Source organism: Hyla sarda, chromosome 2 (assembly GCF_029499605.1).
Source record: "Hyla sarda isolate aHylSar1 chromosome 2, aHylSar1.hap1, whole genome shotgun sequence".
NCBI lineage: Eukaryota > Metazoa > Chordata > Amphibia > Anura > Hylidae > Hyla > Hyla sarda.
In genome coordinates, this window is record NC_079190.1 from 139,761,647 (window position 1) to 140,050,004 (window position 288,358).

Below are 288,358 nucleotides of genomic sequence, written 5' to 3' on the forward strand. Positions count from 1 at the left end.
GAAAAAATAGAGTGATTGCCATTGTACCTGTTACGTTATGCACTCCGGCCGCACACGCTGGCTGTGAGCGCATGGTCCCGTTACCTGCTGCTGGAGGGGCTTCTTCTGCCCCTGCCTCGGCCTCTCTGCTCCAGCGAGTGTCTCCCCGTCCCCTAGGGTGCGCACGCGCCAGAGCTTTAAGATTTAATGGGCCAGTGTTCCCACTAGTGTAGTACACCTGTGGCTCATTGATAATTTCCTCCTGCCAGATCTGTGTTGCCCTGTGCCTGAGAGAAATCATTCCTGAGAGTTGCCTTGCCGTGTATCTGATCCCTTGCTCTGTGACCTGACCTTGCTCCTCTACCACCTGCCTACTGACCTCCTGCTATGTACTGACTACGCTACTGTGCCGACTGCCCTGACCTTCTGCTATCCTGACTATGAGCTACCTTATCCCTTCTGTGCCTCACATCTCCTCAGCAGCCTGTGTGGTCGAGCCGTGCCAGGGGTAGCAACCTGGGTGCCGCCTGCCGCAGCAAGTCCATCCCGCTTTGCGGCAAGCTCTGGTGAAAACCAGCGGCACCTTAGACTCCGTTCCCTGGTACGGTCCTAGTCATCTGCCACACAGGTCCAGCGGATCCACATCCACCGGGGTTCCTGTCTTCTGAAACATGAGTATTAAAGTAAGATCCGGCCATGGATCCTGCAGAGGTACACCTGCCTGAGGTCGCAGATCTTCCCTCCGTTGTGGTATGTCAGTCTCAGCAATTGGCGTGACAGGAGCAGCAACTTACCCAACTGTCTGCTATGTTACAACAGCTATTGGCCTTGCAGCAACAACGGCAGCAGGTACCGCAAGCTGGCCCACTCCCACCACCAGTTCCTGCAGTGTCTTCTGGCTCCCAGCTACACCTGCATTTACCTTCCAAGTATTATGGGGATTCCAAGTCATGCAGAGGCTTCGTTACACAGTGCCCCATGCGCTTGGAGCGCATGTCTGAACAGTTTCTGACGGAACGTGCACATTTTCCTTTATCATTAGTCTACTGTCTGGAAAAGCCATGGCCTTGGCTACACCCCTTTGGGATCAAGGTGATCCGGTATCCTCCAATTTGTCAGCTTTCTTGGAATTTTCCAGTGTCTTTGAGGAACCCGTACGTGCCTTTTCTGCTGAGACGGCTTTGCTGAACGTCTGTCAAGGGAATTCTTCGGTTGGTTCAATTCCGCACTCTAGCCTCTGAACTTGCATTAAATAATGAGGCCTTGTGTGCCACATTCAAAAAAGGACTGTCAAGCAGCATGTGATCCTCTATTTTCCTTGACTGAACTTATCCACTTGGCCACATGCAGTGATGTGCTTTTTGCTGAGAGACAGGAGGAACTGCGCTTAGAGAGGGAACCTACCCGAACACAGAGATACCCTCGCCTGGCACCCGTGTTTCAACATCCACCTCTTCAGTTTCCTGCGCCTCTTGCCAAAGAGGCTTTGCAAGTGGATTGTTCTAGTCCTCCGCAACAGGAGAGTTCACAATGAAGCAGTGAGAATTTGTGCTTGTTGTGTGCTAGCCCAGAGCGCTTCCTCAAGGATTGTGCAGCTCGCTCACCGAGTCTGGGAAAATGCTCGCACCTAGGGTTCGTGGGAGAGACATCCCTGGATGCGAATACTACCTCTCCACGCTTAACTATTTCTGTACAGGTCTTCGCTTTAGCCATGTCTTCCTTCAGCGCTACAGCATTTTGGGATTCTGGATGAGCAGGTGACTTTCTTGATGCTTCTTTGGTCCACAATTATCATCTTCCTCTTATTTGGCTTGCCAAGCCCTTGTTCATCTCTTCTGTTAATGGACAAAATCTGGACTGTATGGTTCACTTCCGTACAGAATCTCTCATCATGCAGTCTTCCTTGGTCTTCCTTGGCTGCAACTGGATTGGAGAACTGGAGAAATTATTCGCTGGGGACAATCCTGTCAAAATCTTTGCCTCCAACCAGTTCAGTCTAAAGTTGTTTCTCATCCTCCTCCTTTATCTGGCCTGCCACCACCTTACCTCCTTACCTCACCAAAATTTCTCTGATGCATTCTGCCAGAAACATGCTGAGTCTCTGCCTCCACATCATCCTTACGACTGCCCTATAGATCTTCTGCCTGGTACAACTCCTCCTCGTGGAAGGATATACCCTCTATCGGTTCCCGAGATGAAAGCCATGGCTGAGTATATCCAGGAGAATCTCCAAAAGGGATTTATCCATAAGTCCTCTTCTCCTGCTGGAGAAGGTTTCTTCTTTGTAGGGAAGAAGGATGGCTCACTCCGTCCTTGCGTTGACTACAGGAGACTTAACAAAATCACGGTCAAGAACCGTTACCCTCTACCTCTTATTTCAGAACTTTTTGACCGTCTACATAGTGCCATGGTCTTCTCCAAGTTGGACTTACGTGGAGCGTATAACCTCATTCGTATCCGTAAGGGAGATGAATGGAAAATGGCCTTCAATACTTGTGATAGACATTTTGAGCATCTCACAACGCCTTTTGGTCTCTGCAATGCTCCAGCCGTTTTTTCAAGAGTTTGCTAATGATATCTTCTGTGATCTTCTCTACATCCTGATCTTCTCTTCCAACTTAGAGGAGCATCCTACTCATGTTCATCTGGTTTTTCAGCGACTACGGAAGAATCATCTCTATGCCAAACTGTAGAAATGTCTGTTCGAGAAGTCTAGTCTTCCGTTTCTTGGCTACATTGTCTCTCATCAGGGCCTGCAGATGGATCCAGATAAATTGTCTGCAGTGTTGGATTGGCCTCGTCCTTCGGGCCTACGTGCTATTCAACGTTTTTCGGGATTTGCTAACTATTACCATCAATTTATCCCACATTTTTCATCCTTGGTTGCTCCTATTGTGGCTCTCACTAAGAAGGCTTCTAATCCTAAATATTGGCCTCAAGAGTCTGAAGAGGCCTTCTCCCGTTTAAAGTCTGCGTTTGCCTCTGCTCCCGTGCTTACAAGACCTGATCCGGAGAGGCCCTTTGCTTTGGAGATTGTTGCCTCATCTATTGGAGCGGGTGCCGTTCTTGCTCAGAAAAACGCCAAGGGCAAGACTGTAACTTGTGGGTTCTTCTTCAAGCCCTCCTCTCCTGCTGAGATGAATTACTCCATTGGAGATCGTGAATTCCACGCTATCAAGCTAGCATTGGAGGAATGGCGACATTTATTGGAAGGTTCTTCTCACCCGGTCAGCATCTACTCCACCATAAGAATCTTCTATAGCTTCATTCTGCTCAGCGTTTGAACCCCTGCCAGGCAAGGTGGTCACTGTTCTTTTCTAGGTTCAAATTCTTCATCTGCTTCCATCCAGCAGACAAGAAAATCAGGACAGATGCTCTCTCCAGGTCCTCTGACGTCATTGGTTTTGACTCCACGCCTAGGCATATTATTCCTCCTGACCATTTTATTCCTGCCGCTCCTGCCGTAATTCAGCAAATTCCTCCGGGAAAATCCTTTGTGCCTGCCAGATTGAGACGCAAGGTACTTAAATGGGGTAATTCTTCCTTGACAGCAGGACATCCTGGAATACGCAAGACTCTACTACTTATCTCCCAGCACTACTGGTGGCCCCATCTTGAAAGTGATGTTTCTGATTTTGTTCGTTCCTGTGAAACTTGTGCCCATGACAAAATTCCTTGACAGAGACCTGCAGGACTCTTACAGCCTTCACCCATTCCGGAGACTCCCTGGTCCCATATAGCCATGGATTTCATCACCGATTTGCCACCATCTCATAATAACACTGTCATTTGGGTCATTGTAGATCGGTTTTCAAAGATGGCTCATTTCATTCCTCTACCAGGTCTTCCTTCTGCTGCACAGCTGGCGAAGTATTTCTTGCTCCTTGTCTTTCGTTTGCATGGTCTTCCTCAGCATATGGTTTCGGTTTGTGGTGTGCAGTTTGTCTCTAAGTTCTGGTGAGCCCTTTGTAACCATCTGGACATCGATCTGGACTTCTCCTCGGCCTACCACCCTCAGTCCAACGGTCAGGTGGAGAGGGTTAATCAAATTCTTGAGACTTATCTTTGGCATTTTGTTTCAGCTCGCCAAGACGATTAGGTTGACCTTCTGCCCTGGGCTGAATTCTCGTATAATCATAAGGATTCCGTGTCCACGAGGTTGTCTCCCTTTTTTTGTTGTCTACGGACTCCATCTCTGTTCTCCTCTTACTCTCCCAGTTTCCTCTGGTGTGCCTGCTGTTGATGAGCTGGTCCGTGACTTCTCCACCATCTGTAACCAGACCCGACAGTCGTTATCCCAGGCTTCTTCATGCATGAAGGCGCAAGCTGATAAAAGTAGAATACCTCCTCCGTCCTTCTCTCCTGGTGACATGGTGTGGCTTTCATCCAAGTACATCCGCTTCAAGATATCCTGTTACAAGCTTGATCCTCGCTACCTTTGGCCCTTCCAGATTCATAAAAAAATTAATCCTGTCTCCTAAAAACTCCGTCTACCTGCTATGTTACGAATTCCCAATTCCTTTCACATCTCTCTCCTCAAGTCTCTTTTCATAAACCGGTTTTCTCCAAAGAAACTTGTCCCCACACTTGTCTCCGGCTCCTTTGACGTCAACAAAGTTAAACAGATTCTTGCCACTAAAACTGTGAGAGGAAAAAAAAAATGTTCTGGTCCACCGGGAGGGTTTCGGTCCTGAGTAGAGTTCTTGAAAGCCTGAGGAGAATATCCTGGACCGTGACCTTCTCAGGAGTTTTCTGAGTCGTAAAAAGAGGGGCGACCAAAGGCGGTGTACTCTTATATTATGCGCTCTGGCCGCACACGCTGGCCATGAGCGCATGGTCCTGTTACCTGCTGCTGCTGGCAGGGCTGGGATTCACATTGCATGATGCGCCTACATGCGAATCCCAGTCCGTCACTCACCGGGTGCTTCTCCTGTCCCCTAGGGTGAGCGCATGCCAGAGCTTTAAGATTTAACTCCTTAAGGACCGGGTTTTTTTTCCGTTTTAGCATTTTCGTTTTTTGCTCCTTGCCTTTAAAAAATCATAACTCTTTCAAATTTGCACCTAAAAATCCATATGATGGCTTATTTTTTGTGCCACCAATTCTACTTTGTAATGATGTCAGTCATTTTGCCCAAAAATCTACGGTGAAGCGGGAAAAAAAATCATTGTGCGACAAAATTGAAAAAAAAACGCTGCTTTGTAACTTTTGGGGGCTTCCGTTTCTACGTAGTACATTTTTCGGTAAAAATGACACCTGATATGTATTCTGTAGGTCCATATGATTAAAATTATACCCTACTTATATAGGTTTGATTTTGTCGGACTTCTGGAAAAAATCATAACTACATGCAGGAAAATTAATATGTTTAAAATTGTCATTTTCTGACCCCTATAACTTTTTTATTTTTCCGTGTATGGGGCGATATGAGGGCTCATTTTTTGCGCCGTGATCTGAAGTTTTTAACGGTACCATTTTTGCATTGATAGGACTTATTGATAGCTTTTTATTCATTTTTTAATGATATAAAAAGTGACCAAAAATGCACTATTTTGGACTTTTTTTGCGCGCACGCCATTGACCGAGCAGTTTAATTAATGATCTATTTTTATAATTCGGACATTTCCGCACGCGGTGATACCATATATGTTTATTTTTATTTACACTGTGTTTTTTTTTTATTGGAAAAGGGGGGTGATTCAAACTTTTAATAGGGGAGGAGTTAAATGATCTTTATTCACTTTTTTTTTTCACTTTTTTTTTGCAGTGTTATAGGTCCCATAGGTTCCTATAACACTGCACACACTGATCTTCTATGTTGATCACTGGTTTCTCATAAGAAACCAGTGATCAACGATTCTGCCGCATGACTGCTCATGCCTGGATCTCAGGCACTGAGCAGTCATTCGGCGATCGGACAGCGAGGAGGCAGGAATGGGCCCTTCCGCTGTCCTGCCAGCTGTTCGGGATGCCGCGATTAGCCGCGGCTATCCCGAACAGCCCGACTGAGCTAGCCGGGAACTTTCACTTTCACTTTTAGCAGCGGCGGCTCAGCTCTGAGCGCGCGGCTAAAGGGTTAATAGCGCGCGGTGCCGCGATCGGCGCTGCGCGCTATTAGAGGCGGGTCCCGGCTTCACTATGACGCCGGGCCCGCCGTGATATGACGCGGGGTTACTGTGTAACCCTGCGTTATATCAGAAGAGCAGGACCAAGGACGTGCCTGTACGTCCTTGGTCCTTAAGGTGTTAAAGGGCCAGTGTGCCTATTAGGGTAGGACACCTGTGGCTCATTGATAAATTCCTCCTCCTCCCACCCTTCCCTGCCGGATCTTTGTTGCCTTGTGCCTGAGATAAAGCATTCCTGAGAGTTGCCTTGCGGTGTATCTGATCCTTTGCTCTGTGACCTGACCTTGCTCCTCCTCCTGCTATGTCCTGACTATGCTACTGTGCCGTCTGCCCTGACCTTCTGCTATCCTGACTTCGAGCTGCCTTATACCTCCTGTGCCTCGCATCTCCTCAGTCGCCTGTATGGTCGAGCTGTGTAAGGGGTAGCGACCTTTGTGCCGCCTGCTGCAGCTAGTCCATCCCACTTTGCAGCGGGCTCTGGTGAAAACCAGTGGCACCTTAGGCTCTGATCCCTAGTACGGTCCGAGTCATCTGCCACACAGGTCCAGCGGATCCACATCCACCGGGGTTCCTGTCTTCTGAAACATGAGTGTTACAGTACCTTCATCAATTCCTTAATAATTCTCATCCATTTTCTGATTCTTTCCAGGTCCTTAGATGCATCAATCCAGTGACTCCAGCTTCCTATCAATATCCACATTCCAAACAGTTTCCATATCTTTCAACTACAAGCTCTGGCAATGAACAGGTTTTCCACACCTACCAAGAAGTCTATACCTCCATATAGTCTATCCATATAGATCCTTAATTGAAAATGTGTTAGAGGGGAACTCCGGTACCTAACAACTTATCCCCAGTCCAAAGGATATGATTTAAGTGTGTAATTGTGGGGTGTCCAACTGCTGGGACTCCCCACAATCTCCTGCCTGGCTCCCAGGCACTGTGTCGACCAGTGCATGAATCAGTGATCATCATGCCCCCTCCATGCATCTCTTTATGAGAGCCAGAGATGCACAAGCACTGTATCTTTGGCTTTCCCATAAATATGCATGAAGGAGGCATGTCTCCTGTTCTGTGTATGGGGGAAGCCGAGGCTAGGCAGGAGATTTCAGGGGTCCCAGCTGTTGTTGGACCCCCGCGATCAGACACTTATCCTCTATCCTGTGAATAGGGCATGTCGTTAGGTACCAGAGTTCACCTTTAAGGGTACATTCTACTACTCAAAGTGTTCCTGCCATTAGACATGTCAAAAGTTGTTTATTGCAAAAGATCTCATTTCTGAGACTTGCTGTGATTGTGAGTTATAGGCTGGGGAAGCATTGTGCTCCACTTCCCGTACCTTTGGATAGGGGATAAGATGTCTAGGGGTGGAGTACCCCTTTAAGACCAGGTTCACACTAAAGAATTTCTGAGCGGAAATTTCAGTGCTGCAGAATCCCATTGCTGGCAGACATTGCCATCTATGGATACAGCAATATCCGCAAGGTTCTTGTGCTGATTTAGTCGACGCTGGCCATACTTGGAAGCTCCAGATGAAAGTTTTCCATCTGGAGCTTCATAAGTTTAAACCCAGCCTTACACTCTAATCAAAAAGGATGTGGTCCTGAGGAGATGACTCATCTACATCTACTGATGAATTGTATCTATGCCACCATTGTTACTTTACTTACCATGCATACTTATCAAGCAAAGAGGCTGGTGTTTTTTATTTTATTTATTTAGTCATTTATTTATTCTTTGTCAGAAGAATGGACTTTTCAATTAAGAGCCCAGACCTAAATATTATGGAAAAATTTCAAGGTCACTTGAGTTGTGAGAGACAGAAAATACACCCAAAAGTGAATGCAGGTCTTTTATACTTTAATGGCAAAGTGTGTGTGTATATATATATATATATATATATATATATATATATATATATATATTGAAAAATACTATTCTACTTATAAAAAAAACTATTCTACCTATTCTACATATAAAGCATTTCAACTTATTTACTTTTTAATCCAGTTTCTCTGCCCTTTTACTGGTGATGGATAATGAATAACTTTGTGATTGGAAGGTAACTAAAATAAAGGTTAACTACAACTTTTTCAAAATGACATAAATCAATATATATACATTTTTTTTATTCAGCTATACATGTCACTTTTTCTTCAGGAAAACAAGAGCATGTTTTTCAGGGATTGTGATAACCGGCTTAATAGGCATCAGCAAATCAAAGACTCATAATTTCTTTCCAAGCTAATATCAAATGCATTGTGACATCTCTAGCACTAAAAGGATATTTTACATAAATCTTACACAATTTTAAGTTGTTTCATGTGTCATTTGTCTCCACTATAAAAGCTATTTTGTGGAGTTATAGACTACAAACACTGACATTTTAAAAGTTAAGGAACCCATAACTTCCATTTGAAAATACCACTGATTTGAAGAATACTTTTTAAATGCTAGCTATGTCAACAGCGAAAGGCTACCATGGGTTTATCTGTTGGGACTTAGATAGTCAATGTGTGCCCTGGCTGCTTGCACAGAATAGAGAAAGTAAAAACATTAAAGGGTAAACATATTAAATTTTTGTAAAGGAATAAAAAAATATTATTGTCCATCTATCTAGGTTCACATTGCATTTGTTTAGGTATGGTGCACAAATTTTGCAGCCCTGTTCAAACATGTGTACACATAAAAGTAAATCAAGGATATTTCCTGGTGCACTAATTTTGTGTTTTATAATAAAATTTGATATGACAACAACTTATGTAAATATTTACATATATTTTTTTTTTTACCATTAGTGCTTTTGTTGGCTACATCAAACCTCCTTTTCAACCTATTGACATTCCTCGGAATAAATTTTCAGTGATGCTATTAAATGATTTCACCAGACACAAGGGATAAGGATAGATTCATTTAAAAATAGGATTAATGTTGGATCAATACAAAAGTAATCTGTTAGCAACAAATATTTTTTAAATAATGCACAGAATGTACAATATCTTGTCTTTTTGAGGGCTTAAAATAAAGTATTTTTGTAATAATTAATGCTCAATTTCAGGAAATTCCGGTGCATAAAAGCTTATCTTGGGGTATATTTACAAGAATCATTATTGTGCTAGTCATGCCATGTTTTTTTGTTGTGATCTCGTAAGTACAGAACACTACAAAAAGTCTTAAAGTGACTAATATACAGCATGCTTAGGGCTTGTACACACACAAAAAAAAAATTGCACAAAAAAAAAGCTTTTGTTTCAGTGTGAGTTTTTAAAGGCTTTTTTGAAGAGTATTTTTCAGCCTTTTTTTTTTTTTTTGAACAGTTTTATTTTTTAAATTTTTTTTTTTTACAGCACAGCTAGGTCGGGGTCTCAAAAAATATGTTGTTTTTGGGGAGTTTGTTTGGCGTAGATCCACACAAAAGAACACCACAATATGCACAATAAGGTTTTCAAAGTATAGCTTAAGTGGTTGTTGAGCTAAAACAAAGCATTTTTTTATTTCCCAAAAAGACACGGCAGCTAGATGTTACTTGATAGAGATCAGCGAACTTACAGTAAATTTGATTTGTCATGAACTTCTCTGCTCGGCAGTTGATGACTTATCCTGCATAAATTAGTTCAGCTTTCAGGTGCTCCGGTTGGCTGGAAAAGGTGGATACATTCCTAGGAGACTCTTTCCTAGGACTGTATCCACCTTTTCCAGCCCAAGGTAGCACCTGAAAGCTGAACTAATTTTTGCAGGATAAGTCATCAACTGCCGAGCCGAGAAGTTCGTGACGAATCAAATCTACTGTAAGTTCGCTCATCTCTATTACTTGAGTCTATAGCAAAATATAAAACACACTAAGAACGTCAAAATGTGCTGTGACTGGTAGCTGATTTTGATTTCTTTTTGCATCATTAAGGTGTTGTTTTGTTGTATTTTAACCCCTTAAGGACAAGGCCCTTTTACACCTCAGGACCAGAGCGTTTTTGCACATCTGACCACTGTCACTTTAAACATTAATAACTCTGGAATGCTTTTAGTTATCATTCTGATTCCGAGATTGTTTTTTCGTGACATATTCTACTTTAACATAGTGATAAAATGTTATGGTAATTTGCATCCTTTCTTGGTGAAAAATCCCAAAATTTGATGAAAAAATTGAAAATTTTGTATTTTTCTAACTTTGAAGCTCTCTGCTTGTAAGGTAAATGGATATTCCAAATAAAAAAAAAATTCATTCACATTTCCAATATGTCTACTTTATGTTTGCATCATAAAATTAGCATGTTTTTACTTTTGGAAGACACCAGAGGGCTTCAAAGTTCAGCAGCAATTTTCCAATTTTTCACAAAATTTTAAAACTCACTATTTTTCAGGGACCAGTTCAGGTTTGAAGTGGATTTGAAGACTCTTCATATTAGAAATACCCCACAAATTACCCTATTATAAAAACTGCACCCCCCAAAGTATTAAAAATGACATTCAGTCAGCGTTTTAACCCTTTAGGTGTTTCACACGAATAGCAGCAAAGTGAAGGAGAAAATTCACAATCTTCATTTTTTACACTCGCATGTTCTTGTAGACCCAGTTTTTGAATTTTTACAAGGGGTAAAAGGAGAAAATTTATACTTATATTTGTAGCCCAATTTCTCTCGAGTAAGCACATACCTCATATGTCTATGTTAAGTGTTCGGCGGGCGCAGTAGAGGGCTCAGAAGCAAAGGAGCGACAAGGGGATTTTGGAGAGTACGTTTTTCTGAAATGGTTTTTGGGGGGCATGTCGCATTTAGGAAGCCCCAATGGGGCCAGAACAGCAAAAAAAAAAACATGGCATACCATTTTAGAAACTAGACCCCTTAAGGAACGTAACAAGGAATAAAGTGAGCCTTAATACCCCACAGGGGTTTCACGACTTTTGCATATGTAAAAAAAAAAAAAATGTTTCACTAAAATGTGTGTTTCCCCCCAAATTTCATTTTTGCAAGGGTTAATAGCAGAAAATACCCCCCAAAATTTGCAACCCCATATCTTCTGAGTATGGAGGTACCCCATAAGTTGACCTGAAGTGCACTATGGGTGAACTACAATGCTCAGAAGAGAAGGAGTCCTATTTGGCTTTTTGAGAGCAAATTTTGCTCGGGGGGCATGTCGCATTTAGGGAGCCCCTATGGTGCCAGAACAGCAAAAAAAAACACATGGCATACCATTTTGTAAACTAGACCCCTTGAGGAACGTAACAAGGAATAAAGTGAGCCTTTATGCCCCACTGGGGTTTCACGACTTTTGCATATGTAAAAAAAAAATAAAAAATGTTTTCACTAAAATGTGTGTTTCCCCCCAAATTTCACATTTTTGCAAGGGTTAGTAACAGAAAATACCCCCAAAATTTATAACCCCATCTCTTCTGAGTATGGAGGTACCCCATAAGTTGACCTGAAGTGCATTATGGGCGAACTACAATGCTCAGAAGAGAAGGAGTCATATTTGGCTTTTTGAGAGCAAATTTTGCTCGGGGGGCATGTCGCATTTAGAGAGCCCCTATGGTGCCAGAACAGCAAAAAAAAACACATGGCATACCATTTTAGAAACTAGACCCCTTGAGGAACGTAACAAGGAATAAAGTGAGCCTTAATACCCCACAGGGGTTTCACGACTTTTGCATATGTAAAAAAAAAAAATTTTTCACTAAAATGTGTTTCTCCCCAGATTTCACATTTTTGCAAGGGTTAATAGCAGAAAATTCCCCCCAAAATTTGTAACCCCATCTCTTCTGAGTATGGAGGTACCCCATAAGTTGACCTGAAGTGCACTATGGGGGAACTACAATGCTCAGAAGAGAAGAAGTCATATTTGGCTTTTTGAGAGCAAATTTTGCTCGGGGGGCATGTCGCATTTAGGGAGCCCCTATGGTGCCACAACAGCAAAAAAAAACACATGGCATACGATTTTGGAAACTAGACCCCTTGAGGAACGTAACAAGGAATAAAGTGAGCCTTAATACCCCACAGGGGTTTCACAACTTTTGCATATGTAAAAAAATATATATATAGTTTTTCACTAAAATGTGTGTTTCCCCCCAAATTTCACATTTTTGCAAGGGTTAATAGCAGAAAATACCCACCAAAATTTGTAACCCCATCTCTTCTGAGTATGGAAGTACTCCATAAGTGGACGTGAAATGCACTACGGGAGCGCTACAATGCTCAGAAGAGAAGGAGTCACATTTGCAAATATTGATGAAATGGGGGGGACATTTAGGAAGCCCCTATGGTGCCAGGACAGCAAAAAATAAACACATGGCATACTATTTTGGAAACTGCACCCCTCAAGGAACATAACAAGGGGTACAGAGAGCTTTAACACCCCACAGGTGTTTGATAAATATTCATGAAGTGGGATGTGAAAATGAAAAATTTGATTTTTTTTACACTAAAATGCTGGAGTTACCCCAAATTTTTCATTTTCACAAGTGGTAAAAGGAGAAAATGTCATTGTAAATGTGTAAATACATTTCTTTGGAGTAAGTACATACCTCAAGTCTGGGCGTAAACAGCGTGCACACCGGTGTCAGAGGTGCCGGAGATCAGTCAGGGTCCTTGAGCTTTGGCTTTCTCCTATGGAGCCAGAACAGTGGGACCCCCCCTCAAGGGGCATTACATGGGGTAAATAACTGGGGTACACTAAGTAACTAAAATGGGGTACAGTGGGACATAAAATTATAAAACAGATTATGTTCCCAGAATGATGACCCAGAGCACAGCCAAAACAAAAAAATATGCCCGCCCCAAACCCTATACTCTGAATCATCATTCTGGAATGTGATATGTGTGGCCGTCCCTAACTTGTTGCCTCAAATGCGCACCCCGCTCAGGTGTAGAGAGCGCTGCACATTTGAGGCAACATAAAAAGTCGCCAATGATAGTGACTCAGTGACCCATGACCCATTTTTTTATAAAAAAAAATACCCCCCTTTTTTGGGGGGATTAAATATTTTTTTGGGCAATTTAGTGGTTTTATGGGGTTAAAACTTGGAATGTACTTGGTACATTTGGGTCAAATTGTGGAAAATGAAAATGAAGAGGGAAAATTTAGAACTCCATGGAAGTGTGATACTCCCTGAAGCAATCCTTAATACAGAGGCCCGGATTATCTGGGCAAGTGTCACATTGAGTGGTGGTATCCTTCCGTATCCCCCTCTTGTAACACACTCTGCATCTTTTCTGGGCTCGTCCCTTCTTTCGAGTGTGGGGGACCTCACCTGGAAAGTGTTGGCCTGGGACGATCCTGGCACCTATTACTTCAGTTCCTTGGGAAGTCCGGCCTGCTCTTTCCCGGTCGCCAAAGATCAGGACCTTTAGGACTTCTTCTTGGAACTGGAGGAATGTCCCTGTGTTGCCAGCGTACTGGGACCGTACAAAAGAGTTGTACATGGCAACCTGTACCATGTAGACCGCAACTTTCTCGTACCATACCCGTGTTTTCCGCATGGCGTTATATGGCTTGAGGACTTGATCAGAAAGATCCCCCCATATACCGATTGTAGTCCAGAATACAATCGGGCTTGAGGACCGGTGTTGTGGTACCTCGCACACGGACAGGTGAGCTGCCGTTGCCATGAATAGTGGTCAGCATAAGGACATCCCTCTTATCCTTATACTTGACCAGCAACAGGTTTTCATGGGCAAGGGCATGGGACTCACCCTTGGGAATCGGTGCCTTAACAAAATTTAGAGGGAGGCCTCTCCGGTTTTTCCGCACGGTCCCAAAAGCGGACGTGGATCTGGCGGCAAGGGATGGGAAGAGAGAGATGCTGGTGCAAAAGTTGTCCACGTACACGTGGTAACCCTTATCCAGCAATGGGTTCACAAGCTCCCAAACACCCAGAGTGGGGGAACAATCTGGGGGTTCAATACGGGAATCTCTTCCCTCATACACTCTAAACTTGAGAGTGTACCCGGAGGTACTCTCACAAAGTTTATAGAGCTTCACGCCATACCTCGCCTGCTTCGAGGGAATATACTGGCGGAAGATGAGTCTCCCCTTAAAACTGATAAGAGACTCATCAAACGAGAGCTCCCTGAGGGGTACATAGGTCTCCAAAAATTTGGCCCCTAAGTGGTCGATGACCGGCCTCACTTTGTAATGCCGGTCATAGGCGGGATCACCTCGGGGTGGACATGCCGCATTATCTGCATAATGCAGGCATTTCCAAATGGCCTCGAACCGCCTCTGTGTCATGACCATACTGTAAAGCGGGGTCTGGTAGAGGACGTCCCCGTTCCAGTACTGTCTGACACTGGGCTTTTTGACCAGGCCCATATGCAGCAAGAGGCCCCAAAATGTCCTCATTTCTGCTGCATCAATGGCGCACCATTCATTGGACCTGGCCAAAAAAGAATCAGGGTGGTGGGCGATGAACTGCCTGGCGTACAGATTCGTCTGCTCCACCATGTGATTGACAAAACTGTCACTGAAAAAATAACTGAAATAGTCAATTTCAGTGAATCCAGAATTGTCAATCCGGATTCTGGAGTCGCCAACAAACTCCGAAACCCGTGGCTGATAACCCTCTGGGGGTCTCCAGACAGGCTCACCGGAAGGGTGCTCCGGTAAACTTGTTTGGGGGGTCGCCTGGCCTCGCCTGGCGGCGTCTCCGCCGCCGTGCAGGGGGCTCATCATCAGTACTAGATGATGAGGAGGACGATGAAGAACACAGAAATGTTGGATCTTCATCGTCCTCACTGACAGATTCGGAGTCGGAGGCAAGAAAAGCGTATGCCTCCGCTACCGAAAATGCCCGGCGAGCCATCGCCTTTTTTCTACTGTGGTGGTGGTGTGTGTGGGGGTATGTACTGTGTGTGTGCTTGGTGCATACTATATATAACGGTGTGTGATTAGAAATCACCCACCGTTATATGGGGGGGGGGGGGAAATGATGCAGCCCAAAAAAAAATGGGGGGGGGGGGGGCTAATGCAGCGTCCTGAACCCCCCGGGTCACACTGAAAAACTGCAGAAGACCCTTGGGGACCTATTAGGGGGTCAGGGGGAGGAATTTTTTTTTTTACTTTTTTTAACTTTATTTTTTACTATTTACCCTACCTTTCCCTGGGCTGTATGCTTTCCCTGATCTATTGGGGGCTTCTTTTCTTCTCTGGGGGCTCCGATCTTGCAGAGGGGGGGGGGTCCCGGTCTTCCTCCAGCAGCTCTGACCGCTGACTGAACTCAGCCAGCGGCGGGAGCTGCGGGAAGATGCTGTTAACCCCTCCCCTGCCGGCTGCTATTGGCTGGACGATCGTCCAGCCAATAGCAGCGATCCTGGGGGGGGTGGCGAAATCACCACCTCCCCATAGATACAGTGGGTGATAGGGGGTGTATCATACACCCCCGATCACCTTGTATCTCCGGGTCAGCGGGTCGCACATGCGATTTGCGGCGATCGCCGACATGGGGGGGTCTAATGACCCCCCTGGGCATTAGCACGGGATGCTGAATAATTTCAGCAGGCCTCCCGGTCCGATCCCCGCCCGGCGCACGGCGGGGACCAGAACTGCCCATGACGTAAATGTACGTCCTTGGTCCTTAAGACCCAGGGTGTCGGGACGTACTGTTACGTCATGGGTCCTGTAGGGGTTAATAATACAACATGCCCTATGTATTTTGATTTTGTTTTGCATTTTCCCCAGACTTCACAGAACTTAGAACACATTAGAACATACATTATCAATGTACCAAAAAAAAAAATAAAAAAATGCTTGTAAAAATTATCTGAATTTTTTTAAATTCATGGTGTTTTTCACAAAGGAACATTACAGGAATGCAAGTGTGTGTGGAAGGGGACTTTGGATAAACTCACATGTTGTGAACTAACTGAGGATCTATCTGCAGTTTTGTGTAGGCTAAACTTACAGCAGATTACAATACTAGGCTTGTGGATGTGGCTTTACAAATCTCATCTAACAGCAGCAGAATTGACGTGCAGAGCAAATTGAAAAATCAGCCGCACCTCAATTTCAGTTGCGGTGAAATTGATATTTTCTTTAAATCCATTGAGCGTGATTGAACATCCCAAGCATGGCCTGATATCAGCACTTACAGCTACTGTAGGTTATCAATCACACCTGAATAAGTGTGATAAGAGTCTAAATAGGCATGATGAGAACCTGGAGAGGCGTGATTAGAGCCTGATTAGGAGTGATTAGAACCTGGATAGGCGGTATTACAGCTCAAATGTTAGTTAAATGGGCACTGTCATGAAGTAAAAAAATTGATATGTTGTAGTACTTAAGTACTACAACATATATCTAATATACTTTAATTTAAAAAAAAAAGTGATTTTAAACAAGTTTAAAATTACTTTTAAATTCGGCCACTAGGGGTCGCCCTCCTAGTGGCCAAATGCATTCGGCAGTGACGTCACTACTGAATTTCGACTCATTTAAGCCTGGCAATGAGTCGAAATTCAGGCACTGCGGTGCTCGCTCCCGCCTGTCAATCAAACAGGCGAGAGCGAGCACGCTGATGGCTGGGGCTGCACGCATTGGCCTGCTCCACTGGCCTCGCGCACGGCCCCGCCCACCCCGTTACCTTGTCCCTGTGCCCACGAGAGCGATCGCTACCATCACCGCTAGCGGGGTCCCTGTGCCCACTAACGGTGTCACAAGAATGCCGAGCGCAGCTCTGTTCCCCGTCCCTGTCAGCTCTCAGGGTACGGGAACAGATTTAAAAGCCTTGCGCGCAGCTAACGTAGTACTGCACATGCGCAGTACTACGCAAATAGCATAGGGCTAACGCCAGGCTCCTAGCGCTGCCTACGTTAGCCCTACGCTATTTGCGTAGTGCTGCATCTGCGCAGTACTACGTTAGCCGCGCGCGAGGCTTTTAAATCTATTCCTGTTCCCTGAGAGCTGACAGGGACGGGGAACAGAGCTGTGCTCGGCATTCTTGTGACACCGCTAGTGGGCACAGGGACCCCGCTAGCGGTGATGGTAGCGATCGCGCTTGCGGGAGGCATTCTTGTGACACCGCTAGTGGGCACAGGGACCCCGCTAGCGGTGAGGGTAGAGATCGCGCTCGCGGGAGGCATTCTTGTGATACTAGACAATAGGGTGGCTCCAGCTGTTTCACAACTACAATTCTCAGCATGGCCTGACAGCTAATAGCAATCATGGCATGCTGGGAGTTGTAGTTGGGAAACAGCTGGAGGCACCCTATTAGATAAATAACACTCATGCATAGACTATGTGAGGGCGGAAGCAAGCGCCCAGCAAGGCGTCAGTGACGTTGCACCTGTTGGGAAGCGCTGCTTCCTGCCCTGCTTTATAGAGCAGATTTGGAAGCACTAAATCTCCTTTTTTAAAGCGATTAAAAAATGTTTTGAAGCCAGGTAGGGGGTTAGCGCTAGATTAATACTTGGTAGGGACATATTAGATTATACAGTACTTTGTGGGAGCTACCCTTTTAGCAAGCTGTATGCCCCAGTGACTACTTGAGCCGCATTGATGTACTGCATGTGGTGTTTATAAACATTGTTTTCTACATATTTACAGACATGCCAGCAGACATCCAGGAATGGTATGAAACATGATATTAACCTCTATTATCTGTTTCCATTCATTATATAGGGTAAAACTTAGTGGCAGGTTCCCTTTAATTGTCAGTGACCTTACTAATGTATCTACCACCAGCTAAACTGATCTTTCCACCTCAAAAAAATAACTATGCCACACATTTTGAAAGAAAGACATGGCCACACAAGCTTATTTTTTTTAAATAAACATATTTGGTATTGCCGTGTGGGTAAATATCCAAACTATCAAAATATAATGTTAATGATCCCGTACGGTGAATGGCATAAATGTAAAAAATAAAAAAGTCCAAAAATGCTGCTTTTTTGTCACATTTTATTCCCAAAATAATAATAAAACATTATCTAAAAGTTTTATATATGCAAATGTGGTATCGTAAAAAGTACAGATGATGGTGCAAAAATTGAGCCCTCATACTGCCCTATATACGGAAAAATGAAAAGGTTATAGGTGGTCAAAATAGGGCGATTTTAGATTACTGATTTTGTTCAAAAAGTTTAGTTTTTTTTTAAGCGGTACAAAAATGTAAAAGTAACTAGCCATGGGTATAATTTTAATCATATTGACCCTCAGAATAAAGAACACATGTAATTTTTACCGTAAATTGTACAGGGTGAAAACAAAACCCTCCATAATTTGTAAAATTGTGGTTTTCATTTAAAATTCTTCCCCAAAAAATATATTTTTGGGGGTTTGCCAAACATTTTATAGTAAAATTAGGTTTCATTACAAAGTACAATTGGTAACGCAAAAAAAACGCAAAGAAACAAGTCCTTATATGGGTCTGTAGAGGGAAATATAAAAGAGTTATGGATTTTAGAAGGCAAGGAGGAAAAAATGAAATCGCTAAAATAAAATTGGCCTGGTCCTTAAGGTGAAAAGGGGCTTGGTCCTTAAGGGGTTAACAGCCACTAGTATTAATCACTTTTGGCTTCTCTTCATGTGTTGACAGAGCCAAACTAATTTCTGGGCCTGGCCAGCACCTGAAGATGAAAAGGACCTTTCACAATGCGCCATAATCCTCTGGAAACTCTTCTCAATTTTTGTTAGCATTAGAGGCATATAAAAAGTATAAAATGTTCCACTTTTCTCTTTTCTACTTTTCTTCTAGACCTACAAAGTTGGTGACATTAACTTCTCCACCTCCTTGGACCACCAGAGACCAGTGGCGTAGCTATAGAGGTTGCAAGGGTCGCAATCGCCAGGGGGGCCCCCCTAAGCTGCAGAAACAGGTCTCGGGCCCCCTGCTGCCAGCAAGTCGCCCGGGCTCGCCACTGCAAGTCGTTCCACCTCCCGTTCTCATTCATTGCACCGACCAGGCGTTCCCAGTCTGTTTGCATCAGAGCATGAAATACCTTTCACTGCTGTGCAAAGGCTCCTCCCCCAGCTTACGAGCGGTGTGCGGCCGTACAGATATGGTGGCTGCATAATGACGTTTCCTAAATCACAGCATTGGTGCGTCACAATGCTCTACGTCATGACACTGCCGGTGTTTCTGTACGGCCGTGCACTGCTCGTCATCTGGGGGAGGAGCCTCTGTCAGGCTGCAGAAGGTATCTCAACTCCAATGCGAATAGACCGGGGACGTCGGAGAAATGAATGAAAGCCAGAGTCGGTACAACTTTACCTTTTGCCTCCGGCTCCTATAGCAGCAGCATTGTCCTCGATGAAATATGGTGCACTGCTGACTGTAGCCACATGGTAAGTGAAGGGGACTATCTGTCTACTGGAGGGGGAGGGGTGTCAAATAAGAAAAATCTGAGGTGACTACCTGACTACTGGGGAGGGAGTTTAATCTGAAGAGACTACCTGACTACTGGGGAGGAAGTTTAATCTGAGGAGACTACCTAACAACTGGGGGGCGGTCTAAACTGAAGGTACTACCTGCCTACTTGGGAGGCTAATGTGGGACGACTACCTGCCTACTTGGGGGACTAATATGGATGACTACATGCCTACTGGGGGGGGGGGGAATCTGAGAGGACTACCTGCCTATTTAAAGGATAAGTTTCATGAAGAAAAATGTATCATCTATCCGAAGGAAGGTAGTTTTAGATCATGGAGGGTCAGAGCGCTTGGGTCCCCCTGATCTCCTGTTTGGAGCCCCGGTTCTCCAGCACAGGGCATGTCATGACCCCCGCCTGAAGCGGAGGCAGCCACGCCCTCTCTATAAAGCTCTATGGGAGAGCCGAACATTGCCAAACGGCTCTCCCATACAGCTATATGGAGGGGGCAAGGTGGCCTTCGCTTCTGGCGGGGGTCGTGACACACCCCTGAGCTGGTGAATCGGGGCTCCAAACAGGAGACTGGTGGGGACCCCAGTGCTCAAACCCTCCATGATCTAAAACCTTCCTTCCTGTATAGAGGGGGTTGAAGTTGGAACATTTTCCCTGGGGCCCATGTGATATTAGTTACACCCCTGGCCACAAGACTGTAACATTTTTACTGGCCGGCCTGGGTGGCGAACAGGACACAGTATCAAGCAACACAATGGAATGGAAGCCTGACAAATGAAATGCCAGGCTTCCCTCACAGGTTGCAGTGCTTAGAACCTCTATAGTGAAAGCCCGGTATTTAATTTACCAGGCTTCTGTCATGTATGTTACGGCTTCGCCGTTTGACCTGTGGGGCTGGTATGGAGTTTTTTCCAGGGCTGTTTTTTATCCCCAGTCCGGCCCTGCCCATAGGGGGAAGGCTGTATCTTTATGGCAGTGTGAAATCCAGTAACCCTGCAGCGCCCCCTTTGGAGTACATTGTGATCTTTGACTGGGAGAAGAATCCGGCAGAGAGCATCTCGGGGGGCCCAAGTGTGTTCGGGCACAGTTAACACGAGGTGGTGGTCCTCCGTGGCTGTGCGTGGTCGGGGGATGGGATGGCTCCTGCAGGTTATTATATTCAGGGGGTACGGTGGTTGGCAGTATTGTATTCAGGGGGTACAGTATTTGGCAGGATTATATTTAGAGGGTACAGTGGTTGGCAGTATTATATTCAGGGGGTACAGTATTTGGCAGTATTATATGAAAGAGGTACAGTAGTAGGCAGTACTATATTCCGGGGATACAGTGGTTGGCAGTATTATATTCAGGGGGTACGGTATTTGGCAGTATTATATTCAGGGGTACAGTAGTTGGCAATATTATATTCAGGGAACAGTAGTTGGCATTATTATATTCAGGGTTACAGTACTTGGTAGAATTATATTCAGGGGGTACACTGGTTGGCAGTATTTAATTCGGGGGGACAAGTATTTGGCAGTATTATGTTCAGGTGTGTAGCGATAATATATTAAGAGGGTGCAGTGGTTGGCAGAGTTATTTTCAGGGGATACAATATGTGGCAGGATTATATGCAGGAGGTACAGTGGATGGTAGTTTTATATTAAGGGGATAAAGTGCGTGGCAGTATTATATTCAGGGGGTACAGTATTAAACAGAATAATAACGATTATTGTCTTCATACAGAGGATGAGGATCTGCTATCAAAGTTAAAAACTAATGATGTCCGGGCGTCAGACTCAGACTCTGAAGAGGAGACATCCTGGTATCTGGGCCAGATGAAGAAGAAAAGAAAAGACAACAGAGAAGATGTCACTGAGGTCACTGATATCCATGTATTCTCCTGACTGTCACTTCTCTGTTGTAATCAATTGTAAAATCTGTAGCTATGATGGGTGACGCTGTACCTCAATCTGTGCCTCTCCAGCTGTTGCAAAACTACAACTCCCATAATCCTGAGGCTCTTCAGACATGATGAGTGTTGCAGCTTTCCAACATCTGGAGAGCCACTTGAAACAAGGGGATTGGTGGGGGTCCCATCAGTCACACCCCCTCCATAAAAATGGGCTGCTTATTTTAAAATGACCGAGCCTATTTTTGGTCCCAGTCTGGCCATGCTTGTTAGTCACTTAACCCCTTAACGACGCAGGACGTATATTTACGTCCTGCGCCGGCTCCCGCGATATGAAGCAATCCCGCCGCAATCCCGCATCATATCGCGTCGGGCCCGGCGCTAATCAACGGCCGGGACCCGCGGCTAATATCACACATCGCCGATTGCGGCGATGTGCGGTATTAACCCTTTAGAAGCGGCGGTCAAAGCTGACCGCGGCTTCTAAAGTGAAAGTGAAAGTGACCCGGCTGCTCAGTCGGGCTGTTCGGGACCACCGCGGTGAAATCGCGGCGTCCCGAACAGCTGATCGGACACCGGGAGGGCTCTTACCTGCCTCCCCGGTGTCCGATCGACGAATGACTGCTCCGTGCCTGAGATCCAGGCAGGAGCAGTCAAGCGCCGATAATGCTGATCACAGGCGTGTTAATGCACGCCAGTGATCAGCATAGGAGATCAGTGTGTGCAGTGTTATAGGTCCCCATGGGACCTATAACACTGCAAAAAAAATGTAAAAAAAAAGTGTTAATAAAGGTCATTTAACCCCTTCCCTAATAAAAGTTTGAATCACCCCCCTTTTCCCATAAAAAAAATAAAACAGTGTAAAAAAATAAATAAATAAACATATGTGGTATCGCCGCGTGCGTAAATGTCCGAACTATAAAAATATATGATTAATTAAGCCGTACGGTCAATGGCGTACACGCCAAAAAATTCCAAAGTCCAAAAAAGCGTATTTTGGTCACTTTTTATACCATTAAAAAATGAATAAAAAGTGATCAAAAAGTCCGATCAAAACAAAAATCATACCGATAAAAACTTCAGATCACGGCGCAAAAAATTAGTCCTCATAACACCCCATACGTGGAAAAATAAAAAAGTTATAGGGGTCAGAAGATGAAATTTTTAAACGTATAAATTTTCCTGCATGTAGTTATGATTTTTTCCAGAAGTGCGACAAAATCAAACCTATATAAGTAGGGTATCATTTTAACCGTATGGACCTACAGAATAATGATAAGGTGTAATTTTTACCGAAATATGCACTGCGTAGAAACGGAAGCCCCCAAAATTTACAAAATGGCGTTTTTTTTTTAATTTTGTCGCACAATTATTTTTTTTTCCGTTTCGTCGTGCATTTTTGGGTAAAATGACTAATGTCACTGCAAAGTAGAATTGGCGACGCAAAAAATAAGCCATAATATGGATTTTTAGGTGGAAAATTGAAAGGGTTATGATTTTTAAAAGGTAAGGAGGAAAAAACGAAAGTGCAAAAACGGAAAAACCCTGAGTCCTTAAGGGGTTAAATCCCTATGTGTTCTCCTGACTGTGTCCCATCAGTGCTGTAGTCACTGATATCTTTTTGTGGCAGAGTAAGGGGTCGTCCGGCATTGGGGAAGCAGGTCGTTGTGTGTGTGTGTTTGTGTGTGGGAGGGGGAGGACAATTTTTTTTTCCTGTGGGTTCTAGCTATGCCCCTGCCAGAGACATTTTGATTATGGGTGTGTCTAGCCAGATGCATCTCATAGTAGAAAAAATAATAATTTGTATAACCTACCTCAAAAGTTATTTAAAAAAACTGCAATGTATTTAAATCAATGTTGGTGCAGAAGTGCTACTGAATATCTGTTCTGGGAAATCTGCATGCCTACATTGCGAAGACACGGGCAGGTCTGGACTGGAATAAAATAGGCCCGGGCATAATAGACTATGCAGGCCATTTTTTCTTTTTTGTTGTTTTTGGGGGCAGCAGTCCCCAATTAAAATAAACTGTGCAGAATAGCATCAGCTATTGCAAAACTTTAGGCATGACTACAAAGTCAGACAGAATACACATTAAAGGGGAATTCCTGGCAAAAACATCTTATCCCCTGTCGAAAGGATAGGGGATAAGATGTCTGATCGCGCGGTGGGGGGGGGGGGGCGCGACCTTCCTGCAGAAGCCCACATTCTATGCGTAGCTGCGTCTGAAGTTTCGGAAACCTCCGGGCTTCCGAGATGCCCCCCCCCACGATCAGACATCTTATCCCCTATCCTTTCAATAGGGGATAAGATATTTTCCAGGAATACCCCTTTAATATAAAGACTCACAGGAGACGTCTTCTCTGTTATTTTTCTGTTCTTCTTTATTTGGTCAAGATGCTGTGTTTTCTTCCAGCTAAATCTTCCTCTGCAGAATGTGAAGTCAGGACATTATTGGTTTCTCACATTGTCATCAGTTCCTCATCTCTTGTATATATAAAAAAAAAAAATCATTATAACCCTGCCAGACATAATGACCCCTTAAATAATACTGCCAGTTTTTGCCTCTGTTTCTTCTGATTGGCAGAATCCCACCCCTGTACTGTCCTCCCCCAGACCCCTTAACCCCTTAAGGACTCAGCCCATTTTCACCTTAAAGTGTACCTGTCATCAACAAAAACTTTTTATATAATGTAGATAATAGCATTATATGTGTAATATATATATTTGTAATATACATTGGTTAAAAATTGTGTATATTTTTGTCCCTACAGTTATTGTTTGTGTGTCTCTATGAGGAGTCCAAATACAGGAAGTGAGGGTGGACAAGCAGGGCTCTGTGCAGTTAGATAAAGCAGGACAGTGTGCAGTGAGGCTCTATAATATGTTCCTGGATCATACATCAGGATGATTGACAACCCAGGAGTCTTCACAGATCCCTGCTTCTCCTGCCCTCACTTCCTGTTTTGGACTCATCATAGAGACACACAGGCAATAGCTGCAGGGACAGCAATTTTTTACACAAAAATATACACATTTTTTAATCAATCTATATTACAAATATACATATAATAGTATGATCTACATTATATAAAAAGTTTTTGTTGAGGACAGGTACACTTTAAGGACACAGCCAATTTTATTTTTGCGCTTTTGTTTTTTCCTCCTTGCCTACTAAAATTCATAACTCTTTTATATTTCCATTCCCAGACCTATATGAGGGCTTGTTTTTTGCGTGACCAGTTGTACTTTTGTAATGACATCACTCATTTACCCTAAAATGTATGATAAACTCCCCAAATTTTTATTTGTGTGAGGAAATGTAAACAAAAATCATAATTTAGCAAATTTGGGGGGTTTCGATTTTGCGCTGTACATTTTACGGTAAAAATTACATGTTTTTTATTCTCTGGGTCAATACAATTAAAATGATACCCATGGTTTTATACATTTCTATTATTGTACTGCTTTTAAAAAATCTTAAACTTTTTTTTACAAAATCAATGTTTAAAATTGCCCTATTTTGACCACCTCTTACATTCAAATTTTTCCATATTCATGGATGTTAGACGGCGCATTTTTTGTGCCATGATCTGTAGTTTCTTTTGGTATCATGTTTGCACATATGTGACTTTTTGATCGCTTTTTATTAAAAAAAATAGCAGTTTGATGTGACAAAAAAAGCTGAATTTTTTTACTTTTTTCTACGTTTACACCGTTCGCCGTAGGGAATCATTAACATTATATTTTTATAGTTCATTTTTTTTCATTCATTTTTTTTCATTTATTTTACACCTTTTTAGTCCCCATAGGGAACTATTTATAGCAATCATTAGATTGATAATACTGTTCAGTGCTATGCATAGGGCATAGCACTGATCAGTATAATCAGCGATCTTCTGCTCTGGCCTGCTAGAAGGCAGATCAGTGCCGAAGACCCTGGGAGACCGACGGAGGCAGGTGAGGAGACCTCCATCGGCCATCTTGGCTGATCTGATCCCCACGGCAGTGCCGAGGACGATCAGATCAGCCATTATAAGTGCCGCACTGCCACAGATGCTATGATCTATATTGATCATGGCACCTGAGGGATTAATAGCAGACATCAGCGTGATCGATGATGTCCTCCATTACTGGTGGGTTTGCGGCTTCTGACAGCTGCTGGGACCCGCCGGGAATGAAGCGAACACAGCTCCTGCGCTTGTGTCACAGCCGGGCCGCAAATGTACAGCGCTGTGCTACGTGACGCTATGCAGCACCATACATTTACGGCGCATGTCTACAAGGGGTTAGTCAACCCCCAGACCAATTTTTTCCATCGTCCAAAGGGCTCCTCCACACTGTGGACATTCAGACGGCAGCTTGCAGCAGGCGCCGCCAAAGCCGTTAAAGTAGGACCGCTTGGACGTGTGCCATCTCTATAGATGGCAATGCAGTCCGGGGGAATTCTGCCAAAGGAATGAACGTCCAACCAAAAGACAAACATGTTCATTCTTTGTGTGGACATCCATTCTAATGGCATAATTCTGCTGCAGCGATTCTGCAGTATGCACAGGTCAACAGAATCCCATTGAAAACAATTGGACTCTGTTGCAAATGGATTTCTGCTGGCACAATGTCCTCAATGTGGATGGGCCCCTAGTCCCCTCAGAACGCTCCTTCAGATCCCTTAGCCCCCCAGATTCCTCTGCCACCCCAGACCACTCAGTAATCCTCCTTTACACTTTTGAACCCCACACCCCTCTGTGTCTTCTCCCCCCGGACATTCAGTCATCCTCCTTCATGCTTTCTTCCCCCCCAGACCCTGCCGGCTAATTACTTGAAGTTTTTAGGGTAAAGAGACCGTCCAGAAGCGAGAGCTAAAAAGTATAATCTAAAAAGGGGGGCTTGTGTGGCCCTGACTGACGACTGTCGGGGCCACGGATGTCACGTACCTGGATGCGGATGTCACAGAGCAGGTAGTGGATCCTCTACCTGTGCGGCAGATGACTCGGACCGTATCAAGGAGCGGAATCTAAGGTGCTGCTGGTCTTCACCATAGCCCGTCGCAAGGCAGGATGAATTTGCTGTGGCAGGCGCCATCCAGGTCGCTACCCCCGATACGGCTCGACCACACAGGTACTGGGCAAGACGAGGTACAGGAGGATGAGACAGAGGCGTAGTCAATGTAGCAGAAGATCAAGGCAGGCGGCAAAGGTTCGGAGTCAAAAACGTAGCGAGAAAGGTCTGGGTACACGGGTATGGCAAATAGGCAATAGGGAACACTTTATCTTAGGCAATGAGCACTGAAGATCCGGCAGGGATATGTGGGAGGTGCAGGGATTTATAATATAGTGTTCAGGTGCACTACTAATTATGGGTGCACTGGCGCTTTAAATTTCAAAGCACCAGCGCACGCGCACCCTAAGGGACGGGGGCGCACGTGCCGAGGCTGAGACGGAGCAGCAGCAGCAGGAGTGGACGTGGGTAAGTGACGGGCCGAGATTTGCATGCGGGCGCGTCCCGCAATGCGAATCCCGGCCCCGCCAGTGAGCGGGGACACGGGGCTACTGCGCTCACGGCCGGTGAGTGGGGACACGGGACTCCTGCGCTCACGGCCGTGCTAACCGTCGGAGCGCAGTATGTAACAACGGATAAAAAATAGTAACGTCTGATGAAATGCCTGATGAACCCTATGGTCAGTCCAGCCTCATATATAGCGTATTTTACACTGTGCAAAGTATTATGAGCAGTGGACAATACACTGCATATTCTTCTATGAAAAAAACACACAGGGCTACTCAGCAGCAGCCTGTGTGCACAGTAAGGTTTGGAGACAGGCCTGCGTGTCCCAGTCACACGCTGGCCCAGCTTCCAAATTTATTGCGCACACAGCACTGCCACCATGTAGCCTTGTGTGTTTACTCATTGAGGAATAAACAGAGTATTTCTCGGTGTGCAGCCAATTTTGTGCAGCATGAAATACACTGAGTGTATGCAATGTATGACCCAACCATACAGGTAAAAAAGATTTATCTTACTGTGACACAACCAATAATTAAGCCAAAATAGAGATAATTAATTTAATGAATGTTCACTGCTACAAAATATGCAGGGTATGTTTCTATTAGTTACATCATCTAGACACCAGGGGGAAACTTATCAATGGTTGCCCAGAAAACTGGTGTAACTCAATTTTTGCACAAATCACACAAAAAGCCCTAGTTTTTTGTGCAAATAAGTGATTGCTCAATTTCCAGTGGCAAGCCCTGTTTCCACATGTCCCACCCCTTTGACACTTGGCTTCAGAGAATTAAAGCTTTTTTCCTATGTTATGGAAGTACAGAAAGATATATGAACCATGTGTCTCCTTTCTCAAGAGGCTATCAACCATTGTCTGCAGTTTGGAATGTGAATTGTAGCTGTCAGATTCTCTTGAAGTCATACCACAGATTCTCAACTGGATTAAATGTGGACTGTGACTAGGCTCTTCCGTGACACTTAAAAACAGGGCCGGACTGAGACTTAAAAGCTCACATACAAACCCCACCAGCTAACATATGAAATCACCCCTCCCTCATATAAAAAAAAAGTGTTGTTCTGCACCAAATTATGCTTTGCTTCGGTCACCTTCCTTTCCACTTCCTTTAATGTGTAATCTACACAATCTATATGTATAAAACTAATTGGCACTTATTTACTAAGAGTGGAGTGTAGGTTTCTTTGTGGGTTTTAATTCCCTACAAATGTTTTCCCATGGTATTTACTAAGGTTTCCCTACATTTTCCACTTTCCCTACACTTTTTTACACATGCTCTGATCTGTCTGGTTTTCCTCACTTCAAATCCACCACATTTTATGCGGAAACCTTAGTAAATATGTTGGGTTTTTGTTAAAATGTTGGGAACACAGTTTTTTTTTTTTTTTTTTATAGCAAAATGGAGAGTTAGTCAGGGATTTTTCAATTCTGGCACAAATTTTGGCGCAAAATCTGGCGCAGACAGAATTTCTGGCGTAATGCGACAGACTATGGCGCACAACCCCACAAAACATGTCGGGTTTGAAATAGTAAATGAGGGCCAATGTGTGTGTGTGTGTGTGTATGTGTGTGTGTGTGTGTGTGTATGTTCCACAATCACGTCCAAACGGCTAAAGATATTAACATGAAACTTGGCACACAGGTTACTTATATGTCAACAACAAACATAGGATAGGTAATTTAACCCTTACTCACCCCCATTTGCCAGGGTCTGTGTTTTTGTTTAAAGTCCCATACAAGTCGTTGGGACATATATGTTACTGCATAACATCCAAAAGGCTGGAGATATTTTGATTATACTCGGTCACATGTTACTTATATGTCCACTTAAAATATTGGATAGTTAATTTAACCCTTAACTGCCCCCATTTGTGAGGGTCTGGGTTTTTGTTTAAAGTCCCATGCAAATCAATGGGAAATGTATGTTCCCACATAACTTCCGTACCGATGGAGATATTTCAATACCTGGTACACATATTACTGGTCGGGATACGAGGACGGGATGGGAGGTCAGGATAGGAGGTCGAGATAGGAGGTTGAGATAGGAGGTCAAGATTGGAGGACAGGATGGTCGGGATGGTCGGGATAGGAGGTCGGGATAGGAGGTCGAGATAGGAGGTCAAGTTAGGAGGTCGGGATAGGAGGTTGGGATAGGAGGATGGGATAGGAGGTGGAGATAGGAGGTGGAGATAGGAGGACGGAATAGGAGGACGGGATAGGAGGTGGAGATAGGAGGCCGTGATAGTAGGTCGGGATAGGAGGTCGAGATAGGAGGTCGAGATAGGAGGTCGAGATAGGAGGTCGAGATAGGAGGACGGGATAGGAGGTCGGGATAGGAGGACGGCATAGGAGGATGGGATAGCAGGACGGGATATGAGGACAGGATATGAGGAAGGGATAGGAGAACGGGATAGGAGGACGGGATAGGAGGTCGAGATAGGAGGTCGAGATAGGAGGTCAGGATAGGAGGACAGGATAGGAGGTGGAGATAGGAGGTCGGGATAGGAGGTCAAGATAGGAGGTCGAGATAGGAGGTCAAGATATGATGTATGGAGGAGGGTGCTCTGGTCTGATGAGACTAAAATTTAACTTTTCATCCATCAAAGAAAACGCTATGTCCCAACACATCCCATCACATAAACCCAACACATCACATCACCCAAAGAACATCATCCATTCAACAGCTGGGACTGGGAAACTGGTAGGGGTTGAGGGAAAAATGGATGGTGCTAAATACAGGGATATTCTTGAGCAAAATCTGTGCCACCTGTGAATTATTTGAGGCTAGGACAGATGTCCACCTTCCAGCAGACCCAAACACACTGCTAAAGCAACACTTGAGTGGTTTAAGGCAAAACATGTAAATGTGTTAGAATTGCCTAGTTAAAGCCCAGATCTCATCCCAATCAAAAATCTGTTGTCAGACATAAAGATTTCTGTTCACAAGCGCAAGCTATCCAACTTGAAGAAGCTGGAGCAGTTTTGCAAGGAGGAACTGGCAAAAAAATCCCAGTGGTAAGATGTGGCAAGCTCAGAGAGACTTATGCAAAACGACTTGGAGCTGTAACTGCCACAAAAGGTGGCTCTACGAAGTATTGACTTTAGGGGGTGAATAGTTATGCACATTGACTTTTTCTGTTATTTTGTCCTATTTGTTGTTTGCTTCACAATATATAAAAAATAAAAAAATAAACATGTTCAATGTTGTGCTCTGTAAATGATCAAAATCCTCAAACAATCCATGTGAATTCCAGGTTGTGAGGCACCAAAAAACGAAAAAAGTCAAGGGGGGTAAATACTTTTGCAAGGCACTGTAAGTAACCATTTTTTACTATAACAGACTTGTCAGAAGAAGCAACAGATATACTCTACTCTATACACTATAATCCAGTAGTAACTCACAAATCAATAACTTTTTTTTTTCTTCCCCATCTGGCCTGCACCAGATGATGGCTTCCCCTGAAAAGATATTTTTGGCCCCTCACTTCTTAAACCATCGCTACTCTCTTTAGCAACTAACAAATTTACATTTCGAATCCCTCAAATCATACTCTCTCTCTCCTGACACCCCCCCCCCACACACACACACACACACACACACACACAAAGCAGGCTGCCCAACCAGATCCCAACCACCACAAACACACACACACAGGCAAAGTCCCTGTTCAAGCCCCTTCCACACATTTACAGCGGGACTCCCCATACACCCCCCCACACAGCAGGTATTCCCCCTCCACATGCAGGATTCCAGCCTAAGTGTGCTTTTGTTGTGCCCAGCCTGAAGGCTGTTCCTTGGTTTTGGTTGGTCTCTGCCACTTCCAGTTGGGTGCAGCCACCGAACTAGAGGTGGTATTGAGTGCTGGGAAACAGTGAAGGGACTGTAGCACTAGAATGCTGGTCCTCTATGTTGATATACCTCTTAGTTGGACCAAACATGTTTTGGGGATACACCTTCTTCAGTGACTTATTGAAAGTAGAGGGGAATAAGTCACTGTTAGTGTTGAGCAGCATAGGCCATATTCGAATTTGCGAATATTCGCGAATATATGGATGAATATTCGTCATATATTCGCTAATATTCGCATATTCGTAATACCCTCGTTTTATTTTCGCATACGCGAATATTCGCGCATGCGAAAATTAACATTAACAAAAATTCGCATATGTGAAAATGTGCATATGCTAATTTTCGCATATGCGAAAATTCGCACGCCAGTCTCACACACTAGTATTAGAGCCTTCTTTACACCACACAAGCTGGAAGCAGAGAGGGAAGATCACTGTGATGTGTACTGTGGAAAAAAAAAAACGAATATTCGTAATTACGAATATATAGTGCTATATTCGCAAATATTCGCAAATTTGCGAATATGCGATATTCGCGAATAAAATTCGCTTTGCGAATATTCGCGAGCAACACTAGTCACTGTGTAAGGGGGGAATGCGTTTTCCTATTAGTTTATTCAAATTACAAATTATGTACAGAATTTCACATAAGTGAGTCAACCCCTCACATTTTTGTAAATACTTTGTTCTATTTTTTCATGTGACAACACTGGAGAAATTACACTTTGCTGCAAGTAGTGAGGTCACAGCTAGTATAACATTGTTTGAAGGGGTACTCTGGCAAAAATTATCTTATCCCCTATCCAAAGGAGGGGGAGTGATGGCTAGTACGTAGCCGTCACGCCTCCTCCCATAGACATGAATGCAGCTGTAGTCGCCAGTCATCTGGCATGGAGCGGAGTTCGCTCTGTGCACGGATGACCAGGTTGCTGTGCTGGAGAAGCTTCCGTTTTCCAGACGCTGCCTTTGTATAGGGGGATAAGATGTTTTTTTGCCGGGGTACCCCTTTAATGCTGTGTCACCTCGATAAAACTCCACATGCATTTATTTCATCATTTTTTACTACTGCCTTAAGCTTATTGGCCATGGTGTTAACCAGAGCCTCACAGGTTTCAACTGGTGTTCTCTTCCACTTCTCCATAATGCCATCACAGAGCTGGTGGATCTTAAAGCTCCAGTTCATCACCTTTACCCTCAGCTTCTTTAGTACTCATGCAGGCCCAAACTATGATACTACCACCACCATGCTTGACTGTAGGTAGAAGCAATTGTGTTTGTACTCCTCACCTGGCTGCCACCACACAGGCTTGACATCATCTGAACTAAATGGGTTTATCTTGATCTCATTGGACCACAGGACATGGTTGTTTGTCTTCAGCAAATTGTTTGTAGGATTTCTTGTGAACCAAGAGGCATTTTTCTCAAACAACAGTTATGCAGATCAATTTGCAGTGTGTATTATATGGTCTGAGCAACCTCTGCAGGAATGTTGGTACTACTTGTCAGGTTTGCAGCTTTGCTGTATTTATTTATATATGTATCTGTTGTGTCCCGGCACCGGATTGCATCTGTTGCCTTGTGGTGAGGTCCCCAAAGTCAGAGTCCCTAGGTGTAGGTGGAGTCCTCATCCTTAGCTAGTCCCTTGTCACCCCTTTTTGTAATAAAAATTATTCAAATTTAATGTGTATATATTTATATAGTAAGTGTACTTACCTAGTTAGCGTCGCAGGACCTGCGGGTCACGTGATGCGTTCCAAAGACTCTATGGTTTGTAGTTCAAGGACCTTTGGAGGAAGTCAGGTTTTTACCCATCAGGCTATGTAACGGTGAGTGACAGCTGACTTGGACCAATCCAAAACGGACCTGCCCCTGCCCATATAAGGGAGCGGTGGCCATTAATCTTGCTCTTTCCTCGTGGGCTGCTGATGAGGACGGATCTGCGCAGCTGTCATCGGCAACCACTAGGCCAAAGCCTTGCGGCAACGGCCATCATTCCAAAACTGTGAGTTACTTCAATTCCCTATTACTCCGCAAGATCACTGGACCTAAACAGACCCCTAAATCCAGCAGATCTCTGCAAAACCTAATTCTACTTATCTCAGGATAACTTATCGGTCCTAAGCAACTGTCAGTCACTGCCGTGCTGATAATAGACTCTGTTACTAAGACTGTTACCGTTACTGAATTTACCTCAATTCATCAGTAAAGTTCCTGCAAGTTCAAGTTCAGCACTGCCGTGGACAATCATTTATTTCTACACGCACCCATCGTTTCTGGGAAGGGTGGTGAAATGGCCTAGCAACTACCTCAGCGTATTAACCCTCACCCTGGCGTCACAAGTGACAAGGGTTAAATTAGCCCCTCATATTCCAACACAGCAACACCCCAACTACACTATACCCCCCCAAGGGCTACCACAAAGTCTTTTTGGCGTTGCACGAATAGGATTTGGGTGTGTGCCTACTACAGTTGCCACTAGTGAAAGTGTACTCCCCCCCCCAGAAAACAAACTTTATTCATATGCTGTAAACCGTGTTGCTGTGTACGGGAGCGGTGTTTGTGGTGCACCATACAAGGGGGCCACGAGAAAAGTAAGGGGGTGGCGAAAATTCATCTACAACTAAGATATGTAAATTGCGCAATGAGTTCATGCTGCGATCCTCTGGTCTGGTTGGCACAGGCGCTGCCAAGTTGCTGTGTCACAGCCGAAAGGAAACTTGGAGATATAGGAGTCGTCTCTGGAGGGACCGGAAGTCGGGGCAGCACCGATAACGTCCTTCCTGCCGGCCGCCATTTTGGGCAAGCCCACTATAAAAGACGCCACGCACAGTGACCTCTTCAGTCTGCACAGAGAGCCGGAGAGTACAGACATGGCGGAGAGCAGCTTTCCACGTAGTGAAGTTTGCAAAATGGCACCGGAAAAGCGGAAAGTTGTGGCAGTCGCAGCCCGACTTTTCCAAGAACTTGCTGACCGTCTGCAGCGGTTGTCATTAGAAGAAGAGGGGGCCTGCAATCTTCCCCCACTGCCTGATGATGACGACGACGACGACGATTGGCCAGAGACACTTCCAGCGGAGACCGCAGGGACACCTGGAGGTGCATCGCCGGTGAGACTGTCCCCTCACAACAGAACTTGGGGCTCGTGGGCCGAGATCCCATCGGAGGAGTCTGCAGTGAGTACTCCGCCAGAGGCGGCCTATTCTTCCTCCTCCAGCCCTGAGGTCATACCTCGCCAAGTGCACGACCGTGCTCACCAAAATTGTCGCAATGGGTGTTCGGAGATGAGCCGGAGCTGATCGAGTAAATGCACAGAGTACTTCAACCATTACCTGGGAAGCCCCTCCCACCAATCCCAACTGCAGAAAAAGAAAGGGCCGTCAAGAAGCCGAGCTGGCCGAATAGATGGAAAAGCTAAAGGCCCGACACAAAGAACTCTATGCCCCCAAGCACATGCATTTGCCCCATGAAGAGAAAGTATGGTGGCAAGAAAACACCAAAGAAATGGAGGCATTGTACATTCGTAAATGGGATCACCCCCAAGAAGGGGAAGAGCCATTAGAATGAAGAAGAGCAACTGTGGCCAAGTTTGACAAGGTCAGAGGTTATGGGACACTCCTTGACTGCCACACTGGGCAGACCATTCTCGTAAACCGGTGGGCAGTGCAAAGGCCATATTTCCATAAGAAATTCTACACTTTGGAGATGGGTGAGATTGTAGAGTACACCCCCGTCCAGAGCCTTCGTGGAGAATGGGCTGCAGCGGTCACCAGGCCAACAGCCCCAACACAGCTTCCCTTCAAATATTTTCCGGCAACTGATTGGGAGTCCGATCCCTTCAACTTGAGGCCGAAAAGGTCTGCTCCTAAAGCTTCCACCAGCGTACACAAGGAGGAGGAGCCTCAACAGCCAAGATCATCTTCTGTGTACAGAAAAGAGTCAAGTTAGCCTCACAGGACCTGCGGGTCACGTGATGCGTTCCAAAGACTCTATGGTTTGTAGTTCAAGGACCTTTAGAGCAAGTCAGGTGTTTACCCATCAGGCTATGTAACGGTGAGTGACAGCTGACTTCGACCAATTCAAAACGGCCCTGCCCCTGCCCATATAAGGGAGTGGCGGCCATTGCTCTTTTTCTCTTTCCTCGCTGGCTGTTGACAATGGAAGGATCTTCGCTGCTGTCATCAGTGAGTTAGGCTCAAGCCTTGCGGTGATGGCTAATCTTTGCAAAACTGTGAGTGTAATCAATCCCTAAGCACTCTGCAAGATCACTGGACCATATCTAACCCCTAAATCTGGACGGATCTTCGCAAATTACCCTAAATTCTGAGACTTATATCAAAAGTCAAGGTCCGCAACAATTGTCAGTCACTGAAGTGTATGGAGACTGTATTAATGAGACTGTTACTGTTCATTGAATGTACCGCAAGTCTTTAAGTAAAGTTTATCCAAGTTCCAGTTCAACTACCTTGTGGACATTTTATGCATGCACCTATCGTTACTGGGAAGGGCGGCGATAGGCCGGAGAATTACCTCAGCATACTAGCCCGCAGCCTGGCGTCACGAACAACAGTTAACCTTAACCCTTGATAAACTGAAACAACACTCTGACTACACTACCCCTACCCCTGAGGCCTACCACATATCTATTTTGTTATAATGAATTTAATAGTGCTCTGTGAGATATTCAAAACTGGGTATATAACATTTTTTATAATCCATGATAAATCATTTCTTATCTGTATTTCTCCACTATTTTGACTCTTGCTTGTCTGGAGAGTTATTGGGTTTTCAGAGGAGCTGCTTTGTGAGGTTACATACTCACATTTCAGAACAGATGCCCCAACGATTGTGGACTTAAAGATACACTTTTTAGTAAGAAAGAACAATGCTAAATAGTCACTGTTTCTACTAGTCCAAAGCCAGGGAGCCTGATAGCTAGAGGTGAGCGAATTTTTTAAAATTTTGATTTGGCAGATTCGCCGAATTTTCCTCAAAAATTAGTTTCGGTCAGAAATTATTTGCGGCGAATCTCTAATAAAAACTGCTATATATGGCCTACAGAGAGCCTCAATAGTGGTGTAGAACACTTTGCCTTGCTGTACACTGCGTAGGATGTGTGCTGGGTTAGTGAAATAATATTGTTATTCAGTATGACATGCAGATCAGAGGCATCGCTATTAGAATCACTGTTGCAGAGCGGCACAATGACAGAGCCTGGAGGCGATATCAGTATGAGGAGACCATATAATGGCTGAATGACACAGCATGGAGGTAGTGGCAGCATGAGGAGACCATATAGTAGCTGAATGACATAACATGGAGGTGGCGGCAGCATGTGGAAACCACATAGTGGCTGAAAGACACAGCCCGGAGTTTACGGCAGCATGAGGAGAACATATAGTGGCTGAATGACACAGCCTGGAGGTGGCGGAAGCATGAGTAGACCATATAGTGGCTGAATGACACAGCGTGGAGGTGGCGGCAACAAGAGGAGACCATATAGTGCCTGAATGACACAGCGGGGAGGTGGTGGCAGCATGAGGAGAACATATAGTGGCTGAAGGACACAGCCTGGAGTTGGAGGCAGCATGAGGAGACCACATAGTGGCTGAATGACAAAGTCTGGAGTTGGCGGCAGCATATGGTGGCTGAATGATACAGCCTGAAATTTGAGGCACCATTAGGAGAACATATAGTGGCTGAATTACACAGCCTGGAGGTGGAGGAAGCATGAGGAGACCATATACAGAAGTGGCTGAATGACACAGCGTGAAGGTGGCGGCAGAATGAGGAGACCATATAGTGGCTGAATGAGATAGCATGGAGGTGGCGGCAGCATGACGAGATCATATAGTGGCTGGATGACACAGCCTGAGTTGGCGGCAGCATGAGGAGATCACATAGTGGCTGAATGACACAGCCTGGAGTTGGCGTCAAAATATAATGGCTGAATAACAGAACCTGGAGTTTGTGGCAGTATGAGGAGAACATATAGACGCTGAAGGACACAGCATGGAGGTGGCGTCAGCATGAGGAGAACATATTGTGGCAGTATGAGACAGCTTGGAGCTGGCATCAGCATGAGGAGAGCATATGGTGGCAGAATGAGACTGCCTGGAGCTGGCATCATCATTAGGAGAACATATGGTGGCAGAATGTGACCCGGTGACAAAGTGGTGTGGTGGGTGGCAATACCAGTACGTGGTGATGAAGGTGGGTGAAAAAAGGAGAACTTGGCATCAGATCTGTGGCCTCAGGCAGGTGGCAGGATCAGAAAAGTAGCTGAAGCAGGTAGGCAGAAGAAAACCATTTCTTTTGTAAAAGTGTTAGTGTGCATTACGTAAAACTTACCGTAACTTTTAATAATATGCTTAGGATAAAATATATGGACCCCAATTTTTTTTAAATAAACAAAAGGAAAGGTTTGCAAAAAACACCACGAGCCACCTACACCACCAAGTACTGATGTGATGCAAAGACCTCTAAAAGGTGGAATGGAACAACATATGGTCCATTGTAACAGGTGGGGGTAAAAACTTCCCCTGTAAGGCCCTACTCTCGCATTATTAATTCCCTTCTTGTCAAGTGTTACTCGCCCTAGGGTGGCCCCACATAGGATCCTCTCCGTATTCCCACCTACAAACATTGCCATTTCAGAAAAACAAAACAACGTAGTCTCAAGGTGATAACAGGTGCTCAACCCCAAGTGCAATTGTGCACTCATACAATGGGGTAGAGGACCCGCACCTATGGACAAAAGTGGGGTTTCAATCCTGTGGTAAATATATACAATGATATTAGCTAATCCTCAAAACTGATGTAAAAATGAGACATTAGCCAGTATATCCTTATATGAAGGACATACCTGAGCCCGCACACCACGCCAAGGTTTCTCATGTGATGCGGGACCTAACCACTAACCTTTTTTGCCTGGCCAGATGCATAGAACCAGGAACCAGATATACAGCAGCCTAAGGTCCAACTTGCAGACTGCTCCCCAGTCGCCTCCAGTGTGAACTCAGCACACATACAATGGGAGGGGGGAGACAGTTTACAAGCCCCACCCTTGCTGTTCTAGATATAACAGGCCTCACAGGTGAAACCCCCAACGCTACCCAATAAGATAAAAGGGTGCATTGGTATAAGCCTTAAAAGACGCTTGCCGGCTTATATTTGCATGGACATGGCTATAGCAGGAATCTCAACCCCAAGTGCAATTGTGCACCTTCGCTGGGGTGGAGGCTCTGCACTTGTCAACCGTTGCTAAGGGCGATGTCCCCAGCAAAAATTGCATACAATGGAGAATGCCTGCAGACGGTCACAAGTACCACAATCACATCCTGACACCTGATAAACGTGTATATGGATGCGAGCAACATGACTAACTTTAAACAGAAAAACAAAACAACGTAGTCTCAAGGTGATAACAGGTGCTCAACCCCAAGTGCAATTGTGCACTCATACAATGGGGTAGAGGACCCGCACCTATGGACAAAAGTGGGGTTTCAATCCTGTGGTAAATATATACAGTGATATTAGCTAATCCTCAAAACTGATGTAAAAATGAGACATTAGCCAGTATATCCTTATATGAAGGACATACCTGAGCCCGCACACCACGCCAAGGTTTCTCATGTGATGCGGGACCTAACCACTAACCTTTTTTGCCTGGCCAGATGCATAGAACCAGGAACCAGATATACAGCAGCCTAAGGTCCAACTTGCAGACTGCTCCCCAGTCGCCTCCAGTGTGAACTCAGCACACATACAATGGGAGGGGGGAGACAGTTTACAAGCCCCACCCTTGCTGGTCTAGATATAACAGGCCTCACAGGTGAAACCCCCAACGCTACCCAATAAGATAAAAGGGTGCATTGGTATAAGCCTTAAAAGACGCTTGCCGGCTTATATTTGCATGGACATGGCTATAGCAGGAAACTCAACCCCAAGTGCAATTGTGCACCTTCGCTGGGGTGGAGGCCCTGCACTTGTCAACCGTTGCTAAGGGCGATGTCCCCAGCAAAAATTGCATACAATGGAGAATGCCTGCAGACGGTCACAAGTACCACAATCACATCCTGACACCTGATAAACGTGTATATGGATGCAAACAACATGACTAACTTTAAACAGAAAAACAAAACAACATAGTCTCAAGGTGATAACATGTGCTCAACCACCTACACCACCAAGTAATGATGTGATGCAAAGACCTCTAAAAGGTGGAATGGAACAACATATGGTCCATTGTAACAGGTGGGGGTAAAAACTTCCCCTGTAAGGCCCTACTCTCGCATTATTAATTCCCTTCTTGTCAAGTGTTACTCGCCCTAGGGTGGCCCCACATAGGATCCTCTCCATATTCCCACCTACAAACATTGCCATTTCCCAGAGTTTTTAGGTGGAAATAGGGATTGTTCCTGTCAAATGCCAGTGGGGTGTAACTCACTGCACCCCTTATTAAATTCTGTGAGGTGAGTAGTTTCCAAAATGGGGTCACATGTGGAGGGGTCCACTGTTCTGGCACCAAGGGGGGGCTTTGTAAACGCACAAGGACCCCGACTTCTATTCCAACCAAAATCTCTCTCTAAAAGTTCAATGGTGCGCCTTCTCTTCTGAGCACTTGACATCCACACATGGGGTATTTCCATACTCAGAAGAAATGGGGTTACAAATTTTGGTGGGCATTTTCTCCTATTACCCCTCTGGGCAAAAAAAACTGCATTTTAGCGAAAGAAAAAAAAAATTCATTTACACATTCAACTTTAACAAAAAGTCTTAAAATAGTATGCCATGTTTATTTTTTTTTTCTGTTCTGGCCCCATAGGGACTTCCTAAATGGGACATGCCGCACTAAAAACCATTTGAGCAAAATTTGCTTTCCAAAAGCCAAATGAATCTACTTTTCCCTGAAACTCGTAGCAAATTCTGATTCATCAGATTTGATTTGCTCATCCCTACTGATAGCACTAAAGCTTAGCAGGGGGTGGAGTCTAATTAGTAAAAGAGACAGCAGCATCCCTTCATATTGAGGCCTGATCCATATGTTCTACATGCAGTCCATGGCTTCCTCTTGCTGCCACAGTGGATCAGCTTCTTCTGTCAGACAGTAATAGTCACCATAATTTGTTAGTCAATTTTTGCAACTTGTAAATTACATGACACACATTCTCATCTTTTTATAAATTCTGTATTTCCTCTTAAATAAAAAAACAACAACATTGCTGTCCTGCCTACACCTGTTTCTATGATAAAGCAATGAAGGGCCCAAGACAGGTTCTCCACTTCTTGGTTTGGACTGCCAAGCTCCATGTCTGCACCCTCATTCTGTCTTTACTGTGAGCCACTGTTGCTTGCTAACGTTGATCTGCTCACCACTACTACCTTAAAGAAGCTGTATAGAGGATAAGTTGTCCGATCACGGGGGGCCCACCGCTGGGACCCCCGCAATCTCTGTACCCTGCATTCTGTGCTGGGCTGCTGCTCCAGTCTATGTAACCTCTGTATTTCCGGGACTGGAGACGTAACGTCACACCATGCCCCCTCATGACGTCACACAATGTCCCCTCCATTCATGTCTATGGGAGGGGGTGTGATGGTCATTCATGTCTATGGGAGGGAGGGGGGTGACGGAGAGCCCCCCCCCCCCCCCCCCCCCCGCAATCAGACATCTTATCCCCAATCCTTTGGATAGGGAATAAGGTGTCCATGGCTGGAATACCCCTTTAATATATGTACTATACCCTAGAACTCAATTCATTCACTGCCTTAGACCTTTGTCTAAGATGTTTTAATAATAATACTTTTCCCCCTTTTTCTGTTGTCTAAACCAGGGGTGCACACTTTAGTCGGATGCATCTTATCGTTCACAAAATATGGTATGTTTTTTTTACATCATGTGACAAATAATGTGACTCTTCGATTGTACACTTTTCATTTATTTACTTTGTAAATCAGTTTTTTTTATCATTCAACTGTAACAATGTGGACTATTTTGTTGAGTACATTATGTAAAATCTAAATTAAAATCCATTTCAATTTTAGGTTATAAAGCAACTAAACAGGAAAAACACTAATAGGTAAATACTTTCAATGTAATGTAACTGGTTAATTTAGCTAAAATTAGATGTGAACAAAACAAGAAATTCACAGATTGTATGCATGTGTTGCATAATGAAAGTTGAATATTTTAAAACAAGCAAGATATTTAAATATGTTTTTGTCATATAAAGGAGTTGTCAAAACTGCACTACCTAGACACCAGTAACAAAAAATACAATGACCCTTTCATTTGTTACTGAAAAACTACATTTGCGATCAGCTGCTGGATCTATGAGCAGCTTATCGTCAAGGTTACGTGCAATGTGTCTTATATTCTTACACACTTGTAGAAAACCAAATTACACTTTTCTGTGTAAAACCTGATGCTTTAACTAAAAAAGTGTTGAATTCACTGATAGTATTTTATCTGTTCGACAGTAAAAGAATTAATATAAAGAGAAATTGCCTAACACTTCTGCATACTGAATAAAATAATGACTTCAATAGCTCTCTTTAGTAGATATGGACCAAATCTACAATCTTTTGAGCATGGTATGATAGTAAAGTGAAAAACCACATGACATAAGATAGGCAATTAGCTGTTTCCCCCATGAGTTTCACCTGCACATCTGTATAGTCTACACTTTGTTCAATTACTCATTTCCATGGCTTAACAGAACAGCAGTTCAAACACATCTATAAAAATAATAACAATAATAATAATAAAAATAAATAAATAGAATAAAATAAAAGTCAAAGATCATAAAATAATGGCTAGATTAAAAAAAAGAAAAATAACAAACTATAAACTTGAATCGGCATGACAGCTATTACTGCATTGTTGCAAATGAAACCTAACGTAACACTGCCACCTTATGGATTTTGTTTATAACTGTGCTTTCTCGCAGGCTGCATCAAAAAAGTAATATTCCTTGAAGATTAATGATGTTTACTTACTTGTTTGCCTCGTATTCCCACTTTCATTTATCTGTGTTGATTTTATAGTTACTAGACATTGAACATTCCTTAGTATAATGTAAAGCCCAATTCTTTTTTGTAGGGGGGGGGGCAAAAAAGAGTGAACACAAAGTTGTTTTTTTTGTTGTTTTTTTTCCTTTTTTTTATAGCAAGGTTTGCTTATTACTTTCGTTAGGCAGTTTGAAATAAGCATTTTAGAATATCTGTATGCATTAGACTATGCCATTTCTTGGAAACATTATTTGTACTGAGACTTCAGCCCACAATAATTATTTAGTCAACTTTCTGAACTCGACTTTCTGAAACATCTTTATAGCAACAAAGATTAAAATCAAATTTTTGCTGTGGGAGACTTGACCATTATGTGTACAGTTATGTGGTTAAATAAACTGCTATGTCTTTCTACAAATGTCTTAACATAAAACATATTATTTGATCACATAAAAGTAAATCACATCCTACTACCTTAATATCAGTATTTTGCCAGTTCTAGATTGCTATAGCAGATGTTCTGGTTTCAGGTGCATTCTCTTACAGTTTAAGGGTATGTTCACACATACAGGATCCTGCACAGATTTGATGCGCAGGATTTGTAACTGCCGATTAGAAGCTGGGCTCAGTGATTTAGTTTACATTGAGATCTGCAGCAGAAAATCTTGTGCATCAAATCCTGCGCATCAAATCTGTGTACGTGTGAACGTACCCTAAAGGAAAAAAGTCACCCGTTCACCGACACTAAACCCAATACACCGTGGTTTAGTGCAGGTGAACAGGAGACAGATGCAGGCTCTCTGACTAATATACATACTTGCAGTCCGGCGCCCAGTCCCTCTAAATATCCTCTTCTGTCTTCTCTGAATTGCGTGCTGGAGGAGGGCTCCCCGGCTGAATTTAATATTCATGGTCACTGGTCATGTGAGCTTTCAGTAGGCACAAGTGCTCACGTGACCAGCGACCATGAATATTCAAATCCAGCCGGCGGGCCCACCTCCAGCACGCAATTCAGAGAAGACAGAAGAGGATCTTCAGAGGGGCCAGATGCCAGACTGCAGGTATGTATATTAGTCAGAAAGCCTGCATCAGTCTCCTGTTCACACACACTATAACCCAGTGTGTTGGGTTTAGTGTGGGTAAACGGGTGACCATTTTTCTTTAATGTATTAAAGTAAAATCTGTTTAGCTGCAAGAAGTCACTTTGTGTCTACATTGTTTTTTTAAACTGATCAGGTGCTCTATGTTGTGATATTTTAAACAAATATAACCTATTTGTAAAATAGTGGACTGTTTTCCAAGCGGTCTATTGTCTGAAAAATACAGATGTGCCCTTTCTTAACTCAACCTATTCAGAGTTATACAGTGTAAAATTACCAGTTTTTCACAACAACGTGATTTGTGATGCTGTCAGAGATGTATATGCTGTGTTTGTCACCCAACATTCTGAGTGTACTACATACATGTCATAAAGTTACGCTGTTGTGATTTAATGACTACTGTAACTGGAATCTTTAAATGAATAAGAGATAAAGTAAATGTAAAAACACTTTTATGTGCAATCATATAGAGAAAAAAGTGGGAGGAGTGCACTGACAGGTGTAGACAGCTATTCAGACTTGCAATGTCCTGATCCTATTTGGCGGTGCAGTGGCCAAGGCAGACAGTATATTATATAGACACTATGGGTAGAAATGTACAGTGGGGCAAAAAAGTATTTAGTCAGCCACCAATTGCGCAAATTCTCCCACTAAAAAAGATGAGAGGCCTGTAATTTTCATCATAGGTATACCTCAACTATGAGAGACACTGAGAAAAAAAAAGCATAAAATCACATTGTCTGATTTTTAAAGAATTTAATTGCAAATGATGGTAGAAAATAAGTATTTGTCAATAACAAAAGTTCATCTCAATACTTTGTTATATACGCTTTGTTGGCAATGAAAGAGGTCAAATGTTTTCTGTAAGTCCACACAATGTTTTCACACACTGTTGTTGGTATTGTGGCCCATTCCTCCATGCATATCTCCTCTCGGGCAGTGATGTGTTGGGGCTGTCGCTAGGCAACACTGATTTTTTTTAACTCCCTCCAAAGGTTTTCTATGGGGTTGACATCTGGAGACTGGTGGTGGTGGGTTTGGGATCACTGTCATGCTTAAAGATCCAGTCACGTTTCATCTTCAATGCCTTTGCTGATGGAAGGAGGTTTTCACTCAAAATCTCACGATACATGGCCCCATTCATTCTTTCCTTTACACGGATCAGTCGTCCTGGTCCCTTAGCAGAAAAACAGCCCCAAAGCATAATGTTTCCACCCCCATGCTTCACAGTAGGTATGGTGTTCTTTGGATGCAACTCAGCATTCTTTCTCCTTTAAACATGACAAGTTGAGTTTTTGCCAAAAAGTCCTACTTTGGTTTCATCTGACCATATGACATTCTCCCAGTACTATTCTGGATCATCCAAATGCTCTCTAGAAAACTTCAGATGGGCCCGGACGTGTACTGGCTTAAGCAGGGGGACACGTCTGGAACTGCATAATTTGAGTCCCTGGCGGCGCAGTGTGTTACTGATAGTAACCTTTGTTACTTTGGTCCCAGCTCTCTGCAGGTTATTCACTAGGTCCCCCTGTCTGGTTCTGGAATATTTGCTCACCGTTCTTGTGATCATTTTGACACCACGGGGGGAGATCTTCCATGGAGCCTCAGATCAAGTGAGATTATCAGTGGTCTTGTATGTCTTCCATTTTCTAATAATTTCTCCCACAGTTGATTTCTTCACACCAAGCTGCTTGCCTATTGCAGATTCAGTCTTCCCAGCCTGGTGCAGGTCTACAATTTTGTTTATGGTGTCCTTTGTCAGCTCTTTGGTCTTGGCCATAGTGAAGTTTGTGGTGTGACTGTTTGAGGTTGTGGACAGGTGTCTTTTACACTGATAACAAGTTCAAACAGGTGCCATCAATACAGACAACAAGTGGAGGACAGAGGAGACTCTTAAAGGACATCTGTACTGCATGAATTTTACATATTCCTGTGCCCGGGCTGCAAAAATAAACAAACTAAACTTTAGCTCACCTTCCTATGTTCCCACATTGCTCCGGGATTGGCCTCACGGTCCTCCGCTACAATCCTCTTGCTGCTTTCTGGAGACGGGAATGGCACAGAGCCATCAGTGTATCAGCGGCCGCAGCGATGTCCCACCTAGGCCAGTGATAGGCTGATCACACTATCATGTAAGGAGCTCTGGCCGGCTCCTTACATGACAGTGTGCTCAGCCTATCACCGGCCAAGGTGGGACATTGCTGTGGCCGGTGATACGCTGACGGCTCTGTGACCGTTCCTGTCCACAGGAAGCAACAAGAGGATCGCAGCGGAGGACCGTGAGGCCAATACCGGAGCAACGGGGGAGCGTAGGAAGGTGATTTAAAGTTTAGTTTGTTTATTTTTGCAGCCCAAGCACAGGAATATGTAAAATTTATGCAGTACAGATGTCCTTTAACCCCTTAAGGATGCAGGGTTTTCCGGTTTTTGCACTTTCCTTTTTTCCTCCTCACCTTTTAAAAATCATAACCCTTTCAATTTTGCACCTAAAAATCCATATGATGGCTTATTTTTGTGCCCCCAATTCTACTTTGCAGTGACATCAGTCATTTTACCCAAAAATCTACAGCGAAACGAAAAAAAAATAATCATTGTGTGACGAAATTGAAGAAAAAAAGCAATTTTGTAAATTTTGGGGGCTTCCACTTCTACACAGTACATTTTTCAGTAAAAATGACAGCTGATCTTTATTCTGTAGGTCCATACGATTAAAATGATACCTTACTTATATCGGTTTGATTTTGTCGTACTTCTGGAAAAAATCATAACTACATGCACGGAAATTTATACGTTTAAACTTGTCATCTTCTGACCCCTATAACTTTTTTATATTTTTGCGCAGTGATCTGATATTTTTAGCGGTACAATTTTTGAATTGATCTGACTTTTTGATCGCTTTTTATACATTTTTTTATGATATAAAAAGCGACCAAAAATACATTAATTTGGACTTTGGAAATTTTTTGCGCGTACGCCATTGACCTTGCGGTTAAATTAATGATATATTAATTTATAGGAAAGGGTTAAATCATATTCATTAACTTTTTTTTTGCAGCGTTAAATCTCCCATAGGGGGCTATAAAATTGCATACACTTATTGCCAGCACTGTTCAGTGCAAAGCCATAGCTTTGCAGTGATCAGTGTTATCGGCGGTCGATTGCTCAAGCCTGCATCTCAGGCTTGGAGCAATCAATCGCCGAAGGGATACCCTGGAGGAAGGTAATAGGACCTACGCTTGTGTCCCAGCTGATCGGGACACCACATTTTCACTGCGGTGGTCCCGATCAGCCCCACTGAGCAGCCGGGCAGCTTTCACTTTCGTTTTAGACGTCTAAAAGGTTAATAACGTGCGGCACCGCGATCACTGCCGCGCGCTATTAGCCCCGAGTCCCGGCTTCAGATACATACCGGGACCGACCTGATATGATGCAGGGTCACCACGCGACCCCGCGTTATATTGCGGGAGCCGGCCAAGGACGTAAATATACGTCCGTGGTCGTTAAGGGGTTAAAGAAAAAGGTACACGTCTGTGAGAGCCAGAAATCTTGCTTGTTTGTTGGTGACTAAATACTTATTTTCCACCATAATTTGCAAATAAATTATAAAAAAAATCAGACAATGTGTTTTTTTTTCTCATTATGTCTCTCATAGTGGTATACCTATGATGAAAATGCCTCTCTCATCTTTTTAAGTGGGAGAACTTGCACAATTGGCAGCTGACTAAATACTTTTTTGTCCCACTGTAGAATGAAAGTCACTCACCATGGGGGAAATCTTCTATTTTTTTCATTCTAAACTTCGGAGTTGGCGAGGACAGATGTTCTCAGGGTGATCAGAGGCCTCATTTGTATGTGTCCACACAGCATTCTCAAATCACAGCTTTTGGCTGGTGAAAGCATAAACCCCTTAAGGACGTGCGCCATAAATGTACGGTGCTGCATAGCACCTATTAGCGCATACATTTACTGCACGGCTGTGATGTGTGCGCAGGAGATATGCTCGCTTCATTCCCGGCGAGTCCCAGCGGCTGTCAGCAGCCGCAAACCTGCTGGTAATGGCGGACATCAGCAATCGCACTGATGTCTGCCATTAACCCCTCAGGTGCCGTGATCAATACAGGTCACGGCATCTGCGGCAGTGCGGCACTTATAATGGCTTATCTAATCACCCGTGGGGATCAGATCAGCCAAGATGGAGGATGGAGGTCCCCTCACCTGCCTCCGTCCATCTCCTGGAGTCTTCTGCACTGATCTGCCTTCCAGCAGACCAGATCAGATCACCAACAATACTGATCAGTGCTATGCCCTATGCATAGCACTGAACAGTATTAGCAATCTAATGATTGCTATAAATAGTCCCCAATGGGGACTAAAAAAGTGTAAAATAAATGCAATATGAAGTTAAAAAAAAAGTTAAAAAAATTAGAAAAATCCCCTTCCCCAACAAAGTTTTAAGTCACCCTTTTTCCCCATATTAATACAAAAAAGCGTAAAAAAACAATAAATTATAAACATATCTGGTATCATTGAATGCGTAAATGTCCAAACTATAAAAACATAATGTTAATGATCCCCTACGGCAAACGGCGTAAACATTAAAAAGAAAAAAAGTAAAAAAATTCAGCTTTTTTTGTCACATCAAACTGCAATTTTTTTTATAGCGATCAAAAAGTCACATATACGCAAATCTGGTACCAAAACAAACTACAGATCATGGCGCAAAAAATGAGCCCTCAAAAAAATGTGCCACACATCCTTGAATACGGAAAAATAAGAATGTTATAGGTGGCCAAAATAGTGCAATTTTAAACATACTGATTGTAAAAAAAGTTTGAGATTTTTTAAAAGCAGTACAATAATAAAAATGTAGGTAATCATATTGATGCAGAGAATAAAGAAAATCTGTATTTTTTTATCGTAAAGTGTACAGCACAAAAACCAACCCCCCCCCCACAAATTTTCTAAATTATAATTTTCCTTTAAATTTCCCTACACAACTAATTTTTTTGGGGGGGTTACCATACATTTTTAGGGTAAAATGAGTCATGTAATTACAAAGTACAACTGGTCACAGAAAAAACAAGCCCTCATATGGGTCTGGGAATGAAAATATAAAAGAGCTATGAATTTTAGAAGCGAGGAGGAAAAAACTAAAACGCTAAAATAAAATTGGCTGTGTCCTTAAGAGGTTAATGCAGATTAAATGAGTACATGCTTGACAATTTCTGTTACATGCCAGCACAGTGATCTCTTTTAAGGCAAAAATCAGTCTTTGGTAGCTTGGGTACTTTACAGGAAATTATTCCTTGGCCAGTGATTGGCTAGCGGCACTGCAGGTTGCCCCAGCTGTGGACCCTACATTCTGCAGCTTGGGGGAAAACAGATTCACCACCCACTATGGCAGCCTGATACCAGAGCTGTGAGGGAGCGAAGGAAGGTGAGTTAAAGTTTTTGTTATGTAATTTGGCAGCCTGGGGACTGTAATGAGCACACCTGACCTGTCTGTGTATTTCTCTCTGGTCAGGAGAGAGTTACATTCCCTGGCCAATAGCAGCATAGATGGATTATTTCTGTGTTCTCCAGCCTTTGAAAAGTTCTTCTTATTTGACTTTTTACTTTTGCTTTGTTTCTGTGTGTTCATATGCACTTTGTTTAGCTCTGGCTTTCTGTCCTGTTAAGCTTTTAGTGTTGTTGTATATTCTATTGTTTTTCTGTGTAATGTGTATCCCGTTACATGAACCTTAGTCCTGTTTCTGTAGTTCTGAGTCTTTGCCCATGTTTAAATGTGTTTTGGATTTTGAATTCCTCCAAGGTTAGGTTCTGTCTCACACATTGGTGTGCCCACTAACTTGGAGCCTATTTGTATTTTGTGTAGTATTTTGTATCCCTCCATGGTTTGGAGTTTGGCTTTGTAGTTATTCAGGTTTCTCCTAGGGTTAGATCCATTTCCTGAGCTTCGCTTGTCCCTAATATAGGAGTTAGTTTTGGATTTTAGTCCTAGTGTTTTTTGAATTGTTTAGTATCTTAGTCCGTGTTTAGCGTCTTTGAGCATATTGTGTCTGTTCTTGTCTTTCTAGTATTTGCACTGGACACTCTTGATTTTTTTCACCACTTATATTGTCTCTAAAAACTACCCCCAAACTTGCTTTGAGTGTGTGTAAACTTTTTTTTTCATAGTAACCAAGCTATTTACCAATTTATATAAATGTGGCCAACCACATCTCTACTATTTTTAACATCCCCTGCATTGTGTTGTTATTCATGGAGTAGTGCGTAGAGAAGCATACAATCTGTTGCGAATGTACTTAAACTTGCTGTCTAAATTTTTGAAACAATAACCATAATATCAAAATTGTAAGACAATGTTTTTTTAATGAAAGTGGACTATATGCTTCTCTGCTGAGTGCAAGACATTTCCATGCATATGTAAATAGGATTTTAGTCTTGTCGTATGAGCTGATCCTTGCAGACAATCAGTATTGGAAGAAATTACGTCAGCAAAAGTTGTTATGGAAAATAATAACCAGAGACAGTGTGCGTGATGGTAATACAGTGAATGCTATTTATTTTGAATGTTTGCAAGCAATGTCAGACAATTTGAATCTTGATTAGTAGAATATCATTACCATAGTTCGCTTCAGTGTTGTCAACCTGTCTTTACATAAAGGACTTGAGCTGTGCTTCTTGGTGTCAAACATAATAATACTGAAACAGAACGGCACATCCACAGCATTGAAAATGTATGCTCTGGACCACTATTAAGCTTTGGGCACATTTTGAAGCTAATCTAGAGCACAAATTTATTGTTGAATTTTTTCAATAGGCAACAGAACTGACAGGCTGTTCACCCACACTAAGCCCAATATACTGAGTTATTGTGCAGGTGAATAGCTCTAAAAGTTTGGGTTACTTACATTAATCAGTGTAGTACTTGCAGAGTTATGTCCCTTTATTGTTCTATTCCTATTTAAGCTGCTGTGTGCAATGGAGGAAGGAAGCCGGCTGGCCAAGCTCTCCTGCCTCCTCAATATTACCTGCCCAGCACACCCCTGTGGTGAATATGCAAATGTCTTCAGTAGACTGTCAGGGGTGAGCACTCTGCTCTCAGAGAGCAGGTGCTGCTGCCTTACCGGTGTAGCAAAGGCAGCGGCTCCTGTGCTCTGCCTAGAGAGCAAGGTGCTCACCCCCACCAGAAGGCTGTCACATCCTAGTGAGATGAGAGTGAAGACATTTGCATATTTATCACAGAGGCGGGACAGAAAGTTAATATTGAGGAGGCAGGGGAGCTCAGCAAGCCGGCTAAAAGTGTCTGCTTCTCTTTAATATAGGCTGTGTTGCCCTTAAATCCCAATGGGCCATGAAAAATCACATCTTTTAATGCATTGCATTGTATTCACTGTACCAACATATGTGGCCATTGCAGTAAGTTACCACGGCTTAAAAAAAAAGGTATTTAAAGGTACTCTGAGTAAGCACTTAACAATATCCAGATTGTTTTATATGTATTTCTTAACTCTTTAACCCCTTGGGGACTCAGGATTTTTTTTTCTGTTTTTTCCTCCTTACATTTTAAAAATCCTAACCCCTACAATTTTGCACCTAAAAATTTATATGATGGCTTATTTTTTGCGCAACCAATTCTACTTCATAATGACATGAGTTATTTCACCCAAAAATATACTGGGAAATGGAAAAAAAATCATTGTGCGACAAAATTTAAGAAAAAATGCCATTTTGTAATTTTATGTGCTTCCGTTTCTACGCAGTACATTTTTCGGTAAAATTGATACCTACGCTTTATTCTGTAGGTCCATACGATTAAAATGATATACTACTTATATAGGTTTGATTTTGTCATAACATGCAGGAAAATTGTTTCAAATTGTCATCTTCTGACCCCTATAACTTTATTTTTTCCGCGTACAAGGTGGTATGAGGCCTTATTTTTTGCGCTGTGATCTGAAGTTTTTAGCAGTACCATTTTGTATTGATTGAACTTTTTGATCGCTTTTTATTCATTTTTTCATGATATAAAAGGTGACCAGAAATACGCTATTTTGGACTTTGGAATTTTTTTGCACGTAAGCCATTGACCATGTGATTTAATTAACTATATATTTTTATAATTAGGACATTTCAGCACGCAGCAATACCACATATGTTTATTTTTATTTACACAGTTTTTTATGGGAAAAGGGGGGTAATTCAAACTTTTATTAGGGAAGGGGTTAAATGATCTTTATTCACTTATTTTTTTTTACTTTTTTTTTGCAATGTTATAGCTCCCTTAGGGGGCTATAACACTGCACGCACTGATCTTTTACATTGATCAACAATTTCTCATAGGAAACCATTGATCAACGATTCTGCCGCTTGACTGCTCATGCCTGGATCACAGGCACTGAGAAGTCATTCGGCGATCGGACAGCAAGGAAGAAGGTAGGGACCCTCCTGCTTTCCTACAGCTGTTTGGGATGCCACGATTTTGCTGCGGCGATCCTGAACAGCCCACTGAGCTAACCAACATTGATTTACTTTCACTTTAGATGTGGCGTTAAACTTTGAACAGTGTCATGCCCTATTAGCCATGGGGGCAATGTGAAAGGCCAGCCAAAGCTACACCCTTGTTTTTGTAACCAAATACAGTTTTAAATGGAGTGTATTGTCCACCTCTCATAAATGTAACCTGTGCGTACATACTGTAGGTGGTGTTCATTTTTTTTCCCTGTAAAGCTAATTTGGACTTAGTTACTGTGAAAGGCCAGCCAAAGCTACACACTTGTTTTTGTAGCCTAATACAATTTTAAGCAGAGCATCTTGTCCACCTCTCATAAGTGTAAACTGTACGTACACCTACGTGGTGTACGTTTTTTTCCCCCTATAAAGCTAATTTTGGCCTAGTTACTGTGAAAGGCCAGCCAAAGCTACCCACTTTTTTCTGCAGCCTTATGCAGTTTGTAGTTGTCTTGCTAACTAGTTTGAAACTCCTGAAAACGCTCACTTTTATACAAAACAGGCACACTTCTAAGCATTAGACAAATTTTATTTACCTATTTGCTTAAATCTAAACATAATGAAATATAAACAATGAATCATGGAAGTAAGAATCAATACATTTACCGGATATTGTATCATCACTCCGTGATTGGGGGACTCATCATCGATCGTAGGAGGTACCCGTCTATGTCTGCATCACACAACGCGTCCGCTGTGGCTGGAAATCCCCTTGATTCGGGAATTTACCAGAGTTTTTGTTCCTGATTTACCACGCCTTGCGCAGTCCCGTATATGCTTAATAATTGGACGCGGTGATCACATCTGCTACTAGTTAGGGTTAAGTCTTGTTTGTGCGCGCTTATGGTTATGTGCTTTTTTACACAACATGTTATATAAGTGTATCACGCATGCCCAGTAGTTGTTTACCAGAAGGGGTGGCGTGCGAACAGTACTGTTAAACCAATCACCATCCATCCTCCTCTTGTGCAGATAAGATATGGAACTCTTTAGTCTGAACTTGAGTAACCCTTATTTTTATACAATTTCATAGAGAACAAGAGCCATTACTATTCTCTATACAATTCATCATGATTCTAGCTATGTTATATCAGACACTCACACAGACTTGTCAGAATCGTATCACAGTAGTGGAGCACACAGTCCTCCTTTCATAAGCTTAAACTGTATGTACACCTATGTGGTGCCCTTTATATATTTTCCTTTTAAACTAAATTGGGCCTAGTTACTGTGAAAGGCCAGCCAAAGCTACACACTTGCTTCTGTAGTCTAATGCAATTTTAAGCGTAGTGTAGCACATAGTCCCCTTCTCATCAGTGTGAACTGTACGTACAACTACGTGGTGTTCTTTATTTTTTCCTTTTAAACTAATTTGGGCCTAGTTACTGTGAAAGGCCAGCCAAAGCTACACACTTGTTTCTGTAGTCTAACACAGTTTTAAGGGCAGTGGAGCGTATTATCCTCCTTGCGTAAGTGTAACACATACACACTCAGCTGGTGTATAAGTATATCAGCCAGAGAAGTGCCAGGACATGCACAGAGGAGTGGTAGAGGCCTAAATTCATCAGGCAGAGGTCGCAGCAGACTAGGGGTGAGTGGCAGCAGGATTCGCAGCGAGAGGCCTGAGCTCCCGGTATCAGCTAGCAGTCGTTTCTTGACCAGTAACCCATCTGCCATCATTGATTGGTTAACTTGGTCACCTACTTCATCCCAAGTGACATCTGACACCCCCAGTCAACAGTCAATGGGTTTCTCAGACACAACCCTCAGATGGGATGGCCCGGGAGCAGTCCCTGTCCTCCCTTTGCCTCTGTCCTATGCTATTCCAACCTCTACAGAAGTATCCTATGCTGTGGGTTCAGCTCCACAATTTAGTGAGGACTATCTACTAGAGGACAGTCAGCAGCTTCAGTACAGCCAAGAAGTGGAGGGGACATGTGCCGCTTCCACCGCTAGGCGGGCAAGTAGTGATGAGGAGAGTGGCATGGGAGGTGGTGTTGCGAGTGTTCAGACTCCTGAAGCAGACACTGTTGAGGAACCTGAGGAGGACATCAGTGACATGCAGACCAATCGCACTTGGGAGCCGGGTGAAGAAGGGGCTTCATCATCATCAGGAGAAGAGGGTTGCAGGTTGCCCGTGAGGCAGCAGCTTAGCCAGCAATGTGGTAGCATGGTTGGCAGTCAGCATGGTGGCAGAAGTGGAGCCAAATGTGCCCGGGGTAGACCACCTGCTTCGCGGCGGCCTACCTTCCTGAGAGGAAGTGGAACAGGGGTACCCGGAGTCGGCAGCAGTGGCAGTCAATCAGTGTGGACTGTTGGGGGAAAATCAACTACTCGGCGGTGTGGCAGTTTTTTATTAAACATCCGGAGGATGTTAACCTATCCACATGAAAGATGTGTCCTCAGGAGTTGAAGAGTGGCCAGGGTCCCAATGTTGCAACCACAGCACTGTGTCAACATATGCACCGTCACCATAAAGCCACCTTGGAGAAGACATGTGGTTGTCCAGCCTGCTGCATCACCCAGTGGCACGCCACTCCCTGTTTCAGCCAGCCAAGGCTCCCCCACCTCAGCCGAAGGGATCTGTCTTTCATACCCATGTTCTGTCGCTCCAGATGCTCCTGCTCCTCCTACTTCGAGTCAGTCATTCCGCCAGCAATCCATCAGCGAAGCCATGTCCAAGAGACAACAGTATGTGCCCACTCATTTAATGGCGCAGAAGCTGAATGTGCTCCTGTCCAAGTTGCTGGTGCTGCAGTCCCTCCCTTTTCAAGTGGTGGACTCTGCACCTTTCAGAGAACTGATCGCTTGGGCCGAGCCGAGGTGGAGAGTGCCAAGCTGTCAATTCTTTGCGAAAAAGGCAGTACCAGCCCTGTACATTTTTGTGGGACAGAAGGTGGGCCAGTCCTTGAACCTGTCGATGTGTACCAAAGTGTACGACAGCGCCGACGTGTGGAGCTGGGACAATACATGTCCTTTATGGCCCACTGGACGTGGTTCGAGCACAGCCACAACAGCAACTTGGACAGGGCACGCTGCTTCTGCCTCCACGCTCTCAGGCCGTTGGTCCCATAACAGTGTGTGACTCCGCCTCCTCATCCTCCTACCATGACCTCAGCCTCCACTGCAAGGACAAGTCTCAGTGCCCCTCCAGCATACCATGTGTGCAGGGCAGAGCGGTGTCACGCTGTTCTTCACATGGTTTGCCTTGGCGAACGGAGTCACACAGGGGAGGAACTGCTGAAAGTCATTCTTCAGCAAATAAAATCATGGCTTACCTCAAGAAAACTGGAAATGGGAACCACAGTGACCAACAACTGGAAGAACATCTTGTCTGCGCTGCGTCAAGAAAGCCTGAGCCATACGCCCTGCATGGAACACATGTTCAATCTGGTTGTCAAGAGGTTCCTGAAGTGTTCCCCCAATCTGCAAGACTTCTGCAATGGGAAGGAAACTTTGCATACACTTCAGCCACTCATACATCATAAAGCACAACTTCCTTGAACTGCAGCGTCAGACCGGCATCCCCCAACATAGTCTGATTTGCGGCGTTTTCACACATTAGAATTCCACCCTCCATATGTTGGACCGACTATACGAACAGAGAAAAGCCATCACCAATTTCTTGATGATCCAAGTTGATAGGGAGACTCCCTTGTGTAACTTTAATGTGAACCAATGGCAGCTCGTACGTGACACCTGCCGTTTGCTCAGGCCCTTTAAGGAAACCACATTATTAGTCAGTCGCCAGGATTACGGGATGAACTATGTCATTCCACTGCTTCATTTTTTACAACACGTGTTGGAAAAGATGGCTGGTCAGAGCACTGGAGACAGGGTGCCTACATCTTATGGCCATGTGAGCCCTGTGGAGGCTGAACTGGAAGAGGAGGAGGGGAACAGTGGAGTACAGTTTAGGTTTCACGAAATGGGTGGTTTTTATAGTCATTTCATTTGACAGGAGAGGAGGAGTAGGAGCAGCCAGAGGAGCTACAGCGTGATGAGGAAGACAAGACTGAGGACCCAGACACACCGTGGCATTATGCGGTGGAGATGGAGGCAGGTAGTCCCTCTGAGTCACTTGCGCAAATGGCACGATGCATGCTCACTTGCTTGCTTAGTGACCACCGAATTGTCACCATTCGGCAGTGAGATGACTTCTGGCTCTCCACCTTATTGGACCCTAATTACCGGCACAAGGTGGGGCCCTCTTTTACACCCACTAAGAGGGAGGACAAACTGACCTACTACAGACAGACCACGTATTCAGTTGGCCGATGCCTATGTGCGCCATCGTCCATCCTCTGACCCGGGGGGGGGGGGGCTCTGCACTCACCTTCCACTGCCATGGCTGCTGGGGAGGGGAGGGGTGGCAGGAGCAGTACCAGCTCCATTATACCCGCATAGTGAAGCAACTCATCAGCAGCAGGTTAGACATGGAGCAGGACCTGAACCAGCAGGTGGTGGCATACCTTGACATGGCCATGCAACACACTTTGAAGATCCGCTGGACTTCTGGGCAGCCAAACTTGATATATGGCTGTAACTAGCAGAGTTTGCCCTGGAAAAGCTGTCCTGCCCGGCCAGTAGCGTGCCATCAGAGCAGGTGTTTAGTGCGGAAGGGGCCATAGTAACCCCAAGGAGAACTCCTCTGTCTACGAAAAATGTGGAGAGACTGACCTTTGTGAAGATGAATAGGGCATGGATCAAGCAGAATTTCCACCCACCAAAGCCTGATGCATCAGAGTAGATTGACCATGGTGCCACACCAACACTTACCAAATATGGATAGTGCCAAACATATTTAAGGTGCTGCTCTCCAGTTACAGACATTCCTCCACATCAGACCACAATTAAGTATTGATGACATGCATTAGCTTAAACTTAACTTTTCTTAGGATAAAATATATGGACCCAATTATTTTTTTAAATCAAACAAAAGGAAAGGTGTGCAAAAAACACCATGTGCCACCTACACCACCAAGTATTGATGTGATGCAAAGACCTCTATAATTCGGAAGGGATCATTGTAACCAGTGGGGGTTAAAAGCTCCCCTGTAAGGCCATACTCTAGCATTGTTAATTCCCTTCTTGGCAAGTGTTGCTCGCCCTAAAAAAGGACGGCCCACCTGTCTCTATTTCCACCTACAAACACTGCCATTTCAAAGGGTTTTTAGGAGGAAATAGGGAGAGTTTCCTGTGTGGGGCAGCCCGTTTTAGGGCGAGTAACACTTGCCAAAAAGAGAATTAAAAATGTGAGAGTAGGGCCTTACAGGGGAACTTTTTACCCCCACCGGTTACAATGGACCATACATTGTTCCCTTCCACCTTTCAGAGATCTTTGCATCACATCAATACTTGTTGGTGTAGGTGTTTTGCATACCTTTCCTTTTGTTTGATTTAAAAACAAATTTGAATACATATTTTTTATCCTAAGAATATTATTAAAAGTTAAGTTTTACATGGTACTGGTATTGCCACCCACCGCCCTACGATGTCACTGGGTCACTTTCAGGACTCCTGATGCTGCTGATGTCACCTCCAGGCTGTCTCATACTGCCACCATATGTTCTCCTCATGCTGCTTCCACCTCCTGGCTGTCTCATTTTGCAACTATATGGTCTCCTCATGCTTCCGCCACCTCCAGGCTGTTTAATTCAGCCCCTATATGGTCTCCTCATGCTGCCGCCAACTCCAAGCTGTGTCATTCAGCCACTAGATGGTCTCCTCATGCTTCTGCCACCTCCAGGCTGTGTCACTGTACCGCCATGTGGTCTTCTCATGCTGCTGGCACATTAAATAAAACTTTTTAGATTAATCTATTTGAAACCTTCAATTTAAATGTTAAAAAATATCTTTAATCTTTTCTATTGTGATGCCCTATGGTCTCGTCAGGCTGTTGCCACCTCTAGGCTGGTTCATTCAGCTACTCTATGGTATTCTCATGCTGCCGCCATCTCCACGCTGAGTCATTAAGCCACTATATGGTCTCCTCATGCTTCTGCCAACTAAAGGCTGTGTCATTCAGCCACTATATGGTCTCTTCATGCTTCCGCCTTCTATATGGCTGTGTCACTGTACCGCCATGAGGTCTCCTCATGCTGCTGGCACAATAAATAAAACCATTCAGCTACTCTATGGTATCATGCTGCCGCCATCTCCACGCTGTGTCATTCAGCCACTATATGGTCTCCTCATGCTGCCGCCACCTCCATGCTGTGTTATTCAAACACTATATGATCTACTCATGCTGCCTCCAGCTCCATGCTGTGACATTCAGGCACTATATGGTCTCCTCATGCTGCCACTAACTCCAGGCTGTGTTATTTAGCCACGATATAGTCTCCTCATGCTGCTGCCGCCTCCATGCTGTGTAATTCAGCCACTATATGGTCTCCTCATGCTGCCACTAAGTCTAGGTTGTGTCATTCAACAACTATATGGTCTCCTCATGCTGCTGCCAACTCCAGGCAGTGTCATTCCGCCACTATATGGTCTCCTCATGCTGCCTTCACCTCCAGGCTGTGTCATTCAGCCACTATATGGTGTTCTCATGCTACTGCCAACTCCAGGCTGTGTCATTCACGCAATATATGGTCTCTTCATGCTGCCGCCAACTCCAGGCTGTGTCATTCAGCCACTATATGGTCTCCTTATGCTGCTGACAACTACAGGCTGCGTTATTCAGCCACTATATGGTCTCGTCATGCTTCCGCCATCTCCAAGCTGTGTCACTAAACTGCCATGTGGTCTCCTCATGCTGCTGGCACATTAAATGAAAAAAAAAATCGGTTCATCTATTTTAAATTTTAAATTTAAATGTTAAAAAATATTTTTAATCCTTTCAATTGAGAGGCCCTATGGTCTTGTCAGGCTGTTGCCAACTCCAGGTTGGGTCATTCAGCCACTATTTGGTCTCCCCATGCTGCTGCCACCTCCACGCTGTGTCATTCAGCCACTATATGGCCTCCTCATGCTGCTGTCACCTCCATGCTGAGTCAGTCAGGCACTATATAGTCTACTTATGCTTCAGCCTCATCTAAGCTGTGTCACTCAGCCACTATATGGTCTGCTCTTGCTGCCGCCAACTCCACTCTGTGTCATTCAGCCACTATATGGTCTCCTCATGCTTCTGCCAACTACAGGCTGTGTCATTCAGCCACTTTATGGTCTCCTCAAGCTTCCACCACCTCCAGGCTGTGTCACTGTACCGCCATGTGGTCTCTCATGCTGCTGGCACGTTAAATAAAACTTTTTAGGTTCATCTATTTGAAACCTTCAATTTAAATGTTAAAAAATATCTTTAATTTTTTCTATTGTGAGGTCCTATGGTCTTGTCAGGCTGTTGCGGCTTCTAGGCAGGGTCATTCAGCCACTCTACAGTCTCCTCATGCTGCCACCATCTCCACGTTGTGTCATTCAGCCACTATATGGTCTCCTCATGCTGCCGCCACCTCCATGCTGTGTAATTCAACCACTATATGATCTACTCATGCTGCCTCCAGCTCCATGCTGTGTCAGTCAGACACTATATGGCCTCATCATGCTTCCGCTAACTCCAGGCTGTGTTATTTAGCCACTATATGGTGTCCTCATGCTGCTGCCACCTCCAAACTGTGTCTTTCAGGCACTATATGGTCTCCTCATGCTGCCACTACCTCCAGGCTGTGTCATTTAGGCAATATTTGGTCTCCTCATGCTGCTGTTAACTCCAGGTTATGTCATTCATCAACTATATGGTCTCCTCATGCTGCCGTCAACTCCAGGCTGTGTCATTCCGCCACTATATGGTCTCCTCATGCTGCTGCCACCTCCAGGCTGTGTCATTCAGCCACTATTTGGTCTCCTCATTCTGCCAACACCTCCATGATGTGTCATTCAGCCACTATATGGTCTCCTCATGCTGCCGTCAACTCCTGGCTGTGTCATTCCGCCACTATATGGTCTTCTCATGCTGCTGCCAACTCCAGGCTATGTCTTTCAGCCACTCTATGGTCTCCTAATACTCCCGTTAACACCAGGCTGTGTAATTCAGCCACTATTTGGTCTCCTTATGCTGCTGCCAACTACAGGCTACATCATTCAGCCACTATATGGTCTCCTAATACTCCCATTAACACCAGGCTGTGTAATTCAGCCACTATTTGGTCTCCTTATGCTGCCGCCAACTACAGGCTACGTCATTCAGCCACTATATGGTCTCCTCATGCTTCCGCCATCTCCAGGCTGTGTCACTATACTGCCATGTGGTCTCCTCATGCTGCTGGCACATTTAATAAAACATTTTAGGTTCATCTATTTGAAATTTTCAATTTAAATGTTAAAAAATATCTTTAATCTTTTCAATTGTGAGGCCCTATTGTCTCGTCAGACTGTTGCCACCTCCAGGCTGGGCCATTCAGCCACCATATGGTCTCCTCATGCTGCCAACACCTCCACGCAGTGTCATTCAGCCACTATATGGTCTCCTCATGCTGCCGTCAACTCCAGGCTGTGTCATTCCGCCACTATATGGTCTCCTCATGCTGCTGCCAACTCCAGGCTGTGTCATTCAGGCAATTTATGGTCTCCTCGTAATGCCGCCAACTCCAGGCTATGTCTTTCAGTCACTCTATGGTCTCCTAATACTCCCGTTAATGCCAGGCTGTGTAATTCAGCCACTATTTGGTCTCCTTATGCTGCCGCCAACTACAAGCTACGTCATTCAGCCACTATTTGGCCTCCTCATGCTTCCGCCATCTCCAGGCTGTGTCACTGTACTGCCATGTGGTCTCCTCATGCTGCTGGCACATTTAATAAAAAAAATTAGGTTCATCTATTTGAAATTTTCTATTTAAATGTTAAAAAATATCTTTAATATTTTCAACTGTGAGGCCCTATGGTCTCGTCAGGCTGTTGCACCCTCCAGGCTGGGCCATTCAGCCACTATATGGTCTCCCCATGCTGCCGCCACCTCCATGCTGTGTCATTCAGCCACTATATGGTCTCCTCATGCTGCCGCCACCTCCACGCTGTGTCATTCAGCCACTATATGGTCTCTTCATGCTGCCGTCACCTCCACGCTGAGTCATTCAGGCACTATATGGGCTCTTCATGCTTCAGCCTCATCCACGCTGTGTCATTCAGCCACTATATGGTCTCCTCATGGTTTAGCCTAATCCAAGCTGTGTCATTCAGCCACTATATGGTCTCCTCATGCTGCCGTCACCTCCACGCTGAGTCATTCAGAGACTACATGGTCTCCTCATGCTTCAGCCTCCTCCATGCTGTGTCATTCAGCCATTATATGGTCTCCTCATGCTTCCGCCATCTCCAGGCTGTGTCACTATACTGTCATGTGGTCTCCTCATGCTGCTGACAAATTAAATTAAAAAAATTAGGTTTATTTGTTTGAAATTTTCAATTTAAATGTTAAAAAATATATTTAATATTTTCAATTGTGAGGCCCTATGGCCTCGACAGGCTTTTGCCACCTCCAGGCTGGGTCAATCAGCCACTATATGGTCTCCTTATGCTGCCAACACCCCCACGCTATGTCTTTCAGCCACTATATGGTCTCCTCATGCTGCCATCAACTCCAGGCTGTGTCATTCCGCCACTATATGGTCTCCTCATGCTGCTGCCAACTCCAGGCTGTGTCATTCAGGCAATATATGGTCTTCTCATGCTGCCACCAACTCCAGGCTTTGTCTTTCAGCCACTCTATTGTCTTCTAATACTCCCTTTAACTCCAGGCTGTGTAATTCAGCCATCTATTTTAAATTTTAAATTTAAATGTAAAAAAATATCTTTAACCTGTTAAGGACCAAGGACGTGCCGGTACGTACTGAGTCCTTTCCCTTTCTATAACAAGGGGCCACGACGTGGCGGGTGGCCAATAGCGCGCTGCAATGATCGCGGTGCTGCGTGCTAATAACCCTAAAGTTGAACACCGCGTCTAAAGTGAAAGTAAAACATTACCGGTTAGCTCAGGGGGCTGTTTGGGATGTCTGCAGCGAAATTGAGGCATCCCGAACAGCTGTGGGACACGAGGAGGGTCTCCTACCTTGCCTCCTGGTGTCCGATCGCCGAATGACTGCTCAGTGTCTGAGATCAAGGCATGAGCAGTCAAGCGGCAGAATCATTGATCACTGGTTTCCTATGACAAACCAGTGATCAATGTAAAAGATCAGTGTGTGCAGTGTTATAGCCCCCTATGGGAGCTATAATACTACAAAAAAAAGTGAAAAAAAAATAGAGAATAAAGATCATTTAACACCTCCCCTAATAAAAGTTTAAATCACCCCCCTTTTCCCATTTTAAGAAAAAACTGTGTAAATAAAAATAAACATATGTGGTATCGCCATGTGTGGAAATGTCTGAAATATAAAAATATATTGTTAATTAAATTGCACGGTCAATGGCGTACGTGCAAAAAAATTCCAAATTTCAAAATAGTGTATTTTTGGTCACTTCTTATATCATGAAAAAATGAATAAAAAGCGATTAACAAGTTTGATCAATACAAATAGGGTACTGCTGAAAACCTCAGCTCACAGCACAAAAAAATGAGACCTCATACTGCCCCATATGCAGTAAAATAAAAAAGTTATAGGGGTCAGAAGATGACAATTTCAAACGTATAAATTTTCCTGCATGTAGTTATAATTTTCTTCAGAAGTACGACAAAATCAAACCTATATAAGTAGGGTATAATTTTAATCATATGGACCTACAAAATAAATATAAGGTGTCAATTTTACCAAAAAATTTACTACGTAGAAACAGAAGCCCCCGAAAGTTACAATAGTTTTTTTTTTTTTTGTCTCACAATGATTTTTTTTTCCGCTTTGCTGTAGATTTTTGGGTAAAATTACTGATGTCATTACAAAGTAAAATTGGTGGCACAAAAAATAAGCCATCATATGGATTTTTAGGTGCAAAATTTAAAGGGTTATGATTTTTTTTAAAGGTAAGGAGGAAAAAAACGAAAGTGCAAAAACTGAAAAACTCCTTAAGAGGTTAATCTTTTCAAATGAGAGGCCCTATGGTTTCGTCAGGCTGTTGCCACCTCCAGGCTGGGTCATTCAGCCACTGTATGGTCTCCCCATGCTGCCGCTACCTCCATCCTGTGTCATTCAGCCACTATATGGTCTCCTCATGCTGCCGCCACCTCCACGCTGTGTCATTCAGCCACTATATGGTCTCCTCATGCTGCCATCACCTTCACGCTGAGTCATTCAGGCACTATATGATCTCCTCATGCTTCAGTCTCATCCACGCTGTGTCATTCAGCCACTACATGGTCTCCTCATGCTTTAGCCTCATCCAAGCTGTGTCATTCTGCCACTATATGGTCTCCTCATGCTGCCAACACTGCCACGCTGTGTCATTCAGCCACTATATGTCTCCTCATGCTGCCAACACCTCCACGCTCTGTCATTCAGCTACTACAGGGTCTCCTCATGATTCAGCCTCATCCAAGCTGTGTCATTCAGCCACTATATGGTCTCCTCATGCTGACAACATCTCCACACTGTGTCATTCAGCCAATATATGGTCTCCACATGCTGCTCACTCCATATGTGTGTTAGAACATAGCAAAGTGTTCTACACCCCTTTTAACCCCTTCCCGACCTATGACATACCTGTACGTCATGAGTGGGAAGGTGTTCCCGACCCATGACATACAGGTACGTCATGAACATTTTTGCCACTACTCGCAGCATCCCGCACCGCCCCGTAAGATGGTGGCTATCTCTGATAGCCAGATATCTTACCATGCGACCACTGGGGGTTTCATCCCCCACCGCCATCCCCCCCCCCCCAGCGATCGCTGCTATCAGCTAGTCAAATCTTACTAGCTGATAGCAGCATTTCGCTATCAGAATACTTAGCAGCGGTGTGTGTGTCCCCCGATCACGGGGATCGGGACACACACCGCTCTGCTAAGTATCCCTTACCTGTCCCCCGGCGTTACTTACCCGGTCATGCGGTGTTCCAAACGGTCCCGGCGCGAGCGGCGTCCTCCAGGCGGTCCCGGTGGTGGTGCGTCCCGGCGGTGAGTTTCCGGAAGCAGGGCGGCATCTTCATTGGCAGCAGTGAGATCGCCGTTAAGCGATCTCACGGCTGCCTCTGGGAGTTTCAAAACTGCAACTCCCAGCATGCCCAGACAGCCTTTGGCTTTCTGGGCATGCTGGGAGTTGCAGTTTTGCAACATCTGGGGGTCCACAGTTTGGAGACCACTGTATAATGGTCTCCAATCTGTGCTCTTCCAGATGTTGCAAAACTACAAATCTCAGCATGCTCAGTCTGTCCAGGCATGCTGGGAGTTGTAGTTCTGTAACATCTGGAAGAGCACAGATTGGAGACCATTATGCAGTGGTCTCCAAACTGTGGACCTCCAGATGTTGCAAAACTACAACTCCCAGCATACCAGACTGCCCGAGCATGCTGGAAGTTGTAGTTCGGCAACATCTGATCCTTCAGATATTGCCGAACTACAACTTCCAGCATGCCTGGGCAGTCTGGGCATGCTGGGAGTTGTAGTTTTGCAACAACTGGAGGCACACTAGTTGGGAAACAATGTCCGTTTGCTACCTCAGTGCCTCCAGCTGTTGCAATTGTTGCAAAACTATAACTCCCAGCATGCACTGACAGACCATGCATCCTTCCGGGACGCCAATATCTCGTGGTTACAGCTGATTAGGCTTCCGGTGTTAGAGCACGTCACCAAGCGTCTATAGCAACCTCCGGATCATCACACCTAGTCTCGCGATCAGCGAGATTCTCAATGCAGCTTAGCGTCCATAGTAACTTGTTCTCCGCCGTAATCCAGCGCATGCGCACTGGGGAAGGAAGAGGAATCATGTGCCAAAACACCTCAGAGAGGGTCCTTAGCAACAGGAGCGATTCAGTATCTTGGAGCGCACAGCTGTTCCGATCAGGAAGTGCATCGCCCAGGTAAATCATAGAAGACTAATTCATTACAGGGGAAACAATTCCGTCACAAAATTCATACTGAACACGCATTCCGGGACTGTGACACAGCAATCCCCTGTGTATAGAGTATAAAGGGAGGTGCTTTAAAGGTGTACATCATGGACATGGATAACACCCGCACTGAAAAGGAGATGTACCAATAGCCTAGGCCAGGTCACACCCTCCGTATTCTATCATCCCTTACCCACAAAGTTATAGGGAAGTGTCAACTATATGTCCCAACATTCGTGGATTTCATGCATTCTTGTGACAATGTCAGTGTTCCCCTTGAAAGAAAAAATAGAAGAGTGTCTTGGCAATTCCTCGAAGAAAGGACAGAGAAAGACAAAGAGAAACAATATGTGGCATACAGTAAAGGGTTGCTATGGGTGACGGCAAAAAGATTTTTCATTTGATAATGATGATTTTTTCTTTGATTTTGAATAGATCATCTCGGTGAGGATGGCATCATGGACAGGCTCAGATATCAGTAAAATACTGGAATGTAATAGAAACAAGTATTAGAAAAAGAAACCATTAATATTACATATCACTTTACAACATACAGTAAAACAGTCATAACCATACATATGGGGCTCAATCTGTTAACGCTTCATCATTTGAGGTAGAACAGTGAACTCTACATTAAGTCCATTAGGTTTTAAGCTATCAAGTAGGAAAATCCACTTAAGTTCCCTTGTCTGTAGTTGGGTGAGTCTATCACCACCTCTATTAAGCGGAGGGATATGGTCCACTATCATGCACTTTAAATCAGTTTCTACATGTCCAGCATCCAAGAAATGCTTGGATTACAGTAGGTCAACCCGTTGTTTTCTTATAGAATATCTATGTTGGTTGAGCCTGGTTCTCAGGTCGCATTTCGTTTCCCCGACATAGTTGAGCTTACACGGGCACCAAAATATGTACACTATATATTCGCTCTCGCAGGTAAGATAACATTTGATGGGATAGCTACGCTGCGTCATTGGGTGTGTAAATATACTACCCTTTTGTATGTACCTACAACTTACATATCTTCTGCAGGGGAAACAACCTTTGGACTGAACTGTTAAATACTTTTGTGTTTTTTTTAGAGCTTCCTGAGATATCTGATTTCACTAAGCAATCTTTCAGATTGCGCTCCCTGCGGTATGACATCAGTTGGGGGAGTCTAAATTCAGGAATATCAGGATAACTATCCTGAATCAGATGTTAATGTCTCCTAACTGATTGTGCGATGTTACCCGAAATTTCATTATATGTGGAAATGAACGGAATGCGATTCGATTGGTCTTTTTTACGACTAGATGTATGGTTTTGTTGTCTTTCCATTTTCACCCTGTTCACATGTTGTGATATTAACCTGGTTGGGTAACCCCTATCTTTAAATTGTGTCACCATGTGATTGACCGCTCGGTCAAATTTAGTGTCAGAATCGGTGATCCTGCTCGCCCTTAGTAGCTGGCTATACGGGAGGGACGAGATCATGGGTCTAGGATGTGCGGACTCAAATTTCAACAAAGTATTGCAGTCAGTTGGTTTCTGGTATAGATCTGTAGAAATTTTGTTACCTACAATTGTAACTTGTGTATCCATAAAATTAACTTTCTGATCTGAAAAGTTAAGGTAAATTGTAAATCAGGGTCAATACTGTTCAAAAAAGCTTTAAATTCTTCTAGCTCACTGATGTCACCTTTCCAAATGAGGAAGACATCATCTATGTATCTCCACCACCCCAGAAGATTCCTAGAGTGGTGGGACACATAGATGTGTTCTTCCTCAAAGTCCGCCATTACAATGTGAGCGTATGTGGGCCCCACGTTGCTGCCCATGGCAGTCCCACGTAATTGGAGGTAGAAGGTCTCGTTAAATGTAAAGTAATTGTTCTCCACGACAAAAGTTAATAGTTTAAAGGAGGAAATTTATTTGCTTACTGTAAGGTTAGTTTTCCTCTATCCACGGCTCTAAGACCTCTACTCTGCTGTATCGAGGTATTTGCGAGACTATATTGAATGTGGCAATGATACAATTGTCCGGGAGAGCAATATTAGAGATAACGGATAGAAAGTGTATTGTGTCCTGCAGATACGATTTTGTATTGGTGGCCAATGAGCGCAAAACCTTATCAAGAAATATTGAAACATGATTTGAGAGGGAACCCCTGCCGGAAACTATAGGCCTCCAGGAGGATCAATGATGCTGTTATGAATTTTCGGCAGGAGATATAATACCGGTGTAATGGGAAACTCCACTAGTAAAAAATCCCTTAATTTCTTATCAATGATATTCTCTTCTATAGCTTTACCCAGAATGAATTCCAACTGTTGCACCATTGTTCCTCTCGGATCTCTTTGCAAAACTTTATATACCTCCGTGTCACCCAGTTGTCTCAACGCCTCCCTAAGGTACATGCTCCGATCCATGACCACAACCCCACCACAACCCCACCATGTGACAAATTAGGATGTTTAAGTCGTGTTTGTTGTTGTCTTAATTTAGCAAAATCTCTTTTGATACAATAAAAATATGTAGAAACAGCATGAGATTCTATAGGTGGTTGAAACTCACTTTACCCTGGTAACTCATATTGTTTAAACGTGAACGTATTGCTCTGTGGTGTGATACATGATGGAACAGATCCATCCTCCTGATTCACCCCAGAGCGATTATGGAACCAAATCTTAAGTTTTGCAAAGAGATCCGAGAGGAACAATGGTGCAGCAGTTGGAATTCATTCTGGGTAAAGCTATAGAAGAGAATATCATTGATAAGAAATTTACTTTACTAGTGGAGTTTCCCATTACACCGGTATTATATTTCCTGCCGAAAATTCATAAGAGCCTCATTGATCCTCCTGGGAGGCCTATAGTTTCCGGCAGGGGTTCCCTCTCATATCATGTTTCAATATTTCTTGATAAGGTTTTGCGCTCATTGGCCACCAATACAAAATCGTATCTGCAGGACACAATACACTTTCTATCCGTTATCTTCAATATTGCTCTCCCGGACAATTGTATCATTGCCACATTCAATATAGTCTCGCTCTATACCTTAATACAGCATAGTAGAGGTCTTGGAGTCATGGATAGAGGTCTAAGGAAAACTAACCTTACCAGTAAGCAAATAAATTTCATCCTTACACTATTAACTTTTGTCCTGGAAAACAATTACTTTACATTTAACGAGACCTTCTACCTCCAATTACGTGGGACTGCCATGGGCAGCAACGTGGCGCCCACATACTCCAACATTGTTATGGCGGACTTTGAGGAAGAACACATCTATGTTTCTTACCACTCTAGGAATCTCCTGGGGTGGTGGATATACATAGATGGTGTCTTCCTCATTTGGAAAGGTGACATCAGTGAGCTAGAAGAATTTAAAGCTTTTTTGAACAGTATTGACCCTGACTTACAATTTACCTTAACTTTTTCAGATCAGAAAGTTCATTTTCTGGATACAGAAGTTATAATTGTAGGTAACAAACTTTCTACAGATCTATACCAGAAACCAACTGACTGCAATACTTTGTTGAAATTTGAGTCCGCACATCCTAGACCCATGATCTCATCCCTCCCGTATAGCTAGCTACTAAGGGCGAGCAGGATCACCGATTCTGACACTAAATTTGACCGAGCGGTCAATCACATGGTGAAACAATTTAAAGATAGGGGTTAGCCAACAAGGGTAATATCACAACATGTGAACAGGGTGAAAATGGAAAGACAACAAAACCATACATCTAGTCGTAAAAAAGACCAATCAAATCGCATTCCGTTCATTTCCACACATAATGAAATTTCGGGTAACATCGCACAATCAGTTAGGATACATTGGCATCTGATTCAGGATAGTTACCCTGATATTCCTGAATTTAGACTTCCCCCACTGATATCATACCGCAGGGCCATTTGCCATTTTGTAAGTTTTGGGGGCTTCCATTTCTACGCAGTACATTTTTCGGTAAAAATGACACCTTCTCTCTATTCTGTAGGTCCATACGGTTAAAATGATACCCTACTTATTTAGGTTTGATTGTGTCGTACTTCTGGAAAAAATCATAGCTACATGCAGGAAAATGTATATGTTTAAAATTGTCATTTTCTGACCCCTATAACTTTTTTATTTTTCTGCATATGGGGCGGTATGAGGGCTAATTTTTTGCGACGTGATCTGAAGTTTTTATCGGTACCATGTTTGTACTGATCGGTTTTTTTTATTGCTTTTTATTAACTTTTTCCTGATATAAAAAGTGACCAAAAATACGCTATTTTGGACTTTGGAATTTTTTTGCGCGTGCGCCATTGACCGTGAGGTTTAATTAATGATATATTTTTATAGTTTGGACATTTAAGCACACGGCGATACCACATATGTTTATTTTTATCATGTTTATATATTATTTATATGGAATTTGGGAAAAGGGGGGTGATTTAAACTTTTAATAAGGAAGAGGTTAATGTGTGTGTGAGTTAAACTTTTTTTTACCTTTTTTTCTTTTACACATTTAGTCCCCTTAGGGGACTTTTAGGAGGAATCATTTGATTCCTCATACAGATGAATGGGATTACATACAACCCCATTCATCTGTGTGCTCTGCGCTCGATTGATAAAGCCTGGTCCTGCCAGGCTGTATCATTCAGAGAGCCGGAGCCGACACAGGAGGAGAGGTAAGCCCTCACGCTACCTCAGTAGTGGATCGCTCCCCCCCGATCGCGCTGCGGGGGAGCGATCCACCCCACTGGACCACCAGGGACTGGATACAGGCAACTTTAGACTGTCAGCTTTGACAGCGGCGATATAAAGGGTTAATAGCCGCCGGCGGCGATCGCCGCATGCCGGCTATTAACTCCAGCCCCCAGCTGCAAGAATCAGCTGGGGGCCGGCCGGTATGACACGGGCTCGAGTCATACCTCGGTAACGGCCATTGGACGTGTATACATGTCCATGGTCGTTAAGGGGTTAAAGTGCATGATAATATACCATATCTCTCTGCTTAATAGAGGTGGTGATAGACTGACCCAACTACAGACAAGGGAACTTAAGTGGATTTTCCTACGTGATAGCTTAAAACCTAATAGACTTAATATAGAGTTCACTGTTCTACCTAAAATTATGAAGCATTAACAGATTGAGCCCCATATGTATGGTTATGACTGTTTTACTGTATGTTGTAAAGTGATATGTAATATTAATGGTTTCTTTTTCTAATATTTGTTTCTATTACATTCCAGTATTTTACTGATATCTGAGCCTGTCCATGATGCCATCCTCACCGAGATGATCTATTCAAAATCAAAGAAAAAATCATCATTATCAAATGAAAAATCTTTTTGCCATCACCCATAGCAACCCTTTACTGTACGCCACATATTGTTTCTCTTTGTCTTTCTCTGTCCTTTCTTCGAGGAATTGCCAAGACACTCTTCTATTTTTTCTTTCAAGGGGAACACTGACATTGTCACAAGAATGCATGAAATCCACGAATGTTGGGACATATAGTTGACACTTCCCTATAACTGTGTGGGTAAGGGATGATAGAATACGGAGGATGTGACCTGGCCTAGGCTATTGGTACATCTCCTTTTCAGTGCGGGTGTTATCCATGTCCATGATGTACACCTTTAAAGCACCTCCCTTTATACTCTATACACAGGGGATTGCTGTGTCACAGTCCCGGAATGCGTGTTAAGTATGAATTTTGTGACGGAATTGTTTCCCCTGTAATGAATTAGTCTTCTATGATTTACCTGGGCGATGCGCTTCCTGATCGGAACAGCTGTGCGCTCCAAGATACTGAATCGCTCCTGTTGCTAAGGACCCTCTCTGAGGTGTTTTGGCACATGATTCCTCTTCCTTCACCAGTGCGCATGCGCTGGATTACGGCCGAGAACAAGTTACTATGGACGCTAAGCTGCATTGAGAATCTCGCTGATCGTGAGCCTAGGTGTGACGATCCGGAGGTTGCTATAGACACTTGGTGATGTGCTCTAACACCGGAAGCCTAATCAGCTGTAACCACGAGATATTGGTGTTCCGGACGGATGGTGTCATGAGAGCGGCTCAGAAGGTATTCTACATACAGTAGAATTATGGACTTATTTTATGGACACTTTTTATAGGTCACAATCTGGTGACACGCAGATGTGGATTTGCACGTTATACACATGTGTATGATTTTGTATAGCATCTTTATGTATGTGATGCCTTAGCAATATATGTTTTTACACAGTGTTTATATATGGTAATTACTATTTGATGATGTCACTACTTTGTAATTGGTTGGCTTATATAAGCCTCATGAATGTCACTAATTAAGCACTTGAGAAAGCCAGCGTGAGGCTGGAGAAAAGTAGTCTCTCACATCATGGATTAAATTAATTTTTACTTTGAAGTCTACCTGTGGTGTGCTGCTTATATATTTTTCTATAGAAAGATAGATAGATAGATGTGTGTGTGTGTGTGTGTGTGTGTAATGGTCAAGAGGGGTATAGCATTTTATAGTTTTTTTTAATCAATTTAAGGTTTTTAACTAGTGATGTATTTTGTTTATTATTTACTTATTTCTGGTTTTGTAGTGGAAATGTAGCTGCCCAATAGCATAGTTTGCTTTGAGATACCCCCCAATCAAAGATCCCCTTTAAGTCCAGAAAAATGTATATCCCCATTATTAAACTAGATTTGACATTATACCTGTACATGTCTTACAATGTGACTCATGTGACATTCGTGATTTAAATAGAAAGCCATCCCACTCAAATCACATCACATCAGCTGTTTTGGCACAAACATCTAGAATAACAAAAATAGTTTTGCTATACTTTTGCAAAAATTAGCTATTTGTGGCTAGCCAGTAGTTTTAATGCGCATTGCAGCATGTGAAGGATTATGCTAGCATATCACAGTATTATTTTCAATTTGTATCATGAACAACTGGATTCTTTATTTAAAGGAAAACTGTCAGACAGGTTCACCCACACTAAACCCAATATACTGGGTTATAGTGTGGGTGAACAGGATTCTAACGAAGGGTCACTTACTGAAATTGCTCCAGTAGGTACCGAGATATTAGCTTCTGAAGTTCAGTTCAGAGTGCTGCACTGTGTAGGCGGGGTCCCCCCAGCTGGCCGTTTCTATATCCCTTTATCCCTCAGTTACCTCTTAATACGGCCCCGCTATTTAAATATTCATAGTCTTCAACTCTATGTCCTAGTGATGTGGAGTCACCAGTCATGTGAGAGCAGTGCCCTCTCTGCATGTGCCAGAAGATTTAATGATGACTTGAGAGTAGGGGATAATCTTCCAGCACATGCGCTCTGCAGAGAAAGTGCTGCACCCACGTGACTGGTGACTCCACGTCACTAGGACGTGGAGTTAAAGTCTATGAATATTTATATAGAGTGGCAGTATTAGGAGGTAACAGAGGGAGACAGAAGCGGCCAGCCAGGGGCCCCACCTCCACGGCTCAATTGTGTCTGTGCCAGAAATTGCGACCAAAAAATTTAAAAAACCCGGCCACCTCAGAAAACCAAAAAGGTGGTGTGGTTATCAGGGAAAATGGGTGTGAAAGATGAAAAGGAGCGCATCTTGACAGTTTTGAAAACTCCCAACATATTTACTAATGTTCCCACGTAAGTGTGGAGGATTTAAGCTCTGAAAAACCAGACAGCTCAGAGTAGTAAAAAAAATAAATAAAAAATAACTTAGCGAAAAGTGGAAAACGTAGTGGAAAAATACCTGTTGGGAAAGAAAAAACCCACATAGAAAACTATATTCCACTCTTAATAAATGAGGGCCAATGTAAGCAGGTGGGTTTCAACCAGCGGCGTTACAGCCAGTATTTCAGTTTGTTACATTTTATATCAGTATTACATATCTCTCTTTAGCAACTGTCCCCTTCTATTTGTTACAGAACTGTTTCGGTAGGTTTTAATGCACAATCTGTGTAATTCAAATGTTATCTTTGTCCATATGATTCAAATCAGGACATTTGAAAAGGGGGCAAATACTATTCTCAGGATTTTACAGTTTACTGTGTTTGTATATTTACATTTATTTTTATTATATACCGTATTTATCGGGGTATACCACGCACCGGCCTATAACATGCACCCTAATTTTACCAAGGATATTTGGGTAAAAAAAGTTTTTTACCCAAATATCCATGGTAAAATGAGGGTGCGTGTGTGTGCACGTGTATACCCCGATACACCCCCAGGAAAGGCAGGGGGAGAGAGGCCGTCGCTGCCTGCTTCTCTCCCCCTGCCTTTCTTGGGGTCTAGAGCCCTGCTGCCGGCCCTTCTCTCCTGCTGGCTATCGGCGCCGCTACCCGTTCTGTCCCCCTGACAATCGGAGCCGGCGCCCCATTGCCGGCGCCGATAGCCAGGGTGAGAGAAGCGGCTCCGACAGCCAAGGGGAGAGAAGGGGCAGTGGCACCCATTGCCGGCGCCGCTGCCCCGTTGCCTCCCCCCATCCCCGGTGGCATAATTATCTGTTGCTGGGGTCGGGTCCGCGCTGCTTCAGGCCTCCAGTGTGCGTCCCCTGCATCGTTGCTATGCACTGCACGGCGCGGCGCACTGACGTCACGCGCCGGGCCGTGCAGCGCATAGCAACGACGCAGGGGACGCACGCCGTAGGCCTGAAGAAACGCGGACCCGACCCCGGCAACAGGTAATTATGCCACCGGGGATAGGGGGAGGCAACGGGGCAGCGGCGCCGGCAATGGGTGCCGCTGCCCCTTCTCTCCCCCTGGCTGTCGGCGCCGCTTCTCTCCCCCTGGCTATCGGCGCCGGCAATGTGGCGCCGGCACCGATAGTCAGGGGGACAGAACGGGCAGTGGCACAGGGCTCTAGACCCCAGGAAAGGCAGGGGGAGAGAAGCTGGCAGCGACGGCCTCTCTCCCCCGGCCTTTCCTGGGGGTGTATCGGCGTATTACACGCACATAGACTTTAGGCTAAAAATTTTAGCCTAAAAAGTGCGTGTTATGCGCCGATAAATACGGTAGTTAGTTACAGTTATACATGAAAAATTATTAGCTTTGAATTATGAATATATTGAATACTGTATAAATAAAATACAATACAAGAAATGTTGCACATACTTTTGTAGAAGAGTTCAAAATGATCTTAAAGCAATAGACGCTTGTCTTGGAACTATAGATAAAATAGTCCCACATTTGCCTTCTTTTCCTTTGATTGATTCCTTTCTGAGTTAAAGGGGTTCTTTGTGCTTACACATCTTTTCCCCTATCCAAAGGATAGGGGATAAGATGTCTGATCGCGGGAGTCCCGTGGCTGGGGACCCCCGGGATCATGCATGCAGCACCCCATTTGTAATCAGTCCCCGGAGCGTGTTCGCTCCGGGACTGATTACAGGCGACCACCGGGCCGGCAGCGCGTGACGTCACGCCTCCGCCCCCTTCCGTAGGCTTGCAATGAGGGGTGAAGCGTGACATCACATGGGGGCGGAGACGTGACGTCACACGCTGCCGGCCCGGTGGTCGCCTGTAATCAGTCCCGGAGCGAACACGCTCCGAGGATTGATTAAAAACAGGGTGCCGCGTGCATGATCCCGAGTGTCCCCAGCGGCGGGACTCCCGCGATCAGGCATCTTATCCCCTATCCTTTGGATAGTGGAAAAGATGTGTAAGCACCGGAGAACCCCTTTAAGTATTATGTTCATTGCATGATGTATGTAAAATAATAATGTAGACACCACAACCTGCATGCTGTGCATGTTTACCTTTTATTGATGTCTTTAATCCTTGTTGAATTAAAGACATTCTCAGAATGAATGTCCTTTTGTGCAAGCAACTGGCACAAATTAACATTGTTCTAAGTTACCTACCCTTGTGACATTTCTCCTCAATTCTTTGTGCGGTATGTTTGTTCTCTTTGAAATAAACTACTGTAACTCTTTTGCTAACCCATACATCACTCCCAAACTATTAGCAAAGTTTTTGCTTATACAATAGAACTAGTCACTGCACAAAACAAATTCATTCACACTATGTGCACATTTGCAACCATTTATTTATTTTAGGAATAAAGTGAAAATTAATCCTGGCAAACAGTATTGTACCAGTTTGGGCTAGCTCTATATGTCTCCATTGCACAGAATACAAAAATAACTCTGTAGTCTTATTCTCCAGTGATTTATTACTCCCCAGTATATGTACACTGCTCAAAAAAATAAAGGGAACACTACGATAACACATCCTAGATCTGAATGAATGAACTAATCGTATGAAATACTTTCATCTTTACAAAGTTGAATGTTCTGACAACAAAATCACCCAAAAATGACCAATAGAAATCAAATGTATTAACCCTTGGAGGTCTGGATATGGAGTCACACTCCATGTGATTTGCACTCGATTGCTCCAGCCTGGAGCATTGCAGAAGGGATTGGATGGTAAGGAGGAAGGTAAGGACCCTCCCGTCATCCTGTAAGCTGAATGGGACACTGCTGTTTTGCCACGGTGATCCTTATCAGCCCGACTGAGCTGCTGGAAATGCTTTTTTATTTTTTATTTTAGATGCGGCAATCAACTTTGATCGCCGCGTCTAAGGGGTTAATGCCGCGCATCACCGCAATCGGTGATGTCCAGCATTAGACAAGGGCTTCAGCGGCTATAAACCACCGGTTACACATGCTCACAAGCAGGTGAGTGGGCTCATTGTGTACAGGTGATTTAAAGAGCTCTCCAAAGGCAGTTTTGTAAGTAATCACAGAGGAGAGGAGGAATCATACAAAATTTACTTCTGAAGTGATTTTTTTTTACTTATTTGCACAAAATGTATCAACCCCCTTTATAGTATTATTTGTCACACATAAGCAAAAGCAAAAAAAAATATAATAATTTGCTTATATAATGAATCTATTCCTGCCACTGTGGGGCGTAGTGGCGGAGGAAAGAAATTTTTTATATTCATTTTGTTTCTGATTAATGATACCGAGACAAACACCTTGTTCCAAGAGATCATTTAATTTAGCTTTCACTGTCTGCATAGGGTTAGAATTGACTTGCTTGTAGGTTGTAGGTGCTTATCATCTGATATAATATTTTATCCAGAACAACTGACCCACCTTTGGGACTCAACTACACCTTGCAGTGTCGGGAATAGATTCATTTTTGGAATGTACAGGAGCGTGGCTAGATCATTTACTCCAGCTTCTGGTTGTACGTACTGTGGGATACATCAGAAACATAAAGACATTACCTAATGTTCAGTCTTTATCTTGGAATCAAAATGAAAAATGGGTGTCTTGCAACGTAACGTCACTTTACACTTGCATACCTCACATGTAAGCTATTCTTGCAGTTGAATATCACATGGTCAAATACAGTAACTACAGTCCTACACTCAGAAAATGCGCTCTAGATGTTCTGTTATTTGTACTTAACAAATAACTTTTTTCGTTTGATGGAAATCATTTCTTCCAAACAACCGGAAGCTCCATGAGAGGTAAATTCTCCCAGTCATTGAAAGGGGACTTAATTCATTTCTTGGATGTCACGTTACTAGGGGATTCCACAACTCACAAGATGTCTCACTTGAAGCTGTCATCCTCAACACACTTTGAGAAATCCACCTATTGGAGAATACATTCAAGCAAGAAGAGCTTCCTCTACCCAAGAATCATATAATGCAACATCTGCCAAATCACACACTGGCCCTCATTTACTATTGAAAAACCAGACATGTTTTGTCGGGTTGTGCGCCAGATTCTGGCACATTGTGTGCGCCAGATTTTGTACCAGAATTTGCGCCAGAAACCCGACTAACTCTCCATTTTGCTAAGGAAATCTGGAAAAGGGGTGTGCCTGCCGGGAAAAGGGGGCATGGTCTCCGAAAACAAAAACCCAACATATTTACTGAGGTTTCCACATAAAATGTGGTGGGTTTGAGCTGAGGAAAACCCTACAGATCAGAGCATGTGTAAAAAAAAAGTAAAAATCAGATAATAAGGAGAGACGTTAACTTGGTCTTTGCATTGTGTGTCTCTGTGTGCCACAATAAGCATGGACAACAGAAAGAGGAGAAGAGAACTGTCTGAGGACTTGAGAACCAAAATTGTGGAAAACTATCAACAATCTCAAGGTTACAAGTCCATCTCCAGAGATCTAGATTTCCCTTTGTCCACAGTGTGCAACATTATCAAGAAGTTTGCAACCCATGGCACTGTAGTTTATGTCCCTGGGCATGGACGGAAGAGAAAAATTGATGAAAGGTGTGAACACAAGATAGTCAGGATGGTGGATAAGCAGCCCCAAACAAGTTCCAAAGATATTCAAGCTGTCCTGCAGGCTCAGGGAGCATCAGTGTCAGCACGAACTATCCATTGACATTTAAATCAAATTAAACGCTATGGCAGGAGGACCCCACTGCTGACACAGAGACAAAAAAAAGAAAGACAACATTTTGCCAAAACGAACTTGAGTAAGCAAAAATCCTTCTGGGAAAACGTCTTGTGGACAGATGAGACCAAGACAGAGCTTTTTGGTAAAGCACATGATTCTACTGTTTACCAAAAATTTAATGAGGCCTACAAAGAGAAGAACACAGTACCTACAAGCACATATGGTGGAGGTTCATTGATGTTTTGGAGTTGTTTTGCTGCCTCTGGCACTGGGTGCCTTGAATGTGTGCAAGGCAACATGAAATCTGAGGATTACCAACGGATTTTGGGTCGCACTGTACAGCCCAGTGTCAGAAAGCTGGGTTTGCGTCTGAGATCTTGGGTCTTCCAGCAGGACAATGACCCCAAACATATATCAAAAAGCACCCAGAAATGGATGGCAACAAAGTACTGGAGAGTTCTGAAATGGCAAGCAATGAGTCCAAAACTAAATCCCATTGAACAACTGTGGAGAAATCTAAAAATTGCTGTTGGGGAAAAGGCGCCCTTCCAATAAGAGAGACCTGGAGCAGTTTGCAAAGGAAGAGTGGTCAAACATTCCGGCTGAGAGGTGTAAGAAGCTTATTGATGGTTATATGAAGCGACTGATTTCAGTTATTTTTTCCAAAGGGTGTGCAACCAAATATTAAGTTAAGGGTGCCAATAATTTTGTCCAGCCCATTTTTGGAGTTTGGTGTGACATTATGTCCAATTAGCTTTTTTTCCTCCCTTTTTTGGTTTAGTTCCAATACACACAAAGGGAATAAACATGTGTATAGCAAAACATGTGTTACTGCAATCCTTTTCTGTGAGAAATACTTAATTTTCTTGAAAATTTTCAGGGGTGCCAACATTTACGGACATGATTGTACTGATTTTGTTAAAAATAATATATATTTTTTTAGAGCAGTACAATAATAGAAATGTAAGTAACCATGGTATTATTTTAATCGTATTGACCCAGAGAATAAAGAAAACATGTCATTTTTACTGTAAAATAAGAACCCCCCCCCCCATTTGCTAAATTGTGATTTTTGTTTAAATTTCTTTACACAAAAAAGAATTTCTTGGGCTTACCATACATTTCAGGGTAAAAGGAGTGATGCCATTACAAAGTGCAACTGGTCAGGCAAAAAGCAAGCCCATATGGGTCTATGAATGGAGACATAAAAGAGTTATGGATTTTAGAAGACGAGGAGGGAAAAACGAAAAAACGCAAATATAAAATTGGCTGTGTCCTTAAGGTCAAAATGGGTCGTGTCTTTAAGGGGTTAATATGTTATCTGTGTTTTTTGTGTTTTCTATCAGACCAGTGTGCATTATGCATGCATTATAAACATATGGCTATCTCCCCACTTACTGTCTTATGTGAATTACGCTCTCTCTATACATTTTTCAGTGGGTGTGAAATGTAGTACATCATGAATAGTGTCATGCTTTGAAGTAAAGACAACAATTTGTAAGCCCTTTAATTTAATTCTTTTGCATGGCCATTGTATTATTGGCTGTTGTGTGTACCTTACCTCACGCTTCCTCACATATACCTGTTTACATTCATTAAATACCACAGTTCTAGCCTAATGCGAAAATGTCTCCCTTGTGTCATATTGACACCCATAGGGGAGTGCCTCTTGAGAAAGGGAAACCGAAACGATCGTAGGGGACGGGGCTTTGGCTGCTCACTATCACGCTGATGTAGTTACGATCTGTAGTTGTTACGGGCTATGTCTGCATTCACCCGGTACTTATCCTATATGTGTGATGCACTAGCACTTTATGGTCAATATATCTGATTTGGCCCTGTGTGGGATTACTTAAATGTTATCCCTACAGGCATATTGTACTGACATAAGTCTATTTCTCATGCACAACGTTACAAAGGAAATACCTTTGCTGTACTTGTAGTGTACATACATGATATGTGGTATATTGTGCGTGTCTATAAATGTAAATCATTTTTCTACAGTTGGATTATGAGCTGTTATGTTAATATGCTTTTCTGAGCAACCACTTTTTGCCCTTTCAATTGTATTGGATACCCATCCTTGTCACTTCTCCATTGCTGCATGATACATGTTTTAATGAAATATGTGTTTAATAAAGATGTATATAATTTTAAAATAGGTGTTGTTTGAACTCTTGTTTCTTTGGTTTCTGTTTACATTTATGCTCACTGCAACATACTGTATTCTATTCACCTTTCCAGTGCATCTGTTCTAGTTCTACATATTGTTCTGAATCAGCTTTTACATATGTATTAATACTCCTATGAGATGTACATATACTTAAATGGTTGTGTTGCTAGTTATCTCAGGCTTTGTAGTTTATATCTTTATACATACATATTTATTGATGTATACAATCCTTAATGTAGTAACTGGCTTTTTTATTTTTGACATTTATTTTTGGCTTCAGCCTGCATGTATACATGTAGGCTTGTACACAGAGTTACACATACAAATTGCCTTGAATTAAGTTCTACATTCCACTCTGTATTTTTCTGTATACTTTTGTCTTTATTGCACTTTTAGGGTTATGTATTCTTGCATCTGACATGGTACATCTATATAGTCCAGTCGGTACTTTAATTATCACTTGTTTTTAATTTTGGCTACGAATCCCACATCAGACGCCAAATCCCACTTCCAGCACTGACAAACAGGTTTAAATTCCCGTAAGGATATATAAATTGCTGTCTACACATCGCCATCACTAAGAGCTGTGTACAGCTCGAAATGCGTTAGGTGTTTCGTTTTGCTTTTATTTTGATTTCTTTTCATTTTTTGTCCTGTTTTTAATGCATATCTGGTGAAGATGAAGTTTTAACTTTTTGGATTATTCCTTTGCCTTGGGAGCTGGATACTCGTACTGTATACTTCCATTTGCTAACCGGATGCGGCCTGCTACATCCAAGGTATTCAAATGAGTTATCCTGGACTTGTTCTAGAAACTTATTCACTTTGGGTAGTGAGCTAAGATGCATCTTTTTCTTCCTTGCTTTGCTTTAGTTTATGTAAACATCATAGTCTAAATTGGACATGTTATTGGCCTCATACAGTTATTGTTTCATATGTATTCATGCCATATTTGCATTTTTTGTGTTATTTGTTGTTTATTAGAAAACTAAAAATAAGCAAAACAAACCTAAGCAAATTCAGACTGTATGAACCCAATCTAATTGTTTTTAACCCCTTAAGGACTAAATCAATTTTGCCCTTAAGGACCCGGGCAATTTTTGTTTTTGTACTTTTGTTATTTCCTCCTCTCCTTCTAAAAATCATAATGCTTTCAATTTTGCACCTACAGACCCATATAAGGGCTTTTTTTTGTGTCACTAATCATTCTTTGTAAAGACATCACTATTTGATAACATTCTGTGGCAAAACAAAAAAAAAAACACCATTTTGTAACTTTTGGGGGGATCCGTTTCAATGCAGTGCACTTTTTGGTAAACATTACACCTTACCTTTATTCTGTAAATCCATACAGTTATAAGGATACCCAATTTATGTAGGTTTTATTTTATTGCCCCAAAATTGTCATCATCTGACCCCTATAACTTTTTATTTTTCCGCATACTGGACTTTATGAGGGCTCACTTTTTACGACGTGGTCAGTTGTTTTTATCTGTACTTTTTAATAGCTTTTAATACATTTTTTTTTGTACATGAAGTGACTAAATATGCTATTTTTTTTTACATGTATGCCATCTACCATACAGTTTAACTAACCTTATATTTTAATAGTTCGGACATTTGCACACACACTGTATACCGGCTGGAAGAAGCGCCTGAGCGTCGTGAAACAGTCTGTTCCCGTCCCCACCCGCCTCCACCCACCAGCACGTTATGCCTGACATGGTGAAATAAAGAATTTTCCTTGGATGGTGAGTGGAGCTTTGTTTTTTCCTTTATCATCTTTTGCACACACAACGATACCACATATCTGTATGTTAATTTTGGGTACAATATTTTATTAAAAAATGGGAAAAGTGGGGTGATTCAAACTTGTATTAGGGGAGGTTCTAATTTATGTTTATGAACTTTTTTTTTTTTTACACATTTTACTTCTTTTTTTTTAGCCCCCATATGGGTCTATAACATGCAATCTTGCGATTGCATACACTGTTCAATGCTGTTTAAAGCATAGGATCACCGATCAGATGGCAAGGAGGCAGGTAAGGGTCCTCCCGCCATCCTATCAGGCGCGATGGTTCTGATCAGCTCCGCTGAGCTGCCTAGATCGCTTTACTATCTTTTAAGATGCCACAATCAAAGTTGAAGTCTAAAGGGTTAATGCCGAGCATCCGCCGATCGGTGATGCCCAGCATCTGGACCCACAGGGTTTGAAGTGTGCTCAGCTCGTGAGCATGCTTCAAACACCGGTAACAGGACCAGGGCTTACAGGTACACCCTGTGTCCTTAAGTACCAGGATGCAAGGATGTACCCATATGCCCTGTATCCTAAACGGGTTAAAAGTTATATTGAACTTGATTGTACTGTACTTTACCAACACACAAAACAGCTTTTAACTTTTATACACTCTTTACTTTTTTCTACATTAATTATATTCCGTACATCTTCTGACTTGTGTTTACTTTGTTCTATTGTCCTTAAAGGCTTTTGCTATCCATCAGAAACCATGGTGACGTATGTTGCATTCCTATTATCAGCCTTTTCCGAATATTTGTAAATCAATTTGGCCTAAAACATTTTGTAGCAAACAAAAATTCTAATTGTGTTGTTATCTCAAAACAGTACTTGCCTGGTACATTTATCTAATAATATTTACAAATACATATTATTTGTTTTTGTGCCTCAGAATGGTAATTCAAGGTCTTTTTTTACCTTTTTACTTCTATTCAGTTTTTAAACTTACTGGGGGAGATTTATCAAAACCTGTGCAAAGGAAAAGTTGCACATAGCAACCAATCAGATTGCTTCTTTCATTTTGCAGAGGCCTTGTTTAAAATTAAAGAAGTGATCTGATTGGTTGCTATGGGCAACTGGGCAACTTTTCCTTTGGACAGGTTTTGATAAATCTCCCCCACTGTCCTTAGCTTTTTTACTTTCAGGATGTCTTGTTTACTTCACAGTATTTCATTACTAATTATTGTTTTCACTGCCTGAATTTCATATACATTGCCAAGCCAAATCTTCCTTAAGATGGCTGTGTGACCTCTACATTGGTAAACGTAAAGGTCATTTTGATTTGTTATACTGTTTTACTCTCCTGAAGGTTTTGACATTATTGATCAATCAGTGTTTGCTGAAATTGCTCTTCCTCTGGGCTTTTGCAATTTGACAACAGCATGGTAATCCTCATATCTGTCAGATCTTTCATTGTCTATCAGTTTCAGTGAATGGCATTTATTCTTCATCTGTGTCCTGTCCTGATAGAATGCGCCAATGCACCATACTTAGGATCTTTTTTTTATCTCAATACACAATCTCAGTTGAAGATGTTGATCAATATTCCGTGCCAATCATCAGAACATTGAAAATGACATAGATTACATTTTTTATTAAAACAATATTTTTCTCTTTTTCATTTTTTTTTTCATATATACCAATAACATATGTAACATGTCCTTCATTAAATTAAAGGAGAAGTCCCATTGGAAAAAAAAAATGCTGTAATGCCTGAGCTGCCTTAAAATAAATCAATAAACATGACTTTGCTCCCCTGGTGTCCTGGCATATTGCTCTGCTTCTCTGCCGGTGTCTTCTTCCTGGTCCAGCTGTGGTCAACTTGTAACGCTGCTGGTAGGCAAATCACCGGCCGCAGCAATGTCCCACCTTGGCCATGCTGAATGGCAATTAAATAGGATGATGTTGAATCTAAAGTTCTTACATATGCCAGTATATTATTTATATTCAAGATAGCTTTATTTACTGTATAGTTTACAATCGTCCTACTGGTATGGAATCCAGGAAGTCTGTAAGTAGTTTGGTACTTGCATTTCTGGGAGGGGACGGGAGACTGCCTCGGCTGGTGGCATATCTACTGTAGTCCCCACTGGAGTGTGTAGTGTGTTTTTCAAGGAGATCGCATAGCCGTTCTATTTAATTACAAAAGGAAAAGCAGACTTTATCAACCTCTAAATAGAAGCATGGAACAGAGCATTGCATTTTGTCTACCACATATTTTCACCGAGGTAGATCACCAAAAGAGGATTATATTATGCCATATTATGGTGTGCTCGATATTTCAGACATTTATTATAGTATACTAAACACATTTGGTCAATATACTAATACTTTTATTCTAATAATCAGCACCTTACACATTTGTACTTTATTGATTACATTTAACAGATAACATCCTCGACTATTCCTACTTGAGAACTCAAGAAATTGATGTTACGCCGAGCACTCCGGGTCCCTGCTCCTCCCCGGAGCGCTCGCGGCGTTCTCCTCTCTGCAGCGCCCCGGTCAGACCCGCTGACCGGGAGCGCTGCACTGACACTGCCGGCGGGGATGCGATCCGCATAGCGGGACGCGCCCGCTCGCGGGTCGCATCCCAATCTACTCACCTGTCCCGTTCCCCGGCTGTCACGTCCTGGCGTGTGCGGCTCTGCTCTCTAGGGTGCGCGCCAGCTCTCTAAGATTTAAAGGGCCAGTGCACCACTAATTGGTGCCTTGCCCAATCAGTGTAATTAGCTTCCCTGCTCCATGCCAATAAAAACCCACTTCCCCTTCCTGTCCTGGCCGAATCTTGTTGCCTTGTGCCAGTGAAAGAGTTTTGTGTATGTTCCTAGCCTGTGTTCCAGACCTTCTGCTGTTGCCCTGACTAAGACCCTTGCTGCCTGCCCTGACCTTCTGCTATGTCCAACCTAGCTCTTGCCTTGTCCTTCTGTACCACGCCAGTCTCAGCAGTCAGTGAGGTTGAGCTGCTACCGGTGGACACGACCTGGTTGCTACCGCTGCAGCAAGACCATCCCGCTTTGCGTTGGGCTCTGGTGAATACCAGTAGCAACTTAGAACCGGTCCACCGGTACGGTCCACGCCAATCCCTCACTGATACAGAGGATCCACCACCAGCCTGCCGAATCCTGACAGTAGATCCGGCCATGGATCCCGCTGAGGTCCCGCTGCCAGTTGTCGCTGACCTTATCACGGTGGTCGCCCAGCAATCTCAACAGATAGCGCAACAAGGACAACAGCTGACCCAACTGACTGTCATGCTGCAACAACTCCTGCCACAGCTTCAGCAACCATCTCCTCCGCCAGCTCCTGCACCTCCTCCGCAGCGAGTGGCCGCTCCCAGCCTCCGCCTGTCCCTGCCGGACAAATTTGATGGGGACTCTAACCTCTGCCGTGGTTTCCTGTCTCAATTAGAGATGAGCGAACTTACAGTAAATTCGATTTGTCACGAACTTCTCGGCTCGGCAGTTGATGACTTTTCCTGCATAAATTAGTTCAGCTTTCAGGTGCTCCGGTGGGCTGGAAAAGGTGGATACAGTCCTAGGAGACTCTTTCCTAGGAATGTATCCATCTTTTCCAGCCCACCGGAGCACCTGAAGGCTGAACTAATTTACACAGGATAAGTCATCAACTGTCGAGCCGAGAAGTTTGTGACGAATCAAATTTACTGTAAGTTCGCTCATCTCTAGTCTCAATGTTCCCTTCACTTGGAGATGTTGTCGGACCAATTTCCGACAGAACGGTGGCTTTCGTAGTTAATCTTCTGTCTGGAAAGGCCTTGTCATGGGCCACACCACTCTGGGACCGCAATGATCCTGCCACAGCCACTGTCCAGTCCTTCTTTGCTGAAGTCCGTAGTGTCTTCGAGGAGCCAGCCCGAGCCTCCTCTGCCGAGACTGCTTTGCTGAACCTAGTCCAAGGAAGTTCTTCCGTAGGGGAATACCCAGTTTCAGACCCTCGCCTCAGAGCTAGCCTGGAACAATGAGGCCCTCTGCGCGACCTTCAAGAAAGGCTTATCCAGCAACATCAAAGATGTACTGGCCGCACGAGAAATTCCTGCTAACCTGTCTGAACTTATCCATTTGGCCACCCGCATCGACATGCGTTTTTCTGAAAGACACCAGGAGCTCCGCCAGGAAAGGACCTTGATCTCTGGGCACCTCTCTCCCAGAATCCTTTGCAATCTACCCCTGTGCCTCCCGCCGAGGAGGCTATGCAAGTGGATCGGTCTCGCCTGGAAGAGAGGTCTCGTCGCAGAGATAAAAATTTATGCATGTACTGCACTAGTAACGAACATTTCCTAGTGGACTGTCCTATTCGTCCCCCGCGTCTGGGAAACGCACGCACCCTGTTCACGTGGGAGTGGCATCCCTTGGTGTGAATTCTGCTTCTCCACGTCTCACTGTGCCTGTGCGGATTTCTCCTTCTGCCAACTCCTCCTTCTCAGCTGTGGCCTTCTTGGACTCTGGTTCTGCAGGAAATTTTATTTTGGCCTCTTTTGTTAATAGGTTCAGCATCCCAGTAACCCGTCTCGTCAAGCCGCTCTACATTTCTTCTGTCAACGGAGGAAAATTGGACTGCACTGTGCGTTACCGCACAGAACCCCTGCTTATGAGCATTGGACTGCATCACGAAAGAATTGAATTTTTTGTTCTGCCCAACTGCACCTCTGAAGTCCTCCTTGGTCTGCCATGGCTCCAACGTCATTCTCCCACCCTTGACTGGACCACCGGGGAGATCAAAAATTGGGGTCCTTCTTGTCACAAACAATGCCTCACATCTGCTCCCACTTGTTAAACTCCTGAGATTTCACCCTTACCGGTCCCTCCCAAGGCTTACCAGGATTTTTCTGATACTTTTGGCAAAAAGCAAGCAGAGATCTTGCCTCTTCATAGCCCCCTTCCTGGTAACACTCTGCCCCGTGGCAAGCTTCACCCTCTGCCCCCCCCCTCCCCATTCCCACTTCTTCCGGAGTTTCTGTCCTAGATGAAGTAACCCAGGACTTCTCCGTTATCTGGAAGGAGACTCAAGAGTCGCTCCCAATGGCCTCGTCTCGTATGAAGGGACAAGCAGATAAAAAGAGGGGGAGACCAAAGGGGGGGGGTACTGTTACGCCGAGTGCTGCGGGTCCCTGCTCCTCCCCGGAGCGCTTGCGGCGTTCTCCTCTCTGCAGCGCCCCGGTCAGACCCGCTGACCGGGAGCACTGCACTGACACTGCCGGCAGGGATGCGATCCGCATAGCGGGACGCGCCCGCTCGCGGGTCGCATCTCAATCTACTCACCTGTCCCGTTCCCCTGCTGTCACATCCTGGCGCACGCGGCTCCGCTCTCTAGGGCGCGCGCGCCGGCTCTCTAAGGTTTAAAGGGCCAGTGCACCACTAATTGGTGCCTGGCCCAATCAGTGTAATTAGCTTCCCTGCTCCATGCCAATAAAAACCCACTTCCCCTTCCTGTCCTGGCCGGATCTTGTTGCCTTGTGCCAGTGAAAGCGTTTTGTGTATGTTCCTAGCCTGTGTTCAAGACCATCTGCTGTTGCCCCTGACTACGACCCTTGCTGCCTGCCCTGACCTTCTGCTACGTCAAACCTTGCTCTTGCCTAGTCCTTCTGTACCACGCCAGTCTCAGCAGTCAGTGAGGTTGAGCCGCTACCGGTGGACACGACCTGGTTGCTACCGCCACAGCAAGACAAGGCAAGACCATCCCGCTTTGCGGCAGGCTCTGGCGAATACCAGTAGCAACTTAGAACCGGTCCACCGGTACGGTCCACGCCAATCCCTCACTGACACAGAGGATCCACCACCAGCCTGCCGAATCCTGACAATTGGTCACTGCAGACTATGGCATTTTAACTATTGATGAGCATTTGGCACGCCTATGAAATATTCATTAGTAAAATAAATTATTAAGTCACCACATTGAATGGCAATCCCTACAATATTAAATTGACATACAAGTGGGGACGTTCCAATATGGATTTTTTGGATAAACTGTTTAATGTTGATGCCAAAGGATATATCATCTAATGTCTACCGTAAAAAAAATAAAACATCAACCAATTCTGTATTGCATGCAACATTCTCTCATCCGAAACCCCTTGTTGCCAATATTCCTGTAGGCCTATTCTTACGGTTCAAGCTGAAGATTTGAAAAATTGTTTCAGAGAGAGGGGTTACAGTGACAAGGATATCAAAAAGGTTATCTGAGAGCTAGAGAGGCATCTAGGACCAGCTCACTCGCCCAATCCAACAAAAAGACTTTGCAAGATTTATATCTACCTACAACAAATACAGTTGGTGACAAATACAGAGGGCTTTGCAAAAACACTGGCCTATTTTACAGATGAATCATGTATGAACACAATACTTACCTAAGAAACCATCCATCATGTACCGCCATTCAAGAAGGACATTTTAGTGCACAGCCATCACAAGCTTAAATGGTAAGGGCATTTTTGGAGCAAAGGGCCCCAAGTGGGGATGTAAACCACATGGGGATTGTTTGGCTTGTCCCAACATGGAAACAGCACAGGATTTTGGCTACTCTAGTAGGACAAAGAGTGACAAAATAACTCATACAATCAACTGTTGCACCCCTGAGGTTGTCTATTGTGCCCAATATCCTTGCAACCTAATGTATGTAGGTTTAACTTCTAGAGAGCTATGAAGAGCATGTTCTTGGCAATGAAGCTGCATAGGAGGAAGATGACATCAATAAATCGAAGACCATGCCCAGGCACTTTAAGAGGGTAGCTCCCACCATCCTATTATTATTTTTTTTGCTAGCCCGTCTCCCCCCCCCCCCCCCCGCTACGGCACTAGCCTGTTCCCTCCTCCCTCACCCCCCGCCCCGCATACCCCGTTCCCTCATTACACTTGCAGTTACTGCAGAGTCCGGCAGCGGGCGTGCAGGGACAGCGGACGTGCAGGGACAGCGGACGTGCAGGGACAGCGGCGGCAACGAGGCGGCGACGATGTGCGGGAGGAGTGGCCTCCCAGCCAGTGGCCGGGGAGCCAATGCGCTCGCTCCCGCCTGTCTGATTGACAGGCAGGGAGCGAGTGCAGCCTAACTGAAAAAGGACTGATTGCCACTCCAAAATCAGTCCTTTTTCAGTGGCCGGTTTTTAAATGTAAATTAAACCTTTTTAATGAAAAAAAATAAAATAAAAGTATATTAGAGATATGGTGTAGTACATGCAAGTACTGCAACATATCAAAAAATAAAGTTGGTGACAGTGCCCATTTAACCCCTTAAGGACACAGCCCATTTTCACCTCTAGGACGCAGCCCTTTTTTGCACATCTGACCACTGTCACTTTAAACATTAATAACTCTGGAATGCTTTTACTTATCTGTCTGATTCCGAGATTGTTTTTTCGTGACATATTCTACTTTAACATAGTGGTAAATTTTTGTGGTAACTTGCATCCTTTCTTAGTGAAAAATCCCCAAATTTTATGAAAAAATTTAAAATTTTACATTTTTCTAAGTTTGAAGCTCTCTGCTTGTAAGGAAAATGGATATTCCAAATATTTTTTTTTTTTTGATTCACATATACAATATGTCTACTTTATATTTTCATCATAAAATTGACATGTTTTTACTATTGGAAGACATCAGAGGGCTTCAAAGTTCAGCAGCAATTTTACAAAAAAAACACACATGGCATACCATTTTGGAAACTAGACCCCTTGAGGAACATGACAAGGAATTAAGTGAGCCTTAATACCTCACAGGTGTTTCATGACTTTTTTGTAAAAAAAAAAAAAAAAAAAAATTTCACTAAAATGTATTCCCCCCCAAATTTCACATTTTTGCAAGGGTTAATAGGAGAAAATACCCCCCAAAATTTGTAACCCCATCTCTTCTGAGTATGGAGGTACCCCATAAGTTGACCTGAAGTGCACTACGGGCGAACTACAATGCTCAGAAGAGAAGGAGTGATATTTGGCTTTTTGAGAGCAGGTCAGCAAAAAAAAACACATGGCATACCATTTTGGAAACTAGACCCCTTGAGGAACGTAACAAGGGATAAAGTGAACCTTAATACCCCACAGGTGTTTCACAACTTTTGCATATGTAAAAAAAAAAAAACATTTTTAAAAAAGGTAATAGCGGAAAATATCCCACAAAATTTGAAGCCCAATTTCTCCCGATTCAGAAAACACTCAATATGGGGATGAAAAGTGCTCTGCTGGCGCACTACAGGTCTCGGAAGAGAAGGAGTCACATTTGGCTTTTTGGAAGCAAATTTTGCTCTGGGGGCATGCCGCATTTATTAAGCCCCTATGGTGCCAGGACAGAAAAAAAACACATGGCATTCCATTTTGGAAACTAGACCCCTTGGGGAACGTAACAAGGGGTAAAGTGAACCTTAATACCCCACAGGTGTTTCACGACTTTTGCATATGTAAAAAAAAAAATATTTTTTTTACACTAAAATGCTTGTTTTCCCCCAAATTTTACATTTTTACAAGGGATAATAGCAGAAAATACCCCCAAAATTTGTAACCCCATCTCTTCTGAGTATGGAAATACCCCATAAGTGGACGTGAAGTGCACTGGGGGCGAACTACAATGCTCAGAAGAGAAGGAGCATCATTGAGCTTTTGGAGAGAGAATTTGGCCATGTGCATTTCCAAAGCCCCCCCCCCGTGGTGCCAGAACAGTGGACCCCCCACATGTGACCCCATTTTCAAAAACTACACCCCTCACGGAAGGTAATAAGGGGTGCAGGGAGAATTTACACCCCACTGGCATTTGACGGATCTTTGGAACAGTGAGCTGTGCAAATTAACAATTTTATTTTTAATTTTCACAGACCCCTGTTTCAAAGATCTGTCAGACACCTGTGGGGTGTAAATGCTCACTGTACCCCTTATTACATTCCGTGAGGGGTGTAGTTTCCAAAATGGGGTCACATGTGGGTATTTATTGTTTTGCACTTATGTCAGAATCGCTGTAAAATCAGCCACCCCTGTGCAAATCACCAATATAGACATCAAATTTACATGGTGCACTCTCCCTTCTGAGCCTTGTTGTGCGTCCCTTGAACACTTTGCGCCCACATATGGGGTATCTCCATACTCAGGAGAAATTGCGTTACAAATTTTGGATGCTTTTTTTCTTTTAACACTTGTGAAATTTTAAAGTATGGGGCAACACAAGTATGTTAGTGTACAAAAATGTTTTTTTTTTACACTACCATGCTGGTGTAGACCCCAACTTTACCTTTTCATAAGGGGTAAAAGGAGAAAAAGCCCCCCAAAATTTGTTAGGCAATTTCTCCCGAGTACGGCGATACCCCATATGTGGCCCTAAACTGTTGCCTTGAAATACGACAGGGCTCCAAAGTGAGAGCGCCATGCGCATTTGAGGCCTAAATTAGGGATTTGCATAGGGGTGGACATCAGGGTATTCTACACCAGTGATTTCCAAACAGGGTGCCTCCAGCTGTTGCTAAACTCCCAGCATTCTTGAACAGTCAATGGCTGTCCGGAAATGCTGGGAGTTTTTGTTTAGCAACAGCTGGAGGCTCCGTTTTGGAAACACTGCTGTAGGATACGTTTTTCATTTTTATTGGGGGGGAAGGGGGGGTGATAGGGGGGGGGGCAGTGTACATGTGTATATGTAGTGTTTTACTCTTTATTTTATGTTAGTGTAGTGTAGTGTTTTTAGGTTACATTCACACTGACAGCGGATTACACTGAGTCTCCTGCTAGGAGTTTGAGCTGCGGCTGCAGCTCAAACTTGAAGCAGGGAACTCACTGTAATCCACCGCCAGTGTGAATGTAACCTGTACATTCACATGGGAGGGGGGGGGAACTACAACTCCCAGCATGCACGTTCTGTCAGTGCATGCTGGGAGTTGTAGTTTTGCAACAGCTGGAAGCACACTGGTTGGAAAATACTGAGTTAGGTAATAGAACCTATTCCCTAACTCGGTAGTTCCCAACCAGTGTGCCTCCAGCTGTTGCAGAACTACAACTCTCAGCATGTACTGATTGCCAAAGGGAATGCTGGGAGATGTAGTTATGCAACAGCTGGAGGCACGCAAGTACAACTCCCAGCATGCCGAGACAGCCATTTGCTGTTCCTGAATGCTGGGAGTTGTAGTTTTGCAAGATTTAGAGGGGTTCAGGCGGGAGATCACTGACAGTGTTCTCTAAACTGTGGCCCTCCAGATGCTGCAAAACTACAAATCTCAGCATGCTAAGACAGCAAACTGCTGTCTGGGCATGCTGGGAGTTGTAGTTTTGTAACATCTGGAGGGCTACAGTTTAGAGACCACTGTCAGTGATCTCTAGCCTGAACCCCTATAAATCTTGCAAAACTACAACTCCCAGCATGCCAACACAGCAAACAACTGTCAAGGCATGGTGGGAGTTGTAGTTTTGCAACATCTGGAGGGCCACAGTTTAGAGACCACTCTCCAAACTGTCGCCCAGCAGATGTTGCTAGGCAACAGACTCCCGGACACGCGGCGCCATACTCACTTCCACCGCAGCCATGATCACAGCCGCCGCCGGGTAAGTAACCGCTGCTGCGCCGCCGCGGCTACTAAATGGTTCCCCCTGCTGTGCCCGGACACCGATGGGTGGGTATAGCGGGGGGAACCGAACTTTAACCCCCCCGCCCCCAGTCTGCAATTGGTCGGTCACTCTGCCGATCAATAGCAGGGATAGGAGGGGTGGCACCCCTGCCACCTCACTCCTATCTCTTCAAGGGGGATCGAGGGTGTCTTGGACACCCTCAATCCCCCTTATTTTATTGCGGCGCCGCCGTTGATGGGCAGGGGGAGAGCGCTCCCCCTGCAAACACCATAGATGCCTCGATCAGAACTGATCACGGCATCTATGGGGTTAATGCTGCCGGGACCGGCGCGATCGCGGCCCCGGCAGCTGCGGTGGGACTCCGGCTGTGATTGACAGCTGAGTCCCACCTGCGATCTCCTGCGCTGCCCGCCGCAGAGCAGGAGATCGCTTGGACGTATGCATACGTCCATTTGCGCGAACGTGTAGTTAGCCTGGGGTACTCCGTCCCTAAGATATCTTATCCCCCAAAGGGTTATGAATTTTAAAAGGAAAGGAGAAAAAACTAAAATGCAAAAACTGAAAAATGCTGAGTCCTGAAGGGGTTAAAGTGGTACTCTGGCCCTAAGACATCTTATCCCCCTTCCAAAGGATAGGGGATAAGATGTCTGATCACAGAGGGGCTGCTGCTGTTGACCCCCACAATCTAGCATGCAACACCCACCTGTGAGCACTGCAGGTAGTCGGGAGGCATAAGACATGGAGCCTCCAGCGCTTTCTGCAGTGCTCACAGGTGGGTGCTGCATGCTAGATTGCGGGGGTCAACAGCAGCAGCCCCTCCGTGATCAGACATCTTATCCCCTATCCTTTGGAAAGGGGATAAGATGTCTTAGGGCCAGTGTACCCCTTTAACCCCTTAAGGACTCAGCATTTTTCAGTTTTTGCATTTTAGTTTTTTCTCCTTTCCTTTTAAAATTCATAACCCTTTCAATTATTCACCTAAAAATCCATATTATGGCTTAATGTTTGCACCACCAATTCTACTTTGAAATTAGTAATTTCACCCAAAAATCCACGGCGAAAGGGGAAAAAAATCATTGTGCAACAAAATTGGAGAAAAAAAACAACATTTTGTAACTTTTGGGGGCTTCCGTTTCTACGCAGTGGATTTCTTTTGTAAAATTGACACCTTGTCATTATTCTGTAGGTCTATACGGTTAAAATGATACCCCACTTATATAGGTTTGATTTTGTCGTACTCCTGGAAAAAATCATAACTACAAGCAGGAAAATGTATACGTTTAAAAATGTCCTCTTCTGACCCCCCCCCCCTTTTTTTTCTGCATATGGGGATGTATGAGGGCTCATTTGTTGTGCCGTGATCGGAAGTTTTTATTGGTATCATTTTTGTTATGATCTGACTTTTTGATCACTTATAATTAATTTTTAATGGTATAAAAAGTGACAAGAAATACGCTATTTTGGACTTTGGGATTTTTTTTACGTGTATGCCATTGACCGTGTGGTTTTATTAACAATATATTTTTGTAGTTTGGACACTTACACATGCAGTGAAACTACATATGTTTATATTTATTTTTATTTACATTTTTTTTTATGGGAAAAGGGGGGTGATTCTGACTTTTATTAGGGAAGGGGCTATAACATTGCACACACTGATCTCTTACACTGTTCACTGCCATGCAATAGCATGGCATTGATCAGTGTTATCGGCGCTTGACTGCTCCTGGCTGGATTTCAGGCACAGAGCAGTCATTCGACAGAAGGCAGGTAAGGATCTCCCTGGTGTACTGCAAGCTTTTCCGGAACGCCACGATTTCACCACGGCGATACCGAAGCCTGACTGAGCTGCAGGGATGCTTTCAGTTTCACTTCAGATGCGGCGGTCAACTCGGGCATTACCACGATTGGTGATGTCCGTTATTAGCCACGGGTCCCTGCCATTATATCGTGGGAGCCGGCGTTAAGGAGTAAGGGGGATTGACAAGGTGATTCTGGGGCTGAGAGGGGGCAACTGGAGAAAGACTTTTGCACAAAAAGAGACAGTGGATCTTTGACCTAAAAACTGTTGTCCCACAAGGATTAAATGGAAATAATAGTTACGTATCGTTTTTGCGATGCGGACTCACTTCTAGTTAAATTGACTTTTAATAGCTTATTTGTTCTGATGCTAGTTTTGTGTCTTTTGATTTTACTTTATCCATAATATGGTTTTATTACATTTTCAGTAATAAACAAAAACAGCAAACTATGTCTGTTGGGAACAACAGATGTAACAGGAGTGTCACCAATAATTAACATGACAGAAGCAGAGGCAGAAGAGTACTTCGCAGTCATGACTTTGCACTCGAAAGTTACAGTTGAGCATTGATGCCACATGCAGGGAAGTCGGGAAGCAACCTCCCAACCTGTAAAAAAGGATAACTCTTCAAGGGGAGTGGAAGTATGTGGACCTAAGTCCCTTTGGAGCAAAGTCACACTACTCAGGGGACACGTACCAAAAGTCTCGCAATGATCTACCAGAGATCTGGTCTCAGGCAGAGGTACATGTGTCGGTGAACATCAAATGGCAGTAGGAGAAAGAGGAGAGGAATGGGAGAAAGCATAGTTGAGGAGTAACTGAAAAGAGATGGGAGAAAGAAGGAAGGGTAGCAGGGGTAGAGATGAGAAAGAGGGAGAGCAAGTCTGACAAGCAATCCGGAGGCATTCCAGGAAGGGCACGAACATTAGGGTCACCCAGGCAGCTATCACGATCAGTGAGTGGTGGGAGACAGTGGGCTACGAGGCTGTGAGGTAATGTACAGGGCTTCAAAGTCATTCGAGGATATGAACTCTGACCAGGGCCTCCATATACTGTGATAGCGATCTAGCTGTTTATATGAGTCAGCCAGGAGTTCCTCCATCCTGTGGAGATGAGAAACTTCTTTGAGCCAGACCGAGACCGTGGGAGGGACTAATGATTTCCATAACCTCGGGATCACGGTTCTGGCGGCTAACAGGAGGAAATGAAGCAATCTTGAGGATGACTTGGGTACTCGGTCCAGGAGATCTTTGGGGATCACGAAGGAAGTCAGCCTAGACATAATGTCCAGGATCTGAGTCCAGAAAGAGTCTAACTCAAGGCAGGTTAGCCATATGTGCGACATGGTGCCACCTGGTCCTCCGCACTGCCAGCACACACCAGAGGCTCCTGGGTAGATTCTAGTGAGCAGTGAAGGGACACAATACCACCGTGTAAGTATCTTGTAGTTGGTTTTGTGAGCTTTGCACGATACAGAGGACCGATGGCACCACTCGAAGGCACCCCTCCACTCTACGGGCGTAATTATGTTACCTATCTCTCTCTCCCACGCCGAGCAACAGGAAATGGGCGTCACAGAAGTGGCTGTAAGCAGATGTGTGTAGAGTGTGCTGATAGATTTAGTTACTGGAGAGGCTGAGAAACACAGAGTTTCAAAGGGCATGAGAGGTCTTTGTAGGGCCAATCGTGTTTTCTGAGATGCATAAAAGTGTGTGAGTTTGGGCGTATTGAAAAACCTTCAGTATGGAGGGAGGGGAGTCGTGGGACAGGTCAGACATGGGTTTCAGGGCTGTCAGGGTCATCAGATCCCAGAGTGTAGGGGCCTCATCTCTATGAAGAGGTAGGAAGGAGTGGGAGTGCTGAGCAGGAGGGAAAACTGTGTTGCCAAAGAGCAGGGTCAGTGGCCTAGGGGAAGGGAGAAATTGCAGGCGAGCCAAATAGGACTTGCATGTCTTAAGCACAGAGGCTGCAATCGGGGGCATTTCAGGGGGACCTTCCCAACAGTCAGGAGACTAGGCCTCCATAACAAGGATTTCACATCCACTTGCATGGCTCTACATTCAAAAGTCACCCACTGCTTGTCAGGTCTATGATGGAAACCATCTAATACTCTAGCGAGGACCGAGGCCAGGTAATACGAGGTCAGATCTAAAAGTGCCAGACAACCGTCCTTCTTTTTCTTATCAAGATCTGTCTAGCTAGGCAGGGGTGACGCCTGGCCCAGACGAAGCCAGATAGGACCGCAGAGACCTCGCGGAAAAAGGTGTGGGGCAGGTACAATGGTATACATGAGAAGAGGTAGAGCAGGCATGGGAGTACATTTATTTTAAAAATGTTAATTCTGCCCAGCCAAGAGAAGTCTCTGCGCTCCCATCTGGCCAGGTTGGAGCCCAGCGTCTGCAGGAGTGGGGAGAAGTTAAAACGGTATGTGTCAGCGTAGTCACTGGGCACTTGAACTCCTAAATATTTAAGGGAGTGCGTCTGCCACTTAAAAGGGTACGAGGTCTTCAGGGACTGCATAACCCGAGGAAAGATTGTGATATTCATCGCCTCACATTTAGAGGGGTTCAGTTTGTAATTGCTAAAGCTAGAATATTTACGTATAGTGGCCAACAAGGAAGGCAAGGAGATCTGTGGGGAGGACAAGAACAATAGGAGATCGTCTGCATAGGCTGAGCATTTATAGTGACACTGAGGAAGGGGTATCCCCCGTATATCAGGGTTTTGTCTAATGTCTATCAGTAAATGCTCCATACACAAGACATACAGGAGAGGGGACAGTGGACACCCCTGCCTCGTGCCATTGTAGATAGAAAAGGGAGCGGACAGTTGACCATTAACGCGGATTTGCGCTTGGGGATTGGTATATAGAGCCTTGATCCTCCCTCTCATCACTGGACCTAGGCCTATTTGAAACAATGTGGACTCCATGAACTCCCAGTCCACCTGATCAAAGGCCTTCTCTGCATCCAATGATAGGAGCATTAGAGGAAGCCCTTGACGTTTGGCATAATGTATGGTCGAGAAGGTCCTTAGGGTATTGTCACGTGCCTCTCGACCTTGGATAAAGCCCACTTGATCAGGGTGGACGAGGGAGCCCATGTGGTCCGTCAATCTGTTTGCCAGTAGTTTTGCGAAAATTTTTGCCTCAACATTGATCAAAGAGACTGGGCGGTAACTGGAACATAGTAAGGGATCCTTTCCGTCTTTAGGTATCATCGTTACAAATACGCGCGCATGAAGGAGGAGGGGAGAAGGGATCCAGGTGCAACCTCGTTAATCACCGAGAGGAGCGGAGTCAGCAATTCTGAACTAAGCGTTTTAAAAAACTTAGCAGTATATCCATCTGGACCTGGGCTTTTCCCCGAGGGGAGGGATGAGATCCCAGACTTCTGCTCCTCTGGGGAGAAAGGGGTCCCCAAGGCCTGAATTGCATCCTGTGATAGGCACGGGAGTGCTGTAGCGTCCACGTAGTCACGCAATAGCTGGGGATTCGCGGAGGTGTTGGAAAGGGCGGGTGGCCGGGGGAGATTGTATAGCTGATTGTAGTAGTTATGGAATGCAGTCAAGATATCAGGGGTGAGATGAGAGGTGGTACCAGGCGCTGATTGGATGACAGGGATATATGTAGTGGAACATTTGTTTTTTAGAGCAGAGGCCAGTAATTTACCAGACTTGCTACCCCATTCATAAAAGACCCAGCCTGTGAGTTGTCTGTAGTATCGATGTTTAGCATTCAATAGGGCCAGTAGTTTGTGGCGCACATGGATCAGCTCCCTGAACAAGTCCTCCTGTTGAGAGGCTTTATGTTGCGTCTCTAACCTGTGTAGTGATCGTGTCAGGGAGAGAAATTTAGCAGATGCTTCTCTTTTAAGCTGAGCCCCATGCTTCGTCAGCACACCTCGGAGTACACATTTTAGGGTGTCCCACTTCATAGTAGAGGAAGTGGGGTCAGAAGCATGATCTAGGGCAAATTGATGGATGGAGGATTTAAGTTCCTGGAGACATAGCGTGTCCAATAACAGTGACTCGTTCAGTCTCCATGAAGAATGGGGCTTAGCAAACGAGGGGATAGAAAAGGTGCAGAAGACAAGGGCATGATCAGAGTGCGTCACGATACCTATATCTGCTTTGGAAATATTAGCGAGGAGGTGATGGGGGAAGAATATATAGTCGAGTCCACTATAGGATTGTCTAGGGTGAGAAAAGAACGTGTAATCCCGCCCCTCCGGGTGAAGCGCATGCCAAGTGTTACTGAGCTGAAGGGCATGAAGTTTCTGGCATAGGGCCCTAAGTTTGTTGTGTGAGAGTGTAGAGTGGCCTGATGAGGTGTCACTGGAGGGGAATAAGGGTACGTTCAGGTCACCACATAGAATAATGGAGCCAGATGCAAACTCTGAGAGAGTGTCTAGTGTGCGGAGTAGGAAGGGAATTTGAGAGTGGTTGGGAGCGTAAATGGAAGCAATGGTGAAGCAGCGGTCTGCAATCGTACAGTTCAGGAATACAATCCGGGCATTGGGATCTATCAAGGATGAAGAGACCTGTATGGGGACAAAATCTGTGGAAAGCGATGGAAACACCTTTCGTTCTGGACTCGGGGCTGGTACTATGGTACCAGTGAGGGTAATATCTAGAGTTCATTGTCGGGAGATGTCCCTCCTTAAAGTGTGTCTCCTGAAGTGCAAGTATTTGTATCTTCTGCTTATGGAACGAGTAAAGGGATTGTGCTAGTTTTTGTGGTGTATTGAAGCCCTGTACATTAAGGGAGGCTATCTTAATGTCTACCACCATCATGACCTAAAAGGGGGATGGAGCCACTTACCAAAGTGCCCAGGTGACATCCCAACATCCCCCCCCCCCCCCCCCCAGAAGCACAGCAGATGGAGGGTCTGACCTAGAATAAGAAAAGAAGCAGGTAATAAGGTGAGAGAAGAGGAGATGGTCTTTTAATTTTAGTTATGTTTCAACTGGGTATTTTTTCACTTCTTTTTTTTTTTTTGCTTTGTGCATACCTCTCTTTTTTCTTCTTTGCTTTCTTCTGTTTCTTTTGTTCTTTTCTTTGTCTCTTTTTCTCTTCTCTTCTTTTTTCTTTTTCTTTTCACAGATGCTGGAACAGCTGTTACCTGACCACAGATATTTCAGTAGAAAAATAATTGTTTTACATTTTCACGCTGCCCCATATAGGGTTGCTTTTATTAGCAATATTATTTGCACCTATAGATATGGGGTGATATCCCTGCAGCAATTTTATCTAATAGAACAGATTTCCATGGAGCAATATCAGGGTGCATAAAAGCACTTTAATCACAGGAGCACACAGCAAATTAAACATGTCCATGATCCCACATCTTTGGACAATATGGACAATATTATTTTTTTATTTTTATCCCAACATGATTATGAATTGATAACAAGTATATACATTTTCACTATAATACGTTATTCACAACATTAGAAGAACAAATAATGTTCCACATGTTTAATATTTATTCATGATGTGACAAATAATAATTTTATATATTGGGTATATACATTCTTTTACACATTTTATATACTTTTCTGATATAGATTTTATATATCTTACTTTTTGGCCATTTAATAAGAGGAAAATGTTATTCTGTATGTTGGTTTCACTCTGTCATGTGTGTTTTCACTTTTTTGTTCATCAGCACAAGCACTTTTATAATGACACATTTTTATTTTGATTGTATGTTGTGTCTATGTGTTATTTGATTCATGTATTTGTTTAGTGTGAGAAACTACTATGTGATTCAAGTACAGGATTAACCATCTCAATTCATAATTAACCATAATGCGCAAGCGCTGGGGTTCCACGCATATTATTGGTCCTGCTTTCTATTACTCAAACGCTGCATGGACTTTGCACAGTGCTGCTCACATTGCTTCGGTGGGGGATGACGCTCGTGCACATGTCATTACCTCAAGGCACGCATGCGCAGTGTATCCCAAGATGGTGTTGGCGTCTGGAACACACAGTGGTACTGTCTGCAGCTGTTTTTAACAGGTATTATTATTTATGATTGGTCAGCTTTCATATAAATATCACATTTCAACTAGTTTAAGACACTCCCTGATGAAGCCAGTAGCGAAATGGCGTAGAGTAGAGGTAGTGCGTGACCAGACCCCTGTGAGTACAACAGCATGTCTCTGATTGAAGTGTGGCAGCTTACTGCTTGTTCCTTATCCATGGGGGATATTTTGGTGAGATGTGACAGTGACTGTATTAGCTACTTTTCCCTAGTGCACCTTTTGCCACCATTTTCTAGCTCCCACATCACATCACTGACATTTGGATTGTTACACTCCATTTGTCCTGTTGTTTGTACTTTTTGCCTCAGATCTCTGTGTATTTTGTGGTATGATTAGGTAGCTTTATACCGTCATCCAACAAAATACTGTGATTGCATGTTTATTTTTGCATGATTTTTTTTCTGGGCATCCTAAGGAGAATAGTGTATATCTGATCTCAGCTATTTTTTATGACTGTTGCTGATTTATTAATTATGTTTTATGTAATTGTATATGTCCAATAAAGATTTTTCATTTTATATCTATTTACGTTTGGTGCTCTTCTTGTTCTGGTGATTTTTATTAGTGTAATTTGCACTGAACATTTGCTCTTGTTTTGCATTAAAATTGGCCTTACTATTGGTTTTTATATACTTTTATGTTTTTTTTTCTAATATCATTTTCTGCTCATTTAAAATTGTAGGCACTTTTCCATATACCAGGGTGAACAAATACTTCCTTATGCAGAGCATTGTGGACTTAGGGTATGTATACTAAACACACTTGGTCAATATACAAATAATTTTATGATAATAATCAGCACCTTACACATTTGTACTTTATTGATTACATTTAACAAATAGCATCCTCGACTATCCCTACTTGAGAACTCAAGAAATTGGTCACTGCAGACCATGGCATTTTAACTATTGACTTTGGCACGCCTCCGAAATATTCAATAGTAAAATAAATTATTAAGTACCTACATAGAGCCCAGTATTAACCTTTTTTGTTCATATTTAACACTATAGAGTATACAATAAGACAATATACAGCAGCTCCTTACTTTATAACATTTATAATGATAATAATAAATGGTATTATTTATTTTTTGAACCACAAAGCTTCCATCCTTCCAAGCTTTAAAAAGTTGTGTTCCTTTAAGTCTGAGTTCTTGTTCCTCAATACTTTAAGCATAGAAGTCAACCTTGCAACTATGTCTTGAGAAAAATACTGTATATTAAATTAGACAATTAGGTATTATTTTGACTTTTACACAAAGGAAATATTAATTTTACAGTATATGCATATTATAACCTTTTTATTTTGCATATATAAAGCAAACAAATCCTCACAGGAGACATATAGCACAATCTTCTTTTCCTTTTAATGTTGACCTTTTCCAGTTTATTGGTTAAATATGTAAAGCTGGCAATCTTTTTCATGTAAAACATCTCATTATTTGCTGGTCATATGCTTACTATAAATAATTGTAAAGGTTACCTACAGCGAAGTTCGTTAGACATTTATAAAATGTGTTGATTTTTCTTTTTCTATTTTCATTTACTTTTAACTGCGGCAAAAATGTGAGATTGTGGTAGTACCATCACTAGTACAGAGCTGAAACCGCTAGTTTACAATGTAAAGATTCTGAATGCATCAAAATGTAAAATACTAATGGATAAATGTATTCTTTGCTTTCTGCTGTGTTAGGAAAACATATTGCAACCTTTGAATTGTGTTTATTTTAGAGTAGACAATGCTATTTTTCAACATAAGATTTAGTGAATTGCATACCCACTTAATTTAATGGAAAGTGTTTGTGCTCAATGGTGCCATAAGGCTTTCCTAATACAAATGGCATTTATTTTATAAAAGATTGTACAGTGTAAACATGTGTCCCTATTTTCTTTATGTTTTTTGAACTGTGTACAATATTTGTGTTATATCCTATAAAGTGGTTCCACTAGATTTAATTTCCATATTATCCCTCATGCTTTATTATTATCAATCATACATACTAACAAGACTAGAACTCCTTGGCTCTTTTTTTTTTTTTTTTTTTCACTGAAAGTGTATTGTCTTCTATATTCTCGGTTGTTTCAGGTAACCTTTTAGCATAAGCTGTCATCTGTGTACAAGAGAGGAGTAACACTATTTCTGACCATTGTATAATTTCACTTTCATCAGATTTTCTGCTCTGTAGACTTCATCTCTCATTTCAGTTGTCCCTGAGCTACAAGATGGAGCCTAGCCTAAGTGATGTCTTCTATATATTGTACAAACACAAATATGAAGATCCTGCTCTTCTGCCTGTTTGTGGGACATCCTAAGAAGCAGCATGGAGAACACGCTAGAGCCCTTCTTAGCAGTTGTGAATCCAGCCCAAGGGTCAGATATAACTATCACAATAAACTTGTGTAGTCTCTTTGCCTTCACTGTTTGCTTCTGGCTCTCACAAATCACTCCCCCCTCCCATCTTTCTCTTTGACATGTAAGGCAAAATGTGTCCTAATCCTTTAGCATGCTGAACTGAGATGTTTTTAAGAGAAAATTAAACTTTAGGGGCAATAAAAGAAGTCTGCTAAGTGGAGAAAGCAACATTTTCTCTGATAAGATATATTACAAAGCTTTTAAAATTAACTTGTGCTAATTATTTATGCAAGGTCTGGTAATACAAACATATAGCATATACAGCTCTATTGGGCTAATGGTGCATGCTTTATAAACTCCTGTTAGTAAAGTCCAGACAACAATGCATAGCCAACACTCACAAATGTGCACATATACAATTTTCAGTTTTTTTTCCTTCTTGCAAAACAATTCCATACAAAAATAGTAGCTTCAGACTTTCATTAAGACCCATTCAGGGCTCATATCATCAGGTTTTCTAAGGCTGGGTTCATATATTTCTGGAGTCCGACATAGTTTCCCTCCGGCGTGTGCCGGCGGGAAACTGATGCTAGGTCTGATCCCATTCATTTGAATGGGATAGTTCACAATCATCCAGCATCTCAATTTTGACGCCGGATAGTTGGACACGCCGGATTACAATGGACAGGGGAATGCAGCTTGCTGCATTCCCCTTTCCGGCATCCAGAAACAACGGACGCAGGATGCCATATAACTGATGACAACTGATGCATGTTGTCATCAGTTATGGCATCAGTTGCATTGAGATCTAGGCTGAGTTCACCTATGCCGGATGCCGGACATTTGTGAACCCAGCTTTACATCTCCCCTGCACTTAGTTGGACCTTTATTAGTTGCTAATGTGTATGGAACTTTTATGCAGAAAGAAAATAAAGCTGTGAAGACTTTATTTGTACATTTAGGGGTTAATTTATCAATAGTACAGATTGTTTGTGCAATGCTAAACCTGCTGCGCTAGTAGTTTTTCTAGTTGTTGTGCAAAATTGATTGTCACTTTGTAAATTTGCAAAAATAACAGTAAGCCCCCTGGACAGTGTAAAAATAAAGGGTGAAAAGCTCACACATGTTCCCACGCCAGATGGTCACTGGAGACCATTTGTGCAAAAATAATTTTTAGGCATGTGATAAAACCAGCGCACCAACAAATACATCTTCTAACTACTCCCACTGGAAGAACACAAGAAGAAACATTTTATAATAATTTTTGTGCAAGTCAAAGCACAGAATCAAGTAAAAAACTCTATGTATAAAATTTTGTAGGTGCATATCAATTGAACAATTCCCCTTTAGTATTGTCCATGCATTATTCTTTGAAATTACAGTACTGTATCTATTTAAGTTTCCAATCCTACTTTTGGGCAACATAATGTTTATTCAAATAAAGTTTTTACTCACAGTTAATCACGTATTAAAAAGTCAGAAGTTAGAATTATAACTAGAGATGAGCGAATTGAAGTTGACGAACCCGAATTAGTTACGAATTTCATGAAAAATTCGGTTCTCAACGAATGCGGATATCGCCGCGATTCGATCACGCGAATCACTTCATTAAACTCCATTTTACAGCGTTCCAGGTTATTGGAGACCAGAGATGGTGGATCCACATGTGAGTACATGGGGCAGGGGATTATGGGAGGGCAGGAAACAGCGGCAGGAATGAAGGTGGACAGGCTGACCCTGAATCACATGTTAGATGCAGCCTATCAGTGTTCACTGACCCCTGTGATGTCACAGCCCCTATATAATCGGCGGCCATCTTGCCTCTCTTCATTTCATCTATGCACTCAGATAGAGAGGACGGGACTGCGTGTGTGTGAATAGCTTATACCACAGCGTTACACTGCAACTGCTACTCACATCAGCATTAGGGAAAGACAGGAGTGCAGAGTGCTGTGCTGTTACACTGAGAAGGATCATTGATTGCTAAACCTCCTATTCACGTTATTGAGCATTGCAGCAGAGAGGGGCAGATAGCTGTCAGCTGCCTCATACAGATCTCCAAGCTGCCTGAACTTTCTGAAGCATCTTATCTCCTCACTTTTCAGCCCAATTGAGTTTTTTTTTTTGCTCCACAAAACTTCTGCTGCTCAGAATTGTGTGACAGGGTGCAATTTAGGGTTTAATCCCTGTATTTTTTGTTTTTTTGTGGTGCTGCACTGTTGGGTCCTGCAGCTGTTCAGAAATACGTGATTGTTCAGTGGACTGTAGTGTATTTGTACCATTTTGTACCTGTTAATCTGTCAAGGGGCTACATACTGTGCAAGTCCAAACAATAGTATTCACCGGCTGTTTTTTTATTTTTTTTTTAAACACAGAGTTTTTTTCTGCGTATAGTTAAGCATATTACTGCCTTCATCAGTGCATACTGCATAGGCACATTCAAGTATTATACCATTTAGTACCTGTTAATCTGTCAAGGTGCTCCATACCGTCAAAGTCCAAACAATAGTATTCACCGGCTGGTGTTTTACAAAAATACAGAGTTTTTTCTGCGTATAATTACGCATATTACTGCCCTCATCAGTGCATACCGCATAGGTACATCCAAGTATTGTACCATTTAGTACCTGTTAATCTGTCAAGGTGCTCCATATCGTCAAAGTCCAAACAATAGTATTCACTGGCTGGTGTTTTACAAAAATACAGAGTTTTTTCTGCCTATAGTTGTGCATCTTACTGCCCTCATCAGTGCATATGTACATCCAAGTAGTGTACCATTTTGTACCTGTTAATCTGTAAAGGGCCTATATACTATGAAAGGACAACCGTAAGTAATCACCTGCTGCTGTTCTAGACAAATACTGTTTAAAGAGTAGTGTACCGTATTGTAATACCCTCATAAAAGCATTAAGTATGTCAGGCAGAGAAGTGCCAGGACATGCACAGAGGAGTGGCAGAGGCGGAAATACTTCATGCAGAGTTGGCAGCAGACTTGGGGTGAGTGGCAGCAGGAGTCGCAGCGAGAGGCCTGAGCTCCCGTTATCAGCCAGCGGTCGTGTCTCCACCAGCAACCCATCTGCCGTCGTCGATTGGTCAAAGCGCTCATCCACATCATCACAAGTGACATCTTACACCCCCAGTCAACAGTCGGTGGGTTCCTCACCCTCAGTTGGCATGGCCCGGGAGCAGTCCCTGTCCTTCCATTGCCTCTGTCCTATGCTGTTCCCTCTCCTAAAGAAGTATCTTATGCTGTGGGTTCAGCTCCACTATTTACTGAGGATGATCTAATAAAGGACAGTCAGCAGCTACTGGACAGCCAAGAAGGGGAGGAGACATGCGCCACTTGCTCCGCTAGGCGGCCAAGTAGTGATGTGGAGAGTGATGTAGGAGGCGGTGCTGCAAGTGTTCAGGGTCCTGAAGCAGGCACTGTTGGGGAACCTGAGGAGGACATCAGTGACGTGCACACACCTGTTTATGATGATAAAGTCGATCGCAATTGGGAGCCGGGTGCAGAAGGGGCTTCATCATCATCAGGAGAAGAGAGTTGCAGGTTGCCCTTGAGGCAGCAAGGCGGTAGCACGATTGGCAGTCAGCGTGGTGGCAGGAGTGGAAATTCAGGAGCCAAACGTGCCCGGGGGAGACCACCTGCTTTGCAGCAGCCTACCTTTCCGGGAAGTAGTGGAACAGGGGTTCCTGGAGACGGCGCCAGTAGCAGTCAATTAGTGCGGATTGCCGGTGGGAAAATCAGTTACTCGGCAGTGTGGAAGTTTTTTTATAAGGCATCCGGAGGAGGTTCACGTAGCCAAATGAAAGATCTGTCGACAGAAGATGAAGCGTGGCCAGGGTCCCAATGTCAGCACCACGGCCCTGCGTCAACACATGCTTCGCCACCATAAAGCGGCCTGAGAGAACCGTGGCTCCGATGTAGTGGTCCAGCCTGCTGCATCACCCAGTGGCCATCCGCTCCCTCCTTCATTCAGTCAAGGCTCCACCACCTCAGCCGAAGGGAGCTGTGTGTCAAACCCTCCTTCTGTCGCTCCTGCTTCTTCCGCTTTTAGTCAGCCATTCCGCCAACAATCTATCGGTGAAGCCATGTCCAAGAGACAACAGTATGCGCCCACTCATCAAACGGTGCAGAAGTTGAATGTGCTCCTGTCCAAGTTGCTGGTGTTGCAGTCCCTCCCTTTTCAAGTGGTGGACTCTGCACCTTTCAGAGAATTGATGGCTTGTGCCGAGCCGAGGTGGAGAGTCCCAAGCCGTCATTTCTTTGCGAAGAAGGCAGTACCAGCCCTGCATAAGTTTGTACAGGAGAAGGTGGGCCAGTCCTTGAGCCTGTCGGTGTGTTCAAAAGTGCACGGCAGCGCCGACGTGTGGAGCTGTAACTATGGGCAGGGACAATACTTGTCTTTCACGGCCCACTGGGTAAATGTGGTTCCTGCACACTCACAACAGCAACTTGGACAGGTCACACCGCTTCCTCCCCCACACTCTCACTCCCAGGCAGTTGGTCCTGTTACAGTGTGCAACGCCGCCTCCTCATTCTCTACCGTGTCCTCGGCCTCCACTGCATGTCCAAATCTCGGTGGCCCTTCATCGTACCATGTGTGTAGGGCACGGCGGTGTCAAGCTGTTCTTCACATGATTTGCCTTGGAGAACGGAGTCATACAGGGGAGGAACTGCTAAAATTCATTCGTAAAGAAATCCGAGTATGGCTTACTCCGCGAAATCTGGAAATGTGAACCATGGTGACCGATAATGGTCCGCGATGCGACAAGGAAGTGTGAAACATGTGCCCTGCATGGCACACATGTTGAATCTGGTTGTCAAGCACTTCCTCAAGTCTTCACCCCATTTGCAAAACATCCTGAAAATGGCAAGGAAACTGTGCATGCACTTCAGCCACTCGTACACTGCCAAGCACACCATCCTTGAGCTGCAGCGTCAGAATGGTATCCCACAACATAGTCTTATTTGTGACGTTGCCACACGTTGGAATTCCACCCTCCGTATGTTGGACAGACTATACGAACAAAGAAAAGCCATCACCGATTTCTTGATGGTCCAAGCAGATAGGAGTACTCCCCTGTGTAACTTCAATGTGAACCAGTGGCAGCTCATACGTGACACTTGCCGTTTGTTGAGGCCCTTTGAGGAAGCCACATTATTTGTAAGTCGCTTGGATTAAGCCATGAAGGACGTAATTCCACTCCTACATTTCCTACAACAAATTATTGAAACCATGGCTGGTCACGGCAATGAAGACGTTACGCCTACATCTCAAGGCTACACGAGCCCTGTGGGGGCTGAACTGGAGGAGGAGGATGATGAGGGGCAGAGCGGAGCACAGTTTAGATTGGATGAGATGGCCAGTGTTTCTAGTCATCGGACAGGAGAGCAGGAGCAGGAGCAGCCAGAGGAGCTGGAGGATTATGAGGAAGTTGAGACAGAGGACCCAGACACACCGTGGCAGTATGCAGTGGAGAGGGAGGCAGGTAGTCCCTCTGAGTCACTGGCACAAATGGCAGGATGCATACTCAGTTGCTTGCGTAGTGACCCTCAAATTGTCAAAATTCGTCAGCGGGATGACTTCTGGATCTCCACCTTATTAGACCCTCACTACCGTCCCAGAATGGGGGCCTTTTTTACACCCACTGAGAGGGAGGACAAACTGACCTACTACAGAGAGATTCTACGTAGTCAGTTGGCCGATTCGCCACATGGTCCATCCACTCGCAGGTCTGCCTCGGGGGGCCCTCTGCGCTCACCTTCCACTGCCATGGCTGCTGGGGAGGGGAGGGGTGGCAGGAGCAGTACCAGCTCAATCAGCAGCAGCCTGAGTCTACAGTCGCTGATAAGTAGCTTTCTTCACCCGCATAGTGAAGCAACTCATCAGCAGCAGGTAGACATGGAGCAGGACCTGAACCAGCAGGTGGTGGCATACCTTGACATGACCTTGCCAACAACCATTGAAGATCTGCTGGACTTCTGGGCAGCCAAACTTGATTTATGGCCGCAACTAGCAGAGTTTGCCCAGGAAAAGCTGTCCTGCCCGTCCAGTAGTGTGCCATCAGAGAGGGTGTTTAGTGCAGCCGGGGCCATAGTCACCCCAAGGCGAACTCATCTGTCCACTAAAAATGTGGAGAGACTGACGTTTGTCAAGATGAATCAGGGATGGATCAACCAGAATTTAAAGCCACCAATGCCAGATGCCTCAGAGTAGATTGACCATGCTGCTACACCAACATTTCCCAATTATGGTTGGTTATGAAACCCTCTTGGGTTATCAATTAGGGTTATGAAACCCTCTTTGGTACTGCCATTGCCTTCTCCTGGCTCATCCTGTGTCTTTCAGGAACTACTTGCCTCACTGATGCTTCTGGCCTTGGGTCTTAAATTTTTGGAAGTTTAGCAGTAGCTAAATACATGTTTAATGCAAATTTTAACATTGATCTTTAAATGTAAGGGGTTGTGAAACTCTCTTGGGTACTGCGAATGCCTTCTCCTGACTCATTCTGTGTATTTCAGGAACTACTTGCCTTCCTGATGCCTCAGGCCTTGGGCCTTCAATTTTTGGATGTTTAGCAGTAGCTAAATACATGCTTAATGCAAATTTCAACATTGATCTTTAAATGTAAGTGGTTATGAACCCCTCTTGGGTACTGCAAATGCATGCTGCTGACTCATCCTGTGTCTTTCAGGAACTACTTGCCTCACTGACACTTCTGGCCTTGGGCCTTTAATTTTTGGAAGTTTAGCAGTAGCTAATACATGCTTAAAGCAAATTTCAACAATGATCTTTAAATTCTCGGCACTCTGCCAGGGCCTTCTCCTACCCCGCCGGGGACGAACCGAGGACCTCACTAAACCATCCAATCGGTAGTAGAGACATGTGGTGTGTACAAAGGGCAGGGACTTAATAAACTCGAGCTTATAACCCGCACTTAGTTTGGATTCTTCTTTCCTGGCAAATAATTGCAATCCCTGATCCCTATCACAAACGGGGTTCAGCGGGTTACCCGCACCTGTCGGTGAAAGATAGACACTCGCTGGTCCGTTCAGTGTAGCGCGCGTGCAGCCCCGGACATTTGAGGGCATAACACACCTGTTATTGCTCAATCTCGCGATTGATCGTGCAATGTAAGGGGTTATTAAAGCCCCTTTGGTACTGCTGATGCCTACTACTAACTGCTCCTAGGTCTTTCAGGAACTACTTGACTTCATGATTCTTCTGGGCTTGGGCCTTTAATTTTAGGATTTTTGAAATACATACATACATGCTTAATTTAAATTTCAACATTTATGGTGCAATGTATGGGGTTATTAAACACTCTTGGGTAGTGTTTTTTTCAAATTTTCTGATAATTATTACTGTAATAAACTTGAATTTTCCAGAATAATAACCATTACACTATTGAAGGCTTGTTGCATGTGATTTTTTAAGTAACATTTTCCCCAAAAATATGGAGAGGGATGAAAGCTGCTTCTTTATTTCATAAAAATTTTTTTTATAGAAGAATGTCTTTTGATGGTCCACCGTCCTGCATTGTAGAGTCTTCTGGGCTCTTGGATATGCGCTTGTTCTTAAAGGAAATCTGTCATCAGAATCACCCGCACTAAACCTGTTACACAGGCTTGTAGTGCGGGTGATCCTGATTAAAACGCTCCTTACCTGGTTAAAAATGGTTCAGCGCTTCTTAAGATATCTATATTTTTAGTTTTCTGTTATTCCCTGGCTTGGGACTCAGTGGGAGGTGTTATCATCTGGGACTCGGCCACACGTCATTCTAGCTGGGCAGAGCTGCTGTCCGGCTCATGAATATTCATGAACTTAGACCGAGAAAGAAGAATTAGACCAGGAGGATAAGTTCATGAATATTCATGAGCCGGTCGGCAGCTCCGCCCTTTTTTATTAGGGATTGTGAAGCTTTGGTGCGTATGGTGCATTTGGTGCGTTTGATGCATCAGCCAACTCCAGCCTGTGTCATTCAGGCAATATATGGTTTACTTATGGCACTGCTGGGCCTGGGTCTGGGAATTTCAAATTTTCTCATAGGTAGCACCCGCTATCCAAAACTCTTTTTCAGAAATTTCTACAATTGTTGTGACTACAGGCTGTGTCATTCAAGCAAGATATAGGTAGCACCCGCTGTCCTAAATATTCTTTTTTTTTTTTTTTTTTTTTAAATGGTTGTTTTTTCTTTGGGATTCTGAAGCCCTGGTGTGTACTCAATGCTGCTTCCTGCTACACTCTGTCAGCCGTTGGTCCTGTGACAGTGTGCTACTCCGCCTCCACTGCCCGGAAAAGTCTTAGTGGCCCTTCAGCATACAATGTGTCCAGGTCACGGCAGTGTCACGCTGTTCTTCACATGGTTTGCCTTTGCAAGAAGTCTTGGAAACAATGGCCGGTCAGGGCAATGGAGACGTTGCACCTACATCTCACGGCCACATGAGCCCTGTGGGGGCTTGTTGGATTTGGTCCTTCGTACCCACACACTGGGGTCCGGGACACACAAAGGTTGTTTTAAATTTCAAATCAAAAAATGATGGCGCTGCTGGGCCTGGGTCTGGGAATTTCAAATGTTCTATACCCCTATAGAGGCTGTATGTAGGCTAGAAATAGCCTTTTTTAATATAGATTTGACGCGAAAAAATTCGGAATGAAACACACTTTTTCGGAAAATTCTGCAAATTGGCCGAATCGAATTTTTGAAAAGTTCGCTCATCTCTAATTATAACCAAAATGTCGTAGTCACATTTGTTTTACTTACAGAGACATTATGGGTTTTCCAGGATTTTCTTCAGCCTTTGAGTCCATGCTGCCAAGTAGAGATGGGCGAATCAATGCTGATGAAGTCAAATTAGTTCTGAATTTCATGAAAAATTTGATTCTGAACTAATTCTAATTTCCTCGATCTTCGTGATAACAAATCCCTTTATTCACTACATTTTGTGTGGGCCGGGGGGCTAAAATACCGGCTACACGTGTTAGGACATGAGGCAAGGAAGTCTGGGAAGGCGGGTAGGCGGGATCAACCTGAATCATAGGCGGCATGCAGCCTATCAGCAGCCAGCCAGCCCTGTGATGTCACAGCACTATATATTTGGCAGCCATTGCCGTAGACAAGAATTTCCCGGTCGTTTTGCTGAGAGAGCAGGCAGGCAGGTAGAGTTAAGAAGTTGTTTCATACTCTGCCAACTGAGATCATCACAGGAAAAATATACACACTCCACAGTTCTATGTTTTTTTCTGGTTTAAGCTAATAGGGGGCAGTAAGTGTAAAAGCATTAAAGACTTACGCACTAGATTGTTACGCTTATTTCTGGTGCAACCGTACTGTGGAGTATTACTCTAAAAAAAAAGTGAAATATATACGCACTCCACAGTTCAAAATTTTTTCTGGTTAAAGCTAATAGGGGGCAGTAAGTGTAAAAGCAATAAAAGACTTACGCACTAGATTGTTATGTTGTGGATGATTACTAGAGATGAGCGAATCAAAGCAGACAAACCCGAATTTGTTACAAATTTTATGATTTATTAGATTTTCTATGAATGCGAATATTGCTGCGATTCGCTTCATTAAACTCAGTTTTACAGTGTTCCAGGCTCCAGGACACCTCATTACATGGGGCAGAGGATGCTGGGAAGGCAGGAATGCTTCTGACTTCTCCTGTGTCTTTCAGGAATTGCTTCTGGGCTTGAGCCCATTTTTGGATGTTTAGCACAAGCTAAATACATGCTTGATGGAAATTTCAACATTGATCTTTCAATGTAAGGGGTTATGAAACCCTCTGGTGTACTGCTGATGCCTGCTCCTGACTGTGTGTTTCAGGAACTACTTGGCTTATTGATGCTTCTGGGCTTGGGCCTTACATTTATGGATGTTTAGCACAAGATAAATACATGCTTAATAGAAATTTCAACTTTGATCTTTCAATGTATGGGGTTATATAACCCTCGGGTGTACTGCTGATGCCTGCTCCGGACTGCTCCTGTTTTTTTTCAGGAATTACTTGGCTTACTGATGCTTCTGTGCTTGGGCCTTAAATTTTTGGATGTTTAGCACAAGCTAAATACATGCTTAATAGACATTTTAAGATTGATCTTTCAATGTAAGGGGATATGAAACACTCTGGTAGACTGCTGATGCCTGCTCCGGACTGCTCCTGTGTCTTTCAGGAATTATTTGGTTTACTGATGCTTCTGGGCTTGGGCCTCAAATTTTGGGATGTTTAGCATGAGCTAAATACATGCTTAATAGAAATTTCAACTTTGATCTTTCAATGTAAGAGGTTATGAAACCTTCGGGTGTACTGCTGATGCCTGCTCCTGATAGTGATGTCATCTCCAGGCTCTGTCATTGTGCCGCTCTGCCAGATAATCTGCAGGTTATTCTGAATAACAGCATTATTTCACTACCCCAGGACACTTCATATGCGTGTTAGAACACAGCAAAGTGTTCTATACCCCTATTGAGGCTCTCTGTAGGCCAGAAATAGCTGTTTCTAATATAGATTTGCCGCAAATAAATTTGGATCAAAACTCTTTTTTTTTTTTTTTTTAATTCGGTGAATCGGCCAAATCAAATTTTTTTAAAGTTTGCTCATCTCTAATGATTACAATGATTCTGATTGCTGATCAATATACAGGGTGGGCCATTTATATGGATACACCTTAATAAAATGGGAATGGTTGGTGATATTAACTTTCTGTTTGTGGCCCATTAGTATATGTGAGGGGGGAAACTTTTCAAGATGGGTGGTGACCATGGCGGCCATTTTGAAGTCAGACATTTTGAATCCAACTTTTGTATTTTCAATAGGAAGAGGGTCATGTGACACCTCAAACTAATTGGAAATTTCACAAGAAAAACAATGATGAGCTTGGTTTTAATGTAACTTTATTTTTTCATGAGTTATTTACAAGTTTCTGACCATTTATATAATGTGTTCAATGTGCTGCCCATTGTGTTGGATTGTCAATGCAACCCTCTTCTCCCACTCTTCACACACTGATAGCAACACCGCAGGAGAAATGCTAGCACAGGCTTCACAGGCTTCCAGTATCCGTGGTCTCCAAACAGTGTTCCTTTCCAGATGTTGCATAACTACAACTCCTAGCATGCTGATACTGTCCAGGCATGCTGGGGGTTGTAGTTCTGCAACATCTGAAGGGCCAGATGTTACAGAACTACAACTCCCAACATGCCTGGACTGTCTGGGCATGCTGAGAGTTTTAGCTTTGCCACATCTGGAAGGACACAATTTGGAGACCATTACACAGTGGTCTTAAAACTGTGGCCCTCCAGATGTTGTAAAACTACAACTCCCAGCATGCCCAGCATGGGAGTTGTAGTTTTGAAATTTCTTGAAGCAGCAGTGAAGATCACTTTACAGCGATCTTCACTGCTGCCTCTGACGCTGCAGCTGCCTCCACTTGCCTGCCTGTTCTCTCCTGCTCCACTTGCCAGTCCCCGGTCCTCGGTCCCCGCGTGCCCACGGTACCTGCTGCTGGTCCCTGTGTGCCTAAGGTACCTGCCGCTGGTCCTAGAGTGCCCAAGGTACCTGCCGCTGGTCCCTGCGTGTCAAAGGTACCTGTCACCATCTTCCCCCGGGTGGGCAGAGCGGGGGATCTCAACTTCCACCCCCCCACCCATGCCCTGCAATTCGGAGGTCAGTCCTGTTCAGCAAATCGCAGCGGATATGAGCAGGTTGCACCCCTGTCAGCTCACTCCTATCCTTCAGGATGGTCGGAGCTGTCTCAGAGCAGCTTCGATCATCCCTATTTTCCGGGATCACTGCAAATCGCGGATTTGGATTGATAGGTGATTTGTGGTGATCGCCAACATGTATCTTAGGACCCCTCAGGCACTGTCACGGGATGTCTACTGAATGATTTCAGTAGGCATCCCGCTCCAGTCCCTGCCCGGTGCACAGCGGGTACCAAAATTCACACGGACGTCCAGGTACGCCCTTGGTCCTTAAGTACCAGGGAGCAAGTGTGTGCTGTGCGCCCTTGGTCCCCAACAGGTTAATCACATACCAAAAAAAATGACAAATGAAATCAAATGTGATCAAAAAGCCTGAACTACACAAAAATGTACTGTTTAAAGCTAAAGCTCAAAAAAATAAAAGTGTAGGCAGAAAGATAATCATAAAACACTGTCACGATGCCGGCTGGCAGGTAGTGGATCCTCTGTGCCAGAGAGGGATTGGCGTGGACCGTGCTAGTGGACCGGTTCTAAGCCACTACTGGTTTTCACCAGAGCCCGCCGCAAAGCGGGATGGTCTTGCTGCGGCGGTAGTGACCAGGTCGTATCCACTAGCAACGGCTCACCTCTCTGGCTGCTGAAGATAGGCGCGGTACAAGGGAGTAGGCAAAAGCAAGGTCGGACGTAGCAGAAGGTCGGGGCAGGCAGCAAGGATCGTAGTCAGGGGCAACGGCAGAAGGTCTGGAAACACAGGCAAGGAACACACAAGGAACGCTTTCACTGGCACTAAGGCAACAAGATCCGGCAAGGGAGTGCAGGGGAAGTGAGGTGATATAGGGAAGTGCACAGGTGAACACACTGATTGGAACCACTGCGCCAATCAGCGGCGCAGTGGCCCTTTAAATCGCAGAGACCCGGCGCGCGCGCGCCCTAGGGAGCGGGGCCGCGCGCGCCGGGACAGAACAGACGGAGAGCGAGTCAGGTAGGGGAGCCGGGGTGCGCATCGCGAGCGGGCGCAACCCGCATCGCGAATCGCATCCCGGCTGGCAGCGGAATCGCAGCGCCCCGGGTCAGAGGACGTGACCGGAGCGCTGCCGCGGGGAGAGTGAAGCGAGCGCTCCGGGGAGGAGCGGGGACCCGGAGCGCTCGGCGTAACAGTACCCCCCCCCTTGGGTCTCCCCCTCTTCTTAGAGCCTGAGAACCTGAGGAGCAGACTTTTGTCTAGGATGTTGTCCTCAGGTTCCCAGGATCTCTCTTCAGGACCACAACCCTCCCAGTCCACTAAAAAAAAATTTTTCCCTCTGACCTTTTTGGCAGCTAAAATTTCTTTGACCGAGAAGATGTCCGAGGAGCCGGAAACAGGAGTGGGAGGAACAGATTTGGGAGAAAAACGGTTGAGGATGAGTGGTTTGAGAAGAGAGACGTGAAAGGCATTAGGGATACGAAGAGAGGGAGGAAGAAGTTTATAAGAGACAGGATTAATTTGACACAAAATTTTGAAAGGACCAAGATAGCGTGGTCCCAACTTGTAGCTAGGGACACGGAAGCGGACATATTTAGCGGAGAGCCATACCTTGTCTCCAGGGGAAAAAACGGGGGGAGCTCTTCTTTTCTTATCCGCGAACTTCTTCATGCGTGATGAAGCCTGTAAGAGAGAATTTTGGGTCTCTCTCCATATGATGGAAAGGTCACGAGAAATTTCATCCACAGCGGGCAGACCAGAGGGCAAGGGAGTAGGGAGGGGGGGAAGAGGGTGACGGCCGTACACCACGAAAAATGGGGATTTGGAGGAAGACTCAGAGACCCTGAAGTTATACGAGAATTCGGCCCATGGGAGGAGATCTGCCCAGTCATCCTGGCGGGAGGAAACAAAATGTCGCAAATAATCACCCAAGATCTGGTTAATCCTTTCTACTTGTCCATTGGACTGGGGATGATATGCAGAAGAAAAATTTAATTTAATCTTGAGTTGTTTACAGAGAGCCCTCCAGAATTTAGACACGAATTGGACGCCTCTATCCGAGACAATCTGCGTAGGCAACCCGTGAAGACGAAAAATGTGTACAAAAAATTGTTTAGCCAACTGAGGCGCAGAAGGAAGACCAGGAAGAGGGATGAAATGTGCCATTTTGGAGAATCGATCAACGACCACCCAAATAACAGTGTTGCCACGGGAAGGGGGTAAATCAGTAATAAAATCCATACCAATCAGAGACCAAGGCTGTTCGGGGACAGGCAGAGGATGAAGAAAACCAGCGGGCTTCTGGCGAGGAGTCTTATCCCGGGCACAGATAGTGCAGGCTCGCACAAAGTCCACAACATCCGTCTCCAGAGTCGGCCACCAATAGAAGCGGGAGATGAGTTGCACAGATTTCTTGATACCCGCATGACCTGCGAGATGGGAGGAGTGACCCCATTTGAGGATTCCGAGGCGTTGGCGCGGAGAAACAAAGGTCTTTCCTGGAGGAGTCTGCCTGATGGAGGCAGGAGAAGTGGAGATCAGGCAGTCAGGTGGAATGATGTGTTGCGGAGAGAGTTCAACTTCTGAGGCATCCGAGGAACGAGAGAGGGCATCGGCCCTAATGTTCTTATCGGCAGGACGAAAGTGAATCTCAAAATTAAATCGGGCAAAGAACAGAGACCACCGGGCCTGGCGAGGATTCAGCCGTTGGGCAGACTGGAGGTAGGAGAGGTTCTTGTGGTCCGTGTAGATAATAACAGGAGAACTTGATCCCTCCAGCAGATGCCTCCATTCCTCAAGTGCTAATTTAATGGCTAGAAGCTCTCGATCCCCGATGGAGTAGTTCCTCTCCGCTGGAGAGAAGGTCCTAGAGAAAAAACCACAAGTGACAGCATGCCCGGAAGAATTTTTTTGTAGAAGAACAGCTCCAGCTCCCACTGAGGAGGCATCAACCTCCAATAGGAAGGGTTTGGAAGGGTCAGGTCTGGAGAGGACGGGAGCCGAAGAAAAGGCAGACTTGAGTCGTTTAAAGGCGTCTTCTGCTTGAGGAGGCCAGGACTTGGGATCAGCATTTTTTTTGGTTAAAGCCACGATAGGAGCCACAATGGTAGAAAAATGTGGAATAAATTGCCTGTAATAATTGGCGAACCCCAAAAAGCGTTGGATAGCACGGAGTCCGGAGGGGCGTGGCCAATCTAAGACGGCAGAGAGTTTGTCTGGATCCATCTGTAGTCCCTGGCCAGAGACCAAATATCCTAGAAAAGGAAGAGATTGGCATTCAAACAGACATTTCTCAATTTTGGCATAGAGTTGGTTGTCACGAAGTCTCTGAAGAACCATACGGACATGCTGGCGGTGTTCTTCTAGATTGGCAGAAAAAATTAGGATATCGTCCAGATATACAACAACACAGGAGTATAACAGATCACGAAAAATTTCATTGACAAAGTCTTGGAAGACGGCAGGGGCGTTGCACAGTCCAAAGGGCATGACCAGATACTCAAAGTGTCCATCTCTGGTGTTAAATGCCGTTTTCCACTCGTCCCCCTCTCTGATGCGGATGAGGTTATAGGCGCCTCTTAAGTCCAATTTAGTGAAGATGTGGGCACCTTGGAGGCGATCAAAGAGTTCAGAGATGAGGGGTAAGGGGTAGCGGTTCTTAACCGTGATTTTATTAAGACCGCGGTAGTCAATGCAAGGACGTAGGGAGCCATCTTTTTTGGACACAAAGAAAAATCCGGCTCCGGCAGGAGAGGAGGATTTACGGATAAAGCCCTTCTTTAGATTCTCCTGGACGTATTCGGACATGGCAAGAGTCTCTGGGGCAGAGAGAGGATAAATTCTGCCCCGGGGTGGAGTAGTGCCCGGGAGGAGGTCGATAGGGCAATCATAAGGCCTGTGAGGAGGTAGAGTCTCAGCTTGTTTTTTGCAGAAAACATCCGCGAAGTCCATATAGGCCTTAGGGAGACCGGTTACTGGAGGAACCACAGAGTTACGGCAAGGGTTACTGGGAACCGGTTTTAGACAGTTCTTGGAACAAGAGGACCCCCAACTCTTGATCTCCCCAGTGGACCAATCCAGGGTAGGGGAATGAAGTTGAAGCCAGGGAAGTCCAAGGAGAATTTCCGAGGTGCAATTGGGGAGGACCAAAAGTTCAATCCTCTCATGATGAGATCCGATGCTCATAAGAAGGGGCTCCGTGCGGAAACGTATGGTACAGTCCAATCTTTCATTATTTATACAATTGATGTAGAGGGGTCTGGCGAGACTGGTCACCGGGATGTTGAACCTGTTGACGAGAGAGGCCAAAATAAAATTTCCTGCAGATCCAGAGTCCAAGAAGGCCACTGTAGAGAAGGAGAAGGCAGAGGCAGACATCCGCACAGGCACAGTAAGACGTGGAGAAGCAGAGTAGACATCAAGGACTGTCTCACCTTTGTGCGGAGTCAGCGTACGTCTTTCCAGGCGGGGAGGACGGATAGGACAATCTCTCAGGAAGTGTTCGGTACTAGCACAGTACAGGCAGAGGTTCTCCATACGGCGTCGTGTCCTCTCTTGAGGTGTCAGGCGAGACCGGTCGACCTGCATAGCCTCCACGGCGGGAGGCACAGGAACAGATTGCAGGGGACCAGAGGAGAGAGGAGCCGAGGAGAAGAAACGCCTCGTGCGAACAGAGTCCATATCTTGGCGGAGTTCCTGACGCCTTTCGGAAAAACGCATGTCAATGCGAGTGGCTAGGTGAATAAGTTCATGTAGATTAGCAGGAATTTCTCGTGCGGCCAGAACATCTTTAATGTTGCTGGATAGGCCTTTTTTGAAGGTCGCGCAGAGGGCCTCATTATTCCAGGACAATTCTGAAGCAAGAGTACGGAATTGTACGGCATACTCGCCAACGGAAGAATTACCCTGGACCAGGTTCAACAGGGCAGTCTCAGCAGAAGAGGCTCGGGCAGGTTCCTCAAAGACACTTCGGATTTCCGAGAAGAAGGAGTGTACAGAGGCAGTGACGGGGTCATTGCGGTCCCAGAGCGGTGTGGCCCATGACAGGGCTTTTCCGGACAGAAGGCTGACTACGAAAGCCACCTTAGACCTTTCAGTGGGAAACAGGTCCGACATCATCTCCAGATGCAGGGAACATTGGGAAAGAAAGCCACGGCAAAACTTAGAGTCCCCATCAAATTTATCCGGCAAGGATAAGCGTATCCCAGGAGCGGCCACTCGCTGCGGAGGAGGTGCAGGAGCTGGCGGAGGAGATGACTGCTGAAGCTGTGGTAGCAACTGTTGTAGCATAACGGTCAGTTGAGACAGCTGTTGGCCTTGTTGCGCTATCTGTTGTGACTGCTGGGCGACCACCGTGGTGAGGTCAGCGACAACTGGCAGAGGAACTTCAGCGGGATCCATGGCCGGATCTACTGTCACGATGCCGGCTGGCAGGTAGTGGATCCTCTGTGCCAGAGAGGGATTGGCGTGGACCGTGCTAGTGGACCGGTTCTAAGCCACTACTGGTTTTCACCAGAGCCCGCCGCAAAGCGGGATGGTCTTGCTGCGGCGGTAGTGACCAGGTCGTATCCACTAGCAACGGCTCACCTCTCTGGCTGCTGAAGATAGGCGCGGTACAAGGGAGTAGGCAAAAGCAAGGTCGGACGTAGCAGAAGGTCGGGGCAGGCAGCAAGGATCGTAGTCAGGGGCAACGGCAGAAGGTCTGGAAACACAGGCAAGGAACACACAAGGAACGCTTTCACTGGCACTAAGGCAACAAGATCCGGCAAGGGAGTGCAGGGGAAGTGAGGTGATATAGGGAAGTGCACAGGTGAACACACTGATTGGAACCACTGCGCCAATCAGCGGCGCAGTGGCCCTTTAAATCGCAGAGACCCGGCGCGCGCGCGCCCTAGGGAGCGGGGCCGCGCGCGCCGGGACAGAACAGACGGAGAGCGAGTCAGGTAGGGGAGCCGGGGTGCGCATCGCGAGCGGGCGCAACCCGCATCGCGAATCGCATCCCGGCTGGCAGCGGAATCGCAGCGCCCCGGGTCAGAGGACGTGACCGGAGCGCTGCCGCGGGGAGAGTGAAGCGAGCGCTCCGGGGAGGAGCGGGGACCCGGAGCGCTCGGCGTAACAAACACAACATAAATTATCCATGTTTTGTATCACTGGAATCACCTTGACCCATAGAATAAAGTTAGCATGTCAGTTTTACCATATTTTTTTTACCAAAAATTACTGGCCCACAAAATTCCATTTTATTTCAAGTTTGCCCTACAAAAAAAAAAAAAAGTCTTTGTAAGATATTATACAATAAAGTGTGCCAAATAAAAATACAACTTGTTTCACAAAAGATAACTCTAGGAAAAAAAAAAGTTGGGGTCTTAGTAAGGAGGAGGAAGAAAATGTAAGCCACAAATTAAAATTCGGAAGGTATGGTTATTCTTTGTCAGTTGAATGTGCTGATTTCAGTGAGACTGACCAACCATCTAATGTGTATGGTGACCTCTTGACACATAAGAGAGAAGGATTAGGTATGTTGGATTTCAATTGCAAAATCTTTTTTGTTCTTGAGGGAGATAAGCTGCTGCCATAGGTGTCTGGCAATGACTTACCCATTCTTTTTCCATTAATAACATACGCATGCTTGGCTAAGCATGCATGTGTATGGGGAGACCGGGAGAGATAACTGTCACTTGAACAAGCTAGCCTATGTGTATGGCCAAGTAACATTGAAAAACACTAGATTAGCAGACACAACACTGGCAATGAAGGATTACATGACAATTGTTTCATATCAGTGGTCAAAAAAAAGTTTTTACATAATATCCTTTTTTTAAATTTATTTCATACATGCCATTTAAATGTTAATTATTATAGTATCCACCCAATATTTTCAGATACAATAACAGATTAATAGAATTAACATATATCACATTTATGACCTTTACGCATTCTGATCTATTTTAAATATACCCTTTAAAAAGTTATGTTTTTTTTTTTTTTTTTGGTTATATAACTAATATGTTGGTTAAACAATATTTATCAAACTGAGGTACTTGCTAGAAATGTCAAGGCTGCATTATAATAAGATTCCTTATTCTCTCATTTAAGGGATGAAATCAATTGTACATCAGGTTTTTGTCAATGGTTCTTTTCTATTCATTAGTATATAATCTTTGCCAATACACAAAGAACACATATGCCTGTAAGTTTATGACACTCTATTTACACGGTAAGAAATATTTTCAGCCAGGATATGGGCAAAAAACACTTAAGCACAGTAAATGGGAGAAAGAATGTTACATTGTATTGCATTTCCTTTTACTGGAGGGCTTTAGTTACAGACTAGAACTTTCTAAAAACATTTATTTTGTGTGTTCATGTCATTCTTGCCATGCTTCCTCGTGTTGTCAATGCTTATTAACATGTTTTCTTGCCCTCGTTTTGTCAATACTTTGTAAAGATGGTTTATTCTTTTACTGATATATATAAAAAAAATGTAAAGGTTAATGGAACTTATTTTATTAACTTATATAAAAAGTTTTTTTTCCTTTGCACTTTCATGGTTGTTACACTTCTTGTTCTATTCATAATATTTTTCATTCAATGTAGTGCTTTTATGTTATACAATTTCAGACTTGAATGCATAAAAGAGAACATGGTGACCATTTAACGAATAAGGTACAAAAAAAAAGCAAAATATCTCTATTGCCAAGGTTAAATGTTTTCGTCTACATGACTATACAATTTTATTAATTTTGTAGAAAAAGAAAATGAAAAGGAAAATGTGAAAAGCAACATTTGCAAGCCAGATATTGTCAAGGGCACATCAGTCTGCTACACACAGAAGAATAATTAAAAAGAAGCAGCACTACTAAAAGTGAATTAGCATATGATGTTCTCTCCATCTAGGCATATTAGGCGCTTGTTGTATTATATGACTAACATATAATAGCTATTGCTAAGATTATGTCCATTAATTTATTATTAAAAACAAATATGAAAATGTATGTAAAAATGTGTTGTTTCCCGCCGTACTTTTCTGAATTAAATTCAGAATAGTTATTGCATGAGTAATACCAATACTAGGGGAAATGCATATTAAGGATTTAGTTAAATCTTTAACATAAAGGGGTCATCACAAGAGTATCACAGGATAGGGGATAACTAGGTGATCATAGGGATGTAACAGCTGGATTCTCACTGATCATTGGGAAACTGGGAGAGTTTCCTTTCTAAAGATCTGACAGCCATGGAGAAGTTTACAGAAGTTCACTTGATGGCCCAATATGCCTACTATCACTTTTTCCCACATCTTGTTAAAACCTGCTTTTCATACCTAATATCTAACACTTTTGACAGTCGTTTACAGACTGTGTGAATAAATACACCCACTGGGTTTTCACTACAATTTTGGAGTGCCGCCCTCTTCTATTTACTTGGATTTTTTGGAGCCTGGTCTGACCCTGGAGCTGAGCACCCAACTTGGATCTGGAATCCCTCGCATGGTGCTTCTTTGCTTATATATATATATATATATATATATATATATATATATATATACATATATATATATATATATATATATATATATATATATATATATATATAGAATGAAGGTTTATTGTCCCCCAAGTGAATACAGGGGTCACTTGCTCACCGCTCTATATCAGACTTCTCAACATAGCTGAAACTCTAACTAATTATGCTTCTCCATTCCTCCAGACATGTGCCATAGCTGCTTCATTATAAGGTGTTTGGAACTTGCTGATGTTGGTCATTAGGGGTGAGTGTCAGCTGCTGGCCAGTACTCGCCAGGTAGGAAGCACACTCAGCTTTTTAAACCTTGGACGCTAGCAATGCAAGGCAAACATGCTAACTGCCATACTTTTCTTACCTTAGAATGTCTCAAGAGGGTTATTAAGATGTTGATAAAGCTTCAAATAGTGTCCACGTTAATCATATTGATAAATGAGTCTTAGAGCCAGAATTCTTTGAGAGTATTGACATTCAAGTTGGTAGGTTTGAAAAACAAAATATACTATCTCTGAAATAGAAGTAGCAGATTGGGTTGTCTAGTTTTTAGCAATGACCAGGCTGATGGTTATTAAAATATGAGAAACAACATCCCCCATGAATTTTGGCAATTATTTTTTGCAAAAGCAATAAGATTGTGGCTGGGTCAGGCTTTATTTTAAGATGGGTGATGGCAACAATGAGGAAAATATATGTGGAAAATGGTTCCTTTTAATCTGCAGTTGGGGTGAGTCTCTGAGATGAGTGAACCAAACCTGACGAACCTGGTCTCGCTCGGAATTTTAGAGTGCCATCAGCTTGTTGAACTTTCTTACATTGCCTGGTTCGGTTCACACAAACCTGGCAATGGTGGTAATAACAGCAAAAGGGAAAACACAGTGTTTTAGCACTTGACTAAAAGGAGGAAACACCGAGAACACACAGATGATGTCAAAGTAGCCCAGCACACCTTGCCACTATCAGCAAGATCACATGACCCCAGATTATTCAATCATTGCTTTGCATTATGTACCCAACAGCAACAAGGTTAACCCAACCAGGACGAAGGGTGTACTTAAAGACCGAGGATGTACCTGTACGCCCTGGTCCTGTTACAGGAGTTTAATCCATTCTCATGAGTGGAGAACGCTTCAAACTCGGTGAAGTCTATGAGCAGCCAGGACCCATGATTCATGCCGAGCACAGCCAATCGGGCCGATGCTCGGCATTAACCCTTTAGATGCTGCAATCAAAGTTTTGTCGCAACATCTAAAGTGCAAGGGTAACGTTGCCGGTAGCTCAGGGATGCTAATCAGAACCTCCACGGCAAAATTGCGGGTCCCGATCAGATAAGTGGATGGCTTGAGAGCATCTGATCAGTACTGTGCTGCTCCCAGCCAGACATGCAGGCTGGAGCAGCAGAGCACCGACAACACTGATCAATGCATAGCATAGCGTGGCATAGCATGGACCAGAGTATGCAATATTCAGATTGCATGGTATAGCCCCCTTTGGGCCAAAAAAAAGTTAACAAAAGGGAATTAACCCCTTCCCTAATTAAATTTCTAATCACCCCCTCCTCTTTCCCATTTTTAAATGTAATAATGTAAAAAAAGCATAATGTAATAAACATAATCATATGTAGTACTGCTACATCCATAAATGTCAGAAAAATATGGCCCCATATGCGGAAAAATAAAAAAAGTTATAGGGGTCAGAAGATGACAATTGTAAACATACTAATCTTGGTGCATGTAGTTACAAAAATAAAAAATAAAACATGCATATATTGGCTTTCCTTGTGACCGTATGGACCTACAGAATAAAGATAAGGTGTCATTTTTACCAGAAATTGCACTGTGTAGAAACGAAAGCCGCCAAAAGTTACAAAATGGAAGGTTTCTTTTCAATTTCACCCCACGTATATATATTTTTACTAATCCTTCAATTTGTTATTAAATGATTGATGTCATTACAAAGTACAATTGATGACACAAAAACAAGCTCCATATGGGTCTGTAGGGGCAAAATTTAAAGTGTTTTGATACTTAAAAGAGGAGGAGGAAAAAACTAAAATTCAAAAACAAATATTGGTCTGGTCCTTAAGGTCAAAATGGGCTTTGTCCTTAACCTGTTGGAGACGAAGGGCATATGCATACGCCCTTGCGTCCTGGTACTTAAAGACGAAGGGTGTATTCATACGCCCGTGGGAATTTCGGTCCCCGCCGGGCGGGGACCGGACCGGGTTGACTGCTAATATCAATCTGCAGGCACCCCGTGCAAATGTCCAGGGTGGTCATTAGACCCCCCCATGTCAGCGATCGGTGCAAATCGCAAGTGAATTCACACTTCCGATTTGCGCCAATTCCGTGTCATACAGGTCTATGGTGACCCGGTGACCTGGAATATAAGGGGGATCGCAGTTGTCCATGACACCTACAATCCCCCTGAAGGGATAGGAGTGAGGTGGCAGAGGTGCCACCCCTCCTATCCCTGCTATTGGTGGTCTAGACGCGACCACCAATAGCAGATCGGGGGCAGGGGGGGGGGGTTAACTTTTGTTTTCCTCGTCCTGCCCACCCACAATAGGCGGGACAGAATGGGGAACCGAAGGGGATCAGCGCCGAAGATCCACTTACTGATCCGGAGGCTTCGGGCGACGGTGATCGGTTGGCGGCGACGTCATGCGGCAGAAGAAGACGGCTCCCTGGATCCAACGTAAGCCGGTAAGTTGCCTAGCAACATCTGGAGGGCTACAGTCTGAGACCATTATACAGTGGTCTCTAACCTGTAGCCCTCCAGATGTTGCAAAACTACAACTCCCAGCATGCCCAGACAGCTGTTTGGGCATGCTGGAATATGTAGTTTTGCAACAGCTGGAGGGCTCTTTGCTGTCTGGGCATGCTGGGATTTGTAGTTTTGCAACATCTGGAGGGTCACAATTTGGAGATCACTGTGAAGTAGTCTATAATCTGTAGCCCTCCAGATGTTGCAAAACTACAAATCCCAGCATGCCCAAACAGCAAACAGCTGTCTCGGCATGCTGGGAGTTGTAGTTGCGTACCTCCAACTGTTGCATAACTATATCTCCCAGCATGCCCTTCGGCGATCAGTACATGCTGGGAGTTGTAGTTTTGCAACAGCTGGAGGCACACTGGTTGGAAAATACTGAGTTAGGTAACAGAACCTAACTGAAGGTTTTCCAACCAGTGTGCCTCCAGCTGTTGCAAAAGTTCAACTCCCAGCATGCATGGTCTGTCAGTACATGCTGGGAGTTGTAGTTTTGCAACAGCTGGAGGCACACTGGTTGGAAAATACTGAGTTAGGTAACAGAACCTAACTGAAAGTTTTCCAACCAGTGTGCCTCCAGCTGTTGCAAAAGTACAACTTCCAGCATGCACGGTCTGTCAGTACATGCAGGGAGTTGTAGTTTTGAAACAGCTGGAGGTTTGCCCCTCCCCACCCCCAATATGAACATACAGGGTACATTCACACAGGCAGGTTTACAGTAAGTTTCCTGCTTCAAGTTTGGACTGCGGCAAATTTTTCACTGCAGCGTGAATTCCTAGTGGGAAACTCATCGTAACACATAGTGCCAGAACAATGGACCCCCCCACATGTGACCCCATTTTGGAATCTACACCCCTCATGTAATGTATTAAGGAGTGCAGTGAACATTTACGCCCCACAGGTGTCTGACAGATTTTTGGAACAGTGGTCCGTGAAAATGAAAAATTAAATTTCCAAAGATTCCAAAGATCTGTCAAACACCAGTGGGGTGTAAATACTCACTGCACACCTTATTACTACCATTCCAAACAAATTCTCTTTCCAAAAGCTCAATGGCGCTCCTGCTCTGAGCATTGCACTTGCCCGCAGAGCATTTTACGTCCTAACATGGGGTATTTCCATACTCAGAAGAGATGGGGTTACAAGTTTTGGGGGGCATTTTCTCCCATTACCGTTTGTAAAAATTGTAAATTTGGGGAAAAAAATGCATTTTAGTGAAAAAATTGCTTTTTTTCATTTACACTTCAGATTTTAAGGAAAAAATCATCAAACACCTGTGTGGTGTTAAGGCTCACTGGACCCCTAGTTACGTGCCTTGAGGGATGTAGTTTCCAAAATGGTATGCCATGTGGGGTTTTCTGCTGTTCTGGCACCATAGGGGCTTTCTAAATGTGACATGCCCCCCAAAAACCTTTTCAACAAAATTCACTCTCCAAAATCCCATTGTTGCTCCTTCCCTTCTGAGCCCTCTACTGCACCCGCCGAACACTTGACATACACATATGAGGTTTTTCCTTTCTTAAGAGAAATTGGGTTACAAATTTTGGGGGGCTTTTTCTCCTATTACCACTTGTAAAAATTCAAAAACTGGGTCTACAAGAACATGTGAGTGTAAAAAATAAAGATTTTGAATTTTCTCCTTCACTTTGCTGCTATTCCTGTGAAACACCTAAAGGGTTAAAAAACTTACTGAATGTGGTTTTGGATACTTTGAGGGGTGCAGTTTTTATAATTGGGTCACTTGTGGGGTATTTCTAATCTGAAGGCCCTTCAAATCCACTTTAAAACTGAACTGGTCCCTGAAAAATTCCGATTTTGAAAATTTTGTGAAAAATTGGAAAATTGCTGCTGAACTTTGAAGCCCTCTGATGTCTTCCAAAAGTAAAAACATGTCAACTTTATGATGCAAATATAAAGCAGACATATTGTATATGTGAATCAAAATATAATTTATTTGGAATGTCTATTTTCCTTACAAGCAGAGAGCTTCAAAGTTACAAAAATGCTAATTTTTTTAATTTTTCATAAATTTTTTTTATTTTTCACCAAGAAATGATGCAAGTATAGACGAAAATTTACCACTACCATAAAGTACAATATGTCACAAAAAAAACAATCTCGGAATCAAATTTAGAAGTAAAAGCATCCCAGAATTATTAATGCTTAAAATGACAGTGGTCAGATTTGCAAAAAATGCTCCCGTCCTTAGGGTCATAATGGGCTCTGTCCCCAAGGGGTTAAGGGGTTAATAAGTGAACAAAAAAAGAGCTACTGATCCCAGAAAGCCTTCACAAGTCCTATGGAATTTTAAAGCAAGCTGAGCAAAACATTTATCAGTGGGTTGACCTCAAACAGTGACGTCCTGTCACCTGCACTACTGTGTCCAGTTGGTAACTACAAATCCCAGCCTGAAGTGAACAAGCCCATGAAATCTATCACATTACAAGTGAGCAAAGCATTGATCATTGGCTAACCTCAGTGATCTCCTGTCACCTGCACTACTGTGTCCTGTTGATGCACTACAAATCTCAACCAGCAGTGAATAAGCCCATAAAAGCTATCATATTACAAAACCTAGCAAGCTGAGCAAAGCAATGGACTGACCTATATTTAAGCATAAATAAGCATCAAAAGCGTTGTGAACGTGAATCAGGCATTTTAGGGCAAGTAACAAGCATTTTCTGGGTTTAATGAAACAAATAGTATTTGTACCTGGGTACAAAATGCATTTAAAGGCATTGAGAGTGAACACAGAATAGACATGTAAGGCTAAGTTTTGTATATTTTTTGGTTTTAATCAAACAGTATTTTTATCATTCAACATAATTTAACTTAATCATTTAACCCCTTAAGGACAAAGGGCGTAAAGGTACGCTCTTGCATGCTGGGACTTAAGGAACAGAGGTGTACCTGTATGCCCACCCATTTTCAGGTCACCTCTGTGCACCGGAACGGGATACCTGCTAAAATCGTTCAGCAGGCATCCTGTGACAATGTCTATAGGGGTCCTGAGACCCCCATATCGGTGATTGCTTTGAACTGTTTACAGAGAGAAATAGGTGATGTCAAAATGACATTTGGACATTCATTTGGGGAGAACAAGGTTTATAATTGTTTAGCGCTTAGAAGCAAAACAAGTCAACTTGCGCATGACAAAACTATGTACACATAGACTAACACACACACACATCACCAATAATTAATCGATAATGCGGGTTGTAATTTATGTTAATTCTGAAGTCTTTATAAACCCCTGGGGAATGTTGTAATAAAGGAGAATTTCTGTACTGAACTACGTGTCAGTGTGTTATTCACTTTGATGCATGCATCAAATAATTATTGATTTGGATGGGAACAGATATCCACTATGTCCTGAAGGAGAGTGCCTGAAAAGGGACTCTGAGTACTGACACCTGAAGTCAGTCACGTGACGAGGCATTCGGTCAGACCAACCGCAGACGGGACTCAGATGAGCTTGATCAACTCTAAAAGTACAGTAGGACACATTTCTTTTTGTAACCTACCCAGTACTCTGTCTCCCCGCTTGATCTGCCTTATTACCAAAGCTGACTGGCTTGCGGCCAACACACAAGACAGGTAAAAGTTCTTGCTCATAGTCGTTTGCTGAACCTGTTGCCCGGGTATGTGTTGAGTGTGTGTGTTCTCGAGAAAAGGGCTGGGTCTTAGCTATGACTCTCATCCTATACACCTGGCAAGAACAGAACCCATCCGTGGTACTTCTTAGCTGCGTGGATGATCTTCTTTTATGTGCTGAGGACCTCCCATCCGCAGAGAAACATTCTGAAAGTCTCCTCTGTTACCTAGTTGACTAAGGCTGCAAAGCCTCAAAACAGAAACTTTAGCGGTGTTCCACCTCAGCTGTGTTCCTTGGCCACTGCATCTCACAAGGCTAGACCACAGTATTGATTTCAAAGGATAAAGATTGACCACATACAAATGTAGAGAGCGGAAGATTTGAATACACCCTTGTGGTGGTGCACATGTTCTCAGGGTGGTCGGAAGCCTACCCAACTACCAATATGACAGCCAAGACCACGGCCAAGAAACTCCTCAATGAAACAGTATGCCAGTATGGAGTACCTGAAGTCATAGAAAGGGACCTATGGTGACAAAAGAAATCTGGTCTGCCTTAGGAGTCACTTTATCCTTTCATACCCCCTATCAACCCCCAGCGCAGTGGAAAGGTTAAAAAAAATGAATGGCACCCTTAAAACCCGCATGTTGAAAATGTACCTAGAAACTGGTCTACCTTGGCTCGATAGTCTACCCATTGCCCTCTATAGCATCAGATACACCCCTAGAGGAGTGCATTCCCTATCCCCCTATGAGATTTTGTTTGGCACCGCCCCAAGATTAGGGTGTTACTATTCTCAGCAGTTACAAGTACAGTCTGATGCACTAACCAATTATGTGGACGCATTCTCACGGGAGTTTACTAAAATAAATGCCCGAATGTTTTCTTCTATTTTAGATCCTGGGTACTAGTGAAAAAGTTGGGTACTAGTGAAAAAGTTTGTGAGAAAGAATCTTCTTGAGCCCAGATTTGATGGTCCATTCCAAGTTCTGCTGACCACCTCCACTTCAGTCAAAGTGGAAGGGATATATGCCTGGATCCACGCTTCCCACTGCAAGAAGGTGCCAACGCCAGAAGACAAAGCAACCAGTCCAACCCATTCATGACGATCATACATATACTTTGTCTAGTATCAATGGCACTAGGTAGCCCAGAGACAGCCATAACTATGAAAAAGGGACGAATACGGTTCTGGTTTAATTCAGTAAATATCACTGTAGCCACATATGTTTTTGACACATGAGCAATGTTAACTTGCCCAAGGGGAGCCAATCAAAGCAAGTGGTATCATGAAGGATATGGGAAGGGATATGTGTGTGTCACTGGTGGCCCATGGGGAGAAGATTGTAAGTCCTGGTCTGCAGCTGCCCTGAATTCTGGGCCCCCATGGGGTTACAAACCTGAACAGTCCACAGCTGCGGACAGCAAGGACAAGGAAGGTAGACGTTTGTTAGACAGCAGGAAGTTGGTTAAAACAGGCCCCAGTATGCAACTAACACTAACCATTCAGAATCCAGTCCCCAGTGATGCCGGGACTTATGTCCTTGGTTGGTGGTTTGGAGGGACTAACCAAGGTCACCAGAAAAGGTTTGAAATGAAGGATATATATAGCTCAGGGGAATGGAGAGACCCTAATGCACCCCTAATTCATTATATAGAACAAAATGTCCAGTCCTACAAGAAAATGGTATCCATAGCAAATCCCACCTTCGTAGACACCATGGCCATAGAAACAGGATATTCAGATGGTAATCTTTGGCTCGAGTGGAAGAGGTATACAGCAGGGAAGAGTAATAGAATTAACTGTTATGTTTGTAGAAGTGCCAGGCCTCATCTAGGTAACAGTCCCATTATATATCCCAGAACAAGCAGAGAAATGCTTCCTCAGCCTATATACCAATAGCTCCACAAATCACACAAATTGTGAATGGTGGAAGAAGGAATATCATATAACCACCAAAACCCCTAAACCAGGAGAAGGTATCACCATTTACCCTGGGAACTATACTTGCTATTCCATCTTAGGTAACCAAGGTAGATTCATGGGAAACTTTACTGATGGTTACTGTTCCTCATATCGAGTTATAGATAAAGACAAACTACAATGCCAAGTCCAATCTCTAGATTAGATTATATTTATTGGTGGAGATATGAAGCTTAGAACCTGGTTATAAGGAGACTGGACTGGAGAATGCACATTGACTAAAGTCATTATGCCTGTACATATCTTTAACCATGAACCAATAACAGACAAGAGACTCAGAAACTCACCATAGGAACAGGGGAGAAGTCGCTAAAGGGAGCCTTGAACCCCATGTGTGTATTGAAGCCATTGGAGTCCCAAGGGGGGCCCCAGATGAATTTAAGGCAAGAGACCAAGTAAAAGCAGGATTTGAATCTTTCCTAATACCCCTAGTAAACATAAAGAAGAATGTAGACTGCATTAACTACCATATTTATCAGGGAATACCACGCACCAGCCTATAACACGCACCCTCATTTTACCAAGGATATGTGGGTAAAAAAAGTTTTTTACCCAAATATTCTTGGTAAAATGAGGGTGCGTGTGTGTGCGTGTGTATACCCCGATACACTGTTTCTGACCCCGATACACTTGATAATTGATTTGGACGGGAACATATATCCACTAGGTCCTGAAAGAGAGTCTACTTCAGAGGGAAGTGGCACTGGTTCCACCTCATGATCGCCCTGATTCATCAACTGGGACCAGCTGATCAATCAGGGCTGCTGCTGGGCCCTGCCCCTAGTCCAGAGGGCGAGAGTAGGTGCCGGCAGTGTACACTGGCATCGGTGGTGGGATCCAGCAGGAGGGGAGCAGCAGGAGGTAAGGGCTGTGCTTCCTGCTGTTTCATAAGTACAACTCCCAGCATGGACAGACAAATGGCATGCTGGGAATTTTAGTTAAGCAACAACTGGAGGCACACCACTACAACTCCCAGGATGCCCTTTGGCTGTCCATGCATGCAGGGATGTGTACTTATGCAACAGCTACTGTTGCATAACTACAACTCCCAGCATGCACGGATAACAAAAGGGCATGCTGCGAGTTGTAGTGGTGTGCTTCCAGCTGTTGCATAACTACAACTCCCATCATGCCCTTTTTGTTGTCTGTGCAAATTGGGAGTTATAGTTATGCAACAATAGCTGTTGTATAACTACAACTCCCAGCATGCACGGACAACAAAAGGGCATGCTGCGAGATGTAATGGTGTGCTTCCAGCTGTTCCATAACTACAACTCCCAGCATGCACCAACAACAAAATGGCATGCATGGAGTTATGGTGGCATGCCCTTCGGCTGTCAGTGCATGTTGGAAGTTGTAGATTTGCAACAACTAGAGGCACACTGGTGGGGGGACACCGAGTTCATCTGTTAACTAACTCAGTGTTTCCCCACCAGTGTGCCTCCAGCTGTGAAAAAACTACAACTCCCAGCATGCACAGTCTGTCAGTACATGCTGGGAGTTGTAGTTTTGCAACAGCTGGAGGTTTATGCCACCCCCCCCCCCCCAACAAAAAATAAATAAATAAAAAATACAGGGTACATTTACACGGGCAGGTTTACAGTGAGTTTCCCCCGCCAAGTTTGAGCTGCGGAAAATTCAAACTTACACAAAAACTTACACAAAATAAAGAGAAAAACACTACATATACACCCTTACACAGCCCCCCCCCCCCCCCCCATAAAGATTTAAAATGTCTTGTACAGCGCTTACAGCACTGTTTCCTTAACGGAGCCTCCAGCTGTTGCATAACAACAACTCCCAGCTTTGCTGGACTGCCACTGACTGTCCAGGTATGCTGGGAGCTTTGCAACAGCTGGAGGTGCCCTGTTTGGGAAACACTGCCGCAGGGTATTTTTAGTGGCAGAGGCAAGTGCAATGCTTGCATCCGGGTCCACCCCATGCAAATCCCTAATGTAGGGCTCAAATGCACATGGCGCTCTCTCGCTCTGGAGCCCTGTTATATTTCAAGGTGACAGTTAAGTGCCACATATGGGGTATTTCCCTATGAGAGAATTTTGGGAGAAATTGTGTTACAAATTTTGGTGGGCTTTGCTTCTTTTACACCGTGATGTCTACACCAGCATGTTAGACTAAAACAAATACATTTGTACACTAACATGCTGGTGTTGCCCCATACTTTTCCTTTTCACAAGAGGTCATTTTGTAATTGAATTTTTCCTGAGTACGGATATACTCCATATGTGGACGTTAAGTGTTCTGAGGGCACACAACAGGGCTCAGGAGAGAGAGGACACCACATTCATTCCTCTTCCCTCAGGAGCCATGTTGTGCGCCCGCAGAGCACTTTACATCCACAAATTAGGTATTTCCCTACTCGAGAGAAATTGGGTTACAAATTTTGGAGGGATTTGTTTTTCTTTTACCCCTTGTACACATGAAAAAATGGGGCTCCCCAAAGACTAGACTTGACTACACCTACCCCCCTTCTCCCAATACTTGACGTGACGTCTCTGGAGGTCGAAGGGGGTCCCTGGTCTGCTCCGACTCGTCTGGTAAGTTTTCAAATTTATGATTTCAGTCTCGTACCTCTCCTCCCCAACATCTTCCCCTTCTTTTCTCTCATCTCCACCCTTACCCCAATTTCTCTTTTTGCTTCATTGCCCACCCTACGCCCTGCCTATAGCTCCACTTGTCCGGCATGCCTACAGCCATACAGCTGCCCGCATTCAACCAAAAATGGAAGATCTATTCAGGTCATGCTCGCACCCAGACTTCCCCTGTGCCCTGCCAAGCACACAGCTGTCCTGCACTGAGGGCGCTGAGCATTTCCAGTCTCTATACTGACCCCACACCTGCTTACCACTCTGATACGGTTGGCCGGATCCACACCTGAGCCTAACAGCTATATACTACAAAAGCAACAGATATCTCCTTCCACGGACACCACCACGAAATGTACACTTGTTATGTTTATATATTGTACAGTTGATGCTTATTTCATGTTCTGATGTTAAAACTCAATAAACTTCTATATTGAAAAAAAAAAGAAAAAATGGGGCTACAAGAACATGTTAGTGTAAGAAAAGGAGATTTTGAGTTTTCTCCTCCAATTTGCTGCTTTCTTGTGAAACAGAGTTAACAAACTTTCTGAATATCATTTGAAATACTTTGAAGGGTGCAGTTTCTATATTGAGGTCATTTATGTGGGCTTTCTTACAGATAGGCATCTCAAATCCACTTCAAACTGAACTGGTTTGAATTTTTGTGAATATTTGGAAAAGGCTGCTATACTTTGAAGCCCTCTAAAAACATGTTAACTTTATGATGCACACATAAAGTAAACATATTGTATATGTGAATCAATATATAATTTATTTGGCATGTCCATATTCTCTTATTTCTGACTCTTTTATTCCCATATGGTGTGTACTTCTCACAGTGAGAAGTTAAGATATTTTTAAAAGTATTCTATTTAGTGCTTACACTCTTGTTTTTGAGGAAATGTTCTTGTCTGAGCTGATCAAACTTTGCCATCTTGAAGTTCATTGTTCTTGTGGCTTCTCTAAGAATTCCCTTATTGAAGGGCAAGTTATAATGTATATATATTGTGGTCACTATTTCCTAGATGTCCTCCTACCTGCACTTTAGTTACTCTGTCAGGTCTGTTGGTTTTTATTAAACTTTATTAAACTGTAACTGTTTTCAACAAATGTAATGTAGATAATACCATTATTTTCTTATTTTTCCTTTTTTCCAATCCTTTTCCTTTTCCCCTTTTTGTTCCTTTTTTCTTCTTCACTTTTTTTTATTACCCCCCTTATGTCCCCTTCTCTCCCCCCTTTCTTTTTCTCCTTTCCTTTCCGTCCCTGCTTTTCTTCATCTTGTTCCTGTTTATTCTATACATCAGTATTCATCACTAGTGAATGATCTGTTTGATTTGAATTAGGAGTATTTAATATCTAGATGGTAATATTATGGGGGAAATTTATCAAAAACTGTACAGAGCAAAAGTTGCCAAGTTGAACATAGCAACCAATCAGATAGTTTTTTCATTTTGCAGAGGCCTTGCTAAAAAGGAAATAAGCGATTTGATTGGTTGCTTTGGGCAACTCAGCAACTTTTGCTCTGGACAGGTTTTGATAAACCTCCCCATATGTTTTTTTTATATTGCAGATGCTGTCATTATATTTCATGAATATTGTCAAGAGAAGAGGAGGGATCATAAACATCAGCATCGATAGTCTTATATGTTTTTATATTAATGATGTCATTTAGAGATGAGCGAATCGAAGCTGACAAATCCAAATTCATTATGATCTTCATGAAAAATTCGATCTGCAACAAATGTAAATATCTCCACGATTCTATTATGCGAATCACTTCATTAAACTCAATTTAGTGCGGTCCAGGCTCCAGGGCATCTAAAATGGCAAATCCACATGTGAGGACATGGAGCAAGGAACTCTGGGAAGGCGGGAAGACAAGGCTGGTAGGTGGGATGACCCTGAATCACATGCAGAATGCAGCCTATCAGCAGCCAGTCACCCCTGTGATGTCACAGCCCTATATAAACGGAAGCCATATTCCGGCTAGTCACTTAATTAATTACACTGCAGAGACATAGGACGGACAGCCTGTGTGTGTGGTACACAGAAAGGCTTTCTCCAGTATTGTTTCACCTCCTAGTAACATCAGCGTTTTGGAGGACAGAGAGCAGTCCTTTTTTTCACTGAAAAGGATTTTACTGCAGCCATTAACCTCCCAGTCACTTACTAAAGCATTGAATTACAGAGAGGGGCAGAGAGCTTTGTGTTGTCTCTTAGATTTCAACAAGTTGCCCCAACTTCATAAACCTTAGAAGAGGAGGCAGGAATAATTTTTCAACAACAAATCATCTGCTGGTTATACTAGTCTGTAGACGGTATAATACCCAGCAGTCCATTCCTAATAATCTTTGACAGAGTGCAATTTTGGTTTAGTACACAGCTTTTGTATGCTGCAGTACTGTTGTGTACTGCTGGTGTTGTGCAAAAATAAGGTTTTTTTAAGCGTACTGTAGCACATTTTTCTGCCCTCATAAGTGCATACCTACATCTAAGTAGTGCACTATTTTGTACCTGTTAAACTCTCAAGGTCCTAGATACTGTGAAAGGCCAGGGAAAAATAATCACTGGTTGGTGTTTTACTTCAATACGTTTTTTAAATGTACTATAGCACATTTTTCTGCCCTCTTTGTTCCACAACAAATGGTCTGCTGGTTATACTAGTCTGTAGATGGTATAATACATACTCAGCAGTCCATTCCTTATAGTCTGTGAGAGAGTACAATTTTGGGTTTAGTACAAGCGACTGTGTGCTGCAGCACTGTTGTGTACTGCCGGTGTTGTGCAAAAATGTGTATTTATAACCCCTTAACGACCAGCGCAGTAAATGTAAGTCCTGGAGAGGTTGTACTTAACGCACCAGGAAGTACATTTACATCCTGAGCATAACCGCAAGCATCGGAGCGATGCCCGGATCATGCGCGGCAGGTCCCGGCTGCTGATCACAGCCAGGGACCCGCCCGTAATGGCGGACACCCGCGATCCCGCGGATTTCCACCATTAACCCCTCAGATGCCGTGATCAATACAGATCACGGCATCTGCAGCATCGCAGCCACTAAAATGGATGATCGGATCGCCCGCAGCGCTGCCGCGGCGATCCGATCATCCAGCACGGCAGACGGAGGTCCCCTCACCTGCCTCCGCTGCCTTCCCAGCGTCTTCTGCTCTGATCGGCCTTCCCGCAGACCAGAGCAGAAGATGACTGATAATGCTGATCAGTGCTGTGTCCTATACATAGCACTGAACAGTATTAGCAATCGAATGTAAAAATAAAAGTAAAAAAAGTAAAAAAAATAAAGTAATAAAATGTGAAAAAAAAACTCCCCCAATGAAAACTTAAATTGGCCCATTTTCCCTATTTCACCCCCAAAAAGTGTTAAAAAAATATTTTATATACATATTTGGTATTGCTGCACGCGTAAATATCTGAACTATTAAAATAAAATGTTAATGACACCGTACGTTGAACGGCGTGAACGTAAAAATTAAAAAAATTCCAAAATAGATGCTTTTTTTTATAATATTTTATTCCCTAAAAAATTTATAAAAAATGGATTAAAAGTTCTATATAAGCAAATATAGTATAAATAAAATTACAGGTCACGGCGCAAAAAATTAGCCTTAATACCGCCGCTTATACGGAAAAATGAAAAAGTTATAGGTCTTCAAAATAGGGGGATTTTAAACATACTAATTTGGTTAAAAAGTTTGCAATTTTTTTTTAAGCGCAACAGTAATAGAAAAGTATGTTATCATGGGTATAATTTTTATCATATTGACCCAAAGAATAAAGAACACATGTCATTTTTACCGTAAATTGTACGGCGTGAAAACAAAACCTTCCAAAACTAGCAAAATTGCGGTTTTCTTTTTTATTTCACCACACAAATAGTATTTTTTTGGTTGCGCCATACATTTAATGGTAAAGTGAGTGATGGCATTACAATGGACAACTGGTCGCGCAGAAAACAAGCTCTCATACTAGTCTGTGGATGAAAATATAAAAGAGTTATGATTTTTTGAAGGCATGGAGGAAAAAACGAAAACGTAAAAATTAAGTTCTCTGCGTCCTTAAGGACCAAATGGGCTGCGTCCTTAAGGGGTTAAGCATACTGTAGCACATTTTTCTAGGCCCTCATAAGTGCATACTACATACCTACATCTAAGTACTGTACTATTTTGTACCTGTTAAACTCTCAAGGGCCTAGATACTGTGAAAGGCCAGGGAAAAGTAATTGCCAGCTGGTGTTTTACTAAAATAAGTTTTTATAAGCTTACTGTAGCGCATTTTTCTGCCCTCATAAGTGCATAAAACATACGTGCATCTAAGTAGTGTATTATTTTGTACCTGTTAAACTCTCAAGGGCCTAGATACTGTGAAAGGCCAAGGAAAAAAAATCACCATCTGGTGTTTTACAAAAATGTGTTTTTAAGCATACTGTAGAGCTTTTTTCTGCCCTCATAAGAGCATACCACATAACTACATCTAAGTAGTGTTGTACTATTGTATACTTGTTGATCTGTCAAGAGCCTATATACTGTGAAAGTCTAAGCTCAAGTAATTATCGGTTGGTGTTTTACTCCAATAATTATTTTAATCGTACTGTAGCACAGTTTCTGCCCTCAAAAGTACATACCACATACATACATCTAAGTAGTGTACTATTTTGCACCTCTTAATCTGTCAAGGGCCTAGATACTGTGAAAGTCCAGGCAACAGTAATCACCGGCTGGTGTTGTACTCAGATACTTTTTTAAATGTACTGTAGCACATTTTTCTGCGCTTATAAGTGCATACCACATATGTACTAAGTAGTGTACTATTTTGTACCTGTTAATCTGTCATGGGCAATCTGTCATACTTTTAAAGGACAGCCAATAGTACACGCCTGCTGCTGTCCTAGACAAATACTGTTTTAACCTGTTAAGGACCAAGGACGTACCGGTATGTCCTGAGTCCTTTCCCTTTCTATAAAGCGGGGCCGTGGCGTGGCCCCGTATCATAGCGGGTCGGGCCCGGCCTCTAACAATGGCCGGGACCCGTGGCTAATAGCGTGCAGCACTGATCGCGGTGCCGCGCGCTATTAGCCCTTTAGACGCGGTGTTCAAAGTTGAATGCCGCTTTTAAAGTTAAAGTAAAACAAGGCCAGTTAGCTCGGGGAGCTGTTCGGGATCGCCACTGTGAAATTGCGGCATCCCGAACAGCTTACAAGACAGCCGGAGGATCCCTACCTGCCTCCATGCTGTCCGATCGCTGAATGGCTGCTCAGTGCCTGAGATCCAGGCATGAGCAATCATGCTACAGAATCATTGATCACTGGTTTCCAGTTCTGCACCATTGTCTGTTTCCTAACTCAGTGTTTCCCAACTGATGTGCCTCCATCTGTTGCAAAACTACAACTCCCAGCATGCATGGTCTGTCAGTGCATGCTGGGAGTTATAGTTTTGCAACAGCAGGAGGCACATGGGTTGGGAAACACTGAGTTAGGAAACAGAAGATGTTTCCCAACCAGTCTGCCTCCAGTTGTTGCAATACTACAACTCCCAGCATGCCCCGACAGCCGAAGGGTTGTAGTTATGCAACAACTGGGGGAGAACAGTTTGGAGACCACTGTGTAGTGGTCTACAAACTGTAGCCCTCCAGGTGTTGCAAAACTTCAACTCCAAGCATGCCCAGACTGCCCAGGCATGCTGGGAGTTGTAGTTTGGCAACATCTGAAGGGCCAGATGTTGCCGAACTACTACTCCTAGCATGCCTGGACAGTCTCGGCATGCTTTGAATAGACATCTGGAGCTCTACAGTTTGGACACCATTGTATAGTGGTCTCCAAACAGTGCCCTTCCAGATGTTGCAAAAATACAACTTCCAGCATTCTGAGACTGTCCAGGCATGCTAGGAGTTGTAGTTCTGCAATATCTGAAGGACCAGATGTCAAAGAACTACAACTCTCAGCATGCGTGGACTGTCTGGGCATGCTGAGAGTTGTAGTTTTGCAACATATGGAAGGAGAGTGGCCTCCAACATCTGGAAGGAGAGTGGATATCCAGATGTTGCAAAACTACAACTCCCAGCATGTCCAGACAGCCAAAGGCTGTCTGGGCATGCTGGGAGTTGTAGTTTTGAAACTCCTAGATACAGCTGTGAAGATCACTTTACGGCGATCTTCACAGCTGTATCTGACACCGTCACTACTTGCCTGCCGCCAGCCTCCTGTCAGCTGCCGGTCATGGTCCCTGGTCCCCGCGCTGGAGGTAACTGCCACCAGTCCCCGCAGCACCATCGCCGCCATCTTTCCCCAGCTCTGCCCTTACATCCAGGGGCGGGAAGAGCGGGGGAAATGAACTTTGACCCCCGCCCCTGCCCTGCGATTCGCCGATCAGTCTTGACCAGCCAATCGCAGTGGATAGGAGGACGTGGCACCCCTGCCACCTCACTCTTATCCTTCAGGATGGTCGGAGCTGTCTCTGACAGCTCCAGTCATCCCTATTTTCCGGAATATCGGTCATCAGAGACCCAATCAGCCGGGAATTGTGGCAAATCATAGATCTGAACTGATCGGTGATTTGCGGCGATCGCCGACAATGACCCCCCAGGCATTTGCACGGGATGCCTGCTGAATGATTTCAGCAGGCATCTCGGTCCGATCCCTGTCCGGCTAGCAGTGGGGATCGAAATTCCCATAGGTACACCCTTGGTCCTTAAGTACCAGGGTGCAAGGGCATACCTATACCCATGTGATCCCCAACAGGTTAAACAGATTTGTGAATTACTATTTAAAAATCTTAACCCTGACAGTACTTATCAGCTGCTGTATGCTCCAGAGGAAATTATTTTCTTTTTGAATCTTCTTTCTGTCTGACCATAGTGCTCTTTGCTGACACCTCTGTCCATTTTAGGAACTGTCCAGACTGGATCATTCCTGACATGGGAAGAGGTTTCAGACAGAAATTAAATTGAAAAATAAAAGAACTTCCTGTGGAACATACAGCAGCTGATGAGTACTGGAAGGATTGCAGCTCTGAACTGACATCCCCCGCATCTGCCAACCAGGCAAACTTATTGTGGTCTGACAGATCAGGACTAGCCTCCCTGATGCGTTTCCCCCTACCTAATTTTCTAACTGTAACCCAACTAGCTGCCTGCACCTCCATACCACTATCCTCCCCACCTCTACACCACAGAGTGCTTGCTCAGTGAGCAGCAGACTTCTCTCCATGTTATCAGTGGATCTCAGTGTTGCCAGTTGCTCCTCTAGATCCAGGATGTGGGCTTCCAAATGAGCAACCCGCTCATATCTGGCACAGCAATATGCACCCTTGAACTGCTGTTTAACCCCTTAGCGCATATGGACGTTTATGAATACCTCGTGAGCACGCGTCATACCCGGTGGGTCCCGGATCCTATAAGCACCCAGGATCCACGCTAATGCCGGACATCGCCGATTGGGCTGATGTCCGGCATTAACTCTTTAGACTTTGATGGCCGCATCTAAAAGTGAAAGTAAAAGCATCCCGGCTGCTCAGTCGGGCTGATCGGGACCATCACGATAAAATCGTGATGTCTCCATCAACTAGGACGCAGCAGGAGGGTGGCTTACCTGCCTCCTGTGCGTCCGATTGTCGATTGATTGCTCCAAGCCTGAAATCCAGGCTTGAGCAATCAACTACCGATAACACTGATCAATGCAAAGCTATGGCTTTGCAGTGAACAGTGTAAAAGATCAGTGTGTGCAGTGTTATAGCCCCCTATGGGAGCTATAACACTGCAAACAAAAGTAAAAAGAAAAAGTTAGTAAAGATCATTTCACCCTTTCCCTAATAAAAGTTTGAATCACCCCCCTTTTCCCATAAAAAAAACTGTAAATAAAAATAAACATATGTGGTATCGCGGCGTGTGTAAATGTCCGATCTATAAAATGATAACTAGAGATGAGCGAACTTACAGTAAATTCGATTCGTCGCGGACTTCTCGGCTCGGCAGTTGATGACTTTTCCTGCGTAAATTAGTTCAGCCTTCAGGTGCTCTGGTGGACTGGAAAAGGTGGATACATTCCTAGGAAAGAGTCTCCTAGGACTGTATTCACCTTTTCCAGCCCACCAGAGCACCGGAAAGCTGAACTAATTTATGCAGGAAACGTCATCAACTGCCGAGCCGAGAAGTTTGTGACGAATCAAATTTACTGTAAGTTCTCTCATCTCTAATGATAACGTATTTTTGGTCACTTTTTATACCATAAAAATATGAATGAAAATCAATCAAAAAGACCGATCAAAACAAAAATGGTACCACTAAGAACTTGAGAACACAGCGCTAAAAATGAGCCCTCATACCGCCCCCTATGTGGAAAAAAAATTGTTATAGGGGTCAGAAGAGGTCAATTTTAAACGTATAAATTTTCCTGCATGTAGTTTTGATTTTTTTCAGAAGTAATACAAACGTATATATGTAGGGTATCATTTTAACCGTATGGACCTACAGAATAAAGATAAGGTGTAATTTTTACTGAAAAATGTACTGCATAGAAACGGAAGCCCCCAAATACCTTTCTATGCGCTCCCGTATGTAATTAATTTCATTGAGCCGACCGCAGTGAAACGTTCGGTCCGGCCGGCTCATTTTTGTCCCATATGTGCTTTTCCCCCACACCTAAAACCGTGGTCAACCACGGTTTTAGGTCCGGTTGTAAAAGCGCATACGGGGCAAAAATGAGCCGTCCGAACGTTTCACTGCGGTCGGCTCATTGAAATTAATTGCATACGGGAGCGCATAGAAAGGCATAAGGGAGCACAAGTTTTTAGCTCTCCCCTGCCGTATGCGCTCCCGTAAAATGTAATGGGAACCCAGCCTAAGAGAGTGATAAACAAGTAAATAATGTTTATGAAAGCATAGTTAAAAGGAAGTGTTTAGCAAAGCACAGTTGAAAGGAAGTGTTTAGGAAAGCGCAGTAAAAGGAAACAAGAGGGACAGGAGAAAGCATGCAATGAATCTTATATCCAAGTTCTGTAAGCTGAAGAAATATTAGTGGAAGGTGGTCTAGGGTTAGGAGTAATTTACCTAACAACTAAGAATAGGAGGATAAAGACGGAGAGCAGATGGTTAAGTGACTTGAAGCAGCATCTTCTGCACTGAAATTTGGAATGAGATGATTTTGGGTAATTCATGATGGTGAGCAATGCATGAGCAATACATGGAAAAGGGAAGGAGAGATGGGGTAATATGGATGGAATCCACTTGGGGAGATGAGTAGGGAGTAGGTAAGAAGACGACGCGAAAGTATGTAAACAAGGACTGGGAGCATGCTGTTTACATTAAATAAATAAAAGTCTACTTAGTTAAATTAGAAGTTATGTTTGTTCCCTTTTGTTAACTTCTGGTTCAATTCTTGTCTAATTCTGCATTTGACACTTAAAGGGGTAATCGGCCACACACACGAACTCTGCTCCGTGCCCCATGACTGGCGATGCAGGCCACCATGCTCCCTCCATTCATGTCTATGGGAGGAGGCGTCACGCCCCCTCGCACAGACATGAATGGAGGGGGCATGGCGTGATGTCACAAACACGAAAGCTGCAAGCTTCCATGTTCCGGACGCCGCAGCTGCCAGCCCGGAGATCGCAGGGGTCCCTAGCGGCAGGACCCCCGTGATCTAACATCTTATCCCCTATCCTTTGGTGTGCAGTGGAGTAGCCCTTTAAAGCAGTTTGAAATGGCAGTTTGAATGTCTCCAGACATATAGGTCTTACAGACCATATGCCTCAAATAAATGCTAGCTAAGGCCAGTAGATTGACACAAAAGTGTAATCAGGTGCGATGATGGGAGCAGAGCAATACGATTTAGGGAATTGAGTTTAGAACAAATAAACAAGATTAGGTCAGGGAAGGGTTTTAGATTGGGATCAAGAAAAATAGGGATACATACCAGATACTAATAATAAATCAAGGTAACAATGCAATAATGTAAGAATAAAAGTGGAGACTCAAAGGTTGGATGACATATTAGGTTCATATATTAAATACAGTAATACAGAGGCGAAGATGATGGGAGCAGTTATTAAGAAGTTGGATGACATACCTGTAAATGAGATAATAACAGGTGAGATAGTGGGAAGATGAAGGGGGAGATTTATCAAAACGTGTACAGAAGAAAATGTTGACCAGTTTCCCTTAGCAATCAATTAGATTGCTTCTTCCATTTTGAAAATGGCCTCTAAAAAATGAAATAAACACTCTGATTGGTTGCTATGGGCAACTGGTCAACTTTTCCTCTGGACAGGTTTTGATAAATCTCCCTCAAAGTATATCAATTTTGTTCTATTTATTAATTTCCCACTTAATGAGGCACTTTATAAGCAGTTTGTATTGGCAGTTAAAATGTCTCTAGACAAGGGGTCTCAAACTGGTGGCCCTCTAGATGTTGCAAAACTTTGACTCCCAGCATGCCCAGACAGCCATTGGCTGAGAGATGAGGGTTTGAAACAGCTGGAGGGCCACCAGTTTGAGACCACTGATCTAGACCCAAAGGTCTCAAAACCTATAGAGTAAAATTCATCAAGACCTGTGCTGAGGAAAAGTAGACTATTGAAAAAACAATGTGATTGGCTGCTAGGGGCAACTGGTCAACTTTCCTCTGCAGAAGTTTTCATGAATCTCTCCATAATTCCTACATGCAAGCAGCAATGTTATGCTCGGAGCATAACTCTTCCAGGTGAGTCTATGTATCATCTCACATCATTTGTCACATGGAAATGGTACTTAGAGGGCCGATTTGTTCCTTTTTTTTTTATCTCCACATGAAACCCTCAGGTGTTGTCACTCGTGACGCCTGCATACCACTGACTATACAGGGAGAAAGTTTCCTTTCTAATGAAGGGATACCTCTCCGATAGAAGTCCCATCAACATGTCAATATGTACAAGTCGAGTTGACGCTTACCCAGAGCACAATGGGATTTATAGATTGTTGCTTACTGTGTTATTAGGGTGGCATATAGGAATCTGCACTCAAAGTGGCTAGGGCAGCATAAACTCTATATACAGGCCTGCACCTGGTACACACATAGACATTATTGTCACAATGCCGGCTGGCAGGTAGTGGATCCTCTGTGCCAGAGAGGGATGGCGAGGACCGCGCTAGTGGACCGGTTCTAAGCCACTACAGGTTTTCACCAGAGCCCGCCGCAAAGCGGGATGGTCTTGCTGCGGCGGTAGTGACCAGGTCGTATCCACTAGCAACGGCTCACCTCTCTGACTGCTGAAGATAGGCGAGGTACAAGGGAGTAGGCAGAAGCAAAGTCGGACGTAGCAGAAGGTCGGGGGCAGGCGGCAAGGTTCGTAGTCAGGGGAGATAGCAGAAGTTCTGGTACACAGGCTTTAAACACACAAAACGCTTTCACTAGGCACAAGGGCAACAAGATCCGGCCAGGGAGTGCAAGGGAGGAGACCAGATATAGCCAGGGAGCAGGTGGGAGCCAATTAAGCTAATTGGGCCAGGCACCAATCATTGGTGCACTGGCCCTTTAAGTCTCAGGGAGCTGGCGCGCGCGCGCCCTAGAGAGCGGAGCCGCGCGCGCCAGCACATGACAGCAGGGGACGGGAACGGGTAAGTGACCGGGGATGCGATTCGCGAGCGGGCGCGTCCCGCTGTGCGAATCGCATCCCCAACGGCCATGACAGAGCAGCGCTCCCGGTCAGCGGGACTGACCGGGGAGCTGCAGGGAGAAAGACGCCGTGAGTGCTCCGGGGAGGAGCGGGGGCCCGGAGCGCTAGGCGTAACAGTACCCCCCCCCCCCCTTAGGTCTCCCCTTCTCTTTGTCCGGTAACTGCCTCCCCTGGGATGAGGACACCGGGAAAGGATGGAGGGATTCCTCAACGGCAGGCAGAACAGCAGGAGTAGGAATGGGGAGAGAGGGCAGAGGGCGAGACCTGGCACGGGGCAGTGTGACACCAGGACGAGGGCCATGAGGGGACACAGAGGCTTGCCTGATGGGACTGGGAGGGGGGGAGAGGCATTTCCTGTGGCAGGCAGAGTCCTTAATGACCTTAGGGGGACCGGATACAGGAGGAACCACAGGGTCACGGCAGGGAGTACTGGGAACCGGTTGAAGGCAGTCCTTGGAACAAGAGGGACCCCAACTCTTGATCTCCCCAGTGGACCAATCCAGGGTTGGGGAATGGTGTTGAAGCCAGGGTAGTCCAAGGAGAATTTCGGAAGTGCAATTAGGAAGGACAAAAAATACAATTTCCTCGTGATGAGGTCCGATGCACATTAGGAGGGGCTCCGTGCGGTAACGCACGGTGCAATCCAACCTGGCTCCGTTGACCGCGGAAATGTGGAGTGGCTTGACAAGACGGGTCACCGGAATGCGGAATTTATTCACTAAGGACTCCCGAATAAAATTCCCAGAAGCTCCAGAGTCCAGGCAGGCCACGGCTGAGAGGGGAGAGCTGGCTGAAGTAGAAATCCGAACAGGCACCGTGAGACGTGGAGAAGCCGACTTAGCATCAAGAGACGCCACACCCACGAGAGCTGGGTGCGAGCGTGCGTTTCCCAGACGTGGAGGACGGATTGGGCAATCCACCAAAAAATGTTCAGTACTGGCACAGTACAGACAAAGATTCTCTTCCTTACGGCGATTCCTCTCTTCCAGGGTCAGGCGAGACCGATCCACTTGCATGGCCTCCTCGGCGGGAGGCCTAGGCGCAGATTGCAGTGGAGACTGTGAGAGAGGTGTCCAGAGATCTAAGTCTTTTTCCTGGCGGAGCTCTTGATGCCTCTCAGAAAAACGCATGTCAATGCGAGTGGCTAGATGAATGAGTTCATGCAGGTTAGCAGGAGTCTCTCGTGCGGCCAGAAGATCTTTAATGTTGCTGGATAGGCCTTTTTTAAAGGTCGCGCAGAGAGCCTCATTATTCCAGGATAGTTCAGAAGCAGAAGCAAGAGTACGGAATTGTATGGCGTACTCGCCAACGGAGGAATTACCCTGGACCAGGTTCAGCAGGGCAGTCTCAGCAGAAGAGGCTCGGGCAGGTTCCTCAAAGACACTTCGAATTTCCGAGAAGAAGGAGTGTACAGAGGCAGTGACGGGGTCATTGCGGTCCCAGAGCGGTGTGGCCCATGACAGGGCTTTTCCAGACAGAAGGCTGACTACGAAAGCCACCTTAGACCTTTCAGTAGGAAACTGGTCCGACATCATCTCCAAGTGCAGGGAACATTGCGAAAGAAAGCCACGGCAAAACTTAGAGTCCCCATTAAATTTGTCCGGCAAGGACAGGCGGAGGCTAGGAGTGGCCACTCGCTGCGGAAGGGGTGCAGGAGCTGGCGGAGGAGATGGTTGTTGCTGCTGTAGCTGTGACTGTACTTGCTGTAGTTGTGACTGGAGTTGCTGTGTCATGGTGGTCAAGTACGACAGCTGGTGATCTTGTTGGGCGATCTGACGAGCTTGCTGGGCGACCAGCGTAGGGAGGTCAGAGACAACTGGCAGGGGAACCTCAGCGGGATCCATGGCCGGATCTACTGTCACGATGCCGGCTGGCAGGTAGTGGATCCTCTGTGCCAGAGAGGGATTGGCGTGGACCGTGCTAGTGGATCGGTTCTAAGTCACTACTGGTTTTCACCAGAGCCCGCCGCAAAGCGGGATGGTCTTGCTGCGGCGGTAGTGACCAGGTCGTATCCACTAGCAACGGCTCAACCTCTCTGGCTGCTGAAGATAGGCGCGGTACAAGGGAGTAGACAGAAGCAAGGTCGGACGTAGCAGAAGGTCGGGGCAGGCAGCAAGGATCGTAGTCAGGGGCAACGGCAGGAGGTCTGGAACACAGGCTAGGAACATACAAGGAAACGCTTTCACTAGGCACAAGGGCAACAAGATCCGGCCAGGGAGTGCAAGGGAGGAGACCAGATATAGCCAGGGAGCAGGTGGGAGCCAATTAAGCTAATTGGGCCAGGCACCAATCATTGGTGCACTGGCCCTTTAAGTCTCAGGGAGCTGGCGCGCGCGCGCCCTAGAGAGCGGAGCCGCGCGTGCCAGCACATGACAGCAGGGGACGGGAACGGGTAAGTGACCTGGGATGCGATTCGCGAGCGGGCGCGTCCCGCTGTGCGAATCGCATCCCCAACGGCCATGACAGAGCAGCGCTCCCGGTCAGCGGGACTGACCGGGGAGCTGCAGGGAGAAAGACGCCGTGAGCGCTCCGGGGAGGAGCTAGGCGTAACAATTATTTTTCGACATTTACAAAAAAAAATTATATATATATATATATATATATATATATATATATATATATATATGTATATATATATATATATATATATATATTATTTTTTTTTTTTTTATTATTATTATTATTATTATTATTATTATTATATATATTTCTTTCAACGGAAAGAGTGTTAAAAAATGATAATATAATATATGATTCCTACAGTGGTTTATGGGAATGGAAACACTATACCGAAGCAATCAGAAAATTGACATTTTTCTATAAAGTAGATATTTAAAGGCTTTCCTCTTAATGTCAGGCATTTGAATGTTAACATTATTGTACAATACATCTTTCATGCTCTAAATGTAATAAATGAATGTAATCATCTAACGGAATATTCCCGTTTCTTGCTTAGGTCATAGATGTCTAAGAAGCATTCCTTTAACAATTACTTTTTCATATAGCAAAAAAATAATGGCTGAAGCGATTTATGTTTGAATCGACTTAGAGATATTGTAGGGATCTCACGTTGCATACAGTCATATCTCCCCATTACATTTCTTTTAGCTGCTAAATAAAATGTTCTTTGTATTAAGTCATCACCAAAGTGGGGAGATTTATCAAAACTTGTGCAGAGGAAAAGTTGACTAGTTTCCTATAGCAACAAATCAGATGGCTTCTTTCATTTATAAGGAGGCCTCTGAAAAATGAAAGAAGCAATCTGATTGGTTGATATGGGCAACTGCACCACTCTTCCTCTACACAGTTTTTGTTAAATCTCCCCAATCATGTGTCTATTTTATAGCATTTTTTTTACTGTAAAATTTTGTTTTCATTTAATAACACTACTGCTTCCTTATGAACCAGCGCTGTGTTTAAAATGTTACCCATTGGTAAAGGACAGCCACATTTATTAATGTCTCACAAAAGTTAACATCACTGCAGAATATATAATTAACCCCTTCATGACCCAGCCCATTTTCACCTTCAGGACCTGGGCATTTTTTGAAAATCTGACCACTGTCACTTTAAACATTAATAACTCTGGAATGCTTTTACTTATCATTCTGATTCCGAGATTGTTTTTTCGTGACATATTCTACTTTATGTTATTGGTAAAATTTCACTGATATTTGCATCCTTTCTTGGTAAAAAATCTAAAAATGTCATGAAAATTTTGAAAATTTAGCATTTTTCTAACTTTGAAAGTCTCTGCTTGAAAGGAAAATGGATATTCCAAATAAATTACATATTGATTCACATACACAATATGTCTACTTTGTGTTTGCATAAAAAAATTGACAAGTTTTTACTTTTGGAAGACAAAAGGGCTTCAAAGTTCCGCAGCAATTTTCCAATTTTTCTCAAGATTTTCAAAATCGTAATTTTTCAGGGCCCAGTTCAGGTTGGAAGTGGATTTTAAGAGTCTTCATATTAGAAATACCCCATAAATGACCCCATTATAAAAACTGCACCCCCCAAAGTATTCAAAAGGACATTCCGTAAGTGTTTTAACCCTTTAGGTGTTTCACAGGAATAGCAGCAAAGTGAAGGAGAAAATTCTAAATCTTCATTTTTTACACTCACATTTTCTTGTAGACCCAATTTTTGAATTTTTACAAGGGGTAAAAGGAGAGAAATCACCCTAAAATTTGTAACCCAATTTCTCTCGAGTAAGGAAATACCTCATATGCGTATGTAAAGTGTTCGGCGGGCGCAGTAGAGGGCTCAGAAGGGGAGGAGCGACAATGGGATTTTGGAGAGTGAGTTTTTCTGAAAGGGTTTTTGGGGGGCATGTCCCATTTAGGAAGCCCCTATGGTGCCAGAACAGTGGACCCCCCCACATGTGACCCCATTTTGGAAACTATACCCCTCATGGAATTTAATAAGGGGTGCAGTGAGCATTTATACCCCACTGGCGTTTGACAGATATTTGAAACAGTGGACTGTGCAAATCAAAAATTTTATTTTTCATTTTCACAGACCACTGTTCCAAAAATCTGTCATACACCAGTGGGGTGTAAATGCTCACTGCACCCCTTATTACATTCCGTGAGGGGTGTAGTTTGCAAAATGGGGTCACATATGGATATTTATTGTTTTGCGTTTGTCAGAACTGCTGTAACAATCAGCCACCCCTGTGCAAATCTCCTCAAATGTACATGGCGCACTCTCCCTTCTGGGCCTTGTTGTGCGCCCCCAGAGCACTTTGAGCAAACATATGGGGTATCTCCGTACTCGGGAGAAATTGCATTACACATTTAGAGGGTCTTTTTTCCCTTTTACCTCTTGTGAAAATGAAAAGTATAGGGCAACACCAGCATGTCAGTGTAAAAAATTTATTTTTTTACACTAACATGCTGGTGTAGACCCCAACTTCACCTTTTCATAAGGGGTTAAAGAAGAAAAAGCCCCCCAAAATTTGTAAGGCAATTTCTCCCGAGTACGGCGATACCCCATATGTGTCCCAAAACTGTTGCCCTGAAATACGACAGGGCTCCGAAGTGAGAGAGCGCCATGCGCATTTGAGGCCTGAATTAGGGATTTGCATAGGGGTGGACACAGGGGTATTCTATGCCAATGATTCCCAAACAGGGTGCCTCCAGCTGTTGCAAAACTCCCAGCATGCCTGGACAGTCAATGGATGTCCGGCAATACTGGGAGTTATTATTTTGCAACAGCTGGAGGCTCCGTTTTGGAAACAGTAGCGTACCAGACGTTTTTCATTTTTTTGGGGGGAGGGGGGGCTGTGTAGGGGTATGTGTATATGTAGTGTTTTTTACTTTTTATTTTAGGTTAGTGTTAGTGTAGTGTAGTGTTTTTAGGGTACAGCACATGGGCAGAGGTTCACAGCAAGTTTGCCGCTGGAAGTTTGAGCTGCAGCGCAAAATTTGCGCCATCTCAAACTTGCAGCACTCACTGTAATCCTCCGCCCATGTAAGTGTACCCTGTACATTCACATTGGGGGGAGGGGGCAAACATCCAGCTGTTGCAAACTCCGAGCATGCCCTTTGGCTGTCCGTGCATGCTGGGAGTTGTAGTTTTGCAACAGCTGGAGGAACACTGGTTTGGAAACACTAAGTTAAGTAATAAACTTTCAAGTGTTTTGCAACCAAACTTAGTGTTTCCAAACCAGTGTGCCTCCAGCTGTTGCAAAACTACAACTCCCAGCATGCATTGTCTGTCAGTGCATGCTGGGAGTTATAGTTTTGCAACAATTGCAACAGCTGGAGGCACTGAGGTAGGAAACGGACAATGTTTCCCAACTAGTGTGCCTCCAGTTGTTGCAAAACTACAACTCCCAGCATGCCCAGACTGCCCAGGCATGCTGGAAGTTGTAGTTTGGCAATAACTGAAGGATCAGATGTTGCCGAACTACAACTTCCAGCATGCTTGGGCAGTCCGGGCATGCTGGGAGTTGTAGTTTTGCAACATCTGGAGGTCCACAGTTTGGACACCACTGTATAATGGTCTCCAATCTGTGCTCTTCCAGATGTTAGAGAACTACAACTCCCAGCATGCCTGGACAGACTGAGCATGCTGAGATTTGTAGTTTTGCAACATCTGGAAGAGCACAGATTGGAGACCCTTATACAGTGGTCTCCAAACTGAGGACCTCCAGATGTTGCAAAACTACAACTCCCAGCATGCCCAGAAAGCCAAAGGCTGTCTGGGCATGCTGGGAGTTGCAGTTTTGAAACTCCCAGAGGCAGCAGTGAGATCGCTTTACGGCGATCTCACTGCTTCCAATGAAGATGCCGCACTGCTGCCGGAAACTCACCTCCGGGACGCACCACCGCCGGGACCGCATGGAGGACGTCACTCGCGCCGGGACCGCTCGGGACACCGCTCGGAAGGGTAAGTGACGCCGGGGGACAGGTCAGGGACACTTAGCAGAGCGGTGTGTGTCCCAATCCCCGTGATCGGGACTCACACACCGCGCTGCTAAGTATTTTCATAGCGAAATGCTGCTATCAGCTAGTCAGATTTGACCAGCTGATAGCAGCGATCGCTGGGGGGGGGGTGGGGGATGAAATCCCCCGTGGTCGCATGGTAAGATGGCTGGCTATCAGTGATAGCCACCATCTTTCCGGGCGCTGCGGGATGCCGCAAGTAGCGGCAAAAATGTTCATGACGTACCTGTATGTCATGGGTCGGGAACACCTTGCCACCCATGACGTAAAGGTATGTCATAGGTCGGAAGGGGTTAAAGGGGTACTTCGGTGGAAAACTTTTTTTTTTTTTAATCAACTGGTGCAAGAAAGTTACACAGATTTGTAAATTACTTCTATTGAAAAATCTTAATCCTTCCAGTACTTATTAGCTGCTGAATACTACAGAGGAAATCATTTTCTTTTTGGAACACAGTGCTCTCTGCTGACATCATGACCACAGTGCTCTCTGCTGACATCTCTGTCCATTATAGGAACTGTCCAGAGCAGCATATGTTTGCTATGGAGATTTTCTCCTACTCTGGACAGTTCTTAAAATGGACAGAGGTGTCAGCAGAGAGCACTGTGGTCATGATGTCAGCAGAGAGCTCTGTGTTCCAAAAAGAAAATCATTTCCTCTGTAGTATTCAGAAGCTAATAAGTACTGGAAAGATTAAGATTTTTAATAGAAGTAATTTACAAATCTGTTTAACTTTCTGGCACCAGTTGATTAAAAAGAAAAAAAGTTTTCCACCGGAGTACCCCTTTAAAGAGTTCCCAATGGATGTATCCAGACATTATTTGTGAGGACAATTATGTTTCTTTTTCCATCTATGTAGAGTGTGTTTGGGCAACTTTAGTATAAAAAGGAAAGAACAGTTGTAACAGAAGATTAGTGAGAGAAGAATGTAAAGACCATAATCACATATTCCAAAATATTCTTGTTCTCTGCTTAATAAAATGTCAGACAGCAGATAGGCAAATGTCAGCAATTGTCAGTCAAAGTTCATAAAACAGATGGCCAATACATTAGCAATTTTAATTGCAAGGTGAATATAAATTTGACATATCTTTTGGGTGGAACATAAATATTAATGATCTTGTTCAACTCCATGTTTTTTGTTTTTTTGTTTTTTTTTATCTCTGTAAGGTATTCATTTGACTTTGTATAGAAAATATAAAAATGTTATATCGCAAAGTTAGAAAGCCTTTTACCATTAGACACTCAATCACATCTTTTAATAGAATTTATACCATACATATCATTGCATAAAATTGCTAAGGGAGTTTCACGTTCTAATTTGTTACAGTGGATAATTCGGTGGAGAAATAGATCACAATCTATTGTAATGTCTCATACTTCTATATTTGACAAGCAATATTTAACTCTAGATTTTGGGGTTTTAGGTGGATAGCTATAGCTTTAGATAAATTATGAAACATCATTGGTAATTTATACACTTCTTCCAGACCAGAATAATAGCCAATATATTTTAAGAGCTCTGCCTAAATGTCAAATAATGATATTAATCCCTGTGAAACATTTTACCTGATACCTAAGTGACCCCTCGACCTACGATGGCCCCGACATACGATCATTTCAACATGCGATGGCCTCTCAGAGGCCATCGCATGTTGAAGGCAGCATCAACATATGATGCTTTTGTATGTCGGGGCCATCACATAAACGGCTATCCGGCAGCACAGACTGCTTAAGCTGCCACCGGATAGGCGTTACGGTGTCCCGTGTGCTCCGGTGATGGTCTCTTACCTGTCCTCAGGGCTCCGGCGCATCCTCTTCGGGATCCCCTGCATTGTCGGTGCTCTCCATCGACGTCATCACGTCGCTGCGCACGCCGTCCCGTCATCCAATAGGAGCGGCGTGCGTGCGTAGTGACGTGATGGCAGCGACAGAGAGCGCGGATGCCGGGGAAGCAGAGGCCTTGCCGGAGCGTCGGGGACACCTCGGGGGCGCGGCGACAGCGATGGATGGCGACATCCCGGGCAGCGGTGACGGTCCGGAGCGATGGGGACAGGTGAGTACAACTTCCTCTACCAGTGGTCTACAACCTGTGGACCTCCAGATGTTGCAAAACTACAACACCCAGCATGCCCGGACAGCCAATGGCATGCTGGGTGTTGTCATTTTGCAACATCTGGAGGTCCGTAGGTTTTAGACCACTGTCCTATACTTTACATTGCACGGATCCCTCAACATGCGATGGTTTCAACAAACGATGGTCTGTATGGAACGGATTACCATTGTATGTTGGGGGACCACAGTACTACCTAAAAATATTACGTAATATTTTTCATTTAGGGGAATCTGTCAGCTGTATTTGCTGCTATGAGCTGCAGAAAATAAGGACAGTATTCAATCAATACTCAGTATCCGCAAACTGACTTGGTACAAGTCCTAAGGTACTGGATTGTTAATCACAAAAATTATTATATACAAAGAATGGGTGACTACCCTTTAGGAGTAATAACTAATAAAATATAAATTTTATCATTAAAGTTAAAAGGTACCAACACAAAAGTAAATACGCACAGTAAAAAAAGTCAATGTGTATACATGTAGTCAGAATGCAATGAAAGAGGGCAAAATGTACTGAGATAAAGTGCAAACTGGCGCTACCTATACATTATAGTACAGATTTCTAGTAGAGGTGTATAGATAAGAGTAAAAAGAGCTAGATAGTAACATAGTTCATAAGGTTGAAAAAAGACCAGAGTCCATCAAGTCCAACCTATATCCCTAATGAGTCCCAACTGAGTTGATCCAGAGGAAGGCAAAAAACCGAGGTAAATACTCGAGGTAAAAATTCCTTCCCGACTCCAAATATGGCATCAGAATAAATCCCTGGATCAACGTTCTGTCCCTATAAATCTAATATACATAACCAGTGATGTTTTCATTCTCCAAAAATGCATCCAGACCCTTTTTGAACTCTTTTACAGAGTTCACCATGACCACCTCCTCCGGGAGAGAATTCCACAGTCTCACTGCTCTTACAGTTCGTTTGAGTATTAGAGGGTTATACTAGGCCATAATAGATCAGTACAGTGACTGCCCTCCTGTGAGTGATAATGGTTGGTGACTTGCACAGTATACTCAATATAGTCCACAAGGTTTAAGTGGAAAAAATTGAAGGGCTGGGGAAGGTGTATGTGCCCAACCTAACATCTGTAGCCCACCATGACACTGTCCCTGCCTTTCGAGGGACCCATCTCCTTAATAGGATGGCCTTGACCATGGTGACATTCCCTCTTTTGCATTAATGGGCACAGAATAAAACAAAAAAGGGGTGGGAAGAGGAGGCATTGGTAGATATGGAGACAGAGATCTCAGCAAGTAGTAATTAGATGTATATGCTGGGGATGGTCAATGCGGTCTGTGTCATGGAGAGAATAGTTAAACCTTCATATACTCAAACAAACATGTAAATTATGAACACCAAAAAACAGTGAACACACGTGACAAAGGAAACCCAAAATATAAATGTAATTATGCACAGTGGTTGTATTGGTTCGATAGATGTTGGATACAACCAATTATTAAAAATACATATCCCTTATTACCATGGTGTGATATCTCCATGTAATAATCTGACGAGTTTCTCCCGTTCAGATAGAGAACGGGTTAATCAGTGATAGGGACAGTGGTACACAGTATAGGGCAGTGATGGCAAACCTTTTTGAGTCTGAGTGCCTAAACCGTAATGCATGCCAAGTTTTGGCACAGCAATTAAATCAGAATACTGAGGTTTAAGTTTAGAAAAAAACACTCATACAGTTGCCAAAACTAATTAACATCCTTTGTTTTAAAAGAAAAACACAACAACAGAGTTCAATGATCCAAACTTTTTTTTTTAGTTGATAGTTTATAGTTCCCCCACATTAGGTTGTAGTTCCCCCTCATTAGATTGGCAAAACAGTTCCCCCACATTAGGCAGGCAGTATAAGTCCCCCCACATTAGGTTGTAGTTCCCTCCACATTAGGTGCAGTATTGTTCCCCCACATTAGGTTGGCAGTATAGTTCCCCCCACATTAGGTGCAGCATAGTTCCCCCACATTAGGTTGGCAGTATAGTTCCCCCCACATTAGGTTGGCAGTATAGTTCCCCCCACATTAGGTTGACAGTATAAATCCCCCCACATTAGGTTGAAGTTCCCACCACATTTGGTGCAGTAGAGTTGAGCGAACTTTTCAAAAATTATATTCGGCCGATTCGCCGAATTTTCCTGAAAAGTTTGTTTCGATCCGAAATTGTTCGCGGCAAATCGATATTAAAAAAGGCTATTTCTAGCCTACATACAGCCTCTATAGGGGTATGGAACACTTTGCTGTGTCCTAAAATGCATATGAAGTGTGCTGGGGTAGTGAAATAATACTGTTATTCAGAATAGCATGCAGATTACTGGCATCGCTCTTAGAATCACTGCCGCACAGCAGCACAATGACAGAGCCTGGTGGTGGCATCAGTGTCAGGAGACCATATAGTGACTGAATGACATAGCGTGGACATGTTGGCAGCAAGAGGAGACCATTTAGTGGCTGAATGGCACAGTGTGGAGTTGGCTGATGCACTAGTACACTACACACCAGGGCTTTACAATCCCCCCCCCAAAAAAACAACACAATATATGAAATTTTTGACAAAGATTTCTCATTTGTAACACCCGCTATCCAAAAATTTGAAATTAACAGACCCAGGCCCCACCTCTGCGGCATCAGTAACCCATATATTGCCTGAAGGACACAGCCTGGAGTTGGCTGATGCACCAGTACACACCAGGCCTTCACAATCCCACCTCCAAAATCAACACAATGAGAAATTTTTGTCAAAGATTTCTCATTGGTAGCACCCGCTATCCAAAAATTAGAAATTTCCAGAACCAGGCCCGACCCCTGCGGCATCAGTAACCCATATATTGCCTGCATGACACAGCCTGGAGTTGGCTGATGCAAGAGTACACACCAGGGCTTCACAATCCCCCCCAAAAAAACAACACAATATATGAAATTTTTGACGAAGATTTCTCATAGGTAGCACCCGCTATCCAAAAATTAGACATTTCCAGAACCAGGCCCGACCCCTGCGGCATCAGTAACCCATATATTGCCTGCATGACACAGCCTGGAGTTGGCTGATGCAAGAGTACACACCAGGGCTTCACAATCCCCCCCCAAAAAACAACACAATATATGAAATTTTTGTCAAAGATTTCTCATTGGTAGCACCCGCTATCCAACAATTAGAAATTTCCAGAACCAGGCCCGACCCCTGCGGCATCAGTAACCCATATATTGCCTGCATGACACAGCCTGGAGTTGGCTGATGCAAGAGTACACACCAGGGCTTCACAATCCCCCCCCAAAAAAAACAACACAATATATGAAATTTTTGACAAAGATTTCTCATAGGTAGCACCCGCTATCCAAAAATTAGAAATTTCCAGACCCAGGTCCCACCTCTGTGGCATCAGGAACCCATATATTGCCTGAAGGACACAGCCTGGAGTTGGCTGATGCACCAGTACACACCCGGGCTTCACAATCCCCTCCAAAAAACATTTTTGACATTTTTTAAAGAAATATCTTTATGTAAGAACAAGCGCATATCCAACAGTTCACAAGACTCTATAATGCAGGACAGTGGACCACTGTTACGCCCAGCGCTCCGGGTCCCTGCTCCTCCCCGGAGCGCTTGCGGCGTTTCTCTCTCTGCAGCGCCCCGGTCAGACCCGCTGACCGGGTGCGCTGCACTGACACTGCCGGCGGGGATGCGATTCGCATAGCGGGACGCGCCCGCTCGCGAATCGCATCCCAAGTCACTCACCTGTCCCGGCCCCCGGCTGTCATGTCCTGACGCGCGCGGCTCCGCTCCTTAGGGCGTGCGCGCGCCAGCTCTCTAAGATTTAAAGGGCCAGTGCACCAATGATTGCTGCCTGGCCCAATCAGCCTAATTAGCATCCACCTGCTCCCTAGCTATATCACCTTACTTCCCCTGCACTCCCTTGCCGTATCTTGTTGCCCTTGTGCCAGTGAAAGCGTTTCCTTGTGTGTTCCTAGCCTGTGTTCCAGACCTCCTGCCGTTGCCCCTGACTACGATCCTTGCTGCCTGCCCTGACCTTCTGCTACGTCCGACCTTGCTCTTGTCTACTCCCTTGTACCGCGCTTATCTCAGCAGTCAGAGAGGTTGAGCCGTTGCCGGTGGATACAACCTGGTTGCTACCGCCGCTGCAAGACCATCCCGCTTTGCAGCGGGCTCTGGTGAATACCAGTAGCAACTTAGAACCGGTCCACCGACACGGTCCACGCCAATCCCTCTCTGGCACAGAGGATCCACCTCCAGCCAGCCGAATCGTGACAACCACCGAAAAAGACATTCTTCTCAAAAATAATAAACCACACAATGTTTGAAATTTTTTTACAAAAACTAATTCAATATGTGTGTAAGCGCATCTGTCTCCAAAAGATCAGATCACCAAAGGACAAAATGATGAAGCAATCCCTGTCCGTATTTTTTTTATTTTTTTTTATTTTCATTTAAAAATCACACGCAACAAGCGCTCCGTTGTGTAACGATTAGCATTCTGGAAAATTAAATTTTATTACTGATAAAATTATCAGTAAATAAAAAAAAAAAACACTACCCAAGAGTATTTAATTACCCCATACATTGCACCAGGAGCAGTCAAGAGTAGGCCTCAGCAGTACCCAAGAGGCTTTAATAACCCCCTACCTTTGCACGATCAATTGCTAGATCGAGCAATACCAGGTGTGTTATGCCCTCAGATTTCCGGGGGCCGCAGGCGCGCTCCACTGAACGGATTAGCGTGTCTCTATCTTTCATCGACTGGTGCTGGTAACCCGCTAACTCCCGGAAAGGTAAGCTGCCGCGAAGCAGGTGGTCTCCCCCGGGCACGTTTGGCTCCAGAATTTCCACTACTGCCACATCACGCTGACTGCCAACCGTGCTACCGCCTTGCTGACTCAAGGGCAACCTGCAACTTTCTTCTCCCGATGATGAACCCCCCTTCTCCTGAGATCGAGCAATAACAGGTGTGTTGTGCCCTCAGATGTCCGGGGCTGCAGGCGCGCTCCACTTAACGGATTAGGGTGTATCCATCTTTTTTTGTAGCACCCGCAATCCAAAAATTTTTAATTCCCAGACACAGGCCCCACCTCTGCGGCATCAGGAACCCATTTTTTGCCTGAAGGACACAGCCTGGAGTTGGCTGATGCACCAGTACACACAGGCTTCACAATCCGTCCCAAAATCAACAAAATTGTATATATATATTTTTTTTATTTACAACTTTGTGTAAGCACAAGCGCATATCCAACATTTCAGAAGACTCTATAAGGCAGGACGGTGGACCACCCAAAGACTTTCTTCTCAAAAATAATGAACCACACAATTGTTGAATTTTTTTAAAAAAATTGAAATTCCTAGACCCAGGCCCCACCTCAGCTGCATCAGTAACCCATAGATTGCCTAAAAGACACAGCCTGGAGTTGGCTGATGCACGAGTACACACCCGGGCTTCACAATCCACCCCAAAAAACCCCAAATGTTTTTGAAATTGTCTGACAAAATACATTTTTGTAAAAACAAGCGCATATACAGCAGTTCAGAAGACTCTATAATGCAGGACGGTGGACCACCCAAAGACATTCTTCTCTAATATAATAAACCACACAATATGTTAATTTTTTTTAAATAATTGAAATTCCAAGACCAAGGCCCCACCTCTGCTGCATCAGTAACTCATATATTGCCTAACGGACACAGACTGGAGTTGACCGATGCACGAGTACACACTATACACCCGTCACCCGGCTTCACAATCCACCCCCAAAAAACGTAAAATTTTATTGAAATTGTCTGGCAAAATACCTTTTTTTTAAAAAAACAAGCACATATACAGCAGTTCAGAAGACTCTATAATGCAGGATGGTGGACCACCAAAAGACATTCTTCTCAAAAATAATAAACCACACAATGTTTGAAATTTGGTTAAAAAAATTAAAATCACACGCAACAAGCGTTCCGTTGTGTAACGGTTAGCATTCTTCAAAATTCAATTTTATTACTGATAAAATTACCAGTAAATTTAACAATAACACTACCCAAGAGTGTTTAATTACCCCACACATTGCACCAGGAGCAGTCAGGATTAGGCAGCACAGATTAGGCAGCACAGATGCCCCCCAGATTAGGAGCATAGTTGTCCCCCAGATTAGGCAGCATAGATGTCACGCAGATTAGGCAGCATAGATGTCCCCCAGATTAGGAGCATAGTTGTCCCCCAGATTAGGCAGCATAGATGTCACCAAGATTGGGCAGAATAGATGTCCCCCAGATTAGGAGCATACTTGTCCCCCAGAGTAGGCAGCATAGATGCCACCCAGATGAGGCAGCATAGATGTCCCCCAGATTAGGAGCATAGTTGTCCCCCAGATTAGGCATCATCGATGTCCACCAGATTAGGAGCATAGTTGTCCCCCAGAGTAGGAGCATAGTTGTCCCCCAGATAAGGAGCATAGTTGTCCCCCAGATTAGGCAGCATAGATGTCCCCCAGATTAGGCAGCATAGATGTCCCCCATATTAGGCAGCATAGTTGTCCCCCAATCAACGCGGGCCAGTCAGAGCCAATCAAAGGGCCATATGTGGCAAGCGGGCCATACAATGCCCAGGTCTGCCCCAGAGGGTTTCATAACTAACCACAATAGAGAAAATTTTGTTGTAGGAGCATGGTCAATCTACTCAGACCCATCTGTCATAGGTGGCTGGAAATCCTGGCTGATCCATCCCTGATTCATCTTGACAAACGTCAGTCTCTCCACATTTTTTGTGGACAGACGAGTTCGCCTTGGGGCGACTATGGCCTCGGCCGCACTAAACACCCACTCTGATGGCACACTACTGGCCGGGCAGGACAGCTTTTCCAGGGCAAACGCCGCTAGTTGTGGCCATAAATCGAGTTTGGCTGCCCAGAAGTCAAGCGGATCTTCAACGGTTGTTGGCAGGGTCATGTCGAGGTAAGCCACCACCTGCTGGTTCAGGTCCTGCTCCATGTCCACCTGCTGCTGATGAGTAGCTTCACTATGCAGCTGAAGGAAGCTACTCATCAGTGACTGTAGACTCAGGCTGCTGCTGATTGAGCCGGTACTGCTCCTGCCACCCCTCCCCTCCCCAGCAGCCGTGGCAGTGGAAGGTGAGCACAGAGGGCCCCCCGAGTCAGACCTGCGAGTGGATGGACCATGTGGCCGATAGGCATCGGCCAACCGACTACGTAGAAGCTCCCTGAAGTAGGTCAGTTTGTCCTCCCTCTCAGTGGGTGTAAAAAAGGCCCCCATTCTGGGCCGGTAGCGAGGGTCTAATAAGGTGGAGATCCAGAAGTCATCGCGCTGACGAATTTTGACAATTCGGGGGTCACTACGCAAGCAATTCAGCATGCGTCGTGCCATTTGTGACAGTGACTCGCTGGGACTACCTGCCTCCATCTTCACTGCATACTGCCACGGTGTGTCTGGGTCCTCTGTCTCGCCTCCCTCGTAATAACCCTCCAACTCCTCTGGCTGCTCCTGCTCCTCCTCTCCTGTCCAATGACCAGAAACACCGGCCATCTCATCCACCATAAACTGTGCTCCGCTCTGCCCCTCATTATCCTCCTCCAGTTCATCCCCCACAGGACTCATGTAGCCTTCTGATGTAGGCGCAACGTCTCCATTGCCGTGACCAGCCATGTTTTCAATCATTTTTTGGAGTAAATGTAGGAGTGAAATTAAGTCGTTCATGGCGTAATTCGAGCGACTAACAAAAAATGTGGCTTCCTCAAAGGGCCTCAGCAAACGGCAGATGTCATGTATGAGCTGCCACTCATTCACATTGAAGTTACACAGGGGAGTACTCCTATCTGCTTGTATCATCAAAAAATCTGTGATGGCTTTTCTTTGTTCATATAGTCTGTCCAACATATGGAGGGTGGAATTCCAACATGTGGCAACATCACAAATGAGACTATGTTGTGGGATACCGTTCTGACGCTGCAGCTCAAGCAAACTGTGCTTGGCGGTGTACGAGTGGCTGAAGTGCATGCACAGTTTCCTTGCCATTGTCAGGATGTCTTGCAAATGGGGTGAAGACTTGATGAACTTCTTGACAACCAGATTCAACACGTGTGCCATGCAGGGTGAATGGTTCACACTTCCTTGTCACAGCGCAGCCACAATGTTCTTCCCATTGTCGGTCACTATGGTTCCCATTTCCAGATTTCGTGGAGTAAGCCATACTCGGATTTCTTCCCTAATGAACTTTAGCAGTTCCTCCCCTGTGTGACTCCGTTCGCCAAGGCAAACCATGTGAAGGATGGCTTGACACCGCTGTGCCCTACACACGTGGTACGATGAAGGGCCACCAAGATTTGGACGTGCAGTGGAGGCAGAGGACACGGGGGAGGAGGAGGCACACACTGTAAAAGGACCAACTGCCTGGGAGCGAGAGCGTGGAGGAGGAAGCGGTGTGACCTGTCCAAGTTGCTGTTGTGGCTGTGCAGGAACAACATTTACCCAGGGGGCCGTAAAAGACATGTATTGTCCCTGCCCGTAGTTATAGCTCCACACGTCGGCGCTGCCGTGCACTTTTGAACACACCGACAGGCTCAAGGACTGGCCCACCTTCTCTTGTACAAACTTATGCAGGGCTGGTACTGCCTTCTTCACAAAGAAATGACGGCTTGGGACACTCCACCTCGGCCCGACACTAGCCATCAATTCCCTGAAAGCTGCAGAATCCACCAGTTGGAAAGGGAGGGACTGCAACACCAGCATCTTGGACAGGAGCACATTCAACTTCTGCGCCGTTGGATGAGTGGGCGCATACTGTTGTCTCTTGGACATGGCTTCGTTTATTGATTGTTGGCGGAATGGCCGACAAAAAGCGGAAGAAGCAGGAGCACCGGAAGGAGGGTTTGACACAATGCTCCCTTCGGCTGAGGTGGTGGAGCCTTGGCTGGATGACGGAGGGAGTGGATGGCCACTGGGTGATGCGGCAGGCTGGACCACTACATCGGAGCCACGGTTATCTCAGGCCGCTTTATGGTGGCGAATCATGTGTTGACGCAGGGCCGTTGTGCCGAGATTGGGACCCTGGCCACGCTTCACTTTCTGCCGACAGATTTTGCATGTGACTACGCGGAGGTCCTCCGGATTCTTTATGAAGAACAACCACACCGCAGAGTAGCTGATTTTCCCACCCGCAGTCCGCACTATTTCACTGCTATTGGCGCCGTCTCCAGGAACCCCTTTTCCACTACCTCCCTGAATGGTAGCTTGCCGCGAAGCAGGTGGTCTCCCCCTGGCATGTTTGGCTCCTCAGTTTCCACTATTGCCACCACCACGCTGATTGCCAACCGTGCTACAGCCTTGCTGCCTCATAGACAAAGAGCAAATCTCTTCTCCTGATGATGATGAAGCCCTGGCTTCTGCACCCAGCTCCCAATTGCGATCGGCTTCATCATCATCAAAAGATGTGTGCACGTCACTGATGTCCTCCTCGTGTTCCACAACAGTGTCTGCCTCAGGATCCTGAACAATTGAAACACTGCCTCCCAGGTCACTCTCCGCATCCCTACCTGCCCGCCTTGCGGAGCAAGCGACGCACGTCTCCTCACATTCTTGGCTGCCCATTAGCTGCTGACTGTCCTCTATTACATCATCCTCACTAAATAGTGGAGTTGAACCCAAAGCATGAGATACTTCTTTGGGAGAGGGAACAGCATAGGACAAAGGCAATGGGATTACGGGGACTGCTCCCGGGCCATGCCAACTGAGGGTTGTGTCTGAGGAACCCACCGACTATTGACTGGGGTTGTGAGATGTCGCTTATGATGATGGGGATGAGTGTGCAAACCAATTGACGAGGAGAGATGGGTCGACGACACGAACGCTGGGTGTTATCGGGAGCTCAGACCTATTGCTGCGACTCCTGCTGCCACTCGCCCCAAGTCTGCTGCCAACTCTGCCTGACGTATGTAGGCCTCTGCCCCTTCTCTGTGCACGTCTTGGCACTTACCTGCCTGACATACTTAGTGCGTATATGAGGGTATAGAACAGCAGCAGGCGATTACTTACGGCTGTCCTTTCAAAGTATATAAGCCCTAGACAGAATAACAGTTACTAAATAGTACACTCCTTTGTTGTATGTATGCCCTTTGCAATGATGAGCGCACTGGTATGCGTATTTCTACGCAGAAAAAACTTTTTTTTTTTTTAAATACACCAGCAGGTGTATACTAACGTGTGGAATAGCACTGAATTTAGCACAGAGACAGAATAACAGGTAGTAAATAGTACACTACTTGGTTCTATGTATGCCCTTTGCAATGATGAGCGCACTGTTAAGCGTATTTATACGCAGAAAAAAATAATTTTTTTTGTAGTATACACCAGCCGGTGTATACTAATGCGTGGAATAGCACTGAATTTAGCACAGAGACAGAAATACAGGTACTAAATAGTACACTACTTGGTTGTATGTATGCCCTTTGCAATGATGAGCGCACTGTTAAGCGTATTTGTACGCAGGAAAAACTTTTTTTTTTCTTTAATGCATCGGCAGGTGTATAACGTGTGGTATAACACTGAATTTAGCACAGAGACAGAGAAAAAGGTAGTATATGGTACGCTATTTGCTTGTATGTAGGCCCTTTGTAATGATAAGGCCACTGAAAAAGCGTATTTGTATGCAGGAAAAACTTTTTTTTTTCTTTAATACACCAGCAGGTGTATAACGTGTGGTATAACACTAAATATAGCACAGAGACAGAAAAAAGGGAGTATATGGTACGCTATTTGCTTGTATGTAGGCCCTTTGCAATGATAAGGCCACTGAAAAAGCATATTTGTACGCAGGAAAACCTTTTTTCTTTCTTTAATACACCAGCAGGTGTATAACGTGTGGAATAACACTGAATTTAGCGCAGAGACAGAATAAAAGGTGGTATATGGTACGCTATTTGCTTGAATGTAGGCCCTTTGCAATGATAAGGCCACTGAAAAAGAGTATTTGTACACAGGAATTTTTTTTCCTTTAATACACCGGCAGGTGTATAACGTGTGGTATAACACAGAATTTAGCACAGAGACAGAAAAAAAGGGAGTATATGGTACGCTATTTGCTTGTATGTAGGCCCTTTGCAATGATAAGGCCACTGAAAAAGAGTATTTGTACGCAGGAATTTTTTTCCTTTAATACACCGGCAGGTGTATAACGTGTGGTATAACACAGAATTTAGCACAGAGACAGAAAAAAAGGTATTATATGGTACGCTACTTGCTTGTATTTATGCCCTTTGCAATGATAAGGTCACTGTTAAGCGTATTTGTACGCAGGAAAAACTTTATTTTTTCTTTCATACACCGGCAGGTGTATAACGTGTGGTATAACACTGAATTTAGCACAGAGACAGAAAAAAAGGTAGTATATGGTACGCTATTTGCTTGTATTTAGGCCCTTTGCAATGATAAGGCCACTGAAAAAGCGTATTTGTACGCAGGAAAAACTTTTTTCTTTCTTTAATACACCAGCAGGTGTATAACGTGTGGAATAACACTGAATTTAGCGCAGAGACAGAAAAAAAGGTGGTATATGGTACGCTATTTGCTTGTATGTAGGCCCTTTGCAATGATAAGGCCACTGAAAAAGAGTATTTGTACGCAGGAATTTTTTTTCCTTTAATACACCGGCAGGTGTATAACGTGTGGTATAACACAGAATTTAGCACAGAGACAGAAAAAAAGGGAGTATATGGTACACTACTTGCTTGTATTTAGGCCCATTGCAATGATAAGGCCACTGTTAAGCGTATTTGTATGCAGGAAAAACTTTTTTTTCTCTTTCATAAACCGGCAGGTGTATAACGTGTGGTATAACACATAATTTAGCACAGAGATAGAAAAAAAGGTAGTATATGGTACGCTATTTGCTTGTATTTAGGCCCTTTGCAATAATAAGGCCACTGTTAAGCGTATTTGTACGCAGGAAAAACTTTTTTTTTTTCATACACCGACAGGTGTATAACGTGTGGTATAACACATAATTTAGCACAGAGATAGAAAAAAAGGTAGTATATGGTACGCTACTTGCTTGTATTTAGGCCCTTTGCAATGATAAGGCCACTGTTAAGCATATTTGTACGCAGGAAAAACTTTTTTTTTCTTTAATACACCGGCAGGTGTATAACGTGTGGTATAACACTGAATATAGCACAGAGACAGAAAAAAAAGGAGTATATGGTACGCTATTTGCTTGTATTTAGGCCCTTTGCAATGATAAGGCCACTGAAAAAGCGTATTTGTATGCAGGAAAAACTTTTTTCTTTCTTTAATACACCAGCAGGTGTATAACGTGTGGAATAACACTGAATTTAGCGCAGAGAGAGAAAAAAAGGTGGTATATGGTACGCTATTTGCTTGTATGTAGGCCCTTTGCAATGATAAGGCCACTGAAAAAGAGTATTTGTACGCAGGAATTTTTTTTCCTTTAATACACCGGCAGGTGTATAACGTGTGGTATAACACAGAATTTAGCACAGAGACAGAAAAAAAGGGAGCATATGGTACACTACTTGCTTGTATTTAGGCCCTTTGCAATGATAAGGCCACTGTTAAGCGTATTTGTACGCAGGAAAAACTTTTTTTTTTCTTTCATACACCGGAAGGTGTATAACGTGTGGTATAACACTGAATTTAGCACAGAGACAGAATAAAAGGTAGTATATGGTACGCTATTTGCTTGTATTTAGGCCCTTTGAAATGATAAGGCCACTGAAAAAGCGTATTTGTACGCAGGAAAAACTTTTTTCTTTCTTTAATACACCAGCAGGTTTATAACGTGTGGAATAACACTGAATTTAGCGCAGAGACATAAAAAAAGGTGGTATATGGTACGCTATTTGCTTGTATTTAGGCCCTTTGCAATGATAAGGCCACTGTTAAGCGTATTTGTACGCAGGAAAAACTTTTTTTTTTCATACACCGACAGGTGTATAATGTGTGGTATAACACTGAATTTAGCGCAGAGACAGAAAAAAAGGTAGTATATGGTACGCTACTTGCTTGTATTTAGGCCCTTTGCAATGATAAGGCCACTGTTAAGCATATTTGTACGCAGGAAAAACTTTTTTCCTTCTTTAATACACCGGCAGGTGTATAACGTGTGGTATAACACTGAATATAGCACAGAGACAGAAAAAAAGGTGGTATATGGTACGCTATTTCCTTGTATGTAGGCCCTTTGCAATGATAAGGCCACTGAAAAAGCGTATTTGTATGCAGGAAAAACTTTTTTTTTCTTTAAGACACCGGCAGGTGTATAACGTGTGGTATAACACTGAATATAGCACAGAGACAGAAAAAAAGGGAGTATATGGTACGCTAATTGCTTGTATTTAGGCCCTTTGCAATGATAAGGCCACTGTTAAGCATATTTGTACGCAGGAAAAACTTTTTTTTTCTTTCATACACCGGCAGATGTATAACGTGTGGTATAACACTGAATTTAGCACAGAGACAGAAAAAAGGTAGTATATGGTATGTACTTGCTTGTATGTAGGCCCTTTGCAATGATAAGGCCACTGAAAAAGCGTATTTGTACGCAGGAAAAACTTTTTTTTTCTTTCATACACCGGCAGGTGTATAACGTGTGGTATAACACTGAATTTAGCACAGAGACAGAAAAAAAGGTAGTATATGGTACGCTATTTGCTTGTATGTAGGCCCTTTGCAATGATAAGGCCACTGTTAAGCGTATTTGTACGCAGGAAAAACTTTTTTTTTCCTTTAATACACCGGCAGATGTATAACGTGTGGTATGACACTGAATTTAGCACAGAGACAGAAAAAAAGGTAGTATATGGTACGCTATTTGCTTGTATGTAGGCCCTTTGCAATGATAAGGCCACTGTTAAGCGTATTTGTACGCAGGAAAAACTTTTTTTTTTTTCTTTCATACACCGGCAGGTGTATAACGTGTGGTATAACACTGAATTTAGCACAAAGACAGAAAAAAAGGTAGTATATGGTACGCTATTTGCTTGTATATAGGCCCTTTGCAATGATAAGGCCACTGTTAAGTGTATTTGTACGCAGGAAAAACTTATTTTTTTCTTTCATACACCGGCAGGTGTATAACGTGTGGTATAATACTGAATTTAGCACAGAGACAGAAAAAAAGGTAGTATATGGTACGCTATTTTCTTGTATGTAGGCCCTTTGCAATGATAAGGCCACTGTTAAGCGTATTTGTACGCAGGAAAAACTTTTTTTCCCTTTAATACACCGGCAGATGTATAACGTGTGGTATAACACTGAATTTAGCACAGAGACAGAAAAAAAGGTAGTATATGGTACGCTCTTTGCTTGTATGTAGGCCCTTTGCAATGATAAGGCCACTGTTAAGCGTATTTGTACGCAGGAAAAACTTTTTTTTTCCTTTAATACACCGGCAGGTATATAACGTGTGGTATAACACTGAATTTAGCACAGAGACAGAAAAAAAGGTAGTATATGGAATGCTATTTGCTTGTATGTAGGCCCTTTGCAATGATAAGGCCACTGTTAAGCGTATTTGTACGCAGGAAAAACTTTTTTTTTTTCTTTCATACACCGGCAGGTGTATAACGTGTGGTATAACACTGAATTTAGCACAGAGACAGAAAAAAAGGTAGTATATGGTACGCTATTTGCTTGCATATAGGCCCTTTGCAATGATAAGGCCACTGAAAAAGCGTATTTGTACGCAGGAAAACCTTTTTTTTTTTCCTTTAATACACCGGCAGGTGTATAACGTGTGGTATTACACTGAATTTAGCACAGAGACAGAAAAAGGGTAGTATATGGTACGCTATTTGCTTGTATGTAGTCCCTTTGCAATGATAAGGCCACTGTTAAGCGTATTTGTACGCAGGAAAAACTTTTTTTTTTTTCTTTCATACACCGGCAGGTGTATAACGTGTGGTATAACACTGAATTTAGCACAAAGACAGAAAAAAAGGTAGTAGATGGTACGCTATTTGCTTGTATATAGGCCCTTTGCAATGATAAGGCCACTGTTAAGTGTATTTGTACGCAGGAAAAACTTATTTTTTTCTTTCATACACCGGCAGGTGTATAACGTGTGGTATAATACTGAATTTAGCACAGAGACAGAAAAAAAGGTAGTATATGGTACGCTATTTTCTTGTATGTAGGCCCTTTGCAATGATAAGGCCACTGTTAAGCGTATTTGTACGCAGGAAAAACTTTTTTTTCCTTTAATACACCGGTAGATGTATAACGTGTGGTATAACACTGAATTTAGCACAGAGACAGAAAAAAAGGTAGTATATGGTACGCTATTTGCTTGTATGTAGGCCCTTTGCAATGATAAGGCCACTGTTAAGCGTATTTGTACGCAGGAAAAACTTTTTTTTTCCTTTAATACACCGGCAGGTATATAACGTGTGGTATAACACTGAATTTAGCACAGAGACAGAAAAAAAGGTAGTATATGGTACGCTATTTGCTTGTATGTAGGCCCTTTGCAATGATAAGGCCACTGTTAAGCGTATTTGTACGCAGGAAAAACTTTTTTTTTTCTTTCATACACCGGCAGGTGTATAACGTGTGGTATAACACTGAATTTAGCACAGAGACAGAAAAAAAGGTAGTATATGGTACGCTATTTGCTTGCATATAGGCCCTTTGCAATGATAAGGCCACTGAAAAAGCGTATTTGTACGCAGGAAAAACTTTTTTTTTTCTTTCATACACCGGCAGATGTATAACGTGTGGTATAATACTGAATTTAGCACAGAGACAGAGTAACAGGTGAAAAATGGTAAAAAGGCACTAAAGTCCACACTAATATGACTTATTTCTGAACAGCAGCAGGACCCAACTGGGCAGCACCGCAGACATTTTTTTTTTACAGGGATTAAACTCTAAATTGCACTATGTCACACAATTGTGAGAATCAGATTTGTGGGGCAACAGAAAAAACTCAATTGGGCCGAAAAAAGAGGAGATTAGATGCTCCATACAGGTAAAACAGCTGTGAGATCTATGACGCAGGTGACTGCTATGCAGCACCTCTATGCCTGCTATATTGAGTAAGGAGAATACGAGGTTTTGCTAGAATCGCTCTCGGTCAAAACTGCAGCAATACTGTGCCCTGTGTCTTTCCCTAATGCTGATGTCACCGCTGCATATATGCTGTATAACGCCGTTGTATGCGATCAGCACACAGACGTGCAGTCACTTCCTTTCCCTATCTCGTGCATATGAGAAATGACCAGAGTGAAGATGGCCGCCGATTATATAGGGCTGTTACATCACAGGGGTCAGTGAACACTGATAGCCTGCATCTGACATATGATTCAGGGTCAGCCCGCCTACCTTCATTCCCGCCGCTGTTTCCCGCCCTCCCATAATCCCCTGCCCCATGTACTCACATGTGGATCCGCCATCTTAGGTCTCCAATAGCCTGGAACGCTGTAAAATGGAGTTTAATGAAGCGATTCGCGCGATAGAATCGCGGCGGTATTCGTTGTGAATCACATTTTTCATGAAATTCGTAACAAATTTGGTTCGTTAACTTCGATTCGCTCATCTCTAACCCCAATGATAAGATCTTGCTTTTATTTGTTTATATGACAGTTTTTAGATGATGTGTTATGTAAATCCTGCGTTATGTAACTCCTGTGACTCTATGACCCGTTAGTAATTACACTGGGTCTTATATATAGAGAGTGTCTGTTAAAACCACCAAGCCTGATGAAGAGCCCGGCTTGGGCTCAAAACTTGTTGTGGCACTACAAACAAATTTGACTGTTCTTCCTGGCACACTTATTCTGTGTTGTCTGGACTGTTATTTGCAAGAGGAGAAGCGCCTGGCAAAATCCTTTTCCAAAATCCATTTTTTCAGACCTGATCCGCCTGCCACTTATCCACTGCTTAAGTGACCTTGAGCCACTTGTGAAGGAAGCCACGGCCAGCTGACCTCCTACGCCATTGCGATTCTACATGCACACTACAGTGTTGTGCCCGTAGCACAACTAGATCTGGTAAGCAGGAAATTTTTACGTTAAAGGGACATTCACTTACCAAAGTTCTCTGCACTAGGAGCGCACCTTTGTTTTCCTTTTTTAATTGCACTCTGACTAGGTGGCCTTGATGTGGCGAGTGGGCTTGTACTTTTTGATCAAAATGTATATTAACAACCTGTAAGTTTTTTAAATTATGCTGAGAAGCAAGTAGATCAAAATACAATAGGTGGATGTGCAGCTGTGTTTTTCTTTTTGGGTCTTGCTATATGGCATTCCCTATCCCCAAGGTACACTGACCTTGTTTCTCGGCCAGTCCCTTACTCATGCCCCTTAATAAGTATTCATACTCTCCCTCTTCTGTGTGTAGCCTCTACGTGCTAAGATTTGAACACTTGTGGATTCTCAGCACATAGCAGCTATTTGCAGAATGGGTAGAAAATTTATATTCATTAGAGGGTGTGAGTAAGGGACCAGATGAAAAGAAGAACCTATGCATTGGGGACTAGGGAATGCCTTGGTGCACCTAGAAAAATAAGGTAACCACAATTTTGATCAGTGTCACCCAAACAAACAGGTAATATCAACAGGTTTGTGCAGGTAATGCTGCTGTCAAGTCAAATCGGTTCAAAAGCCCAACACACACACACACACACACACACACACATGCATGCAGCGATACTACATATGTTTATTAGTGTTCACGTTATTTTATTTCACAAATGTGAAAATGTTGGTGATTCAAACTTTATTAGGGAAGGAGCTTATTCACATTTATTATTTTTTCTTGACTATCTTTTGTTCCCCATAGGGGACTATTACATGCAGTCTTTTGATTGCATACAATGAATAACCCTTTGCCATAGCACAGCACTGACCAGTGTTTTTGGTGCTCCATTACTACAGCCTGCTGAGGCTACCTGCAGGATTTGAGCACCAGACAGGATGGAGCAGGTAGGGATTCAACACCCGTCCTCTAAACTGATCAGGACTACACAATTTTGCCTCGGTGGTCTTGATTAGCTCCACTGAGTTACCAGGAATGAATTTTTTAGCATTTTAGCTGCTGTAATCTACTTTGATTGTGCTGTTTAACCCCTTCCCGACCTATGACATACCTGTACGTCATGAGTGGCAAGGTGTTCCCGACCCATGACATACAGGTACGTCATGAACATTTTTGCCGCTACTCGCGTCATCCCGCAGCGCCCGGTAAGATGGTGGCTATCACTGATAGCCAGCCATCTTACCATGCGACCACGGGGGGTTTCATCACCCCCCCCAGCAATCGCTGCTATCAGCTTGTCAAATCTGACTAGCTGATAGCAGCGTTTCGCTATGAGAATACTTAGCAGCGCAGTGTGTGAGTCCCATTCACGGGGATGGTGCATCCCGGCGATGAGTTTCCAGCAGCAGGGCGGCATCTTCATTGGCAGCAGTGAGATCGCCGTAAAGTGATCTCACCGCTGCCTCTGGGAGTTTCAAAACTGCAACTTCCAGCATGCCCAGACAGCCTTTGGCTTTCTGTGCATGCTGGGAGTTGTAGTTTTGCAACATCTGGAGGTCCACAGTTTGGAGACCACTGTATAATGGTCTCCAATCTCTGCTCTTCCAGATGTAGCAAAACTACAAATCTCAGCATGCTCAGTCTGTCCAGGCATGCTGGGAGTTGTAGTTCTGTAACATCTGGAAGAGCACAGATTGGAGACCATTATACAGTGGTCTCCAAACTGTGGACCTCCAGATGTTGCAAAACTACAACTCCCAGCATACCCGACTGCCCAAGCATGCTGGAAGTTGTAGTTCGGCAATATCTGATCCTTCAGATATTGCCGAACTACAACTTCCAGCATGCATGAGCAGTCTGGGCATGCTGGGAGTTGTAGTTTTGCAACAGCTGGAGGCACACTGCTGATTTTGAGTTGCAATCCACTGATTTTGAGTTGCAATCCACTGATTTTGGCAATAGACATCATATGGAAGGGATTTATCATTGCCCCTTTTTGTAAAAAGGAGCAAAAAAGGCACAAAGCCACTGAAAAGTCTCTAAAAATACACCAGCCCAGACATGGTGTAGCTTTTTGGTGTATGTGTAGACAGACATTTCAGAAAAGGTGACCTGCACAAAATTTATCAAAGCTCTTTTACCTTTTAATAAATTTGGTGCTCCTACACATTATCAGCACACAAAAAAAAGGTGTAAAAAATGCTTCACTTGCACTGCAATGATAAATGTGGGCCAATCACTTTATCATAAATTTGCCTTGACAAGGTGCCCCTCACAACATCTCTGACAGAAAAGTGAAAAGAATCATCAGAAGGGTTGTCCATGAGCCAAGGATCACGTATGGAGAACTTCAAAAATACCTGGAATTAGCAGGTACTGTTGTCTCAAAGAAACAGTATTTAGTGAGGTACAGTGACTGCTGTATATGATACGATTATTACGAATCCACACTTTCTTCAGCATGGAACGTAGCCATGTAATACATTTTCCTGTCCACAAGAGGTCTTGCAAAATCAGTTTATAAAATGTTTTCTACGGTCTTTCATTTCAGATGACTATGTAGCTGATCAGTTGACACAAATGAAGTGGACAGATAAAAAAGATAGTGGGGAAAAGCCCCGGAGGCACAACTGTACTGAACGAATGAGCAATTTCATAACCATATGTTTTATTTTACTACTCAACCAAGAATTAATGGAAGCACATACATAAACGAAGCAAAACTAGAGCAAAATAGAGGTTCTCTGAGCTGTATAATTTTTATTTATCCCTGTCATTCATTAAGAAATAATGCATTAACATCTTTAAAAAGCCCTGGGTAACATATTCCCTTTCTAATGACTATCTGTTATTTTCTACTCATTTTTAACATATGAACAATAAAATGGGTATTTCCCTGGAATATGCTACTAATCCCATTTAAAGCATAAATCCAAAGATAGCATGAAAATGACTATAGTGCATCATTGTGCACTATAGTCATTTTTCTAAATTATGTATAAATCTTTGCAGTGCACTGCCCCTGGCTTGGATAGCACAAGACAGTGTAGTGCAATTCCTCATTGCTGAATCTCGTGATAATTACCGTGTACTTAGAAGTCCGAGCCTCCTGCTTAGTCTCCTAATGCTGAGTTATGAACAGCTGGAAGCAGCTGAAATTTTGGATAGTACTACAATTGCATCATTTGATGATTGCATTTAGATTTACCTTGACACCAAAATATATTTTTGGCACTTACAAAACAGTATGACTTCCTTGCTAAAGCATACCTGCAAAGATAACTTAAAAAAATTACTATAGTGCAGTACTGTCTTTCTTCAAAATTATTTTCATGTGTAACCCATTAACCCAGGACCCAGCCAATTTTCACTGTAGGACCTGACCATTTTTTGCACATCTGACCACTGTCATTTTAAGCATTGATAACTCTGGGATGCTTTTACTTTTCATTCTGATTTGGAGATTGGTTTTTTTGTGACATATTCTACTTTATGTTAGAGGTAAAATGTTGTCGATATTTGCATCATTTCTTGGTGAAAAATTCCAAAATTTGATGAATAAATTGAAATTTTTGCATTTTTTTTTCAATTTGAAGCTCTCTGCTTATAAGGAAAATGGATATTCCAAATAAATTATATATTGATTCACATATACAATATGTTTACTTTATGTTTGCATCATAAAGTTGACATGTTTTTACTTTTGGAAGATTTCAAAGTATAGCAGCAATTTTCCACAAAATTTTCAAAATCGATATTTTTCAGGGACCAGTTCAGTTTTGAAGTGGATTTGAATGTCCTTCTTATTAGAAATACCCCATAAATGACCCCATTATAAAAACTGCACCCCTCAAAGTATTCAAAATGATATTCAAATGGTTTTTTAACCCTTTAGATATTTTACAGGAATAGCAGCAAATTGAAGGAGAACATTCAAACTTTTAATTTTTTACACTGGCATGTTCTTGTAGACCCAGTTTTTGAAATTTTTTTATGGGAAAAAGGAGAGAAATCTTCCTAAAATGTGTAATCCAATTTCTCATGAGTAAGGAAATACCTCATATGTGTATGTCAAGTGCTCTGTGGGTGCACTAGAGGGCTCAGAACGGTAGGAGCGACAGTGGGATTTTGGAGAGTGAGTTTTTCTGAAATGGTTTTTGGGGGACATGTCACATTTAAGCAGCCCCTATGGTGCCAGAACAGCAAAAAAAAAAAAAAAAAAAAACACAAGGCATACTATTTTGGAAACTACACCCCTCAAGTAACGTAACAATGGGACCAGTGAGCCTTAACACCCCACAGGTGTTTGACGACTTTTCGTTAACGTAGGATGTTTAAATGATTTTTTTTTTCACTAAAATGCTATTTTTTCCGCAAAATTTTAGATTTTTTAGAAGGGGTAATAGGAGAAAATGCCCCCCAAAATTTGTAACCCCATCTCTTCTGAGTATGGAAATACCCCATGTGTTGGCGTCAAGTGCTCTGCTGGGACACTACAATGCTCAGAAGAGAAGGAGTCACATTTGGCATTTGGAAATCAAATTTTGCTGAAATGGTTTTAGGGTGGCATGTCGCATTTTGGAAGCTCCTATGGTGTCAGAACAGCAAAAAAAAGCCACATGGCATACTATTTTGGAAACTACACACCTCAAGAAACGTAACAAGGGGTACAGTGAGCCTTAACACCTCACAGGTGTTTGACGACTTTTTGTTAAAGTTGGATGTGTAAATGGAAAAAAAAAATCTATAAAATGCATTTTTCCCCAAATTTTACATTTTTACAAGGGGTAATAAGATAAAATGACCCCCAAAATTTGTAACCCCATTTCTTCTGAGTATGGAAATACCCCATGTGTGGATGTCAAGAGCTATGCTGGCACACTACAATGCTCAAAAGGGGAGGAGCACCATTGAGCTTTTGGAGAGAGAATTTGTTTGGAATGGAAATCAGGGGCCATGTGCATTTACAAAGCCCCCCGTGGTGCCAGAACAGTGGACTCCCCACATGTGACCCCATTTTGGAAACTTCACCCCTCACAGAATATAATAAGGGGTACAGTGAGTATTTACATTCTACTGGCGTTTGACAGATCATTGGAACAGTGGGCTGTGCAAATGAAAAATGAAATTTTTTATTTTCACGGACCACTGTTCCAAAAATCTGTCAGACACCTGTGGGGCATAAATGCTCACTGTACCCCTTATTACATTACATGAGGGGTGTAGTTTCCAAAATGGGGTCATATGTGGGGGGGGGGGTCCAATGTTCTGGCACTATGGGGGCTTTGTAAACACACATGGCCTTCAATTCCGGACAAATTTTCTCTTCAAATGTTCAATGGTGCTCCTTCTCTTCTGAGCATTGTAGTTCGCCCGCAGAGCACTTTACATCCGCATTCGGGGTATGTTCTTACTCAGAAGAAATGGGGTTACAAATTTTGTGGGGCCTTTTTCCTATTTTTGTGAAAATGAAAAATTTAGGGTAACACCAGCATTTTAGTGAAACATTTTTTTTTTTCATTTTCCCATCCAACTTTAATGAAAATTTGTCAAACACCTGTGGGGTGTTAAGGCTCACTATACCCCTTGTTACATCCCGTAAGGGGTGTAGTTTACAAAATGGGGTCACATGTGGGTATTCTTTTTTTTTTTTGTCTGTGCAAATCACCCATTTAGGCCTCAAATGTACAAAGTGCACTCCCAATCCTGAGCCTTGTTGTGCGTCCGCAGAGCATTTTACGCCCACATATGGACTATTTCCGTACTCAGGAGAAAATTGTGTTACAAATTTTTTGAGTCTTTTTTTTTCCCTTATACTGCTTGTGAAAATAAAAAGTATTGGGCAACACCAGCATGTTAGTGTAATTTTTTTTTTTTTTTTTACACTAACAGGCTGGTGTAGCCCCCAACTTTTTCTTTTCATTAGGGGTAAAAGGAGAAAAATACCAAAAAAATGGGAGTGCAATTTCTCCCGAGTACAGAAATACCCCATATGTGGCTCTAAACTGTTTTCTTGAAATACGACATGGCTCCAAAGTGAGAGAGCGACATGCGCATTTGAGGACTAAATTAGGGATTGTATAAGGGTGGACATAGGTGTATTCTACGCCAGTGATTCCCTGGCATGCCCCCAGCTGTTGCTAAACTCCAAGCATGCCTGGACATTCAGTGGCTGTCCGAAGATGCTGGGAGTTGTTGTTTTGCAACAGCTGGAGATTCCATTTTGGAAACACTGCCGTACGATATGTTTTTCATTTTTATTGGGGGGGGGGACAGTGTAAGGGGGTGTACATGTAGTTTTTTACCCTTTGTTATGTGGTAGTGTAGTGTTTTTAGGGTACATTCGCACTGGCGGGGTTTACGGTGAGTTTCCACCAGGAGTTTGCGCTACAACGAAAAAGTTGCCGCAGCTTAAACTTCAAGGAGGAAACTTACTGTATACCCGCCCGTGTGAATGTACCCTGTACATTCACAGGTGGGGGCAAACCTCCAGTTGTTTCAAAACTACAACTCCCAGCATGTACTGATAGACCATGCATGCTGGGAGTTGTACTTTTGCAACAACTGGATGTATACTGGTTTGAAAACCTTCAGTTAGGTTCTGTTACCTAACTCAGTATTTTCCAACCAGTGTGCCTCCAGCTGTTGCAAAGCTACAACTCCCAGCATGTACTGATCGCCGAAGGGCATGCAGAGAGATGTAGTTATGCAACTACAACTCCCAGCATGCCAAGACAGCTGTTTGCTGTTTGGGCATGCTGGGAGTTGCAGTTTTGCAACATCTGGAGGGCTACAGTTTAGAGACCACTGCACAGTGATCTCCAAACTGTGGCCCTCCAGATGTTGCAAAACTGCAAATCCCAGCATGCCCAAACAGCAAACAGCTGACTAGGCATGCTGAGAGTTGTAGTTTTGCAACATCTGGAGAGCTACATAGCCGTCCTCTGCTGCCGCCGATCCCAGCCGTTCGTCACCTCCACCGCCACCAATGGGTAAGTGAACTTCAGCGCTGGTCCTTGTCTGTTTCCCTGTTCTGCCCAGCCTACTGTGGGTGGGCACAACGGGGAACCGAAAATTACCCCCCCCCCTCACCTCCGATCTGCTATTGGTCATCACTTCTTAACGACCAATAGCAGGGATAGGAGGGGTGGCACCCCTGCCACCTCACCCATATCTCTTTAGGCAGATCATGGGTGTCTTGGACAACCCCGATCCTCCTTATTTTCTGGGTCACCAGGTCACCGGAGTCCCGTATGACCCGGAATCACCAAAAATCGCAGGTGTGAATTCACCAGCGATTTGCGGTGATCACCGACATGATTACCCTGAGCATTTTTCGGGGGGTACCTGCTGTTCCATATCCACTGTCACACTGGTCCAGTCCCAGCTGGCACACGGGGACCGAAATTCCCATGGGCGTACAGGTACGCCTTGGGTCCTTAAGTACCAGGATTTCAGGGCGTACCGTACCTGAGATGTCAGCAGAGAGCACTGTGCTCATGATTCAGCAGAGAGCTCTGTGTTCCAAATAGAAAAGAATTTCCTCTGTAGTATTCAGCAGCTAATAAGTACTGGAAGGATTAAGATTTTTTAATAGAAGTAATTTACAAATCTGTTTAATTTTCTGGCACCAGTTGATCTAAAAAAAAAAAGTTTTCCACCGGAGTACCCCTTTAACCCCTTAACGACGCAGGACGTATATTTACCCTTTAGAAGCTGACCGCCGCTTCTAAAGTGAAACTGAAAGTATCCCGGCTGCTCAGTCGGGCTGTTCGGGACCGCCGCGGTAAAATCGCGGCGGCCCGAACAGCTGATCGGACACGGGAGGGCTCTTACCTGCCTCCTCGGTGTCCGATCGACGAATGACTGCTCCGTGCCTGAGATCCAGGCAGGAGCAGTCAAGCGCCGATAATGCTGATCACAGGCGTGTTAATACACGCCTGTGATCAGGATGAGAGATCAGTGTGTGCAGTGTTATAGGTCCCTATGGGACCTATAACACTGCAAAAAAAAAGTAAAAAAAAAGTGTTAATAAAGGTCATTTAACCCCTTCCCTAATAAAAGTTTGAATCACTCCCCTTTTCCCATAAAAAAAATAAAACAGTGTAAAAAAAAATAAAAATAAACATATGTGGTATCGCCACGTGCGTAAATGTCCGAACTATAAAAATATATAATTAATTAAGCCGTACGGTCAATGGCGTACGCGCAAAAAACTTCCAAAGTCCAAAAAAGCGTATTTTGGTAACTTTTTATAACATTAAAAAATGAATAAAAAGTGATCAAAAAGTCAGATCAAAACAAAAATCATACCAATAAAAACTTCAGATCACGGCGCAAAAAATGAGTTCTCATACCGCCCCGTACGTGGAAAAATAAAAAAGTTATAGGGGTCAGAATATGACATTTTTAAAACGTATAAATTTTCCTGCATGTAGTTATGATTTTTTCCAGAAGTGCGACAAAATCAAATCTATATAAGTAGGGTATCATTTTAACCGTATGGACCTACAGAATAATGATAAGGTGTAATTTTTACCGAAATATGCACTGCGTAGAAACGGAAGCCCCCAAAAGTTACAAAATGGCGTTTTTTTTTCGATTTTGTCGCACAATGATTTTTTTTTCCGTTTCGCCGTGCATTTTTGGGTAAAATGACTAATGTCACTGGAAAGTAGAATTGGTGATGCAAAAAATAAGCCATAATATGGATTTTTAGGTGGAAAATTTAAAGGGTTATGATTTTTAAAAGGTAAGGAGGAAAAAACCAAACTGCAAAAACGGAAAAACCCTGAGTCCTTAAGGGGTTAAGGGGTTAAGTCAGTTCATGAATACGTAAAGGGTATGTTCACATTGCAGAATCTCTGCTCGCTGAATTCAGTGAGCCGAGATTCCGTCTGGCGGCCGCTGCCGTTAGGACCGCGCAGCACTTCACCGCCACCATTGACGGCTTTGCAGTGTTGGTGGACTTCCGTGCAAAGAATGAACATGTCCGCCACTTAAATTCCGCAGCGTGAATGGGTCTCGTGGAAGACCCATTCACACTGATGGGAATGTTCACTGCAAGGAATTCTGTTTGCTGTATTCCGCAGTGTAAACAAACCCAAACAGAGCACTGCTTTCCCCTGCTCCCAGATGCTCAAAACTCAGCATTACGAATTGAGCAGTCTTGGTCTTTTCAGTAAACAGTAGTTATCACGAGGCCCAGCATTGTGGAATCGCATTACACTGGGTCTTACGTTATCCGAGCAGGATGCCCTGTCTCCTAATGTAAAGTTAAGAACCGTGGCAAATGGGGGAAAATAGAACTTTGTTTTGGTATCTTTTTGAAAAATGAAAATGCTGCACTTTTTCATGTTATCTTTGGATGTATGCTTTAACAAAGAAGTATTTTTATCATAATGTTGTGTTCTGTAATTGGAAGGGCTCGTTCACACTGCGGAATCTCCGCTCGCTGAATTCAGCCTGGCCGAATACTTCAGCCTGGCCGAATACTTCAGCGCTAGGGCCGCAGGGCACTGAGCCGTCACCATTGACGGCTATGGTCTGCTCGCGGATTCCGCACAAAGAATGAACATGTTCTTTCTTTGCGTGGTACACTTTCAGCGGCGGAAATGTCCTGAAATTGTCCGCTGAAATTCCTCAGTGTGAACGGGTCTCGCGGCAATTCCGTAGTGTGAACGTACCCTTAAGGGAAGGACAATCTCTCTTTGGTGGTCAAGGTAAATGATAATGCAATTTTTCAAAAATGACCCAAAACTAGTAACAGCCATGATGCCCTTATAAAAATGTCAGTCGCAAGGTCCACATAACAGAGCTATAATCGCCATGTAGTACCAAATGCAGAGGCCCATATCAGTACCATATCATATGCATGTCAGCCATAATACCTCCATATTCCAGTATCATTAAGTACTAGCCACAATGACCCTACATGAGAACAAAATATGAAGCCTTCATATACTCCTCTCCTTGGTGGTTAGATATAATACTAGCCACAGCTACCAGCCAAATGGAATAAACTCACACTTTATATATATATATATATATATATATATATATATATATATATATATATTTTTTTTTTTTTTTTTTTTTTTATTAACGGGAGGTTTAAAATGCAAGCAAATCATACATGGTACAGGGAAAAGTATAAAAATTAAATCCGAAGGGCTCTCATAAAGACTTTAAGATTGAACATACACTGTAGGTAAACACATAAACATATTACTGGATTTTTCATGACATAGCAATGAAAAGTGGTAGTCAAAGCCATGAGTAGAGCAGTGCGGTCATTATGTAATAAACCCACAATGTAGCATTTCATCAAGCCCCATGTCACACGCTTCACCCTATAGCTGAATGCCTCCTCTGTAAAGGACCAGTTGTGTTTTGATCTGTCAGACCTTGGTGTTCAGACCCCCAACGATCATTAGAGTAGGTCAGGGGAAGTGTGCGGTTGGAAGCTTCACCTCCCAGCTTGCTGAAGCTTGCACTTACTTCTCTTTCTATTGAAACAAATCATTCTCACTGTCAATTATTGCTATGAAACAACAGGCCCACTAGTCCAGCAACAAAGACAAAGACATATCTGTATCACATAATATCACAAGATTTTTTATTGAAGAAAGATGGTAGATGGTATTTATATTTATTCTATTTTGATTCTTTTTAATAGAGTAACAGTGATGTACCAAAGTGCAGAAGAGCACAGCAGTGATGCCATATTTAGGGATGAGCAAATGCTGGGAAGGCGGGAACAAGGGTCAGCGGGATGACCTTGAATCACGTGCAGCATGTAGCCTATCAGCAGCCAGCCACCCCTGTGATGTCACAGCCCTATATAATCGGTAGTGTTGAGCGGCATAGGCCATATTCGAATTTGCGATATTTCGCGAATATATGGACGAATATTCGTCATATATTCGAAAAATTTGCATGTTTGTAATATTCGCGGTTTTTTTTTGCATATGCGGAAATTAGCGTATGCTAAATTAGCATATGCGAAAATTTGCATATGCAAAAATTAGCATAAGCGAAAATTCGAATATGCGAAAATTTGCATATACAAATGTTCGCATATGCGAAAATTTGCACGCCGGTCTCACACAGTAGTATTAGAGCCTTCTTTACACCACACAAGCTGGAAGCAGAGAGGGATGATCACTGTGATGTGTACTGTGAAAAAAAAAAAACGAATATTGGTAATTACGAATATATAGTGCTATATTCGCGAATTCGTGAATATGCGATATTTGCTAATAAAATTTGCATTGCGCATATTCACGAGCAACACTAATGTGTTGCACAGAAAAGCATTTTTACAGCCCAAATCCAGCCTAGAAGCATTGATAGGGAAGGGAGAGAGATTGAGAGAGAGTGCAATTTTAGGTGTACTACACAGTGACTGTGTGCTGCAGCACTGGTGTGTACAACAACTAAAAAGCTAATAGTAGCCAGCCAGCTAGGGTGAGCAGATCACTAAAAGCCACAATCACCTGCTATTAGTGCCTAATACTGGTTGAGTAGTGGAGCGTATTGTTCTCTATTAAGTGTAACCTGTGCTTACATAGGTGGTGTACCACTTTGTTCCTGTTAAAGTCTCAAGGACCTAGTTACTGTGAAAGGCGAGCAAAAAGCACACACCTGCTGTTGTTCTAGACAAATACTGTTTTAAGCATAGAGGAGTGCATTGTGCTCCCCTCTTAAGTGCATACCACATGCATACATCTAAGTGGTGTACCATTTTGTTCTTATTAAAGTTTTAAGGGCCTAATTACTGGGAAAGGCCATGCAAAAGTACCCACCTGCTGGTGTTGTAGACAAATACTGTTTTAAGTGTACTGGAGCTTATTGTACTCCCCTCATAAGTGCATACTACGTATTCACATCTAAGTGGTGTACCATTTTGTTCCTGTTATGGTCTTAAGGGCCTAGTTCAGTGATTCCCAACCGCGGTGCCGCACTTCCCGTGGTCCTGCAGGATTTTGCCGTGATTTTTTTTTATTATTATTTTTTTAATGTCCCGCCCCGGCCTGACGGCGCAGGGGGGAAGGGAAATCTGCGTGCGCAGTGCGCGCACAGCGTCCCCCTGCATCTCCTGCGTCTCCTGTGTTCCCCTCCATCCCCTGCGTCCCCCGTGTTCCCCCTCCTTCCTCCTCTGTTCCCTGTGTCCCCTGTGTCCCCCGCGTCCCCCTCCTTCACCCTCCGTCTCCTGCGTCTCCCTCCGTCCCCCTCTCCCTTACGGCTCAGTGAGCCGAAAATGGGTCCCTGGGGCGGAACGAGCTGCACCTGCGCCGAACTCCCGTGCCTGCTGTGGAACTGCAAGCTGCGCGGGCCGGCTTGCTTAAGGTACCGTACCCTTTCCATCCCTCTATTCACCTTCTCAACCCGGTCTAAACCCCCCCACCGTCACCCAGGTCCACCCTCTACCCCCCCCCGTCACTCATACCCCCCCCTGTCAGCCATGTCCGCCTTGTCCACCTTCCTGTCCATCTCTATCACCCATGTCCACCCCCCTGTCACCCATGTAATCCCTCCCTTTCACCCATGTCCACCCACCCTGTCACCCATGTCCACCCACCCTGTCACCCATGTTCACCCCCCCTGTCACCCATGTTCACCCCCCCTGTCACCCATGTTCACCCCCCTGTCACCCATGTCCACCCCCCCTGTCACCCATGTCCACCCCCCCCTGTCACCCATGTTCACCCCCCTGTCACCCATGTTCACCCCCCTGTCACCCATGTCCACCCCCTCACACATGTCCCCCCACCTATCATCCCCGTCACCCATGTCCACCTCCCCTCTCACCCATGTCCACCCTCCTGTCACCCATGTCTGCCTTGTCCACTCCCCTGTCCATCCCTGTCACTCATGTTTACTCCCCCGTCTACCCCAAAAGTCTACCCTGTCACCCATGTCCACCCTCCTGTTCACCCATCTGTCCCTTTGTCACCTTTGTCCACCCCTCTGACCCCCTGTCTCCCATGTCCACTCTCCTGTCATCCATGTCCACCCCCATCCAACCCTCTGTCACCCCTGCCCATCCCTGTCACCCATGTTCACCCTCCATTGTCCACCCCTCTGACCACATCCTTGTCACCCATGTCCACGCCCCCCTGTCACCCATGTCCACCCTTCCCTGTCACTCATGTCCACCCCCCCAGTCACCCATGTCACCCATGTTCACCTTCCTGTCACCCATGTCCACCCCCATCACTCATGTCCACCCGCACTAACACATGTCCCCCCACCTATCATCCCCGTCACCCATGTCCACCCCCCCTCTCACCCATGTCCACCCTCCTGTCATCCACGTCTGCATTGTCCACTCCCCTGTCCATCCCTGTCACTCATGTTTACCCCCCTGTCTACCCCCGTAGTCTACTCTGTCACCCATGTCCACCCTCCTGTTCACCCATCTGTCCCTTTGTTACCCCAGTCCACCCCTCTGTCACTCCTGTCCCTCTTTTACCCCCCTTGTCCACCCCTCTGACCCCCTGTCTCCCCTGTCCACCCTCCTGTCACCCATGTCCACCCCCTGTCCACCCCTCTGTCACCCCTATGCCCCCGTCACCCATGTTCACTCTTCTACACCCATCTATCACCCTTGTGCACCTCCCTACACCCCTCTGCACACTCCTCTACACCCCTCTGTCACCCATGTACAGTTCTCTACACCCCTCTGTCATCCATGTACACTCCTCTACACCCCTCTGCCACCCATGTACACTTCTCTACACCCCTCTGTCACCCATGTACACTTCTCTACACCCTCTGTCACCCATGTACACTCCTCTACACCCCTCCTGTCACCCATGTACACCCATCTGTCACCCATGTACACTCCTCTATACCCCTCTGTCACGTCACCCATGTACACTCTTCTACACCCCTCTGTCAACCATGTACACCCCTCTGTCACCCATGTACACTTCTCAACACCCCTCTGTCACCCATGTACACTTCTCAACACCCCTCTGTCACCCATGTACACTCCTCTATACCCCTCTGTCATCCATGTACACTCAACTACACCCCTCTGTCACCCATGTACACTCCTCTACACCCCTCTGTCACCCATGTACACTCCTCTACACCCCTCTGTCACCCATGTACACTCCTCTACACCCCTCTGTCACCCATGTACACTCCTCTACACCCCTCTGTCACCCATGTACACTCCTCTACACCCCTCTGTCACCCATGTACACCCCTCTGTCACCCATGTACACTTCTCAACACCCCTCTGTCACCCATGTACACTTCTCAACACCCCTCTGTCACCCATGTACACTTCTCAACACCCCTCTGTCACCCATGTACACTCCTCTATACCCCTCTGTCATCCATGTACACTCAACTAAACCCCTCTGTCACCCATGTACACTCCTCTACACCCCTCTGTCACCCATGTACACCCATCTGTCACCCATGTACACTCCTCTACACCTCTCTGTCCACTCCTCTACACCTCTATGTCCACTCCTCTACACCTCCCTGTCCACTCCTCTACAACCATCTGTCCACTCCTCTACACCCCTGTCACCCATGTACACTCCTCTACACCCGTTTGTACACTCCTCAACACCACTCTGTACACTCCTCTACACCCCTTTCACCCATGTACGCTCCTCTACACCCCTTTCACTCATGTACGCTCCTCTACACCCCTTTCACCCATGTATGCTCCTCTACACCCCTGTGTCACCCATGTACACTCCTCTACACCCCTGTGTCACCCATGTACACTTCTTTACACCTCTCTGTCACCCATGTACACCCATCTGTCACCCATGTACACTCCTCTACACCCATCTGTCACCCATGTACACTCCTCTACACCCATCTGTCACCCATGTACGCTCCTCTACACCCCTGCCACCCATGTACGCTCCTCTACACCCCTGTCACCCATGTACGCTCCTCTACACCCCTGTCACCCATGTACGCTCCTCTATACCCCTGTCACCCATGTACACTCCTCTACACCCCTCCTGTCACCCATGTACACCCATCTGTCACCCATGTACACTCCTCTATACCCCTCTGTCACGTCACCCATGTACACTCTTCTACACCCCTCTGTCAACCATGTACACCCCTCTGTCACCCATGTACACTTCTCAACACCCCTCTGTCACCCATGTACACTTCTCAACACCCCTCTGTCACCCATGTACACTCCTCTATACCCCTCTGTCATCCATGTACACTCAACTACACCCCTCTGTCACCCATGTACACTCCTCTACACCCCTCTGTCACCCATGTACACTCCTCTACACCCCTCTGTCACCCATGTACACTCCTCTACACCCCTCTGTCACCCATGTACACTCCTCTACACCCCTCTGTCACCCATGTACACTCCTCTACACCCCTCTGTCACCCATGTACACCCCTCTGTCACCCATGTACACTTCTCAACACCCCTCTGTCACCCATGTACACTTCTCAACACCCCTCTGTCACCCATGTACACTTCTCAACACCCCTCTGTCACCCATGTACACTCCTCTATACCCCTCTGTCATCCATGTACACTCAACTAAACCCCTCTGTCACCCATGTACACTCCTCTACACCCCTCTGTCACCCATGTACACCCATCTGTCACCCATGTACACTCCTCTACACCTCTCTGTCCACTCCTCTACACCTCTATGTCCACTCCTCTACACCTCCCTGTCCACTCCTCTACAACCATCTGTCCACTCCTCTACACCCCTGTCACCCATGTACACTCCTCTACACCCGTTTGTACACTCCTCAACACCACTCTGTACACTCCTCTACACCCCTTTCACCCATGTACGCTCCTCTACACCCCTTTCACTCATGTACGCTCCTCTACACCCCTTTCACCCATGTATGCTCCTCTACACCCCTGTGTCACCCATGTACACTCCTCTACACCCCTGTGTCACCCATGTACACTTCTTTACACCTCTCTGTCACCCATGTACACCCATCTGTCACCCATGTACACTCCTCTACACCCATCTGTCACCCATGTACACTCCTCTACACCCATCTGTCACCCATGTACGCTCCTCTACACCCCTGCCACCCATGTACGCTCCTCTACACCCCTGTCACCCATGTACGCTCCTCTACACCCCTGTCACCCATGTACGCTCCTCTATACCCCTGTCACCCATGTACGCTCCTCTACACCCCTCTGAACGCTCCTCTACACCCCTGTCACCCATGTACGCTCCTCTACACCCCTCTGTACACTCCTCTACACCCCTCTGTCACCCATGTCCACTCTTCTACACCCCTCTGTCACCCATGTAAAAAAAAAAAAAAAAAAAAGTTTGGCGCCTAATAGGTTTGTTTTGCAGGTTTAAAGGTGAAGAATTGTGTGTGGAAGAAATCGTGATGATGGCCCAGACCAGATGGAGAAGAGAAGGCAACGATGCAAATAAGACGTCATTGGTGAGTTGCTGTATAAAGCAGCACTTTAAACTACATAAATAGATATAGTGCATTGCGTTTTTCACCGTTTTTCCTTTTTTTTTGTCAACCTCGATAGCGGTGCCCCGTGGAAAAAAAAAATTCCGAGGTGTGCCCCGACCCGAAAAAGGTTGGGAAACACTGGCCTAGGTACTGTGAAAGGCCAGCCAAAAGTACACACCTGCTGTTTTAGACAAATGCTGTTTCAAGCATAGTGGAGCGTATTGTACTCCCCTCATCAATGCATACCATGTACGTACATCTAAGTGGTGTACCATTTTGTTCCTGTTAGTCTTAAGGTCCTAGTTACTGTGAAAGGCCAGGCAAAAGTACCACCTGAAATAAAAATAGTAAGTGCAGCTCACAGTTTATTGGCCGAGGTATATTATGGTTGAACACCTACACCTTAGGCGTAAAGTAAACTTGTAAAAAGAAAAGAGATTGTAACCATAAACCTCAAGGACAAAAACAGATACATTGATATATGATGAATATAAATGAACTGTGCTTCAAATATATGATGGAAAAAACACATAATAGTCATGTATTTAAATTAGATGTTAATAACCTCCTATCACAGGGCCCTTGTGAGCAGGTAATTATAATGTAAATAACAAGATTACATTAACCTCTTCAGGACATAGGGCGTATGGGTACGCCCTGCATTCCGAGTCCTTAAGGACCGAGGGCGAATCCATACGCCCGTGGGAATTCCGGTCCCCACCACTAGCCGGTTGGGGACCGGAGCCGGATGCCTGTTGAAATCATTCAGCAGGCATCCCGGCATATCGCCCAGGGGGGTCATTATGCCCCCCCATGTCGGCGATGGCCAAAGATCGCTGGACAATTCAGTCCAGGGATCTGCAGCGATTCCGGGTCAATCGGGTCTCCAGTGACCCGGTGACCCGGAATTACTGGCTGATCGGGGCCGTCTCTGACGGCCCCGAACAGCCAGAGCCAGCAGGGGGGAGGTGGCACTGGTGCCACCTCACGATCGCCCTGATTCGTCAGCCGGATTACCGGCCGACCAATCAGGGCGCCTGCTGCGGGTGTCACTCCCGCAACCCGCTCCGCCCCTCTTCCGGAGGACTGAGCGGGTGCGGGACGTGCACCCCGGGTGCTGGGGACCCCGATCCCCGGCATCAATGTTGGGATCGGGGCCCCAGGAGCAGCGGCGGTGACAACGAGGGACTGACCTGTGTGCCAGCAGCAGCAGAAGGTGAGCTTAGCAACAGCTCCCAGCATGCAAAAAGGGCATGCTGGGAGCTGTAGTTATGCAACAGCAGGAGGCAGACCACCACAACTCCCAGCATTCCCTTATGGGCATGCTAGGACTTATGGTTTTGCAACAGCTGGAGGCACATTTTTTCTATGGAAAAGCGTACCTTCAGCTGTTGTATAACTACAACTCCCAGCTTGCACAAACAGCTAAAGTGCATGCTGGGAGTTGTAGTGGTGCATCAGCTGGTTGCCTAACTACAACTCCCAGCATGCCCATTGGCTGTCAGCGCATGCCGGGAGTTGTAGTTTTGCAACAGCTGGATGTTCCCCCCCCAATGTGAACGTACAGGGTACACTCACATGGGCAGAGGTTTACAGCAAGTATCTGGCTGCAAGTTAGAGCTGCGGCAAATTTTCTGCCGCAGCTCAAACTGCCAGCGAGGAACTAAAGTGAACCCCCGCCCGTGTGACTGTACCCTAAAAACACTACACTACACTAACAAAAAATAAAATAAAAAACACTACACATACACATACCCCTACACAGCCCCCCTCCCCTCCCCAATAAAAAGGAAAGCGTCTGGTACGCCACTGTTTCCAAAACGGAGCCTCCAGCTGTTGCAAAACAACAACTCCCAGTATTGTCGGACAGCCGTTGACTGTCCAGGCATGCTGGGAGTTTTGCAACAGCTGGAGGCACCCTGTTTGGGAATCACTGGCGTAGAATTCCTCTATGTCCACCCCTATACAAGTCCATAATTTAGGCCTCAAATGCGCATGGCGCTCTCACTTTGGAGCCCTGTCGTATTTCAAGGCAACAGTTTAGGGTCACATATGGGGTATCGCCGTACTCAGGAGAAATTGTGTTCCAAATTTTGGGGGGTATTTTCTGCTTTTACCCTTTTTAAACATGTAAAATTTTTGGGAAAACAAGCATTTTTTTTTTTTTTTTACATATGCAAAAGTTGTGAAACACCTGTGGGGTATAAAGGTTCACTTAACCCCTTGTTACGTTCCCTAAATGGTCTAGTTTCCAAAATGGTATGCCATGTGTTTTTTTTTTTTTTTTGCTGTCCTGGCACCATAGGGGCTTCCTAATTGCGGCATGCCCCCAGAGCAAAATATGCTTTCAAAAAGCCAAATGTGACTCCTTCTCTTCTGAGACCTGTAGTGCGCCAGCAGAGCACTTTTCACCCCCATATGGCATGTTTTCTGAATCGGGAGAAATTGGGCTTCAAATTTTTAGGGGTATTTTCTGCTATTACCCTTTTTAAAAATGTAACATTTTTGGGAAAACAAGCATTTTAGGTAAAAATTATTATTATTTTTTTTACATTTGCAAAAGTTGTGAAATACCTGTGGGGGATAAAGTGAGCCTTTATCCAATGTTACATTCCCCGAGGGGTCTAGTTTCCAAAATGGTATGCCATGTGTTTTTTTTTTTTTTTGCTGTTCTGGCACCATAAGGACTTTCTGAATGCAACATGCCCCCCAAAAACCATTTCAGAAAAAAACCTATCCTCCAAAATCCCCTTGTCGCTCCTTCCATTCTGAGCCCTCTACTGCGCCCGACGAACACTTTACATAGACATATGAGGTATGTGCTTACTCGAGAGAAATTGGGCTACAAACACAAGTAAAAATTTTCTCCTTTTGCCCCTTGTAAAAATTAAAAAATTGGGTCTACAAGAACATGTGAGTGTAAAAAATGAAGATTGTGAATTTTCTCCTTCACTTTGCTGCTATGCCTGTGAAACACCTAAAAGGTTAAAACACTTACTGAATGTCATTTTGCATACTTTGGGGGTGTAGTTTTTATAATGGGGTCATTTATGGGGTATTTCTAATATGTAGACCCTTCAAATCCACTTCAAACCTGAACTGGTCCCTGAAAAATATTGAGTTAGAAAATTTTGTGAAAAATCGGAAAATTGCTGCTGAACTTTAAATGCCCTCTGGTGTCTTCTAAAAGTAAAAACTCATCAATTTTATGATGCAAACATAAAGTAGACATATTGTGAACAAAAAAAATATATTCGTAATATCCATTTTACTTACAAGCAGAAAGCTTCAAAGTTAGAAAAATGCAAAATGTTCAAATTTTTCATCAAATTTACGGATTTTTCACCAAGAAAGGATGCAAGTATCGACAAAAATTTACCACTATGTTAAAGTAGAATATGTCACGAAAAAACAATCTCAGAATCAGAATGATAACTAAAAAAATTCCAGAGTTATTAATGTTTAAAGTGACAGTGGTCAGATGTGCAAAAAACGCTCCGGTCCTTAAGGCCAAAATGGGCTTGGTCCTGAAAGGGTTAAAATATAATCACAAGGCTGCATAATTTGTCAATACTTCCAATAGTCCGGCATTTGCTAGTTCAGAATAGTGTTTGTGAACACAGCACATTAAAGAAGTATGAGCATATACACACAAGTCCATATATTAGCCACCAATAGTGAATTTATATTTACCAGCCAGATGTACTTGCATATGGATGTTGCTCCAAAGAAACTGGTGCCAGCAAGCACCAGTCCATGCCGGGGTCTGCGTGCGCGGGATACAAGCACTGGAGTGTACTTCTGCGGCTGGTCTGCCTGCCACAGACCTGATGGATGCTGCTGTGATGACGAAGGAGGCAAGTAGCAGATTCCCGGTGGCCAGACCTTGTGGAGTTTCTAGGCATCTGACGTCAGTTGAGAGAAGGTGGGCTGGATAAGTGGAAGCTGTGGCTGTTGTAAGCAATGGATATTGCGGCTGTTGAAGATAGGGAAGCCGTACTTTCAATTTGCGCTGGTGGATATCTCAAGCAGCAGTGGTGCGTTATCAGTGCGTCATTTGTAAATAATTCTAGATGCATTTTAGGGTGCTTAAATGTGTCAATGACCATTTCCTCAGTAGAAACATATGAATATATTTCAACTGAGGAAAGGGTTGTTGACACATTTAACTCCTTCAGGATGAAGGGTGTACCTGTAAGCCCCTCGCCCAGTGTTTAAAACGGGGTCACGCTGTGACCCCGCATCACACTGGGTCGGTCCCGGCTGCTAACGATAGCCGGGACCCTGGGCTAATAGCGTGTGGCACTGATCGTTGTGCCGCGCATTATTAACCCTTTAGACGCGGCAATCAAAGTTGATCGCCGTGTCTAAAAATGAAAGTAAACGCTTCCCGGCAGATCAGTCGGGCTGATCGGGACAACGCGATAACATTGCAATGTCCCGATCAGCTAGGATGCGAGCAGAGACCCCCTTACCTTGCTCCTTCGTGTCCGATCGGCATTTGATTGCTTGAAGCCTGAGCTACAGGCTTGAGCAATCGAGCCCCTATCTCGCTGATCCATGCAAATCTATGGTGTTGCAGGGATCAGGGTAAAAGATCAGTGTGTGCAGTGCTATAGCTCCCTATGGGAGCTATAGCACTGCAAAAAAAAAAGTGAAAAAAAAGTGAAAAAAAATTAACAAAGGTCATTTAACCCCTTCCCTAAGAAAAGTTTGAATCACCCCTCTTTTTGCATAAAAAAAACTGTGTATATAAAAATAAACATATGTGGTATTGGCGTGTGCAGAAATGTCCAAAATATAAAAATGTATTGTTAATTAAACAGCACAGTTAATGGCGTACGCGCAAAAAAAACATTCCAAAGTCCAAAATACCGTATTTTTGGTCACTTTTTATGTCATGAAATAATGAATAAAAAGGCGATCAAAAAGTCTGATCAATACAAACATGGTACAGATAAAAATGTCAGAACACGGCGCATAAAATGAATCCTCATTCCGGCCCGTACGCGGAAAAATAAAAAAGTTGTAGGGGTTAGAAGATGAGAATTTTTAACATATACATTTTCCTGCATGTAGTTATGATTTTTTTCCGAAATGCGACAATATCCAACCTATATAAGTAGGTTACCATTTTAACCATATGGACCTACAGAATAAATATAAGGTGTTATTTTTACCAAACAATGCACTGAGTTGAAGTGGAAGCCCCCAAAAATTACAAAATTAATTTTTTTCTTCTATTTTGTCACACAATTAATCTTTTTTTCCGTTTCGCCGTGGATTTTTAGGTAAAATGATTACTGTCACTGCAAAGTAGAATTGGTGGTGCAAAAAATAAGCTATCATATGGAATTTTATGTGCAAAATTGAAAGCGTTATGATTTTTAGAATGTGATGAGGAAAAAATGAAAATGCAAAAACGGAAAAACCCTGCGTCCTTAAGGGGTTAAGATGATGAGATATCCACCAGCGCAAATTGAAAGTCCGGCTTCCCTGTCTTCAATAGCCGCAGCATCCACTGCTTACAACAGTCACAGCTTCCACTTATCCAGCCCACCTTCTCACCCCTGACGTCAGACGCCAGGAAACTCCACAAGGTCCATCCACCGGGAATCTTCTAGTTGCCTCCTTCATCATCACAGCGGCATCCATCGGGTCTGTGGCAGGCAGACCAGCCGCAGAAGTGCCCATCATCGCTTGTATTCAGCGCACGCAGACCTACGGCACAGACGGGTTCTTGCTGGCACCAGTTTCTTTGGAGCAACATCCATATGCAAGTACATCTGGCTGGTAAATATAAATCCACTATTGGTGTCTAATATATGGACTTGGGTATATATGTTCATACTTCTTTAATGTGAGGACTGTGTTCACAAATGCTATTCTGAACTAGCAAATGCAGGACTATTGGAAGTATTGACAAATTAGGCAGCGGTGTGATTATATTTTAATGTAATCTTGTTGTTTACATTAGAATTACCTCCTCACAAGGGGCCTGTGATAGGAGGTTATTACCATCTAATTTAAATATGACTATTATGTGTTTTAATAAAAATATTTATAATGTTTTCCATCATATATTTGAAGTGCGGTTCAATTATATTCATCATATATCAGTTTATCGGATATTGTCGTTGAGGTTTATGGTTACAATCTCTTTTCTTTTTACAAAAGTACACACCTGCTGGTGTTGTAGACAAATACTGTTTTAGGCATACTGGAGCACTTTGTACTCCCCTCAAAAGTGCATACCACGTACGTACATCTAAGTGGTGTACTATTTTGTTCCTGTTATAGTCCTAAGGGCCTAGTTACTGTGAAAGGACTATATGGTCTCCTCTTGCTGCCGACAACTCCAGGCCGTGTCATTCAACCACTATATGGTCTCCTCATGCTGCCGCCAACTCCAGGCTTGGTCATTCAGCCACTATATGGTCTCTTTTTGCTGCTGCCAACAACAGGCTGTGCCATTCAGCAACCATATGGTCTCTTCATGATTCAGCCACCTCCAGGCTGTGTCTTTCAGCCACTATATGGTCTGCTTTTAAAGAGTCACGGCAGTAGGCACGACACACACAGAGGTAGTGGATCTGCTGGACCTGTGTGGCAGATGTCGTGGGTTGTGCCAGGAAGCAGAGTCTAAGGTTCCGCTAGTTTTCACCAGAGCGTGCTGGAAAAGCGAGATGGTCTTGCTGCGGCAGGCGGTACCCAGGTCGCTACCCCTGGCACGACTCAACCACACAGGCAGCTGAGGTGATGCAATGCACAGGAGGGATTAGGCAAGTTGTGGTCCGGTCAGGGCTGGTGACTCAGGTGCGTAGTCAAGAACGAAGCAGAGGGTCTATAGTCAGGCGGCACTGGAGCAAGGTCAGGAATGTGGAGCAGAAGGTCAGGTACACAGTATAGCTAGGCAGACACTGCTTTCTCAGTGGCTCTAGGGCAACAAAGATCTGGCGGGGTATGTGGGAGGTGCAGGTGTAACACATAACTACAGGTTCACTGGCCCTTTAAATCTTAGAGCTCCGGTGCCCTAGGAGGCAGGGGTACGCACCGGAGCTGCGAGACCAGAGAAGGAAGCAGCATAGAGCGGAGGTGAGTGACTGGCTGGGATTCACATGCGGGCGCGTCCCGCAATGCGAATCCCAGCCCCGCCAGCTGGGAAGAGAGGGCAGGGAAGTGCTCATGGCTAGCGTGTCTGGCTGAAGTGCTGGATGTGACACTCCTCTTGCTGCTGGTAAATTAAATAAAACCTTTTAGGTTCATGCATTTGAAATCTCAAATTTAAATGTTAAAAAATATCTTTAATATTTCAATTGTGAGGCCCTATGGTCTCGTCAGGCTGCCACCTCTAGGCTGGGTCATTCAGCCACTATATGATCTCCTCATGCTGCCAACACCTCCCTGCTGTGTCATTCAGCCACTATATGATCTCCTCATGCTGCCAACACCTCCACGCTGTGTCATTCAGGCACTATATGGTCTCCTCATGCTGTCGCCACCTCCACTCTGTTTCATTCAGCCACTATATGATCTCCTCATACTGATGCCACCTCCAGGCTCTGTCATGGTGCCACTCTGCAACAGTCATTCTAATAGTGGCACCTCTAATCTGCATGTCATACTGATTAACAGTATTATTTCACTAACCCAGCACACACCCTATGCGTGTTACAGAGTGTTCTAAACCCCTATTGAGGCTCTCTGTAGGCCAGAAATAGCAAATTTTAATCGAGATTCCCCGCAAATAAATTAGAACTAAACCAAATTTTTCTAAAATTTGCTCATCTCTAGTCATGTTTTTTGATAATAAATGTGATCATAGGTTTTTATTCTCTCTTTTCCCATATGTAGAGGAGGACCTTGAAATGTGACAGTATGCCCAAGCCCAAAGGCATGAGAGGGAACAAAGTAAAATTGGCACAGAGCACAATACTATTCATATAGTACACAAATCTACCCAGTACCTAACAAATGACTGAATATAGGAAATAATTTTGAGGAGCTTGAAAAAACAGAAGGGTGTGTGACAATTCTTCTTTATGCGACTGTGGAATAGACTGAATTGCACACACGAAACTACACACTAGAGATGTCGCAAATTGTTCGCCGGCAAACAGTTCCTCGGCGAACGTAGCATGTTCGCGTTCGCATCGCCGGGCGAACATATGTGAAGTCCGATTCGCCCCCTATACTTTAACATTGCGGTAAACTTTGACCCTGTGAGTCAGATATATTATAGCCAATCAGCAGCAGTCCCTCCCTTCCAGACCCTCCTACCTCCTGCACGGATGCCATTTTACCTTCATTTGGCATGCTGTAGGCTTAGAAAGGGGAGGGACAGAGAAGCTGCTCCTGCTGTAATAGGGAAAGGGATAGCTAGGTTGCTGCTAGGTGGTGTATTAAGGGTCCACTTTACTCCTAAAGCACTAGTCGAACATCTGCTTTAAGGACAGCACCCAAAAAAAGCCCTTTTTAGGGCTCAAATATCAGTCTGTGTCTTGCAACAGCTGGAGGCACCCTGGTTGGGAGGGAACCGCTGGTTAAAAGGGGTACTCCTGTGTAAAACTTAATTTCCTTCAAGCAACTAACTACAGTATTAAAAGGGCTATAAGTTCAGTCCGTGTGTCTTGCAACTGCTGGAGGCACCCAGGTTGGGGACCTCTGCTTAAAAGGGGAACTCCGCTGGCAACCTTTTTTGCTCATTGTCACACTAGTGCAAATCACATTTGGTGTGACAGTTGTTCAAATAAATAAAAAAATAAAAACGTTTTTGGCTGTGAAATAAAACCAGTGCTGCCTAAAGGGGGGCTCTAACTATGTGCTGCCTAATATGGGGGATTCTATGTGCTGCCTAAAGGGGATCTAAATATGTGCTGCCTAAAGGGGGCTCTATGTGCTGCCTAAAGGGGGGATCTAAATATGTGCAGCCTAATGGGGGCTCTATGTGCTGCCTAAAGGGAGGCTCTAACTATATGCTGCCTAACATGGGAGAATCTATGTGCTGCCTAAAGGGGGGATCTAACTATGTGATGCCTAAAGGGGGATCTAACTATGTGCTGCCTAAAGGGAGGCTCTACCTATGTGCTGCCTAATATGGGGGAATCTATGTGCTGCCTAAAGGGGGCTCTAACTATGTGCTGCCTAATATGGGGGAATCTATGTGCTGCCTAAAGGGGGGATCTAACTATGTGATGCCTAAAGGGGGATCTAACTATGTGCTGCCTAAAGGGGGCTCTATGTGCTGCCTAAAGGGAGGCTCTACCTATGTTCTGCCTAAAGGGGGGATCCAACTATGTGCTGCCTAAAGGGGGATCTAACTATGTGATGCCTAAAGGGGGGCTCTATGTGCTGCCTAAAGGGGGCTAAAGCACGTTATTCCAAAGAATTTAGGAATAATAGGTTCGCAAACCGAAAATGTTATGTTCGCGACATCACTACTACACACATGATTGTCCCCAAACAGGGAGAGTGCTAATACTTTGCTAATGTACCCAACAATGGAAAATATAATTATTATTAATACATTTTATAATAATCTGAACAAGAAATTTAATAAAGATTTAAAAGGGTCAAATAAAACAAGCTCTTTGAGAAAAACAACAGCAACGATCAGTACAATATGTACTAAACGTATGTTAATAAAATGACCTTGTAGTACCCCCATAAATCCACAAGATGTCACTCTACACCAATTTTTTGTTTTACATTTTATTAAATTAAATTACTATTGATAATCGGAATATAGAAATCTATGTACCGTATTTTTGTATTTAAGAGACTATGTGACAGGGATTGTAGCAGTACAGTCTCCTAGTCTAAAAATGCTTCAGTCTTATCCCAGTGAGGTATGCTGTTTAATTAATCTAGACACTTATCTAACTTAATCTAGGCACTTATCAACCAGCTGTTGCAAAACTACAACTCCCAGCATGCCCAGACAAGGTGTTATAGTTTTGCAAAAGCTGGAAGCACACGGTTTGGAAAACACTTCTTTGGAAAACTATTTACTTATTTCACATCAGATTTCTGGAGTGTTGTGTCACAATTCAGGCCATACCTCTATCTGCCTCAAATATTTTTAAAAGCAGTATTCCTTTTTCAAATTTGCATAAAGCATTATAAAATAGTTCTTGTGCAGGCTGGAGAATAAGGCTATATACATACACACACACACACACACATATATATATATATATATATATATATATATATATATATATATCTATCTATATATATATATATATATATATATATATATCAGTGGTGTACCCCAAGGTTCTGTACTGGGACCGTTGTTGTTTAATTTATTTATCAATGATATAGAGGATGGTATTAACAGCTCTGTTTCTATCTTTGCAGATGACACCAAGCTTTGTAGCACGGTACAGTCTATAGAGGATGTGCATAAGTTACAAGATGACTTGGATAGACTAAGTTTCTGGGCATCCACTTGGCAAATGAGGTTCAATGTGGATAAATGTAAAGTTATGCATCTGGGTACTAATAACCTGCATGCATCGTATGTCTTAGGGGGGATTCAACTGTCAGAGTCCCTGGTAGAGAAGGATCTGGGTGTACTTGTAGATCACAGACTACAGAATAGCATGCAATGTCAGGCTGCTGCTTCCAAAGCCGGCAGGATATTGTCATGTATCAAAAGAGGCATGGACTCAAGGGACAGGGACATAATACTCCCCCTTTATAAAGCACTGGTACGGCCTCACCTGGAATATGCTGTTCAGTTTTGGGCACCTGTCTATAAAAGGGACACTGCGAAGTTGGAAAGGGTGCAGAGACGCGCGACTAAACTAATATGGGGCATGGAACATCTTAGCTATGAGGAGCGATTAAAGGAGTTACAATTGTTTAGTCTTGAGAAGAGACGTTTAAGGGGGGATATGATAAACGTATATAAGTATATTAATGGCCCATACAAAAAATATGGAGAAAAACTGTTCCAGGTTAAACCCCCCCAAAGGACGAGGGGGCACTCCCTCCATCTGGAGAAGAAAAAGTTTAGTCTCAAGGGGCGACACACCTTCTTTACCGTGAGGACTGTGAATTTATGGAACTGTCTACCTCAGGAACTGGTCACAGCAGGAACAATTAACAGCTTTAAAACAGGATTAGATACATTCATGGAACAAAATAACATTAATGCTTATGAAGAAATATAAAATCCCATCCCTTCCCCAATATCGCGCCACACCCCTACCCCTTAATTCTCTGGTTGAACTTGATGGACATATGTCTTTTTTCGACCGTACTAACTATGTAACTATGTAATTATATATATTAATATATGTTTTTTTTTTTTTTTGGTTTGGTCACATCTAATGTTAGAAAAAAATAATAATAATAAAAACGATAAAAAGTTCAATTAAAACAAAAATGGCATCAACAAATCTACAGATCAACAGCACAAAAGATTAGCCCTCATCCATGGAGAAATTTGAAAGTTATAGGGGGTCAGAATAGGGCAACTTTAAACATACCTATTTTTATTTTTTTTTTAAGTAGCACAATAATGGTGAAGCATATAAACATAGGTATCATTTTTGTATTGACCCACAGAATAAAGAAAACATGGCAACTTTACCATGAAGTGTTCAGCATAAAAACAAAACCCCTAAAAATCGTGGTTTTCTTTTGCATTTTCACACACAAATAATATTTTCTTTTGGCTGCAAGGTAAATTTTATGGTAAAAATAAAGGTGTCATTACAAAATACAATTGTTCCTACAAAAAATAAAAATAAATAAAAAGCCCTCATATGGGTCTGTAGATGGAATAAAAAAAAGTTATGCCTCTTAGAAAGCATGGAGGAAGTACTTCTCAGAAGGTCAGGCCCCCTTCTAGAGATTGTGGAGGGGATATGCTTTTAAAAGCTGGATAACCCCTTTAATGCCTCACTGCTTGTAAAGAGTAATGGTATAATCACATGGCATTTTCCAAGTCAAGATTCACGTAATCTCAAATAATAATCAGCACCCTACAAATGCAAATGGGGATCTTCAACCGCATTCATATGGGAAAGAATTGGGACAAAACCTTCTGCAAAACAGCTACAGATATACTGCAACCTGCAGCAAACCCACATTCAATCTGTGACAAAAATTTGAGGCTTACATTGCAGCAAGGTAGTATGTGGCAAGAGAGATAAATCCCTAAGTGGAGTGTGCCAAGTTACTGCAGCTCAGCTCACATTAAAGTGAATCACAACATCCCCACTACACTTCACTGTGTACGCCAGAGTACTTTGGCTCTATCAAACAGTTAAAAGGCAGTGGGTTAATGTGTCAGCTTAGCCAGATACTCATAGCCTATGCTGAGAATAGGACATCAAGAACCCAGAAACCTCTTTAAAGGGGTCCTCCGGTGAAGGACCCAACCAGAGTTGTTTGTTGTTTTTTTTTTTTCAAATCAACTGGTGCCAGAAAGTTAAACAGATTTGTAAATTAAGTCTATTAAAAAAAAATCTTAACCCTTCCAGTACCTATCAGCTGCTGTATATCAATACTTTTTAATAAAAGTAATCTACAAATCTGTTCAATTTTTTGGCATAGGTGATTTTATTTTTTTTTTCCCACCGGAGTATCCCATTAACTGTATGACTTCACTTATTACAGGTGCATGGTAAATAAAAGCACACTGAAGGTATGGCCACATTTGCCAGATTCCGTGCAGTTTTGTCACATGGAATTTCTGTGCAAAAAATCAACAATGCTGCAAAGTTGATGAGATTTTTGAAATTTCTTCTATATGCTTATACAGAAATATAAAATCAAATTCATTCCCCATTTGTCCAACCATACCTCTTCCCTTCAAGTCCTTGGTTGAACTTGATGGATGTACCGTATTTATCGGCGTATAACACGCACTTTTTAGGCTAAAATTTTTAGCCTAAAGTCTATGTGCGTGTTATACGCCGATACACCCCCAGGAAAGGCAGGGGGAGACAGGCCGTCGCTGCCCGCTTCTCTCCCCCTGCCTTTCCTGGGGTCTAGAGCCCTGCTGTCGGCCCTTCTCTCCCCCTGGCTATTGACACCGCTGCCCGTTCTGTCCCCCTGACTATCGGTGCCGGCGCCCCATTGCCGGCGCCTATAGCCAGGGGGAATAAGCGGCGCCGACAGCCAGGGGGAGAGAAGGGGCAGCGGCACCCATTGCCGGCGCCGCTGCCCCGTCGCCTCCCCCCATCCCCGGTGGCATAATTACCTGTTGCCGGGGTCGGGTCCGCGCTGCTCCAGGCCTCCGGCGTGCGTCCCCTGCGTCGTTGCTATGCGTTGCATGGCGCGGCGCTTCTCTCCCCCTGCCTTTCCTGGGGTCTAGAGCCCTGCTGTCGGCCCTTCTCTCCCCCTGGCTATTGACACCGCTGCCCGTTCTGTCCCCCTGACTATCGGTGCCGGCGCCCCATTGCCGGCGCCTATAGCCAGGGGGAATAAGCGGCGCCGACAGCCAGGGGGAGAGAAGGGGCAGCGGCACCCATTGCCGGCGCCGCTGCCCCGTCGCCTCCCCCCATCCCCGGTGGCATAATTACCTGTTGCCGGGGTCGGGTCCGCGCTGCTCCAGGCCTCCGGCGTGCGTCCCCTGCGTCGTTGCTATGCGTTGCACGGCGCGGCGCATGACGTCAGTGCGCCGCGCCGTGCATAGCAATGACGCAGGGGACGCACGCCGGAGGCCTACAGCAGCGCGGACCCGACCCCGGCAACAGGTAATTATGCCACCGGGGATGGGGGGAGGCAACGGGGCAGCGACGCCGGCAATGGGTGCCGCTGCCCCTTCTCTCCCCCTGGCTGTCGGCGCCGCTTCTCTCCCCCTGGCTATCGGCATCGGCAATGGGGCGCCGGCACAGATAGTCAGGGGGACAGAACGGGCAGCGGCGCCGATAGCCAGGGGGAGAGAAGGGCCGGCAGCAGGTCTCTAGACCACAGGAAAGGCAGGGGGAGAGAAGCGGGCAGCGACGGCCTGTCTCCCCCTGCCTTTCCTGGGGGTGTATCAGGGTATACACGCGCACACACGCACCCTCATTTTACCATGGATATTTGGGTAAAAAACTTTTTTTACCCAAATATCCTTGGTAAAATGAGGGTGCATGTTATAGGCCGGTGCGTGGTATACCCCGATAAATACGGTATGTCTTTTTTCAACCATATTAAGTATGTAACTATGTAATTATATTCTACCAAAAATGTACCTGCTGTGTGGGTTTAAAATGGACAGCATGCCAATTGTTTTTAGATCCATGGTGCATAATTCATATTCCACTTTGTCTTCAATGGGGGAGTTGAAATCAGCAATAAATCTGTAGGTGTTGTATATTATGCTGTATATTATGTGTACATGATGCAGATCTTCAAGTATGGATTAGAAATTTGATTTTCTTTCATCTTTACTCTCTCAAATTTTATTTTCTCCCAAAGTCAAGGTGTGTAATGGTGTAACGTAAAGGGATGACTAGCTATGTGCTGTAGAATAAAGTTTGCTAAATTAAATTTGCCACTGTTTTTTTTTTCTTTAAGATTTAAAACCACAGTAGTAGAAACATAATAAAACTTCCATAAATTGGTGTAGATTTGACTCAATGGAATCACCGTGGAAATGTTGCATGTGGATGTACCCTAAGGATATGGCCCCAAATCAAACGGTTAGATTTTGTGTTAAAATCATGTTTTATTGATACTACTGTCGGTTATTGGTAGTGCAGCACAACTGTATTGTTTTATTTAGGGATGAGCGAATCGAATCTGATGAATCCGAATTTGTTACGAATTTCAGGAAAAATTTGCTTTGCAATTAATCAGAATATTGCCGCAATTCGATCGCACAAATCGCTTCATTAAACTCCATTCAGTGTGGTCCAGGTTCCAGGGCATCTGAAATGGCGGATTCACATGTGAGGACATGGGGCAGGGAACTCTAGGAAGGCAGCAAGGTGGGTAGGCGGGATGACCCTGAATAACATGCAGCATGCAGCCTATCAGCAGCCAGACACCCATGTGACACAGCCCTGTATAATCGGCAGCCATCTTGTGGCCAGTCACTTCAGCGTTTAATTTCAGAGGGAGCGTTTCACTGCAGGGAGAGAAAAAGCATTGTGTGCATTGCACAGAAAGACAGCTTCACAGCAGCAATTCTCCACAAGCCCAAATCACTGCATAAAAGCACTGACAGACAGAGAAAGTACACTTTCGGGTGTAATACACAGCGACTCCACTGCTGCAGTGGTGTACAGCAACTCTAAAGTTTAAAGGGGCCAGTCAGGCAGAGCAGTGAAAGCCATTGTCACCTTATTTTAGTGCCTAATAATACTGTACTGGGCTCTACTACACAGCAATTCTGTACTGCTGCAGTTGGTTGTACAACAACTGTAAATCTAACAGGGAGCATTTAGGCTGAGCACAAAAGCCATAGTCACCTGATTACAGTGCCTAATACAAGTTGCGTAGCGGAGCTTATTGTCCTCTTATAAGTGTAATCTGTGCTGCGTACATAGGTGGTGTATGTTTTTTTTCCCTGAAAAACTTATTTTGGCCTAGTTACTGTGAAAGGCCTGCCAAAGTTACACCCTTGTTTATGTAGCCTTATACAGTTTTAAGTGGAGCGTATTGTCCAGCTCTCATAAATGTAAACTGTAGGTATTCCAATGTAGTGTACGTTTTTTTTTTCCAGAAGAACTAATTTGGGCCTCATAATTGTAAACTGTAGGTATTCCAATGTGGTGTACTTTTTTTCCCAGAAGAACTAATTTGGGCCTAGTTACTGTGAAAGGCCAGACAAAGCTACACACTTGTTTCTGTAGTCTAATACAGTTTTAAGAGTAGTTGAGCACATTGCCCTCCTCTCATAAGTGTAACATATACGCTCTCAGCTGGTGTATGAGTATGTCAGGCAGAGAAGTGCTAGGTCGTGCACAGAGATGTGGCAGATGCCTATATTCATCAGGCGCAGGCAGAGGTCACAGCACAGTAGAGGCGTGTGGCAGCAGGAGTCGCAGCAAGAGGTCTGAGCTCACGGTGTCAGCTAGCAGGAGTGTCTAGTCCAGCAACCCATCTGCCATCATCGATTGGTTCACTCGGTCATCCACTTCATCCCAAGTGACATCCGACACCCCCAGTCAACAGTCAGTGGGTTCATCAGACTCAACCCTCAGTTGGCATGGCCCTCATGCTGCTGATGCCACTTCCAGGCTCTGTCATTGTGCTGCCATATGTCTCCTCATGCTGATGCTGCCACCTCCAGGCTCTGTCATTGTGCCGCCATATGGTCTCCTCATGCTGATGCTGCCACCTCCAGGCTCTCTGATTGTGCTGATATATGGTTTCCTCATGCTGATGCTGCCACCTCCAGGCTCTCTCATTGTGCTGCCATGGATATTTCAAAACATAATTAAGGTGCTGGCACCCAGTTACAGAATTTTTTTTTTTAAATCTAACAAAAGGATAGGTGTGCAAAAACACCATTTGCCACCTACACCACTAAGTATTGATGTGCTGCGAAGACCTCTAAAAGGTGGAAGGGAACAACATATGGTCCATTGTAACAGGTGGGGGTAAAAACTTTCCTTGTAAGGCCCTACTCTCACACTACTAATTCCCTTCTTGGCAAGTGTAACTCGCCTTAAAAAGGGCGGCCCCACACAGGAACCTCTCCCTATTTCCACCTAAAAACATTGCCATTTCCCAGGGTTTTTAGTTGGAAATAGGGAGAGGTTCCTGTGTAGGGCTGCCCTTTTTAGGCCATTTAACACTTGCCAAAAAGGGAATTAATAGGGCAAAAGTAGGGCCTTACAGGGGAAGTTTTTACCCCCACCTGCTACAATAGACAATTCATTGTTCCCTTCCACCTTTTGGAGGCAATTGTTACATAGTTACATAGTTACATAGTTAGTATGGTCGAAAAAAGACATATGTCCATCAAGTTCAACCAGGGAATTAAGGGGTAGGGGATTATTTGTCCTGAAAAGGTTGGCCCCACATAGGAACCTCTCCCTATTTCCAACTAAAAACCCTGGGAAATGTCAGTGTTTTAGGTGGAGATAGGGATAGGGGCCGACCTTTTTAGGGTGAATAACACATGCCAAGAAGGGAATTAATAATGCGAGACTAGGGCCTTACAGGGGAAGTTTTTAGCCCCACCTGTTACAATGGACCATATGTTGTTCCCTTCCACCTTGTAGAGGTCTTTGCATCAAAACTTGGTGATGTAGGTGTCACATGGTGTTTTTTGCACACCATTCATTTTGTTAGATTTCAAAAAAAATTTGGGTCCATATATTTTATCCTAAGAAAAGTTGTTTTAGCTAATACATATCCTCAATACTTACTTGTGCACAACAACACTTTTTCTTCTACCTACCTGTCTCAACTACTATCTGATCCTGCCACCCGCCTGATGCCACACATCTGATGCCAAGTTTTCCTTCTTTCATCCCCCTTCGTCACAGGGTACTAGTATTAACACCCACCACACCACTCTACCAAAGTGTACCAAAGTGACCAGCAGTGCCGACGATGTTGAGCTGTATCTACGGTCAGGGACAATACATGTCCTTTACGGCCCACCTGGTGAATGTGATTCCTGCACAGCCACAACAGCAACTTGGACAGGTCACGCCGCTTCCTCACTCTCAGGCCGTTGGTCCTGCGACAGTGTGCGACTCTTCCTCTCATCCTCCACTGTGTCCTCAGCCTCCACTGTATGGACAAGTCTCAGTGCCCCTCCAGCATACCATGTGTGCAGGGCACGGGGGTGTCACGCTGTTCTTCACATGGTTTGCCTTGGAGAATGAAGTTACACAGGGCAGGAACTGCTAAAAGCAATTCATCAAGAAATCAAATCATGGCTTACTTCACCATGGTGACCGACAACGGGAAGAACATCTTGTCTGCGCTGCGTCAAGGAAGCCTGAGCCATTCGCCCTGCATGGCACACGTGTTCAGTCTGGTTGTCAAGTGATTCCTGAAGTGTTATCCCCATCTGCAAGACATCCTAACAATGGGAAGAAAACTTTGCATTCACTTCAGCCACTCATACAGCGCAAAGCACACCCTCCTTGAGTTGCAGCGTCAGAACTGCATCCCGTAACATAGTCTGATTTGCGATGTTTCCACACGTTGGAATTCGACCCTTCATATGTTGGACCGAGTATCCAAACAAAGAAAAGCCATCACCGATTTTTTGATGATCCAAGCGGATAGAGGGACTCCCCTGTGTAACTTCAATGTCAACCAGTGGCAGCTCATATGTGACACCTGCCGTTTGCTCAGGCCCTTTGAGGAAGCCACATTATTAGTCAGTCACCAGGAATTACGGGATGACCAACGTCATTCCACTGCTTCATATCCAACAAAACGTATTGGAAACTATGGCTGGTCAGGGCACTGGAGACGTGGCGCCTACATCTCAAGGCCACATGAGCACAGGCAAGGTTTAGCAAAATGGGTGGCTTTTATAGTCAACTGACAGGAGAGGAGGAGCAGGAGCAGGCTGTGGAGCTACAGGGTGATGAGGAAAATGAGACAGAGGACCCAGACACACTGTGGCCATGTGATCTCCTTATGCTGCTGGCACATTAAATGAAACTTTATCTTAAAGGGGTACTCCGGTGCTGTTTTTTTTTTCTTTCACCCATTTACCACTCTCCCCCATGTTTTACTCACCAAATAGTTGCCTGACGTGCTGCGCTGTGTCTGTGGGTCCAAAGTGTTTCTGTTTGCGTTCCGCGTTCGGTTGTTTTTTTTCCCGACTTACGGTCTGCAAACTTATTTTCCCATGAGCTGTTGCGGGGACATCATGTGGTTTTTTGGCTTTGGTAGGTGTGGCGATGACGTCTGTTGTATGATTATTTTCCTTATTTGCCTCCCCTCACTTTGTATATGTTTCCGCCTCTCCTTCCTGGTTTGCATGTCCCCGCCCCTTTTTTTTTTCCGGCTGACGTACAAGTGTGTGGGACCTTTGGTGTAGCCTAACATGCTGGCGAAGACACCTGATGTTAAGCTTCCTTACACAGCAACGATAACACGCTACTGAAAAAACAGATGCATAAACAGCTGAAGGCAACAATGAAAATTACTGATATGACAGCCGCATAATAAATGCATGCGCAAATCGACTAAAATACGGCACCAGCGCTGTAGTGCAACCAAACCTCCCAATGACAGCGAAACACCAAAGGAGGAGAGCACACAGCAATCACATGACCCAAACAAAAAGGATTGGCCAAGTAACCGCCAATGATATGATTAGGAACGGAGAAGGGCACGACCCAGGAAGGCGGAACTAAGAAGAACACAATGAATATTCAAAGAAGGGGATCGGCCAGAAGGAAACACAGAGAGGAAAACTGTGATGTCACAAACGCAAGATGGGCGCCGAACAGAGACGTGAAAGTGGTCGTGAGCACTGCAACTCCCAAGAAACCACCATACTTCCGCCGAGGCAAAAAGGTAAAATTGCACAGAAAACAAACGGCAACAACACGACTCACACAGCATATAGGTTAGGCCAAATATAATACAAAATTGAATGCAAAAACACAACAGCGCCGGAGTACCCCTTTAATCTATTTTAAATCTTCAATTAAAATGTTCCAAAATATCTTTAATCTTTTCAATTGTGAGGCCCTATGGTCTCATAAGGCTGTTGCCACATCCAGGCTAGATTGTTCTGCCACGTTATGGTCTCCTCTTGCTGCCGCCAATTCCAGACTGTGTCATTCTGCCAAATTATGGGCTCCTCATGCTGCTGCCACTTCCAGGATGTGTCATTGTGCCAACATATGGTCTCCTCATGTTGTTGGCACCTTAAATTAAACTTTTACTATTTTAATCTATTTTAAAACTTCAATTAAAATTTTACAAAATAACTTTAATATTTTCTTTAAAGCTCTGAGCTCTGTCATTGTGCCGCCATATGACTCCTTGTTATATTGGGTTTGTGGTCAAACAGTATTAGTTAAAAGTAAACGCTTCGGGCACCTGGGACATTAAACTTGTGAATCTAATCAATATCTTAAATTTAAATGTTAAAAAATCCATGTATTCTTTTCAATACTGAGGCCCTATGGTCGTCGACATCATATATCACCTATGGAATTGCCACAAGAATCCAATGAAACAGGTTGGAGTGATAACAATGAACCTTAACTGATTAAATGAAATATTCGCACTTTCACAGTTGGGGAGGTGCTGAGAGGCAGGGGCTAGAACAGGAGGTAGCTCACCTTGCGGAGGACCACTAGCTCAATTTTAAGATACAAGTACGAACTTTTTCACTGCAGCCACTTCTATCTTTATGCGCCCACTTATCCAGCAGCACAGAAGCTGAATATGCTCCTGTCCAAGTTGCTGGTACTGCAGTCCCTCCCTTTTCAAGTGGACACTCAGAGCATGGGGGTGCGCTGAGAGGCAGGGGTTGGGACAAGCAGTAGCGGGCCTCGCGGCAGACCGCCAGCTCGACCTTAAGATACAACTAGGAGCTTTGCCATAGTTTACACTGCAGCAAGTATACACTATTGAAGCTGGAATTACAGCAACTGCTGGCACTAGACTTCCACTGGGTCCTCAAAAAATGATATAAAGTTTGCTCATTCCAATTACCAGGCTCTATCATTGTGCTGCCATGTGATCTCCTCATGCTGCTGGCACAATAAATGTGTGAATCTATTGTACACCTTCTTTTTAAATTAACAAAATCTATGTAATCTTTTTAAGACTGAGGCCCCATGGTCGTTGTCATATATTACCTCTGGAATTACCACAAGAATCCAATTAAACAGGTTGGAGCGATAACAATGAACCATAACTGATTAACCCCTTAAGGACTCAGCCCATTTGGGCATTAAGGACTCAGACAATTTTATTTTTACGTTTTCGTTTTTTCCTCCTTGCCTTCAAAAAATCTTAACTCTTTTATATTTTCATCCACAAACTAGTATGAGGGCATGTTTTTTGCGTGACCAGTTGTCCATTGTAATTCCATCACTCACTTTACCATAAAATGTATGACGCAACCAAAAATACTATTTGTGTGGGGTAATTAAAAAGAAAAAACACAATTTTGGAAGGTTTTGTTTTCACGCTGTACAATTTACGGTAAAAATAACATGTGTTCTTTATTCTTTTCGTCAATAAGATTAAAATGATACCCATGATAACATATTTTTCTATTACTGTTGCGCTTAACCAAATTAATACGTTTAAAATCCCTCTATTTTGAAGACCTATAACTTTTTCATTTTTCCGTATAAGTGGTAGTTTGAGGGCTTATGTTTTGTGCCGTGATCTGTTCTTTTTATTGATACTATATTTGCTTATATCACACTTTTAATACTTTTTTAATAAATTTTTTCGGGAATAAAATGTTATAAGAGAGCAGCTATTTTGGAATTTTTTTTTTACGATCACGCTGTTCACCGTACGGTATCATTAACATTTTATTTTAATAGTTGGGATATTTACGCATGCGGCGATACCAAATATGTATATAAAATATTTTTTTTACACTTTTTGGGGGTGAAATACTTTTATTTTTACACTTTCATAGTCCCCATAGGGGACTATTTATAGCAGTCATTCGATCACTAATACTGTTCAGTGCTATGCATATGACATAGCACTGATCAGTATTATTGGTCATTTTCTGCTCTGGTCTGCTTGATTGCAGACCAGAGCAGAAGAACCACGGAAGGCAGCGGAGGCAGGTGAGGGGACCTCCGGCTGCCATGCCGGATGATCTGATAGCCGTGGCAGTGCGGCGGGCAATCCGATCATCCATTCAAAGTACCGCGATGCTGCAGATGCCATGATCTGTATTGATCACGACATCTGAGGAGTTAATTGTAGACATCCGCGCGATCGCGGAAGCCCGCCATTTCGGGCGGGTCCCTGGCTGCTATCAACAGCCGGGACCTGCCGCACATGAAGCGAGTATCGCTCCGATGCTCGCGGTTATGCATAGGACATAAATGTACGTCCTGGTGCATTAAGTACCAGCTCACTAGAACATACATTTACGTACTGCGTCGTTAAGGGGTTGAATAAAACATTTGCAGTTCCACACAGAGTAAGACAGTCGGGGGGAGGGCGCCGAGAGGCAGGGGCTGGAACAGGTGGTAGCTCACCTTGCGGCGGACCACCAGCTTGATGCTCACCAGAATGGGTCTTTAAGAAAGGATTTTTAAAATTAAAATAAAATAAATTAAATTAAATTAAAAATACATTAAGAAATCTCTTTGACGCCATGTCCAGAAGCTGTGTGGCAGTGATTCTAATAGCGATGCCTGTAATCTGCATGTCATACTGAATAACAGTATTATTTCACTAACACAGCCTGCTCCCTATGCGTCTTACCACAAGGCAAAGTGTTCTACACCCCTGTTTAGGCTCTCTGTAGCCCGAAAAATTGCTCATCTCTAGTTTAAATGTACAATATAACTCCAGTTGGTTGAGTGCTACTCCTTTTTAAGGCTGTGCTTTAATGTACTGAAGAACTCTAGGAATTTCATTTGGACTATGCTTCATGAAAGCTTATTTATGTTACACTTTTGTTTATTTATAAAAAAAAATGCTACATTTTGTTTGAAGGACTTCACTGCTTAATGAAAATAAATCTATCCAATCTGCTTTGAGAATATCTTGTACATGCGGTAATAGCATTTATCTCCAGTCTAAAGACAACAAACTGTCTCAGAATGTTCTCACTATTAGGTGCAAGCAGAATAATCTGTATTGGGGACAGGGGATAATCTTTAAACATCATAACGATACATGCTAATTTTATCTAAGCAAATAATAAAGTAATAACTCATATCATAATAATAGATGTCTAAGGCCCCTTTCACACTACAAAATTACTTCGTTTTAAAGATCCGTTCAAAGTTCCGTCTGAAAATCGGCTGTAAAACGACAGTTACAAAATCCCATTATAGTCTATGGGATTTTTACATTATCCTTTTTATCCAGTTATGGCCCATTATTAATAACAGACGTTATTTTGTGACAGAAGATAGCAAAGGAAGAAATAGTGCATGCACCATTTCTCCCGTTACTGTCTTCCGTCACAAAGTAACATAAATAAGCTTTCATGAAGCATAGTCCAAATGAAATTCCCAGAGTGCTTTAGTACGTTAAAGCACAGCCTTAAAAGGGGTAGTACTCAACCAACTGGAGTTATATAGTACATGAATCCCTACTGGACCCATGATGTACATGTTCTACAACGCGGGGCCACGGTGGGCCCGGCCTCTAACAATGGCCGGGAGCCATGACTAATAGTGCGCGGCACTGATCACAGTGCCGCGTGCTATTAACCCTTTAGACGAAGCGTTCAAAGTTGATCGCCACGTCTAAAGTGAAACTAAAACGTTGCCAGTTAGATCAAGGAGCTGTTTGGGATCGCCACAGCTAAATCACGGCATCCTGAACAGCTTACAGGACAGCCGGAGGGTCCCTACCTGCCTCCTCACTGTCCGATCGCCGAATGACTGCTCAGTGCCTGAGATCCAGGCATGAGCAGTCAAGCGGCAGAATCATCGATCAATAGTTTCCTATGAGAAACCATTGAATGATGTAAAAGATCAGTGTGTGCAATGTTATAGCCCCATATGGGAGCTATAACACTGCAAAAAAATAAAAATAAAGTGAATAAAGATCATTCAACCCTTTCCCTAATAAAAGTTTGAATCTCCCCCCCTGTACCCATTTAAAAAATAAAACAGTGTAAATAAAAATAAACATATGGGTTATCGCCGCGTGCGGAAATGTCCTAATTATAAAAATATATCATTAATTAAATATATCATTAATTAAACCACACTGTCAATAGTGTACGTGTAAAAAAACGTAATCAAAAAGTCTGATCAATACAAAAATGGTACTGCTAAAAACTTCAGATCACGGCGCAAAAATGAGCCCTCATACCGCCCCATACGCAGAAAAATAAAAAAGTTATAGGGGTCAGAAGAAGACAATTTCAAACTAATAAATGTTCTTGCATGTAGTTAGGATTTTTTCCAGAAGTAGGACAAACTCAAACCTACATAAGTAGGGCATCATTATAATTGTATGGACCTACAGAATAAAGAGAAGGTATCATTTTACCGAAACATGTACTGTGTAGAAAGGGAAGCCCCCAAATGTTATAAAATGGCGGGTTTTTTATTTTTTCAATTTTGTCTCACAATGATTTTTTTTCCGTTTGCCGTAGATTTTTGGGTAAAATGACTCACGTCATTACAAAGTAGAATTGGTGGCACAAAAAATAAGCCATCATATGGATTTTTAGATGCAGAATTTAAAGTTATGATTTTTTAAAGGTAAGGAGGAAAAAACAAATATGCAAAAATCTCGGGTCCTTAAGGGGTTAAAATGAGCAAGTTTTCGGGCTACAGAGACCCTAAACAGGGGTGTAGAACACTTTGCCTTGTCGTAAGACGCATAGGGAGCGTGCTGTGTTAGTGAAATAATATATGAAGTAATTTTGAAGTGTTAAAAAAGCCTAAGAGGAAATATATATATATATATATATATATATATATATATATATATAATCTGTTGCCTTAAAGGATCATTTATCACTGATTTCTTCTTACTTGAGGATTAAACAAGATATTAACAGTATTTCAATGTTTTTTTTTTGTTTTTGTTTTTTTGAGGTCTGTGAAAACAAATATTATTGATAGGAACCAAAATATCTTCTATGATTTTCTATTCTATTATTTTGACAAAAATTTTAGATTTTTTTTTCACTGTAAATTATAAATAGTTTTATATATTTTCACCATTAGAGGACAGTGTTGATCTTTTAGAAAAAAAATGGTATCACTAAATAAGAGAGTCTTTGAACAAGTACATTATGCCATACCAGATCGGCTTTGTATTAATATTCAATACTGTTTAAGAGTTTTTAAAATAGTGTGTCTGCCTTAGTCATGACCATAATATTAAACCAATACAGTATGTGGCCTGACCAGACAACACTCAAATTCATGTTCCTAAAATAAAGTGCTTTCTTAGCCGGTATAATGGTCAGGTTTGTATCACAAGGGCATGCTCACATTGACATTTATTCATGTGGATTTCAGTTCATATTCAGGGGAATTCTACAACCCCATTTACACACAGATTTTTTCGGCAGCTGTATGAAGATTATACCATAGACATAGGTTGCATGTCACTTATTTCAGGTGAAAATAATGAAAAAAAGCCACATTGGCAATGAGTGAACAAACTGACATACTGCCCATTCAAACCAAAACAGCAGTGTATGTATGACAGAAATTTTTATCATGGAAATGTATGTTATTTTTACAAAGCACATTCTAGGTAGATATAAAGCATTACTCAGCTTTTTAAAATGTTTTGCAGAAAAACATTAAATGTCTCATGCATCCACCAAAAGATGCGTACGTGTATGTGCCACCATATGGTGCTCCATCAGGTGTCATATGTTATTTTCTCCCAGAGTCAAAGAGTGTAATGTAAAGGGAGAAATAGCTCTGTGCTACAGAAAGCAATACTTTTTTTTCTGTATAATTTAATAATACATCATTTAGGCTGATCTTATTTTATTTTTATCTTTAGATATGTTTTTTATATGCTTGTATTAATTCACTTACACACCTGTTGGAAGTTTTTTTCAAGTATTTTCTACTCTTTCAGTAAAGTAACATTTTATGTTGCTTCTGATCTTCCCTTTTTCTTGTGTTTAAAGGGGTTGTCCGCTGCCCTTCCTTCCGTCACGCCTGCCCCCTCAACTAAAGTCTATAGACTTTTGTCGAGGTTGCAGGCGTGACATCACTAGGGGGCGGCCTTGAACACAGAAGCCCGCACACAGCGTTCGGAATAATGAACTTCCGGATGCTGCGAGCGGAGCTCCGGAAGGCAGAGCAGCGGACAACCCCTTTAACTTATTTTAAAAAAAAAACACTTCCCTACAAAATTTTCCAGACTATACAGACTTATTCCTTTAAATGGGCACTGTCAGATACTAAAACTTTTGAAAGGTTGTAAAGCATGCAAAACCAATATGTTTTGCAATTGCTTTCATGAAAAAAATTTCAGTATTTCATACTGAAAAAGCCAGTCAAACAATTGCCCCCCCCCCCCCTGCCTGCATGGACACATAATACTCCTGCTTTGTCCATGCGTCCATGGACACACTTCCTTGATTGACAGCTGTGAGCGCAGGGCTCCTCCCACTGTCAGTTTGTGTCCTGCTACTGTCAGTGAGAGCAAGCTGGGAGTTGTAGCTTTGCTAATGCTAGGGGAGATGTGAGCAGACAGCATACTGAGGGAGGGGGGAGCGGAGACCTGCACAGTGAGGTCACGCCCCCCCCCCCCCCCCCCCCCATTTGAGAGTAATTCAGAATTCAGTGAGCTAAATTAAAAGTGTAATAAAAAAAAATAATTGTGCTAGACACATAAGTACATGGTCAGGATTAGGTACTGACTGATATATGAAAAAAAAAATTGTTGGATCTTAGGGGTATGCTTTAAGTCTTTGATGATAAAAGAGTTTGTTTCCTGAATGCAAAATTAAGTGGTGTCGCAACACAAGCATGGTCCTGGTGTGGGTAGCAGCTGGAGAGCAGGAGGTATCTGTGTGGGACACCAGTGGGTCAGGCAGATAAGTGTAGTCAGTGACCTGTAATGGGTAAGTCAGAGTGGTACCCAAGGATTAGGCAGCGATGGGGTAGGTAAAACACTCTAAAGTACATACTGTTGAAAATAGATAGGTGGGGGAATAATCAGAAGTGTGCACACTGACCCTTTACATTATAGAAAGTGACCCCACTAGAGATGCAAGCGGCATGGTGGTGGTCAGGAGAGTCAGAGGCACAGAAGGGAGAAGAGCAGCATGTTGCCGGGAGCCACGAGTGGATGGGACACAGTAGTGAGAAGAGAGGGGAGCCAAAGACCAGCACTAAGCCACCTGCCCGTGTTATACTTTATCAAGCTCAAGGGCTTTATAAATATTGAAACGCTGCTGTTTGGTAACTTTGGATTTAAAAAAGTGTACCTGTCGTCAACAAAAACTTTATATATAATGCAGATAATAACATTATATGTATATTTGTAATATACATTGGTTAGAAAATTGTATATTTTTGGGTGAAAACATTCTGAAAAAATGCTGCTATTGCATGTGAGAAGTCCAAATACAGGAAGTGAGGGCAGGACAAGTAGGGCTCTATGTAGGCTCCTGTCTTGTCAATCATGCTCATGTGTGAGCCCATAGCATGTAACTAAGCTTCACTGCACAGAGATCTGCTTGTCCTCAGTGCACAGAGCCGTGCTTGTCCACCCCACACTTCCTGTATTTGGCCTTCTCCTAGAGACACACAGACAATAGCTGCAGGGACAAAAATATACATATTTATTAACAATGTATATTACAAATATACATATAATAGTATTATCTACATTATGGAAAGCGTTTTTGTTAACGACAGGTACACTTTCAGCTGTTGTACCATTTTAACCCCTTTCCTCCCTGCACTATCTCTATGACACCTGCTAAACTCTGTAACATGTACAGTATAAATTCCCCAATACATTTCCCTATGCAATTCCTTTGATACCTTGAAACCTCCCTTTTGCTCAGATCATTAGGTATGTAAAATGAATCAATGGAGTTATTTTCTATAACATGTTAAAGCCACTATATGAAATGATTGCGTGACATTGGGTTTTCATATTAAATTGCTTTCTCATGTGGGTTGACCCAGAAGAAGGGGAAGTCTCCTTCCCAGAGGTGAAGCATGGGACTAGGGGTATTTGACCCAGGAAAAAACTTCTGAGTGGAATGTTACAGCAATAAGTGTAAGTGGACATTGGTGAAGGCTGCTCATGATGTAATGTATGGTCATAGTGCGTCATAATTATCACTCACATTCACAGGCTGGGCTGGAGGGGGCAATTTCTTGCCTTGCCCCATGCTGCTGCTCTTTTCAAACCACCATAATGCTAAAGTGTATAAAAATAATTGTCCATTTCCACCATAGTGATGTAAGTTATTGCTAGCACATGTTACCTGCTCAACTTTCAGAAAACATTTGGAACCAGTATACACCTTGTATGTGTGGTTTTGAAATGTATGGCCCATATTAACCAAGTGATTGCAACATATTCCTGAGTGTGTGGACTGTTTGGGGTACGTGTTGTTATCTATTTGTGACTTCAGTGAGAAAAATGTAAGGTTGAACCTCTCTCTGAAGGTATGGACTGGGTGCATATGGACACCTAGAAAAACATACCTATAGTTGTGCTAAAAAAATCACCAAAAATGGGATACATAAGAAAGAAATAGTTACAATGAGTAAATAAGCAAAAAACAACCACACAAAGGACCATATAATATATATATATATATATATATATATATATATATATATATATATACTTAATTTCATAGACATAGAATCCAAAAAACTCGGTAAAATGCAAGGGGCATAGACACAGAAGATAGGAACTGGGGGAAGGGGGAGAAAAAGAAGGTATACAAAGGCATAAAATAACGGAACTTAGTCTAGAAGCATGCATGTACAATAATAAATAAATGTACATAGACCAGCAATCATGAACAGGCTGGGTCAAAAAACTAATAAAAAGTCTGGGCTATAGTATAAGGTGTCTAGTGCACTCTCAGACATAAAAGTTAATGTGAGTAAGGAAACTACCAGACCAACATGCATGCAAAGACTCCTGGAAAAAGCCTGTGTGGCGAAACACATCAGAGGTGTTGCTCTTAACATCTTGCATGCATGTAGATCTGGTAATACGAGAAAGTTTAAAGGGGTACTCCGGTGGCCAATGGGTTTTTTCAGTTTCTACTTACCCTTGCAGGTGAGTTTTCTTGTTATCTCTGGTCTCGGGTCTTTTCCATTCTTCGCACAAGTGTGTCCATGTAGTGTAGCATATATTTCCGTTTTGCCTTTGTTTTAGAAACTACAGCTCCCAGCATGCTTTGTAGCCTGTCTCCTCTTTCAGTGTCCTGCCCAACTTGTTTTGTGTTGCCGCCCAGCTCTGTTTGTGGACTGCTTTTTTTTCTTTCCCCTTTAGCACTCCCTTTCCCCACCCTCACTGTCAGCTTCTCACCCCACAGTGCCCACATCAGGAAATGAATTGTCAGCGGGGGGAACTGATCATATGTGACCCGCTGCGTTGCTCTCCCCCCCCCCCCCCCATGAATTGTCATCCACAGCGCGCTGTCCCCCCACATTAGGGAACTAATCATATGTGACCTGTGGGTGCTGCTCTGCTTCCTGGGTTAAAGGACATCTTCCCTGATGAATTTTACATATTCTGTACCCGGGTTGCAAAAATAAGCAAAATAAACTTTGACTCACATTCCTGCATTCCACCATTGCTATCCTTATGCGGCTTCCTGGGGACGAGAACGTCAAAGAGCCATCAGTGTATGCAGCCATCAGAGGCTGCAGCGATGCCCCACCTCGGCCGGTGATAGGCTGAGTGCACCGTTATGTAAGGAGCCGGCCGGCTCCTTACATGACAGTGCGCTCAGCCTATCAGCCTCAGCGTATCACCGCCGCAGCAATGTCAGGCTTCGGCCGGTGATAGGCTAAGCGTCATGTAAAGAGAACAATTCATTGGGGGGGGGGGGGGAGAAGAAAAGCAGCGCCCGTGAGTCACGTGTGATTAGTTCCCTGTCATCCACACAACGCGCTGTGGAGGACAATTCATTCCCTGATGTGGGAACTGTGGGCGAGAAGCCGACAGTGCGCCCGCAGGGGGAATCATGATAGCGCTGCGGCTGGCAGGTTACTAATTCCCCCGTCATGAGGACTGTGCACCCACGGAGGGAATCATGATAGCCGATTCCCCTGATTCGCCCCGCGGGTGCACGGTCCCATGGCGGGGAAGGGGTTACATGTCAGCCGCAGCGCTGATACAGGGTATTGGGATATGAGGTTGGGATATGAAGACGGGATGTGAGGACAGGATACGAGGACAGGATATGAGGTCAGGATATGAGGCCGGGATATGAGGCTGGGATATAAGGACGGGATGTGAGGACGGGATATGAGGTCGAGATAGGAGGATGGGAAATAAGGTTGAGATAGGAGGTCAGGACATGAGTTTGGGATATGAGGATGGGATATGAGGTTGAGATATGAGGACAGAATGAGGACGGAATATGAGGATGGGATAGGAGGTCAGGATAGGAGGTCGGGACAGGAGGTCATGATTTGAGGATGGGATATGAGGTCGGGATATGAGGATGGGATATGAGGACAGGATATGAGGTCGAGATAGGAGGACAGGATAGGAGATCATGATATGAGAATGGGATATGAGGTTAGCATTGGAGGTCTGGATAGGAGGTCGAGATATGAGGACTGGATATGAGGACAGGATATGAGGTTGAGATAGGAAGAGGAGAGTAAAAAAAAGGGGGTACTGGACGAGCGCTACTACTGAAATAAAATGGATGCGGAACGCCAATAAAGCACAGGACAGTTTATTATGGTTTAGAACAAATGGACAACGCATTTCGGCACCAGCATGTGCCTTCCTCAGGTCCATAAAACGAAGAAAGGAGGAGAGATGAGGGGTGGATATGGGAGGAGAGAGGAGCAGGAGGGGGGGGGATGGGACATATGTAGATGTGGGGAGCTGGGGAAGGGTGTGAGGGAAACCAGGAGGCTGGCGGCGTCCCCAAAAAAATAAAAATACGATAAGGGGGGGGGATTCGTGGTGAATGAGTGGTTTAAAGTTCTATGCACTCGTTGAGGCCATCCAGGGTGAGGCATTTCAGTTTGTAAATCCAGTATGCCTCCCTGCGGTTGAGTGCGGTCTGTCTGTTTTCTGTATCTTCTGAGAGCTGCTCGATGGGGGTCACTCTGAGAAGTCTTTGTTGTGCTTCTCCATTAGGTGTCTGGAAACGCTATGTTTAAGGTGTCCGATGTTGCAATTGTGACGATGGCCGTTCAAGCGTTTCCTGAGGGTCTGTGTGGTCCTGCCTACATAATACAGTCCGCAACAACAATCGAGTAGGTAAATTACGTAAGAGGAACCACAGTCTAGATGTGTTTTTATCTCAAATTAGGTACCAATGTTCATGGTCGTGAAAGATTTCCTCCCATGTTCGATACTGAGGCAACAAAGGCATCTCTTGCTCTTACATTTGAAGGACCCCGGGGTGGAGGTAGTGGTCTCGGAGGTTTTTTTTCTTTTTTCTGAGGCGGCTTGGTGCTAGTATATTTTTGATGGTCTTTCCTCTGCGAAATGTCAGTTTCGGCTTTTCAGGTAGGAGTTTTTTAAGTATTGGGTCCACAAGTAGGGTGCCCCAGTTCCTTTCAAAGATATCTCTAATTCTTTTGTGATCTTGATTAAAGGTCGTAATGAAATTGCAGCTGTAGATGTTTTGTTCAGGGGTGCCTTTCCTTGGAGCGGCTGATGGTAGAAGATATTTTTGTTCTGCGTTGAGGTTAGTTGTGAATGCTTCTTTTAGAATGGAGGACGGATAGTTTTTCTGTTTGAACCTGTTGTGTAAAATTTTTGATTGGGTTTTGTAATCCGAGGTATTTGTGCAATTGCGGTGGATTCTCCTATACTGACTGTGAGGGATGTTTGTCAACCATTTTTTGTAATGTGCACTGCGGAAGTCTAGGAAGCTGTTTGTGTCGACTTTTTTGAAATGGGTTTTAGTTATAATCTTGTCATGCTGATGGCTCACATTAAGGTCCAAGAAGACGACGGAGATTGGATCCATAGTTGGTGTGAATTCTAAACCCCAGTGGTTTTTCTTCAGGTGTTGGATGAAGTTATTTGCAGTCGTGGTTTCTCCATTCCAAATTATGAATAGGTCGTCGATATAGCGTTTATAGTAGACGATATGGGGGTTGAAGGCAAGTGAACCGATGATGTGTTCCGTTTCGAAACCTCCCATAAACAGATTTGCATAGCTGGGGGCCACTCGGGTCCCCATTGCTGTTCCTTTTATTTGGTGGTAGAGGGTGTCCCCGTAGGAAAATACATTGTGAGTGAGTATGAAATGGAGGCTCTTGATCAGGAAGTCCATCTGTTTTTCCTTAAACTTGCCTGTTTCGAGTAGAAATTTTCTTGTCATCTTCAGGCCCAGATCGTGGGCAATGTTCGAGTAGAGAGAGGTGACATCCAATGTGATGAATGGATAGTTGGGTTCCCAGGGTACTCTGGAGAGGTCCTCAATCAGACTTGCGGAATCTCTGAGGTATGAGGGAAGTGTTGTGACTATTTCTTGAAGAAACAGGTCGAGATAGTAAAAGAGTTGGCTTGTCAGGGAGCCGATGCCCGAGATGATGGGTCTTCCGGGTGATTTCTTAACACATTTATGTATCTTGGGTAGGTGGTAAAAAAAGGCTAATTGGGGGGCTGTGGAGGTCAAAAAATGATTCTCTTTTTTGTTAAGCAGTCCATCTCCATATGCTGTGGTGATTAGATTGGTGTATTCTTTATAGTTTTCCGGCGAGGGGTCTGAGGATAGGGTGTTGTAGTAATAGGAGTCAGAGAGAATGCGGAGGGCTTCTGCCTGGTAGTCATTCCAATCCTGGATGACCACTCCTCCTCCTTTGTCAGCTCCTCTGATGACTATTTCCAAGTTTTCTTTTAGGTTTTTCAAGACTGTATTCTCAAGTCTTGTGAGGTTTTGTTTTTGATGTTTGTTCTTCCGTACGTTAATTCGGGAGAAATCTTCCATCACAGAGTTGTAGAAGGCGTGTATTTGGTGGCCTTTGTGATGATGCGGATAGAACGAGCTTTTGGGTTTGACGTCTTGGTGTGTATAGCTAGATGGAGATGGAACCTCTTGTGTGGAGGTGCTTTTTGTCTTTTTCATCTCTATCTCAAAATGTCTTTTGAGGGTCAATTTTCTGGTGAAAGCATTTAGATCAAGGAACAGGTTGAAGTCATCGGCCTGCTGTGTAGGGCAGAAGGATAGTCCTTTCGCAAGGACTGCATGTTCTACTGTACTTAGTTTATGGGAGGAGAGGTTGAAGATCCTAATTGGTTCTGTCGGTTCTTCTTTGGGTCCTTTTTAGTTCTGGACTGGTGCTTGTGTTTGCTTCTCCCTCCTCTGCAGCCTCTGGTCTTCTTTTTCTTTTTGCCGGCGTTTTCTGAATCGGTGTCCCCTTGGCGGATGGTCTGAAATACCTTGTAATCTTGTTCAATCTCTTGGGAGTCGGGGATAAGTACTTCGGTGGTGTGTCGGTTCTGAGAGGGGGAAAGTCTAAAAAAGACACCTGTGTGATGCTGTTTATGTGTGATAGTTGGCTGTGAAGAGAAAGATGTAGTGTTTCTTCATTGGAGTCGTTGTGACGGCTGGTGGGTATTACGGTTACTTCTCCGTTGCAGAATGGTTCGTGGGGGGATCCTCCTTGATCCATGAAATTTTTTCGTATGTAGGAACAGGTAAGGGAGTTGTCATAAGTGGAGAAACAGCAACTTTCTTGTAGTACTGAGTCTCGGTGTTCCACCAGGTGAATGATGGGGGTACCCGGTGCGGGTGTGTGTTTCCTCAGCTGTCTTGCTGGTGTATTCGTATGTTGCCCCGATTTCTGAGGGGGGTGTGACGGGGTTCATGACGGTCCTTGGATTGTCCGGCAGGCCCAGGGGCTGTCGTGGGTGCAGGGATCTTGTGGCTTTTTTGTTTCCTGTGGAGAAATTCGAATTCCTGAAGGTTCTGGTGGGTTGGAGCGTGTTGCTCGGACCTCTCGTAGGTTGTTTGGGGTACGGTCTTCGTTCTTTAGGCGGGCCTTGTTTGTGTTTGGGTAGTGACTGTGTTCCCTCCTGGTTGTTCATTTCAGGTTGGTTCCTATTGGTCGGTATCTTTTTGCGGTCTGCGGGATGCAGACACTTTGTGGCATAGTCAGTTCTATCTCTTTTGAGCTTCTGTGTTTTGGCTTCAATCAGTTCTTTTTCAAAGTTTTTAAGTTTTTGGTTGAGTCTGTTGTTGATAAATGAGAAGTCCGGGTGGAGGCTGTGTGCCTCAAGTTGTTCGGTGAGTTGGTCTATCTCCTCGCCCAGACTGATGCATAGGCTAGATCTCTTGGAGATTAGAACCTCCATCATTTTTGAAGAGCAGTGGATCATGAGCTTCTCCCAGGTATCTGTGTAGTCCAAATCATCTGGAAAAGTAGACGTGAAAGGGAGTCTTAACCCTCTTGGGGTGATTTGTTCTTTCTGGTAGATTCGTAGGAAGATCACATCAAGATGATGATGAGGTTGAGATAGGAGGTTGGGATATGAGGATGGGATATGAGGTCAAGATAGGAGGTCGGGATATGAGTATGGAATAGGAGGACGGGATATGATGACAGGATATGATGACGGGATATAAGGACAGGATATGAGGTCAGGATGTGAGGACAGGATATGAAGTCGAGATATGAGGACAGGATATGGGGTTGGGATATGACAACAATATATGAGGACAGGATGTAAAGTTAAAAGCTTACTCCTTTGTTGATTTTCCTCCCCAACAAGGATTAGGAAAAGAAAACCGGGCAATGCCGGGTACTCAGCTAGTTTATTATAAAAATGCCTCTTTTCATTATCTCACAGTGTCCCTCCCTGTGGTGGTGGTGGGAGAGGGTTGGTGGGTCTGCTTATGCAGCCTTCTCTATGAGTCATCTTTTGTCCATAGCTCATGGACAAGCCTGATGCTGCTGCAGAACTGGTTAATGTCCCAGTAGGTATGGGGATTTTGAGGCTCCATTTTCTTTATTACATATAAAAAAAAAGAAATTTGAACAACCATATTACAAAGGCCTTTAATTTTTTTTTTTTATCAGTAATTACATATAAAAAGTTTTTTGATCTGACAGTGCCATTTAAATTAATGTTATGTTCTTAACGTGTTTTAAGAATTTTTGGTGATGTTTTGTTGTTTTTTTTCGGTGACATTTTATTTTCTATATTTTGAATCAATCCTGAAATCTTGTGATATTCATTCAAACCACTAAGCCTAAAACGAATCAGTTCTGTCTGTGATGATAAGGAGGAAGTTTCTGTAAGGTGATCAGTACGGAATTACAAGGAAATTTTTCCTTAGTAGAAAGAGAAGAAAATAGATGAAGCTCACAGCTTAGCAGCCCCTGCTCTGTAAAATTACCTCTGCAAATGATACAGAAAGCCATTTTCTTCCCATTCATATGAATGGGACAGTTTTCTAATGTTGCCTATGTCCATGGGGCTTGCTGTAAACCACACCTCTAAATGTTGTTAACAACAGCTCATGTTATAGTGCTCTTTAGCTTGCTGATGACATGTGTATATACACAAATCCTTTCTTTAGTCTATTATCCCAGGTTGTGTTCCATCTAATGAATACCCAGTCATATAATTATTACAGCCCAAGCAGCCTGCTGTCCATGCTGAGTTTAAAGAATTGTTTTGAACCATCAGGACATATTGTTTTTCCATTTCATTTTGAATAACTGAGCACATTTTCTTTAGCTCACAAAGCTTTAGTTGTCTATAGTTACCTGGTTCAATCTATTTATTTTTTAAATAGAAGATACATCAGCCATTATCCAACTCTGTGATCCTGATACAAAACATTTAATAAACCTAGAAGATTACTGTCTTGGTTTGGTTCATTATGATAGATTTTTTTTAAACACAATTATCCGTCACTTGAGTCTAAAAAATGTGAATCACTTTAATTTGCTGTGAAAAGGGGTACTCTGATGGAACTTATGTTCAAATAATGTGTGATTGCAGTTCTTCCAAATTTTTAGGAATGATTATTTAACCACTAGAAAGGGGTCTATCAGCCTCTGTGTAATAGTGTTATGTCTAAACCAAGTGGTACAGCAAGTTGTTTTTTTTTCACAGACTGTTTATTCTTAAGGCATGGTTCAGACAAGCGCGTCAAAAGTAAGCACTTATAACTCACAATTAGATGTATTCTTGTTGAGAATTCTTCTTTTTATTTTTGTTCATTTCTGATATTTCGTACAAACGACATATTCATTGTTCAAGCTTGAGGTGTTACACACACTGTCACTTCAGTCTGGACGCAACGTTTTGGGAGGTCCGCCCCCTTATTCATGCGTCAGTCATGCTGAAACCTCTCCTGCTTTGGACAGATACCGACACGGCAAAGGTGTCGGCAGAGAGCACTGTGGTCAGAATGGAAAGCACTACAACATTTTATTTGAAGCAGACAGCAGCTAAGTACTGGAAGGGTTAAGATTTTTGTTATAGAAGCAATTTACAAATCTGTTTAACTTTCTAACACCAGTTTACATGAAACAAAAAAAAAGTGTTTTCCACTGGAGTACCCTTTTAACCCCTTAAGGATCACAGTATTTATTTTTATTTTTTTTCATTTTTGCAATTTTGTTTTTTCCTTCTCACCTTCAAATAATCCTAACACTTTCAATTTTCCACCTACAAACCCATATGAAGGCTTGTTTTTTGTGCCACCAATTTTACTTTGTAATGACATCAATAATTTCACCACAAAATCTATGGTGAAACCAGAAAAAAATAAATATTTGTGTGGCTAAATTGAAAAAAACAAACAAAAAAAACAGCATCTTGTAATTTGGGGGTGGGGGTGGGGGGGCTTCTGATTTTACGCAGAGCTGTTTTTTTTTGTAAAAACTACACCTTATCCTAATTCTGTGGGTCCATACGAATAAAATGACATCCAATTTATGTAGGTTTGATTTTGTTTTACTTCTGTTAAACAATTATAACTTTATACACAAAAATGATTAGGTTAAAAATTTCCTCTTCTGACCCGTATAACTTTTTTTTTTTCCGTGAACGGGGATGTGTGAGGATTAATTTTTTTGTGCTATGATCTGAAGTTTTTATCAGTACCATTTTTGTTTTGATGGGACTTTTTGATCAGTTTTAATACATTTTTTAAGGGTATACAAAGTGAACAAAAATACCCGATTTTGGACTTTGGTATTTTTTTTACGTATACTCCATTGACCGTGCGGTTTAAATAACATTATATTTTTTATAGTTTGGACATTTACACACGCGGCAATACCACATCTGTTTATTTTTATTATGTCTATACATTTTTTATATGGAATTTGGGAAAAGGGGGGGTGACTTAAACTTTTAATAAGGAAGGGGTTAATGTGTGTTTTTTTTATTTTTATAATTTTTATTTTTACACTTTTAGTCCCCTTAGGGGACTTTTAGGAGGAATTATTAGATTCCTCATACAGATCAATGTGGTTCCATGGACTCTGCTCATCATGCTTCTGCCACCTCCAGGCTGTGTCACTGTACCCAAAATAGAAGGAAATTCACACTGGACAGGTATGTACGTTTTAAAATTGCTTTTAGTAAATTCTTAATAATTTGTACAAACTTGGAAAATGCTCCACTTTTTTCAAATGCATTTGTTACAAATAGTACTTCACCCCAAGTGCTCACTAAAGAACGTCCGACATCTCCTGATCCAGCTGCCGATCTATCTTCACCCTAGCACGGGCATAGCAGAGTGGATCCTCCTTCCTCTCACCAAGGGGAAAAACAGGGGAGTTTGTAGGCCGGGCACTTCCGACGTTTTGGAGGACACGCCCCCTTTCTCAAGTTACCCTATCGTGCACCCATCACCTATTACATAGCAATCATCTCTCACGAGAACTCATTTCTGGAATGAGAAATTATGAAATTAAAAACATATATATGTTCAAAACAATTTCATTACAGTAACATTTAATCAGATGTTAGCAACACTTACAGAAAAACTGAAAAATTGCATACCGTATATACTCGAGTATAAGCCGAGTTTTTCAGCACGATTTTTCGTGCTGAAAACACCCCCCTCGGCTTATACTCGAGTGAACTCCCCCACCCGCAGTGGTCTTCAACCTGCGGACCTCCAGAGGTTTCAAAACTACAACTCCCAGCAAGCCCGGGCAGCCATCGGCTGTCCGGGCTTGCTGGGAGTTGTAGTTTTGAAACCTCCGGAGGTCCGCAGGTTGAAGACCACTGCGGCCTTCAACATCATCCAGCCCCCTCTCACCCCCTTTAGTTCTGAGTACTCACCTCCGCTCGGCGCTGGTCCGGTCCTGCAGGACTGTCCGGTGAGGAGGTGGTCCGGTGGGATAGTGTTCCGGGCTGCTATCTTCACCGGGGAGGCCTCTTCTAAGCGCTTCGGGCCCGGCCTCAGAATAGTCACGTTGCCGTGACAACGACGCAGAGGTGCGTTCATTGCCAACGTAATTCTGCGTCATTGTCAAGGCAACGCCTCTATTCCGGGCCGGAAGCGCGGAGAAGAGGCGCCCACGGTGAAGATAGCAGCCCGGACCACCTCCTCACCGGACCACCTCCCCACCGGACAGTCCTGCAGGACCGGACCAGCGCCGAGCGGAGGTGAGTACTCAGAACTAAAGGGGGTGAGAGGGGGCTGGATGATGTTGAAGGCCGCAGTGGTCTTCAACCTGCGGACCTCCGGAGGTTTCAAAACTACAACTCCCAGCAAGCCCGGACAGCCGATGGCTGCCCGGGCTTGCTGGGAGTTGTAGTTTTGAAACCTCTGGAGGTCCGCAGGTTGAAGACCACTGAGGGCGAATGATGAGAAGAGGATGATGAAGGGGGGGGTGTGGGGATGATGAAGGGGGGTGGGGATGATGAAGGGGGGGGTGTGGGATGATTACAAGGGGATGATGAAGGGGGGATGTGTGGGATGATAAGGGGATGATGAAGGGGGGATGTGTGGGATGATAAGGGGATGATGAAGGGGGGATGTGCGGGATGATAAGGGGATGATGAAGGGGGGATGTGTGGGATGATGACAAGGGGATGATGAAGGGGGGATGTGTGGGATGATAAGGGGATGATGAAGGGGGGATGTGTGGGATGATGACAAGGGGATGATGATGATGAGGATGTTAATGACGGGTCTGGATGATGACAGGGGGGGATGAGGTATTTCCCACCCTAGGCTTATACTCGAGTCAATAACTTTTCCTGGGATTTTGGGTTGAAATTAGGGGTCTCGGCTTATACTCGGGTCGGCTTATACTCGAGTATATACGGTAATTCATTAATACCGTCCGGGCTTCTATCCAATATGCTTCTCGTTGGAGTAATTTCCTTTTTATCTTCTCTTCTGACTCTCCTTCCACTTCTTCAATCACTAACCAGCGCAACTCAATAACTTTATGTCCATATTCATGGAAATGCTTTGCCACTCCGGTTTCGCCAAACTTACTACCTATTTCAACCTGACTGATCTTCCTTACTATTTCAACCTGACTCTGATCTTCCTAGAATCCCTATTTTATATCTACTTCCAAAGGTTCATAAGGATGGAGAGAGACCCCCGGGACGTCCCATAGTCTCGGGGGTTGACTCCATCCTACACCCGTTGGCAGTATACGTGGATAATCATTTGCAGAAGATTGTTAAAAAACTGAAAAATTGCCTAAGGGATACTAACAATTTTTTAGATCAAATTGAAAATTTGGAAATTACAGAAAAAACATTAGACATTAAAAGTCTTTATACAAATATCCCCACACATGAAGGAATAGCTGTGGTTAGGGAAGAATTAATCAAAGATCCTATACTCTGTGCAAAATTTTGGTTTTCAAAAAATGTTTTAGGTTCGCCGTAAATTTTATGGTAAAATGAGAGGTTTCATTACAAAGTACAATTGGTCACGCAAAAAAACAAGCCCTTATATGGGTCTGTAGATGGAAATATAAAAGAGATATGGATTTTAGAAAGCAAGGAGGAAAAATGAAAATTCTAAATAAAATTGGCCTGGTCCTTAACCCCTTAATCACATTTCTTTAAATTTTACACCTAAAATTCCATATGATGGCTTATTTTTTGCACCCCTAATTCTACTTTGTGATGACATCAGTCATTTTACCCAAAAATCTACGGCGAAAGGGAAATAAAATCATTGTGTGACAAAATTGAAGAAAAAACGCCATTTTGTAACTTTTGGGGGCTTCCGTTTCTACACAGTATATGTTTTCAGTAAAAATGACACCTTCTCTTTATTCTGTAGGTTCATACGATTAAAATGATACCTTACTTATGTAGGTTTGATTTTGTCGTACTTCTGGAAAAAAATCATAACTACATGCAGGAAAATGTATACGTTTAAAATTGTCATTAACTGACCCCTATAACTTTTTTATTTTTCTGCATATGGGGCGGTATGAGTGATAATTTTTTGCGTCATGTTCTGATGTTTTTATCGGTACCATATTTGTATTGATTAAACTTATTGATCGCTTTTTATTCATTTTTTCATGATATAAAAAAATGACAAAAAAATACGCTATTTTGGACTATGGAATTGTTTTTGCGTGTACGCCATTGACCGTGCGGTTTAATTAATTATATATTTTTAACATTCGGATATTTCTGCACGTGGCGATACCATATATGTTTATTTTTATTTACACAGTTTTCTTTTTTTAAATGGGAAAAGGGGGGTGATTCAAACTTTTATTAGGGAAGGGGTTAAATGATCTTGATTAACTTTTTTTTTTTCACTTTTTTTTCTGCAATGTTATAGCTCCCATAGGGGGCTATAACACTGCACACACTTATCTTTTACATTGATCAATGGTTTCTCATAGGAAACCATTGATCGATGATTCTGCGGCTTCACTGCTCATGCCTGGATCTCAGGCACTGAGCAGTCATTCGGCGATCGGACACCAGGAGGCAGGTAAGCGGTCCCTCCTCATGTCCTATAGCTGTTCGGCATGCCGTAATTTAACCGTGGCGGTCCTGAACAGCCCCCTGAGCCAACCAGCATTAGTTTAGTTTCACTTTAGATGCGGTGATCAACTTTGAATGCCGCATCTAAAGGGTTAATAGCGCGCGGCACCACGATCAGTGCCATGTGCTATGAGCTACGGGTCCCGGACATTGTTACGCTGTGGCCCCGTGTTATAGAACGGGAGCAGACTAAGGACTTACAGGTACGTCCTGAGTACTAAAGGGGTTAAGGTTAAAATGGTTTAAGGAGTTGAAAAACTAAAACTAATGGTGCATAGCACAGCTCCATAGGTGCAAAAATAAAGAAGTTATAAGGTACAGAACATGGCATTTTTCATTTTCAATGTTTTTTTTATCTACCATGAAACGAAAAAAAAAAAAATTGGTATCATACAAACCCATAGAATGAATTAAGCATCTCAATTATAACAAATTGGGAACTCTGAAAAAATTATTGCCTCACAATTCCCTTTTTTGTCCTGCAAAAAAAGCCCTAATGCAACTTTGCAGAGGAGGAGGAGGAGTAGGAAATGGACGCTGGAATCGCGCTGTCATCAAATCGGGACAAATCCAAGATATCAAGTAAGTTACTTTATTTAAAATACATGCAACGTGTTTCAAAACACTCCCTCTGGAAGGGAGCACATGGTGTGACTTACCGTGAAGCTAAAATTCAAAATCAACAGTAAAAGACACTAAAAGAAATGTCGGATGAAAATAAAGGAATCTAAACCAAGAACACCAGAGAAGACCCCAAATACAGATACCAAATGTGGACAACCGACTAAAGAGAATCCTGGGTGTGAACATCTAAGATCATGCCTGATGAAAAAACCTGAGTGTTTTGAAACGCGATGCGTGTATTTTAAATAAAGTAACTTACTTGATATCTTGGATTTGTCCTGATTTGATGACAGCGCGATTCCAGCTTCCGTTTCCTACTCCTCTGCATATTATCACGTCCGCTAGCCGGCGTGGGAAGCCGCTGCAGTCTCATTGTATCCATACGTTTGTGAGCGTTGTGCCTTTCTAGCACAACCCAACCAGGTGAGCAAGCTTTCATTATCTAATCCAATTAGGGACCAATATATGGAGGGTTGTTTTAAACGAATTAACCAAAAGATCGCCAAAGAGGTGATCCACTAATCCCCTATATTTCCCATATATTAAAATACTATAATCTTTATTGAACACAAAAACACCAAAAAACTAATGGGTTAAAAGTATCAGGGTATTTCTCTTCCCATAGTATTAGTTGTTAGAGTGCCATTCTGGCGTCACTGTATCTCCATCTGTCCGTGCGCGTCTGCAGTATGCGCACTATAAGGGAAGAGTGTGCACTGTATTTAAAACCTACTCGCGGCCCCCCTCGACATGTTTCACCGTACTATACGGCTTTGTCAAGAGGTTTTAGGGCACTGAGCGAGGAACGCCAATTCAGGGGTTTAAATAACCTCCTATTGTGATGTCACTGTTGGGGGAGTACTCATCTCTGATTGGCAGGACGTAATTATATCCAATCACGACGCACTATTTCTGATGGATCTGTCTCTCCACCTATGACTGTGTTTTTGTTTTCACCAATCCACATCATTGTTTAGTTGTTACTATAGTGATGTATCACATGATCGTTTACGTGCGGCGCCGTGACCCCTGCGCCAGCACTTCAATTATCTTCATTACTGTGCCGTGACCCCTGCGCCAATTCTTAGCCTCGCAGCTATTCCCGCTGTGTCCTCCTACAGCGGGGCTGAGCGATTTCACATGCGCAAGAACTTAGTCTCCACGGGATCCAAGCTCACATCAACAGACGATCCTGCTTCCTATATCAGAGCTGCGCGATTTCACATGCGCAGGGACTTAGTCTCCACAGGTACTCCGGGCTATCTATGTGTCTCCACATGCAGTGGGGGTGTGTAATAGAATCTGTATAATGCCAATGTTCTAGGTTTAATAATCTTCATAGGGCAAGACACCAATTATGGTATAATTATATAAGAATAAGAGATTCATTAATTCTTCATTAGACTCTATGTTCATTTATCGATACGGGGGAGTTATTAGACTTCATGTATTCAATTTCATTATCTGCACCCCTCACCGTCAGCCTTCATTGATTCCACACAGGGAGCGCTCCATGTCCTTTTCTAATACAACTTTGTCAGTAAAAAAAAAAAATGTAAGTTATGGTTCTTAGAATGTGAGGAGGAAAAAAATATTAGCCCCCCCCCCCAAAAAAAAAATTTGGTGGGTCACGAAGGGTTTAAAAACGATTACATTGACATGATTATTTAAAATCTGTACAGATTTACATTGGTACGTTTATGGAATTGTATATCCTGTGTATGATAATATAAAATGTACACAGATGTTAATTGATTTAATGTATTTGTATATTATGTAGCACTATGTTGCACTTTAACAATTATCAACATAGATTGCCCCAGTATAGGATAGTAAGAGACCTTGGGGAGAGTCCTCGTGTAGAATGAAAAGAACTCACAGACAGGATTGTTTGGAGGCACAGATCTTGAGCAGTGTGCAAAAAATGATGCTACACTGAAATTTCCAAGAGCACAATGGAAACTACAAGGACTCTCCATAGAGCTGGATGCCTCACTAAACTCAGTAATTGTAGAAAGAGCACCTTTGCAAGAGAGGTTACTTAGAATGCAATGGTCACACAAATTGAGCTCTAAAAATCCTGTGTGTGTCTTCTAAAAGACACATAGAGGCTCACCTGGAGTTTCCAAAAAGGCACTTAAAGATTGAAGATTGAACTTTTTGGCTTCAATTCTAGTCATGTCTGGAGAATACTAATCACTGCTCTTCACTGGCCCAATACCATCCCAACAATAAAGCATACTTGTGGCAACATCATACTGTGTTTTTTATTTTTTTATTTTAGTGGCTGGGGCAACTAGACTGATCAGAGTTCAGGGAAAGTAGAATGGAACAAGTAAAGAGAGATTCTTAATAAACACCTGACCTACAGTGCTCTGGACCTCAGACTGGGCCAAAGGTTTATTTTTCTACAAGACAATGACCTGAAGTACACATCACATAGAAGTGACCTTATTACATGTCACTTATTTATACAGCTGCAAAATAAAAAATGGTGTCCGTATTTTTACATATTGTGCACAGCCATCCATTTTTGGATAGACGTACATAAAAGTACATTAGTGCTAAAAACCCAGATACATATTGTCTGTGGTTTTGCAGATGTGTTTTTGCAAACAAAATATACCTGAAAAAAAACACTGTATGAACCTATCCTTATAGGTTAATATTTTTTGGGCAGATTTACTTATGGTGCTGAAAATGTAGGCAGCATGAACTTAAAGGGGTACTCCACTGGAAAACATTTTTCTTTTAAATCAACTGGTGCCAAAAAGTTAAACAGATTTGTAAATTACTTCTATTAAAAAATCCTAATCCTTCCAGTACTTATCAGCTGCTGTGTAATACACAGGAAGTTCTTTTATTTTTCAATTTCCTTTTTCCCTGACCACAAGTGCTCTCTGCTGACACCTCTGTCCATGTCAGGAACTGTCCAGAGCAGGAGCAAATTCCCATAGCAAACTTCTTTTGCTCTGGACAGTTCCTGATATGGACAGAGGTGTTAGCAGAGAACATTTGTGGTCAGTCTAAAAGGAAAATCAAAACGAAAATAACTTCCTGTGTATCATACAGCAGCTGATAAGTACTGGAAGGATTGGGATTTTTTAATAGAATTAATTTGCACATCTGTTGAACTTTCTGGCACCAGTTGATTTAAAAGAAACTGTTTTGTAAAGGCATATAATGTGTTCCCATTCAAGCATGTGTTTGATGTATTAGAAGTTTTAATTTAATGCTGTTCATGTAATGGATAGAATTAGCTGCCAAAATGTGTATTTGTGTTTCTCCAGAGAAACAATAACTGTATGTGAACATGGTTGGAAATTATATTACAGCTAGGAAAAAACTTTGTCAAACATTTAATATATTGCACATTCTATTCTTTTTCTGTTTTGAAATGTAAAGAGCAAGATCCTGTCTTTAGTTATCAGTGATTAAAACATTTCCTGATTTGTGTTTTTATACTTATATTAACATAACTGAAAATTCAATGATTATATGTGTGTTATCTGGGGTTTCTGACAACACATAGTTGGGAGGAAATGAATTGTTTAAACTGTCTACTCTGTAAGAATGTTGCAATAAAGACCTTTTGCCCTAATTTACGATCAAACAACCAGACTGAGAAAAGTCTAGAGTGTAATAGCTGACTAGCAATAGTATGAATATTTTAAAACAAAATATACACATAGTAAATTTACATTACATCTGCAGTAATGTTCTAACTATAAAAAAAAAAAAAATTATTGTACATCTTTGTAAAGCTTCTGACCATCTTGTGGCTGTGTTAATTTTTATCATTTATGCTTTGCTTTATGCTTTCTGGGGTTAAAAGAATAAGTTGGAGAGTTACACATAAATAAATATTATTTTATTATTGTTATCATCATCATCATGTTCTCTGTAATATCACAAATGATTTCTCCATGAAAAGGATGAAATTGATGGGCGCTAATGGAGCATTTACTCCAAGATGGTGTTTATTACCCAGCATGCAATGCATTTCACTGCAATAGCAGCTTCCTCAGGCATCAGCATTTATAAACGCTGATTGAAAGTTGTGCTTTGGTTCCAAACCACCAAAAGGTGGGCACAAATTTACTTTTAGTATTTTACCCATCCTCATGGTAATGCACTATAGAGCGCTTTTTGTTTTTATTAGTCAGTTTGTTTTCTAACTTCTCTTCTTACTATTTGTACTGTGACACTCTCACTATTTGACTAATCCTTCATGCATCCCTTATATAAGTACCCTAGAACAAATCAACATATATAAATATAAAAAAATGATGGAAAACCAAAAGGACACGACTATGATAGTTATCACTGGTTGATAGATGTACAGGGAGTACTATTATTGCATGATGGACAACAGTTCATGTTGACCCCATACTACCTTGACTTAAACTACTCCCTAGGCCTAGGCCGAGTAACCGTGTGAAAAACCTGTCTGCCCCACTTTCCTGATCCTGTTGTCTGCCAAGGCACTAATCTATGTGGGAAGTGCTAACTCAATGAGCTATCTAGCTTCCTTACTCTCTACACATACACCTAACTTACCATCTAATCTACTACCATCCAGTATACACACTTATATATACAGTCAGTCATAACAAACCAATAATGTGTCAAACACAGCAAAAAATTTTACCAATTTTGTATTATTCAATGCACTCAACATCACAAAGTCAACATCACAAAGGTCCGCTTGTGCAGCTGCGCAAGGTTCAGTGAATAGGTCACGTGATGACAGGATGTGAGGTCGTCAGCTCCTGCACGCCCACGCTCCGGCTCTCCCGGGCCTGCTGCTGGTCAATCCTGGCATGTGTGGACAGGTGCAATAAGGCACTGGAGGACTTAACAGAAAAATTTGGCTCTATGAGTACAGACGTAAGCCTGATCAGATTGGATACAAATAAAATCAAAGATAGAGTGAAACTGATCGAGAAAGCTGTCCCTCGGATAGAGAAGGAGATGGGAGAAATAAAGAAAGAATGAGAGGCCATGGTGGAGGACAATAAAGTTTTGAAGGCGAAAATAATTGACTTGGAAGATCGATCACGTCGTAATAACCTCCATTTTGTAGGTCTCCCAGAAGGGGAAGAAACTGAGAAACCCTGTGTTCGCAGGATAAGGATAGGCTTTTGAGTCTCTCCCGGGAAAAAGGAGCAATTGTGGTGGGGAATGCGAATTTCTCTAGGGCCACCCAACAGAGAGGAATGGCCTTCTCTGCGGCTAAAAAGAAGCTGCACCAGGCAGGCATCCAATTTTCATTATTGTTCCGGCAAAGATGAGGATAAATGTATGAGGGTAGAACCCTATTTTTTTACTCCGGGGTAGAAGTTTTTAAATGGTTGGAAGGACAAGGTTTAACCCCTTAACCACCACGGACGTATATTTACGTCCGTGGCCAGCTCCCGCGATATAACGTGGGGTCACGCAGTGTCCCCGTGTCATATCGGTTCGGTACCGGCATGTATCTGAAGCCAGGACCCGGGACTAATAGTGCGCGGCAGCCTGGTCTAAAACGAAAGTGAAACCTTCCCAGCTGCTCAGTGGGGCTAATTGGGACCACTGCAGTGAAAATGCAGTGTCCCAATCAGCTGGGAAACGAGCGGAGGTCCTCTTACCTTCTTCCGGTGTGTCCCTTCAGGAATTGATTGCTCCAAGCCTGAGATGCAGGCTTGAGCAATCGACCGCCGATAACACTGATCAATGCAAAGCTATGGCTTTGCAGTGAACAGTGTAAAAGATCAGTGTGTGCAGAGTTATAGCCCCATATGGGAGCTATAACACTGCATATAGAAAGTGGATAAAAAAAAGTTATTAAATGTAATTTAACCCTTTCCCTAATAAAAGTCCAATCACCCCCCTTTTACCAATTAAAAAAAAAAACCTGTGGAAATAAAAATAAACATATGTGGTATCGCCGTGTGCGGAAATGTCCAAATTATAAAAATATATTGTTAATTAAACCACGCGGTCAATGGCGTACGTGCAAAAAAAATTCCAAAGTCCAAAATAGTGTATTTTTGGTCACTTTTTGTATCATGAAAAAATGAATAAAAAGTGATCAAAAAGTCTGATTAATACATAAATGGTACGTTAAAAACTTCAGATCAAGATGCAAAAAACGAGCCCTATACTGTCCCATACGTAGAAAAAAGTTATAGGGGTCAGAAGATGACAATTTTAAACGTATACATTTTCCTGCATGTAGTTATGATTTTTTTCCAGAAGTACGACAAAATCAAACCTATATAAGTAGGGTATCCTTTTAGTCGTATGGACCTACAGAATAAAGATAAGATGTCATTTTTACTGAAAAATTTACTGCGTAGAAAAGGAAGCTCCCAAAAGTTGCAAAATGGCATTTTTTTGAGTAAAATTACTGATGTCATTACAAAGTAGAATTGGTGGTGCCAAAAATAAGCCATCATATGGATTTTTAGCTGCAGATTTGAAAGGGTTATGATTTTTAAAAGGTGTGGAGGAAAAAAAATAAAGTGCAAAAACTGGAAAACCCTCCATTCCTAAGGGGTTAAATCCTAATGCCTAACATTGTTTCTTGCTTCCAGTGCATAAACATCAGGAATTGACTGTTCACTTGCAGCCTAATATATCCAACCTCTTGGCAAGTGTCATTGTAACAGAATGATCAGTTATTTATTTCCCCCATCAGTGATTATAAAGTATGGATTATCAGTATAGGTTGTAATAAGAATTGTCTTTTCTTTCATGACATAACATTTTTTATATTACTACATAGTTGAAAAAAGGGTAAAAATACAGCAATATAATAAAGGGGCGATTTAATTAAATTATATATAAGGAATTTTTACCTTGTTGGACCAAATCAGCTGGAATGATACTTCACTTCAAGACAGAGCTCAACTGCATGAAAGGTTTTACTAATTGTGTCCTTATTACACTAAAATCATCATTCCATGATTGTCCTAGCAAGCTTGTGGTGGGCATGTGCTCATATCCTGCAGTCAATCTGACCAAGCAGAGCTGTTGCATGAAATAAGGAGAAGGAACAGTCTCTGAGACTATGACTTAAAATTAAGTAGATTTCAGGATATTTTACATTCTACATATATTGGTAGAGATTGTTAGCGAATCGAAGCTGATGAATCCAAATTCTTTACGAATTTCAGGAAAAATGTGTTTCGCAACGAATGTTAATCGTTTCATTAAACTCCATTTACTGCAGGCCAGGCTCCAAGGCATCTAAAATGGCGGATACACATGTTAGGACATGGGTCAAGGAACACTGGGAAGGTAGGAAGGCAAGGCGGGAAGGTGGGAAGGCAGATAGGCGGGATGACCCTGAATCACATGCAGGATGCAGTCTATCAGCAGCCAGTCACCCCTGTGATGTTACAGCCCTATATAATCGGCAGCCATTTTCCAGCTCGTCATTTCATTCATTACACTGCATAGAGATAGGACGGACATCGCTGTGTGTGTTACACAGAAAAGCTTGTTGCAGCAGTATTTTACCTCTTCAGTCTTCTGTAGGACAAAGAGCACAGCGTTTTTGCATAGAAATTAATTCTTACTGCAGCGATTAACAGCATTGTAATACAGAGGGGGCAGAGACTTGTGTGTTGCCTCTGCTGCAGAAAAGTTTTCAGAGGAGGGAGAAATAATTTTTTAGGACAAATCTGTGTGTTTGTTCCACAACAACTTGGCTGCTGATTATACTAGTCTGTAGATGGTATAATCCATACCCAACAGTCCATTCCTAATAGTATTTGAGAGAGAGTCTTTTTGCAATTTTGAGTTTAGTACATAGTGACTGTGTCTGCAGCACTGTTGTGTACTGCTGATGTTTGTGGGCTGTGGCACATTTTTCTGCCCTCATAAGTGCATACCACATACCTACATCTAAGTGATGTACTATTTTGTACGTGTTATTCTGTCAAGGGATTAGATACTGTGAAAGAACAGCCGAAAGTGATCACCGGCTGGTGCTTTACTCAAATAATATTTGAAGCGTACAGTAGCGTATTTTTCTGCCCTCATAAGTGCATACCACATACGAAGATCTAAGTCGTGTACTATTTTGTACCTGTTAATCTGTCAGGGGCCTAGATACTGTGAAAGGCCAGACAAAAGTAATCACCAGCTGGTGTTTTATTAAATTACGTTTTTTTAAGCGTACTGTAGTGCCCTCATAAGTGCATAACACTTATGTACATCTAAGTAGTGTACTTTTGTGTACATGTTAATCTGTCAGGGGCCTAGATACTGTGAAATTCCAGGCAAAAGTAATCACCGGCTGGTGTTTTACTCCAATATGTTTTTTACTGTAGCACAATTTTCTACCCTCTTTGTTCCACAACAAATGGTCTGCTGGTTATACTAGTCTGTAGATGGTATAAAACATACCCAGCAGTCCATTCCTAATAGTCTGTGAGAGAGTGCAATTTTGAGTTTAATACATTTAGGACACATTGACTGTGTGCTGCAGGACTGTTGTGTACTGCTGGTGTTGTGCAAAAATATTTTGTTGTTTTTTTTCCCCTTTTTTGGGGGAACACCAAATCCCCCAAAGCTTTTCAAAGGGCATGTTTTCTTAAACTAACTATTAAATGTTTTAATCGCTGCTCAACAGGGTGCTGACTTCATTTTTCACTTGAGAGCTGAAAAGTGTCAGTTAAGTTTTCTAATACAAGACAGCAAACACATAACAATTATTTAAATCACAAAATCTTTCAAATATAAATAACAATTATAAAACAACACAATTATATATTGTGACTCCTAACAAACACATATGTAAAATAGTTATAGAAACTTTAAGCAAGTGCGCTGAGGAATACTCTTGTATAAAAAATGGAAACATATTTAAAAATAAGTATTTTTCTTATAAAAATGAAATACTGGCGAGACAGCTTAACTTTAGATAATATAATGCAAAAACATACAAAAAAGTTATCAAAGAAAAGAAATGCGCCAAAAACTACAAATGTCATTGGCATAAATAGTATTACTGCAAGTAGTCAACTGCAAAATTTTTGCAATTAAAAATTCAGATATTGAATCCAGAGAACATTGTCTTGTTTCATCTTTTCATCTTGTTTCATCTTTCATCGTGTTTTCTTTATTATTGCCAAGAACTCCATAGCCAACTATAAGAGTATGGATTTGGCACTGGATTCTCTAATGAAAAAGAAGATGGATCTGCACAATTGTATGGCAAATTGGCACCAAAGGGGCCAAAAACTTAATACATATGTGCTTGAATCTGTCCATTGAAATCATAGTAAGGCTGGTTTGTATTATAGAAATTTGGCACTGCAAAGGAAGATGACTGATTATAAGGATTGGTTTACTGTGTATTGTAGGAAACATGTGGGTATCCTTGAATTACTCTCCCAGCATTATTGCCATTTTGATACTAGTAATAAAAGGAATATTGCCAAGGACTAGCAGAAACAGGGAACTGTGGATACTGACAACCGGCTGTTGGAATTGTGGTGTCCCGGTACCATACGTTGTACTGTACCTTGTGTGGTAAGTCCCCAAAGTCAGAGTTCCTGCATACCGGTAGGGTCCTCCTAGTGGGATAACCACTTGTCACCTCTTCCTTCTTTAATTTTCTGTGTTTGTTGTACATAATTTGTATATAATATCTATATATGTATAGTACTTCCAGGACCTTAGGTCACATGACTACTAAGTCTATTGTTAGGTTAAGCTTAAGGACCTTCCATGTCACATGAGCGGGTCACATGATGTACCACAATGCTTTGGAAAGGACTGACAGTTGGTGAAACCAATAAGCTATGAATCTGAACCTTGCCATATAAGGGCGCTGTTACCCAATCATCGCTCTCTTGGGTTCCAGACTAGCAGAGAGAGAGAAGCTCCGTGCATATCTTCAAGACAAATCTAGGCTTGAAGCCTATTAATTTCAGCCGAATACAAAACTGTGAGTTCAACTAAAGTCAATCCTAAATCTACATGACTACTGAACCTAAAACCAAACCCTAAATTCAGTGGAACAGCATAATGCAAGCCTAAGAGCTTATTCTCCTACAAGGTCCCAACCAACTGTGAGGAACTTAAAGTCTGATCCTCTGTAAAGACTGTTACTACTGTTAACCTGCATAAAAAGTTGCAGTAAAGTTTCCAGTTTACTAAGCCTCCGGTTGTGGACAATCCTTTATTCCTCCCTATCGTTCCCGGGACAGGTGGCGGTGGGATATATATATATATATGTATATATATATATATATACACACAAATATATATATATATATATATATATATATATATATATAAACGGGATGAGTATTTAACTCAGGGAGAGTTCACCACTCCTGGTGTGACGGAGCTTTCATGGGCCACTAAGCACTCCGCAGGCATTCTGGGTAGGGGAATATGCAAATCAGCTCATTACATCACCTTTTCAGGCAATGTTCCCTGGTATCAGCTTAGCTCCAGTTACAGAATATAAAAAGCTAATCGGGATTAATGCCAAGCCAGAACTCTCTCTCCAGAAGGAAAGAGTACCCATCTGCAGACAGCTGTTTCGGGGTTTATTGAAAGAGCTTTATTGTCCGTTCAGTCATTACAAGTCATACAATAAATTACAATCACACAAAGCATGACAGTACGATACACAGCAGGACTTGACTGAGCTGGTTCCGGGACTCCCCGCAACCACTGCAGAGACAGTTTGGACTAATGTGGCCTCAAATCAGCTTACCAATGGACACAAGGACTTGTCGTGGATGGCCGTCAAGGGAGGACTCTCTCTCAGGTCGCTCATGCATGCCCGCAACCTGTGCACAACCCGGTACTGCCCCCGGTGCCCCTATGTGGAGGAAACATCTTTGCACGTGTTTTGGCAGTGCCCCTTTGCACAGGGTCTGTTGGACGCCCTGGAACATGAACTCAGAGACTCTGTACACAGAAACTGCCTATCCTACCATTTGGTGCTTTACTGTCTGTTCCCTGGGACCCACGACGTGGAGGCCATCCAGGAGGCCTGGCGCCTTATGAACTGTTTTAAGGACGCAGTGGGGCTTGCCAGGAACCGCCTTGTGATCTACAGGGAGAAAATATCCGTCCGGGACTGCCGCAGCTTCATCAAGAGCCTGCTTAGAGACTATTTCATCTTGGACAGCCCGGCCGTCGATGAGGAAGAAGAGGAGTGAAGACCCCTCTCCTTCTCCCATGTCTCCTTGAAGATACAGCCCAGCAGTGTGGCCCTGTGATCTGCCCCCTCCCCACCCCCACATAGTCGCCCATACCCCCCAAGCCCCTGCCCCACAGCCCACGCCCCTACCCCGATCACAGATTGTATTGTTTTGTTATTCGATCTCTTGTGCTTTTCTATTACAGGATTGAGAGGAGTGTTAGAGTAGCATGATGTGCGATGTATGGCTTAAGGAACCTTTGCTGTGTATCATGCTGTCATGCTTTGTGTGATTGTAATTTATTGTATGACTTGAAATGACTGAACGGACAATAAAGCTCTTTCAATAAACCCCGAAACAGCTGTCTGCAGATGGGTACTCTTTCCTTCTGGAGAGAGAGTTCTGGTTTGACATTAATCCCGATTAACTTTTTATATTCCGTAACTGGAGCTAAGCTGATACCAGGGAACATCGCCTGAAAAGGTGATGTAATGAGCTGATTTGCATATTCCCATATATATATATATATATATATATATATATATATATATATATATATATATTAAAATATATATATATATATATATATATATATAGAGAGAGAGAGAGAGAGAGAGAGAGAGAGAGAGAGAGAGAGAGAGAGGGAGAACCCGCACCCTGGCGTCACAACAGTTAAGGGTTAATCCAACACCCTTTCATCACTGCATAACTACACCCTTCCTACCCTACATCCCCAGAACCTCACCACAGAATTGACTGACTATTCCAGGTGGTAGATTTACCATTTTTAAGTTCTTCAGTTCCAGTAGGCTTTAAGTCTTTCATTCTTTGTTGTGGTTCTTCAGTTGCAGAATTCAAGATTTTCCTATCCTTAGTGACGGAAAATATAGATTTTATTAAAGACAGGACGCGAATATTATGCTTATCTTTCTTTTACTGACAAACAGGAGCCAAATAGTTAACATGTGTAAACGAGAAAAAACTTGAAAAAACATGGTGAATCAAAAATGCTGGTATCACTGGAGAACCAATCAGCTGTGCCCCTATATGATATAAGTCCCTGAGTCCTGAGTAGCTTCCTCTTTCTTGTGGCGAAGCAATATATTATAAACAACTAGAACATGTCCTTGAACCCAGATTCTGCCTTCGTAGGGACAGAAGATCAGAAGAAATTCTAGAGTCGTCTGGTAGATGTTGGTTTTGACACGTCGCTTGAAGCATCTGTGTCTTTGAGGAAGAACTTCAGTATGCTGTGAAGGATAAACATATATTGACAATTGTACAGTGGGTTGGGTACAGGGTGGGATAATATTCGCGTCCTGTCTTTAATAAAATCTATATTTTCCGTCACTAAGGATAGGAAAATCTTGAATTTTATAACAATACAGGACGCTCATATTATGCTATTTTAAAGCTTATACATTTAAAGATATATAACTTATTCAAACAATTAGTATGGTAGAAATGTGTGGATCTGGTCTAAAATAAAAGGATTTAAATGTCGATTCTGAAGACCAATTGGCTGCCTTCAATATGTCAGCCAATGAGCCACCTAGTTGGATCATTTTTGTAGAGACTGCACCTCTAGTGGAATGAGCTCCGAATTGTAATGTGTCAATCCCCGCTATGTTCATAGTTAGTTTTACCCATCTGGCTAAAGTGGCTGAGGATACAGGTAAGTGAGCTTTGCAGAAGGAAATCAATAGTTGAGATGGAGGAAAAGGTCTGATAGGTTCTGTACGGTTTTCATATGTGCGTAGACATCTTACCATGCCTAACTTTTCTTGGTGAGGGAAGCAAGGATAGAAAACTGAGTGAATATTAGTCTTAGTTCTTCTATGTATAGAAAATTGTACTCCTTGGGGAAGATAATGTCTTTGAGATATATCTAGAGCTTTCACGTCTGAAACTCTTTTTACAGAAATGAGACATAATAAAACTGTAAGTTTATATGATAAGTGTTTAAGAGATAGTGATTCATTATCTTTCCAAGATAAAAACATATTTAGTAGGATAGATACGTCCCAGGTAGAATGATATTTAGGACGAGGGGGTCTACGGAAACGAATACCGTTAAGTAATTTACGTATGAGGGGATGTCTTCCTACCGGAACAGAATCTATGAGATTATGATTAACAGATATAGCTGATCTGTATAAGTTGATTGTACGATATGCCTTCCCTGAATCGAAGGATGAAGAAAGAAAATTCAGAATGGCAGAGAGAGGTGCTTGAACGGGATCCAAATCCCGTTGTGTGCACCAATGAATCCAAAGTTTCCAGGCTGATCTATAAGCCGACTTGGTGCCTGGAGCCCAAGCGTCGGAAAGGATGTCTTAAGATAGTTGTGAAAGGTTTTCACTAAATTCCGTTGACCTGATATTAACCAGACAATCAGAGAAAGCTGGTCTGCAAGAATTAGTGGGTGAGAGTTCCCTAAGCTGTCTTGGAGAAGAGACGGATAGGATGGTATTACATGGGGAAAGTCTATGACCATCTGAAGAATTCATGGGAACCACGGTTGGGTTGGCCACCACGGAGTGATCAAGACTAATGTCGATTGTTGGATTGAGGTCTGAAGTAAAACTCTGGGTATCATCTTGAATGGGGGAAACGCATAAAGTGTCCCCCGAGGCCAGAGTTGGAGAAATGCAGCGATGGCTATCGCCTCCGGATCCGGGCGCCAACTGTAAAACTGGGGAGTTTGGCGGTTTAAGCGTGATGCGAACATGTCCAATACTATTGGACCCTAGAAAGCATTGATTTGTTGAAATATTATTGGATCTAGTTTCCAGTCGCTGTAGTCTTTTAGGTGTCTGGAGTTCCAATCTGCAATTTGATTGGATATTCCTGGGATGTATTCCGCTTTTAGTATTATATGTCTGTTCAAACAGAAATGCCATAATTCTTTGGCAATATTGGCAAGAGGTTTGGACTTCGTCCCTCCCAGACGGTATATGTATTGGACAGCTGAAATGTTGTCCATGCGTAAAAGAATACATCCATGATGAAAATCTTTGGCAAAACTCTTGAGTGCAAAGAATCCTGCCAGAAGCTCCAAACAATTGATGTGTAAGGATGATTCGGAAGGGGACCATTTCCCTCCCGTAGAGAGGGAATTGTATCTTGCACCCCATCCTAAAAGACTTGCGTCTGATTCCAATACTAGATCTGGATTGGAGTTGAATATAGTCTTTCCGTTCCAGATTTGAATGTGTTGAAGCCACCAGAGGAGCTCCTCTTTTGCATCCAGGGAGAGGGTAATCTCGTCTGAATATTCTAACCCCTCTTTCAGATGTTGTATTTTTAATCTCTGAAGGGCCCTGTAGTGTAAAGGAGCTGGAAATATCGCTTGTATTGAAGCGGACAAGAGACCCACTATTCTGGCGATAGTCCGGAGAGAAATCCGATCTCTGTTGAGAACGTGTTGAATTTCTTTTCGGATTGTACTGAGTCTCCTGGAAGGAAGACTGAGAAGGGCCGTTTTGGTATTTATAAGGAATCCCAAGAACTCCAACTCTTGAGATGGATGTATTATGGATTTTTCGAAATTGATAAGGAATCCCAGACGAGTCAATAATGATATTGTCCAATTCATGTGGAGATTCGCTAGTTCTGGGGATTTTGCCATAATGAGGATATCGTCCAAGTATATTATTAAACAAACTCCTCGACTGCGAAGGAGAGCTGTGACTGGTTTGAGCAACTTGGTTAAAAACCAAGGTGCTGAAGAAAGGCCAAACGGAAGGCATGTGAATTGCCATTTTCGACCCTCCCACATGAATTGGAGATGGTTGTGAAGCTTGATGGATCGGGACTGTCAAGTAAGCATCCTTGAGATCTATTTTCACTAGCCAGTCATTCTGGAGTAGTAGATCTCTTAATAGATGAATACCCTCCATCTTGAAATGACGGTAAATTAAGAAGTTGTTCAATAGTTTTAGATTGATCGCAGGTCTGTAACCCCCGTCTTTCTTTTTTACTATAAAGATGTTGCTGATGAATCCCTGAGTTGATAGAGGGACCTCTGTTATGGCGTTTTTTGATATAAGATCTTGAATCTCTGAGTGGATTAGGCTCTGGTCTGTTAGTGAGAAATGGATAGGATGTGGAAGTATTATCTGAATAGGAAGGGTTACAAACTCTATTTGGAAGCCCAATACAGTGTTCAAGATCCAAGAATCTGAGGTGATCATGTTCCAATTTTGGAAAAAATGCATGATCCTTCCTCCTAATGGAAGGTGGGAAAAAGGTGGGGAGCTTACCTGTAGGGTTTCTGGTACGTGGAAATCCTCGATGTCCTCGAGCCCTCCATGGGCGGCCTCGGTAAGGGAAGAAGGAGGTGGAAGGGATTGCTGGTGGAGAGAAATTGGGTCTATCTGATTGTGTAGGGGCTCTATATTGTTGTTTGCTATTGTTGAATCCTCGGCTGGGAAAGCGCCCCTTTCCTTTCCCAGCCTTGACAAAAACCTTGGGAGCAAAGACTTTTTTAAGGGATGTCTGAGCCTTGTCAAGTGAGGTAAACAGATTGACATATTTATTAATTTCTTTAAGGAAGGCCTCTCCAAATAGTAATCCCTCTTTAGATATCTCATATTCATTAGATGCTAGGTGGGATAACTGGGGGTCTAGACGCATCAAAATAGAGCGTTTGCGTTCTGTGCATATGGCAGAATTAGTATTGCCCAACAAACAAAATGCCCTTTGGAGCCAACCTTTGACTGTGTCTATATTAAGAGAAATTCTGGCAGTTGAGGATTCCTCTACCAGGTCCATAAGCCTACCCAGAGGGCCAATAGTGTCCAAGAGTTTATCTTGTATCAACTTAAAGGCACGATCCAAGCCTTTTTTGGGGTTTTTACCCGACTTTAACAAGTATTTTATTAATATGGGATCTAACTCAGGTGTACTGCCTAGTTGATCTGGTAAAGATGGTCTAGGGCAATGGGCCCTTAACTTATTACGGCTAGACCTATCTAGCGCTTTGCGGATCCACATGGACATGTACTTAGACACCAGGGAACCTGGGACCCATTCCCCAGAGCGGGGATGTTTAATGAGAGATGGGTCGAAAAATGGGGTTCCTGAACTGTCCAGTAAAATATTTTCCTCAGTTGTCTGAGCTTGGGTCTCTCCGTCACTATTATCAGAGACCGTCTCATAATTATCCTCCTCTTCACGATCAGAATCATCCGATTCCGCTGAAGAGGAATTATGATTTTCTACGTAGGAGTCAGGCTTTGTTCTCTTAGAGGTCTTAACCCGATTTATATCCATCTCCTCACGGGTAGAGGGTCTATTGTGGGGGTTAGCCACGTTAGTCTGATGGCTGCTCGAGGGTTGAGAGCCCAAATAAATGTCTTGACCTTTCTCTTTAAGGGAAGGTTTATCCCTTTTTTGAGGAAAACGGTCGGCAGATTGAATACGTCTCTTGAGAGCCGATTTGCCTGATTTTTGTGGTTTAGTAAGTCCATGTGCCAGTTTTGAAACTGAGTCATCTGCAGACCAAAATTGGTCTGAAGGGGTGGAAGGTAATTTTTGTGGTGACTCACTCACTGTCTTTTGTCCCATAGCCAATGCCATGGAACTGGTAATAGATTCTTGCAAAATAGCTACTGCTGACTGAACAGCTGAGTGGACAGACTTTGATACAGACTAAACACTGCAGTTTGTAATTGTTCATGAGTGACATAGTCATTATCCCTAATGAGGGACTCCTCAGTCCTATTGCTATCTCTGTGGGACTCTGACATTCTCTAAGTAACAATATGAAATAGTATGAGAATTGTTAAATAATAATTCTAAGTGTCCACAGTATAGTTAATGTAAATTATAGGAGGTATTCAGATAGAATATGTAAGTATTTTGGGGCAAAACGGTAGTTTGAGTGACAGGAGCGGCCAGAGTAACTTCCCTGACGAGATGCACTGCGTCTGTGAGGAGAAGAACCCTGCGCTTTTCCGTTCAACTGAGGACCAGTTGAAAACGAGGCTGATGACGTCAGCCGCAGCACGGAGTAGAAAGAAGTTATGGCGCCGTTACACCGCACATTAGAGATTCCTGGTGAGGACAAAGAACATATAGAGGGGGGAGGAAAGAACCGGAAAGTAGAAGAAAAGAGAATCGGAAGGTAAATAGGATGTAAGTGGGCAGTAAGGAGAGCGAATATATCGGGAGAAGCTATGTATATGTCGCTATATACGCGTGGAGCGTATGATATCTACATAGTATGAATGTGATATCTATATAACATGAATTACATAGTATATATCTAACATAGAATATTACAAGAAAAAAGCTATAATATATATAGTTCTTATCTGGTCTGCTGAGCAGCAAGAAAGAGGAAGCTACTCAGGACTCAGGGACTTATATCATATAGGGGCACAGCTGATTGGTTCTCCAGTGATACCAGCATGTTTGATTCTCCATGTTTTTTCAAGTTTTTTCTCGTTTACACATGTTAACTATTTGGCTGCTGTTTGTCAGTAAAAGAAAGATAAGCATAATATGAGCGTCCTGTATTGTTATAAAATTAAGTTTTATCATGCTTTCCTGTTCCTCCGATGATCTAATGTCACTGGCACACATAATGCTCATATTGTCATCTAATGAATGATCCTTTTCTTCAGAGAATGTATGTATCATTTTCTTATTTTGAATGTTAGGTGGCATTCTGACATTTTCTGATTCTAAAGGAATTTTGGAATCTGGGACACAGGTAAAAATACGTATTTTTAAGTGTACTGTAGCACATTTTTCTGCCCTCATAAGTGCATACATGCATACCTGTTAAACTCTCAAGTAGAGATGAGCGAAACGAGGTTGAAGAAACCCAAATTTGTAGGGGATTATGGGAGGGCGGAAAAGTACGGCTGGAAGGGAGGTAGGCGGGATCACTCTGAATCACATGCGAGATGCAGCCTATCAGCATTCATTGACCCCTGTGTCACTATGTCACAGCCCTATATAATCGGCAGCCATCTTGCTGCTGCTCATTTCATCCATGCACTCAGAGAGAGAGGACGGATTGCGTGTCTTTGTGTGAATTGGTTATACCACAGAGTACCACTGGCAACTGCTAGTCACATGGACATGTGGACAGACAGAAGTGCATTGTGGACAGACAGAAGTGCAGTGCTTTGGTTGTTCTCACTGACATCTACATACATATATCTAAGTAGTGTACCATTTTGTACCTGTTAACCTGTCAAGGGCCTATATACTGTGAAAGTCTAAACAATAGTACTCAACGGCTGGTGTTTTACAAAAATACAGAGTTTTTAGGCTCATTGAAGCACATTTTTCTGCCCTCATCAGTGCATACCGCATACGTACATCTAAATAGTGTACCATTTTGTACCTGTTAATCTGTCAAGGACCTACATATTGTGAAAGTCCAAACAATGGTACTCACCGGCTGGTGTTTTACAAAAAATGCAGTGTTTTTAGGCTCATTGTAGTGCATTTTTCTGCCCTCATCAGTTCATACCGCATACATACATCTAAGTAGTGTACCATATTGTACCTGTTAATCTGTCAAGGGCCTATATACTGTGAAAGTCCAAACAATAGTGCTCACCGGCTGGTGTTTTACAAAAATTACAGAGTTTTTAGGCTCATTGTAGTGCATTTTTCTGCCCTCATCAGTGTATACCACATACGTACATCTAAGTAGTGTACCATTTTGTACCTGTTAATCTGTCAAGGGCCTACATATTGTGAAAGTCCAAACAATAGTATTCACCGGATGGTGTTTTACAAACATTGCAGTGTTTTTAGGCTCATTGTAGTGCATTTTTCTGCCCTCATCAGTTCATACCGCATACGTACATCTAAGTAGTGTACCATTTCGTACCTATTAATCTGTCAAGGGCCTACATGCTGTGAAAGGAAGGCCAAAATAATCACCTGGTGCTGTTCTAGACAAATACTGTTTAAAGAGTAGCGAAGCCTATTGTAATACCCTCATACGCACTAAGTATGTCAGGCAGAGAAGTGCCAGGATGTGCACAGAGGAGTGGAAGAGGCCTAAATACTTCAGGCAGAGGTCGCAGCAGACTAGGGGTGAGTGGCAGCAGGAGTCACAGTGAGAGGCCAGCGGTCGTGTCTCGACCAGCAACCCATCTGCTGTCGTCGATTGGTTAACACGCTCATCCACTTCATCACAAGTGACATCTGACACCACCAGTCAACAGTCGGTGGGTTCCTCAGACACCATCTTAGTTGGCATGGCCCGGGAGCAGTCAATGTCCTCCCATTGCCTCTGTCCTATGCTGTTCCCTCTCCTACAGAAGTATCTTATGCTGTGGGTTCAGCACTCCACTATTCACTGAGGACGATCTAATAGAGGACAGTCAGCAGCTACAGCCCAGCCAAGAAGTGGAGGAGACATGCGCCGCTTGCTCCGCTAGGCGGCCAAGTAGTGATGCGGAGAGTGACGTGGGAGGCGGTGTTGCCAGGGTTCAGGATCCTGAAGCAGACACTGTTGTGGAACCTGAGGAGGACATCAATGACATGCAGACACCTGTTGATGATGATGAAGCCGATCCCAATTGGGAGCCGGGTGCAGAAGGAGCTTCATCATCATCAGGAGAAGAAAGTTGCAGGTTGCTCTTGAACCAGCAGCTGAGCCAGCAAGGCGGTAGCATGGTTGGCAGTCAGCATGGTGGCAGAAGTGGAAATTCTGGAGCCAAACGTGCCCGGGGGAGACCACCTGCTTCGTGGCAGCCTACCTTTCCGGGAGCTAGTGGAACAGGGGTTCCTGGAGACGTCGCCAGTAGCAGTCAATTAGTGCGGATTGTAGGTGGGAAATTGAGCTACTCGGCGGTGTGGCAGTTTTTCATCAGGCATTCGGAGGAGCTTCACGTAGCCACAAGCAAGATATGTTGGCAGAAGGTGAAGCTTGGCCAGGGTCCCAATGTCGGCACCACGGCCCTGCGTCAACACATGCTTCGCCACCCTAAAGCGGCCTGGGAGAACAATGGCTCCGATGTAGTGGTCCAGCCTGCTGCTTAACCAGTGGCCATCCGCTCCCTCCTTCATCCAGCCAAGGCTCCACCACTTCAGCCGAGGGAAGCTGTGTGTCAAGCCCTCCTTCTGTAGCTCCAGATGCTCCTGCTTCTCCCACTTTTAGTCAGCCATTCTGCCAACAATCCATCGGCGAAGCCATGCCCACTCATCCAACGGCGCAGAAGTTGAATGTGCTTCTGTCCAAGTTGCTGGTGCTCCAGTCCCTCCCTTTTCAAGTGGTGGAATCTGCACCTTTCAGAGAAAGGCTTATGCCGAGTCGAGGTGGAGAATCCCAAGCAGTCATTTATTTGCGAAGAAGGCAGTACCAGCCCTGCATAAGTTTGTACAAGAGAAGGTGGGCCAGTCCTTGAGCCTGTGGGTGTGTTCAAAAGTGCACGGCAGCGCCGACGTGTGGAGCTGTAACTACGGGCAGGAACAATACATGTCTTTTATGGCCCACTGGGTAAATGTGGTTCCTGAACAGCCACAACAGCAACTTGGACAGGTCACACCGCTTCCTCCTCCACACTCTCGCTCTCAGGCAGTTGGTCCTGTGACAATGTACAACTCCGCCTCCTCATCCTCCACCATTTCCTCGGCCTCCACTGCACAAACAAATCTCAGTGGCCCTTCATCGTACCATGTGTGTAGGGCACGGCGGTGTCACGCTGTTCTTCACATGGTTTGCCATGGCGAACGGAGTCAAACAGGGGTGGAACTGCTAAAATTCATTCGTCAAGAAATCCGAGTATGGCTTACACCACCAAATCTGGAAATGGGAACCATATTGACCGACAACGGGAAGAACATTGTGTCCGCGCTGCGACAAGGAAATGTGAAACATGCACCCTGCATGGCACACGTGATGAATCTGGTTGTCAAGCACTTCTTCACCCCATTTGCAAGACATCCTGACAATGGCAAGGAAACTGTGCATGCACTTTAGCCACTCGTACACCGCAAAGCACACCCTCCTTGAGCTGCAGCGTCAGAACGGTATCCCACAACATAGTCTTATTTGTGACTTTGCCACACGTTGGAATTCCACCCTCCATATGTTGGACAGACTATACAAAGAAAAGCTATCACCGATTTCTTGATGATCCAAGCAGATAGGAGTACTCCCCTGTGTTTCTTCAATGTGAACCAGTGGCAGCTCATACGTGACACCTGCCGTTTGCTGAGGCCCTTTGAGGAAGCCACATTATTTGTAAGTCGCCTGGATTACGGGATGAACGACGTAATTCCATTCCTACATTTTCTACAAAAATTATTAAAACGATGGCTGGTCACGGCAATGGAGACGTTGCGCCTACATCTCACGGCTACATGAGCCCTGTGGGTACTGAACTGGAGGAGGAGGATGAGGGGCAGAGTGGAGTACAGTTTAGGTTGTATGAGATGGGCAGTGTTTCTGGTCATCGGACAGGAGAGGAGGAGCTGGAGCAGCCAGAGGAGCTAGAGGGTTATGAGGAAGGAGAGACAGAGGACCCAGACACACGTGGCAGTATGCAGTGGAGATGTAGGCAGGTAGTCCCTCCGAGTCACTGGCACAAATGGCACGATGCATGCTCAGTTACATGGTTACATAGTTAGTATGGTTGAAAAAAGACATACGTCCATCAAGTCCAACCAGGGAATTGAAGTGAAGGGTGTAAGGGGATAAGGGGAAGGGATGCAGTTTTATAATTCTGCATAAGCATTAATGTTATTTTGTTCCAGGAATGTATCTAACCCTGTTTTAAAGCTGTTAATTGTTCCTGCTGTGACCAGTTCCTGAGGTAGACAGTTCCATAAATTCACAGTCCTCACGGTAAAGAAGGCGTGTCGCCCCTTTAGACTAAACCTTTTCTTCTCCAGATGGAGGGAGTGCCCCCTTGTCCTTTGGGGGGGGGTTTAACCTGGAACAGTTTTTCTCCATATTTTTTGTATGGGCCATTTATATACTTATATACGTTTATCATATCCCCCCTTAAATGTCTCTTCTCAAGACTAAACAATTGTAACTCCTTTAATCACTCCTCATAGCTAAGATGTTCCATGCCCCATATTAATTTAGTCGCGCGTCTCTGCACCCTTTCCAACTCCGCAGTGTCCCTTTTATGAACATGCGACCAAAACTGAAAAGCATATTCCAGGTGAGGCCGTACCAATGCTTTATAAACGGGGAGTATTATGTCCCTGTCCCTTGAGTCCATGCCTCTTTTTATACATGACAATATCCTGCTGGCTTTGGAAGCAGCAGCCTGACATTGCATGCTATTCTGTAGTCTGTGATCTACAAGTACACCCAGATCCTTCTCTACCAGTGACTCTGCCAGTTTAATCCCCCCTAAGACATACGATGCATGCATGTTATTAGTACCCAGATGCATAACTTTACATTTGTCCACATTGAACCTCATTTGCCAAGTGGATGCCCAGACACTTAGTCTATCCAAGTCATCTTGTAACTTATGCACATCCTCTATAGACTGTACTGTGCTACAAAGCTTGGTGTCATCTGCAAAGATAGAAACAGAGCTGTTAATGCCATCCTCTATATCATTGATAAATAAATTAAACAACAGCGGGTCCAGTACTGAACCTTGGGGTACACCACTAATAACCGGGGACCAATCAGAGTATGAATCATTGACCACCACTCTCTGGGTACGATTAATGAGCCAGTGTTCAATCCAGTTACAAATTAAAGTTTCCAAGCCCAAAGACCTTAACTTACCTGTCAGACGTCTGTGAGGGACAGTATCAAACGCTTTGGCAAAATCCAGAAACACTATATCCACAGCCATTCCTCTGTCAAGGCTTCTACTCACCTCTTCATAAAAGCAAATTAGATTGGTTTGACAACTTCTATGCTTAGTAAACCCATGCTGGCTATCACTTATTATACTATTATCCCCTATGTATTCCTGTATGTAATCCCTTATAAGTCCTTCAAACAATTTACCCACACTGCACGTTAGACTTACCGGTCTATAATTGCCTGGCGAAGACCTAGAGCCCTTCTTGAAGATTGGTACCACATTAGCCTTGCGCCAGTCCCTTGGCACAATACCAGACACCAGAGGATCTCTAAATATCATGAACAAGGGTACAGATATTACTGAACTTACCTCTCTAAGAACTCTTGGGTGTAGTCCATCCGGCCCTGGAGATTTGCTTACATTTACTTTACTTAACTTACCTGCTCCTCTGTGCTCTCTACCATCTCTACATTAAGCCAGTTCAGTACATTACATGATGTGTTACCAGCACTGACCTGGCCAATGTCAGCTCCTTTAACCATAGTGTATACAGAACTAAAGAACCCATTCAGTAGCTCCGCCTTCTCTTGATCGCCCGTGACAACCTCCCCATTATCATTATTAAGGAGTCCTACATCCTCTGCCCTTGGTTTTTTTTGTATTTATATATCTAAAAAAATATTTAGGATTAGTTTTGCTTTCTTTGGCCACCTGTCTCTCATTTTGAATTTTTGCTGTTTTTATTACATTTTTACAGATTTTATTAAGCTCCTTGTACTGTTTAAATGTTATAGCTGACCCATCAGATTTGAATTTTTTGAAGGCTATTTTTTTTGTTGTTTATTGCTCTTTTAACATCATTTGTCAGCCATGTAGAATTTAGTTTTAATTGTTTATATTTGTTCCCCTTTGGTATATATTTAGCTGTTGCTTGTGTAGTGACCCTCGAATTGTCAAAATTCGTCAGCGGGATGACTTCTGGCTCTCCACCTTATTGGACCCTCGCTACCGTCCCAGAATGGGGGCCTTTTTACACCCACTGAGAGGGAGGACAAACTGAACTACTACAGAGAAATCCTACGTAGTCAGTTGGCCGATGCCTATTGGCGACATGGTCCATCCACTCGCAGGTCTGATTTGGGGGGCCCTCTGCGCTCACCTTCAACTGCCATGGCTGCTGGGGAGGGGATGGGTGGCAGGAGCAGTAGCAGCTCCGTTATCAACAGCCTAAGTCTACAGTCGGTGATGAGTAGCTTTCTTCACCCGCATAGTGAAGCAACTCATCAGCAGCAGGTAGACATGGAGCAGGACCTGAACCAGCAGGTGGTGGCATACCTTGATATGGCCATGCCATCAAACCTTGAAGATCCGCTGGAGTTCTGGGCAGCCAAACTTGATTTATGGCCGCAACTAGCAGAGTTTGCCCTGGAAAACCTGTCCTGCCCGGCCAGTAGTGTGCCATCAGAGAGGGTGTTTAGTGCGGCCGGGTCCATAGTCACCCCAAGGCGAACTCGTCTGTCCACTAAAAATGTGGAGAGACTGACGTTTGTCAAGATGAATCAGGGATGGATCAGCCAGGATTTCCAGCCACCAATGCCAGATGCCTCAGAGTAGATTGACCATTCTGCTACACCAACACTTCACAATTATGGTTATGAAACCCTCTTGGATTATCAGTAAGGATTATAGAACCCTCTTGGGTACTGTCAATGCCTGCTCCTGACTCATCCTGTGTCTTTCAGGAACTACATGCCTCACTGATGCTTTGGGCCTTGGGCCTTTATTTTTTTTTAATGTTTAGCAGTAGCTAAATACATGCTTAATGCAAATATCAACATTGATCTTGCAATGTAAAGGGGTTATGAAACCATCTGGTGCACTGCTGATGCCTGCTCCTGTGTCTTTCAGGAATTACTTGGCTTACTAATGCTTCTGGGCTCGGGCCTTACATTTTTGGATGGTAGCACTACCTAACATGCATCTTCAATAGAGATTTCAATGTTCACCTTTTAATTTTTGGGGTTGTGAACCCCTCTTGTGTACTCTGTGTATGCTGCTTCCTGCTCCACTCTGTCAGCCCGTTGGTCCTGTGACAGTGTGCGACTCCGCCTCCACATCCTCCACTGTGTCCTAAGTCTTACTGCCTTGACAAGTCTCAGGGGCCCTTCAGCATACCATGTGTGCACGGCACGGCGGTGTCACGCTGTTCTTCACATGGTTTGCCTTGGCGAAAAGTTTTGGAAACAATGACCGCTCTGGGCAATGGAGACTTTGCGCCTACATCTTGCGGCCACATGAGCCCTGTGGGGGCTTGTTAGATTTGGTCCTTTGTACCTACACGTCGGGGTCCGGGACAGTCAAACTTTGATTTAAATTTCAAAAAAAAAAAATCACACATTTCAATGGTCTCCTCATGCTTCAGCCAACTCCAGGCTGTGTTATTCAGGCAATATATGGTTTACTGATGCCGCTGCTGGCCCTGGGTCTGGGAATCAACATTTTGTGATAGGTAACACCCGTCTTCTTCTAAAATTTCTAAAATTGTTGTGTTTTCTTTTAGGGATTTTGAAGCCCTGGTGTGTACTCAATGCATCAGCCAACTCCAGGCTGTGTCATTCAGGCAATATATGGTTTACTGATGCCGCTGCTGGCCCTGGGTCTGGGAATTAAAATTTTATGATAAGTAGCACTCGCTATCCAAAATCTTCTTCTTAAATTTTCAAAAAATATTGTGTTTTTTTTAGGGATTGTGAAGCCCTAGTGTGTACTCATGCATCAGCCAACTCCAGGCTGTGTCATTCAGGCAATATATGGTTTACTGATGCCACTGCTGGGCCTGGGTCTGGGAATTAAAATTTTATGATAGGTAGCACCAGCTATCCAAAATCTTCATTTTACATTTCAAAAATTCTTATGTTTTTTCTTGGGGATTGTGAAGCCCTGGTGTGTCATTCAGTGTATTCAGCCAACTCCAGGCTGTGTCATTCAGGCAATATATGGTTTATTGATGCCGCTGCTGAGCCTGGGTATAACAATTTTGTTATGGTAGGTAGCACCTGCTATCCAAAATCTTGCGTTTAAATTTCTAAATTCATCTTTTAATCATAGGGATGGTGAAGGCCTAGTGCCTACTCATACTGCTGGCAACTCCTAGCTGTGCTATTCAGCCACTATATGTTCTCCTCATGCTGCCAACACCTCCATGCTGTTTCATTCAGCCACTATATGGTCTCCTAATGCTACCAACACCTCTACACTGTGTCATTTAGCCACTATATGGTTTCCTCATGCTGCCAACACCTCCACACTGTGTCATTCAGCCACTATATGGTCTCCTCATGCTGCCAACACCTTCTCACTTTGTCATTCAGCCACTATATATTGTCATCATGCTTCAGCCTCATCCAAGCTGTGTCATTCAGCCACTATATGGTCTCCTCATGCTGCCAACACCTCCATGCTGTGTCATTCAGCCACTATATGGTGTCATCATGCTTCAGCCTCATCCAAGCTGTGTCATTCAACCATTATATGGTCTCCTCATGCTGCCAACACCTCCACACTGTGTCATTCAGCCACTATATGGTGTCCTCACACTTCAGCCTCATCCAAGCTGTGTCATTCAGCCACTATATGGTCTCCTCATAGATTCGGATTGAAAAAAACTTTTTCGGAAAATTTGGCGAATCGGCCGAATCAAATTTTTTAAATGTTCGCTCATCTCTACTCTCAAGGGCCTAGATACTGTGAAAGGCCAGGGGAAAGTAATCACTGTCTGGTGTTTTACAAAAATATGTGTTTTTAAGCATACTGTCGTGCATTTTTCTGCCCTCATAATTGCATACCACATATGTACATCTAAGTAATGTACCTGTTAATCTGTCAAGGGCCTACATACTGTGAAAGTCTAGGCAAAAGTACTCACCGGCTGGTGTTGTACTCAGATACTCTTTTAAGTGTACTGTAGCACATTTTTCTGCCCTCATAAGTGCATACCACATACCTACATCTAAGTAATATACAATTTTGTTGCTGTTAATCTGACAAGGGCCTATATAGTGTGAAAGGAGAGCCAATAGTACACACCTGCTGCTGTTCTAGACAAATACTGTTTTAAGCGTAGAGAAGCGTATTGTACTCCCCTCATATACGCGATAAGAATTGCAGGCAGAGTAGTGCCAGGGCATGCACAGCGGAGCGGCAGAGGCCTAAATTCATCAGGCGCAGGCAGAGGCCACAGCAGAGTAGGGACGCGTGGCAGCCGGAGTCGCAGCGAGAGGTCTGAGCTCCTGGCGTCATCTAGCATTCGTGTCTTGACCAACAACCCTGCAGCCGTGATTGATTGGTTCACTTGGTCATCCATTTCATCCCAAGCGACATCCGACACCCCCAGTCAACAGTCTGTAGATTCCTCAGACTCAACCCTCAGTTGGCATGGCCCTCATGCTGCTGCTGCCACCTCAAGGCTCTGCCATTGTGCTGCCCTACGGTCTCCTCGTGCTAATGATACCACCTCCAGACTCTGTCATTGTGCCGCCATGTGACTCCTTGTTAGATTTGGTCCTTTTTAACCACACGCCGGAGGCCTGGAACAATAAAACTTGGCAGTGTTAGCTAAAATTTCAAAATCTTAAATTTTTTATTTCAAAATCTTACATTTCAATGGTCTCCTCATGCTTCTGCCAACTCCAGGCTGTGCCATTCAGCCACTATATGGTATCTGCATGTTTCAGCCAACTCCAGGCTGTGCCATTCAAACACTTTATGGTCTCTTCTCACGCTTCAGCCAACTCAAGGTTGTGCCATTCAGACACTATATGGTCTCCCCATGCTGCCACAAACTCCAGGCAGTCATTCAGCAGCTATATGGTCTGCTCATCCTGATGCCACCTTCAGGCTCTGTCATTGTGCTGCCATGTGACATAAATTTGGTCCTTTGTACCCACATGCCAGGGCCCGGGACATTAAAACTTCAATTTCAAAATCCTCAATTTCAATATCTTAAATTACAATTTTAAAATCTTAAATATCAATGGTCTCCTCAGGCTGTGTCATTCAGCCACTATATGGTCTCCTCATGCTTCAACCACCTCCATGCTGTGCCATTTTGTCACTATATAGTATCCTCATGCTTCAGCCACCTCTAGGCTGTGCCATTCAGCCACTATAGGGTCTCCTCATGATTCAGACACCTCCAGGGTGTGTCATTTAGCCAATATATGGTTTACTGATGCTGCTGGGCCTGGGCCTAAAAAAATGTATGGTAGCAATAGCTACCATAAATATTCTATTTAAATTTCAAAATTTATCTTTTAATCTTAGGGATTGTGAAGCCCTAGTGTCTACTCCTGCTGCTGCCAGCTCCAGGCTGTGTCATTCAGCAACTATATGGTCTTCTCAGAATGCCAACACCTCCCACTGTGTAATTTAGCCACTTTATAGTCTCCTCATGCTGCCAACACCTCCACACTGTGTCATTCAGCCACTATATGGTCTCCTCATGCTGCCAACACCTCCAGGCTGTGTCTGTTCTGCGGCAGTGATTCTAATAGTGATGCCTGTAATCTGCATGTCATACTGAATAACAGTATTATTTCACTACCCCAGCACACTCCATATGCGTGTTAGAACAAAGCAAAGTGCTCTCTTTTTATTTTTTGTGTTTTAATTTTTTCCTCCTCACCTTTTAAAATCCATAACCCTTCCAATGCTTCTCCAATTTTTCATCTATGGCTTGTTGTTTGCAGGACTAATTGTTTTTTTCGTCCTGCAAACATAAATTAATGGAGTTTTCTACAGATAGGTGAGTGACACTATTTTTTTCTTTACTGTTGATTCTGGAGCTGATGAACTTATGTATTAGGGGGCACCCCCAGAAGAAGTAGAGGAATTATCATCTTGCTGGAATGAGCTAAGGTGTGTACACTGTTTAGCAGTGCCAAAACACATCTGTTTGTTGTGATATTAACATTATGTTTATTATATTACTCACATCTAGATACGTTTTCATGAGGATACATAATCATTGTATGCTGCTCTTGATGTACTGGTGATGCCATTTTTTTTCTGTTGCTTTGATTAAACTTTTTAAATGCAATCTAACATAATATTTAGAGATGAGCGAATTTTTGAAAAATTCGATTAGGCCAATTCGCAGAATTTTCCCCAAAAATGTGTTTTGGTCCGAATTTATTTGTGGAAAATTCCTATTAAAAACAGCTATTTCTGGCTTACAGAGGGCCTCAATAGGGGTGTAGAACAATTCGCCTTGCTGTAACACGCATAGAGTGTGTGCTGGGTTAGTGAAATAATACTGTTATTCAGTATGACATGCAGATCAGAGGTGTTGCTATTAGAATCACTGTAGCAGAGCTGCACAATGACAGAGCATGGAGGTGGCATCAGTATGAGGAGACCATATAGTGGCTGAATGACACAGCGCGGAGGTGGTGGCAGCATGAGGACAACATATAGTGGCTGAACTACACAGTCTGGAGGTGGCGGAAGCATGAGGAGACCATACAGTTGCTGAATGACAAAGCCTGTAGTTATTGACAGCATAAGAAGAAAATAGAGTGGCTGAATGACACAGCCTGGAGGTGGTGGATGCATGAGCAGACCATATAGCGGCTGAATGACACAGCGTGGAGGTTGCAGCAGCTAGAGGAGACCATATAGTGGCTGACTGACACAGTGTGGAGGTGGCGGCAGCATGAGGAGTACATATTGTGGCTGCATGAAACAGCCTGGAGTTGGCGGCAGCATGAAGAGAACACATAGTGGCTGATTGACACAGCCTGGAGTTGGCGGCAGCATATAGTGGCTAAATGTCACAGCCTGGAGTTTGTGGCAGCATGCGAGGAACATATAGTGGCTGAATGACACAGCCTGAAGATAGCAGAAGCATGAGGAGACCACATAGTGGCTGAATGACACAGCCTGGAGGCAGTGGAAGCATGAGGTGACCATAAAGTGGCTGAATGACACAGCGTGGAGGTGGTGGCAGCATAAGGAGACCATATAGTGGCTGAATGACACAGCGTGGAGGTGGCGGCAGCATAAGGAGAACATATAGTGGCTGAATGACACAGCCTGGAGTTGGCAGTAGCATGAGGAGACCACATAGTGGGTGAATGACTCTGCCTGGAGTTGGCGGCAGCATTTATTTGCTGAATGACACAGCCTGGAGTTTGCGGCAGCACGAGGAGAGCAAATTGTTGCTAAATGACACACCCTGGAGGTGGCAGCAGCATGAGGAGAACATATGTTGGCAGCATGGGACAGTTTGGAGCTGGCATCAGCATGAGGAGAACATGTGGTGGCAGAATGAGACAGCCTGGAGCTGGCATCAGCATTAGGGAGAACATATGGCGGCAGAATGAGACAGCCTGGAGGTGGCAGCATCAGGAGTCCTGAAAGTGACACGGTGACAGAGTGGTGCGGTGAGTGGCAATACCATTATTCGGTGACGAAGGTGGGTGAAAGAGGAGAACTTGTTTTATAAGGTGTGGCATCAGGCGGGTGGCAGGATCAGAATAGTAGCTGAGACAGACAGGCAGGCACTTTTGTAAAAGTGATAGTGTGCACAAGTAAGTATTGAGGATATGTATTACGTAAATCTTAAGTTTTAATAATACACTTAGGATAAAATATATGGACCACATATTTTTTTTTTTTAAATCAAACAAAAGGAAAGGTGTGCAAAAAATACCATTTATCACCTACACCACCTCTGAAAGGTGGAAGGGAACAACGTTTGGTCAATTGTAACTGGTGGGGGGAAATAATGTCCTACTCTCACATTATTATTTCCCTTCTTGGCAAGTGTTACTTGCCCAAAATACGGCGGCCCCACACTGGAACCTCTCCCTATTTCCACCTACAAACATTGCATTTCCCATGGTTTTTAGGTGGAAATAGGGATTGTTTCCTTTGTGGGGGCCCCCCTTTTTCAGACGAGGAACACTTTTCTCGAAAAGGTGGAAGGGAACAACGTATTTTCCATTGTAGCAGGTGGGGGTGAAAACTGCTCTTGTAAGGCCCTACTCTCGCCCTATTAATTCACTTCTTGGCAAGTGTTACTCACCCTAAAAAGGGCAGCCCCACACAGGAAACTATCTCTATTTCCACCTAAAAACCCTGGGAAATGGCAGTGTTTGCAGGGGGAAATAGTGTGAGGTTTCTGTGTGGGGCCGCCAAGAAGGGAATTAATAATGCGAGAGTAGGGCCTTACAGTGGAAGTTTTTACCCCCATCAGTTACAATGGACCATACGTTGTTCCCTTCCACCTTTTATAGGTCTTTGAATCACATCAATAATTGGTGGTGTAGGTGGCACATGGTGATTTTTGCACACCTTTTGCACACAAAAGTTACATTTTACGTAATGCATATCCTCAATACTTGTGGTCTGATGCGGAGGAATGTCTGTAACTGGTGAGCAGTACCTTAAATATGTTTGGCATTATCCATATTTGTGAAGTGTTGGTGTGGCACCATGGTCAATCTACTCTGATGAATCTGGGAATGGTAGGTGGAAATCCAGGCTGATCCATGCCTGATTAATCTTCTCAAAGGTTAGTCTCCACATTTTTCGTGTACAGACAAGTTCTCCTTGGGTTTACTATGGCCCCCGCTGCACTAAACACTCGCTCTGATGTCACACTACTGGCCAGGCAGGACAGCTTTTCCAGGGTAAACTCTGCTAGTTGTGGACTCAAATCAAATTTGGCTGCCCAGAAGTCCAGCGGATCTTCAAGGTGTGTTGGCATGGTCATGATAAGCTATACCACCACGTGCTGGTTCAGGTCCTGCTCCAGGTCTACCTGCTGCTGATGAGTTGCTTCACTATGCGGTTGAAGAAAGATACTTTTCAGCGACTGTAGACTCAGGGTGCTGCTGATGGAGCTGGTACTGCTCCTGCCACCCCAACCCTCGCCAGAAGCCATGGCAGTGGAAGGTGAGTGCAGAGGGCCCCCCGAGTTAGACCTGCGAGAGGATGGATGATGGTGCAAATAGGCATCGGCCAACTGACTACGTAGGATGTCTCTGTAGTAAGTCAGTTTGTCCTCCTTCTCAGTGGGTGTAAAAAAGGCCCCCATTTTGTGCCAGTAGCCAGGGTCCAATAAGGTGGAGAACCAAAAGTCATCCAACTGCCGAATGGTGACAATTCGGTGGTCACTACGCAAGCAAGTGAGCATGCATCGTGCCCTATGTACAAGTGACTCGTGAGTCTTCCTGCCTCCATCTCCACTGCATACTGCCACAATGTGTCTGGGTCCTCTGTCTCGCATTCCTCATAACACTGTAGCTCCTCTAGCTGCTCCTGCTCCTTCTCTCCTGTCAGCTCACTAGAAAAACTGTCCATCTCGCGAAACCTACACTGTGCCCCTCTGTGCCCCTCCCCCTCCTCTTTCTACTCCAGTTCAGCCCCCACACGGCTCAAGTGGCCATGAGATGTAGGCGCCTTGACCAGCCATGGTTTCCAACACAATTTGTAGCCGATGAAGCTGTGGAATGACGTTGTTCATCCAGTAATCCTGGCTGTGCAGGAACCACATTCACCCAGTGGGCCTTAAAGGACATGTTTTGTCCCTGACCGTACTTACAGCTCCCCATATTGGCGCTGCCGTGCACTTTGGTACACACCGACAGGCTCAAGGACTGGCCCACCTTCTGTTCCACAAAATTGTGCAGGGCTAGTACTGCCTTCTTTGCAAAGAAATGACAGCATGGGACTCTCCACAAGCCATCGGTTCTCTGTAGGGTGCAGAGTCCACCACTTGAAAAGGGAGGGACTGCAGCACAAGCAACTTGGACAGGAGCACATTTAGCTTCTGCACCATTGGATGAGTGGGCGCATACTGTTGTCTCTTGGACATGGCTTCGCCGATGGATTGCTGACGGAATGACTGACTCGAAGAAGGAGGAGCAGGATCAACAGTAGGATCTGGAGCGACAGAAGATGGGTATGACACAGCTTCATTCAGCTGAGGTGTTGGAGCTTTGGCTGGCTGAAACGGAGCAGCGTGCCACTGGGTGATGCAGCAGGCTGGACAACCACGTCGGTGCCACGGTGTTCTCCGAGGCCGCTATATGGTGACGCTGCATATGTTGATGCTGGGCCGTGGTGCCAACATTGGGACACTGACCATGCTTCACCTTCTGCCAACAAATCTTGCATGTGGCCATGTTAACATCCTTCGGATGCTTGATGAAAAACTTCCACACTGCCGAGTAGCTGAATTTCCCCCGACAGCCTCACTGATTGACTGCTACTGCTGCTGACTCCCGGAAGCCCTGTTCCACTACCTCCCGGGAAGGAAGGCTGCCGCGAAGGAGGGGGTCTACCCCGGGCATGTTTGGCTCCAGACTTTACACTTCTTCTACTATGCTGACTGCCAACCATGCGACCACCTTGCTGGCTCAGCTGCTGCCTCACGGTCAACCTGCAACCCTGTTCTCGTGATGATGATGAAGCCACTTCTGCAACCGGCTTCCAAGTGCAATCGGTTTCATCATCATTGAGTTGTGTCTGCACGTCACAATGTCCTCCTCAGGTTCCTCAAAAGGGTCTGCTTCAGGAGCCTGAACGCTCGCAAAACCAGCTCCCACACCACTCTCCTCATCAATACTTGCCAACCTAGCTGAAGAAGTGGTGGGTGTCTCCTCCACTTCTTGGCTGGGCAGTAGTTGCTGACTGTCCTCTAGTAGATCGTCTTCACTAAATAATGAAGTTGAACCCACAGGATAAGAAACTTCTGTGGGGGAGGGAACAGCATAGGACAGAGGCAATGGGAGGACAGGGACTGCTCGCGGGCCATGCAAACTGAGGGTAGTGTCTGAGGAACCCACCGACTGTTGACTGGGGGTGTCAGATGTCACTTTTGATGAAGTGTATGACCGTGTTAACCAATCGATGACGGCAGATGGTCAAGGCACGACCGCTAGCTGATACCGGGAGCTCAGGCCTCCTGCTGCAACTCCTGCTGTCACTCGCCCCTAGTCTGCTGCGACCTCTGCCTGATGAATTTAGGCCTCTGCCATTCCTCTGTGCACGTCCTGGCACTTCTCTGCCTGACATACCTGCCACAGTATCTAGGCCCTCAAGACTTTAACAGGAACAAAATTGTACACCACTTAGATGTACGTACAGGGTACACTTAATAGAGGACAATATGCTTTCAGTACTCTGCTCAGCCTAACTGGCTGGCTACTATTAGCTTTTCAGTTGTTGTACACACCAGTGCTGCAGGACACAGTCGCTGTGTACTACACCCAAAATTGCACTTTCTCTCTCAATCTCACTCCCTTCCCTATCTGTTTTTCTATTCTGGATTTGGGCTTAAGGTGAATCGCTGCTGTAAAAAAAAAAAATTTCTGTGTAACACACACTGTTCTCTTTCCCTCTCTCTCTCTCTCTGCAATAAAAGGCTGAAGTGACTGGCCGCAAGATGGCTGCCGATTATTTAGGGCTGTGACCACAGGGGTGGCTGGCTGCTGATAGGCTGCATGCTGCATGTGATTAAGGGTCATCCAGCCTACCTGCCTTCTGAGGATTCACTGCCCCATGTTCTCACTTCTGGATTTGCCATTTTAGATGCCCTGGAGCCTGGACCGCACAAACTCTTAAGGACCCATGACGTACGTCATGAGTTTGCTCCAGATCTATAACACTGGGCCACGACTTGGCCCCGCGTCATAGCGGGTCGGGCCCGGCCTCTAACAAGGGCCGGGACCCGTGGCTAATAGCGCGCGGCACCGCTATTAACCCTTTAGACGCGGCGTTCAAAGTTGAACGCCGGGTCTAAAGTGAAAGTAAAACCATGCCGCTTAGCTCAGGGAGCTGTTCGGAATTGCCGCAACGAAATCGCCGCATCCCGAACAGCTTGCATAACAGCCAGGGGTCCCTACCTGCCTCCACGCTGTCCGATCGCCGAATGACTGCTCAGTGCCTGAGATCCAGGCATGAGCAGTCAAGCGGCAGAATCATCGATCAGTGGTTTCTTATGAGAAACCACTGATCAATGTAAAAGATCAGTGTGGGCAGTGTTATAGCCCTGTATGGGAGCTATAACATTGCAAAAAAAAAGTGAAAAAAGATCATTCAACACCTCCCCTAATAAAAGTTCACCCCCCTTTTCCCTTAAAAAAAACAGTGTAAATAAAAATAAATCCAATATTGAAAACAAGACGTCCCACACGCTCGCTCCTGGCGCCCCGCCGGAATATGTATTCATCTGCTACCTGAATAAAGAAACCTGCACTGAATGAAGTACCGTGAGTGCCCCCTGATTTCTTTTCTTTTGCATTAAAGAAAAATAAACATATGTGGTATCGCCGCGTGCAGAAATGTCCGAATTATAAAAATATATCGTTAATTAAACTGCACGGTCAATCGCGCACGCGCAAAAAAATTGTGAATTCTTGGTGACTTTTTATGTAATGGAAAAATAAATAAAAAGTGATCAATAATTCCTATCAATGCAAAAATGGTACCGCTAAAAACTTCAGATCACGGCACAAAAAATGGGCCTTCATACCGCTCCATACGCTGAAAAATAAAAAAGTTATAGGGGTCAGAATATGACAATTTTAAATGTATAAATTTTCCTGCAGGTAGTTATGATTTTTTCCAGAAGTACGACAAAATCAAACCTACATAAGTAGGGTATCATTTTAATTGTATGGACCTACAGAATAAAGAGAAGATGTCATTTTTATTGAAAAATGTACTGTGTAGAAACGGAAGCCCCCAAAAGTTACAAAATGGCGTTTTTTTTCAATTTTGTCTCACAATGAATTTTTTTTCCGTTTTGCGGTAGATTTTTGGGTAAAATGACTGATGTCATTACAAAGTAGAATTGGTGGTGCAAAAAATAAGCCAGCATATGGATTTTTAAGTGCAAAATTGAAAGAGTTATGATTTTTTAAAGGTAAGAAGGAGAAAACAAAAATGCAAAAACGGAAAAACCCCGGGTCCTTAAGGGGTTAATGGAGTTTAATGAAGCGATTTGTGCGATCGAATCTCGGCTATATTCGCATTCTTTGTTACATAGTTACATAGTTAGTACGGTCGAAAAAAGACATATGTCCATCAAGTTCAACCAGGGAATTGAAGGGTAGAGGTGTGGCGCGATATTGGGGAAGGGATGGGATTTTATAATTCTGCATAAGCATTATGGTATTTTGTTCCAGGAATGTATCTAATCCTGTTTTAAAGCAGTACATTTTTCCTGCTGTGACCAGTTCCTGAGGTAGACTGAATCACATTTTTCCTAAATTTCGTAACAAATTCATATTAGGCAGATTCTATTAGCTCATCCCTAATAATAATCTAGTACAGAGTATATTTAGATTCCATGCAGTTGTGGTAAAGCATCATTGTTTCAAAGGTGTAGTACTGGTTAGTTTTGGGTGGCGTTTCATTGCTAGCTTTATTAATAGAAAGATTTGTGGCCTTTGAACTTTCTTCAGAATAACGCATATGCTATGTTAGTATTTCCAAACGTTTCTTGTATCCCTCTAGCTTTCTGCTCTTGTCATTGTTCCCAATTCCTGGAGTATTTCTTGGTTAAAGGAAGTCTGTCATCAGTGTCACCTGCACTAACCTGTCGGTATATACAGGTAATGCATGTGACACTGATGATAACGGTACTTGGAGCATGGGCGGAGCTTAGTGACATTACCGCTGCTGTTTGCTAGTGTCACCTGCAATACCTGTCTGTATTTATAGGTTAGTGCAGGTGACATTGATGACAGTTTTCTGTTTTACTGGGTCCTAGAGCTTGCTTGTTGTTTAGTAAGGTTAATTTACAGTTTAGAGCTATTGCAGGAATATTCCTAGCTGCCATCATGATCGTTCATTTGCATTATTTTTTATTCCTTTATTTTTCAATTCCAGTCATCAACTGGTGAGTTTTTTTTTACATTCTAATATTTATATTTGCTTTTATTGTTTTTTTTCCCTTGCAACTGCATACTGGTCATTGTCTTCTGCTCTTCTGTAGAAGGTATCTGAGTACTGGAAACAGTTAGAAGTTACAGTTAGAATTCAGAAAGGGTGACTACTAAAGTTTAGCCCAGTGCTGTAGTCTACTGACCATCTGCCATTGTTACAATAAGAAAGACAGATGGATCAATTTCATAGGTCTTCCAAAACAGAAAAACATATTTAAAAATGTTGTCAAAAACCTTTAGTTATATTGTGTCAACATGGCAATATCTAAATACTACTCTAACAATTAGGTCAGTCCATATCTACAAACTGTAGTGTAGAAAAAGAAAAATCACTGCAGTTCAAAATATATAAAGTACAGCATATTAACATAAAATTTCAACAATGTTTGCTTGTAAAAAAACACTTAGAGATGCTCACTCATACAAAAATATTTAATCCCTAAAATTCTTTAAGTCTTCAGGCTCCTTTGGGAATAGAATAACTGTAGGGCTCAATTTGTACCGGTAGCTTAATGATTAAAGATGAAAACTTCTTTGCTGAGGTATCTGATTTTTAAACACCTCATTTTAATGTAAATCCTATTATTAAAATAAATTCCGATTTTAGTTTCACATGATAATTGGATATATTACTTCACAGTTCAAACTATGTTTGTAATGGAATAAACACTCATGGCCTTACTTTACACTGCAACAAAGTATCCAAATAACTTGTACCGTATATACTCGAGTATAAGCCGACCCGAGTATAAGCCGAGACCCCTAATTTCAACCCAAAATCCCAGGAAAAGTTATTGACTCGAGTATAAGCCTAGGGTGGGAAATACCTCATCCCCCCCTGTCATCATCCAGACCCGTCATTAACATCCTCATCATCCCCTTGTCATCATCCCACACATCCCCCCTTCATCATCCCCTTGTCATCATCCCACACATCCCCTTATCATCCCACACATCCCCCCTTCATCATCCCCTTGTCATCATCCCACACATCCCCTTATCATCCCACACATCCCCCCTTCATCATCCCCTTGTCATCATCCCACACATCCCCCCTTCATCATCCCCTTGTCATCATCCCACACATCCCCTTATCCCACACATCCCCCCTTCATCATCCCCTTGTCATCATCCCACACATCCCCTTATCCCACACATCCCCCCTTCATCATCCCCTTGTCATCATCCCACACATCCCCCCTTCATCATCCCCTTGTCATCATCCCACACATCCCCTTATCATCCCACACATCCCCCCTTCATCATCCCCTTGTAATCATCCCACACCCCCCCCCCCTTCATCATCCCCACCCCCCTTCATCATCCCCACACCCCCCCCCCTTCATCATCCTCTTCTCATCATTCGCCCTCAGTGGTCTTCAACCTGCGGACCTCCAGAGGTTTCAAAACTACAACTCCCAGCAAGCCCGGGCAGCCATCGGCTGTCCGGGCTTGCTGGGAGTTGTAGTTTTGAAACCTCCGGAGGTCCGCAGGTTGAAGACCACTGCGGCCTTCAACATGTGGACCTCCAGAGGTTTCAAAACTACAACTTCCAGCAAGCCCGGGCAGCCATCGGCTGTCCGGGCTTGCTGGGAGTTGTAGTTTTGAAACCTCCGGAGGTCCGCAGGTTGAAGACCACTGCGGCCTTCAACATGCGGACCTCCAGAGGTTTCAAAACTACAACTCCCAGCAAGCCCGGGCAGCCATCGGCTGTCCGGGCTTGCTGGGAGTTGTAGTTTTGAAACCTCCGGAGGTCCGCAGGTTGAAGACCACTGCGGCCTTCAACATCATCCAGCCCCCTCTCACCCCCCTTTAGTTCTGAGTACTCACCTCCGCTCGGCGCTGGTCCGGTCCTGCAGGACTGTCCGGTAAGGAGGTGGTCCGGTGAGGAGGTGGTCCGGGCTGCTATCTTCACCGGGGGCGCCTCTTCTCCGCGCTTCCGGCCCGGAATAGAGCCGTTGCCTTGACAACGACGCATCTGCGTCGTTGTCAAGGCAACGTGACTATTCTGAGGCCGGGCCCGAAGCGCTTAGAAGAGGCCTCCCCGGTGAAGATAGCAGCCCGGACCACCTCCTCACCGGACCACCTCCTTACCGGACAGTCCTGCAGGACCGGACCAGCGCCGAGCGGAGGTGAGTACTCAGAACTAAAGGGGGTGAGAGGGGGCTGGATGATGTTGAAGGCCGCAGTGGTCTTCAACCTGCGGACCTCCGGAGGTTTCAAAACTACAACTCCCAGCAAGCCCGGACAGCCGATGGCTGCCCTGGCTTGCTGGGAGTTGTAGTTTTGAAACCTCTGGAAGTCCGCAGGTTGAAGACCACTGCGGGTGGGGGGAGTTCACTCGAGTATAAGCCGAGGGGGGTGTTTTCAGCACGAAAAATCATGCTAAAAAACTCGGCTTATACTCGAGTATATACGGTATATAATAGATAGTTTTTGGCAAAAATATGAAACAACAAAATAAATAAAAACAAATTTAGTTTAAAGAAGCAATTACATGTATAAGATCATGTATGTAAATAAAGGACTATTAAAGTGAAGAAAAATATAATATACATTTCTTTTTTGTAATTTTGTAATATTTTAGTTTATTACATTGCCTTTTTAAATAAATTAAAAAAAAAGGCGACATACTTCATTACTTCCATCACAACTCAGTTCCAAACAAAATGAGGAAATTCTTAATTTTAGGGTATTCAATAAATCCAATTATTAATTTTCATCACTTTTTACTAACATTACATCTAGACATATGTTTGTAACTCATCATTTCCATGACAAATGTCAAAGTAATCCCACATTTTACAGTAGTTGGCCGATACATGTAAATCTTCCTGCTGTCCTTTATGCCCTATGATCTATGAAACAGAACTCTGCTAGTGTATAGATGCCATTGAGGAATATGCCTGAATCAATCACTTACAACAATGAGGTCACATATAAAGTTAGATAAAAATGATGGGGGGCATTTATCAAGGTATTTAGACCCTTTTTTTTTGCCTAAGCACTTTTTTGTGTGACGTTTGTGGGTAAGCAAAAAGTTACAAACAGCCTTACCTAAGCAAATTTTAGTTTTCACTTTGCAGTGGTCAGGTATTTATGATGTGCGAATGTCGCACGTAGGCAAAAAAAGTCGTGAACCCCCTTCGAAGAGTCGCAAGTCTGCTCCAGGTCTGACCTGGAGTACAAAACTCCCATACGTGAGCAAATTTAAAAAGTTGCCACTGATCATCTCCCCTCCAACCCCGCCGCTCATCTCTCCTCTGCCGCCCATCTCTCCCCTGCCGCCACCACCACCTATCTCTCCCCCGCCACAGCCACTCATCTCTTCCCACCACCGGCTCTCATCTCTCATAGGAAGTGCTCATCTCTCCCCTGCCGCTGCTCATTTCTCCCCGGCCGCCGCCGCTCACCTCTCCTCCTTCGCCCATCTCTGCCCTGCCGCCCATCACTCATCCACCACTGCAGCCCATTTCTCCTACGCTGCTGCAGCACATCTATCCCCGCCGCCACTCCTCTCTCCCCCATCGCCGCTCATCTCTGGGGAGATGGGCGGCGATGGGGGACAGATGGGTGGCGGCAGCGGGGGACAGATGAGCGGCTGTGTTTGACAAATGAGCGACGGCGGTGGGTGACAGATGAGCGGTGGCAGCAGGGGCAGATGAGTGGTGGCAGAGGACAGATGAGTGGCCGGGGCAGCAGAGCCGGGAGGCTCCCAGAAATATGAAACTACACAGTAGTTTCATATTTCCCAGTCTGGTCTGTCATTAGCTGGTCGTTCTCAGCCAATAACAGCCCAGGCCGGGAAATATGAAATTACACCAGTTTCATATATCTGGGAGACAGCCGGCTCCGCTCCTCGGCCACCTGCCCGCCCACAACTACCAGCTGTTGCAGCTACAACTCCCAGCTGTTGCAACTACAACTCCCAGCCATTGCAACTACAACTCCCAGCATGTCCTCACTGAAAGGGTATGCTGGGAGTTATAGTCCTGTACAGCTCAGGTAGCCGGCGGGTAGGAAATGTGGAGGGCGGAGGGGGACATGAGCATAGGGGGAGGGGGGAGAGCGGAGGTGGACATGAGTGGGGGTGGGGAAGAGTGACGGGAGACATGAGCAGAGGGGGGGATGAGGGGCCGGGTTGCGGCGCAGGCCGGCTCCCAGAAATACTAAACTATACTGTAATTTCATATTTATTTTTTTATTTTTTATTAATAAAATGGTTAATGAGGGCTTGTGAGGGAATGTTTTTGGAATAAAAGTTTTTGTTGCTTTTTTTTATTTACTTTACAGGCTTAGTAGTGGAAGCTGTCTGATAACAACAGGCCGGGAGCACCAAAAAAGGCGCTCCTGGACCTAGGGGTTAACAGGCTGGTGTTATTTTGGCTGGGGAGGGCCAATGGTAACAATGGTCCTCGCCCACCCTGGTAACATCCGGCTGTTGCTGCTTGGTTGGTATTTGGCTGAGAATAAAAATAGGAGAAACCCTATGCATTTATTATTATTATTATTATTATTATTTATGCAAAATATGTGTGGGGGGTTCCCCATATTTTCATTCTCAGCCAGATACCAACCAAGCAGCAACAGCCTGATGTTACCAGGGTGGGCAAGGACCATTGTTACTGGCCCTCCCCAGCCTAAATAACACCAGCCTGTTATCGCCTGGGCCCAGGAGCGCCATTTTTGACAGCTTCCACTACTAAGCCTGTAAAGTAAATAAATAAAAAAAAACAATTTTTAAAAACTTTTATTCCAATAAACACTCCCCCACAAGCCCTCGTTAACTATTTTATTAATGTTAAAATATATTTTTTTTAAACGTTGGTCATCGACGTAGTCTACCGATTCCGAAGGAGTCCTCTGCATACATAAGTCTAAAATATTTTTTTTTAAAACATGGAAAATTGGTTAGTACATTTATGGTGCCCTCCCTTAGGTAAAATGCCCATAAACCATTATTTCCAAACAGAGAGCCTCCAGCTGTTTCTAAACCACAACCCCCATTATCTCCAGATAGCCTTTGGCTATCTGGGAAATATATAAGTTGTAATTTAGCAACAGCTGGAGTCTCGCTGTTTCTATACTACAACTCCCGTGATAAAAAATTAGCTCTCACATATCCCCGTATATGGAAAAATAAAAAAGTTAGAGGGGTCAGAAGAGGACAATTTTAAACATGCTAATTTTCATATAAATAGTTATATATATATATATATATATATATATATATATATATATTTAAGTAAAACAAAATCAAACCTATATAAGGCCCCTTTCGCACTGCGCAAAGGTCCATCAGCCACTTTTATTGTGCCTTAGCAGACGTTATTTTTGACGGGGCACAATGGGAAACAACGGGTCCTGACAGGTCCCATTCACTATTATGGGGTCTGTAGGGCGACGTCGTCTTTTGACGAGAGTAACAGGAGGAAAAAGCATTGCATTATGTATTTTTCCTCCTGCTATTCTCCCTGGGTTCCCCCACGGACGTCACACTGTTGTGTCACAACAGCAGTGTGAAAGAAGCCTAGGTTTGATATAATTTCAACTGTGTGGACCTACAGAATAGATAGAATGGGTCATTTTTACCAAAAAGTGCACTGGGTAGAAATGGAAGGTCCTAAAAGTTACAAAATGGCAGTTTTTTTTCCATTTTTGTCCCAAAAATAATTTATGTTTATGTTTTGCCATAAATCTCGTGGTGAAATTATTGTTGTCATAACAAAGTAAAATTGGTGGTGCAAAAAACAAGGCCTTATATGTAAGATGGAAAAATGAAAGCTTTATTAATTTTAAGAAGGTTAGGAGAAAAACGAAACTTCAAAAATAAAAAATTCTGTGTCCTAAAGTAGTTAATATATATATATAATCTCACACATTTTTTACAGGGGAGAGGATGTGGTGTTCTGGAGTCATTCATTGGTTTTTGCTTATGTGCGTTAAAAAATGGTATTCAAAAGGGATTTATTGTTTTTTTTGCTTATGTAAGCCAACTTTATCAACCCCCTGTGATAGTATAATATATATGTCATACATAAGCAAAACCAAGAAAAAAAATGCCTACAGTACTTGCTTACCAAAGCAACGATGATAAATGTCCCTTATAGTGACTAATTTTTACCAGGATACCTGTGTATGGACAGGTTTGGTGTTTCTTCTTCTTCTGATGTTATAAATATAGTCTTATTTGGTGTCTTATTATAATTATTTAAATCTAATACCTGCCAAAACTTGCTGAACTTACCATCTATACATGTATTAAATAAATTAGATATGATTATAAATGGAATGTAGGAAAATACCAATAATATCACAGTGACTTATAATCGTTTTAAAGTACAATACACTTCAGGTAAATGATTAGTTAGTGCATTAGAAGACAGTGTACGACACTGGTATTCTCTTAACCCCTAGACAACATAGGGCTTACAGGTAAGTCCTTGCCGTCTGGGACTTAACGCACCACTACAGACATGTACGACCTGGAGCATTAAGTGTTTAAGAAGTAGTCGTGCTCTCCCCCCTGGGAAAAGCCCAGGACTGGATGGCCTCACAGTCCTCTACTATAGGAAGTTTATTGACATCCTTGCTCCCCGCCTCACAGATATGTCTAATGCACTGCTACAAGGTGAGCGTTTCCCTAAACAATCTCTGGAGGCACACATTACGGTTATCCCGAAGGATGGGAAGGACCCATCTCTATGCGCTAGTTATAGACCGATCTCCCTCTTAAATTTAGATGTGAAGGTCTGGGCTAAGCTGATCACAACCAGGCTTAGTAATCTGCTACCAACATTGCTAAATCCTGACCAAACTGGCTTTGTGAAGGGGAGAGAGGGGAGGCATAATACCCTTAGAGTTCTTCATGCCATCCAGCATGCAAATGACTCTCAGACACCTATGATCCTTCTCATCACTAGGCATTTGACAGAGTGGCATGGGACTTCATGGAACAAACCCTCCTTTCATTTCACCTCCCTCCCCAATTTATAAATGCAATATTTTCCCTATACACCACACCCTACGCACCCTAAAATTAATGGCACGCTCTCGCCCCCTTTTTTGATAAGGAATGGGGAGAGACAGGGCTACCCTCTGTCACCATCTCTGTTTATCCTGGCAGTGGAGACGCTTCTTCAGGGTTTCAGACAGGACCGGAGATATCTGGTCTTAAAATTTGCTCGCAGACACACCTAGTGTCGGCGTTTGCAGATGACATTCTGCTTCTGCTCACAAACCCTCGCAAATCTGTACCTGGGGTACTCCGGCTCCTGTCAGCCTTTGGGGAGGTGTCCAATTTTAAGGTGAATTTCTCTAAGTCCGAAATTCTCAATATCTCTTTACCTGCACACACTGACAGACGACATTAAATCCCTCGCCCTGTTTTTATGGCCCTCAGTCTCTATGAAATACCTCGGCATCAGACTGCCGAATAATTTGTCCAAGTTATTTGATTGTAACTTTACATTTTTTTTTGTGTAAACTGAAAGACACGCTGCGCTCATATGACTTGCCTTTTTGTCCTGGATGGGTTGTAAGAATCTCTTACAGACTTATGTCCTCCCCATGTTTCTTTACACACTATCTACACTCCCGATTCACCTCCCCAAATCCTATCTCCTGAACCTTAAACGCCTATTCTCTAATTTTCTTTGGAAGAGAGGGAAACCGCGTTTAGCCCACCCTGTCCTGACACGTAAAAAAACAACAACATGGATGTCTGGGTCTCCCTCATGTTGAGGCGTACTATAAAGCGATTCACCTGAAATGGTGGGTGGAGCTGACAACAGGTAAAGGTCTTCTTCGAGATCCAGGCCTGGAAACTAGACAGTTAGTGGCCCGTTATCTTAGTTTGTTGTGGATCCCCCAGAGGGCGGAGATCTCCACGCTTCGTAACCCACTCCTAAAAGGCACCCTACTAGTTGAATATAATCTCATGACCCCCGACTCTGGCCAAAAGGTGGTCCCCCCCCCCATAGCCCCAGCCTTGCTAATCCCCCAAACTCTTGGACCTTTGAGAGGCTGCACTAATCCGCTCTTGTCCGAGATACCCTGTACCACCTTGATAGATCTCCTACCAGATAATACCCCGCCTTTTAGTACGGTATTAGTGTGGTCCAGGCTCCAGGGCATCTAAAATGGCAGATCCACATGTGAGGACATGGGGCAAGGAACTCTGGGAAGGCGGGAAAGCAAGGCGGGCTGACCCTTAATCACATGCAGGATCAGCAGCCAGTCACGCCTGTGATGTCACAGCCCTATATAATCTGCCGCCATATTCCAGATTGTCACTTCATCCTTTCACTGCAGAGAGATGGAGGGACGTCATGTGTGTGTGTGTCACACAGAAAAGCTTTTTCCAGCAACTTTTCACCTCCTAGTCACATGAGTGTTCTGGTGGACAGAAAGCAGTGCGTTTTTGCACAGAAAATATTTTTTACTGCAGCCATTAACCTCCTAGTCACTTTCTTCAGCAGTGAATTACAGAGAGGGGCAAATAGCTGTGTGTTGCCTCATACATTTTAACAATCTGGCTCATCTTGATGAACCTTAAGAGGATGGAGGAACAATTTTTCAGCGCAATTCTGTGTCTTTTTTCCACAACAAATGGTCTGCTGGGTATACTAATCTGCAGACGGTATAATGCCCTGTAGTTCTTTCCTAATAGTGTTTGAGAGAGTGCAATTTTGGGTTTAGTACACAGTGATTGTGTACTGCTGGTGTTATGCAAAAATATGTGTTTTTTAAAGCGTACTGTAGCTCATTTTTCTGCCCTCATAAGTGCATACCACATACGTACATCTAAGTAGTGTACAATTTTGTACCTGCTAATCTGTCAAGGGACTACATACTGTGAAAGTCCAGGCAAAAGTAATCACCGGCTGGTGTTTTACTCCAATACTTTTTTTTTAAAGGCGTACTGTAGCGCATTTATTCTGTCCTCATAAGTGCATACCACAAACTTACATCTTAGTAGTGTACTATTTTGTACCTGTTAATCTGTCTAGGGCCAACATACTGTAGAAGGCCAGGCAAAAGCACTCATCGGCTGCTGTTCTAGACAAATACTGTTTAAAGCATAGGGAAGCGTATTGTACTCCCCTCATATGCGCACTAAACATGTCAGGCATAGAAGTTCCAGGACATGCTCAGAAGAGTGTCAGAGGCCTACATTTATCAGATGCAGGCAGAGGTCGTAGCAGACTAGGGGCGAGTGGCAGTAGGAGTCGCAACGAGAGGCCTGAGCTCCCGGTGTCAGCTAGCGGTTGTGTCCCGACCTGCAACCCATCTGCTGTCATCGATTGGTTAACACGGTCATCCACTTCATCACAAGTGACATCTGATACCCCCAGTCAACAGTCTGTGGGTTCCTCAGACACAACCCTCAATTGGCATGGCCCAGGAGCATTCCCTTTCCTCCCATTGTATCTGTCCTTTGCTGTTCCCTCCCCTAAAGAATTATCTTATGCTGTGGGTTCAGCTCCACTATTCAGTGAGGACGATAGAGGACGGTCAGCAGCTACTGCTCAGCCAAGAAGTGGTGGACATATCCCGGCAAGTAGTGATGAGGAAAGTGACATGGGAGGCAGTGTTGCCAGCGTTCAGGGTCCTGAAGCAGACACTGTTGAGGAACCTGAGGAAGACATCAGTAACGTGCAGACACTTTTTGATGATGATGAGGCCAATTGCACTTGGGAGCCTGTTGCAGAAGGGTTCATTATCAGGATTCATTATCATCAGGAGAAGAGGGTTGCGGGTTGCCAGTGAGGCAGCAGCTGAGCCAGCAAGGTGGTAGCACGGTTGGCAGTCAGCATGTTGGCAGAAGTGGAAAGTCTGGAGCCAAATGTGCCCAGGATAGACCACATGCTTTGTGGCAGCCTACCTTCCCGGAAGGTAGTGGAGCAGGTGTCAATCAGTGCGGACTGTTGGTGGGAAAATCAGATACTCGGCAGTGGGGCAGTTTATCATCAAGCATTCGGAGAATTTTAACCTGGCCACATGCACCATGTGTTGGCAGAAGGTGACGCGTGGCCAGGGTCCCAATGTTGGCACCACGGCCCTGTGTCAACATATGCAGCATCAACATAAAGCGGCCTGGGAGAACCATGGCTCTGATGTGGTTGTCCAGCCTGCTGCATCACCCAGTTGCATGCCGCTCCCTGTTTCAGCCAGCCAAAGCTCCACCACCTCAGCCGAAGGGAGCTGTGTGTCATACCCATCTTCTGTCTCTCCAGATGCTCCTCCTAATTTTAGTCAGTCATTCTGCCAACAGTCCATCGGTGAAGCCATGTCCAAGAGACATCAGTATGCGCCCATTCCTGTCCAAGTTGTTGGTGCTGTAGTCCCTTCCTTTTCAAGTGGTGGACACTGTACCTTTCAGAGAACTGATGGCTTGTGCCGAGCCGAGGTGGAGAGTCCCAAGCAGTAATTTTTTTGCGAAGCAGCCAGTACCAGCCCTGCACAATTTTGTAGAACAGAAGGTGGGCCAGTCCTTGAGCCTGTTGGTGTGTACCAAAGTGCATGTCAGCACCGACGTGTGGAGCTGTAGCTGCGGACAGGGACAATACTTGTCCTTTACGGCCCATTGGGTGAATGTGGTTCCTGCACAGCCACAACAGCAACTTGGACAAGTCACGCCACTTCCGCCTTCACCCTATCAGGCCCTTGGTCCTGCGACAGTGTGCGACTCCCCCTCCTCATCCTCCACTGTGTATTCAGCCTCCACGGCACGGAAAAGTCTCAGTGCCCCTCCAGCATACCATGCGTGCAGGGCATGGCGGTGTCTTCACATAATTTGCCTTGGCGAACGGAGTCACACAGGGAAGGAACTGCTAAAAGTGATTCATTAAAAAGGGCGGCCCCACACAGGAACCTCTCCCTATTTCCCCCTACAAACACTGCCATTTCCCAAGGTTTTTAGGTGGAAATACAGAGAGTTGCCTGTGTGGGGTTGCCCTTTTTAGAGTGAGTAACACTTGCCAAGAAGGGAATTAAAGGGGTACTCCAGTGGAAACTTAATTTTTTTTTTTTTTAAATCAACTGGTGCCAGAAAGTTAAACAGATTTGTAAATGACTTCTATTAAAAAAATCTTAATCCTCCCAGTACTTATTAGCTGCTGAATACTACAGAGGAAATTATTTTCTTTTTGGAACACAGAGCTCTCTGCTAAATCACGAGCACAGTGCTCTCTGCTTACATCTCTGTCTATTTTAAGAACTGTCCAGAGTAGGAGAAAAACCCAATTGCAAACATATGCTGGTCTGGACAGTTCCTAAAATGGACAAAGATGTCCACAGAGAGCTCTGTGACTCTCCTCTGTAGAATTTCCTCTGTAGTATTCAGCAGCTAATAAGTACTGGAAGGATTAAGATGTTTTAATAGAAGTAATTTACAAATCTGTTTAACTTTCTGGCACCAGTGGATTTATAAAAAAAAATTTTTCCACGGGAGTACCCCTTTAATAGGGTGAGAGTAGGGCCTTACAGAGGAAGTTTTTACCCCCACCTTCTATAATGGACAATACGTTGTTCCCTTCCAACTTTTTCAAGGAAAGTGTTACTCGTCTTAAAAAGGGCGGCCCCACACAGGAACCAATCCCTATTTCCACCTACAAACCCTGGGAAATGGCAGTGTTTGTAGGAGGAAAAAGGGAGAGGTTCCTGTGTGGGGCCGCCCTTTTTAGGGCGAGTAACACTTGCCAAAAAGGGAATTAATAATGCAAGAGTAAGGCCTTCCAGGGGAAGTTTTACCACCACCGGTTACAATGGACCATATGTTGTTCCCTTTCACCTTTTAGAGGTCTTTGCATCGCATTAATACTTGGTGGTGTAGGTGGCACATGGTGTTTTTTGCACACCTTTCCTTTTGTTTGATTTCAAAAAAAAATTTTGGTACATATATTTTATCCTAAGCATATTATTAAAAGTTAAGTTTTACGTGATGCATATGCTCAATACTCACTTGTGAACATTTACACTTTTACAAAAGAGACTGTTTTCTTCTGCCTACCTTCTTCAACTACTATTCTGATCCTGCCACCCATCTAAGGCCAGACATCTGATTCCAAGTTCTCTTTTTTTCACTCATCTTCGTCACCGGGTACTGGTATTGCCATCCACCGCACCACTCTGTCACTGGATCACTTTCAGGACTCCTCATGCTGATGCCAGCTCCAGGCTGCCTCATTCTGCCACCATATGTTCTCCTCATGCTGGTGCCAGTTCTAAGCTGTCTCATAATGCCACCATATGTTCTTCTAATGCTACTTGTCATATACAAGGGCTAAAATATGTAGCATTGTGATTGCTTGTCATTCATTACTGGGGATATATGTCCTGTATAAATGTCCCTCGGTATGCACAACTTTTAATTCCATTTCCTTATCTGTGTTAGTTTAACATTCCAAAGAATCCATCCTGTTTGATTAAACTACCAGGAGATGACAGTCTAAGCTATTTGATCCAGTGGCCAGTTGAGGGCAATTAACATAATGGACACTGCTTGCCCGGATGGTAAATTTGACACCTTCACTAGCCGAAGAGACTCCAAGACCTTCTGTCCATAGATGACAGAGAGGTATAGGATGTAGCCCCCTTGTTAAAATGCCATGTCTTCCAATATTAAATATGTATCTTATCAACATCTATCTCTCCTCCTTGTCCCACCCAGGGGCTGAATATAGAGGCATTGCCTGTCCATAGCAGGGTATAAAACTACAGGCCTGGGGAGCTAGGGGCGCTTGCATAGGGGACAAGATATAATTTTGGATGCCAGATGACATTTACTACCAGACCCCATGGAATAGAACTCTGTAACTTTTTGTAAGTAAGGATTCTAGTTTTTTCCCTTTTATTTTTATTTTTTTGTGTGGTGAAACTTTGTCTTGTTAATATCTGTTTTTATGTGACCTGTGAATACTTCTCTTTCATAATAAATCATTCATTTATTAAGACCCGACTTACGTCTGGTAAAACAGATACACATTGGCCCTCATTTACTAAGGCTGCTTTCACACTACAAAATCCTCCGTTTTTAAACATCCGTAGGAAGATCCGTGTGAAAATCAGCTGAAAACGGCAGTAACAAAATCTTATACGTCCGTTAGAAAATCCCATTATCGTCTATGGGATTTTCGTATATCCGTATTAATCCGTTATAGTCCGTTATTGATAACGGATGTTAGTTTGTTACGGAAGATAGTTACGGAAGATAGTTACGGAAGAAATAGTAAATTAACTATTTCTTCCGTATTTATCTTCCGTAACAAACTAACGTCCGTTATAAGTAACGGATTTTCACACGGATCTTCCTACGGATGTTTAAAAACGGAGGATTTTGTAGTGTGAAAGAAGCCTAAGAGTGGAGTGTAGGTTTCTTTGTGGGTTTTAATTCCCTAAAATTAATTTTCCACAGTATTTACTAAGGATTCCCTACATTTTCCACTTTCCCTACATTTTCCTTTTTTCACACATGCTCTGATCTGTCGGGTTTTCCTCAGCTCAAATCCACCACATTTTATGTGGAAACCTTAGTAAATATGTTGGGTTTTTGTGAAAATGTCGGGAACAAGCCCCTTTTTGGAGACTATGCCCCTTTTCCCCGGCGGCCACTCCCCTTTATCGCGTTTTCTTAGCAAAATGGAGAGTTAGTCGGGTTTTTTCAATTCTGGCGCAAAATCTGACGCAGACAGAATTTCTGGCGCAATGCGACAGAATCTGGCGCACAACCCAACAAAACATGACGGGTTTGCAATAGTAAATGAGAGCCATTGTCCTTGAAGAGAGCTAAGTTATAGTATTAAATTTACTTATCTGCTCAGCTACATTATAGATTTGGATTAATCTTTTTCCTTTTTTGTATATACTACTGGGAATAGTAGATTACATTCGGGAATTGTAGGATATCCAGACTGGATTGATAGCTTTCTGTCGGCTTGTAATTGACAGGCGGTGGCAGCGATACCTTTAAATTGGGTGGTGTAAGAGGGCTTTTTTTTAGCATTATTTTTGGTCTAGTGTAGAAAAATAGTGATTTTATAGATAACCCTACCACCCGCTCGTGTCGGTTTGTGACAAACTGGTGGCATAGCGGAGGGATATTTTACCAGATTTTAGTGTGCTAGATTTGCGAATCCAGGCACTAAAAGAAATTGTCCTCCAATTTCCAAAGGCGGAACTCAGTACATTTAAATAAGTTTCACCACCACAGACCCCCCCCCCCCTCTTTGTTTTTCTGTCCCATCATTTGTTTGGCTGGACTGAAAGTTGGATACATACCAAGCACAGTCCAGGAGTGCTCTTGAGCAGCTTTGCTGAGCTCGACTGATCCCCTGTCAGGGGGAAAATAGAGGAGCTTATACAAGCATTGGAGGACTATGATACACAACAAGCTGTCCAGAGTGCTTGCAATACTGCTGCAGAGATACCTGCAGAGATGCATACAGCTGTCCTCAGTGATACACCATGATCTACAGATCCCTTGGACTTTTATTCACAAACTGTTTTAAAATATGTGGACTAAACAGACATTAATGTACATCTGCAGCTAATCCGCAACTGCGAGGAGTGCCAAGCCGCAGAACACCAGGTGGAGAGAGAGAGAGAGAGAGAGACCGCAGAGCGCCAGGCTGAGAGAGGAACGGCAAGCGACCAGAGAACATGAACTGAGACTGGCAGAGTTGGAGAGGGTGACTGCTAGAGATGAGCAAACTTTTCAAAAATTAGATTCGGCCAATTTCACCGAATTTTTTGAAAAAGTTTGTTTCGATCTGAATTTTTTCGGGGCAAATCTATATTAAAAAAGGCTATTAAAAAAGGCTATTTCTAGCCTACAGACAGCCTCAATAGGGGTATAGAACACTTTGCTGTGTTCTAAACGCATATGGAGTGTGCTGGGGGTAGTAAAATAATACTGTTATTCAGAATAACATGCAGATTACCGGCATCGCTTTTAGAATCACTGCCCCAGAGCGGCACCATGACAGAGCCTGGTGGTGGCATCAGTTTGAGGAGACCATATAGTGGCTGAATGACGCAGCGTGGAGATGTTGTCAGTATGAGGAGACCATATAGTGGCTGAATGACAAAGCGTGGAGGTGTTGGCAGCATGAGGAGACAATATGCACTACAGTCGCAGCAGGACACAACAGTGCAACACCACAAAAAAAAAAAAAAAAAAACAGGGATTAAACCCTAAAGATGGTGTGCACTGGTTTTTATACAGTCTACACACAATTGTAAGCAGCAGATGATTTCTGGAGCAAAAAAAAAGCACAGAATTGCGCTGAAAAATAAGGTGATAAGATGGTTCATAAAGTTCAGGCAGCTTGTTGATATGTATGAGGCAACAAAAATCTATCTGCCCCTCTCTGATGAAATGCTCAATAACGTGAATAGGAGGTTTATATATCGTAAGATCCTTCTCAGTGAGAACACCAAAGCACTGCACATCTGTCTGTCCACAATGCTGATGTGACTAGTAGTTGCCAGTGGTATACTGTGGTATAAGCAATTCACACACAGACACGCAGCCCGTCTTCTCTCTCTGAGTGCATGGATGAAATGAAGAGAGGCAAGAGGGCTGCCGATTATATAGGACTGTGACATCACAGGGGTCAATGAATGCTGATAGGCTGCATCTCACATGTGATTCAGGGTCATCCCGCCTACCTCCCTTCCCGCCGTACTTTCCCGCCCTCCCATAATCCCCTACCCCAAGTACTCACATGTGGATCCGCCATTTTCGGTCTCCTTTAGGCGGGAACGCTGTAAAATGGAATTTAATGAAGCGATAGAATCGCAGCGAAATTCACATTTGTTGTGAATCGAATATTTCATGAAATTCCTAATGAATTCGGGTTCGTCAGCTTTGATTCGCTCATCTCTAGTGACTGCCTCCCCGATCAGTGTTGACACAAGAGACTCTTCTGCAAACAGACCCCGTGCAGAGAACTTTACAACCCTGGACAAAGATGGGGATCTTGATATTTTTCTGCGCAGTTTTGAAAAATTGCAGCTGCCGAGAGACAAATGGGCAAAGTGCCTCACCCCTGGTCTCAGAGGTCCAGCACTGGAAGCATTTGCAGAGCTACCAGCCGAATCTGACCAGGACTATAATGCGATTAAGGCTGCTGTGCAGAAACGGTACAACCTTAACCCTGAGGTGTATCGAAAGAAATTAAGGACTTTGCAGAAGAAATCTACCGAGAGTTACAGCGCTCTTGTGGGACACATGACCACCGCATTTGGACAGTGGACCAGAGGGCTGGAGATTAACACCTTTGAAGGCCTGACGGATCTGTTCATCAAGGAGCAGTTTTTACAGCTGTTTCCAGCAGATGTACAGGAATGGCTGCTGGACCGGGAACCCAAAACAGCACTGGGTGCTGGGGAGAGTGTAGATTTCCACACGGCCAACCGGGCATCCGCAGATCGGATCAGAGGATTTATCAAGGGATGGAGGACCCCTGCACCACGACCTTCCATCACCCAGCCTACTATGTCTTCTTATGCACCAGCTTCTACGTCAAGGAGAGTGGGAGCTGGTAGTACCACTGCTATACCTGGGGATAACCACAGATGTTATGTTTGCAATAAAGTGGGGCATCATAGTTCTACATGCCCGGAGAAAAGGAGGCCTACCCCATCCACCATTGAAGGGCACCCCACAAGATTACCGTCTAGACCATCCACTGGAGCGGGGCATCCCTCAGGATTACCGCCTTCAGTTTTGTTTGTTTCCCAAGCCAAGGACAGCACTAATGTGAATATGCTACCAGTCATTGTAAACTATAAGGTAACGGTTGGGCTGCGATACACTGGGGCGGATGTAACTCTTGTGCACCCAGAGCTAGTGAGCTCTAAGGATTTTATTCCAGGAAAGACATTAACAGTGAGAGGAATTGGGGGAGTACGACCTGCAGTGCCAATAGCACGGGCGTCTTTGGACTGGGGAGCGGGGAAGGGTCTCAGATGTTGGGGTGGCTGATAACATTCCTACAAATGTATTACTAGGTAATGACTTAGGCAGATTGTTATCTCAGTATGTGCCAGATGATACCGGTGACCAACCCCCACCACATAGGATTCCTACCATGGGAAGGGCAGAGTATGGAGATGTACATGGCCTACCCTGTGGGGACGGAGGCCAGAATAAGCATGTGTACCTGACTGTGCCAGAGCCAGGGGAGATTGTGATGTATGAGATGCCCTGTGAGAATGTGCCTATTCTGTCTCCAAGTGAGGGAGGCCAGAATAAGCATGTGTACCCGGCTGTGCCAGAGCCTGGGGAAATTGTGGTAGCAGGGATGTATGAGATTCCCTGTGAGAATGCGCCAAGTTTGTTTCCCTGGGAGGGCAGAATAAATATGAGTCTGTGCCTGAGCCAGAGATGCATGAGGTGCCAGCTGAGAGTGTGAACGGACCATGACACTGGGAGGTAGGGCAGAGCATGTTTGCGCCAGAACCAGAGGTGTGTGCGGTGCCGTTTGAAACCTGAACGAGGCAGTGCCACTGGGAGATAGGGCAGAATGAGTCTGTGCCTGAACCAGAGATGCATGAGGTGCCAGCTGAGAGAGTGAATGGATAGTGTCACTTGGAGGTAGGGCAAATTGTGTTTGTGCCAGAACCAGGGGTGTGTGTAGTGCCATATAAAACCGGAAAGGGGAAGTGCTACTAGGAGATAGGGCAGAATGAGTCTGTGCCAGAACCAGGGATGCCAGAGATGCCATGTGAGAATGTGGGAGGGCCATCTGACTGTGAAGCAGGGCAGAGATTGAGTGATTGTCTGTCTGTGTTAGGAACAGCCCAGTCTCAAGATCCAATACGTATGCAGGAAGAGAGGGTGAGTGAGATGGGTGGGCAGAATGTCGCCATGGTCACCCGTCATCATGCTGTCAGGAGTAAGGGACCGGGACCAGGACCAGGACTGACTCAGACTGCAGATCCAGACAGGATGTCTGCAGGGGAGCCTCAGTCCCCCTGACCCTCCTTCTTAATACCCCAGGAGCATGACTCTGAACTAGAGCCAAGTAGTGACTCTGTAGTACAGAACCCAGAACTCCTGCAGGACCAGCAGACAGATCCCACAGTCCTTCATAAGGAGTGGGTATACTGGGACAAAGGTACCAATGCTCTGTTGAACATCTCGTGTGGGGTTTCCCAAAGAGATGCTAAACAACCAGGTGCTTCAGCTGATAAAGAGTCTTTGCTCAAAGGTTCTGGTGGAGCATCTGGTCACCATCCTTGACCAACCCCAGATGAATGGTTTGATTGAAAGATTTAAGGGGACCTTGAAAGAAATGTGGAGAACCTTTGTGGAGTCAAAGGGGAAGAACTGGGGACGATTCCTGTTGAATCTTCCCTTCGCTTTTAGAGATGGAACGCAGGAGTCCGCTAGCTTCTTCTCCCTTTGAAGTCCTCTATGGGTTTAGAGTGTTTGGCCCCTAGTCTCGGGTTGGAGAGGAGTGGGAAGGAAAGTTGGGTGCCCCTAGAAGGTCTGTGGTCAGGTTTGCTTTGAGGTTTGGGGACTAAATGCAGACCATAATGGGGGAGGTGCCAGAGTGTATGAATGCCAAACAGTTCTTGCAAAAGCAGTGGTATGGCTGGGACACTCGAGAAAGAATGTATGAAGTGGGATAGAGAATGCTGTCATTGAGTGCCACAATGAAAAAAGTGTGTCTTGCAGTTGTTTGGGCGTTGGGAGAATTAAAGCCCTTTCTGTGGTGCCATGTCAAGTGGAAGACTTGGCAAAAGACGCAAGGTAAGAGGCATATTAGCCTCCTCCAAGTGTGTCTCTTATTGGGGGAGGTGTCATATACAAGAGCTAAAATATGTACCCATGTTGCATTGTGATTGCTTGTCATCCATTACATGTCCTGCAAAAATGTATCTCGGTATGCACAACTTTTAATTCCTTACCCTTATCTGTGTTAGTTTAACATTCCAAAGAATCCATCCTGTTTGATCAAACTACCAGGAGACGAGAGTCTAAGCTAATGCATCCAATGGCCAGTTGAGGGCAAATAACGTAACTGCGCCAATTAACCCCTAAAGGACCCATGAGGTACGGGTACGTCATGAGTCTGCTCCTGATCTATAACGCGGGGCCACGGCGTCTGACAACGGCCGGGACCCGTGCTGCGCACTATTAACCCTTTAGACGTGGCGTTCAAAATTGAACGCCGCGTCTACAGTGAAAGCATGCCGGTTAGCCCAGGGAGCTGTTCGAGATAGCCGCGTCAAAATTGCGAAATCCCGAACAACTTACAAGACAGCCGGAGGGTCCCTACCTGCCTCCATGCTGTCCGATCGCCAAATGACTGCTTAGTGCCTGAGATCCAGGCATGAGCACTCAAGCGGCAGAATCATCGATTACTGGTTTCCTATGAGAAACCAGTGATCAATGATAAAGATCAGTGTGTGCAGTGTTATAGGTCCCTATGGGAGCTATAACACTGCAAAAAAAAGTTTTAAAAAAAAGTGAATAAAGATCATTTAACACCTCCCCTAAGTTTGAATCACCCCCCTTTTCCCATAAAAAAAACACAGTGTAAATAAAAATAAACATATATGGTATCACCGCGTGCGGAAATGTCCGAATTATGAAAATATATTGTTAATTAAACCGCATGGTCATTGGCGTACGCGCAAAATAATTCCAAAGTCCAAAATAGTGCATTTTTGGTCACTTTTTATATCATGAAAAAATGAATAAAAAGCGTTCAATAAGTCCTATCAATGCAAATGGTACCGTTAAAAACTTCAGATCACGGTGCAAAAAATTAGCAGAAGATGACAATTTTAAACGTATTAATTTTCCTTCATGAAGTTATGATTTTTTCCAGAAGTACGACAAAATCAAACCTATATAAGTAGGGTATCATTTTAATCGTAGGAACCTACATAATAAAGATACGGTGTCATTTTTATTGACAAATGTACTACGTAGAAACGGAAGCCCCCAAAAGTTACAAAACAGCATTTTTTTTCCAATTTTGTCTCACAATGAGACATTACAAAGTAGAATTGGTGGTGCAAAAAGTAAGCCATCATATGGATTTTTAGGTGCAAAATTGAAAGAGTTATGATTTTTTAAAGGCAAGGAGCAAAAAACGAAAATGAAAATACGGAAAACCCCCCGGTCCTTAAGGGGTTTTGACATTGTTTTCCTGGATGGTAAATTTGACACCATAGATGTCCATAGATGACATGAAAATGCCATGTCTTCCAGTATTAAATATGGGAGTCAGGGAATTATGCCGGCAGCCCCTACAGTATCTTATACAGTTAGATTCTCCATCATACTACCTTTAAAATGAGTCCTCACATGACCCTTGTGTATTGATCCCTGCCAGAACTGTATGCACTGGGTAAATCATACACAAAAAGGGGGTCATGTCAGGTAACCTTAAAAAGAGAATTTGATGGAGAACCCAAATATAAGAAAATTATGTGGGTGCCTGGCCTATGATAGAAGATAGAGGAGATTTCCTATTCTTTGGGCATAAAGGTATCATAAGGAAGTGAGAAGCATCTATCTCTCCTCCTTGTCCCGCGCAGGGGCTGAACATAGAGGGATCACCTGTCCATAGCAGGGTATAAAACTACAGACCTGGGGGGGCTAGGGGCGCTTGAATGTGGACAAGATCTAATTTTGGATGCCAGACGCAATTTCCTACCAGTTAATATCTGTTTTTATATGTACTGTGAATACTTTTCTATCATAATAAACCATTCATTTATTAAGTCCCGCCTTATGTCTGGTAAAACGGACGCATATTGTCCTTGAAGACAGCAAAGTTATAGTATTAAATGTATTTACCTGTTCGGCTACATTATAGATTTGGATTAATCTTTTTTCCTTTTTTGTACATACTACTGGGGATAGTAGATTATATTTGGGAATTGTAGGATATCCAGACTGGATTGATAGCTTCCAGTCGGCTTGAAATTGACAGGTGGTGGAAGCGATACCTATAAATTGGGTGCTGTAAGAGAGCTTTTTTTTATCATTAGTTTCAGTCTAGTGTAGACAAATAGTGATGTTATAGATAACCCTACCACCCGCTCGTGTCGGTTCGTGACTTTACTGCCATTTCCAGGCTGTGTCATTCAGCAACTATATGCTGCCACCAACTCCAGGCTGTGTCATTCATCCACTATGTGGTCTCCTCATGCTGCCGCCAACTCCAGGCTGTGTTATTCAGCCACTATATGCTCTCCTCATGCTGCTGCCACCTCCACGTTGAGTCATTCAGCTACTATATGGTCTCCTCATGCTGCCGCCCCTCCATGCTGTGTCATTTAGCCACTATATGGTCTCCTCATGCTTCCGCCACCTCCAGGCTGTGTCATTCAGCCACTATATGTTCTCCTCATGCTGTCGCAAACTCCAGGTTGTGTCATTCAGCCACTATATGCTGCCGCCAACTCCAGTCTGTGTCATTCAGACACTATATGTTCTCCTCATGCTGCCGCCACCTCCACGCTGTGTCATTCAGCCAATATATGATCTCCTCATACTGATGCCACCTCCAGGCTCTGTCATTGTGCTGCACTACGACAGTGATTCTAATAGCGATGCCTCTGATCTGCAACTCATACTGAATAACAGTATTTTACTAACCAAGCACACACCCTATGCATTTTACAGCAAGGCAAAGTGTTCTACATCCCTATTGAGGCTCTCTGTAGGCCATAAATATTCATTTTTAATAGCTTTTTTTGGGGGGGGAAAATTCAATTCGGCAAATTCGCTAATTTTCAATCTCATCCCCTATCCAAAAGATAGGAGATAAGATGTTTGATTGTGGGGGTCCCGCCACGTGGTTGTGATGTCACGAGCCTCTGCCCTGCATCACCAGTCATCCAGCACGAAGCAAAGTTCGCTACCTGCCCCGGATGTCTTTGGTGCCGCAGCCGAGATCGCGGGGGTCCTCAGCGGCTGGCCCCCCAATCAGACATCTTACCCCCTATGAGATGTCTAGGGGCGTAGTACCCCTTTAACAAGTCAGTACATACAGTATATGGGGGAGGGGGGTATTTGCTGTTCATTAGTATTTTAATTACCAGTATGTTTAGTATCAATTATCTATAATATTCCATTTTAAATATCATTTTACATTAATCAAGTTCCTTGTAGTCTCATTGTCACTAACAGTTAATATGATTAAATCTGAATTTTTTGTTAAAATATTATCCCCATGAGCACTGATATTTATTTAAAATTGTTATTTATTGTGGAGCCATCTGTTTGTTTCTGAAAATGAAAACCAGCATCTATGGTTGTAATACGCAAGGGAAATACTCACCTAATTTTTCTTCATGAGACAAGTCTTCCAGTAGGCTAACAAATAAATAAGAATTAAAAGTTGTGTTTTTATTTTGCAGTTAAAATTAGGTAAGCAAATTAAATTGTCTATTATTTACTGCTTTAACTCCTTAAGGACTAATTTTTTCCTCCTCGCCTTCAAAAAATCATAACTATTTTATATTTTCATCCACAGAGGGCTTGTTTTTTGCACGACCAGTTGTCCATTGTAATGCCATCACTCACTTTACCATAAAATGTATGACACAACCAAAAAGTACTATTTGTGTATGGAAATTAAAAAGTAAAAATAAATTTTTTTGGGGAAGGTTTCGTTTTCACGCCGTACACTTTATGGTAAAAATGACATATGTTGTATATTCTTTGGGTCAATACAATTAAAATGATACCCATGATAATATACATTTCTAACCAAATTAGTATGTTTAAATCCCCCTAATTTGAAGACCTATAACTTTTTAAATTTTCTGTATAAGCGGCAGTATGAGGGTAAATTTTTTGCACCGTGATCTGTTCATTTCATTGATACCATATTTGCTTATATAAAACTTTTAATACATTTTTATCAATTTTTTGGGGAATAAAATGTATTAAAAAAGCAGCAATTTTGGACTTTGTTTTTATGTTAACGCCGTTCACTGTACGGTATCATTGACATTATATTTTAATAGTTTGGATATTTGATACCAAATATGTATATTACTTTATTTTTTTTTACACTTTTTGGGAGTCAAATAGGGAAAATGGGACAATTTACGTTTTTATTAGGGATGGGGTTTTTCAAATTTTCTAAACTTTTTAAAAACTTTTTTACTTATACTTTTACACTTTAATAGGGGAACATTTATAGCAATCATTCGATTGCTAATACTGTTCAGTGCTATGCATAGGACATAACACTGATCAGTATTATTGGTCATCTTCTGCTCTGGTCTGCTCGATCTCAGACCAGAGCAGAAGACCTGTGGATGGCAGCAGAGGCAGGTGACCTGTCTGCAGTTCTGGATGATCAGATCGCCGCGGCAGTGCTGTGGGTAATCCTATCATTCATTTTAGTGACTGCAATTCTGCAGATACCGTGAGCACTTTTTCACCTTAATGACCCTTTTTTGCAATTCTGACCATTGTCACTTTATGCATTAATAACTCTAAGATGCTTTTACCGTTTCTTCTGATTCCGTGACAGTTTTTTCATCACATATTCTACTTTAACATAGTGGTAAATTTTCGTCATTACTTGCATCCTACATTGGTGAAAAATCCCAAAATTTCATGAAAATTTTGAAAATTTAGCATTTTTCTAATTTTTAAACTCTCTGCTTGTAAGGAAAATGGATATTCCCAAAAATTATATTAATTCACAAATACAGTGGGGGAGATTTATCAAAGTTGTCTATGTCCCACATCAATATAGACCAAACTACAGAGGGTTAGGCTGGTCTATTGTGCACCTAATTTATCAAAAGTGTCAATGCTCTTGATAAATTCTGCACACAGACTTCATGATCTATGCTTTAGGCTGTATTTAAACCTGCTCCAGCATGGTCTGACATTTCAATGTTCTTTCAGCCGATGTGACTTGTCGCTGAAAAGTCGCTTTTGATAAATTCAGCACCGATGCATTTTT